Raw genomic sequence first — 243,793 nt, 5'->3', positions numbered from 1 at the left:
GCGGGGGTGTGTGTTAGGGGCGAGGGAGTGTGTGTGTTGGGGGGTGTGTGTGTTGAGCGTGTGTGTGTTGGGGGCAGGGTTGTCTGTGTTGGGGTGGGGGTGTGTGTGTTGGGGCGGGTGTGTGTGAGTGTTGGGGTGGGTGTGTATGTTGGGGCGGGTGTGTGTGTGTTGGGGCAGGTGTGTGTGTGTTGGGGTGAGTGTGTGTGTGTGTTGGGGGTGTATGTGTTGGGGCAGGTGTGTGTGTGTTGGGGTGTGTGTGTGTTGGTGTGTGTGTGTGTTGGGGCATGTGTGTCTGTGGTTGGGGTGGGGTGTGTGTGTGTGTTGGGGCATGTGTGTGTGTGTTGGGGCGGGTGTGTGTTGGGGTGTGTGTTGGGGCGGGTGTGTGTGTGTTGGGACGGTTGTGTGTGTGTTGGGATGGGTGTGTGTGTGTTGGGGCAGGTGTGTGTGTTGGGGTGGGTGTGTGTGTTGGGGCATGTGTGTGTGGGTTGGGGCATGTGTGTGTGTGTGTGTGGGGGTGGGGGTGTTGTGTGTTGGGTGTGTGTGTGTTGGGGCATGTGTGTGTTGGGGCGGGGGTGTGTGTGTTGGGGGCATGTGTGTGTGTGTTGGGGTGGGGGTGTGTTTGGGTGGGGGTGTGTGTGTTGGGCAGGTGTGTGTTGGGGCGGGTGTGTGTGTGTGGGGGCGTGTGTGTGTGTGTTGGGGGCCTGTGGGGGGGCGGGGTGTGTGTTGGGGATGTGTGTGTGTTGGGGGTGTGTGTGTGTTGGGGTGTGTGTGTGTGTGTGTGTTGGGGGCCTGTAGGGGGTGGGGTGTGTGTTGGGGGTGTGTGTATGTGTTGGGGGTGTGTGTGTGTTGGGGCGGGTGTGTGTGTTGGAGCGGGTGGGTGTGTGGGAGCGGGTGTGTGTGTGGGGGAGACTGCCCTGTCTGCAGCCAGTGTTTGCCTCCCCCTTTCCTTTTTCTTTTTGTTCTTTTTTTTTGTTTTTTTGAGACGGAGTCTCGCTCTGTCACCCAGGCTGGAGCGCAGTGGCGCGATCTCGGCTCACTGCAACCTCTGCCTCCCGGGTTCACGCCATTCTCCTAACTCAGTAGCTGGGACCACAGGCGCCCGCCACCACGCCCAGCTAATTTTTTGTATTTTTAGTAGAGACGGGGTTTTCACCGTGTTAGCCAGGATGGTCTTGATCTCCTGACCTCGTGATCCGCCCTCCCGCCTCGGCATCTCAAAGTGCTGGGATTACAGGCGTGAGCCACGGCGCCCGGACTTCCTTCTTTTTTAAGCAAAGCCTGTTAGAATGGCTTGGATCTCGAGGTGGGTAACATTTTTCCTTTTGATTTCTGTTCCCCATTCTGTCTTTCCGGTGTTTATCAGATAAAGTCCTGCTGACCCCTCATGGCCCTGTCTTTAGGTGGCGTCTTACCCGACCTCCGAGGGCTCTGCAGCCGCTGCGGGAGAATGACCCTGTCGGTATTTTTGAGGCTGCTTTGAGCGCGGCCCCCTGGTAAGCTCGTGCTCAGGGAGACCCACGCGGCATCACCGGAGCATTTCATGCTCCCGAATCCACTGGCGACCTCCTCCGGGGTCTCAGGAAGGGCAGGGATAGAGTGCTCTGTTCTTCTATGAAACATTGTGCCCCTGGTCCTGAGGGTAGGGCGCCTCCTGCCCACTAGGTCCCTGTGGGGGCGGGGGTCCTCACACTGAGCTCCTGAGAGTGAAGAGCAGCCTCCCCCACAGCCCCGGGCAGGCTCCCCCCACAGCCCCGGGCAGGCTCCCCCACAGCCCCGGGCAGGCTCCCCCACAGCCCCGGGCAGGCTCCCCCCACTCCCCCAGACAGGCTCCCCCCACTCCCCCGGACAGGCTCCCCCCACTCTCCTGGATGGGCTTCCCCCACTCCCCCAGAGAGGTTACCCCGACTGCCCCAGACAGGCTCCCCCCACTCCCCCAGACAGGCTCCCCCCACTCCCCGAGACAGGCTCCCCCGACCCTCCCGGGCAGGCTACCCCCACTCTCCCGGGCAGGCTCCCCCAACTCCCCCAGACAGGCTCCCCCCACTCTCCCGGGCAGGCTCCCCCCACTCCCCCAGACAGGCTCCCCCCACTCTCCCGGGCAGGCTCCCCCTACTCCCCCAGACAGGCTCCCCCCACTCTCCCAGGCAGGCTCCCCTGACTCTCCGGGCAGGCTCCCCCCACCCCACTTCAGGGGGCCTCCTTCGCCCCGCAGCCTCCCCCTACTCTTTGATGCAGTCTCCCCCAATTCCCCCAGGCAGCCTGAAAAGCCCCCCAAACAGCAGCTCTGTTTGCCCCCACTTAGCAGGGCCGCCTGCGGGGCACCCCCAAACACTAGGAGGAAGTCCCTCCCGTGGCTCCCTTTGGAGGAGCCTTGGGGAACCTGGCCAGCCAGCCCGGAAGGAGGCAGGCACAGCTCAGATCAGAGCTCAGAGGACCCAGGTCCTGAGTTCGGAGCGGAGAGGCGTCCACAGCAGCAGCACCAGGCGGCGCAGGCGGGGGCACCGCCCGTCCGCGGCCGCCCGGTGGAACCAGTTACCGAGAGCAGCGCAGTGGCGCCTCACTCCACCCTGCTAGCTGCGCCCACTGCTTGAAATGCAGGCAGGTGTAGTGAGGCCCACAAATCAGGGGATGTTGCCGTTGAAAAGATGGTTTGTCACTCACAGTTCTCAAGAGCAGGGGCTGCGCCACACGGCGCGGGTCGGGGACACACGGGCGAACGCTGGGGTCTGCTGAAGTCAGGGGGAGGAGAGGGAAACGTGAGCAAGAGCCTTTATTGGGGTTTCTGTGGGAAGAAACAGTCAAGGCAGGGTGAGCAGGCTTTGGACTGGCTGGTTTGAGTAATTTCAGGGCTCTGGGACAGAGGGGCTGTCCGGAGTTGTCTGATACCTGGCCCTGGTGTGATCAGGGCAGGGGAATATTGGCCCTGAGTGTGAGAGACAGAGGAGGTAGTGGGCTGTGGGCTGTGAGGTGGTCACTGGCATCTGAGAAGGAATCTCTAGTCCTAGGAGGGGCAGCCTCTCTAGGGTCAGCTAGGCCCCAGGACACAGAAAATAAAAGCATCAGACACAGAAAATAAAAATGTTCTGTGGGTGGCAGTAATTCATTTTTTATTACCACCCACCATTGCAGTGTAAGGAGATAGCATAAGCGGCTTATCCATTCTTCGTTTTTTGTTGTTGTTGGACATTGGAGTTACCTCCAGCTTTGGCTTTTACTAATAAAGCTGCCAGGACTATTCTCGCACATGTATTTGGTGGCCACACATGTTCACTACTCCTGGGTATAGACCCTGGCATGCGCAGCTTTCATAGATATTACTGAAGAGTTTTCCAAAGTGATTAAGCCAAATTTTAATGTTGTTGGCACCCTTAAGCCTTTCGGTCTGAAGACTCATGCCTTCCTTCTGTCATTCATTCAGCAAATCACTGTTTTATTATTACTATTATTATTATTAGTTTTTGAGACGGAGTTTCGCTCTTGTTGCCCAGGCTGGAGTGCAGTGGCACGATCTTGGCTCACTGCAACCCCTGCCTCCCTGGTACAAGTGATTCTCCTGCCTCAGCCTCCTGAGTAGCTGGGATTACAGGTGCCCGCCACCATGCCCAGCTAATTTTTTGTATTTTTAGTAGAGACGGGGTTGCAGCATGTTGGCCAGGCTGGTTTTGAACTCCTGGCCTCAAGCAATCCACCCGCCTCGGCCTCCCAATGTGCTAGGATCACAGGGGTGAGTCACCACGCCCAGCCCAGCAAATCATTATTAACAGCAACTCCTTTGCCAGAAAATGTTCTAGGCATTGGTGATACCAGGGGTGATCCCCAGAGAACAGGGCATTCTAGAGGAGGCCCTGTTACGATAGACAAGGACGGCTGGGCGCGGGGGCTCACCCCTGGAATCCCAGCACTTTGGGAGGCCGAGGCAGGAAGAGTGCTTGAGCCCAGGAGTTCCAGACCAGCCTGGGGAACATGGAGGCTCAAGCCATCCTCCTACATCGCGCCTGGGACCACAGGCGCGAGCCACCACACCTGGCTAATTTTTGTATTTTTTGTGGAGACAGGGTTTTGCCATGTTGTCCCGGCTGGTCTCAAACTCCGGGGCTTAAGTTAATCTGCCTACCTCAGCCTTCCAAAGTGTTGGGATTATGGGCGGGCATGAGCCACCTCGCCGGGCCACAAAACCCGGTCTCTGCAAAAAAAACCCCAAAAGAACAAAAATAAGCTGGGTGTGGTGGGCGCACCTATAGTCCCAGCTACTCAGGAGGCTGAGGTAGGAGGATCACCTGAGCCCGGGAGGCAGAGGTTGCAGTGAGCTGAGACTGCACCACTGCACTTCACCTGGATGACAGAGTGAGATCCTATCTTTAAAAAGTAATAATAAAATAAACAAGTAAATAAGTACCTGCTATAATAATTTACTTCCTGTAGGGATAACCCCTAATTACATATAATTAAATTGTAATTACAATTTCAGTGGGATGACTTCTATGAAGGAAACAAGGCTGGGTAGGGACCAGTGTTGCCTCTTCTCCATCCTTTCCTAGCAGTCTGGCTATGAGGCCGCTTGGATCCTGAAACTGTCCTCATGTCTCGATTCCTCCACGGGCTCCGTTTCAATAGAGGGGTGTGGTTTTTATTTTTTTATTTTTATTTTATTTTTTGAGATGGAGTTCGGCTCTTGTCTCCCAGGCTGGAGTGCAGTAGCGAAATCTCAGCTCACCGCAACCTCTGCCTCCTGGATTCAAGCGATTCTCCTGCCTCGGCCTCCCAACTAGCTGGGATTTACAGGCGTGTGCCACCACGCCTGGCTAATTTTTGTATTTTTAGTAGAGACAGGGTTTCATCATGTTGGCCAGGCTGGTTTCAAGTCCTGACCTCAGATAATCCACCCGCCTCGGCATCCCAAAGTGCTGGGATTACAGGCGTGAGCCACCTCGCCCGGCTCGGGTGTGGTTTTTAAATGAGCACTTTTTAAATGTCTATCTCTAGCTCAGTCTTGGGGGCACTGCTCTCACTCCTCCATCGAGTCTGCTTTCCTCAACATCTGTTTGTCAGGCTCTGCTCCTTCTTGGGTCGGTTGCCCTTTCATTCTGTGGCTTTCCTCCGACGTGTGCTGTCTCTGGGTCATGGGCTGTCTGACTCCTTGCTGGCTCCTGGGAGGTGTGGGAGGGGCAGTGTGAAATGTCTTCTGGCCTGTTTTCTGCAAACACGAGGCAGTGGAGGCCTTTTTGCATGGGGCAGCTAATACTGTCATTGAGGCTTTTGGGTGGAGGCCCATCCTGCTCCTGGCACAGCACTCCGGCCAGGGGGCTTACAATCAGGGCCCTCTTGAGAGGTAACCAGCACCCCACCCCTGCTGCTGCCTGGCCCAGGGGAAATGGGGGTGTGGAGGGAGGCCAAGGGGCCACTGAAGAGTAGCTGGCCGTGGTGGGCTCCCTCTCAGTTTCCAGTCCAAAGAGTCCCTGCTTTCCAATGCTGTGTGCGCGTGTGTGTGTGTACACTCCCAAACTTTATATTTAAAAGAAACTATATTTTGGCTGAGCGCGGTGGCTCATGCCTGTGATCCCAGCACTTTGGGAGGCCAAGGTGGGTGGATTCCTTGAGTCCAGGAGTTCAAGACCAGCCTGGTGATCTGCCTGCCTCGACTTCCCAAAGTGCTGGGATTACAGGTGTGAGCCACTGCACCTGGCCTAATAAACTTCATTTTATTTTATTATTTATTTATTTATTTTATTTATTTTTATTTATTTATTTTTGAGACGGAGTCTTGCTCTGTTGCCCAGGCTCTGGAGTGCAGTGGCGCAAACTCGGCTCACTGCAAGCTCCGCCTCCCGGGTTCATGCCATTCTGCCTCAGCCTCCCGAGTAGCTGGGACTACAGGTGCCCGCCACCATGCCCAGCTAATTTTTTTTGTATTTTTAGTAGAGACGGGGTTTCACTGTGTTAGCCAGGATAGTCTCGATCTCCTGACCTCGTGATCCACCTGCCTCGGCCTCCCAAAGTGCTGGGATTACAGGTGTGAGCCACCGTGCCCGGCCTATTTATATTTTTTGAGATGCAGTCTCGCTCTGTCGCCCAGGCTGGAGTGCAATGGTGCAATCTCAGCTCACTGCAACCTCTGCCTCCCAGGTTCAAGCAATTCTCCTGCCTCGATTACAGGTGCCTGCCACCACGCCCAGCTAATTTTTGTATTTTTAGTAGAGACGGGATTTCACTATGTTGGCCAGACTGGTCTCGAACTCCTGAGCTCAGGTGATCTGCCTACCTCAGCCTCCCAAAGTGCTGGGATTACAGGCGTGAGCCACCATGCCCGGCCATAAACTTTATTTTTCAGAACAGCTTTATATTTACAGAAAAACTGTGATGATAGTTTAGAAAGTTCACATATATGCCACACCCAGTTTCCTTTATTTTAATATCTTATAATATGGTGCATTTGTTGCCTTTGATGGACCAATATTGATACACTATGATTAACTATGGTCCAGCTTTACTAGGCTTTCCTTAGCTTTACCTAATGTCCTTTTTCTGCTCCAGGATCCCATTCAAGACACCACATTACAAACGAAAATGTATTTTCTGTCATTTCTGGGACAACGGACAGGGTGGGGACGCAACAGTATGTGCTCCTGGCTCGTCAACACCGTGAAGCTGGGTTTCTGGCTCCCCAGGGACTTGGGGAGCACTTGGCAAGGGCATCAGACTTGATTTCATGCATCCTGGGTGTCTGTTCCACTCCCAGGTCTTCTTCAGCATGTCCTCTGACTTGTCCCCTCTCTGGCCTCAGTTTCCTCATCTGGAAAATGAGGGCCTTGGTGAGTTTCCTCTGGATAGGCGGTGGCCTGGGGCAGAGGGAACTGGCAGGCTTGGTGTTGTCCTGAGGGTGGAGCTGGGGCTCAGGGCGGCAGATCTCACGGAGTTCAACACAGGGGCGAAGGCTCTGATTTTGGAAGCTTTTTAATTCAAAGGTCAGGGGCCAAAGTCATGCCCCAGCCTTGCTGTTAATTCCTCTGTGCCTCAGGCAAGGCGCTCCTCATCTCTGGGCCTCAGTCTCCTGATCTGTAAAGTGATGGCTGGTGGGATGACTTCTGAGGACCCTTCTGGCTGGGAACAGAGCAGGCTGCCCTGGGAGCAATGAGTCTTCTCCCAAGGGTGCAAGCTGGGCCGGGAGGCCTCCTGGGTGTGGCAAGGGGTGATGGCCATGGTGGCATGTGGGTCCCCCTGCTGATGGAAAATCTGGCCTCTGTGTCCACCTTTCCCATGGCTAATTCAGGGGATGGTGGCTGGCGGCTGCAGGACACCCATGCCTTCCTTCCTGGCTCACTCAGGACTGCCTTTGGCCCTGAGCTAAGGAAGGCCTGCCAAGTGTACCAAACCCCGGGCCATGGACTTCCATGGGACGCACAGAAGCACGCCCTCACTATGTGCGAGCCTGTGGCAGCGCTGGCTGATGTGTCAGTCAGCTCCCAGGCAACTGCCAGCCGAGGCCAGGCTCTGGCCCACAGGCACAGCAGGTCCACCCTCCAAAACTCCAAGGGAGTGGGAGAAGGAACAGAGGCATCACTGAGAGGGTGAAGATGAGGGGCCCTGTGCCCTTACCTCCCCAAAACTAGACTTTCCATTTGAGAACATTCAGGTTCTGCCTTGTTTCCAAGCGTTTGCATCTGCTGTTCCCCCTAGCACCAATGCCTTTCCCTTTTCTAGCTGTTGAACTCCTACCCACCCCTCAAGGCCCAATGCAAAAGTTCCTTCTATTGGATCCTAGCTGCTTCAGGGCCTACCTGTGTCATGGCACGTATCACCCTGAATCATAACAGCCACTTCTGTACCTGTGTCCCCATCCAGAACTCAAGTTCCCTGAAGGCAGGAGTGGGTCTGACTCATCCCTGTGAGGTTGCTGCAGACGCATTATCTCCCCTTTGCATTATTGGTGAAAGGGCCGGGTGGAGGAAGGGAGGATTGCTGCACCAACCTTTCCTCGGCGCCTGTTTACTGGCACCGTCGCATCCATTCCACGCCGATCCTCCGCAGTCCCCCTATCCTGCCAGCCGCTCCTCCTTGGGGCAGGGGCGGCGCGAGCCACAGGGGCGTGCCCGCGAGCGGGTCGGGGCTGCGGAGAGAACGGGCCGGGGTAAAAACCCGACGGCTGCCCGCGGGTGGGCGGGGCGCGCAGAGCCGGTGGGAGGCCGCGGTGGCAGCAGTCGCCCCCGCGCATCGAGGGACCCAGGGACTCGCGCAGATGGCACGCGGCCACCTCGGTCCTGCCGGGGAGCCCCATTTCCAACCGAGGCAACTGAGGTTCCCAAAGCGCCAGCTACCCGCCGGGGTCTGGAGAGCGCCGGGGCCCGGCCGCCCCGCCCAGCCAGAGGTGCCCCGCCCCAAGCCTGGCGCACCTGGCCCCGCCCCGCCGGGACCCCGCCCCCGCCCTAATCAGAGCTGGTTCCGCGCCGCGGCCGCCGCGACAGGTGCAGCAGAGCCGAGCCGGCCGCGCTCCGAACGGCGCCTCCCGCCCCACCATGGGCAACAGCGCGAGCCGCAGCGACTTCGAGTGGGTCTACACCGACCAGCCGCACACGCAGCGGCGCAAGGAGATACTGGGTGAGCGCCGCGCGGGGCCCACCCCGGTGGGGACCGCCCCGTTGGCCCGTCTGGAGTCGCGTCGTGGGGTCGAGCCCAGACGGGCCGCTCCAGCTCTGGCCCAAATTCCAGTGGGCGTTCCGCCATTGCCGCTCCCCTCCCTGGGGTCCCCGGCCGGCTCCCCGAGGGTCCCCCACCCTGGCCGGGTCTGAAACTCCCTGGGACCTGAGGATTCCGAGGACCCCAGTACGGGTCCGAGCGCCAGGGAGCGCGTCCCAGCTGTTCCTCGCGAGCCACTCCCGGGGCCAGGGCCGGGGCTCTGGGATGCTGGGACGCGAGGGCGCAGGGGCGGCCCCGGGACGCGCTACGAGGCGCACGCGCTCCCTGGCGCGGAGGCAGCTTGCGCGACGCGGGGCCTCCACCCGCAGTCACTGGGCGCCTGCTGCGCTCAGAGCCCCTGGGTCTCGCGGCCACGGGCGCCCCAGGCTGGAGTTCAGGGCGGATGAGCGCCGGGAAGGGAGCAAACGCGAATGAGAGGCGCGCGTGTTTTCTTTGAAAAAAGCAAAGATTGTACTAAAGAATCCTTCTATTCTGGCATGTCGCTTATTACGTGGTGGCTGTTTTCCTTGTTGCTTCGTGTCCTCTGCGAGGAGGGCATCTTTACCCACTCGGAGTCACTCTCGTTCATGCCAGAGGCCCCATCCCACCCACAAGCAAGGTGGCCCCGGTGAGTCGTCCTTGGCCCGGGCTTACGGGGTTAAAGGGCCTGCGTCTGGAGAGTGGCTTTTGCCAGATGCCACCAAATCGCCACAGGCTGAGACAGGCCCGCCCCTCCCGCCCTGCCTAAGTCAGCACCGCGCGTTGCCACACTTTGTAATCTTCAGTCAGATTGGGGAAACAATACCATTTCACTGTGGCTTTAATTTGCACTTATTTGATGGAGGTTTCACATTTTAATCGGGCGTTTTATTTAATTTAATTAATTTATTTATTTAGAGACAGAGTCTCGCGATCTCGGCTCACTGCGACCCCCGCCTCCCAGGTTCAAGCGATTCTCCTGCCTCAGCCTTCTGAGTAGCTGGGATTACAGGCACCTGCCACCACACCCGGCTAATTTTTGTATTTGTAGTGAGATGGAGTTTCACCATGTTGGCTAGGCGCGATCTTAGCTCACTGCAACCTCTCCCCACTGGGCTCAACTGATCCTCCTACCTCAGCCTCCTGAGTAGTTGAGACTGCAGGTGTGTACCACTATGCCCGGCTATTTTTTTTGTATTTTTACTAGAAACAGGGTCTTGCCATGTTGCCCAGGCTGGTCTCAAACTTCCGAGCTCGAGGGATCCACCCATCTCAGCCTCCCAAAGTGTTGGGACTACAGGCATGGGCCATGAGCCACCACGCCTGGCCTGAACAACTTTTTTTTTTTTTTTTTTTTTTTTTGAGAGGAAGTCTTGCTCTGTCGCCCAGACCGGAGTGCAGTGATGCGATCTCCACTCACCGCAACCTCCGCCTCCCAGGTTCAAGCGATTCTCCTGCCTCAGCCTTCTGAGTAGCTGGGATTACAGGCACCCGCCACCACACCCGGCTAATTTTGTATTTGTAGTAGAGATGGGGTTTCACCATGTTGGCTAGGCTGGTCTCAAACTCCTGACCTCAGGTGATTCACCCGCCTCTGCCTCCCAAACTGTTGGGATTACAGGTGTGAGCCACTGCGCCCAGCCAACTTTTTCTTTCTTCCTCTTTTTTTAATCCCATGGCAGCATACTGAGATACCATGACTTTTAAATGTTTGAAACCCAAGATACATTGGGTGGCTAGCCTGTGACTGCATCCCGGGGTAACTGGGGCCTCAGGAGCTGGAAGCCTCTATGTGGGTTTGTGACTGCTGTGGTTTCTCCTGGGAGGTGAGCTGCAGCCCAGCATCGTCTGGTCCCAGCAGTGGTAGCTGCCTCCCGTATGCTGTGGAACTCCTGGGGAGGGCTGGGAGGAACCTTGGGGGTCATCTGACCCTCCCTCCCTGCTCATCATGTGAACAGGGCAGGTGTCCTGGCTACTGCCCCTCAGCAGGTCTGAGGTGGGGCTGAGGCTGGAGCAGGGGCCTCCTTGGCCCTGTTTGCATTTCTGTCCCCTCCCCTGGCTATCCCCAGCTTCACTTCACAGGACTCATTGGGTATCTGGCACCATGTGGAAAAGGCAAGAGGCACATGGCAGCCAGTGTCCTGGTCCCTAGGAGCTCATATCCATAGAATAGGAGCTGGGCCTACCTCAGGGCCACCTGGAGGGATCCAGACACTCTGGGCTGTGGCCTCACTTTCCCAATCTGCAAAACGGGCAGTCGTCCTACCAGGCAGAGTAGGTGTGAGGATGAGATGATATCTCAGCTGGGAAGGTGCCCGAGGTGGTACCTGGCCCTCCAGGACGTGGGGAAGGAGCTCTCTCTAAAGAGGGAAGCCACAGGCCCTGGAACCAATCCAGGAGGCTTTCTGGAGGTGGTGGCTAGGAAGGTTGAAAGACTTGGAAAAGGGAGAGGCACCTGGGGCCAGGGCTTGGGGAGCACAAGTCCTCAGGGCGGGCCCTCCAGCTTGGTCCACGCTCCCTTTCCTGCAGGGCGGAAGCAGGGGCTTCCTTTCCACCTGTTGTTTTCAGCTAATAAATTTGGAATGTGCCATTCCCTCCCTCCCCGGCACAAGCTGTTCCCCCAGGTGAATGTCCCTCCTCCCTGCTCTGCCAGGCTCTGTCTTGCTTAGCCTTGCTCGCTCAGTTCAGTCCCACCTCCTGCAGAAAGCCCCTCCACTGCTCCCAGACCTGGCCCAGCTGGATGGGGACCCCTCCTCTGGGTTCCCCTCCATGGCTCCAAGCCCTCTGGGCTCTGGGCTCTTTGGGGCACAGTTCAAGAGCTTGGCTGTGGAGCTGAACCCCTGGCAAGGACCCTGACACCCACTTATTAGCCACGGGTGAGTCTGTAAACAGATGAAGGAGTTGGGGCCTGGGCAAATGAAAAGGGGTTAATAAATCATACCTTCCTAATGGGGCTGCTGTGCAGATTAAACGAGGTGATATGTAAAGTGCTTATTCCAGGACTCGATGAGTATCAGCTGCGATGATAATGATTAATGTCTCAGAGACCTGGCAAGGGCTGTCGTTTCCCTAAGGACAGGGAATACTCTCTGCTTCCTCCATGCCTATGCTATTCCCAGGCCTTGGAGAAATGCTCTGTGTAACTGCCAGCATCTCTTTATAGAAGAGGCAGGAGTGAGGCTGAGAGAGGGGAAGCAACTTGCCGGGGAACACACAGGCCAGGCTGGTGCTCAGGCAGCCTCCTGCCCCACCCAGCTGGCTCCTGCAGCCTATGCCAAGCTCCTGGGTGCCCAGGGATGTTCAATAAAGATCATAATCTGACAGTCAGAATCCAGGAAGTCCTTGCAAAGAGCTGGCTCCAGGAGCTCTGTGGGTTGGGGCCAAAGTCCATCTCCAGCTCCTGCCGGGGAGGGGGACATGCTCCCTAGAACATAACTTCCTAAGAAAGTGGGGTCTCCTAGGCCAGGGCTGAGGCTCCCTGACCTGAAAGGGCAGGACCGGAGCCAGCGAGACTGGCCCCATCAGAGACCCAGCCAGGCGTGGCCGGTGGAGTAAGAGGCAAGCTCTGGGTTTGTTTTTTTTTTGAAAATGAATAGCTTTGTAATTTTGTTTGTTTTTAAATTATGAAAGCAGGGCACACATGGTAATACAAAAATTCAAATAAAGAAAAACAAAAGAGGAAATCCCGGAAGCGAAACTGCTGGCTGTTGCTGGATTATTTGCTTCAGAAAGGCCGGGGCTGAGGCTCTGTCAGTGGTAACTGGTAAAATCCAGGACCAAACTGCCAGAGCCACAAGGGGATCCTGGGGCTCCATCTCCCAGCCACAGAGCTGCCCGGCTGCAGGGTAAACCCATCTCTGTAACGTACGGGGGCCTGGCTGCTCCCAGATCTTCAGTATATATTTGTCACTGGAAATGAAAGGCAGGTTTAGTGAGCGGCTGGTGAGAAGCTGGACACTTGCCACACTTTCCAGATCCAACTAGGTCCCAGGGTGCCTCCCACACTGGACAGGGTCAGGCTTGTCTCTTGGCACAAAACCTCAGGTGGCAGGGATGGAAGCTGTGGGTAGGTGGCTTCCCAGAGCATTAGGCCAGGGCTGGGAGGAAGAAGTTTAGGAAGGAGGGGATTAGGAGGGCTTTGCTGCCTTTGTGAGGAGAAGCTTGTCCCAGGTCAGGTTACTCAGCTGTGGATGGGTGGGGAAGAGGCCACGTTGTATGGAAGCATTTCCTGCTGTGGCCACCAGGTGGCATCGTCAACCCTGAGCAGGTTTGTGGTGGAACAGGGAGCTGGGAAGCAGGTGGCGGCAGAGGTGGAATGTTGGAGGGATGATGGGCAGTGACGGGCACCTCCCATGTGGCCAGTGAGTGACTGTCATATGATGGCATTTGGCCTCCCTGGGAAGGTGATACAGCAGGTCTCCCTAGATGTTGCCAGAGCCAGGGCTTGGGGGCTCACTGGGGCCCAGTGTGGAAGAGATAAGAGGCCCCTTTGCTTTTGGGAGCCCTGCTGGGGACAAGACAAAAGTGACTTTATTGCCAGCTAGTCAGGAGGGGCAGGGGTGGAGTGGCCTGTGACTGGGAGTAGGGGTGTGGCGTGGGGGGGCCCTGTCTCTGCTACTCTTGGAGGCAAGGGTACAGCAGCCTCTCTGGCCTGGCTGCCTGTTTCTGATGCGGTCCCTCTGCTCAATGGCTCAGCAGATTTGTCAGGAGCATTTCTGGGCAAAGGCTGTAACCCATCAGAGTCGCACCAGGGTGATGCAACTGTCCTGTGGGTGCAGGGGGCTTTGGGCTGGCCTCCCTTCAGCAGGCCCTGCCTCTGGCTCTGCCCTCTGGCATTTTATGAGTGAGCCTGCTAACTGGTATAAGTGTGCAGACGTTTCACACCTTGGCATCTGCTGCCCCTTCTTCTCCATAGGCCCCTAGGGAAGACCCCACCTCCATGGGCTCCCAGCCACAGAGGCTGTCAGAGCAGATGCCTTACAGATGGAGACTGAGGAGACAGGTCCAGAGAGGGACAGGGGCTTGCCCAAGGGCACACAGGAGTCTGACTGAGCCTGATCCATGATTTTTTCTTTCTTTTTTTTTTTTTTTTTGAGACGCTTTGTTGCCAGGCTGGAGTCCAGTGGTGTGATTTTGGCTCACTGCAACCTCTGCCTCCCAGGTTCAAGCAATTCTCCTGCCTCAGCCTCCTAAGTAGCTGGAACTACAGGCGCACGCCACCTTGTCCAGCTGATTTTTGTATTTTTAGTAGAGACGGGGTTTCACCATGTTGGCCAGGCTGGTTTTGAACTCCTGACCTCAAGTGATCTGCCCGTCTCAGCCTCCCAAAGTGCTGGGATTACAGGTGTGAGCCACTGCGCCCAGATCTGATCCAGAATTTTCTCTGGGTGCTCTGTGGCAGTGTAGCCAAGCACTAGATCGGTGCTGATGGAGTCTGAGTCCACATCGGGGCCTTGCTCACCATTGTGCAGGCCTGGAGTCGGGGGTCCTGAGTTCAAGTCTTGGCTCGGTCAGCCTTGTTGCACCTTGGTGGGCCCTTCTTTGCACCTCCCTTGACCTCAGACCCTTCCTGAGTCCTGCCTGGACAGGGTGACTTCTAGCAACAGCTGTTGTTCATGGCCACCTGCCCAGATGCCTTGTGCCTCACCTGGGGCCGCTGCTGGAAACCGTCTGTGTGGGTCTGTGTATCTTGGTTCCAGGTGGCTGTGCACGTCGGGCTCTGTGCTGCCCCACGGAGCAGAGAGCCCTCAAGGCACATGTGTCTCCCAGCTACTCCTGCCATCCAGGCTGGAGGTGTGGAAGGGCAGAGTCACACCTGAGGTCAGCTGAGTGCCCACAGCAGGACAGAGTTCCCAGGCTGGGCCAGGTTTGGGTGTCTAGCCAGAGCCCATGCAGGCCTGCAATTCCTCATGGGGCTGCCAGGGAGCTGTGTCTCTCCCTGTCCTTCTCTGCCTTGGGCTTTCCCCCTCTCTTGTGGCCCAGAGAAGATGGGGCCCAAGGCCATGGAACCCATTGACTCCCACTCCCCAGCCCCACCCATTCTCCCTGTCCCCCTTTCTTTGAGGCCCTGGAAGAGGCCCTGTATTAGTGTTCTCCAGAGAGACAGAACTGATAGGATCTATGTATCTATCTCTCACATCTATTATCTATCTATCTATCTATCTATCTATCTATCTATCTATCTATCTATCTATCTGTTTTTGCCATTACTGTCGCCCAGGCTGGAGTGCAGTGGTGCAATTGCGGCTCACTGCAGCCCCGAACTCCTGGGCTCAAGCGATCTTCCCACCTCAGCCTCCCAAGTAGCTGGGACCACAGGCACACACCACCACACCTGGCTGATTTTTAAACTTTTTGCATAATAAGGCCTTGCTATATTGCCCAGGCTGATCCTGACCTCCTGGGCTCAAGGAAACCTCCTGCCTCAGCCTCCCAAAGTGCTGAGATTACAATGTAAGCCACCATGCCTGGATCAATCGATATATCGATCTATCTTCCTATCTTCCTTCCTTCCCTTTCCCTCCCTCCCTCCCTTCCTTCTTTCCTTCCATCCATCCATCCATCCATTCGAAGAGGGGATTTATTAGGGGAATTGGCTCATGTGATTATGGAGGCTGTAAAGTCCCATGACAGACTGTCTGCAAGCTGGAGACCCAGGGGTGGCAGTAGGGGTAGCGTGGTTCAGTCTGAGTCTGAGGGCCTCAGAACCAGGGAACTCGACGGTGGAACCCTCAGTATGATATTGAAGGCCTGAAAGCAGGCGGAGGGTGGAGGGTGCTGGTGTAGTTCCTGGAGTCCAAAGGCTGGAGTTTTGATATCCAAGGACTAGAGAAGTGTGTGTTGCAGCTCCAAGAGAGGGAAGTGGTGGGAGAAGTAGAGAAGGATGGGAGGAGAGAGGGAGGGAAAGACAGGAGGGAGACCCTTGTCTCTGCCTTTTTGTTCTATCGGGGCCCTAGCTGATTGGATGGTGCTGGCCCACATTGTGGGCGGGCCTTCCTCACTCAGTCCACTTACCCTCTGCCAGTCTGGAAACACCTTGACAGACACCCAGAAATAATGCTCCATAGCTCTCGAGGAGTTCCTGAGTCCCCTTGGCACCCAGCTCCAGTGACCCTTGCCTTCTCCATGATGCCCACCCTGGCATCTCCATGACGCCCACCCTGGCATCTCCATGACGCCCACCCTGGCATCTCCTTCCCATCCTGCCGTCCTCTGGTGCCTCCCTGTTGCCCTCCCTGCCCCATGCCCTAGGCAGACCCACCCTCGCTACCTCATCTCACCCTCGCCTTGCCTCGGGCTGTGCCGGAATGGCTCCTGCTGAGACACCATGACCTGGCTAAGTCGAGGGACACCTGCTCTCTCTTCTTGTCCCTGAACCTCTGTGACCCCTGGCAGCTGACCACCTCCAAGCCCTGGCTTCAGTTACTACTCCATCCTGACCGTACCCAGGGTGACCTCAGCCACGACCCTCTCCTGCACATCCAGTCTGCATGGCGTGGTCCCGAGTGTTCCTGGCACGTCCCCACTCCCACTCCCCCAGGGACCTGGGCGCTCTGGAGCTGAAGATGGTAGATCTTTGCAATCTTTGCAAAAAGCGTGGGTTGTTTTCTCCTGTCAAGGAGTCAGTCAACTGACCTTGGGTGGGTGCAGAGTAGACCCACTCCTAAGACAGGGCTTCCGGGGGGCCCACTGGAGGCTGGGGTGTTCAGTGAGGCCTTTCTGCCCAGTGGGTTGGGACTCCCAGCCTGTGCCACCTCTGGAACTCCTTGGGTGCAAAGCTCCAGCAGCTGCTGTTTTCAGAACTGTCATGGAGCTCCTGCTCCAGCAAAGCTTCTCTGGGCCTCAGGCCTTTGGCAGGAGCCCCCTGTACCTGCAGTGTGGGTGTCTCGGGCTCCCTGAGTGCCATTCTCTGCTCGTTCAGCTCCTTGGGGGTCCCTCAGCCACGTGCTGCAGTCCAGCAGGTGCCTGCAGGCAGGTGAGGTGACCTGGGGCTCCCTGCATCTGTTCCCTCCTTGAGTCGCGCCCTGTGCTGCCCATGCTCAGCTGCCTCGTGCACTGCTCAGTTTTTAGTTACTTCCAGTTGGTGGCTCCCAAGCCTGCAAGCTTTGGGCCTGCTCTTGTTGAAACAAGCCAGGGCCAGGCCATCGCCCCAAGACCAGCTTTTCCTCTTAGATCAGAGCACTTCCTTTAATGACAATAGTACCAGCTTGTGCCTACTGAGTGCTGGCACCCCCAGGGCTCAGACTAATGTGCTGGCCACTCCACAGCCTGACGGGCATAGAGGAATGGCGTCCCCATTTCCCAGATGGGAAGACGCAGGCTGGTGGGCCCCTGCTATTGGCCAGGTGATGGCTGGGGTTGGGCCCCTGAGGCTTGTTGGGACCCGCCTGCACTAGGCCTCTTGCCAGATGTGCCACACTGGAAACAGCCCAGAGTCCACTCAGAGGGGACTTAGGGGCATGCCTGTTGGATGGGCCAGCCCAGTGCCTGTTTCTGGGGTCCCAGTGGCTCCGGAGGCCCCAGCACACCCATGGGAGATAGGACCAGCCCATAGCTGGGGCCGGGTGAGGGGCTGGTAGGGTGGGCGCTGCTGTCCTTCTGTGTGCAGGTTTCTCCTCTCTCCAGTGGTCCACAGTGGGGCCCCTGAGGGAAGGCTGGGGCTTGGAGGGGCAGCTGAGTCCTAGGAGGTGCTGAGGAAAGCGGGAAGGGCACGGGGCTCCCTGAAAGGCGGCTGCACAGGGCACAGGGAGGGACCCTGAGGGCGCACCATGTAGGCAGAACTTAGCATCTTTGTTCAGCAGATGGGGAAAGTGAGGCCCATTCTCCAAGGTCAGGGCTGCCAGGCTCTGTCATGGCTCTCACCTCTGAGGGGTGCAGAAGTGGCTGATGCTTGCCTGCACCCAAAAGCTGGAGGCCTGGGCTGGCCCTCCCCAGAGCTGCCTGCTTGTGGCTCACCTGGCACAGGTGTGGCCTGCCCCTCCCTCTTGCCCCAAGGTTTGGTCTCTTTCCAAGGGGAAGCAGCGGCTGGTTGCCTGTGGAATGGGGGCGGGGCGGGGGGGGGTGTTGGGGTGGGAGTGGGGCTGGAGCTGGCCGGCCCCCAGGCGGATTGGCTACTGCCCTGGGGGCAGGGGCGTCCCTGGGTAAGAGGGAGGCAGTGGGCAGTGGTGCCTTCGGACCTGCGGTCTCAGCCTACATACAGACACACAAAGGGGACTTTGCATGCGACTTCCTTGGCCCTGCGCCTGGGCCAGAGCCTTCCTGAGTGGGAGCTGCCAGCAGGTCCTCCTTGCCCTGCCTGACAGGAGACATTGCTTCCCTGCCTGGGACCACTTTGCTGCGGGCGCTGGGTCCCCACCTCCTGGCTGAGGCTCCCCGTGTGCTTGAGTACACAGACGGCATCAAGGCACAGCCTCTGAATCGTCTTCGCTGGCCCAGACCTGCTGGGTGGGAACAAGCTGGGATGAGGCCTGGCTCGGGGAGCAGCAGGGCCCATCTGCCAGCGTGGGCCACATGTGCCCCTGCTGGAGTCCTGCCCTCTGAGTCTGGTGGGATGAGGCTCGGCCAGGGTGGGGGCCAGCGGGCCCTCGAGGGACAGGGCCTGTGTGCAGGGGCAAAGGGACCAGCGAGGTTTGCTGGCCACTCCCACCTTCTCACCCCTCGGCCACTGCAGTGGGAGCGGAGGAGGGCGGGGTGCAGCCCCACCGAGCGGGGCCTCATACCTCCCTGTCTTCCTTGCAGCCAAGTACCCGGCCATCAAGGCCCTGATGCGGCCAGACCCGCGCCTCAAGTGGGCGGTGCTGGTGCTGGTGCTGGTGCAGATGCTGGCCTGCTGGCTGGTGCGCGGGCTGGCCTGGCGCTGGCTGCTGTTCTGGGCCTACGCCTTTGGTGGCTGCGTGAACCACTCGCTGACGCTGGCCATCCACGACATCTCGCACAACGCGGCCTTCGGCACGGGCCGTGCGGCACGCAACCGCTGGCTGGCCGTGTTCGCCAACCTGCCCGTGGGTGTGCCCTACGCCGCCTCCTTCAAGAAGTACCACGTGGACCACCACCGCTACCTGGGCGGCGACGGGCTGGACGTGGACGTGCCCACGCGTCTGGAGGGCTGGTTCTTCTGCACACCCGCCCGCAAGCTGCTCTGGCTGGTGCTGCAGCCCTTCTTCTACTCACTACGGCCGCTCTGCGTCCACCCCAAGGCCGTGACCCGCATGGAGGTGCTCAACACGCTGGTGCAGCTGGCGGCCGACCTGGCCATCTTTGCCCTTTGGGGGCTCAAGCCCGTGGTCTACCTGCTGGCCAGCTCCTTCCTGGGCCTGGGCCTGCACCCCATCTCGGGCCACTTCGTGGCCGAGCACTACATGTTCCTCAAGGGCCACGAGACCTACTCCTACTATGGGCCTCTCAACTGGATCACCTTCAATGTGGGCTACCACGTGGAGCACCACGACTTCCCCAGCATCCCGGGCTACAACCTGCCGCTGGTATGTGGCTGGGCTGGCAGGGCTGCGGCGGGGCAGGGCTGCACAGCCATCGGAGGAGGTGGGGGCCCTGGAAGGGCCTTGGGCCATGCCCAGCAGCCTCTCCCTTTTTGTGCTAGTCATGGCATGGCCACTTGCACTTGTCCCCAGGGCAGGAGGAAAGGCCACACAACACAGGCGAGTCCTCTGCTGGAGGCTGAAGCAAATTCAGGGAGGTGGGGTCTGAGAGGCATTTCACAGTCCAGGCTGCTTGATGCCGCCATGATACTGACAGGGTGTCTTCCTTGAAGAGGGGCAGCATTAGCAACACTGCACGGGAAGCACCATCCTTCCCGTCTGCAGGCTCTTTCCCTGCTCATTCCTTGTCATTGCCCTGTGACCCTCCAGGGGCCAGAGAGGACAGGGTGGGCCTTGCCCTTCGCAGCCCAAGGGGCTTGGGCAGAGCTGATGGGGAGTGGAAGCCCCGGGTATGGGCATCTTTGCCTTAGGAGACTGGGAGCTGGAGAATTTCTGAATGAGAAAGGAGGAAGGGGAAGGGGGAGGAGGAGCCGTCCCTCAGCCATTGCCAGCCTGTGCCTTGGTAGCCTCTGGCTGCCTGGAAAGAGCTGGAGTTACCTGTGGCAAAGGGGGCGGGAGGAGGTGGCACTGGGGAGGTGTTCGAGCGCCTGAGCGCACGCCTCTGTGTGCACCGGGGTGTGCACGTGTCTGTGTGTGAGCATGTTTGCCCTGTGATTATGTGTGGGTGCCTGCCCACGTGCGCAGGCATTTGCATGTGTGCCTGGGCGTGCGCACACGCATCTGTGTGTGGTTATGTATTTACCTGGTTGTGCAGGTGTTTGTGCACACGTCCCTGTATGCGTGTGCACTGTGGCCCGTGTGACTCTGGAATCAGACCAAATTCCAAGCCTGGGCCGTGGCCTGTGCCCTCCATTCCGGCTGGCAGTACCAAGGCGGTGCTCTGCACCAGGGACCATCTCACTTGAACTTCACCACAGCCCAGGAGGCAGCTGCCTCCTCATCCATTATCCCTGTTGTATAGATAAGGCAGAGGCACGGGGGAGAGGTGCCCGCCTCAGGAGGTGACGGGGCGGAGGGGAGAGGTGCCCGCCTCAGGAGATGGCAGAGCAAGTTGGCAAGAGTGCCTGCCGTGAGCCATGAGCCTTTACCTTTCCTGAGCAAAGTGAGAGGCTCTGGGTGCCTGGTGCTGGCCCCGCTGTCCTGGTTTTGCGGCCAGGCTCCCTGCGTCCTGAGAGCATCCTTAGGAGGTGACAGGGCAAAGAGGGGGCAGGAAAGGCATCCTGGGGGGGGGGGGCAGGGAGGGCATCCCTGTGATGGGAGCTGGGCCAAGGCTGCATGCCGTTGAGCAGTGGGGCGGCGTGGTGGTGGCGCAGTTGCGGGCGCTGAAGCTGGGAGCACTTCCTGGAGGAAGTTGGTGGGGGTGTCTGTGTAGAGCAAAGGCTGGAGGGGACAGCAGGTGCTCAAGAGGCCCTTGGAACATGACAAGCAGTGAGGCTGGCTGAGGCCAAGGTTGGCGGATCACAGGGCTGAGATGCATGGGTGTGACACTGTGGCCTGGTAGGACTCAGGCGGGCACTCAGCACTGCGCAGGCGCTGCGGGAGAACTCCCCCGAGCAGTGGGGTCTGCCGGGTCAGAAGGCGGGGCCGAGTGGAGTGGTGCAATGAATTCTGCAACTACCACTTGGGGCAGGCGCTCTGAGCTGAGCCCGTGGGTGCCTCTGCCACAGCGTCCTGGGCGCAGTTCAGGCCACCAGGCCCTCCAGCAGCCAGCGCCACGCTTCCAGGCACCCAGGAAGTGGTGGTTGGCAGGGAGGACCAGAGGGGTGGCCTTGTGTTTGGCCAAGCTGGACATGGGCACCCCAGAGGCGACGGTGTGTTTGCATTATGTACACCCATGTGTGTGTGTGGGTGTGCGCGCGCGCAAACATGTTCGTACATGAATATGCATGTGCATGCCCACCGCGTGTGCTCAGGTGTCTGCGTGTGTGCTCGCGGGTGCGGCCCCGAGGAGAACCAGCCCCTGAGCCCCGCCCTCCTCTCTACAGGTGCGGAAGATCGCGCCCGAGTACTACGACCACCTGCCGCAGCACCACTCCTGGGTGAAGGTGCTCTGGGATTTTGTGTTTGAGGACTCCCTGGGGCCCTATGCCAGGGTGAAGCGGGTGTACAGGCTGGCAAAAGATGGTCTGTGAGCCCGGGCTGCCTCCTGGTGGTGGCCATTGTCCCCCATCGGCCCCTCAGCCTTGCACCCCAGCACTGAGAAGCTACATTTCCTTCCTGTGCTCTGGACTGCTGCCCTTGTCCCCGAGGAGTGTCCCGCGCAGCCACACCTGGCAACAGCAGTGTGGGCTGCAGGGCTCCGTCTGCACGTGGACTTGCCCTGGACCTTGAGTGTGGCCCTCCCTTTCTGGGCCTCCCCAGGTGAGGCCTGGCCCTGCCCCACCATGACCTGGGTGCTCTGAGCCCACGGTTCCCACGGAGCTGACTTCTCCGGGGTGCCTGTGCCCTACATTAAACCCGGCGTTTGTTTCACAGCCCATGGATTGTGCTTCTGAGGGGGTGGTCTGGGCTTGAGCCTGGCCCCAGGGAATGGGGCGCTGGGCCGCCCCGATGAGTGGAGCTTGAGGCCTGAGTGCCGCTTCGTCCAGGCCAGGCCCAGGTCCTGCCATGCACTCCTGGCTCTTTGTGGGACGGTGGCTGCTGCTGGCAGTGCTCCCTCAGGGCCTGCCACTGTGGTGTGCACACACACTGAGGTGTGGACAGCAGAAAGCTCACTTTGGTCATCTGTGTGGCTCCAAATCCCTCCTAGCAGCCCGGGGATCCCACGGCTCCCTTGCCTGGCTGAGCCACGCAGAGGCTGGCTCCCCCATCCCCCTGAGCCCACACCACCTGCCTTGCCCCCACCCCTTGGGCCTGCTCACCTCCTGCTCTCTGTATGCCCTCCCGCGGCAGGGAGCGTCCCTGAGCCCAGAGAGGGTCTATCCCCCACACCAGCTCGGAGGAGGGGCTGGAGGAGCTCTGCCCAGATCTGGCACCCAAGCCCGGGGGCTGGCCGGGCAGGTGACTGTCCTGGTGAGCCACAGCTCAGATGGGATGCGGGTCGGGCAGCGTCCTGGGAGTGTGCGTGACGTGAGACGTGTCGGTCCTTTCTACAGAAGGGCTGAGGGTGCAGCTGCGACCTAGGAGGTTGTCTTCTCCTGGAGGGCAGGGCTGGGTTGGGTCCTGATGTCCCAGAGGTGGGCAGGCAGCAGGAGGGGTGCCTGAGCGAGGAGGCCCTCCCTGCCAGAGAGGGATGGAGCGGGCCCACTGCAATCCAGCAGTGGATGCAGCTCCCACCACTGCCTTGGGGAAGGCGGCCTCAGCCTCCAGGACTTAGGAATGGAGACTGAGGCTACAGTCAGGGCTTGAAGGCCTCTCCATGAGTGGGGTGCCAGGGGCTGTCCCTGCTGACCTGGGAGATGCAGGTCTCCCCCTATACCTGGGAGTGGCCCCGCACAGCGCCGGCCTCCCATGTCCGAGTGGGCAGCCTGCTGAGTGGCGCAGGGAAGAGGCCTGAGCCCAGGACTTGTTCTGCAAAGGAAGTGCTGCTGGCCCCGGCACCAGGACTTTGAGCCGGGCGGCCCCTCCCTGTGCACACAGGCCCGCCCACAGGCTGAGGGGAACCCAGAGCACCCGCTCCTCCTGCTGTGCCTGAGGGGGTGCCTCGTTCAGCACACTTTTCTGCAGACAGCGCAAAGGGGCATGTCCAGGCCTCACCCACAAACTGAAGGCCAGGCCCAGGGTCAGAGGGTGGCTCCGAAGACAGACAGTCCTTTGAGCGCTCCTGGGGAGACTCCTGGCCTTGGGGGGAGCCCTCCTGGCCTGGGGGGCGGCAGGGAAGCGGGAGAGAGCAGCTCTGAGCTGTGGTCTGCAGGCCCTGGGTTAAAAGTGCCACCAGACCTAGGTGAAGCCTAGGCGAAGCCACTCAGAGAGTGGAGCCTCCTAAGGGGCAGAGCAGTCATATTCCTGTTGCTAGGGCTGCCGGGAAGCCCAACAACGTGCAGTGTGCTAGGAGCCGGCCCTTGAGATCAGCCACTGGGTCCCAGCAGGCAGTGCCGGCTCCCTCCCCTGCCATGGCCCTTGGGGGCTGCTGGGCACACTGCTCTGTGGCTGCAGGAGGTCATGTGGGAGAACTGGGGGCATGAGTGGTCACAGGATCTCAAGGCCTGCCTGTTGGTGGCCCTGGTTCCTTGAAGCTGAGGGTCAGAACCTCTGTCTCTGGCTGCTGCCTCAGGGCAGGGGCCTGGGACAGCCCATTGCAGGCCAGGTGGTCCTCCCAGGAGACTTTGTGGGGCCGAGGAGAAGGCAAAGCTGCCTTGCATTTGCCTGGTGCCTGCTAAGCCCCAAGTCCATCCCTCCCCTGAACAGGACGCTCGCAGGGCCCTGCCCGTCAGAATGCACGTGGAGTCCTCTGAGGTTCGGGGGTGTGGGTTGCACTTGAGGGACCATCTTCCTGGAGATCCCGTAGGGAGTTCCCTACAGGCAGGACCTGAGGCCCAGCCCCAGGACACCACCCCACCTTCCCGGGGCTTGGGAATGTTCTGAGCCCAGCTTCCTGTCGAAGACCGCCATCTTGCTCCTACGACTCCTGGTCACCGTGGTCCCGGGCCCTTCTCTGAAAAGGGGCATCCCCAGCCCGGAGCGTGATGGACCAATGCGAGGGCCTGAGCCCGAGGGTGCGGACAGTAAACCGTTTATTACTGTGTGGACACAGACACCGTGGTGCATGACAGACAGTTTCAACACCATGAGCGCTGGGGACGGAGCTGTGCCTGGACAGCTCTGCGGTGTGTGGTGGCGCCACGCTGGGCCGGCTGTCACCGCCAGCTGAGGCGCTAACAGCGTCACCTGGGAGAAAACCTGGAAACCGTCTAATGAAGCAGGTGACTTAGGGGCGTCTCTAGAAACCCAAAGAAATGTACCTTAAATAAGCAAATATAAAACACAAAAAAGACGAGCAGACCTGGTGTTCCGTGTCAGGCAGAATCTAAAAAAACCCAGGAGTTGCACTTGGTTTCCTCACTGTCATGTGTGATCACAGGTCAGGACGTTTCACAGCAGCGCGCCCAGGCTCCTGTGCGTGCTCTGGTGCACTGGAGTCTGGGGCTGGCTGGGCTTCTGGCTGTCCTCTGTCGCCGGATGGGCTCGACGAATCAGCGCAGCGAGGCCGGCCCCTTACGTGGTGCTGATCCCACTCAGCTCCTGCCTGATGGCTGCGGGACAGGTGGCGGCGGCTCAGGTGCAGCCATGACCAGTGCAGCCCGGTTCCTCATCAGGGCCCCGCACCCCTGGCGTGGACCTGCCTGGTATGTGTCCCTGTTCCATCTCCTGGGAGCCCCACCCAGGCTTTGGCATAGACCTCTGGGGTGATGACCAAAGGCTTTGGGTCTCATCTGCCATTCCTTCTGCGGCGGCCCCTGCTGCCACTGCCCTTTTAGGGGAGGACCTGGCGTAGGGACAGAGGCCTGTGCCCTGCCTGTGGCCTCACTGCTGCTGAGGAGTGCTGGGCACCAGAACTCTGGTGTGAGGAGCTGCTGTGTGGGGACGCAGGGTCTCTGTAGGCTCTGGACAGGTGGGTGTCCAGGTGCCGGGGGCCCGGGAGCCCTTCCCCCAACATAGTGGAGGCTGAGGCTCTGCCCTCCCAGCTCCTGCAGGGGTCAGCAGGAAATCTTGGCCCTGGACCCCAGGGACTGCCCTGGCTCTGCTCACTCCTCAGGAGAGGCAGGGTCCTCTCTTGCCTCCCCCCAGCTTCCTCATCACCCCAAGCTAGTGCTCCAACCCCCGGCCTCCCAAATTTGGGCCTTTCCCTCCTTCCTCTGGTATCCATCCCCTCCCGGACTCCCCCTCCTCTATGTCAACTCAGGCCTCTCTCTGGATGGACCTTGCTGGGCCAAGAGCCAACAGCCAGGAGAAGGTTGTGGGGGCTGGGGGATGGGAGCTGCTTCTCAGAGCCCCTGGTATGGCCCATGCCTACCCCCGGGCTCTCAGCCAGGGTGGGTTCCACCTGGGGCTGCACCCACAGCAGGTGGAGAGGCTGTGGTGGGCCCTGGGTTTCTGACCCAGCTATGCCTGGGGCCAGACGGCACCCAGCAGTAAGGCGGTGTGACCAGTTGGCTGAGTGCCTGCCTATCGCCCAGGCTGCCTCATTCCCCTCATTTGTTAACTCCTTATCTCCCCAGCCCAGGCCTTTGGGGGAACTGGACAAACAGGAACTGAGTGCTCTCTGCTCAAACAAGGGTGGGCCGGCTGGGGGAGGAGGCCTGGGTCTTTGGGCTCCCACCTGCCTCTTCCCTCTGCCATCAGCCTCCACCCCTGTGCGCTTGTGGGACCCTTTTGCCCCGGTCACTGTGATGCCCTGGGGGCCAGACCCAGCTACACACCCAGGTGTCAGCCTTTATCACCCTGGTTGGGGAGGCACGTGGGGAGCTGGCACTGGCTGTGCTGCATAGCTCGTCCCTAGACTGAGTCTGCCCTGCCCACTCCCCCTTTTCCTCTGGCTGCAGATCTGAGGCAGAGCATTCAAAGGCTCTGCTGGGAACCGGAAGGACGGATGTGATGCATTGAGACCCACCCTGCTCTGGAGCCAGAGGCTGCTCCCTGCCTGTTCCCCAGCCCAGGGCCAGGCAGGCTGTGAACGAGCTCAAGCCTGGAAGGTGCTTCTGTAGACCTTGGTCTTCCTGTACCCCCAGGAAGGCAGAGTGGTCACCTCAGAAGCCCAACACCAGTGACTGGAGGTGGCAGTATCAAGAAGGCAGTATAAACCGCCAGGGGGTGGAATGACAGCAGCTCAGGTGGCTCCTCCAGACCTGGCTCTGGAACGATGCTGGGGTCTCCCCTCCATGCTCTTCCCACGTGGGTCTTCCAGGAAGGTGCCGGGGATGTGGAAGGTCAGATTCGGGTGTCATGCTACCAGGGAGCTACAAATTCTTAGGCAAGCCACTTAGCTTTCAGCTTTCCTGAGCCTGTTTCCTCAACTAGAGATGGTAAGAATGAAATCTCTCACAGGGCCCAGTGCAGTATGGGCTCCAGCTCAAAACTGGAGGCCCCCAGCCTGGGTGACAGGGACCCTTGTCCTGCGGCCACACCTGGGTGCCACCCTCCCCGGTGGGGCTGCACTCACCGTCGATGATCTCCTCCTTCACCTTGTGGAGCTCTCTCACCACCTCCTCTAGGATCTCCTGTTGGGAGAGGAGTGTCCAGGTGAAGGGACAGGCAGTGGAGACGGAAAAGCCGGCCTGGGCTGGGCCATGTCCAAAGGGCTTGGGGTCTCCTGGGCCTCTCCAGAGTTGCATCTGTCACCCTTGTCTCCTCGTGGCCCCCTTCCCACGCTGAGGGGGGACGGCATGGGAGGCCTGGGAAAATCCTGCTGCCACCTCCCTCAGGTAGACGCCACTGAAACTAAGGGCTTCCTCGGGGCAGAAAGCCCCAGAGGCAGGCCTGAGGGAGGTGCCCAGAAAGGTTGAGGGACATCCTAGTTCTGGTGATGGCAGGGGCTGGGGACAAAGGACAGGCTTGGGCACCCCCTTTCTGCCGTGGCTGCTCCCTGACTGGCCTTTTGGCAGCTACATGTGGGCCCCCAGGGCCTGCCTGGCCATGCTGGTCAGAGACGGTCCCCCGCCTGCTGGCTGCCCTCAGCCTCTTGAGGGAAGGGCACAGGGCATGCTCACCTGCTTCATCCGGTCCAAGTCGAAGGCATCCAGGGCCATGTCATTCACGCTCCCAGCAGGCTTCATCCTGGGAGAGAAAGGGCCTGTGGGTGCCCTGGCTGGAGACAGGTGTGGGGGAAAGCTGGCTGTGCAGAGGCCCCGCTCAGGCTGGGCCCACCTGCTCCCCTCGCTCCATAGAGGCTGCTTGCTTCAGACTCTGGCCACCTCAGACTGCCTGAGAAGGATTTAACGCCCGTCTCCACCTCAAGAGGTCTCCATGGATACCGTGACTGTATTTCCCAACCCGAGAGCCAAGGCTGGCTGGGGTCAACAAAGAAACTGCTTTCTGATCAGAGAGCTCTTATGCAGAGGTGGCAACTTAAGTGACAACATCGCACCCACCCGTTGCCTCCCTGGAAAGAAACACAGTATTGACAGCCTCCTCCTCAGGGTGGGAGCTCATGCTCCAGGTTGAGCTTGGGGCTCGGGGAAGCAGCAGCGGCGGCAGGAGGCACAATGTGAAGTTGCAGAGTTCACACCGGCCTGGAGGCGCGCTCCTGACACACCAGCGCCCCTGGTGCTGGAGCCTGCTCGGGCATAGCACACCTCCCCCAAGAAACATCCTCCCATGTGGTGTCGCTTTTTTTTTTTCAGACAGAGTTTTGCTCTTGTTCCCCAGATTGGAGTGCAATGGCGCAATCTTGGCTCACTGCAACCTCTGCCTCCCAGGTTCAAGCAATTCTCCTACCTCAGCCTCCCCAGTAGCTGGCATTACAGGCATGTGCCACTTTTGTATTTTCAGCTAACTTTTGTATTTTCAGCAGAGATGGGGTTTCACCATGTTGGCCAAGCTGGTCTTGAACTCCTGACCTCACGAGATCCACCCACCTGGGCCTCCCAGAGTGCTGGGATTATGGGCGTGAGCCCCTGCACCTGGCTGGTTTTGCTCTTTCAAGGTAGTTCTCGTGGACTACTTCTTTGAAAAGTTTCCAAACTAAGGTAACCGATTTGAATTTTATTTTTACTTATTTGAGACAGGGTCTCACTCTGTCAACCAGGCTGGAGTACAGAGGCGTATCATGCCTCACTGCAGCCTCAACCTCCCAGGCTCAAGTGAGCCTCCCGAGTAGCTGGGACTACAGACATGTGCCCTTTTTTTTTTCTTTTTTAACTTTTTGTAGAGATGGGGTCTCACTGTGTTGCCCAGACTGGTCTCCAAGTCCTGGGCTCAAGTGATCCTCCCGCCTCGGCCTCCCAAAGTGCTGGGATGACAGGCATGAGCACCGCGCTGGCCTGATTTGAATGTTAATGTGTCACACATGCATCTTCCCTGGAAGATCTTGGCAAAATGCTTGTCTCTCTGGTCTTTTAAACATGACTTGGTGCTGAAAGACACACTGCTGGGACCCAAGTTCCCTCCCACATGGACGGGATGGAGGCTGGAGCCCAAGGTTTCAGGGAAACGTATGTGGCCTGTGCCCCTGGGTGTGATCATGGGCACACACATTTATCTGGCAGGGCCAGCCTTGGCTGCTGAGGGGTCATGGGCACAGAGGAGGACCATCTGGTGACACTGAGGACCAGTGTTGCCCACAGCCAGGGAGAATAAGGATGAAGAATGAGTGTTGCCACACCCCTCCAGATGAGCTCAAGAAAGAGGCCAAGCCTAGCCCTAAACAGGTCTGTAAGTAATTCTGGGTCCTGATAGGCAAACGCATCCAGCCAGAGGGCCCTGGGTCCTTCAGGCCTCTCCTGTGGGTTCCAGACCCTGTTCCAGCAACAATTGCTGGGACACCTGGGCCGACTGCTCCACCTCGCCAGGCCCTGGCCCTCTCCATCTCAGCCCTGACAGCCACCCAGTGATAAACACAGCAGGCTTCCTAAGCAATGTGACGCACCAGAGGGGTGGTGGTACACGTTCCCCTTGAAGTCATCTGAAAATTAGAGAACAGATTTGCCTCAGAGCTGAAGAGAGACCCTATTCCAAGCATGAATGGCCTTGACAATGTTCCTGCCCAGTGAGCGACCCTTGGCCACTCACAACATGGCAGCCCGCCTTTGCTCCACCAGCAGGACGTGGCGGAGTCCGCTGGGAGCGCTGCAGGCTCCCCTTGCTGCCGTGTCTGCTCCAGGGCCCTCGTTTTGCCCACTCTGGTTGCCTTCCCCTTCCCAGCCTCCACCATGGCACCCTGTGCCTCAAGTTCCATGACTGGGCCCTGCGCATGAACACAATGCAAACTTCTAACTCCGCGCTCCCCCACACCCTCTTCCTCACCCTTCCCGTTCCCCTGCCCCATGGCCTGTCTGCTTCCAGGTGGAGGTGCGGGGGAGCTTGGCGGGTGGCTGCAGGCTCAGGGCCCTGGCACTTACCCTTCCTTCAGCTTGGGAGGCTGTCCCCATGATCTCCGCAGAGCAGACTCCTCCTCGTCCGGGTCAACGAAAATGCCAGCTCCCGACAGAGGCTTGCCCCACCCCACTCCGCAAAGCACCCTGTCCCTTCCACCATGTGGCCCTGCACCCTGTCCAGAGCACCCCTCAGGACCACAGTGGCCTTGTTCACACGGTGCTCTTTGCAGGCAGGGACTGTCCCCAGCACACGGCCTGGCTGACCACAAGCCTTGGACAAACCCCAGCTGACTGCTAAGACTTCCTCATCTCTGTCCACCTGCACTGCTCTGCTCTCACCACCTGTTCAGCTCTGCAAGGCCAGTTTCAATGCCTCCTGCTCTGTGATAAGGGTGGTTTCCCTTCAATTTGTGGTGGCGATGGAGACATTCTTGACGCAGGTTCTAGAGGCCTTCCAATTCAGGCCACATGTACCTCCAGATACTATGTGGCTGGCTGCCTCTGCCTTTTTGGGCAATCTCAGTTCCAAATATTCTATCATGTTGTCATGCCAGCTTTTGGCTTGGGAAATATGGTCAGTATGTCTGTGGGGAAACTGATTCTGTGTGCCGGCCGCAGAGGAAGGACTCTGGGCTGGAGGAAAGGGGTAGGGCTCAGCGCCAGTGCTAGGACTGGTTGAACTGTAGGGTGCAGCCCTGGCTAGTGACCACACCCCATGTCCAGCTGTTGCTCACAGCTGTCCCCACCACCACCCTGTGCAGCAGGGGTTAACAGACCTCACTTTGTGGGGGGAAAACAGAGGCTTGGAGAGGTCCCCTAACTTGCCCACTGTCACACGTAGTGAGTCCAGAGCTGGGACTCCATGTTGGCCCCCCCCTGCACTACCTCTGTGGACAGGTCACTGCCCTCCTTGCCCTTGGTCTCTCTCTCAGAGGGAAAAGACGGAGCAGCTGACTGACAGGACCCCGAGGTCCTGGGTCTGAAAGAACAGACCACCTTCGCAGAGCAAGTTGTTAAATGCCAGGACGTGAGACAGCGTGCAAGGGTGTTAGTCACGGGACGGGGGACAGAGGAGCCCCAAACCCTGGGGGACATGTGAGCAGGAGGGTTGTTCGGTACCTAGAGTGAGGCTGCGACTGAAGGGGGCTCTTAGCTTCGGGGCTCTTTGCCACAGACGGGGTTCTACGGCAATGGAATGAAACAGACATGTGAATCGGCGCCAGCGCCCGCCTCTGCCCCACCAGCCTCGCTGCTCAGGCCTTCCTGGGGCAGCTCACCTGGACAGAATCGAGGACACAGGCTTCTCCACCGAGTTGCTCCGCTCCCAGGGCTTCCGGCCAGCCTCTGTCAGTTCATTTCATGGATGAAGAACCTCACAGGTGAAGGGACTCAGTAGCCACCCCAATCCCCTAAACACCCCAACAGGAAGCCCTCACCCATGCCAAGGGTGCAGAGCCCCGTGGCAGGAAGGTCTGATTGAGTTAAGCCAAAACCTGGCACCTTGTTCTCAGTCCCCCATGGCCTAGGTCAGGTTGACCCTGACCTGTGATCTGGTTCTGAGCCCTTCACTGTGCCAGGTCTCTCTGGAATGTGAGCCTGCTGGTAAGGGACCCAGTGACTAGAGCCACAGGGCGAGCAAGCACGACCTCCCCGGACATCCCAGCACAGCCTTGCTCCCACGTGTGGTGTGGCGGCCAGGCCCCTCGGCCCGGCACCTGCTACTGAGGGGCTCCTTAGTCTGCCTCCCATGCTGCGCCTGGCTCTGTCCCATTCTGGCTGGCTTGTCTTTTTTAAGTGGTATTGGATTATATTTTGTTCTACTCCAAAAGATTTGTTGCATTAACTTGAATTCGTTGACTGTGCAGGACAAGCAGAGGCAGAAGACAAAATCTCTAGGGGGTAGTGGGGCAGCTGCCTGGCCCAGAGCTAAGCCTTGGCACCCTGCGGACCAACGGTGGGATTGAGGCAGTTTTCCTCAAAGCCACCTTCTGGGACAGGCGCTGGGCCTGCAGGCACTAGACCTGGGGCTACAGACATGTCCCAGGTGTGTGGCCTTGAGCAAACCACTTTGCACACAGATGGGAACCACGTAGCCCACTCACTGGGCTGTTGGAAGAAGCAAACAGGGCAGGGGTATTGATCACGTTCATCAGCCAGGAACCTATGCATCCTGGCAAATCAAGACACCAGGCAAAAATCTTAGGAGGAGAGGACATGGCGTGCAGTTTCACAGGGAGGCGACACCCAACCTGAGCATGCCCCAGAGACACACGCGAACAGCTGGCAAGAGCCTCCTCTGCCCAGCTAGGGCAGCCTGATGCCCCTGTCTCTCCTCGCTGTGCTCATGAGCACAGGCCTGGCACAGAGCAGGTGCTGCAAAGATGTTTGTCGAATGAACAACCAACCCTGGGGTCTTCCTCCCCTGCGAAGCCTCATCATACTCTCCTAACTACCTCCCATCTGCCACAGCTTAGACAGAGAGAAACCTGAGCCAGGGAAGGGGCTGCGTTTTGGGTGGAGCGAGATCTACTGCCATCTCTGTAATGTCGGTCATCAGCTGGCGTTTCACTGGGAGACATGAGTCCTGACACTGATACCTCTTAAGAGCACTGGCCCCAGCCTGCCTCAGGAGCCCTGGACACAAACTCCCACCCTGAATATGTGCCGTCAGGCAAGTGCCTTCTCTCGTGCGGGACTCAGGGTCCTGGTGGGAAGGTGACACGCAGGTCACCCTGGGGACCCATCACAGTGGCTCTGCTCTAGCACTTCCTGTGCTCCCACATGGGCTCCTGGGGGAGGCTCTGGGGGACCCATAAGAAATGGGCTTCCCTGTGGCCTGGCCCTCTGCTCAGGCATACTAAAGAGGCTGGATCAGAGGGTCCTGTCCGAAGGGTCCCCCCTCCCACTCTGAGACCTCATGCCTCACTGGGGTCAGCGGGGGGCGCCCTCTCACCTGAGGAGTTAGGTGGCTGGCTGGCTGCTCGGGTCCCCGGAGAGGGGGAGGTACTAGGATCTTCCTAAAATGGAGAAGAAGGGAGTCTGTTTAGGAAGGCCACCTGGGGCCAGGGCAGGACATCATTGGACACTTCATAAAACCTCAGTTTTCCAAATGTTCCCAATGAACACATATGACTTTTATAATTAGCAAAACATTAAATATTTAAAAGTGAAAACGCAAAATCTCAGTGGGGAGAGAATCGAGCCAGTGGACAAAGCTGGGGAAGGGGAAGGCTACAGGGAGCTACAGGCTCTCAGCAGGGTGATATAGAACTTCCTTCTGGCCCTCAACACCCGCAAGCCCTGAGCCCCCCTTGGGCCGGATGCCTCCCGTATGTCATCTCACTGACTTCTCATGAGCACCCCGTGGACTGGCCTGCTCCCCCTGTGCAGCACACACACCTGCCCGTGTAATAGGTCTGTGGCAGTGCTCGAACAGTGGACGTGTTCATCCAGCAGTGGGGACACCTAACACTCATCATGCATGGCATGTGCGTCAGGATGGTTTTTCAGCATCAGGAACATGCCACTGATTAAGTAATAAGAGTAATCCTTCCACTTGATGAAGCAGAATGCACAGCATTTGAGCTGTTGACAGGCGGCCACCCAACCTGATGTGTCATTCTGATCTGAAGCAAAGAACCTCTCCCTTGTCACCGTGGGCAGAGGTCTTTGCTTTGTCTCCTCTGCTCACTACATCCCCACACGAGAATCAGGAACGCCCTGCGTATCTGTGTGGTGAACGAGTAAGTCCCGGGAGGCTCTGGTCGAGAGGCAAAAGCAGGTGCCAGCCTGCAGGTGCTGGGATGAGGTTCTCAGGCCTCCTCATTTTAAAGACAGCTGAATAACAGATTATGTCAATCAACACACACATGTGGGGGCCACGATGAAAGCGATACAGGGTGACATCAGAGTCACTAAAAAATTATCATCTTTTCTTGTATGTTATTTTTTTAAAACCCTCCCTGCTTAAAAGGGAAGTTATGCTTTGACTCTAGGCTGGGAAAGAGGTGGCCGCAGCACTCCCAGGCCCTGGGCACAGAGACTTGCACCCCACCTCTGGCAGTCGCACAGTCTGTGAGGCGGCCATGCCTGGGTGCAGGTTTTCAGGTGGTGGAACTGGTCCTCGGAGCAGTAACTCCATTGGCCCAGGGCCAGCTCTGCCATGGCAGAGGGCCTGCCCAAGTCACCGGACTCCACATTTGGGGCTCTTTTCGTCTTTCAAATAAGCCTTCTTTCTTCTCTGTTAATGATAAACTTAGTGCATGTTCACTGCAGAGAATTGGGGAAATACCAGGAAGCATGAACAAGAAAACGAGTGCCGGCCATCAGCCTCTCTCCCTCCCACTGCACTTGTGTGGTGTGTGGATCTTCTGAAGGCCCTGCTCTCTTTAGACGCTAGTCCTGGGTATGAGAAGGGACCATGGCAAACAAGAACCAGCTGTAGCCAGGGGCCTGTGAAAAACAAGACAGAAAAGATGGGGGTCTGAGGAGGAGAGTGCTATCCTTGGGGTTGAAGGTTTCAAGAATGTTCCTCTTCCAGAAGCCCCTGGGCTTTGAAATCCATTCTTCTTAGAGCTCCAGGAGCGAGAGTTTTAGTTTTCAGGGGCTGGGACTGCAACATACTGGCACCTGACTAAGAAAGGCCAGCGATGTCTTCAGATCCCCAGGGCTGTGGCTGGAGCGAGGCCACAGTATTTTGATGTCTGTGATTATCCCGTGGCCTGCAATTTCAGAAATTCATGGCAAGTCAGTTGGCTAAACTCCACAGCATGTGCAAGGTATGGGAATGGTGGACGTGTGAGAAGCCCAGGCCTCGCCCTCCAAGGGCCTAAGATCTGGCAGGAGACAACGAGTCTCCACAAGCAGTCGTGCCTGTGCAGAGGGCCTCGGGAGAAGACCGGGGCTGGGATCAAGTAGTGAGGAGCTTTGTGAGGCCTGGGGGTCGGGAGGCTGTTTTTTTGTTGTTGTTGTTTGTTTTGTTTTTGAGACGGAGTCTCGTTCTTGTTGCCCAGGCTGGAGTGCAATGGTGCGATCTCTGCTCACTACAACCTCCGCCTCCCAGGTTCAAGCAATTCTCCTGCCTCAGCCTCCCGAGTAGCTGGGATTACAGGCATGCGCCACCATGCCCCGCTAATTTTGTATTTTTAGTAGAGATGACGTTTCACTATGTTGGCCAGGCTGGTCTCAAACTCCTGACCTCAGGTGATCCGTCTGCCTCGGCCTCCCAAAGTGCTGGGACTACAAGTGTGAAGTGTTGAGCCGGCCGGGAGGCTGTTTTTTAAGGTGTAAGGGTGATGCAGGGAAGTGCAGGCTGAATGGGAGTTGGCTGGTGGGGCAAAGGGACCCATATGTGCCCAGGACGGGGCTGAGAGGCGTGGATCAGCTGGGAGGGCTATAGCCTCAGGGTAACACCAGCATGACCCTGACTGATGGGAGGACAGGGCAGGAAGCCTGCTCTGGTCCCTGGCAGTTTTATTTCCTCTCTGATTCTGCACTGAGGTGGAACCTTCAAGGCATTTGTAGTTAAGGCTAAACTTAGCCCTGTCAGTAGGAGTCTTTTTATAGGAAAAGCTTAACATGGAGGAAAAGAGAATTAGCCGCCCTAACTGGAAGCAGATGTTGGGAGCTCTGGCAGCCAGGCTGGCTCTGGGCTGCCTGGTAAGGACAAGAGCCAGGGGTCCAGGGCTCCTTTGCCACAGCTCACCTGAAGCTCCTGCTGGAAGAGGAGTCTTTAGAAACAGAAATAATTTGAAAATAAAAACCTCTCTGGGCTTCTGGCAGACGTGCCCCTCTGCAGTGTACTCCTGGAGTCCCAGTCCCGCCGAGACCCTGGCTGGTCTGTGCTCCCCGGGGCTCCTGGGAAGGCGAGGTAGCCCTGCGGTGCAGCGGCCAGCGCCTCAGGCTGCAGCTCCAAGGGTGGAGCAGTGTCTGGTAGGGGGTGCTCAGTGAGGGCAGGCCTGCTGCTGGGGCCAGGGTGGCGCAGGGACAAGCACCGCAGAGACCCTCCGCCCCTCCTGTGAATCACCTGATGAAGCGCCCATCCCACGCATGTCCCAAAGGCCTCGCCTGAGACCAGAGAGCCTCCCTGGCGATGCGCTCATCTCAGTGGGGAGCCTGAGGGTGGGGCGGGCTGCTTGCTCACCATTTGGCTTTCATCTTCCTTCTTCTCGGCTGGCTTGTCTGACTGGGAGGCTGCTTTTCTCCTAGGCACAGAGAAGGGGAAGATACAGATCAGCTCCTCACGTTCTCTCACTGTCCCAGAACTCTTCTGCCTCCACCCTGCCAGACTCACCCCGGTCCTCAGATAAACCTGTGTGGGAAAACGATGGCGTGAAGGAGGCGGCTTGTCTAGGCCCCGTCTGGTGAGGAGCCAGGCCCAGGCAAATGTCCAGGCCCTCCGTGTGGTCATGGCCTGGGACACAAAACTGGTCTAGGCAGAGAGGGCGAGATGCCTCTATGTCTGTTTAGCTCTACTGGCAGCAGCTGTAGCATCTGAGGCGTGGAGGGGAGGCGGGCACGCTCTGTCCCCAGGACACTGAAGGCCTGGCCACACGGGACAGAGAGGCATCTCTCTGGGCTGCAGTCTGTCCCACAGGTCGGGACACTGGACACTTTCTTGTGTCACTCTAAGGCCCTTGTGTCTTGGAACTCAGTTAACCCAGCCACGCCCTCCCCAATCTAGAATGCCACTCAGAGCCTGGAAATGCTCAGAAGAGGAGCCCTGGAATAGGTCCACGTGACGCCCTTGAGTCGGTTCGTGCACCTCCCCAGTATGAATCCCCGTTTCATGTACTCTAAAACCTCACCCATATTTTTTGGCCTCAGTGGTATCTGCTGACCTCCCAGGTCTACAGAGGCAGGCAGACCCTCAGTGTTTCCCAGAGATACGCTTCTGTGGCTTTTCAACTTGAGATGAGCTGCCCATCAAGCATGGAGCTGGTCTGAGGTGTGATAATGGGCCGTGGCCAGGCTGTCACCTGTCTGTGATGGGCCTACCTGGCAGCCTCCTCAGCTACAGCAGGGGCCCCCTTCTTTAGCTCCCATCTCAGGACAGGTCTGCCCACCTCGTCCCTCAGCCCAGAAACCAGGGAATCATCCCTGACACCAGCTTCTTATAACTGTCAGCCTGGTCAGTTCTCTAAATCTGGGTACCTGCCTGTCTTTTTTGTCTTCACCTTCAACACCTTCCTGCATGCCCCTATCATCTCTTCCTGGACTGTCAGAGTCTCCTAACTGGCCTAGCCACGATCACTTACACCTCACCAGCTACCCCCCAGCAGCCAGTGTCCCATCTCCTAGAAACAGAACGCTGACCAAGCCACCTGCTCACGGGGAGTGTAGGCGGGATGAGTGTCTGTGAAAGTGCTGCTGAACAGGAGCTTTCTGTCCACGTTCATTTCCCTCCTGCCCTCCACTGTTGGGAGACTCAACTGCATGCCCTCAGAGGCGGGAGACAACCTACATGAAAAGAAACCTGGCAAGGGCACTTTCATCGTCGGCTCCACCCAGTAGCCATCACTGAGGTGGATTTCAGAGAGCACCTGATTGATCCCTGCTGAGCTATGCAAAGCATGTTTGTTCTTGGGAGGGCCTTGACTCTCCCACCGGCATCTGGCATCTCACTGGCTCCTGGCAATACTGGCCTTTTCCTGTTCTCAGACAGAAAGGTGCTTCCCCTCAGCTTGGTCTAGGACTTAGGGAAAGCATTCATATTTTCTTTTCCAAAACTATTTCTATTTCTCTGTGGCCCATCCTCGCCTCTGAGTGCTCTGAGGTGGAACCCGATGCCCTGCACCAGGAGGCTCCCTCTTCCAGCCTGACTTTTGGTCCATTTCCTCCACACCTAGCTCTCCAGGCACAGGGGGCGTCAGCCTTCCCAGCCTTACCTTAACTCTGCCCACTGTCCCTCTTACAGCACGGGACGTCCTCATCGTTCTGCGAGCCCTCCCGGCTCTCTCACCCACGGAGCCATTCGCCTTTGTGTGGCCACTGTAAGCCCCACACACCTGGACTTACTCTCACAGGAAACTGCTCAGAAGCCTGCCTCCTGTCTTGGCGATGTACAAACGCCCAGGCCCAGTAGAGGCTCCGGAGACGCCCGTGCTGCGGATCCACCTTGCTGCTCCCTGACACACGGGGAGCCTCCCCTCCCTGCCATCTGTGATGCAAGCAAAGAGCCCCTTGGCAGGAAACCCAGGCTGTGGCCCTGCCATGAAGCGCCACACCAGCTGCCTGCAGCTGTGGGCCTCTGTCATCTCGCATCATCCTCATGGAGCCACGGGAAGGTAATGAGAGGAACTAGGACTGCAGTGTGAAGACCCTGGGCACACAGAGTTCTCACTTGGGTCAGCCAATTGGAAGGCAGCTGGGAGGGCCAGGAGAAGGCGACAAAGTGGCAGGGGGTGGAGGTGGGGTTACCAAGGGAGCAGGGCCCCCGCTGCAGCTTCCTCTGTTCTGGCAGGTGAGGCCTACTCCCGTGCCCTCTGGTGCCTAAGTGAGCCACGATATTGGTAGTCCAAGGTGAGCACATTCCTGATGCCAAGTCATATTTAAAAATAAAATCCAAGCTTTGCATCCCTTTTGAGAAAGACCTGGACGATCTCCCCATCTGCTCGGGTTTCATTTGGGGAACAGCGGAGAGCCACAATGGCAGGCTGCAGCCACACCCGCTGCAGCGAGCAGACACACATGGCCAGGTCTCAGGCCCAAGAGCCCGGCCGGGATGTAGATGGAACTACTCTCTCTCCGTCGCTCAGGGCAATGCCCTCTGGGCTCCTACCCTTCATAACTCCTTCTCCTGAGTCCTCCATAAAGAACCCTGGAGAATGGGGTGCCTTCACCACACATTCACCAGAGTGTCCTCTGCAAACTCGACCACTGCGGCCACATCTTATTTCTGTTAGGATCTTAAGAGCAAGGACTGTTCTTTTTCCCGCATTTATCTCTGAAATTGTCTCCACATTTATCTCTGCTCAGGACAGGGCTGGTACATGGTAGATGCTTCAGGAAATATTTGCTGAGCTAAAATGAAGGATCTGGAGTTTAGAGGACTCCTGTGGGCTTGCGCTTCAGACTAACCCCTTGGGAAGGGAAAACTTAAGTAACAGTTTCCCCTGCTTGGCTAAACCCAGGGAACAAAGATTCTGGGGTCAAGAGAGGATTCTCTGTGCAGCGCTGGGGGCGGGGGCAGGAGCTTCCTGCTAGGCACACCAAGTCTCGGGAGGTGTAGAGACCCACCTCTTGGCCAGCAGTTTGTTCATTTCCTCCATGAGGCCTCCTCCGCCACCCCCGCTGCTTGCCCGGTTGGCATCGGACTTTGAGGTCCCACTGGGACTGGAGCCTCCAGATGCGTCTTCTGGCTGAGGAAAAAGGAGGCCGCGTTTTAGATTCTGCTGCTGATGGCAGAACAGGAGCAGCAACGATGTGAGGGGATGCAGGGGACTGTGTGCGTGTGAATCCTATGGCAGCAGCACTGCAAGGGGCCTCAGGGGCCATCTGGTCCATTATTCTCCAACCCCACAGGGGAGAAAACCAGAATCGAGAGAGGGACAAGGACCAGCCCAGGTCACACAAGTCGCAGACACTCCCCAGGCCTGCAGACTCATGGTTAGTGTCTTTGCCAAGACCAGCCATGACACATGGAGGGAGGGAGGGAGGGGAGAAGAGACTATCCTGTGGGAAGGAAACACAATGTAAGCCAAAGGTCTGTATTAGAGCTATTCTTACAAGCACAGTTCTAGAACATATGAGCAAGGGTTAGGGAAGAAACAGCCGGGTGGACCTAGTTGCCAGCATACAGCTTCCTACAGTGGAAAGGGCAATGGACATAGATTCAGGAGACCCAGGCTTGAGTCCAAAATCTGCAATTTGTAAACGGTGTGACTTGAGCAAATTACTCGTGCTCTTTGTGCTTCAATTTCCTCATCTCTAAAGGGGGACATAGTTCTTGCCCCACGTGTGAAGGTCAACGTGAGGCTCAAAGGCTAACTTCATAATTTCAAAGTGCTGTCCCATGTGATTTCTCGTTTGAGAACAAGTGGCCAAGGGCCAGCTAGCTTTGGGCAGGGAAGCAGTTTGCTGTGTCTCGCAGATGCGGGAAGGAACACAAGCGCTCTGCAGATGGCACAAGGGTCCCCTCGGTCCCATTCCCACCCCGCACACAGGAGCTCTTACCCGTTGGACTCTTCTCAGCTTGGCCCCAGCTATGGCAGCGGCCAGTCCTGACATGGAGCTCTCGTCGTGGCTGGACCCCTGGGCTCCTCCGGCTGGCAGTGGGGGTGGGGGAGGTGGGGTAGCCCCAGTGGGTGGAGGTGGGACTGGGGGTGGGGGGGGCGGTGGAGGCCCACTACATGAGACGGGGGCGCTGGCTGCAGATGAAGGATGTCCTGGTGGGAGGATGGGCCCTGAAACACAACAGTGAGGCTCAGCCAGCTCCAGCACCCAGCTGGGGGCCAAGCCTGCTGCTCTCAGCTCAGGTTCCCCGGAGGAAGGACAGGGGCAGGCTGCTCCCCAAAGGGATGAGAAACAGCTCCAGGCCTGCTTCATCCAGGAAGCCTCCGCGGGATGAACTTGGCTCTGGCACAATTATTCCCTATTCTGGTGTCCTCAGTACTCCGGGGCCTGGCTGGACCCACAGGTGTCCTCTATTTGCTTAACATTCCTTGAGCCCAGGCAATTTCCTCTTGCTCCAATCATGTTTTTCCAGGGGGAGAGGAAGCTGTCTGGTTACAGTCTGTGCCTCTTCTCTTCTCTGCTCCTTCTAAGCACCTAGCACCCCCTAGGCAGAAGTTGGTCACCAAGATCCAACTGTGACTGACACTTGGGTCGTTGGGGGCCGTGGCAGGTCCTGTGGGTCCCAGGGCCGACTGGGGGCATGGGTCAGGGCGCAATGCCGAGTGCTGGGCTCCAGCATCATCCATCCAGCCCCTTCCGCCAGTGCTGCCTAAGCCTGTTTTGTGCCAGGCACTGTGCTAGGTGCTGGGTATGGTGCTGAGGAAAACCAGCCACAAGCTCTCTGCTCAGGGTGCTCACAGCCTATGAGGAACAGTCAACGAATCGCAGAGGTAAACGCAGATGGAGGACTGTGGCAAGCTGACAAGTGTTACCAAGGGCAGGCACACGGCGCCATGTTGGCATACAAAGAGGGGCTCCAGCCTGGCCAGAAGTTCATGGAAGACGGACGTCCTCCATGACGTCCTCACGGAAGTGACTGTGGAGCTGGGACACGACCGGAGAGCAGGGGTTCAGTTAGGTGAAGGGGGGAGGCAAGTGTGAGGAAGGAGGAAAAGGATGGGAAGTGCTTGCGAGGCACTAGAGGGAGAGAGGGCAGGCACAGGCTGTTCCAAGAGTGATGGGGAAGGGACGACATGATGACAGTGTCAGACCTGCATCAGAAATGCAGACTGGCCGGGGAGCAGGAGGCCAGCAGCAGCTAGGTGGGGGTGATGGGGTCAGCCAGCATCTCACGAGCAGAGCGTTCCTGTAACCAGTGGGGGCTCGGGTTTCTCATCAGTCAACAGGATAATAGTCACCTGCTCACTTCATAGGGTGTTTGAGAAAATTAAACAAGACAAAGGACATGAAAGCACTTGGTAAATTATCCAGTCCTTTGCCTATCAGTGAACATGACAATTTCTGGAAAACCCTCGTCCTTCTCCTTTAACGTGCTAAGCTCCACCGAACGTCCAAGACAGACGCGTGGCAGCGCCTCCTGTGGGAAGTCTTCCTGACCCAAGGTAGGCCTTCAGCACCTGCACGTCACTTGCCACAGTGTTCACTACGTGACATGACAAGGGTGGGTTCACTGTCTCCTTGAGTGGACAGCGGGCTTCCTGAGGGCAGGAACTGCATCTGCAGTCATAGTTGTGTCCCCAGCCCTTAGCACGGTGCCTGAGACACAGGAGGTGCTTGCTGAATGTCCACTCCGGAGAAGGTTGGCAGGTAGTGGCCAGACCCAGCTGAGCAGACTCCCCAAGCCTCTGCTCTGCTCTCTTGCTACCCTCACCATCTGAAGTGGTGGTTGCACTTTGAGACCTAGGCTCCCCATAGCTGCTCACAGAGCGCCCCGTGTGTCCCTGGGCCTCATCTACGTGGAGGGGCTGCCACCTGGCAGCAGCATGGGAGTCGGCCCTAGGGGAGGAGGGCTCTCACCTGTGGCCGAGGTTCTTCTTTCTAGAGATTCCTGACGCTGCTGCTGGTGCTGCTCCATCACTTGTCTGGAAAGTAATCACAGCAGGGCAGTCTGACTCCTCCACTCTGGAGACCACCACACTCTGTGCCTGTGCTGTACCCGCCGGCCCCGGCTTCAGAGTCAGGTTTCGCCAGCGCTCCACAAGCGCCACTGTGTGCCACGGCTGCCTCCACTTAACAGAGGAGGGGGATGTGACTGGGTCCAGCTCCCGCAAGTGGGAGCACCGGCTGTCTCCTGAGTCTCAGGCACACTGAACACAGAGCTCCTTATGGAAGGCCAGTGTGATTCCACTCCCCAGAGTGACCAAGCTCTTCCCTGGGCTAGATGGGCGCACCTGGCTTTTGGGAGCCTGTGGCCTCAACAGACCCAGCCTCAGGAACGCCTGTTCTTAGTGGACCTGGCCAAGCTTCCTGGGACAGTTCTCAGGTGTGTTTTGGTTGCCAGCAGAAATGGACACAAAGGCCACACTCCTCATTTTCTTTACCACTGAGCGGTCATAGGCCCGCCTTCGTCTAGAGGGCCATTTGGTGCACCGTGGCACACTGCTACGTGCACAGCAGTGGGAACTCACATCCCAGTGCCTTATGGCAGGGTGGCCTCAGGGTGCTCTTAAAGGCAAGCTGAGTGAGGACACTGAGGCCCAGATACATCTCCAGAATCCAGGGATCGAGTTCTGGAGTGGGAGGCACTTTAAGAAATCATCCAGGCCACAGACAGCATCAAGAGCTCAGCTCGTGTGGTGCAAACTGAACATGTGCTGTGGAAACACAGGGCTAAGGATTGTTCTGAAGGCAGCTCTGGGCTTGGTGGGAGTGCCAGAAACATCTATTTCATGGGGTTCTTGTAGGGTGTATGCCTTAACTAAAACATTATGGAATGGCTGGGCGTGGTGGCTCACGCCTGTAATCACAGCACTTTGGGAGGGTGAGGCGGGCGGATGACGAGGCCAGGAGTTTGAGACCAGCCTGACCAACATGGTGAAACCCCATCTCTACTAAAAATACAAAAATGAGCTGGGTGTGGTGGCGCGCGCCTGTAATCCCAGCTACTCAAGGGGCTGAGGCAGAAGAATCTCTTGAACCCAGGAAGTGGAGGTTGCAGTTAGCCAAGATTGCGTCACTACACTCCAGCCCGGGTGACAGAGCAAGACTCCATCTCAAAAAAAAAAAAAAATTACGGAAAAGCCCCTTTTAGCATTAAGGTCTGAAAAGCTCCCAGCAGCATCTACATTAGTGTCTCTGCTCAAACTGCTGAAACCTCCCCAGCAGGAGCCACACACCTAGAACACCATGGTAAAATGAGGATGTGTGAAAAATACTCAAGTCAGGTCTGAACCTATGGTACTGTTTGGATGCTTGGAGTCTCTGCGTCACTGAGTAAGTCTTGCCCCTGCCCACCTCCAGTAAAGTTGCGTGGGACAAGCGAGAGTCTCCCTGCCGTGTGTGTGTGTGTGTGTGTGTGTGTGTGTGTGTGTGTGTATTCCTGCCTTGGGGCAGGTGTGTGTGTGTCTGTGTGTGTGATCCCGTCTTGGGGCAGGTGTGTGTGTGTGTGTGTGTGTGTGTATTCCTGCCTTGGGGCAGGTGTGTGTGTGTGTGTGTGTGTGTGTGTGGTCCCGCCTTGGGGCAGGTGTGTGTGTCTGTGTCTGTGTGTGGTCCCACCGTGGAGCAGGTGTGTGTGTGTGTGTCTATCCACATGTGGTCTCATCTTGGGGCAGGTGTGTGTGTGTGCGCATGTGTGTGGTCTCGTCTTGCAGCAGGTGTGTGTGTCCGTCCGTACGTGGTCTCGTCTGGGGGCAGCTATGTGTGTGGTCCTGCCTTGGGACAAGTGTATGTGCTTGTGTGTGTGTCCCCTGCTGTTCACACCCCGACCGCCAGGCGGTATGCCCATTCCCGGACGGCCAGTGACCCCACACAGCTTGGATTGGGCCCTGGGGTACAGAATTCAGCACTGCGGGTGATGAAGCAGTTTCGAGAGAAATGAAGTACCCATTTAGCCATCCACGCCTGTACGCTTACACCTGGCGTCTGGTGGCTCACTCCTTCACGCCCTTTTGTGGGTGGGACCAGCCTTGGGTCCCGGCAGGGAGCTGCAGCTGGAGTGAGACTTGACTGCCAGTCTAGGTTCTGCCTGACTCTCTGGTTACTCTGGGCAAGTCACTTCCATTCTCGGCTTCAGCTGGCTCATGGGGACAACAGTAAGAAAAGCCCTGAGGGTGAGTGGGTGAGACAGGTGGGGAGCAAAGCCAACACCATCTTCAAACCGGGAAACGGAGGCTTGGAGCAGGAACTTGCCCAAGGTTGCAAGGCATTCATTTCTCAGTCTTAGGAAAAGGCCAGAGGAGAGGAGGTCTTGGGAGAAGTCCGTATGCCATTTGGTGAGAGGGGTAGGTGGGGGCAGAAGCCGGCTTTCCTGACTCCTAGTCCAGGGCTGGACATAAGTGTAGCCACAGAGAGCTGCAGCTTGACTCCCTATCTGACAAAGCTGAGTGAGGAAGGCCCGGGCCAGGCCCTACCTCCCTCGACACAGAAGAGGCAGAGGACCCATCGCTGAGAGGGCAGACCTGGGTTCAAGTCCTGACTCTGCCATTTCAGAGCAATGTGACCTTGGGAGGCTGCTCCATGGGGACTCACCACGACTCTGTAATTTCGGGACAACAGCCTTGGCCCTTCCTCTTCCCCACTGTGGTAACACTTTAGAAGCTCCATGGGGTGAGGGGGTTCATTCCTATGGTCCCTAGCCCCATCCCATGGGCGTGACTGCCCCAACAGGCTGAATCCCTCATGCCTGGACTGCCTCCTGCTACGTTGGGGAAGGGCAAGTGAGGCAACAAGGGAGCAGCACTTGGGCCCTGCTGGGTCACCCTGAGAGCCGTCCCGCTGGAGGTCAGCAGCACTCTCTGTAGAATGCCAGACTCCCACAGTCATTCCTGGTCTTGGTGTCCGGGACCAGCGGCTGCGCATCGGCCCCCTCTTTCTTCCTGGTCTGGCTTGCACCTTGCACCCTCCCGCAGTGTATGCCTCTAGGAGTCCTGGCCTTGGCTGCTGGTGCATCCTCACCCGCTGAAGGCACCCCTGGCCACCCAGCCTGATTGGGAGATGACCAGCCTGGCCCCTGCGGGTGCTGGGTTACCTTCTCTGGATGTCCATCTCATCAGGAGAGGGGCCATTCTGCACCTGACGCTGGCTGGAGGGGCCTGTGGGCAGAGAAGCACAGAAACAGTGTGGTTAGAGGAAGAAAGGCCCCAGCAAACCCAACTGGAGTGCTCTCTATCTCTGCCCACCTTCTGGCTGCAGAAGAGACATCCTTAAGAATCTTTTTAAATGTTGGCCTCACTCACACCTGTGCATCACTCACTCCATCTCCTCTCTCAATCACCCTCTCTCTCTCACGGCTCTTCATTCTGAACCAATAAATGAGACCCAAACTTTCACATGGTTAAAAATTAACCCTTTCAGTTACTGACCCTGCTCGCCTTCTCTCTCAAACTATCTTCTCACTGCTTCGACCTTCTTGCTGGCCACCACCCCCTCAACCCTTTAACATTGAATCTGGCCTCTTTACATCCCACCAGGATGTTCTAATTAAAATCAGCGGGGAACTGGGAATTGCCAAACCTAACAAGTCCACTTGATTCCACTTTCTGAGCAAAGGACTGACACTGACAGCTGGCGGATGTCTTGGTCAGAGTTAAAACCTGGGTGTGTCTGAGCTGAGGCCTATGCTTCTAGACCTGGGGTGACCCCTGCTGTCTACAAAGGGTGTCTGGAGCTGCGGGTGGGAAGGAGCCAGACCCTGCCCTTGCTCCCCTTGTTCTAGACTGGTGTGGAACTTTCTGGCCACACCCTGCCCTGGACCCTGAAGGAGGGACCCCGGCATAGGCGAAGTCTGCTGTGCAGACCTCCTGTTCAGAGGAGGCTGGAGCTGGGGCCTGTGCAGGGCTTCCCATGCTGTGCCACAGTTAAGCTTCTGCCGCCACCTAAGAAAGAGCTGACTGTTCCTTCTCTGCCAGCTCAGGTGTCACTAGGGAACTGCAGAGAGTCGCAGTGACTGGGAGAGGGACTCTGGGCAGGCTGCTCTCATACCTCCCTGACAAGATGGGGAAGTGGCTTTGTTTCTGCCGCAGGATGGGGTCACAGCAATATTCAAGTTACAACTGCACTGATGATGTGGGGACAGCCCTGTTCCCTCCTACTTCATAGAGGACCAAGGTCTTAGTGGTTCTTCCCTCCTTGTTCTCAAGAAACAGAAGGAATGAATATGTGAACATTATTACCAGAGCAACGTCCAGGCACTTTTTAAAATTTAATGTTAAATTTAACTCTAATTCTCACAGCCCTATAAGAAGGCTCCCATAAGGACTTGTAACAGCTGGGAAGCCAGGCCCAGAAAGGCTAAATGGCTTGCCCAAGGTCTTACATACAGCAAGTGGCAGATGCAAACCAACTGCAAATGCCACGTTCTTTCTTAAACTCAATCAGACAGTGGTGTCAGATTGAGACCAGCTTGAAGAAAGAAGGATGAATGTGGCAGACTCATAAGCTGCCCTTGGATGGTGTGCAAGGTGCTGTGGGCATGTGTCCCCCCGCCCCCTGACTGCCACTCATCCTGGCTGAGGCGGGAGGGATTCCTGGCGTTTCAGCTCCACGTCCGGGACTTGCACCTGAGCTGCTCTGCTGTGAGCTTGGCACAGGCTTTGGGCTCTGGCTTGGACAACTGGACATCTGCCTTGTTCTAAGACCGGGTCTCAACGGCTGAGTTCACTCCTGGATCTGGATTTTGTCCTTCTGGGAGCTGAGTCCCTGTCCCAGCGACCCTGTCTAGCATTTGGTCTGAGGGTTGGCCCTGCCCTAGGATGGAGGCCTTTCCACGCTTGGGCTCCACCAGCTGTCGCAAGATCCTTCTGTGTCTGTGGTCTGGCCTTGCCCAGGTCACTGTAACTGTTTTCCACCCTTGTCAGGACCCCGATGGCAGCCAGCTGCCCACACACAGGCCTGTGTGGTTGTGTGCTTTGGATTCCCCATTTTGCCTGCTGGGCTGACGTCCTCCCAACACCCTCCCAACCTGTTTCTCCAGAGGCTGGGAAAGTCTAATAGGAGCCCTGGCCCTTCCAGAGGGCTCTGGCCCCTGCACCTAAGACCTGATTAAAAATTGGCTGGAGTTTTAGACCCGACAGAGCAGGAAAGGATAACACTTGATTGCACTGATTACGTAAGGCTTGCCATTCTTCTTAAACGAAGAAAATGTTCAATTGTTTTGAGCCACCATGGCCCTGAACATTATAAAAGTACAGTCCTTTTGTTTTAGGGGTGGGAGCTAAGGCCCAGCAAGGCGCAGGGGTCTGTCCAATGTCACCCAGGGTAACTGTGACAGACCTGAGGTTCCCATCGCCCCCTTACTCCTGGCCTCCTCCGTCCCCCGGCACAGCTTCCCCGTGGCAGTCGGGGGGAGGGACAGGGAAGGTCATTGCTGCAGACTGCTGGTGGCCCTTGGGAAGCTCCAAGCAGCAGCCCCTTGGCAGGTGCTTGTTCAGTGGGAGGAGTAGCTAAGGAAGGCTCCTGGCTGCTAGTAATCAGACTCCCTCGTGTCTAGTGGTGAGGCACTACACATGACTTCCCTGCGTGATGCAGGCAGAAGCCAAGGCGGAGGATGTGGCACCTGTCCCGTGCTGCAGATGAGCACCTTGGAGCCACCTCTCGTCGCCCGAGCTGAGCTTGGATTCCACAGGAGTCAGGGCGATGGGGATGGTGGGAGTCCCAGCTCTTCCCTCTCTGCCTCCCACGGCTCGTTAGGTAACGGAGTCTTGTTGGTGCTGTGTCGGCTGCCCCACAAAACACCCTGCTTCTCTGCTGCCACCTGGCAGCCTTGGCGTCTCTCTCTTGGACCCTCACCTCCACTCTCTCTCATTCTGACAGTGTGGCCTAAGTGATGTCTGGGAAACACAGACATGACCTGCACAGGGTTGGGTCCAGGCTCCATTGAATAAGATTCAAGGTTTCAGCCTAGGCCCCAGGCCACCTTGTGGCTGCGCCTCCCCGACAGTCCTCCATAGCTGACCTCCTGCACCTGGACACTGGGCCCGGCCCCACCATGCTTCCTGTCTCTCTGTGTTTTGTGCGCTACTCAACCCATGTGGGTCACCTTTTCCTGCCGTCTCCACCAAGCAAGGCTTCCAGGCCCAGCTCAGTGGTCACCTCTTCCATGAAGCCCTCCCCAGGTCCTCATGCTCCTTCTCACCAACCGGTGCCCATGCGCCTCTCTTAAAAACTGACAGCTTTCTCACCCATATTCCAGTAATTTGGGAGCTGCCTTCTTTTCTGTACTAGACCCTGGGCTTCTTGCAGGCAGAGAGCACGTCTCACTCCGCACTCCACGCTCATAGCCTGGCTCGCATCAGACACTTAGTTCATATTCCACTGAACTAAGTCAGGAAGGGGAGAGGGGGCTCAAGCTCACTCACCCTTGGGGAAAAGTTCAGGTGAAGGAGTCATGCTGAACTGACTTGAGTGAAAAGAAAAACCTAGGAGGTGAGCCACGGAGATATAGGGATTAGAAGGGGTCCCCCAAGTTCATGCTTGTCCAGAGAGGATGCAGCAGTGTAACGATGCCCTGCCAGCACCAGGTACCCTCTGCTGACCAGAGGCCTTAGGGACAAACTAAAGTCACAGAGCTGCTGACCCAGCCTTTTTCTCAGGGCTGTGAGTTTCAGATGCCTTTCTGCTAGAGGACCCTGTGGCTCTGCACACAGTGGCAGAGCGCAGAGTCACCTTCTGTGGCCATGAGGTGCCCTCCTTTGTACAGTGAATGTATGGCAACGATGGTCTGCGGATCACATCTTAATTGTCTTGTTCCCATGAGGTACTAACCTGGGCAGGCAGTGGGCACGAGAGGACCTGGCCTAAGTTCTGCCTCACATCTGCCTAGTCATGCACCCCTAGGCAAGCTGCTGTGCCCTCATCTGTAAAATGGGAGTCCTAATACACTAACGCTAACAGTGGTACCTCACCAAGCTGCGGTGAGGAATAAACAAACTCTAGGAGTAAAAACCACATGGTAATCCATAAAGTGCTGGAAATATTTGTTCGCATTACTGTTGAAAGCACACTGTTGATCTTTCTGCTGAGTTGGACGGGAACCTGCCTATGTGCTGGCTTAAGTGGCCCTCTGCCCCCCAAGCCTTGCTGGTGTGGTCCCCTCGGTGGAGCGCTTTCTTCTCCACAGGCTGCGTGCACTCACTGCCCAGCTGGTTCCACCACGGCCCCCTGAAGTATACGGGATGAGTGGTGGTGGTTCTCAGGGGTGAGGGGACTTGCCCAGAGCCACAGGGTTTGTGACGCTGGCCCCAGTGTCCCAAGCTTGTTGAGTCTGGGAGCTGATTTTGCCGAGGCAGGGGCCTGGCCCATTCACCTGGGACTCCAACTAAGAAAACTCTCACCCTCTTCTCATTCATCTCAGACAAATTTTGTCAAGTCAAAATAAAGAGGATGAGATAGGAAACAAGCATGAGAAGAAATTCAAAAATTAAAAAAGGAAAAATAAAAGAACCCATCATGCCACAGACAAATGAAAAAGAGAAAGGGAAATTTCAGGTCCAACATCAAACAAGAGCAGGGTGGCTGGGCATTCATGGTGTCATGTGGGTCCAGCCCTTGGTGGCAGGGCTCACCACTGGTAGCAGGACGGGCCATAGGTTCCCTGGCTGACCTCTTCTCTGAACACAAAGAGCTGCAGGAGGACAGAGGCTGAGACCCAGCCAAGGCTCAAGTCCAGGCTGGCCTGCTCCAGGGCCCGCTGGACTGTGATGATTCTTGGGAAGGAGCTGACTTCTTGCTGTCTTGGAGGCCCACTTTCCAGCTTCGAGTCTAAGTTCCATCAAACACCCACTCCTCCCAAACACAGTGGTGAGTCAGAGGAGCCCTTTTACTCTTAGGAGCCATGAGCTGGGGAGAAACACACAAGAGGGGAGGGAAGGCTGGGCCAGACTCAGCCATGAGCCCTCCTGAAAGGGAGGGGTGGTGAGGTGGGGTGAGGGGGCCAGCCACAGGGGACAGGAGCTGACAGACTCAGGGCAGAGTCTATATGACTGATGGGGAGTGGGGCCAGGAGGTCCGAGTCCCTTCTCACTGGGGAGAGTGAGCACTGCAAGAGGCGGGCTCCCGTCTGGCAGCATCTCTACCTGGGACACACTACAGGCGTTTGGCGGTCACTCCCCTTTGCTGCTATTCTGCAAGCAGGGACATGAAGAATTGCCATGTGCCCTTCACAGGCTGCTCCAAGGAGGAGATGAGCTTATACATGGTCCTTGTATTGTACCTTTTCAAAAGGCTTTTATAGCATCTCTCTCTGACATAAGGATTTGACAAAGGATTCCAAAGCAAGGTACTGCCATCTTCAAGAAAGCTGTCCTAGTGTAGTGGAAAGGGGTAGGGAGAGCACAGAAGAGGGAAAATCTGGGCACGCATTATGGGCTTCACGGAGAATGAGCCAGATGCAGGTGACACTCCTCCCCTCCCACTTCCTCATAGCCTGCTGAGACTCGGGCGGTCAGGCGTGGCCCAGGTGTAGGAGAGCACCTGCTCATGGGACTCTGAATGTGAGTCCGAGTTCACCAGGATCCATGACATATGCTTGCACATACCAGGAAGGGCAGGAGGAAGAGCGTGGCCAACAGAACAGCCTGACTTTAACTCCATGGACATAACTGTTTTGCTCACCTCTGTATTCCCAGTACTTACCATAGTTTTTGACCTATAGTCAATGCAATACATATTTGTTAAGTACGTGGATGACTGGCCCCAGGCAAACTGAGCATCTCCAGCCACTGGGCGAGCCTAGAGCGAGTGACACAGTCTTAGAGAAAATAGCAGAAGTCTAATGGCTTATAAGCTCCCAGAGCAGGAAACAGTGGCTGAGCTGAGGACTGGGCCTCACGAGCTATCAGTGAGTGACACACCATAGGCCACCAGTGGCAGTGGCACTTAGAAAATACAATGAGTTGGGGTAAGGAGAGAACTCAAGTTTATTGAGTGTGTATTACACTACGTACTAGATCCTGTGCCAGAGACTCAGACACCACCTCGTTTAGCCTCCCTCGTCCTAGGAATCCTGCTGTGAGCTCCACTCTACCCGTAAGAAAGCTGGAGAGTTGGAAAACTGAAGTAGCATCTTTGTGGCCTCTGAACAGTCAACAGTTAAGCCAGGCTTCAACCCCAAAAGAGAGGACTCTAAAGCCCTCCACAGAGTCACCAAGACTGCAGGGGGATAGGACACATGGAGGAAGAAGGGTCAAGCGGGGCACAGAGACAGGGAGAGCAAGAAGGGGAGCCCAGCCCTGGTGCGAGTGTGAGAAGCTGCGGCTCGGAGCCCCCTGGCGGAGCCCCTTCTTGGGCAGGAGTGTGGCACATTGCCAGCACCCAATGGCCTTGCTGCCTCAATGCCCATCCACGTGGCACCGGGAGAGGTATCCCAGGAGCTGGACAGGTTCTCAGGGCTGTACAGAGAGCCTTAGGAGCCACCCGGTCTGACCTCAAGTGCGAGGCCCTAGCTGGGGTGGGTGGTTCTCACTGGCAAAGTCTTCTTCCCAAAGGGTGAAATCTGTCTTGCCAGGACTGCCCCCAGTGGTCTGTCAGGACCACAAAGACCGTCTCTCTGTGCTGGCCTGGCAGCCCTGGTGCACTCCCCTCCAGGCCTCCCTTGGTCCCCGTCCTGTCTTCCAGTCCCTTTCCGCCTTGGCTGTGCTCTCCTGGACGGTTCTGGATTGTACGAATCCCCTTCAGAGTGAACTGTGCTGGAGCTCTGCCAGTAAGTTAGGTGTGTGGGAGTCTCTCTCCTCTCTGGACTTCCATTTTCTATAAAGTGAGAAGCGTGGAACCAAGGATCATCAGCTCCAAATTTCTACAACTCTAAAGGACAAAGGAGGAAATATACTAAAATGTTCACAGTGGCTATCTCGGGATTGTGGGCTTATATTCCTCTCTCTGAATTTCCAAATCATGCACTACCTCTAAACAAATAAATGTCTAAGAGACCCTACGGAGGAGAATCCCTGCTCTGCGATCCATCCTCCGCGAGGTATGGTGGGCGCGGGGTAGGCAGGGAGCGGTGTGGCTCCTGTCTGAGGTAATGCATTAATTTATACAGCCAAAGGCAGGCAGACAAGGCGAGGAACTACTGACCCCTCCTCCTGAAGAAGGCCTTCCTCTTGGCCACCCCTGAACATTTATGAGGCTCTGGGAGACCAGCCCCCAGCTCCTCTGGGATGGAAGGGATGGGCTCAGTTTCCAGTTAGTCTCTATGGGAAGTCTCCCTGGGGCTCCTGAAAAGATAGAACCGGAGATGTCAGGGGTGCCAGAGACAAAGGATCCAGCACTTGCTCAGTGATGCTTGATGGAATTTCTGGCCAACAAACGACAGCCACCTGGTCTGAGCTGGGCAGAGTCCCAAGTTCTTCTAAGGCCTCCTCCCTGCTCTGCCATCTTTCTGGCTGGCTCCTTTCCCTCTTTCCAGAGGGTCCCCTCATTTTACAGTGAGACTGGGCCATCCCCGGCACACCTTTCCCTCTTGTTACAAGGCCCTGCTTTCCTCACAGGTGCCATTCCTATCACCAAGCGAGCAAGTGTCTAAGCGAGAATGGAGTCTGTGAACTGGGCTAAGCTTGGTCTGGCCACTATCTTTACCGTCACCTGGCCAAGGCCATACAAGAATTGGTGGCAGAGCTGGGACCAGAGCCCACGACAAATGTCTCCCGGCCCAGGGCTCTGTCCACCCCAGTGCACTGATGCTCAGCACTGATTAATAAACAAACAGCTCTGCATTTGTCTTTGGGAAACAAAGGCAGCTAGTGTTGAACCCTATCCTCCGAGCTCAGCTCAGGAGGAGACAAATACCTGATTGTCACCCTCCCCATTCTAACACGAGCTTAGACAGCTTAGTTGCTTGCTTAAAGGAACCCGGCGTGAATTTTCTAGTCTTTTCTGCTGAGTTCTTACCACATGAATTTAGGCTCAAGCAGGCTGACATGTCTTACTCAGATTACCAGAGCCAACTGACCCACTGAAATCCTGCAACAGACCCTCCTACCTAAGCCCTGGCCCTGGGCTTAGCAGAGACAGCTCAGCTCCATGGTGACCAATAGGTAAAGCTGTGTCTAGGCGCTCAGGGTCTGAAAGACCTGTCAAGTTAGAAGGTCATCACTTACAGATGTGGGGATGGCACTTCAGAGAGTGGGGGACTGACCAGGGCCACAGTGGGAAGCACCCAGCCCTTGCAGTCATGCACTAACAAGGAGACACTGGAGAGGAAAAGCGCTTGAGTTCTGACAAAGGACAGCAGGGGGCCTGGTGCTGCGCATGTACCGGCGAGAAGCACCCCTTGTGTAGAGGGGTCCCGAGGCCCAGGGAAAGGGCAGGGGCTTGCCCAAGCTCACATTCACAATGAGGAAAGGAGGGCTAGACCCAGTCTCCAGCTTCCAGGCCAGGACACCCCACCCCCACTGTTTGGGCCCACTAGGCTGTGTTCCTTAGGGGAGTTGTTTTCCCTGCAGAATATTCTTTCTGTCTTCCTAATATGCTTATTTCAGGACACAAAACTAACCTTAAAATGAACCTCAAACAGAACAAATAGCAATAAAAATCTGCCACATCTTAATGCTTAATGGTTTACTGAGCATAACTGCATTGTTTTTTTTTTTGTGACTAATCTCTCCAATCATCCATGGCTGGGCTTATTAACCCTATTTTATAGGTGGGGAAACTGAGGCTCGGAAAAGCTACCCGAGGTCATGTGCCTCCAGTGAACGGTGCTGCTGGAACAGAAGCTCAGGCCTCCCAGTACCCAGCTGCTGCTTCCACCCTGCCGCTTCCGCAAGGATGTCATTGCAAACCCTGTAATTGGTCAGTGGCAGATACTCGCCCCAAGATCCAGCACTCCCACCCCCACCCCCGGAGCAGGTGGGAGTGAAAGGAGAGGCCCATGAGGAGCAGGGAGGAGAGAGAGGGGCTCCCATCACCTACAGCTCACTCTGCAAAGCACGGTGCAGTCCCAGTGGCAGAAGCAAAAGCAGTGGAAGGCCCACTCCCTGCTGACCATCACGGGCAGGGCTCCGCGGCACAGGCCGGGGGCACCTCTCGTACTGGGCCACTTACCTCTTCTCCTCTGTCGCCTGGCTGGTGCAGTGGGTAACTGATACGCCTTCCAGCCATCAAGTGGGCTTCCCCACCTCAATCTTTAATGAGGCTGCTCAGCTAACCTATCAGAACCTTCCTGCCCACCTGACTCCAGCAAGCTCCCAGGGCCCTGGCCCTGGAGGACTGTCCAGACCCCTTGTGGGGCTCAGCTCACAGGCCTTGGTGACACCAGGTGTCTGCCAAGAGATACCCTGTAGGTGGCACTCCTCTTAACCCTGTGGGCAATGGGATGGAACAGGGTAGGTGTGGCGTCAGAAGGGAGCAAGTGTGCAGAGAATGCCTGTGAGGCATGCCTAAATTTGGCACCACCCCAAACTTTGGTATGGGAAAACCAAGTTGGCACCCGCTCACAGAAGTAAGGCTCATTTGATTCCCCCCCGGCCCTCCTTCGCTTCGCTCCTTGCTGGACTCCATGAAATGCTGCCTCTCCTGCAAACTGTCTCTTAGGTGCATCCTCTCTGGCCTGTCTAGATCCAAGCCTCATGCTCTCACTTGAAGGGCTTTCCAAGGGTCTCCAACTGGCCTCTCTGCCTCCGCTTATCCCACTGAGTCTGCTTACAGAGTCAATTCTGGAAAGCACTGGTCTTCCAGGCCATTCCTTGGCCAGGAAACTACTGTGGTTCTCCACTGGTCCATGTGGGAAGCTTGGGATTGGGTTCATCCTTACTTTGGGATTGGAGGCCTCTCAGGCTCCAACTTGCCTGTCCCGGTGCCCTGACTGCTGCTCCCAGCCAATCCCACCAAACCTCTCTCCTCCCTGAATGTCCCAACTCCCTTAGCACCCTCCCTCAGGAATACACCATCATTCCCTCTTTCCTTCCCTGGAATCCAGTTCAAATAGGCAAAATACGCATGGATTTTAAGAGCACAACACTGGACTTCAAAGGAATCCCCCCTCCACCCCTCACACTTGCTGCCTTGTGGGGGCATCTGAAGCTTGGCACCTCATTCCTTCCTTGATTTCCCTCCTCCTAGCCCAAATCCTTCCCCCACACGATGAGCAGACTGATTCTAGTGGGCCTTTGACCCTGGGCCAGCTACTCACTTCCTTTCACTGGGACTTAATTTCCGCACCTGAGGGGCTAGAGAGGAAGCATGAGGAAGATGATGAGAGCAACACCCACCGCTGAGTGCTCACTACCTGCCGGGCACCGTTCTGAGCATATAGACTTGAAGCCACTTAAGAGTTAAATCTGAGTCCTGGCTCTCACTTGCTCTTTGACCTTCCTCGCAGCTCCAGGCATGAGGCTAAGCCTGGGATGTTACGCTCAAAGCCTGCCCTTCTAGGCCTGGTTCTGCTTGTTCCTCAGCCTCCCCTTTCTCTTCTCCCGCATGCATCCAAGATGGCAGCACTAGGTTCACATGCCTCTGTGCCGTTGCCTATTTTGCTTCTTTTTGGGCTACTCTTCTAACTGGTGAACGTCTGTCCATCCCCTTTAAGACTCAGATCAGGCATGCCCGCCCCCAGGGCTCTCCCAGTAGCTCTCCCCTTCACCACAGCCTCCCCTGCAAGAAGCCCTGTGTTCTCTGCATCATAGCATAACATACACTGTATTGACAAGGCTCTCTCTCCACCTGGCTGTGAGCTCTGTGAACACAGGGACCAAGTCTTATTCATCTTTGTGTTCTGGTGCATGGCCCAGAATAGGTGCTCAGTAATTCACAGATGGGGTCATAGCTGTGGATACAAACTGCTCCCCTGGAACTTACAATCTAGAGAGGAGAGACAGGCAACAAATAAAGACACAACATGTAGGAAGAAAAACACAGCAGAGAATGAGAATTAAAGGAATGTGTGTGGGTCGTTCTTAAGACAAACTCTGCGATTACGTGGTATAAGCAGACACCCGGAAGAAGTGAGGGAAGGAGCCCTGAGGTTTTGGGGAGAAAACATTCTGGGCACAAGGGGCCTTGGGTGTAGAGGCCCTGACTTTAGGAGCATGCTTGGCACATCTGGGGCATGGCGTAACTGGGATGAAGGAGGAGAGGTAGAGAGTAGGGAGGAAGTGAGTTCAGAAAGACAGCCAGGGCCACAGCATGCCGGGCTAAGCAGGCCTTGGTAAGGATGTGGACTATATTCTGAGTTAAGCCTAAAATCCTAGAGAGTTCTGGGCAAGGACTGAGACCTGACTGAGAGGTGAAATGCAGTCTGCTTGCTTTGCGGGGAATGGATCAGAGTGGGCTAAATGCAGGAGCAAGCCAGTCAGACAGTGGCTGCTGTGAAACCCCCTGCTGCATGGACACCTGGATGAGAGAGGGCAGGCAGCAGATAGGCAGGGGGCAGGGCCTCAAACACTCGCAGCCTGTCCACTCTCAAACTGGAAACTGTATCTCAAGTTCAGCAGTTGGCTTTCTGAGTCTCCGGAGTTATCTACCAAAATATTTGAGCTGGCTTTTATCCTATATGAGCTGAAGCTGGCAGGAGGCTACTTGTAAAACTCCTTCCTTAGGAAAGAAATGATACACGCTACGCGAGGAAAAAAGAAAACAGCTGTGAATGAATTCTTCCCTCACTTTCGAAGATGTGGGTATGTGGCTAGAAAGATGGGGCAGGTTAAGTGTTTATAATAATCAACCTCTGACCAAGCCGGGTTATAGTTTAGAAAGCTGGGGGGCTGCCAGCTGAGCAGGGTCTTTTGAGAGGCAGTCTGGTCCACTGGGCAGAGACCTGGACTGGAAATCAGAACATCTGGGCTCTGGGCCTTAAGCTCTGCATTCACCAGAGTGGCCTGGGGCAAGTTTCTTAGCACTGTGAGCCTTTGTTTCTTCCTTCTTAAAATGGAGAAAGTAATTCCTGCTATCTCCCTGCAATCTCAGGGAGCCAAGATCCAGGCACAAGAGCATCCAGGAAGGGGTTTGTTCCTTTCTGTAAGGAGTATACGGCTTAGCTCTGGGTGGTGGCACACCAGAATGAAATGACTCTGGCTACGACTGAGGGGTGAGATCCCAGTATCTAGGGATTGGGCACTCCAGGAACAACTTGCATTCACTGTGCCATATGCTTACAAATCACAGTCCCATCTATTTTATCATTTGAGCCTCATGACAACTCTGTGAGGTGGTTGTCACACCCATTTTAAAGACAAGGAAACTGGCCGGGCACGGTGGCTCACACCTGTAATCCCAGCACTTTGGGAGGCCGAGGTGGGTGGATCACCAGAGGTCAGGAGTTCAAGACCAGCCTGGCCAACATGGTGAAACCCTGTCTCTACTAAAAATACAAAAATTAGCCGGGCGTGGTGGCGCATGCCTGTAGTCCCAGCTACTTGGGAGGCTGAGGCAGGAGAATCGCTTGAACCTGGGAGGCAGAGGTTGCAGTGAGCTGAGTTTGCACCACTGCACTCCGGCCTGGGCAACAAGAGCTAGACTCTATCACAAAAAAAAAAAAAAAAAAAAAAAAATGAGGACACTAAGGCTTAGAATGGTGAAATGGCTTGCTCAAGGTTTCACAGCTGCTCCATGTGACAGGGTGGAGCGGGTGCCTGGAGCTAGGGCATGGTACCCTGTCACCTGCCCCCACAATCTGTGCCACTTCTGTCAACCACTGTGCTGACCATGGCAGGCACACCTCAGCTGGCTGCTTCCTGAGCCCTACCAGGAGGCGTCAGGAAGGTGCTGGTGAGGCAAGGCTGGGGAATGAACCACCACCTATCTCAAACCCTGACTGGGCACATGGCGCCTGGGCTGTATCTACAGAAGACTAAAACTCCAAAGGAATCTCGCCATTAGCGTTAGGGAGATAATCCTGGGACTGGTGGAAGGAGGAGACCTCTCTTCTCTAGGATGTAAACTGCAATAAGCCAGCAGCTCTTTTGAGGAGGACAATGGCAGCAGCAGGATGCAGGTGGGATGCTCTGAAATTAGGGGCACCCGTGAGGCATGCACAGTACTACCAATGTGCCGAGGGAGACCCCCAGGGTCAGACAGAGCCTCTTCTCAGATCTTGATTTGAACTTCCAAACCACCAAGATCTGCTGGTGCCGCCGTCCTCCTCCTCATCAGATCCCCCCATTCACCCCCAGCCCTGCAGGGCCCAGGTTCAAGCCCCGCTTCCCTCAGAAAGTGTTCTCTGACCATCAGGATCCAAGAAGCCTGGCTTCCCTCTGTGTCCCAACGTGATGGCTGCTGGCACCACACAGGAGTTGATATTGTTAGTTACCTTTTTTTTTTTTTCCTGAGACAGCGTCTTGCTCTGTTGCCCAGGCTGAAGTGCAGTGGTGTAACCATGGCTCACTGCAGCCTCAGACTCCAGGGCTCAAGCAATTCTGCTACCCCAGCCTCCTGAGTAGCTGGGACCACAGGCACACGCCATCACACTTAGCTAATTTTTAATGCTTTTGTAGAGACAAGGGTCTTGCTATGTTGACCAGGCAGGTCTCGAACTCTCACACTGAAGTGATCCCCTGACCTCCTAAAGTGCTGGGATTACAGGCATGAGCCACTGTGCACGGCTGATATTGTTAGTTACCTTTGCAAATAATTTTTTTAAAAAGAGTAACTTCAAACTGTTATAGTAATTTAGAGGTGACAAAGAATGTTTACAAACATCATCTCATGGTACCCTCACAACAACCCTGTGAGGTGAGTCTGATTCAGCCATTTCACAGATGGCGAAACTGAGTCTTAGGTCAGTGACATGCCCAAGGGCACACTCCTGGCACAGCTGGTACTGGAACCAGATCCGAGTTCACGTCCGAAGTTCCTTCCACAGTATGCACACCTCGGGGCCACAGCAGCTGAAGGCCCTTCCATAGGCTGTGGCTGGAGAAGGCGTGTTCCTCTGTTTGGGGTGGTGATAAGTAGGCCAAGGTGACGGGTGCGATTTCTGTGTGAGACAATTCCATTAACCATGTCCCTCAATCACAGATAGCACCCCTCACCTTGAGCCCAGTTTCACAGGTTGGCCAGCAAGCGGTCTTGGTTCAGGAACTCCATCTTAGTCTGCAGAGAAGGATGCAATGGCAGGAAGTGCCAGGCTATGAGAGGCACACAATATGACATGGGCGCAAGCTGGGAGCTTGTTCAGTCACCAGACACCTCTGATGTGTCAGTCTCTCTTCAGGGCTCCCGAGACACAGAAACAGACACCTGCCCTCGAGGAGCTCACAGTCTAGACAAACAAACCCAGGGTCCAAACAAATGGGACACCAACAGTGTGCGAGGACTGGGAAGGGGTGCCTGAGGTCTTCTGGGGCACTGGGAAGGCTTCACAACAGCAGGGCAAAGGATGAGCAGAAGGTGACCAGGAGTATGGAGAGAACATGCATGAGGGCAGGGGCGGGGCCCCTTTAGACGCAGCCCAGGGAGGACAGACTGAAGAAGGACAAGAGAAGGTGGATGGGTTACAACCCCATTACAACACTTCAGGGGAGAGAGTGTCAGGGGAGAGACGGTGAGAATATGCAGTGCAGGTGGTGAAAATGGGAGCCAGTGAGTCAGAGGGACCAGGGGCTCAGGCCAATGCACAGCCTTCACTGCTGGACATGGTCCCACAGGACCTCGATGCTGAGCTGGGGCCTGGGCTGAGTCAGGAGACAGGGCTCCAGGCACGGCAGCCTCTGGGTCCTGGTGTGTTCCTGCAGCCAGGGATGGATATACTGAGAGCTTATAAGGCAGACGATGTGTGGGTTTTTGGGGTCCAGAGACAAAGAGGCCACTTTCTGAATTTCCAACCTGACTAGATTCATGCAGTGGGAATAGCAGGACAGGCCAAGTGGCAGCTGACTGTTAGGACAGAGGCAAAAATAAAGCCCCGTGGGAGTGCAGGAGGGAGTGCAAAGTCACAGGGAGCGGGGCGGCTGGGAAAGGCTCCATCTGTGGAGCCACATTCTGACAGGACGAGTGAGATTTTAGAAGTGTGGGGAAAAGTGAGAGGGGAAGAAGGGCCAGGGGCACAGGAGAGCCTGAGTAAGAGTGTGACTGACGGTGCGACTTGGGTAGCTGTTGGCATGGAGGCGTACAAAGGCCCTGCCTGATACAACATCTGGAGCCCTGGGGTGAGAACAGGGGTGGGTCAGCAAAGAGACATATCCGGCTTTCAGAAAGTGGCCGCCAGAGGGCAGCTGGGAGCAGGCAGGAGGCCAGGGGCTTGCCGTCCTGTTCCCCTCAGGCAGGGCCATGCTGGGCCTGCTTTCTCTCAGGTGGCACAAGGTGTCAAATGGCCTCGGCAGCCAGGGAGATGAAGACAGTCCAGTACTTCCTTCTCTTTAGGGGAGAAAGAGGTAATTTCCAATGGAAAGAGGTTTACAAGAAGCAAAATTCAGCCCCACCTCCAAGAGCTATGAGGTTTAACAACCTTCCACTCCCCTCCAAAGAGCACATGGAGCTGGGCCTGACTCTTCCCGGGAAGGTCTGCCTGTAAGTCCCTTTCCGGGGCTCTTTCTCAACACTGTGCTGAAGGTGCAGCCCCTGGGCCACTGGGCATCAATGAAGGACATAAGAGGTTGAAAAACTGGGAAAACATTTATTATCCAGCACCAGGAGCTTCATATTTTGAAATATACCAATGATGTTATTACACGCAAACCAAGTAGGAAAAGGACATACATTATGCTCCAAGAGCCAAAGAGAACAAGCACTTCATCCTGTGTTTTAATTCGCCCGGATTCCCACTAAGCTATGGGGTTTTCCTTTTTCTTTTCTTCAGAGTCCCACTGTATAAAGTCGATGAAGAACTACTCTGGTTGCATCAGGGCGAGGACCCTGGTATACCTTGGTGGACCCCTGGAACTCCTCAAAATATCCAGTTTGAAATCCACTGCATTCAACCCCCAAACTGCAAATAAACTTGCCTTTGACCACACATGCTTCTGTCCCACCCCCACCCAATCCAGCAGCAGGGGCACGTCTGACAAGATTTCATTAGTGAGAACCAAATGCGAAGAAACAGTCAAAATCCAGTTACTCAACCCTCTCCTCACCAGCACTGCTTTCCATGCACCTCGGCCCTCTTCCTAAAGCCTGGTCCTTTTCTGGTCCTTGGCCTGGAAAAAGTGATCTTTCATGAGGGAATGCTAGTGGAGGAACGTTGGGCGTGGCCATGGTTCTGCTCAGACTTGTCCTGTGGCCTGCACACATCCTCCCCCTCACTGGGTCTTGGTTTTGTCATCTGTAAATGTAAACCCAGTCTCATGACACCCAAGCCTCCTTCCCTGGCTCCCACTCACTGGCCCTACCCCGGCCTAGACTATCTGCCTTCTACACCAGCAGAGGCTTTGAGGGGGATTTTCTTTAAAATTCACTCCCACTATGTGGTCGAGTGCCATCAGCTTGGGGTCTTGCCTCAAGTGCCACCAGGGCCCTGCTCTCCTGGAGTAATGGGAGACGATGACACGATGACTCTAGTAAGTTCTGAGAGGACCTACAGTGGTTTAATGGAAAACTGCTGGATGTGGGGACAAAAAGAGGAGCAGCATGGGGCACGGCCCTGAAGGCCACATACCAGGCACCGGGCATCTTCGTGTCATGTGAACTGCCACGGGCCTGTGGTGTCATTCCACCTGCTGATGGAGGAGGTGACTTGCTCAGGGTCACACAGACCCAACGTAGCCCGGCTCCAGGACATGCACTCTTCCTGCTAGACCAAGCTGCTCCCACCACACTTCCAGGCACTGGAGGAGAAGAGGAGCATGTTCTCATCCTGGCTTCTCTTCCTGACTGGGTCATATCAGGAAGTGGTTTGGGCCAAGTACAAACTTCCTCCCTCTGGGGCTCAGTTTTCCTGGCTGTGAAATGAGACAGACACTGTGCTATCTCCATGGCACTGTTAAGCGACAACCAGGCAAGACACAGATGCAATGCAGGAAGGAACCAGCCCGAGTTTCACAAAACTTCAACCCTCTCAGGCCCGATGGTCCTCTTTTTATTATAATGTTTTGTAATGATCCTTGCATTATCCTGAAGTGAAATTCATAGATTACATAACCTACCTACCTAAATTCGGATATAATGCCTTACATGTACTGCAAAGGAGAGAGAAAAGAGAAGCAGTCTATAATAAAATGTGCATTACAACACATAAAGGGCCAGACCCAGCTACACTAGGAGACGGAGGCGGTCCACGCTTGCACCTACCCACAGACCCACTGGGAGTGCTGCTGCTGCAAATGGGATGTGACGAAGGGGAGGTCTATGGATGACTGAAACGTCACAGTGACGATGCTGGAGATAGGACTTTACGAAACAGAAAACAACTCTTGGTAAAGTTACAAACAAAATTAAGTATGATTTTCTTTTGACGGATGCAGTAGTCAAATTCCTAGAAAATTCAGCACATACTAAACCTGGTTAAAAAAATAAGTGCTTTTTCTTAAAACAGAGCAAGCTCTGGCTTGAGTTTTTCAACTGCATGTTTTGGTGGGACACGCAAGACAAGACTTCACTGCGCAGGATGATCCTGCACATTGCAATGTGCACCTGTCCCCGCTGTCCCCTAAATCGCCAACAGCTCTCCGTTTCCACTTTGTCTCTGGTGAGAGCTTCTTGTCTGGTCTGACACTGCCATTTCAGAGTCTAGAACATCAACACCTACAAAGAAGACAAAACGTAACTAAAGCCACATGCGAGGCAAAGGCTGAGTGGGGGCAAGAGCCTCCTCCCGGCTTGCAGGGCAGGTTCTCCCCCGACTCAAGGAAGCTCATGGACAGTCAAACTTTCTGCAGAGTTTCAGACACTGTGGCAGGGGAGGCATGTTCCCTATTCAGTTGGGATGTGGCCAAGCGGCTGCTGCTGCTACAACCACTACTACTTACTGCTAGTCACCATCACAGCCCTTCCTGCTTGTGCTAGGCTGTCTGTCTCAAATACTTCTACAGCCATCGTCCCCTTGGACTCTCATGCTGCGAGACAGACATGCCACGGATAACCACCTACATTTCACAGACGAAGAAACCAAGGTCCAAGAAAGGGAAATGAGTTGCCCAAGGCACATGCAAAGAAAGAGCACAGCCAGGTCTAGCACCCAGGTCTCTTGGTTACCTCAACACCATGACCTCTTACCAAGCAGATGACAGCTTACCCGGCACCCTGAAGGGCGCCTTGCCTGGCAAAAGACTGTGGAGGACAATCAGTACTCTGTCTTCCAAATGAGGATACTGAGGCTCGAAAATGTCACTAGACCTGATGAAGTCACACAGTCAGCAGATGGTGGGACTAGGGCAAGAGCCAGGCCTCCTGAGTCTCAGTCTGGAAGGCTAGAATTGGGGTCCCTGTTCTTAGAGGGTTGCTGAGATTCAAAAGGTGAAAAGGCTCATGCAGTTATCACACATATCCTGAGTCCCCGTGGTGTGTCGCCTCTGTACTTGTTCTAGAGAGGCAGGGATGACTGAGACAACACAGGTCCTGCTCCCAACAGGACTAGCGTGCTAGTAGGGATGCTGGTACCAAAGAGGTGTCCTGAATAAAACATGCTAAGTAGCATGATTGAGTAAACATGCAGGGCCAAGGGCACTGGCTGCAGCTGCCCAACAGGAGGCAGTAGATGGAGCAGCAAGGAGGTGGCCCTGGATGTTGGCATGACCGGCACAAGGTCTGACCCTGGGGCCCCGTGGCTCTACAAAGCCCTCTGTGAGGCCAGCTCCCATCCCTTCTTCTCCTTCAGCTACAGGAGTAGCTCCAAAAGTTAAAAAAAAAAAAAAAAAAAAAAAAAAGTAAAGAGAGGAGAAACTGGATTATATACCCCTAAAACCCTTCCTATCTTTAAATTCACTTGTGACTGCAGCTCAGCGGGGGATTATTTATCTACACATTTGATCTCACAGTGCCATGTTTCTTTCTCATGTTCCTGCAGTGATTCATCCAAGGAAACTCTTTCTCAAATAGGCACTCAGACTTCTGATAGTTCCAATAAAAATTATTATGAGGACTGGTAACTGTTATGACTATTTTTAATGCAGAACTACCTCATCCCCATCATAACGGGAGCTTTGCAGGGTTTATAAAAACCTTGCCAAGTTCTCTGAGAACTTTCTGAGGAGCAGAAAAACATCTTTTGCCCTGGGGCCCTCACACTAGTGTGGAGAGCTCCTTATTCCTTAGAATTGTCTCAAATAAACCAAGTGGCCACCTTCACCAATTAGGAGGCACAACCCAGAGAATAACTCATGCTTTGAGACAGTATTATCCACATAAATAACCAATTAATCCAATATGAGAAAAGGAGAAGCTAAAGCCAGAGATCTGATCAACAATGAAAGTAATGACTTTCAGCTTTCAGGACCAGATATTACAATAAAGAAAAAGAAAAGTAACGGCTGAAGGTCTGCCTGAGAGGAAGAAGATTTAAACCACCACCATCATAATAAATAGAAGAACTCAAAAGTCAAGTCCCCTGGGGCTGCTGAATGCAGAGGTAGACTATGTACTTGTCCCCGGCCCAGTGCCACCTGAAAAGGTCACAGTGGGTTTTAAAAAGACAGCAACTATTTACCAAACACTTACTTGGTGTTAGGAACTGTCCTGAGCACTCTAAAGGGATGATCACAGTTAGTCCTCAGAACAACCAACGGGCAGGTACAGGTCAGGCGACTGGGGCACAGGGAGATCAAGTAACTTGCTCAGAATAAGTACATATGCACACACACACGCTCACACGCACCCTCCTGCAGCACGTGCATGCATATACCCACAGCACACAGGGCCCTGGGTGCCGGGATGTGAAAAACGCAGAGAAAAGCACATACCTCCTTGCCCTCAGGAGCTTGTATCTATGCACTCAACACTCAACAGCTCTTTTGGGTCTGTGGATGCATCATGCACTGTGATGGGCGCTGGGATCCAATGGGGATCCAGGTCAGCTGCTGTGTCTCTGCCTCTCACAACAGCCTTGTGGGAGACCAAACAGCAGCCGGGCCTTAATGTTACAAAGTGGTGAATGGCAATGGGGAGCATGGGGAGCACATAGAAGGGGCGCCTCATCCTCACCTGGGGTGGGCATGGGGGGCCACAGAAGTCTTCCCAGAGAAAGGGAAACCCAGTAGGAGAGGAAAGATCAGTACATGAGCAGGCAAAATGAAGAGGAAATGGATAAAGAGAGGCAGAAACCAAGTGTCCCAGGAGGCCAAGCGGGGAGACAGAAGTTGAAGGAGGAGGAAAGCTTTGCTGAGAGAGCACTAGGCTGGATCCAGAGGGCTGGGGAGGATGTTGATAAGCAGAGATGGTAAGAAAACATTCCAGGGAGAGAACAATATTTGAAAAGCTTGGCATCCAATCCCTACAGGACGCTGACTTTTCTACATCTGTCCTTGGCTGTGTGCCTTTCTACTGTTTGCATATTTTTAGAAAACAAAAACACAAGCTCATCTGAAAGCTCCCTGTGTGCTCTTGTCACTTTTGGTATCCTTTTCCTTCAAAAAAAAAAAAAAACTCTCTGGGAAAATATAAAATGACAACCTCTTAAGCCCCAGAGCCACAGAATCTTGCCTCTGATTTGTGTCTTTTTTTTTTTTTTTTTGAGACGGAGTCTTGCTCTGTTGCCAGGCTGGAGTGCAGTGAGGCGATCTCGGCTCACTGCAACCTTTTTCTTCCGGGTTCAAGCGATTCTCCTGCCTCAGCCTCCCAAGTAGCTGGGACTAGAGGTGCACGCCACCAAGCCCAGCTAATTTTTGTATTTTTTCTTTTAGTAGAGACAGAGTTTCACCATGTTGGCCAGGATGGTCTTGATCTCTTGACCTTGTGATCCGCCCGCCTCAGCCTCACAAAGTGGTGGGATTACAGGCGTGAGCCACTGTGCCCACCCTTTATGTCCATTTTTAAAAGTAGGTGACAGTATGATGGTGGGTGCCAAGATCAGCAGGCAGCAGAGAAATACTCTGGTCAGAACTGCCCTTTAAGGAGAGAAGAGGAACGGGTGGGTAGGGGCCAGCATGGGAGAAAAACGCCAACCCTCCCTCTGGCACTTCTGGAGGAATCTAGGTCTCTTAGCTGCTAGCTCTCCCTTCCCCATCATTACACCAGATGGCGTCTCTTTCAGAAGCCAGACGAGGAAGAGCCAAGGAATCTGTGACCCACCAACATGGCTCTAGAAGCTAAACAAGAAGTTTCTCCAGCAGAAGGAAAGGTCCAAGGAATGACAAACACGAATAACAATAACAACTCCTAAAATGTAGACAATGTAGATGTCACCTGACAGCCAAGGAGGTGTACTTATCCTCTATCATGAGCCTGGAACATACCACATGACGTTAGGCTGCCTCCATTCATTTGTGGAAGGAAATACAAGGTTGCTTTGTCATTAGAGGATGCACGCACCTGGGGAGAGGGAAATTATGCAGATATAGCAAAAGGTGCAAGGAGGCTGTGTTCCTCTATGCTGCGCTGCACTTGTCAAAGGTACTGATAAAAATAACAGAAAAGATGAAATTGCCTACTAATGTATGCAAATGTTCACCCTTACCAGTAAGGAAAAATGCAAGTCAGACCGGGCATGGTGACTTACACCTTAATCCCAGCACTTTGGGAGGCTGAGGTGGGCGGATCACTTGAGGTCAGGAGTTTGAGACTGGCCTGGCCAACATGGTGAAACCTCGTCTCTACTAAAAATACAAAAATTAGCCAGGCATAGTGGTGGGCGCCTGTAATCACAGCTTCTCATGAGGCTGAGGCAAGGGAATCACTTGAACCAGGAGGCAGAGGTTGCAATAAGCCGAGATAGTGCCACTGCACTCCAGCCTGAGTGACAGAGCGAGACTCCATCCTCCCAAAAAAAGAAAAATGCAAATAAAAATGTTTCCCTTCTCTTGTGTTTACAAAGATTAATGAGAGTACTAATGCCTAGTGCTTATGAATTATGAAGTCTGAGGAGTGGGCAACTGTCTTGTGCTGGACAGCGTGTAAACCAGTATAGTCATGCTAGAAGGCATTTGGCAAGACTTCCCAAAACTTTATTTTCTAATTTTTACTTATTTTTTTGAGACGGAGTTTCACTCTTGTTGCCCAGGCTGGAGCATAATGGTACAATCTCGGCTTACTGCAACCTCTGCCTCCTGGGTTCAAGTGATTCTCCTGTCTCAGCCTCCCGAGTAGCTGGAATTATAGGCATGCGTCACCACACCCAGCTAATTTTCTTTTTTTTGAGACAGAGTTTCGCTCTTGTTGCCCAAAGTGGAGTGCAATGGCACAATCTCAGCTCACCGTAATCCCGCCCCCTGGGTTCAAGCGATTCTCCTGCCTCAGCCTCCCGAGTAACTGGGATTACAGGCACGCACCATCATGCCTAATTTTATATTTTTAGTAGAGATGGGGTTTCCCTATGTTTGTCAGGCTGGTCTTGGAACTCCCGACCTCAGGTGATCTGCCTGCCTTGGCCTCCCCAAGTATTGGGATTACAGGTGTGAGCCACCGCGCCCGGCCTAATTTTGTCTTTTTAGTAGAGACGAGGTTGGCCAGGCTGGTCTCGAACTCTTGACCTCAGGTGATCTGCCCACCTCGGCCTCCCAAAGTGCTGGGATTACAGGCATGAGCCACCATGCCCGGACCCAAAACTTGAAAAGCACATATATTGTTTGACACAGAAACATGCCCAAGGAAAATAACTGGACAAGCATGCGAATATGGACACATGAGATACAAAGTATACATACACATAAAAATAACAAGAATGCCCTCTACCACATGAGGATAATCGTGGAAAATGGGGACAACCAACATGTTTAAAAGTAGATGGTGCTTACATTATGGCACATCTTTGCATGGTCCTCGGCAGAGTACCTTAGCCACATAAATGTTGGAAGGTTCATACTTCCATTTTTTTTTTTTTTTTTTTTTTTTTGAGACAGACTCTTGCTCTGTCACACAGGCTGGAGTGCAGTGGTGCAATCTTGGCTCACTGCAACTGCAATCTCTGCCTCCTGGGCTCAAGCAATCCTCCCACCTCAGCCTCCCAAGTAGTTGAGACTACAGACACATGCCAACAAGCCAAGCTAATCATACACACTGTATGATTTCATTTACATGACGCTCAAAAACAAAAACAAAAGTGGACTTCGTATCTATTCTTAAGTGCAGGGACTGCGGGGAGGGCCTTTTGGTGCTGACTACATTTTCTTTCTCGGTCTGGCACTGGGAACTGCGCACACACGTGTTAACAGTTCATCAAGTTGCATCTGCTTATCTGCGCATGGTATTGTCAGTAGGCTTGGACCTCGGCTGAAGCAAAAGCTTATTCGTCAGTGGGCTGCAGGACCTGCAGTCCATGCAAAGGAGGTCACTACCAGCTGAACCAGAGTGGACAACTAACTGTTCCTCCTCATGAAAGCTTCAAATTGGGGTACTCTCACATTGTATGCATACATCCAAACTAGCTGATGTCTCCCGCCCCCGCCTCAACAAGACACTCATTCAACCCCAGGGAATGTAGGAGGTCGGGTTCTGGATCTTACTATCTGACAACGAGAAGTTGTTTCCTCATAATGCGGCATGGCTTTCTTATCTGAAAATGAGGGCAGGATTAACAGATTTACCTGTGATTCTCTGGTGAATTTAATAAAATAACTAGCAGTTTTTATTTAATTTAAGCACTTGCTCTGAAAGTGTTTTTTTTTTTTTTTTTTGCCCCCAAGGTATCTGCATGTACAAGTAAAATAAAGCTACCTTGGGGGCAAAAAAAAAAAGCACTTTCAGACCAACCACTTAAATTAAATAAAAACTACAAGTATCTGCATGTACAAGTAAAATAAAGCTGGGCCGGGCGCAGTGGCTCACGCCTGTAATCCCAGCACTTTGGAAGGCCAAGGTGGGCGGATCACAAGGTCAGGAGATCAAGACTATCCTGGCCAACATAGTGAAACTCTGTCTCTACTAAAATAAAATTAAAAAAAAAAAAAAAAGCTTAACTCCCACATCCTGGAGGCAGGCGAGGTAAGTTCAGACGGAAATGTTAAATTCACCTCATGGCTCTTGGGTGGAAACAGACAGTTTAGTAAACATTTGCTGGGCACTTACGATGCCTCAGGCCCTGTGCTCATCACTCAACACTGCCATGATTAAGATGCTTCCTTACCATGCTCTCCAAGTACTAAGCAGAAAATCTACAAACTTTGGAGCATTGTCAAGATAGGGAAAGCTGCCAGTACCTGCTCTACGCACGACCCATGGGAAGCATGTTCAAAACATGTTCTTTATTTACTTAAAAAAACCACAAAACTCTCCTACAGTGTGTGTGTGTGTGGGTGTGTGTTTGTATGTAAGACACAGGCTCTCACTATGTTGTCCAGGCTGGACTCGAACTCTTGGACTCAAGTGATTCTTCTACCTCAGCCTCATGAATTGCAGGCATGCACCACAATGCCCAGATCTCCTAACACTTAAACTGGGTCCTAAAGCTCCAATATATCAGGCCCAGTACACACTTTTTCTTTTTTTTTTTTTTTTTTTTGTAGAGACAGGGTCTTGCTATGTTGCCTAGGTTGGTCTTGAACTCCGGACCTCAAGTGATCCTTCTGCCTTGGTCTCTCAAAGTGTTAGGATTATAGGCCTGAGCCACCACGCCTGGCGCCAGTAGATATTTAAATGCCACAGCCCTCCAGGTTCTGAGTACTATGTCTCTTCATTTCCCACCTCAATTCTGATAGCAGTAACAGCAGCAGCAACAATAATGATCGTAATAATACTCACAAATGCTAATAGAGTTGTTACTAGGCCAGGCAACCTGAGAAACATTTTACATTCTAGTTCATTTAAATGTAAAAACAACTCTATATCCCCCGATTTTATAGGTAAGGAAATTGAGGCACAAAAACATTCAGTAACTTGCTCAAGAGTTCCTCTGCTAGCATATGTCAGAACCAGGACTCAAACTGACCAGTGTGACTCCATGCCTGGTTCTTAACTACCAAGTTCTCCCAAGGTAGGCTCTCCAGCCGATGGCAGGACCATAACCCAGTCAATCAAGACACCCATCCTGGGAAAGCCTTGTTTCTCCCTCCAAAGCTACCACTGCAAATGTCCAATAAAAGCCACATGTAATTCTGCTTCTTTGCTTTAACTGTCCTGCTGAGAAACTTTTTGCTAGCCCCTCTCCCAATGTCTACCCTAAGTATCAAGCAAGCCCAAAGTCTTCCAGGTATTTGGGGCCTTTCACTGTGCAAGCCCTGATGCCTTTCCAATTTCATTTCCAATCTCTTTCCTATCTGCACTCCAGGCCCCAGAAATGCTGCATCGCCCTCTTCCCAGCACTACGGGCTCACTCAGGCCCTTCTGCCTTTGCTGCTTTTCCCGCCTGCGATGCCCACTCCTGCCTCTGCCTGTGAACTGCTCACCCAGAACTCCGGCTCAGACGGCACCACCACTGTGGAGGTCTCCCTTGGCGGCTCTGAAGGGCAGTTACTTATGTCCTATTCTGTGGTCCCTAAGTACCTTGCACGTACCTTTATTTAAACACTTACTGCAATACATTCCAGTTAGCTGTTTATGAACCTGTCTACCATGAAAAACTAAATGCCTTGAGGGGAAGGCCGCTGTTCATTTCTTATCTATTTTGCCTACACGGTTTCTTGCCCTCAGTAAGCATTTAATAAACTTTTGTTAAACATATGAATGAATAATTAAATTCAAAAATAAATTCTTGACTGTTTTCTCCCATCTCTCTCAAATGTTTGCTCTGGAATATGGAAACAGGATGGCAAGTTTAAAACAGATCTGGATATGTGGCTTCAGGGACACATCTGTACAAATCTATATCTCACAAGTGGCAAAGAGATACAAACTCCATTCTTTCCTCCTCTGAATTGTTAATATCTCTAAATCTAAAGGCAGGCAGCAGGTTTCTCTGAGAACACATGCAACCTCAGCTCAATGCAGTGACAGTGCTAGGATACCCGGAGAGCCAGAGCTGTGGGAGGGCAGAGGTAGAACAAGAGAGGGTCTCAGCATCAGGCCAAGACAAAGCCCTACTTACCTCCTTCTTGGGAATTCATGATGTTCAGGGCAAACAGCATTGCATTGGAGAACGTGGTTGCCTCTTCTTTACTTGCAAAGTTTAAGCCGTAGACCTGGCGGGCATCTCGCCACTGGTGGAAGGTTGGCGTGGCCTGATTGTACTTCAGCCCTTTCACGATTGAATAATTGATCACAACCTGGAGGAGAAAGGAGAGAGAAATACGTGTAAATAAATAAAATGTAAGTGAGCTCGAGGGCGCTGCGATGGAGCAAGTATACTGTATCCTTGAGAGGACAGGAAGATGGGGATGGGGTTTGAAGAAGGGAAAAGCAATATCAGGTAGACTTTCAGACCATAATCTATAGAACAGTGAGGGTTTGCAAAACCTGTTCTTTCCTTTAACTAATAATGCTATGTAGTTACAACCTCCAGATGAACAGCTGAGCTGGGAGGCAGGTTCCCTGGCTCTGGTTTGGCCCTGCCTCTCAGCCACTCCACTCATGGCAGTCACTGCACTTTGCTGGGGCTCAGTTTCTCCACTTATAAGATGGGGATAATAATTCTGGCTTTACCAATCCAATGGGGTTACTGCGAAGATCACATTGTGATACGTATCTTATTTATAGCTTACCTTCTAGATATAAAGCTCCTAAGGGCAAGTCTTCTATAATTCATATTTATGCCTCCTATAGCCCTCTGCATAGTGTCTAGTACTTTGAATGCATTAATAAGTGGGCTATGTGTCGAAAGAATAACTTGGGAAAGTTTATGTACCACACATGTATACAGCATTATTCATATCTTATTACTCAATCAAAAAGCATCAACTGACTGCCAGGAGCAATGCCAGGCCCAGCAGGGAAGGATACAGAGACGACAGAATCCAGACATTCAGGTGCTTACAAGCTGCTAGGGGATTCAACACCAGGTCTGCCTGACCTCTAAACTTCTGCTCTTTCAGAGATTTAAAAGAAGATTATTTCAAAGTACTTTAAGACTATATTCCTAAGTCGTGCCCTGGAGGAAAAGATGCTGGGGCTGGAGCCCTCATTCTGCTTCCCATCCCTTCTAGCTTGGAGTCAGATGATCTAACATCATGACACTTATGAATGATCGGTTTTCTGGTCTGTCAAATGGAGAAGAATGTGATATGGCTATGGCATGGCACCCTCACAGTGTGTTGTGAGGATTAAATTATATATGAGAAAGTAACTGACACAGCTCCTGGCACAAGGTAGGCTGCCAGTGACTGAATGGAGAAATATGAAGATCTCTACGAATGGAAGTATGCAAGCAGAGTCTGGATGAGGCCGGAGAGCCAGCTCTTAGAGACGCCATGGAAAGGATTTTGCTTTAGAAGTACAAGATGATTTCTCAGATTTTGTCTGGCTTTAAGGTTGCAAGGACTGTGTGATCTGAGGTTGGGGATAACGCTCTCTATGCTGATTTATCACTTTCCTTTATTGCTCCACACTGCTGTGCTGCTGGATAAGGTAAAGCCAGAGGACAGCAAACATGAGTGACATCCAGAAAAGCTGTTTTCCAAGTCTTGGGTGGAAGGTGGGCTTGGGTCTTCCTATGACAGGCACAGGCAGGGAAAGAGGGGACACACACACAGTACACTAAATCAGCTAAAAAAACGTAATTGAAGCTGGGCATGGTGGCTCACACCTGTAATCCCAGGACTTTGGGAGGCCAAGGTGGGCGGATCACCTGAGGTCAGAAGTTCAAGATCAGCCTGGCCAATATGGCAAAACCCCGTCTCTACTAAAAATACAAAAATAAGCCGAGAATGGTGGTGGGTGCCTGTAGTCCCAGCTACTTGGGAGGCTGAGGCACGAGAATCGCTTGAACCCAGGAGGTGGAGATTGCAGTGAGCCGAGATTGCGCCATTGCACTCCAGCCTGGGCAACAGAGCCAGACTCTGTCTCAAACAACAACAACAACAACAACAAAACCTGTAATTGTTTCACAACTTAATTGTTACATATTGACAGGCACATATTTTGGCCAACAACTACACACAAGTTCCAGGGTAGTTCTCTGTTTTTTTGCTCTTTGTGCCAGGGGTATAGATTCACATGCACACACAGCTAAACCAAAAGAACTAGACTGGGGGTGACTAGGTTTAGTTATAGGTCATCAGAAAAAGGACTCATAAGAACTAGCAAATAATAACTAGTAACTAATAACTACCAAATAATAAGAACCAGCAAAGTTAACTGTTGTGAAAACAGCTCTTTAGATTATAGGACACATTAACAGTGGTACAGTGACCAGCATGAGGGAAGAGAAGAACCTGCTCCATTCTGCCCTGGTAAGTCCCTATCAGAAGTTCTGTGTTCAAGTTTTTTGTTTTCATTTTTGGTGTTGCATTTCTAGTGGACAGTAGCAAACTGAAGCAAGCCAGAGGAAAATGCTTTAAAAATTGAAGAAGGTCTTGAAACCACCTTATATCAGGAATGGTTAAGAGATACTGAAGCAAGATAAAAGATACTTTAGTGTCTCACGACTACTGTCTCCAGATACGTGAGGAGATATTCTGGGGAAATGAAATTTAGAACCCTATGATTTGACTTGATTTAAAACAAAAAAAATTTTTAGTACCGTTTTTGTTTTGTTTTGTTTTGTTTTTTTAGACGGAGTCTCGCTCTGTCACCCAGGCTGGAGTGCAGTGGTGCGATCTTGGCTCACTGCAACCTCCACCTCCCGGGTTCAAACGTTTCTCCTGCCTCAGCCTCCAGAGTAGCTGGAACTATAGACGCCTGCCACCACGCCCAGCTAATTTTTTGTATTTTTAGTAGAGACGGGGCTTCACTGTGTTAGCTGGGATGGTCTCAATCTCCTGACCTCGTGATCTGCCCGCCTCGGCCTCCCAAAGTGCTGAGATTACAGGCGTGAGCCACCGTGCCTGGCCCGTAGTATGGTTTTTTAAGATGGAGTCTTGCTCTGTCGCCCAGGCTGGAGTGCAGTGGCACGATCTTGGCTCACTGCAGCCTCCACCTCCTAGGTTCAAGTGATCCTCCTGTCTCAGCCTCCTGAGTAGCTGGGACTACAGGTACATGCCACCATGCCCCATCCAATTTTTTTTTTTTTAAAGTAGAGTCAGGGTTTCACCATGTTGACCAGGCTGTCTCGAACTCCTGACCTCAAGTAATGCTCCCGCCTTGGCCTCCCAAAGTGCTGGGATTACAGGCATGAGCCACTGGGCCTGGCCTAGAACCCTATGATTTGAACTCTCTGGTTGGCTACATTCTTAGAGAGGAACTTAAGATGAGTGAGAATTTTTCTTTTTTTCCAAACCTCAAAGTGGCTCTTGGGGGGGAAATGAGAATTGAGGGGCAGATGACGCCTAATCCAGAATATGGACAATATGGCCAGCAGACAACCACTGAAGGGGCTAAATAGCACCTTAGGGATTATCTAACTCAATCCGCTCTTTTTACAGTCAGGAAATGAGGTCCAGGGAGAATGAGTGACTTGTCCAAAGTTACACAGTAAGCTAATGGGGAAATTGGATTTAGAAGCCGAGGACTTCGTGATTTTTTTTTGTTGCCAGTATGGTAGTCCCCGCTTATCCATGCAGAATTGGTTCCAAGACCCCCAGTGGATACCTGAAATGTGGGTAGTACAGAACCCTATATAGACTATGTTTTTTCCTATACATACATACCTATGATAAAATTTAACTCATAAATTAGCCATAGTCAGAGATTAACAACAATAACTAATAATAAAATGGAACAATTATAATATTTGGAATGGCACATAATTTAAAATTTATGACTTATTTCTGGAATTTCCCATTTAATTAATATTTTCAGCCTGCAGTGGATCTTGGGTATGTGAAACCTCAGAAAGCAAAGCCACAGCTAAGTGGAGGACTGTTGTATAATGAGCTGAAATCCTTCTTCCTATAATTCCCTCTCTGGTCCTAGCACTAACCTTTGGAGCCTCATAAATCACTTCCAACTCAGGAAGTTTTAGGATATGGGACTGAGAGAGTGCAGTGAAGCCTTTCTAGAGGACGTATCCCAGTTCTGTAAGTTCTCTGGGCTCTGCCACACATGCTTGGTCGCTGATTGAAGGCCCCTGGCCCTGCCGTTTCTGTTCTATCTACAACTGCAGTACAAAGGCTGCTCACCAACTGCTGCTGTTTGGTGTCTACACACAGCCCCCAACGGTCTATGACTGCTTTGAAGACAAGCATACTAGGTACAAGGAATGAGCAGAGGGTTTTACGTCAGAGGGTTCTGCATTAAAACCCTGGCGTTATTACTTTTCAGCTGTATAACCTTAGACAAGTTGCTCATATCAGTTTCCTCACATGTAAGATGAAGATAATATTATAAATAATACTGCACTGAATATTCCTGTGAAGATGTATTTCTACAGGATATATCCCTGTAAGCCAAATGGCTAGAGAGACATGACCATTACAAAATTTATATTTATTATTTGAAAATTGACTTCTAAAACAGGAGAGTCCAGTGCAATGTGTTTTGGATGTATGTGCAGTGACACAAGGCCAATGTCACTTGACCATTTGTTGAGGTGGCCAGTGTTTATTAACTGCCAGACCTGACCAGCCAACAGCTAAAATCTCAGTACCTAATGGTTCCACCTCTTTGTTTACTCTGCTTAGAGTGAGTCAAAGGATCCACCTGAACACGTGCATTTTTGCAAGTCCACTTTTGGGTGAGGCTGCTTCATTTAGTACCCATCACCCAACACTCACTTGTAGAGATAACCATGTTTCTTATTTCTAACACCATTGGCAAAATGTGTCTGTTCTTAAGCTACATAGAAATGGACTCCTGTGGTATATGGTATGTACTCTTTTGTTTCTGGCTTATTTCCCTCAACACAATCTTTATGAGATTCACCATGTTACCGCATATATCCATATTTCATTCTTTTTGTTTGTTTGTTTGTTTTTTTGAGATGGAGTTTCGCTCCTGTCACCCAGGCTGGAGTGTAATGGCACAATCTCAGCTCACTGCAACCTCTGCCTCCTGGGTTCAAGCGATTCTCCTGCTTCAGCCTCCCAAGTAGCTGGGATTACAGGTGCATGCCATTACACCTGGCTAATGTTTGTATTTTTAGTATTGATGGGGTTTCACCATGTTGGCCAGGCTGATCTTGAAACCCTGACCTCAGGTGATCTGCCCACCTCGGTCTCCCAAAGTGTTGGGATTATGGGTGTGAACCACTGAGTCTGGCTGAATTCTTATTGACTGCTACATAGTATTCCATTTTTTTAACCACAACTTCTCCATTCTCCTGCTGATGGACATGGGTAGTTTTGCATTCTTGGCTGATATGAATACAACTGTTATGAACATTTTCATACATATATTTTAGTGGACATATGTACTTGTAAGGATATAAGAAAAACTAAAGTGTTTTTCCTATTCTTTTTGAGACCCTAGAATGAGATGGGGTCTCATTCTGTTACCCACACTGGAGTGCACTGGCATGATCATGGCTCACTGCAGCCTCAAACTCCTGGGCGCAAGGGATCCTCCTGCCTCAGCCTCCCGAGTAGCTGGGACATAAGTGTGTGCCACCATGCCTAGCTAATTTACAACTTTTTTATTTGTAGAGACGAGGTCTTGCTATGTTGCCCAGGCTGGTCTTGAACTCCTGGGCTCAAGTGATCCTCCTGCCTCGGCCTCCCAAAGTGCTGTACACTCATACAGTCAAGAGCCACTGCACCCAGCCTCTATTCTCTACTCTCATACAACAAGCAAGCAATTCTGCAGATTCTCAAGTAGACGTCAAGTGTCCTCTATAATTCTGACATTATACACCTGGAGACAGCATCAGGTTCCACGGGTTGAGGGCTGAGTCCCACAAGACTACCCCAACTTCAGATGCCAGTCGCAAGTGCAGGTTGTGACTTGTGCTTCCGACCCACGGGCTATAAATCATGGTTATCATGACCCCTGCCTTGGGTCTGATGAATTTGCTAGCATGCTCACAAAACTCAGGGAAACCGTTTACCTAGGTTTACGGGTTTCTTAATAAAGGGCATAAGAAAGGCTACAGATGAGTGGGCAGATAAGAGACGCACAGGGCAAAGGATGCAGGAAGAGGATGGAGCTCCTCCGCTCTCCCTAGGCCTGCCCCCCCTCCAGGAACCTCCACCAGGTCAGCTCTCTGGAAGCTCTCCCAACTCTGCCTTTTTGGTCCTTTTATGGAGACTTTACTGGATGGGTACGATTGACCACTGTGTAGAAATGTGATTGGATAAAAAGGGTATGATCTCACAATAACAGAGTGGGGAAACCCAGCAAGGCCTGTTGATTCAGATTCTCCTCGGCCTCTCTGTAGCATTCCTTCCTCTAGGATATGGGGCGGAACCCATTCTGAAATGAGGGTCTTAGCACCCACAATCAGACAAGGTAGGTCAGGGAATTTCGTTAAGACCAGCTTCCAGTCAGAAAAGCAGGGGACGATTCCTGCCTTGGGGAGAAAAGGGGCAGGTGAAAGGAGGGCAGGAGAAAGGCAGAGAGAGACTCTTGTTTTCTGAGGCGGGCAGCACGCCGACATTCTAATAAGGGCTCTGGGAGCTACCAGCTAGGAAGCGTCGATGAAAACTAATACATATATGATAATATCACAATCTTCTATCCAGTGACCATGCCAAATTCACTTAATATAATATTAGTATATATTATTATATTACTATAATAGTTTGTAGCTACTTTCACATTTTCCACATACACTATTAAGTCATCTGCAATGCGAGATGGTTTTGCTTCTTCCTTTCCAACTGCTAAATCAAAGAGGTGAGAGTGAACATTCTTGTCTTGTTCTTGAATTCAGGTGGAAAGTGGGATACTATGACGTCAGCTATGGTTTTTGTTTTGTTGTTGTTTGTAGATACCCTTTATCTGATTAAATAAATCACTTTTGTACTTTTAATTCCTAGTTTCCTCAGTTTTTATCATGAAGGGATACTGAATTTTACCAAATGCTTTTTCTCCATCTGTGAGATGACCTTACGGTTTTCCGGCTTTATTCCATTAAATCAATCTTGCATTCCTGGAATAAATCTTATTTTTCAAAATTTTCTTTTTAATACATTATTAGATTCAAGTCATTAATCGTTTGTTCAGGCTTACTTACTGCATTATTGTTCATTAGAAATAATAACTTGTAATTTTCTTTTCTTGTAAGGTTTTTGTGCAGTTTTTGTATCATGGTTATACAGCATGGTTGTAAGAAGACATTATAGGAAGCAGGCTTTGTTTCTCTCATCTCCGAAGGAGTAATGTAAGACTGGCATTGTTTCTTCTTTATGTTTTTCAAGGAATATGTCCATCTTATCTAAGCTGTCAAGTTTACCGGCACAAGGTTATTACTAACGATATTCTATGTTTTTAGTTTATAGGATCTGTAGTGATTTCCCCTTTCATTCATTATATTGGCAATTTGTGTTTTCTCTTTCTCACTCTCAATAAAGGTTTATTAATTTAATTTTTTTTCAAAGAACCAACTTTCTCATTCAAAAAAACCGCGACATTTTGTGTTTCTCTATCATACATCTGCTTTCTATTTCATTAGTTTTTATTTTTTCCTTCCTTCTACTTTTGTTGGGTTTAATTTGCTTTCATTTTTCTTCTACCATCTTGAGATAGTGGCATAGATCACTGATTTTCAAATACTCTTCTTTTTCTAATATATGCATTTATAGCTATAAATTTCCCCATATGTACTTTTTGGGGCTTTTTTTTTGAGACAAGGTTATCACTTTGTTGTCCAGGCTGGAGTGCAGTAGTACCACCATGGCTCACTGCAGCCTCAAACTCCTTGGCTCAAGTGATCCTCCAGCTTCAGCCTCCTGAGTAGCAAGGACTACAGGCACATGCCACCACACCCAGTTAATTAAAAAATTTTTTGTTGGTAGAGGTGGATTTTGGAGTCCCACTATATTGACCAGGATGGTCTCAAAACTCCTGGCCCCAGGTGGTCCTCCCTCATTGGCCTCCCAAAATGCCGGGATTACAGGCATGAGCCACTGCGCCTGGCTCATATGTACTGTTCTAGCTGCGTCCCACAAGTATTGCTATGTTATATTGTCATTACTGTTCAGTTCAAAATATTTTCTAGTTTACACTGTGATTTCTTTTCTGTCTCATGGTTCATCCAGTATTAGACCACTTAATTTCCAAACATTTGGAGATTTTAAAAGTTACCCTCTGTTACTAATTTCTGGTTTAATTCCTCTGTGGTCAAAGAACATACTCTGTGTGAGTTCCATCCTTTTTAACTTGACACTTGCTTTATGGCCCAGCATATGGTCTATTTTGGTAAATGTTTTGTTTACTTGAGAAGACTATGCATCGTACAGTTGTTGGCTATAGTTTCTACAAATGAAAATTAGCTCAAGTTGGTTAATAATGTTATTCAAGTTTTCTGTCTTTACTTATTTCTATGTCTTTATTCAATTAGTAGCTTGGAGGTATGATTAGAATCTCCAACTATGCTTCTGAATTTGTCTCTTCTCCCTTTAGATTTTTGCGTTATGTGTTTTGAAGATATATGAATGGATTCATACAAATGTAGGGATGCTATGACTTCTTTTTCAATTGCCCTTTTAGCATTAAAAAGGTCTGTCATTATCTTTAGGAATACTTATTGCCTTAAAGTCTGCTTTGTCTGATATTAACATAGCCACATCAATTTCTTTTGGTGTTTGTAAGGTTTATCTTTTTCCAATTTTTTACTTTCAACTTTTTGTTTTTGGAGGCCTCGTTGGGATCTCCTTATCAGCTTTATTTTAAAAATAATTCTCCAAGGTTTGGCAGGACTGATCTGGACACTTGCTGAAGGATTAACATTTTAAAATGTCATACTTTTTGCATAGGAGCCCATAATTACAACGTTTACACAAGTTTTATTCTGGGGAGTGTAGGAGTGCCTTTCCTCTTCATTTAAAGGAAGGTCTTGCAACTCCATATATAATCATGGACCACATAATGATGTTTTGGTCAACAACAGACTGCATATATGATGGTGGTCCCATAAGACTATAGTACGGTATTTTTACTATACTTTTTCTATGCTCACGTATATTTATACACACAAATACCACTGTGTTACAACTGCCTGCAGTATTCGGTACAGTAACATGCTGTATGGGTTTGTAGCCTAGGAGCAACAGGCTATACCATACAGCCTAGGTGTGTAGTAGGCTGTACCATCTAGGTTTGTGTGAGCACACTCACATGACAACAAAATCCCCCAGGGGCGCATTTCTCAGGATGTATCCTCATCATTAAGAGGTGCATGACTGTACTGCCTTCACATGTTTTGGGGGCCTCTGGGTAAAAAGAGTCAAGAGTCCTCTACAAAAAAGAAAGATGCTTGATGGTGGAGAACTATCTTCTTGACCCCATATATGCCTGGATCTAAAAACTACAGAATCTACAGACTGGCAAAGGCTTTGGAGGTCTCATCTCATCCAAGTCTCTACTTGATGACAAACTGTCTTTCCCAGAATCTTACCTCTCAGGCTGGCAATGTAACACTTTCCATCTTTCAACAGTATGCTTGTAAGAAAGCTCATCCTTTTACTGCGTTAATATCTTCTTCATTATAGCATCCACGCAATATTCCTAGGTCTGTTCTCCGGGGTCCACATTGAAAGTGAGATTTCTCTTCCACATGGAACCCTTCAGAGACTTGAAAATCGCAGTCATGCCCCCTTCAGTTTCTATCTTCTTCAAGTAAATATCTCTTGTTACTCCTTCGATTGTTCCCCATATTATCCCGCTTTCAGATCTTTCACCAGTTTGGATGCCCTTCTTCTTGTAGATTCCAGTTTGTTGTACTCAGATGCAGTCCCAGCATTCTGCGGGAAGAATGACCCACGCAGAGCAGAGCAGAGCAGAGCAGAGCAGGACTGCAGTCTCCCTTCTTCTGGACCTCTGCCTCCATGAATTTGCTCCACCTCTATTAATTTACTCTATTAATTTATTCTACTTCTATCAATTCACTCTACTTCTACTAATTCAGCCTGAGAACTCACTAACATTTTTTGTTTTTGTTTTTTGAGACAGAATCTCGCCCTGTCACCCAGGCTGGAATGCAGTGGCGCGACCACGGCTTACTGAAGCCTCAACCTCCTGGACTCAACAGAATCTCCCACCTGGCCTCCTGAGTAGCTGGGACTACAGGCATGCCCCACCACGCCCAGATAATTTATATATTTTTTTATAGAGATGGGGTCTCACTATGTTGCCCAGGCTGGTCTGGAACTCCTGGGCTCAAGTGATCCACCTGCCTTGGCCTCCCAAAGTGTTGGGATTACAGGCATGAGCCACTGCAACAGCCACATTTTTTGGTGACCAAAACTTATTCTCAACTAAAAATCCTTTAGGTTTGTCACCCTGAATGTAAGATTTAGGTTAGATTTTGGCTAATGGTACTATAACTTACTATATATTTTCTCCATAACTGATTACCTGGTTTTATGTCCACCTATTTAGCAAAATGGTGATGATAATTCTTGTACCATTATCCTTACTGGGAGAATGAAATAATAGACATGAAAAGTGCTCCATTAACCATAAAGAGCATTAAACATGTAAGATATCCCTATTTAGTTATAAAACCAGGAATCTTTGATTCTCTCAACATGTCTGACCACTTTAAGGTGGTAGCCCACACGGACTAAAACCAAATCTGTGAAAATCAGTCTTTCTACTGAGGTCCCTAAAAGTTGTTATGGACCAGATTTCCTGCCATTTTCTCTAATGTCTTGGTTTACCAAGAATCTCTTTTCTATTCCTAGCTAAACATGCCCCATCCATGTGGGGAGATATCCTCAATCCTGTCTGATAGCCTGTCTCCTGAACATGTGATTCCAAGTGGGAGGCTGTGCTCTGAACTTCTCAATCACACTCTAGGAGGTCTCTAAGTTAGAATCAACACAGCCCTCCAAATTTAAACAGGATACCACTGAAGACTGCCGTCAGTCCCTCCCGGAGTGGGGAAAAGGTCTCTTTCTCAACATGTGGTTTCCTCTGAAGGAGGCTGTGAGGTGCTGAGGTCCCTGAGAACAGGCGGTGTTTGGGTTTTGGGGAGCTCTCCCTTCCCATGCCCTTTCCAGTACACCATGCCGTCTTCCTACTACGCCCTGGAGGGCAACCAAGAGGCAGGAAGGGAATGGGAAACTTGTCATAATAAAAGCAATCACTTATGGAACACCTACTATGATTCAGGAACTGCACAAGGTGGACCTTGTGTCAAAGACATGGAGGTATTGCCCTCACAAGCCCCAACCACTAGGTGTTCTGAAAGCTTGAGATATTTTTGACTGTCACCATAATTGGGGCCAAAGGTTCTGTATATCCTGCAACGTGTGGCACAGTGTGTCACTGAAAGGCAGATCTAGAATTAGTGAATTGGAATTTTAGGAAGGCAGCTTCTAGAAGGTTTCTAGAAAGACATTTATACCATTATACCACTAAGGCTCATCAACAAGGGAAAGGGATGCTTTTGGAGGTACCAAGATTTCAAGGTTAGAAAGACTATCTTTTCGGAGTCTCGCTCCGTCGCCCAGGCTGGAGTGCCGTGGTGCGATCTCGGCTCACTGCAAGCTCTGCCTCCTGGGTTCACGCCATTCTCCTGCCTCAGCCTCACAAGTAGCTGGGACTACAGGTGCCCGCCACCACGCCCGGCTAATTTTTTTTTATTTTTTAGTAGAGATGGGGTTTCGCCGTGTTAGCCAGGCTGGTCTTGAACTCCTGACCTTGTAATCCACCCGCCTTGGCCTCCCAAAGTGCTGGGATTACAGGCGTGAGCCACCGTGCCCAGCCAGAAAGACTACCTTTTATCAGGGGTCCTGGGGTAGAGATGTCTCTGTTAGCCATGAGCATCATGAAACTTAATAGGGCTATTTCGATTAAAGCAAAAACCCAATCAACAGGCAACACACTAAAAACAGAACCCAGAGTTTCTGTTCTCTCTCTTCCGATCGCTGATTCTTTCCAAGATAGCAGCTAACCTGCTGCTCAACTTAGCTGAAGCTTGACCCACAAAGGCTGCCACAAGATGCTGTTTATATAGACTTTTTCACAAATGCTATAATCACAGATCTGTTAAATTCACTGCTATAAATGCTCTTGTCAATCTATAAGAAGAGAGTTGGAGGGAGAGCACCGAACTAACCAAAGTCACTGTGGTTAAGTCGCCCAGCCTATTTCTCCATGTCCCTATTTTAGTCCATGTCACATCAGACTATTTTGCCATTAATTACGTGTATATGACTATTCATGACACAGGTGGACATGATTGTTCCCTCATATTTATGTAGGTATTTACCAGGTACACTCACAAACTATCTTATCTGATTTGCCTAGGTTGAACTATTAGGGAGAGAAATGACCCCAGGTTCTCCAAACCATCTTGATACTCTTTCTAAAGTAAGACTTAGAAGGTTGATGAACCCCAAATCTTAATAGCTACCTTACATATGAATAAGATGAACACATTTTTGCAATATTATTTTTTCAAAGCTTTCCCACATCTATTATTTATTTTAATCTGACAATAACACAGTGAAATAGGCAGGGTGCGGATTACTGTCTCCATATGACATAGGTAAAAAGTGAAATCCAGGAAACAGTGTGCTTAAGGTGTCATACTTTGAACTATGAGGATATGGAGTCAAAATCTGAGCCCAGGTCCTCTGATTCCGAATATTGACCTTTTTGTTCTGACCTCTTAATGATACATGTGTGTAAGGGGTGGGCGGTGAGGAGGTGGTGCGCAGGCTCACGGGTATAATCTGTAATTCCAGCACTGACCTGCTGATCCTGCAACTTGACTCCAACGACTCTGAAGGTGTTGCTGGCAGTGTTGTGGTAGATGTTGATCCGGCTGAATCCCTGCTGGCCAGGTTTGATTGGTACCCATTTCTTACTGGTGTCATCGTAGACCATCACGGAAGCCCGGGCTTGGCAGATACTCTGTTCACTGCCGAGCAAGAAAAAACTGGTGTCAGCCTCAGCTACAGTGGATGGAAGTTGACTTTGCCCTTTTCTGAAATAGAGGCCAATTGCTACTTGACATAAAGAAACTTTCCAATTGCCAGAACTTCCAACATCTATGGAAGAACTGCCTGGTGAGGTGATGAGCTTACATTCTCTAAGGAGCTTGCAGAGTGGAGAGGAGGTTCTGTGCCAAAACTTTCAACAGCTTGGAAAAGACTCACAACTTTGTTTTCAGGGGAGAAGTTGCTTGAATAAGAAAGGAATTACAATTATAATTTGCCAACTGTTCACAACATTCCATGTACTGTATTAAACAAGAGAATGTGGCCAGGCACGGTAGCTCATGCCTGTAATCTCAACACTTTGGGAGGCTGAGGCTGGTGGTCCACTTGAGGTCAGGACCAACCTGACCAACATGGTGAGATGCCCCCTGCCTCTAAAAACACAAAAATTAGCCAGGCACGGTGGCACATGCCTGTAATCCTAGCTACTCGGGAGGCTGAGGCACAAGAATTGCTTGAACCCAGGAGATGGAGGTTGCAGTGAGCCAAGATTGCACCACTGCACTCCAGCCTGGACAACAGAGTGAAACTGTCTCGGAAAAAAAAAAAAAAAAAGAGAGAGAGAGAGAATGCATTATTAAAGCATCTAAGCTTCATGACTTATGAAGCAGCTATTTATTACCTCCATTCTCCATTTTTTTAGATGAGAAAAAAGTGGCTCAGAGACTTGCAAAGATGTATACAAGTTCATACACGTATTCAGTGATTACACTGGGGATTTCCAACCACTTCTGTCTGACTCTAGAGCATATGACATAGATAATATTCTTTGCAACATCCAACAAAATGCTTCATTTATGGTATTATGCTAGGGTAGCATCAGATAAGCTATGTAGGCAATGAAGTATTTTGGTGATCTAAAGAAAAATGCAACATAAATCAAAATAAATAGATGGCTGCACCATACTTTGCTGAAGACATTTACGTAGTAAAGCAACCTCATTTGTTCAAAGTATGACAGAGAAGCAGGGGAGAAGCCCCTGAAAGGATAAAATAGTCATTACTAAAATTAATACACTAAAACTCCTGCCACGGTATTCAGGGGAAGTCTCTCGGAGCCCACTGGCTCTTCATAAACCTAATAATCTTTAACATCTTCTCTAGCATATTAGAATTCCCAAATTTAAAAAAGCAATACTCGTTTATTTCTTTTTTTTTTTTAAAGAGGGAATTGTGATTGTGCCACCGCACTCCAGCCTGGGTGACAGTGTAAGACTGTCTCCAGAAAAAAAAGATAGAGTAAACTGTACACAGAACCAGACAGACGTTGGGTCAAATCACAGTTCTATCCCAATGTAAATGAACCATAAATCAAGTGATGGGCTGAATTCTGGCACTTACTGCTTCTGGTACACTCAGTTGCTAACTGTGACAGTCGACAAGTAGGTGTGTGTTCTGGATGCTGTCTCAGGAGCTAGGAGAGATCCTGAGATGCAGCATGGTCTTGGTTAACAAAACATGGGTTTTATTAAATCAGAGGGATCTGAGTTGGTGCCCAGCTCTACCATTTGCTGGAAGGTGACCACAGAGCCCTTGAGATGATTCTGGGGGAGCACTCTGGGAAGGTGCTGTGTGAGGGGCAATGCTTTCTAGAGTCCCTGTGTGGCAGCCATGGAAGCACGCCCTTCAGTTCCCCTGCAGGAGAACCTGCTATGGGAGCAGAGCTGGTGCACAGAGGCCATGCTGCTCCCAGCCGCTGACTGAATGTGGCAGGGGCACCAGTGCCAGCCCATTCCTGCCCAACACAGGACTCTTCTGTGGGGGAAGCCTTGGTTTGGGGACACCCTATCAGCCTGGCCCAAATGTTCTCAGCACTGTGATGTGGTCTGAGATGCTTCTAGTCCATCCTTCCTGGCCTTTCTCCTTTCGCAGACTTTTGACCTGTGTCAGAACCTGGCACAGAGCAGGTGCCTAATAAATGCTCACTAAATAATCTCAGAGCTGAAAAGAACTATAGACACTAATCCACTTTTGTGTCCAATGAAGCTGCCCTCACAAGTCCACACTGAGCTTTGGGTGATGGGAAACTTAACTTACTACTCTCCAAAGCAACCCGTTGGTTGTAAATGGTTTTAATTTAGACAACCCCTCCTTGTTCTGAGTGACATGCCACTCGCTTCTCTCCAGAGTCACACAGGGTGCTCTGCAGAGCCTGTGACAACCCACCGGATAGCTGAAGGAAGAGCGCTTCCTTCCATCAGCCACACGACAAAGCTACCAGTCCCCTCGCCATCCCAGTAACTAATCAGTCTGGGTCCTAAAACTGGGCACAATATTCCAGGCTTAGTCTGACCAGTAGATGGTAGTGAGTCAAAAAACATTAATGAAAGAGAGATGGGTAGAACAGTACCTGCCCTCAGTGAGCTCACAGCTAGTAAGGCAGTCAGATGAGTAATTATAAACCTTATCCAGCCTGGAGGGATGCGGGGGAGGGGGGGACAGGGGAGGCTTTCTTCTTTTAAATTTTTATTTATTTATTTTTTTGAGACGGAGTCTCACTCTGTTGCCCAGGCTGGAGCTCAGTGGCGCGATCTTGGCTCACTGCAACCTCCGCCTCCCAGGTTCAGGCGATTCTTGTGCTTCAGCCTCCCATGAAGCTGGGACTACAGGCACATACCACCACGCCTGGCTAATCTTTTAAATTCTAGCAGAGACAGGGTTTTAAATTTTAGTAGAGACAGGGTTTTACCATGTTGCCCAGGCTGGTCTTGAACTCCCAGCCTCAAGCAATCTGCCCGCCTTGGACTCCCAAAGTGCTGGGATTACAGGCGTGAGCCACTGCGCCAGGCCTGGGGAGGCTTTCTGAAGCAAACGCTGTGTGGGTTTTAAGATGAATTCAGGAAGGGGATGTGGGGTTCTAGGAGGAAGAGACAGGCAGCTGAGCAGAGGCAGGGAGTAAAGAACTGCACGGCACGTAGAGAACCGCTAGCACTAGGTGGGGGTGAAGCATACCTGGGGTATCACACACACCTTTTAGGGGAGTTACAGAGATGGCATAAATAAAGCACTGTGCTTGCCACTAGATGCCTGAAGACCAATAACCATTTTTCTTCTTGTAATTATAGCTACAGGTTCCTTTTTTTTTTTTTTTTTTGCTGTTGTTAATACTTTAGGTTCAAATTAAACTTGTGGTTAACCAAAACCCCTGGTTTCCCCCCACCCTTTGAATAGTATTGGTTTGTCTCTTATTTTATTGCTACTAACAAAACCTAAATGCAAGAAAATACACACATTTATTCTACTTAAGATTTGTTTTGCTAATTTGGGCTTATTATACCTTTGAAATTTTTTGTTTTAATAAAATCTCGATTGCTATCTAACCTCGACATTGCCTCTGAGCAATATATATTGACTTGCCTTCTCGACATCTTCACCTGGATAAATACTCAAACTCTGTATCATACACACCCTCCCTAGGCATCATAAATTTAATTTGTCCAAATCATCTATCCCTTGAGGAAATCTAATTTTGTATTATTATTATTGTTATTGTAGAGACAGGGTTTCGCTATGTTGCCCAGACTGATCTCAAACTCCTGGGCTCAAGTGATCCTCCCATCTTGGTCTCTTTGGTCTCTCGAAGTGCTGGGATTACTGGCATGAGCCACCGTGCCTAGCTATAAGGAAATTTGATAGGCAAATATTTTCTTAAATTATTTATTGAATAAATGAATGAACTTTTTAAAAAACATATACATATGAAATTTCATTTACTAAATGGTTCCCATGAGGTCTTCAAGTCTCACAGGCTTCTTTTATATGATCAAAACAATCTGTTGATTAGTTGGGGAGTGAAATCAGTCAAAACACACTGGTTTGTTCTGCATGGTGTTAAGTTACCAGGTTGGTGGACTTCTTTCCCCCCTGGGATCTAACAGGCATCTCTGAGCTGTAGGTATAACTAGAATTTCTCTCTTGGGGGAAGGCTCTTTTCAAACAAGCAGTCCAATTCCCCTGTCATTTTGGGCCTTCGTACATGTATTTGTGGGGCCCATATAATCTGCACCTGTAATTTCCCTCCGTGTGTCATGCAAGACCTAAACTCTTAAAGCTTCAGACTGCACTTCTATCACTTATAGGAGAAAGACCATGTGACTCTAGGCCTCAGTTTCCTCATCTGTACAAGGTGAGTCTGACCTCAAGAGCTCCCTCAGACAAGCGCTGAGTACTCGCTGAGCTCTGTCCATGAGCCCAGCATGGGGCAGGGCACAGCAGGGAAGATGGGAAAAGCCACAATCTTTGTCCTGTCGCTGCTTCAGCAGTTAATTTTTTTAGATCATACACCAAGCCTGTCCAAGCTGTGGGCCGCATGTGGCCCAGGACAGCTTTGAATGCAGCCCAAATTTGTAAACTTTCTTAAAATATTATGAGATTTTTTTAAAAGCTCATCAGCTATTGTTAATGTTAGTGTATTTTATGTGTGGCCCAAGACAATTCTTCCAATGTGGCCCAGGGAAGCCAAAAGATCGGACACCCCTGCTGTATATCATAGACCATTTTTGAATGTCTGTTGAAATCTCTCACTGAAGAGAAAAAAAAAAAAAAGCAAAACACATCCCAAATTTTCTGCATGTAGTTCTGAAACCTAATCATAGACCTTCCAGGACCTGATGTAGGAAATCAGTAATGCATTTCAAGATAAAACTATTACATAGGCAGCTGGGTGTGATGGAACATGCCTGTAGTCCCAGCTACTCAGGAGGATGCAGAAAAAATCTTGCAGCACGGCCCTCCGTGATGACAGCCCGAAGTCAATCTCGGGCTGTCACTCTCTAATCCTTCTGGAAAAGTTCAGGCTCTGTGCCCCTGGACTCTTGCTCCCCCACTCCCTGTGTGGCTGGGAACAAGGTTTCTGAAATTCTCATGGGCTTACACAGACACGCCATCCTAGCCCTGTTATTTCCTTGAAGGACAGAGTGTAAATTCATAAAGTAAGGGAAAAAGGAAGGTCCACAGGGAGGAACGAGGCTAACCACAAGAGGTTTTTTGGGAAATGTGAGTGCAGGGTTGAACTTGGAAAAAGCACAGGATGTAGACCTGTCCAGAGAGAGGCTGGCTCCTGCAGCCCCATGCTTGCTTCTCCCTCTGCCAGAGCGCTTTTCAGTTTGTCCTGCCTCTCCGAATCTGCTGAGGTGTCTGCACCACCAGCCTGTGAGCTCCTTGAAGGCAGGAACTGTTTTGTTTTCCCCTTGGTAAAGCCAGTCCCTGTATGCTGTAGACATGAATAATTGTTAAACAAATGACCCTGACTGTGGGAAAAACAGTGCATTTATGATTGTGTGCCCGTGGGAACATTCTACTCACAATCCTCTCCATTTATTCTCAGAAAAAGTGTAACTGCCAAGCAAAAGCATCTGTCACAGATTACCATCAGCCTTCTCTCTCACAACAGCCTGGGATGGGCGAGTCAGGAAACCACAGCTCTGCGGGTGGGCTCCTGTGCAAAGCGAGGCTCAGCCCTGTCTGCTGCCTCTAAAGGTGCATCTCAGCTCTGCCTGGGCCCAGGCCTGCGGAGAAAGACCCGCTCCTCCAGAGGGAGGCCTCTGGGAAGGTACAGGCTGCCCTCTTCTGCTCCTCTGGAGTGTCAGCCTAGGAGCCACACTCCTCCTTCCTGGAAAGCAGGCGGCCAAGGCCTCACTCTCTCTCCCTGGGACTGGCATGGTGGTCCTGCTCAGCCTTAATGCTCAGACTTGGGAGCTCCTTTTGGACAGAACAACTCTTCATACTCTGTCTTGAGGGCCAATTTTTTCTTCCCAGTAGGACTGTGAACCAGCATTTGCCCATAACAGAAGGGTTTCCTAGGAGGTAGGCATTCGGCACTAAAACTGGGATAATCCCGGGCAAACCAGGGTGAGTGAGCTGCCCTGCTGGGAACTCCTTTATCTTTCACCACATAACCATCACAAGGGTGGGCACCTAACAAGCACCCCGCCAGCTGATACGACTGGACTTCACTCCCTACTTCCTGCTGTTCCCCACCCAGCTCGTCTTGTCACTTGCTCTCTCCATTTCCTTACCCTGCCCCACCCCCACCCTGCCGTCACTCTCCAAGCCCCCATTGGAACCTGGCCCCTGGCCCTGAGAATACACTTAAATAAGCCCAGACAAGGTTACTGCCTTTCCACTTCCAGCTCCAATGTGTGCTTTCCGGCTCTCGAGTCACTGGGCCCATTAGTGAGCCAGGCACTGCTATGTCCTCATTCTGAAAACCTCTCCTCCTTAATCCCCAGCCTTCCAATTCTCCTGGCATTCCACTTCGCTCTCTGTGATTCCTGCTCAGCCTCCTTCACAGGTTTCCTTTCTACTTATCTTTTATGTCAAGTGTTTTTAATCCCGGGTCCAGGGAAAGGCTTGAAGAGTCTGAGAAACCTCCAAAATTATCTGCAAAAGTGTGCGTGCATGCTGCTTCTAGAAATGCATTTACCATGTTCTTAAATGGGTTTGCTCTCCAAAACAGATTTTAAAACCAACGTGAACTATGTGGAATTTCTTCTCATTTTACTCTATGCTCATGATCCTCAAAATTGTATGCATGGCCGGGCGCAGTGGCTCACGCCTGTAATCCCAGCACTTTGGGAGGCCAAGGCGGGCGGATCACGAGGTCAGGAGATCGAGACCATCCTGGCTAACCGGTGAAACCCCATCTCTACTAAAAATACAAAAAAAAATTAGCCGGGCATGGTGGCGGGTGCTTGTAGTCCCAGCTACTCCGGAGGCTGAGGCAGGAGAATGGCGTGAACCCGGGAGGCAGAGCTTGCAGTGAGCCGAGATTGCGCCATTGCACTCTAGCCTGGGCGACAGAGCCAGACTCCATCTCAAAAAAACAAAAACAAACAAAAAAACTGTATGCACTGTAAGAGTCAGGTGAGTGTTTATTAAAACACAAATCCCTAGGCCCCCATTTAGGAGATTCTGATGTGGTAAGTCTCAGGCGGGGCGGGGTCTCTACTGTAACACACGTTTGCTGGTTCTAGGCAAATGGTCCATGAAGGAAACTTTGAGGACCATTCGCTTTCACGTCTCCTCATGGGCTCTGTCATCCATGCCAGGGTTTACACGAGCACCAATACACTGATAAATCCCATGTCGATGGCTCTCCAGTCCTGTCCTTTCTTCTAAAATGTGGAGCCATATTTCTAACTGTTGGACATAACTTAGAGACCTCACAATTTAACATGCTTAAGAGAGAAAGTATTCTTTTCACTGTTTCCCATTTCAAGGAATGGAAGCAACACCTACCCAGTCCCCTGAGTCTGAAACCTGAAGGCCATTTCAGATGCTTTTTTGTGCTTCACCCTCCATGGCCCAATGGCCATCTGTTCTATTTCTTAAACATCTTTTGGATCTGGCCCTTTCTCTCCCTCCTTGCTGCCAGTCCCAGCCCTTGTTATTTATTTTAGACCACAGCCTCCTAGCTGTTCCCCCGCCTCTGGTTGAAGTCTCACACCCCCAACCCTTCAATTGCAATGTCACCAGAGAGACCTTCCTCAAAGGCAAACTGACTGAGCCTCTTCCCTCATTGGGAGCTCTGCCACTTACCAGCTATATGACCTCATACAAAACTTCTGTGTTCCCCAGTTTATCTATCTATAGCTTATCCTCCTTTATCTACCCATATCTTTCCTCTTTCCTCATCTTCTTTATAGGGTTGTCTGGAGAATTAAGACTTAACATGTGTAAGCACTTGGAGCAGCACCTGACCCCATGTGGCATGAGGAAGGGAGTCATCGTTATTACGCAATATAATCCCAGCTCTGGGGCAGGCAACTCAGGGGCCTTCACATTGTAGCCCTTGCCAAAGTGTCCACAGCCGACCCAACCCTTGGCTTAGTCTTGTGGAAATGCACACAGGCCCCTAACACTCCACCCCCCGCACTCTGTGGCCTCTGCTGTGGCTCAGGCCACTTCCTCTGCCTGGGATACTTTTCTCAGCCGAGCCGAGCTGACCCAAGCCGACCCACTAATTTGTACTCATCCATAAAGACTTGGAATATCTGTTACCTCTTTTAGAAAATCTTCCCTGAAGCCCCAGGCTGAGTTAGATGGTCCTTCTCTGAGCCTTATTATCCCTATTATCATGGTCCTGTGCCTACCATCACAGCACTTACTGCAGCAATGTCTATGCTAGGTCCCTCTGCACACCACTGAACGCCTCCAGGGCAGGGGCCATTTCTTTTAGGCAGACTTCTCCCTATGTAGAGTGAGGACTTAGGCCACAGTTCTCTTCCTATCTGTTGCCCTCTAGAGGTCCAAGACCACAGTGTAGATGACTCTGCTGGTCCCAGGGAACTTCCCTTCTTGCTCTGCTGGACCTGAGGCTGCCCACAAACGGCCCAGCACATTTCAGCGAGGAAGGACCCGTCTGATCACATAGCCCAACCAGCAGCCTGGTGGTAAAGCCAGGAATGGCAGCGAAAGCATCCCCATGACATTGGGCCAATTAAGATGTCTTTTCTGCTACTCCTCAAGTAATTAGGAAGAGATATTTCTCCTGCCCAAGATGATTTCTTTTTCCTACATCCAGAGGTTTGAATCTTACCTTTTCTCAAAGCTCACATTGTCATTGCTTTCAAAACACACCTATCCACCCATTCCCATTCATTTAATAACTACTAACAGGCATATGGCTCAGCTCTGAAGGAGATTACAATCTATCAAGAAAAACAGATCACTGCAAAATGGGTGTATGAGAATGGGAAGGGAGAACATCAGGCTTTGTAGGAGGAGTTATTGTCTGTAAACCGGAGCTGATAAAAATAGCATGGTCTACTTCTATGGTGATTAACAGGCAAGACATGAGGGTGACCAGTACCATGCTGGGTACATTCCTTACGCTCAGTAGGTATATGTCTCTGCCCCCCAAACCCCACCCCAAGGTGCCACGTGCCTCTGATTACTTTCAAGCCGTCAGGACAGCCACTTCAAACTATCTTCTTCCTGAGACTGTGGGCTTCTGGAGAACAGGCCCATGTCTGAGTTCAGATACCCTTCCTCAGTGAGCCATCGTCCTCAGTGTAGCCTGGTGCCTCTGGCCCGGGCTCTGCAGCTGCCAAGTGTGTTAATAAGGGGTGAGTAGTGAAGGGTCGGGGGCTAGAGAGAAGTGGCCATAAATAAATGTTCCCAAAGCTAGGCAGAAACACAGCCAGACTGAGGCAGTTTGTAAAGTCCTGACTTGTTTACCTTCAACATACAAGCAACAAAAGTGAATCTTAAAAGCTGGGCTGAGAACCATCAGTAAGGAGCCTCCTGGATGGGAGCGGAGCAGCCCACACTGAGGTGCTCACACAGACCTGTCTGGGCACTCCAGTGCAGAGCAGAGCTGGGGTCTACCCACAGAGCCCCAAGACAAGGCCCGGCACACAGGAGGAGACAGGGGCTTTCTCCTTTGCCAAATTCCAGTCTCTCTCTGAAGCACATCACTTGCTAGTTCAGAAGAGCCCCTGCAGCCATGCAGCTTGGCTCTGGTAACATAGGTGACATCTTCACCTGACTTCACACAATGCTCAAACCACCATCACGAGGTCATTATCACATTTATTCCCACTTCTCATTGTGTGGCTCCCCCAAGTCACACAGGGAGTCAAGTCAGAGACACTGCTGGACAGGACCCTGCCTCCTGCCATCTGGAGGCCTCTCCTTCCAGCTCTCGGAGAACTCTCTCACACTATGAACTCCCCTCTGCCCACAGGCAGCCCCACCCTGTCTCCCCTCAGCCTGCCCCAGCCTCGCCATTCTGCTCTTGCCACAGACTTCTTGCCCTCCTTCTTGCCCTCCTCGCCTCCTGTGTGAAACTTCTCCCTTGGCTGCCATGACACCGCATGGCTTGGCTCTTCTCTGGACTGCCCCTTTTCTGACCACTGTCTTTCCCAAGGTGGAGAGGGGCAGACAGAGAGAGAGTACTTTAGAGAAAGTCTGGCTGGCTGGTGCCCACCAGGAAGCAGTGCTGTGCTGGGAAGCAAGGCTGGGTACAGAGAGTTAAGGCCAGCCCTCACCATGGAGTCAGCGCGGGGAAGTGAGAACACTGTGGACAACAGCTCCAGCTCTGCCCCAGGTCTGGCTCTATTGTTTGCCAGCAACAAGACTTCAGGGAGGTAAGTTTACAGCTCTGTAAAACAAGTAGAATCATCTTTTTGCATTTTCTTTTACCTTTGCTGGAGATCAAATAAGGCTGATGAAATAAACAGGAGAGCAGTTTACTAAACATGATTAGCACCCAGCAGATACTATCTTGAAAAAGGACAATGTTGGCTGGAATGAACAGCAAATCCATATGAGGCAAGACTTAGGGTGGAATCTACATGAAACTGCCTTCCGTGTCCACATGGAGAGCTGTCATTATCACCTACTACTCTTTTAACTTCTAACGAGAAAAACAAGGTGGCAGGTTCCTCACTGTGGCCTGGAGAATTGCCTCAGGCCTCACCAAGTGGGAGCAGGCTGTCGGGTCCTGTCTGTGGAATGGCCCAGATCAACTGTGGAGGTCACTGAGGGCCCGCTCCTGAGCCCTGGCTGTTGGGAAATCAGTTTCCGGGCCCTGATTTGCTCCTGTGCTTTCCTCTAGCCTCTACTCACACTGCTCCCCGACCCCCCGCCCCCACCGCCCCCGGGGGTGACTCCCTGAACCCACTGAAGAGAATGCTAATGCACACCCTCGGGCCCCTGCCGCTCCCCTCAGCTGCTTAGCTTTTCTGCAGAACACTTACCATACTTGCCACTGAACTGAGGGGCAAGTGCCTCCATGAGGCAGGTTGTTTGGTTTGGTTTTTAAAGTAGTGTTCATCTCGGTAGCTCTAGTAACTGGGCCCTAGTGGTTTCTCAACAAATATCTTTGAATAACTGCTGGCTTTTATGTTTGCTGAGTTTTGCCAGGTATTGTATTTCTCAGCCTCCACGGATTTTTGTGGTGGGGGTGGCATGACTTACTTGAGATCTGGCCACCTCTGCTTTCTCTTTCTTTCTTCCTGCATTTATTTGAAAAATAAAACAAGGGCCGGGCACAGTGGCTCACACCTGTAATCCCAGCACTTTGGGAGGCCAAGGTGGGAGGACAGCTTGAGCCCAGGAGTTCGAGACCAGCCTGGGCAACACAGATCCTGTCTCTACACAAAATAAAAAAGTGTTAGCCACGCATGGTGGTGGGTGCCTGTAGCCCCAGCTGCTCAGAAGCCTGAGGTGGAAGGATCCCTTGAGCTGAGGAGGTTAAGGTTGCAGTGAACCGTGTTTGCACCACTGCACTCCATCCTGGGTGACAGAGCAAGACCCTGTCTCCCCAAAAAAAAAAAAAAAAGAAAAAGGAAAAAGTGCTGTACGTGCAAAGTGTCACAAGAGGAGGGCATTTAGTTCTGCCCAGGGGACCCAAGGGATGTTGTCATGAAGGGGAAGCAAGACTTTTCAAGAGGAAACAAAGAACCATTTCAAGCAGAGGGAAGAGTGTCAGCAAAGGCAGAGTGGTGGGTGGGGGGACCTCAGTCATCACCCTGGGGCCTCATCACTTCTCAACACCTACCCAGGTGAATGAGGAAGCACACCCACGTTGCCATGTCCCAATTCAGTGACCGAGAAACAGAGACGCTTGAAATCACAGCCGCATCAGAACTGAAAAACATTCTGCAGTGATTTTCTTAGGAAACACGCCTGGAGAGGGAAGTAACCTGCCCAACGCCCATGGCTGATCCGCGGCAGAGCCTGGACTAGACAGCAACCTGACGCTCCGCCGTGCAGTAAGGCTCTTCTGCTCCACCTGGCGACGCAGCAAAACCCAGCTCCAACTTTTACTTCCTGCTTTGAAGCTGTTTTTCACTCCAACTTTTTAATCTGAAAAATTTCAAACCTACAGGAACATGTAAGGGACACTCTTTTACCTTTCACTAAACCTGCCCATGGTTAACATTTGCCACATGTGAGTTATCTCTGTCTTTCCCCTGAGCCATTTGAAAGTCAGCTGCAGATACCATGATACTTCAGTCCTAGGGACCTGAGCATACATTTCTTTAATATAAGGATATTCTAATATATAACTTAAATACCATTGTTACAACAAAGAAAATCAACACTTTACTAAAAATCTAATACAGAGTCCATACTAAAACTTACCCATGTAATCCCAGCACTTTGGGAGGCCAAAGCAGGTGGATCACCTGAGATCAGGAGTTCGAGATCAGCCTGGCCAACATAGTGAAACCCCATCTCTACTAAAAATACAAAAATTAGCCAGGTGTAGTGGCGCATGCCTGTAGTCCCAGCTACTCGGGAGGCTGAGGCAGGAGAACTGCTTGAACCCAGGAGGCACAGGGAGGTGTAGGATGCACTGAGCGGAGATAGCTCCAATGCACTCCAGCCTGAGCGACAGAGGGAGACTCCGATGCAACAACAACAAAAAAGTTACCCAATTTTTACAAAATGTTTCTGATTTTTTGGGATGTAGGATCTGCTCATGGATTACATTTGATCGAGCCGTCTGCTTACTCCCTTTCAAGCTAAGCTAGGATGTGAAACTATTTAAAAATTTTTCATTGATAAAGATGTTGTGTGTGTGAAGAATTCAGGCCAACTGAATGTAGACTGTAGGTTGGTTAAGAGGTGACTGCCAGATCTCCAATGGAAAGCTATATTTTCCCCTTAGTAATTATTAAATCATTTATAGGGTGCCATTTTTTTTTCTTAATGGGCACAGGTGTGAAACAGGTTTCATGCTATGAAGTAGACTTAAAATGTTTATTGTGAAGTACTTCAGGCCTGTGAGAAGTAGGTTCCCACGATCCCACCACACAGTCTAGGAAATCTGACAGCAAGTCATAAAGCTGTTTAGTTCAAGTGACGCCTGCATCCTCCTCCCAGACCCAGAGCCCCTCCTCTCTACCAGGGGGAACCGCCACCTTGCAGGTGGTATTTTCAATTCCATGCTTGCTGTCTGTAGTGCAGCCATACAACTGACTATTTTACACACATAGTTCTCAAACTTTTTTGGTCAAGAGAACCCCTTTACACTCAATTATTGAGGATGCCAAAAAGCTTCTGTTTTATGTAGGTTAAGTCTATCCATATTCACCTTATTTGAAATTAAAACTAATAATTTTTTAAAACACAAGAATATACAAGCAGACATTTCATTAGCTGCCACAGTGATGATGTCAAAACATCACATAGCTCTGGAAAATTCCACCATGAATTCATGAGACAAGAGCTGAAATGGCAAATGATGTCTTAGTAATATTATAAATACAGTTCTGATCTACAGACTCCTAGGAGGGTCAATCTCTGGAGTACATTTTGAGAACTGCTGCATTACAGCAATGAAAGACAATGAATTAGCTCTCTGCATATTAACATGGGAAACCCAAATGGTGACTGAGCCCCATTTTTGAGAGTGTTAGAATTAAAGAAAGGCTTTGGGTAAATAAAGTCTACATTCAGTGTTAAACCCTGACACCTTCTTTTCTATCCAAATTGGTTGCCCACATCATGGGCAATCAAGACGTTTGCCTTTTCTCCTTGGATGTCACCCTCTCAGATGCCTGGACAGCTGGTCTCCATTACTCTGTGAAGTCTGGTGCAATCTGGAAAAACACTCCAACCAACTGTTGGGGGAGTCTGACATTCCTAGACTGACCCTGTCTCATATGCATCTCCCATACTCTTTCAAGGCCACCGGCGTAGCCCTTTCTTTGGGGAGCCATCTGACAGCCACGTGGACGTTAAGGCTACTCAAACCTCAAAAACATTTATATATTTTGCTCTGTGTCTTCATCTCAAAATTTGTGTCCCCAGAGTCTGTGACTCTGATCACTTGTGAAGTGGAACAGGTTTTAGCACAGCCTTGGGACAACTGTAGAGGCCTGGCTTGGGCCAAGGATTGGGACAGTATGTTCAGCTCCAAGGATGAATCAACAGCCTGGGAATGAAGACCCCGGCTCTGCCCTTACAAACACCCCTGAAGACACAAGTAGCCACTTGGACTCTGTGCTATTTACTAGGCACAGGGACAAACATGAATGCATAACACAAGCGTCCTGCTCTGAAAGAGCTCTAGGCTGGTAGGAGAGATCCTGAGCCGACAGAGCATCGACAAGAGATACGCACGCAGGCACGGGGTGCTACAGGACAGACGAGGTCTCTTTTGTCTCTTGTGGTATTAACAGCACAGAATGACGGAGACTGCAAAATAGAGATCAGGAGGGCCTCGATTCTACCCTTGACTCTGCAAATTGGGACAAGTTTAGCTTTGAGAAGTTAAAGCTGAGAGGGCAGATTTTGATCCTCTCAGAGATCAAAAGCTCCGTCAAGTGACAACAATGTGACCTGGAATACGATACTTTGTAGGCCCTTGTTTTCTTTTCTTTTTGAGGTAGGGTCTTGCTCTGTCACCAGGGTGGAGTGCAGTAGTGTGATCACAGCTCACTGCAGGCTTGAACTGCTGGGCTCAAGCAATCCTCCCACCTCAGCCTCCTGAGAAGTTGGGACTATAGGCTTCAGGCATGCACTATCACATCTGGCTAATTTTCATTTTTTAATTTTATTTTCTTTCTTTCTTTTTTTTTTTTTTTTTAAGAGAGGAGGTCTTACTATGATGCCTAGGCTGGTCTTGAACTCCTCAGCTCAGGTGATCTACCTGCGTTGGCCTCTCAAAGTGTTGGGATTACAGGAGTGAGCCACCATACCCGGCCAACCCTTGTTTTCTTATCTGTAAAGTGGCAATAGTGATACCAGACCTCAAAGGATGAGAATTAAATAGTATGTATATCATGTAACTAGCGTAATGGTTGGTGTATAACACTGAGAAAAGCTGAGCTGTTGTTATTTTCCTCCTCTGTGGGTTCAGTTACCAAAGCAAAGCCATTGGACTACACTAGTTCTCATCCATTTTCTGCCCCAGCCCACCTGAGTATCGTAACATTCTCATGAGAATAACCTAGAATCTCCAGAGGAATGTTTCTCAACTAGAGGCACATGGGATTCTTTGAGACAGAGGAAGGCAGAGAAGCTTCAGAAGCTCTCCAAATGATTTGGCTACAGGTCTCTAGGGAAGTGCGGGTTCCCATGGAGAGTGAACGGACTACGTGATCTCTGAGGGCTTGTTCAATTGCCTCTGGGACTCTCTGACTTGCCCGTGAGGACTGGAAATACCTGTGAGAAAGGAAACACCAGGTGTTCCTGGAGACTCCTCCAAACCCTCACACAAAGGCGTACAATTAGGTGCGAAGGATTGTAAGCTGAACCCCGGCTGTGCGAGACTTCTTATATCTTTACAGCTTCAAGATGTGCAGCACAGTGGAATAAACAGTAATGACTGTGCCCAAGCAGCCACAGCTCCTTCACTACCTGACAGCAAGTGAAATGTCTGTTTTTCTGGTCTCTTCTCTAACATGCCACACCAGGAAGCTCCACTGAGTAGCAACTTTGGTAGCACAGGAATCTTTAGGACCATATATCAAAGTAGTTAATTAAATCCAGCAGTTCAATAAATGTGTATTGCCAGGCAATGTTTTAGGCACTGGGGATACACCACTGAACAAAATAGGCGAAAATCCCTGCCTTCTGGGAGTTTACATTCTTGAGGGGTAAAGACAGTATACAGTAGAACAAGTAAGTTCTATAATACGTTAGAAGATAGTACGTGCTTCGGAAAAACCCACAGCCTACCAAAGACAACAGAGAGACCAGGGAAGGAAACGAAATTAACTGGCTGGCCCCAAAAGTGGCAGACATATCACACATCCATATCACGTTTCCTGCTGCTGCACCGCGACCTCAGCTACTTCCTGCTCAGGTCAGCCTTGTTCAACCCACATTTCCTGGGAACCTGTGCTGCTAGGCCCACACCTCTACAGATTCTTCCAGCTAGCACCCCAGCTGCCCCAGCGTGGTGAAAGGAATCACCACCCACCTAAGCCATGTCTGACTCATGTTTCCCCCACGCCCATGTGTGATCCACCAGATAGTCCTGGAGGCTACAGCACCACGGCACTTCCTGAATCTGGTGACTTCTCACCGCCTACCCTGACTGCTCCACTGCTGGCCCAAACCACCCTCACCTCTTACCTGGATGACTGCGGTAGCCTCCCAAGAGGTCATCCTGCCTCCATTCTTGCCACACTGCCAGCCATTATCCACACAGGGCCCAGAGTGATTTTCTTAAGCTTCTATGAGATGTCTTTCCCTTTGCTTCAAACCCTCCCTCCAAAGGCTTCCCCTAACTAAATTCTGACATACGCGCTAAATTCAGCACAGCTCGCAGGCTTTGCCGTTGGGCCTGATAAAGCCTTCTGTGCCCTTATTTGCCTTCACTCTTCCTTCTTCATGTTGCTCCAGCCTCTGTATTTTTCTTGACCCTTGAACCCACCAAACCATTCCTATCTCAGGGCCTCGTCCCCAGCTGAGGATACTTGCTGCCCTTTCCACCCCAAAACCTTCAGATTTTAGCATGGCTGCCTCATGTCCCCACATGTCCCCTAAGGCGTGGCCCAGTCACTCTCTACCACACTGCTCTATTGTTTTCACGTCTCTTGTTGATGGTTTCTTGACTATATTCTGCCTCCCGACTCTGCCCTCAGTTTGAGGACAAGACTGCCTGTCTTGTTTACCACTGTGTCCCTAGCACCCAGAGCAGCCGCTGGGTGACTGGTTGCCTGTGATGCCTGCCAGTGCCTTCTAAAAAATCATCCCTATTCTTCAAAGTTCACCTGAGATCCCACTTTCTCTTTGAGGTCTTCCCTGACAGTCCCCAACTTCTCAACTCTTACTGCCCCTCCTGTCTATGCTTATTACTCTCTGTGCTGCAGGGTCCTCACAGCCAGTCGCCTCCTCATTTCTGTGAGTGCTGTCTTCCTCACTCCCTACCAGTCCCTGAGGACAGAGGCAGCTCTAATTCAGGCGTAAGAGCAAAAGGGCAAAGCATCTGTGGTCAGGAGGCACAGGTTCAAGTCCTGGGTCTATCACTCACTGGCTATGTCTCTTGTCAAGTTACTCTCTCCTGTGAAACAGAAACAATAAAAACAATGCTAGCTGGGTGTGGTGGCCCACACCTGTAGTCCCGCTGAGGCAGGAGGCTTGCTCGAGCCCGGGAGTTTGAGGCCAGCCTGGGCAATAAAGCAAGACCTCATCTCTAAAAAATACAAAAACAAAAACGCCCCACAACACTACCTTCAGGATTATTGCGATAACTAAATAACGTCAGTGAAAGCATTCTGTACGTTGTCATGCACTCAAGAGAATTCCCAGCTCCTAATCCAGTCAGGGCTTGGAAACTGTTTCTTGATTGGTGGGTAGCCAGAGCTAGAGCTGGTAAGATATATTTTCACATTTAAAAGGTCCTTTGTATCCCCACCACAGGCGCCACGGTATCCCCATGTGTCAGTCAGCATGAGGAAAAACGAAAAGTTCACAGCTCCTATGGCTGCTGACCTTGCAGCTCCACGAACGCTGCTTCCACCAGGACTGTCACTATGGTGCCAGGCCAGGGACCTGTGGCAGAGTGCAAGCAGCCTTGTACGGGGGAGGGACGCACCAGAAAACCTGGGCTTTTGCTTTGGTTCAGCCACTACTCCGCTCCCCGTACACAAATTCTGCTCCACACTGGGCCTCAATTTCCTGATCTGCGCACTCAAGAGCTGGGCTAGATTAGTGTAATCTTCAGACTTGAAAGTCATCACCACCACCAACAATGACTGTTTTTTCTCAATGAATTATCAAGGAATACATAGAAAACATAAAAGCAGAGTTATTTTGGCTGAAGTGGAGAATAAGGTGCCCAAAACATCTTATCTACTGTAGATCACCTCCAAGGTCTTTTCAAGATGGAAATTTCTAGGATTTCTACGATTTTAAAATTGAAAAAGAAATTGCTGTGCCTCATTTACTTTTGATATAATTTTCTGCAATTAGTAATTGACACGGTAGAATAAGCTGCTAGAAGTTTTCACAATGTAATTTACAACTGAAAATGACTTTGGAAGTTGATATGCCTTTGAAATGAAAAGCATTCTGTTTTCTAAAGCTCCACTCACGAGTCCTCTAAAGTTAAAGGAAAGTTACTAAAATGACAGGATCAGAAATAAAGCCAACTGGAAAATAAGCAGCCCTGGACAAGTTCTACCTATCACCACGTCAATTTTAACAACTCACTGCAAGCTGCTTCTGTGCCTGTGTAGCGTGCTGCGAAAACCACCGGATGAGGCCAACCTCGTTAAACCCTGGTTCCATTCCTTCCCCAACCTGCCATGTGACCTTGGACAAACCCCACAACTTTTCAGAGGTTTTCTCAGCTACGAAACAGGAGTGATGACAGCGTTCTCATCAATCTAACACGGCTAAAAGATTCAAATAAGAAAACTGGCGAAATGGCACTTTGGAAATTGTGAAATAATTTTCAAAGTGAGGGATTGTTACTTTATGCTAAAAAACAAAGCTGTCATGAGTCAATCAAACAAATGCCCCAAACCCCACAGGATAAAAGTCTGTCTGTCCTATCATCTATAATCTTTCAGAGTTGTAGGGCAGGGGAGAGGCAGGTCCAAAATGTAATCTCACCTTTAGAGAGAACAATCTCAATGAGGAGTGCGGTTTGTAGACTGGCTGGTATTCACACATGTGCTCAACAGCAATAGCCTAAGTCCACAAGTCTCTCAAGTGGAGGGTCAGGACTCTTGCTATTAAGTTCATGAAGTTCCTATCATAAAAAGAACCCTCTCTGCCTATATTTAGAAAAAACAACCAGTCTCGGGTCATTCTAGAGAGAAGGGCCAGGACTCACCAAATGTACCTCTGAGCTAAACAACAATTCCCCTAGATGGCTCAGACCCTCCTCCCTATAATGAGAGGCAGGTGCTAATTTCTAAGTAAGTCCTTGACTCAGAAGCCATTAAAGGTCACAGGCATCAAGAGACACAGGCCTGTGTAATGGAAAGACCAGCGGCTAGAGAGGGAGCAGACTGTCACTAACCTGCTGTGTAACCTCATGTAAGCCCCCTGCCCTCTGGTCATGGACTTCTCGATCAGTATACTAAGGGGACCTGAGATAATTTCTACAGCCCATTCACCGTTAAGATTCTAGGTTTCCTCTTGACATCCCTCTGTCCCCTGCACTGGTTCCAATACTCACCTTGTGGCCATGGCTGAAAAGTGGCAGCACAGGGAACCCTGAGGAGGCGAGTCCTGTACTCCCACCAGCCTATGTTGATCAGAGGACCACAGACCCTCTGAAGACAGCAACTTGATTTTTATAGCCTACTTAAAACCAAACAGGAAAAGGAAGCTGAACCAGAGACAAAGGGGAAACAAACCCAAGTGAAAAACTGAAACCTAGGTAGAAAATAGAGAAACAAGAAGCTAACACTGCAGAGCCCCACCAGCGTGGGCGGCTGAGAGGCACTGCACAGGCCCAACCCCCCACAGCTGGCAACCTCAAGCCTCTAAGTGCTTCCTGCAAGGGTGCAAGGGTGGGTGAAGCCTGCTGGAGGTAGGGGCCAGGTCATGGTGCTGGCCCCCCACTAACTAGCTCTATAGTCTAAGTCAATGCCACTTAAGATGTCTGAGCTTCAGTTTTCCATCTGTTATAGAAAGTGCAGGCTCAGCACAGATGACTTCCTATAGGCCTTAAGAAAAGGCTACAAGAACTCGGAAGAGTCCCCACTGACTCTCCAGAGAATAGAAGACTAGATGATAAAGGCTATAAGCTGATCAAGTCTTTTTTTCTTTTTTGAGACAGAGTTTCACACTCCTGTCACCCAGGCTGGAGTGCAATGGCACGATCTTGGCTCACCGCCACCACAGCTTCCTGGGTTCAAGCGATTCTCCTGCCTCAGCCTCCTGAGTAGCTGGGATTATAGGCATGTGCCACCATGCCCAGCTAATTTTGTATTTTTAGTAGAGACGGGGTTTCTCCATGTTGGTCAGGCTGGTCACGAACTCCCGACCTCAGGTGATCCGCCTGCCTTGGCCTCCCAAAGTGCTGAGATTACAGGCGTGAGCCACCGCGCCAGGCCACTGATCAAGTCTTCATATTTGACTCTGGAACAAAATTTGTACTTCTACCGAGGAGACAACTCTCTCTAATGATGACATTTAAGTCAGCAATTTAGAGCCTGAAAGGAAAACACTTGAGGAATACTGGAAACTTGGCTTTGTCACTTGTTTATTAAGTGGGTGGCCTCAACTGTAAAATGGGGTTATACTTATTTTGCCTATCTCCACAGGGTTCTCATGAAGGTAAGATCCAGTCCAATCTTTCTTTCAAAATCTACTGAGAACTCACTAAGAAGCATGCACTGTGTTAGAAATCACAGACAAAAAATTGAGAACGACTGTACTTGTCCTTAAAGGACTTTTATGGTTTAGAAAAGAAGAGGTTGATAATGTTAGCAAATATTTAATAGATCCATTAAAATATTATTGATATAGTGAAAAACAGCTGTACAGAGTACAGTACAAAAGAAGTATCAGTTCTAATTGGAGAGATGAATGCACTTTGAATGCTAAAAATGCATTTTAAAAGGCTTTTAATGATATACATTTCCCTTTAAGCACTGTTTTAGTTGCAAACCACAGTTTGGATGTATTGCAGTTTTCTTTTTTCTTTTGGTTCAAAATATTTTTAATTTTCTCTAGTGATTTCTTCTTTTATCCATGGATTATTGATAAGTGCTTCGTTAAATTTTGAAATATTTGGTGTTTTCCTATATCTGTTGCTACCTATTTCCAATTTAATTCTACTGGGGCCAGAGAACATATTTGGTGTGACTTCTTCCTTTGTTTTTCCTGGTATGATCTCAATCCTTTCACATTTATCAAAATGTGCGTTATGGCCCAGCATGCAGTCTACCTTGGCGGATGTAGCATATGCACAAGGAAAGAATGTGTATTCTGAAACTGGTCGGGTGCAGTGTTCTAGAATGTCAATTAGGTCATGGTGGTTAATAGTATTGTTCAGAACGTCTACGTCCTTGTTACTTTTTGTTGCTGTTGTTTGTTTTTGTCTAATTATTCTATCAACTGCTGAGGGAAAGGTCCTGAAATCTTCAACTGTGACTGTGGATTTCCCTCTTTAATTCTGTCACTATTTCTTGAAGCTCTTGTTAGGTACATTTTTCCATGCAGCATTGGTTTTCTGCGGCTGCTGTAACAAATTACCACAAACTGAGTGGCTTATAACAACACACACTTATTATCTTAGAGTTTTGTAAGATGATAGGAGGTCAGAAGCCCAACATCATCAGAAGTTCCACATAGGTCTCTCTTGCTCACCTCTCTCAGCTTCTGGACACTGACTGCATTGCTTTCTCATAGCCCCTCTGTCCACTTTCAAAGCACGCAGCAGTGCTCCGACCCTTCTTCCACAGTGACATCTCTTTCTGACCGCGGTGTGGACAGGTTCTCTACTTTTAAGGACTCGTGTGATTAGACTGGACCCAATGGATAATCCAAGATAACCGCTCCATCTCAAGGTCCACAACTTTAATCACGTCTGCAGAGTCCTTTTTGCCATGTAAGGTAACATTTTATTTATTTACTTTTTTAGAGGCAGGGTCTCTTGCTGTCACCCAGGCTGAAATGCAGTGGTGTGATCATAGTTCACTGCAGCCTCAAACTCCTGGCTCAAGTGATCCTCCTTACCTCAGCTTCCTGAGTAGTTAGGACTATAGGCACACACCATCATGCCTGGCTAATTTGAAAACAGTTTTTTAAATAGAGATGGGGTCTTGCTATGTTTCCGAGGCTGATCTCAAACTCCTGGCCTCAAGTGATCCTCCTGCCTTGGCCCCCAAAGTGCTAGGATTACAGGCATGAGTCACCATGCCCATCCCATGTAAAGTCACACAGTCACAGGTTCTAGGGATTACGGCGGGGTGATGGCATTACTCTGCCTACTACCCATCCTTTCACTTTCAGTCGATTTGTATCTTTGTATTTAAAGTATGTCCTATAGGTAGTGTATGACTGAGTCTTGCATTTTCACCCAGTCTGACAATTTCTATCTTTTAATTGGGGTATTTAGTCTATTTACATTTAGTTTATTGATGTAGATGGATACAGGTCTACTACTTTGCTATTTGTTTTCTGTTTGTCTCATCTGTTTCTGGTTCCTCTGTTCTTCGTTTCCTGTATTCTTGTGGGTAAACTAAATACTTTTCAGAATTCCATTTGAATTTCTCTATTGACTTTTTAGCTATACCTCTTTTTTTTTTAGAGGTCTTTCTAGGGATTACAATATACATTCTTAACTTTGTAGGGTACACTTAGAGTTAATATTGTACCACTTCAGTAAAATGTTAAGAACTTCATAATTGCATAATTTCATTCTCCATTCCCATCCTTTATGGTGTAGCTGTCATATGTTACTCAAAATACAATGTTACATATTTTTGTTTTGGACAGTCATATATATATATATACATATATATATATATACACACAGCTGACTCTTGAACAGCACAGGTTTGACCTTCACAGGTCCATTATACTACTATTTCTTTTTTTGAGATGTGGTCTCACTCTGTTGCGTAGGCCGGCGTACAGTGGTATGATTACAGCTCACTGCAGCCTCAACTTCCTGGGCTCAAGCAATCCTCCCATCTCAGCCTCCCAAAGTGCTAGGACTACAGGCATGAGCTACCACCATGCCTGACCCAGGTCCACTTGCACATGGAATTTCTTTTACCTCTGCCACCCCGAGACAGCAAGACCAACCCCTCCTTTTCCTCTTGCTCCTCAGCCTATTCAATGTGAAGATGACAAGGATGAAGAACTTTAAGATAATCCATTTCCAATTAATGACTAGTGAAACTAATGAAAACATATTTTCACCTATGATTTTAATAAAATTTTTTCTCTAGCTTAATTATAAGAATACAGTGTATAATACACATAATATACAAAGTATGTATTAACCAACTGCTTATGTTATTGGTAGGGCTTCCTGTCAACAACAGGCTCTTAATAGCTAAAATTTTGGGGGATGCAAAAGTTTAGGTGGATTTTCAACTGTTCGAGGGGCCAGTACCCTAACCCCGGGATTGTTCAAGTCATGTGCGTGTGTGCGTGTATTGAAGAAATAAAAGTCTTTAGGTTTACTCATATATTTCTCTTTTCTGGTAATCTTTATCCATCCCCGAGCACTTGAATTTCCTGGTATCTTTTTTTTTTTTTTTTTTTTTGCAGCCTGAGGAACTTCCTTTAGCATTTCTTTTTTTTTTTTTTTTTTTTTTTTTTTTGAGACAGGGTCTTGCTCTGTCACCCAAGCTGGGTGATCTCAGCTCACTGCAACCTCTGCCTCCCAGGCTCAAATGATCCTCCTGCCTCAGCCTTCTGAGTAGCTGGGACTAAGGACATGTGCCACCATGTCTGGTGTATTTTTGTATTTTTTGTATTTTGTAATTTTTGTATTTTTTGTAGAGAAGGGTTTCAACATGTTGCCCTGGCTGGTCTCAAACTCCTGGTCTCAAGGGATCCGTCCACCTCAGCCTCCGAAAGGGCTGGGATTACAGGCGTGAGCCACCATGCCTGGCCTCCTTTAGGATTTTCTGTACAACAGGTAAGTTGGCAATACATTCTCTTAGTTTTCTTTTATCTGAAAAACATCTTTGTCTTCAAGCTTCAAAGCACTTTTTGTGAATAGAGAATACTGAGGTTTTTTTTTTTTTTTTGTCTTTCAGCACTTTAAAGGTATTGTTTCATTGTCTTCTGGCCTCCATGGTTTCTGAGAAGTCAGCCATCATTCACATATAATGTATGCAATGGATCCCTTTTCCTTTGGTCATTTTTAATATTTTCTTTTTCTTTCGTTTTCAGCAGTGTGACTTTGATGGGTTTAGGTGTGGTTCTTTTTGCATTCATTTTGCTAGGGTTTCACTGAGATTCTTAGGTATGTAATTTAAGGCTTTTCACCAAATTTGGGAAATTCTGGTCATTATTTCCTCAATTATTTTTCTTCTGCCTCATTCTCTTTCTCCTCTTCCTCTGGCACTCCAATTACACGTATGTAGACCTCCTGATATTATCACAAGGCACTGGTAATTCTTTTTAAAATATTTTCCCATTTTTCAGATTAGATATCTATTGATCTGTCTCCAAGTCCACTACCCTTTCTTCTGGATCTCTGATCCACTTTTAGTCTCATCCAGTAAATTTTTCATTTCATTTCCAGTAGTAGAATTTTCACTGGGCAAGTTTTTTTTTTTTTTTTTTGAGACGGAGTCTCGCTCTGTCGCCCAGGCTGGAGTGCAGTGGCGCGATCTCGGCTCACTGCAAGCTCCGCCTCCCGGGTTCACGCCATTCTCCTGCCTCAGCCTCCCGCGTAGCTGGGACTACAGGCGCCCGCCACCACGCCCGGCTAATTTTTTGTATTTTTTAGTAGAGACGGGGTTTCACTGTGTTAGCCAGGATGGTCTCGATCTCCTGACCTCGTGATCCGCCCGCCTCGGCCTCCCAAAGTGCTGGGATTACAGGCGTGAGCCACCGCGCCCGGCACTGGGCAAGTTTTTTATAATTTCCATTTCTCCTTTGGGATTTCCTGTTTGTTCACTTTATCCACCTTTTACTTAAAGTCTGTGAACATATTTATTATGGGTAATTTGAAGAACTTGCCTGCTCGTTTCAACTTCAGGAGCATTTCAGGGTCTACTGACTGCTTTTTTCCCCTTAAGTATATGTCATATTTTCTGACTCTATATGTCTACTAACTTATGATTGTATGTTAGATACTGTATGATACATTGCAGAAAGTCTGGATTATGCTATCTTTCTTTAAAGATGTGAAGTCTGTTCTGGTAGTCAGGGAAATTACTGGCAGATCCTTTTGGTGCTACCAAGCTTGGTTCAAACCTTTCTTCAGTTCTATTTCCATTTTGAACTTAGCCCTAGGGTATCCCCCTCCTCTGCAACCACCCCCCCATCTGACTCAAGAGCACAGTCCTACTCCTAAAGTGTGACAGTTCTGGGATCTCAACTGAATGCCTGAGGTGTTCTGGGCGGTTTCTTCATTCAGGTTAAGCCGGATCTGCAACATCTCCCAGAACTGAATGACCTCTGGCATCATCATTCAGCTCTCAGCCCTACAGCAGGCGATCTCTGCCAGGCCTCATGAAGAATCTCACTCTGTACATGCACACCCAGCCCTCAGCCAACAATCCAAATAGAATCCTTACACAGAACTCTGCTGTCTTTGCCCTGTCACAGGGCTTCCATTTCTCTAGTTCCTTGCCCTGCAAAGTCCAACTATTTCAGTGGCGTAGAATTCTAATTTCTGCCCACTGAGCTGACTAAAATCACCTTTCCATTTGGGCTCCACCACTCCATGCCAAGACTAGATAGTGACTGCAGGCAGAAAGCCAGGGGCTTCTCATGGTGTTTCTTCTCTCAAGAATCAAAGTCCTATCTTATCTGTCCAATGTCTGAAAATGGCAGGGATTTAATATCTTCTATGAGTCTCAGTACCCTTTGTATATTCAGTTGCTTCACATATTTTACACAGTTTCATAGTTGCTTTTGTCAAGAGAGCAAGTCATTACCATTATTCTGCCATGGCCAGAGGCAGAAGTCAAATATGATTATTAAACTACCAAAGGGTATTCTTTTTCATTTTCTGAAGATGCTAGCCTAAGAGTAAACATCTTTTCTGTGAGAAGTGCCTTTCAGTTTCACCCCTCATTTCCTCTGTCCTTCACACGTTACTACTGTCTTTTATCAGTTTCACTAGGTAGGTAACAGGTAAGAGTGAACCTTTTGGCACTCCAATTACACGTACGTAGATAAAATAGAGTACTATTTTAACTCTATCATCTAGCTTTAATGAAGCACTTGAGAAGAATTATGAAAAGAAGCAAAAAATGTGGCAAGCTTTCTGAGTAGGGTGCTATGAGATAGGGATTCCAACCCTTGCTTTGTTATTGACATGCTGTATGTTCCTGGGCATTCAGGTCTCTACTTTGACCCTGGTGTCTCCAGGTCCGATGAAAAAAAAAATGATCTTATAAATAACCATGTACTGCAGGAGTGGTACCAATTCCTAAATCGTTCATGTCAGGGCAATAGAAAATGTTGGAAAGATAGAATAGGAACTGTTGGCACTTGTGACGCAATTTAGTGAGCAAGTTAAGAAACGTATCCTGTTTGAGGTAGCATCTTATAATGTGAAACCATGAATTGCGCTCAGCACCTGGTATACTGCTTAGGTAGTAGGTACAGTGTAAGTGGTGATCATATGAATAACTATGCATAGATGAATACATGAATGAATGAATGAATGAGGAAGACGGGCATCAACACTCACACAGGATACTGATATTAAATCCTAAGGCATTTGGCTTTGGATTTTGAAAACAGTAAATGCTCAATAAACAACAACTGTGTTGACTTGAATTAAAAGATGTGCTTTCCATGTGTCCAGACTCCAAGAGAAGGCAGAGTGGGCTGAAAATAAATCACAGAGCTATACTAGAAGACACTCTACTTAGGAGATCTAGTTCAAAAACTTGCTGTGGTGACTTGGGAAAGTCAACTTTCTTCTGTGGATTTTAGTTTTCTTTTCTGTAAACAGACTAACCTCACTTCTCTTTCTTTCTCATTGGGATGTTTGTGAATGAAAGGGTCTTTCACTAACAAGAAATGAATTATGTTTGTATAATAATGACATTTCATGAGAATTTGTGTTAAGAAGGCAGGGTGTTTTGAGTACAAAGCCCTTGTGTCCTGGGAGTAGAGAAAAGGAGGACAGAGAAATGGCTACCCAAAATTAGTTACAGTCTCTAACACATTATGAAATCCTATTAACAATGCTGCATTAGGCTTTTTAAATATAATATTTTATATGTGCTATCATTATTTGACTCCTAGAACCTCAACTATGGCTCCAAAAACCAAAATGGAAATTGGATCTGCCAGAGATTCTGGTATTCTCAACCACTTTGCCTGAGAGACATTTCTTTAAAAAGTTTACACTAAAATAGCTCAGCCAGCCACAAGACGCTAAAAGTTGCCTTTTCCTTTCCAGTTCACTCACAGTTCAGTTCCAGCTCTTGCTGATAGGGCCTGCCTAAGCCTGCCTGCTCTGTGAAGTCCAACTGTTTCTTATACCAGAGGGAAGACATGAAGAACAACAAACTCAGATTAAAAAAAAAACAAACTCCAAATCATTTTTCTGATGATCTGAGACTTGTCCTCAGAAAATGTTTTATTTCCAGAGTTACAGCATCTGGAAAGAAAGTGTGAATGGCCAAATAAAGAAACCCCGATGTCAGCTGAGCAGTCTCTTAGGGGGACTGTAATATGGCTCTTCACCGATATCTGTGACCTTAGACTTCCGTGGACTTGGTGTTCATGAGGACACTATGCTACATATAATCTTTCTCCATATACATCTTTCATCATATAAAGGGAGAAGTAAAGGGGAAAGGTAAAAATCCCACCACTGGACTCCTGGGAGTGGGAAATCTAGTTTCTAGCACATGCCCTGGTGGTTCAGGCTCCTGTGCCTTGTAAACACAGTTGTCCTCACCTCCTGAAACAACCTCTTACCCCATCTACAGGCAAACTTGGGTTTGTCCTTCAAGATCCAATTTGCCTGTATCTTCTTTAATGAAGTGTTTACTGAGCCCCCAGGATAGAGAAAATTATTCCTGCTGCTGTGCTACTTCTGTATTTTGAAATTTTATCTATTTAGTGGTCACAGAGCATTACCCTTTAGGAAGGGACTATCATTTTTTATTCATCTTTTATAATCAATTGTGGGCAGCCCAATTCTTGGTACATGGTGTGTGTTCAGAATCTTTGTTAAGCTATTTTGCCTGAAAGGACTGGGACTCAAGAAGTGCACAAATTACTAGTGATATGAAAAGGGGACAGATAGGGCCTCGTTTTTTCAAGCTTAGAGTTTGCTGAGTCTAGCCTCCAATATCAGGCCACCCTGCCCTGAGGTACTCCCTTCCAACCACACTCCTGGTTAAACTCATCCGCAGCAGAAGTAGACCACATGTGCTAGCCAAGGCAACTGAATATTCTACGGACATCATTACTAATTTCCAGGAGGAAATTATAACATCTCTGAGAAATGCAAGTAGCATAAAAGAAAAACTTAAAAGACAGATAACAAATGAAGCAACCTCTACCATGGGAAACAGAATTTAAAAATCCAATAGGTATAATAAATGTCTTTGGAGACACAAGGGAAGATACTTAAAACATTAAGTGAGAGTAAGCCATAAGGAAGAACAACCAAGCAATTTTTTTTTTAGTATAAAAATATAATTGCTGAAATAGAGAACTCAGTAAGTATGCTCAGCAGAAGAGGCAAAGATGAGAAACTTAGAATAGGGTCAAAGAGTTGACCCAAAAACATCAGGTAGGGAAAAAGGGACAGGGACTACAGAAGTAAAAGGCATCTCAGAAGCAAAAAAAAAATTAAAAAAAAGATGAAATGACAGATAATTTTATAGAATTCAAGAAAGATGTAAGAGCTCAAGACTGAAAGGGTCAACAGCGTTCCAAACAGAACTGATACGAAAACAACGTGGGCCAGGCGCGGTGGCTCACGCCTGTAATCCCAGCACTTTGGGAGGCCGAGGTGGGCGGATCGTGAGGTCAGGAGTTCGAGACCAGCCCGGCCAACATGGTGAAACCTTGTCTCTACTAAAAATACAAAAATTAGCAGGGTGTGGTGGCATGCACCTGTAATCCCAGCTACTCGGGATGCTGAGACAGGAGAATGGCTTGAACCCAGGAGGCAGAGGTTGTGGTGAGCCGAGATCGAGCCATTGCACTCCAGTCTGGTGACAGAGCAAGACTCCGTCTCCAAAAGAAAAAGAGAAAGAAAAAGAAAAAAGAAAAAAGACAACAACGTAAGTGTGCACATGCACACATACAGACACAAACACTGATTACGATATCTAAGTACAGCAGAGACAGACAATTCTAAAAGCTTTCCACATAAAACCAAGTCACCTACAAAGGAACAAAAATCAGACCAGACTTCTACACCTCAGCTAGGGTAAAACAATGAGATATTATCTTCAGAATGCTGGAGAAAACAAATTTTTGAACCTTACTTTTCAGTCTATACCAATCTAAACTATCATATACATGTAAGGAAGAAAGAAATATATTTTTAGGTATACAAGATTTCAGAAAGTTTTCCAGATACAGACCTTCTTTGGAAAAATGTTACTGTATATATTCTAGCAAAAAGAAAATTTGCTCCTAGGAATAAATAGCAGGGTATGGCAAGTGGGAGCATCCAACTGAATACTTTTAAGCCATGAAGAGGGAATGAGGTACTGACACATGGTACAATAGACAGAACTTAGAAAACATTATGCGCAGAGAAAAAGGCAAGACACGAAAGGCCACATATTATATGATTACATTTATATGATACTCAGAATAGGCAGATTTAAAGAGAGAGGACACAGATTTTTTTTTTTTTTTTTAAGGAGTCTCACCCTTGTCGCCCAGGCTGGAGTGCAATGGTGCGATCTCAGCTCACGGCAACCTCCCCCTCCCAGGTTCAAGCAATTCTCCTGCCTCGGCCTCCCAAGTAGCTAGGATTACAGGCATGCACCACAATGCCCAGCTAATTCGTATTTTCAGTAGAGACGGGGTTTCACCATTTTGGTCAGGCTGGTCTTGACTCCTGACCTCAGGTGATCTGCCCACCTTGGCCTCCCAAAGTGCTGGGATTACAGACATGAGCCACCATGCCCGGCCAGGACACAGATTAGTGGTTGTCACAGGCTGGTTGACAGGGGATGTGTGCCTGGGTGTTAATTTATAAAGGTCACTGAGAATGACACAAAGAGGTCAGTGCCATTGAAAGAAAAGTTTAATGTCATTCACAGTTCCCCCACAAAATAAGAGGCACAGCACAACATGCAGGGCCACGGGGGAAGCACCAGAGTCAATAAGGGGACAGGAGCCAGGGGAAGGCACAGGCCACAGCCCTTACTGGGGCTTCCACAGAGAAGGCAAGGCAGGCACGATAAATGGCTTAGAAAAAGCTATACCTGAATAATTCTAGCAGGCTTTGGGGCCTAGGAGGTGTCCCTAGTTGTCTGGGACCTGGTTCTGGGTTGATTTAGAGCAGGGGAAATATTGGCTTGGTGTGTGCGCATCAGATAAAGGAAGTGGCTGGGGTATGGACTCAGAATTGGTTGGTTTGTATACGAAAGACAGATTCACCAACAAAAGCTTCTTACTGTCTCTAGGAATTAGCTAACCCTGGGAGGGGCAGTCTCTTCCCCAGCCAACATGGCCGCGTAAAGATGTCAAAACGTCAGCCGGGCACGCTGGCTCACGCCTGTATTCCCAGCACTTTGGGAGGCCAAAGTGGGCAGATCATGAGGTCAGAAGATCGAGACCATCCTGGCCAACATGGTGAAACCCCATCTCTGCTAAAAATACAAAAATTAGCTGGGTGTGGTGGCGCGTGCCTATAATCCCAGCTACTTGGGAGGCTGAGGCAGGAGAATCGCTTGAACCTGGGAGGCAGATGTTGCGGTGATCTGGGATCACGCCACTGCACTCCAGCCTGGCAACAGAGTGAGATTCTGTCTCAAAAAAAAAAAAAAAAAAAAAAAAGTCCAAAAATAATAAAATGCAAAAAATATGATTGATACAGAGTGAGGGAAGAGACTAATTAATACGGAACTTCCTTTTGTGATAAAAAGAACTATGCAAGAGGGGCTGGGCACAGTGGCTCACGCCTGTATTCTCAACACTTTGGGAGGCTGAGGCAGGATTGCTTGAGCCCAGGAGTTTGAGACCAGCCTGGGCAACATGGTGAAACCCTGTCTTTACCAAAAAATACAAAAATTAGCTGGGTGCAGTAGCATGTGCCTATAGTCCCAGCTACTCAGGAGGCTGAGGTGGGGGAATAGCTTGAACCTGGGTAATAAAAATATATAAAAACTAGATAAAGATGGTGGTTACAAAGTCACAGTTTTACAGTGTGCAATTCAGTGGTGTTTAGTACATTCACATTAAAACAAAAATCTCATAAAGTTTCTTATTGCCTAAGGTTTAATGATGTTTGAGTAATCAATGATAATCAATGACTATTTTTAAATAAAATATCCATAACTTTGCTCAAAAATTCCAGACACAACAACTTTTGTATACGTATAGGGTGTTACTCTATGAAGAACAGAAGGCAGTAAGAGTATATTAAAGACAAGGAAGCTGCAGACACTGACAAATTTTAAAACGACGATAAAGAAAAATACGTATAAGCATGGGTCACACTAAGGGAGGAGTAGCCATGAGGAGAATAAAAATAGAACCTATAGTTTTCCAACCAACTGAAGAAATATAATATATCCATTAGAAGGCGAAATGAGAAAAAACGAGGAGAAAAAGCATAAAAAATAGAAAATATAGAATAAGACAGCAGAATTAAAAGCTATTATTATGTTAATCTTTCTTTTGCTTGTGTACTGCTATGGACTGACTGTGGCCCCCAAAATTCATATGTTGAAGCCCTAACCCTCAATGTGACTATAACTAGAGACAGGGCCTGCAGAAAGTCAATTAAGGTTAAATGAGCTCCTAAGGGTAGGGCCCTGATTGACAGGATTAGTGTTTTTATATGAAGAGATGCCAGACATGTGCATGCTCTCATGTGCACTCTCTCTCTCTGCCAGGTGAGTGCACTGCAAGAAGGTGGCCATCTGCAAGCCAGGAAGAGGGCCCTTGCCAGAAACTGAACTGCCTGGCGTCTTGATCTCGGACTTCCCAGCCTCCAGAACTGTGAGAAAATAAATGTCTTGTTTAAACCACCTAGTCTATGGTATTTTGCTACAGCAGCCCAAGCAGACTAATACACATACCTTCTAAAAGTATTTAGAAAACCTATGTATCTTGCATTTTTTTTTTTTTTGAGACACGGTCTCCTGCTGTTGCCCAGGCTGGAGTGCAATGGTGCAATCTCTGCTCACTGCAACCTCTGCCTCCTGGGTTCAAGAGATTCTCCTACCTCAGCCTCCCAAGTAGCTGGGGCTACAGGTGCACACCACCATGCCTGGCTAATTTTTGTATTTTTGGGTAGAGACAGGGTTTCACCATGTTGCCCAGGCTGGTCTTGACCTCCTGGGCTCAAGCAATCCTCCTGCCTTGGCCTCCCAAAGTACTGGGATTACAGGCATGAGACACCGTGCCTGGCCCCTCCTGCATATTTTTAAGGTGACATCTACAATTTTTCAAGGTAAATTTAAATGGTTGCGAAAAGATGTAATATTTAGAAACATTATATATGGCATGCATGCATTCAATATATTAAATTTATAAATGCAATTTAATATGTAAGTGTAAGCTCTTTCAGAATTTACAAAGAAGGTCTGACATAGAACATAATTGGCAAAGCCTGTCTGCTCTGTCAAACATTCAGGCGAATCAGATTTACTTTCTGTCAGAAAAAGTTTGACCTTATTTTCAACTCAAACATGCTATACACATCACAGTGAAAGCATAGCACTTCGGGATTCTTAGTTTTAAAACCAACTACCAGATAGGTAAGGCATGGGGATGCACCATGAGTTGGTAGCCTGGAAGAAAAAAGACCTGCCCTTCCGTTATTTTTTACAGAGACCTTCTTTGCTTTGCTTTTATGAGACTCTCCTTTAGGGCCAACGAGTTTTCAAACTATTTCTGTTTGGTCCACCGAGGTATTATGTCCTGAGGTAAGGTAAGGAAGATCGTAAAATGTGGAAGGGGTCAGTGATATGCCTTTCTTCTGTACAGTAAGAGGAGAAGCCATGAAAGCTGATGGGAGAAAGGAGCAGCAGCACACAGACACATTTCCTAACAGATCGACATTGGCCTGGAATATACACGGAAGTTAGAAACCAGGGAACTGGCTCCCTCGCCAATTTATCCCCAGGAAGTCTTTATGTACCCCCAGGAATAAACATGCCCCAGTTTGAAGACTGCTGTGCTAATGCAATAGTAATGACCATACCATAAACAAGTTACAATTACTGGCCAAGAGACAGGAATTGTTAGATTGAATAAAAAACAAGAACCAGAGGTACGCAGTCCACACAAGATAGCTAAAACCAATGAATGCTTCAAGACTGAAAATAAAGAAATGGAAAAGTTATAATGCTGTTATAAGTAAAAAGAAAATCAAGTTAGCAATTTTAATATCAGACAAATAGAATTTAAGAAGGAAAAGAGATTAAGAAACCAGAAGAATATTATACAGAAGTCACCTTCATCCATGGGGGGATATGTTCCAAGGCCCCCAGTGGATGCCTGGACCATGACAGTACTGAACCCTATGTATACATCATAAGCAAGAGTAGATCTGATAACTGAGACAGCTGCCAAGTGACTGACAAGCAGGTAGCGTGGACAGCATGGACAGGCTGGACAAACAGATGGTTCATGTCTAGTCAGGACGGAGCAGGACAGTGCAAGGTTTCATCATGCTACTCAGAATGGCCTACAATTTAAAATTTACAAATTATTTCTAGAATTTGCCATTGAATTTTTCTGGAACAAAGTTGACCTCAGGTAACTGAAACAGTGAAAAGCAAAACCGTGGATTAGGCAGGGGGAACTACTGTATGCTAGTAAAAATAATAAGGCTGGGTGCAGTGGTTCACACCTGTAATCCCAGAACTTTGGGAGGCTGAGGCGGGTGGATCACTTGAGGCAGGAGTTCGAGACCAGCCTGGGCAACACAGTAAGACCCCCATCTCTTAATTTTTTTTTTTTTTTAATTAGCTGGGCGTGCTGGTGTCTGCCTGTAGTCCTAGCTACTTAGGAGGCTGAGGCGGGAGGACTGCTTGAGCCTGGGAGGTTGAAGCTGCAGTGAGCTATGATCTTACTATTTCACTTCAGCCTGGGGGACAGAGTGAGACCCAATCTCAAAAAAAAAAAAAAATCATGAGCTCATACACAAGTAATATAGCATTATGGAGAGAAATAAACAATTGTGGCAAAGATTTTAAAAATATGAATTATTAAATATTTTTAAAAATACACAAATTTTTGGCCAGGCGCGGTGGCTCACACCTGTAATCCCAGCACTTTGGGAGGCTGAGGCGGGTGGATCACGAGGTCAGGAGATCGAGACCACGGTGAAACCCCGTCTCTACTAAAAATACAATAAATTAGCTGGGTGCGATGGCGGGCACCTGTACTCCCAGCTACTCGGAAGACTGAGGCAGGAGAATGGCGTGAACCCAGGAGGTGGAGTTGGCAGTGAGCCGAGATCGCGCCACTGCACTCCAGCCTGGGCGACAGAGTGAGACTGTCTAAAAAAAAATAAATAAATAAATAAATAAATGAAATACACAAATTTTTAAAAAAGCAAGGACACGTTAGCTCCCCATTGAGATACCTCCTGTTGACATTTCTTTTAAAGTTATATATGTTTAAAGACAGAAAACTCAAAGTACAAGGAAGATACATAAGGTTAATTAAAGCTCCTCTCCTTTCCCCGCTCCTTTCTTCCCCAAAGACAACCACTGTTAACACTGGAAAAAAATGTTTTTACGGGGTGGGAGTTGTTGGATTTACAATTCTTATTTATGGCAGTCCACTGTTGCTTCCTTTATATCTGTGTCCCCTTGAGCGAGGATCGACTAACGTAAATCCTGCTTTGTAAAGGGGCCAGAAAATGTGTGCAACTTAATGTCTCAGAAAGTGATGCAAACATGCCATAACATGGATGAACCTTGGGAACATTAGGCTACGTGAAAGAAGTCAGTCACAAAGGTCACATATTGTCTGATTCCATGTATACGATATAAAATCCAAAAGGGGCAAATCCATAGAGAAAAAAGTAGATTGGGGTTGCCTAGGGCTGGTGAGGAGAGGCTGGGGGAGACTGAGGACTGACTGCTAATGGGTAGAATCTACTTTTGGGGTGATAAAAATGTTCTAAAATTAATTGTGGTGATGGTTGCAAAACTCAGTGAATATACTAAAAACAACTGAGTTGTATACTTTCAAAGGGTGGATTTTATGGTATGTATATTATATCTCAATAAAGATATTGTTTAAAAATGCCCCAAATGCAGACTGAAAATATAAATGCTTCCAACTGGGTTATGAAGTAACAGGAGAATTTTGAGACTGTTGAAGAAAACCATCCCACATTCTGACTCACATCAGAAACAATACTCAGTATAAAGGACTGCATCCAGGGTGATAATTCTCAAGTTATTTCAGCTGTCCAGAGAGTACAATGACATAAAATGAAGCAAGGGCGCTGCTGACAAAAAAGGCCTCCCTAGAATACACAGTTGCAGTACATGTGCTCTTTGGCTTCCAGGCAATTCCTTGAACTTGAACTACACTCACACGCTTTGAGGCAAGCCTATGAACTTGACCTGAGAACTGTTTATTTCCCAAGCTATATGTTTCCAAACCTTCTGCTTCCTATCAATGATTTCCAATGGTTTTAAGGAACATTTAAAGAAAAATAGGACACATTAGCTAGATTTGGTTAATTACAAATCAAATAAATCCAAAGGAACATAATAATGCAAAACTACTTCACCACTTAAATTACTGGAGTTTTTGTTTCTCAGACCTTTTTGCTTGGTTTGGTTTTGCTTTTATTTCATTTCCATGAATGTAACACCTACATAGATTGGTGGTGTAACCACCACCACAATCAGAAGGCAGAAGAGTGCCATCACTCCCAAGCTCCCTCAGCTCTCCCTTTGTAGTCATATCCGCCCCCACCAATTCCCAGCAACCACTGATCTGTTCTCCATCTCAACAGTTTTGTCTTTAGGAAAATGTCATGTTAATAGAATCATACAACGTGTAACATTTTATGACTTAATAGGCCTCCTTTATTCAGTGTAATGCTTTGAGATTCATCCGAGCTGTTGTGTTAGTTAATAATTAGTGTTTTTTTTGTTTGTTTTTTTGCAGAGTAGTGTTCTGTTGTATGGACGTATTACAAGTTGTTTATCCATTTAATCAAAGGACATTTGGGCTGTTCACAGTTTTTGGCAATGGTCACGAACGTAAGCTTTCATTTCCATAGGCTGACTATGTAGGATTGCTGGGTTATATGTTAACTGTATGTAAAACTTTATAAGGAACTGCCAAACTGCTTTCCAGAGTAGCTGTGCCATTTTGTATTCCTTCTGGCAGTGTAGGAGAGTTGCTGCTCTGCACCCCCAAGGCACTGTCAGTATTTCATCTTAGTCACTCTAGTAAGTGCATATGATATCCTAATTTTAACCTACATTTCTCTAATGATTAATGATGTCATGCATCTTCTCTCGTGCTTATTTGCCATCTGTATATCCTCTTTGGTGAAGTGTCTGTCTTTTGCCCAGTTGAAAAAACTGGGTTACTTTCTTATAGTTAAGTTTTGAGAGTTCTTTATATATTCCAAAGACAAGCCCTTTGTATTTGTAAATATTTTCTCCAAGTCTGTCTCTCGTCTTTTCATTCTTATAAAAGTATCCTTCACAGAATAATAGTTTTTAATTCTGATGAAGTCAAAATTTATCTTTTTGATGAAATTTAATTTGATGAAGTCCAATTTATCCTTTTTCTTTTATGGATGGTGCTTTCGCTGTCATGTCTAAGAACCTCTTCCCTAAATCCCAGGTCATGAAGATTGTCTCAAGTTTTCTTCCACAAGTTTTATAGTTTTAGATTTTATATTCAGATTTATGAACCACTTTGAAGTAACTTTTGTATAACATGTGAGGATTAGGCCAAAATTCACTTCTTTTTGCATAAGGGTGTCCAATTGTTCCAGTACCATTTGCTGAAAAGGCTATACTTTCTCACTGAACGGACTTTTTACCTTTGTCAAACATCACTTGGCATTTTTGTCGGGACCTATTTCTGGACTTTCTACCCACGTGTCCAAGCTCTCTGTAGGGTAACTTGTAAAAACACCAGGCTAACTCACAATCTGAATAATGAACAGTGGTTGGGTACCTGGTTTATTCCGTGATATAGGTTGCAGAATGTGTAACCCAGGCTACACAAATGAAATATTTAGATCAGTTTTTGATATTACAATATAAGCAAGGCACTGCCAACCTGGAAGCATTCCTTGACGGCAACTAAGATAATAAGGCAAATAGAAATCATAACATCTGACAACTGGCTGAGGAAAGCAGGGCTGTCTGTCCCGGAGCAATGGAAAGAGAGTGTGAGCTCTGGCTCTGGACCTGTGCAACGGAGCTCAGTGGAAAGAACGGATCCTTCTGTGTGATCCCTAGGGAGACGATTCTGCCCAATGACTAGAACCAGGCTCTGTGCTTGGGTACAGGGAGTCCAGAGATAGATAGGCTATGCTTCCTGCTTTCAGAGGGGGAAGCTACAGGAAAACTATTTTGGTTTGCCATTGGCCATCTAGCCAATGGTAACTATAGCGCCCGTCTACTTTAGGTAAGAGACTGGATCAAAGGACTTGCAGGGCTCTGATTGTTTTCAGATTAAACCCAAGGACAGTTTCTGTCCTAGGTTTAACGGCTTCCTGAAGAAACTGGGGTCAGGTAAAAAAAAAAAAAAAAAAAAAAAAAAAGAGAGAGAGATCTGCCCAAGGTCTCAAAATATTGGCTGCAAAACTGAGTTTAGAAATCAACCCTCCTGCTGGGCGCGGTGGCTCACGCCTGTAATCCCAGCACTTTGGGAGGCCGAGGCGGGTGGATCATGAGGTCAGGAGATCAAGACCATCCTGGCTAACATGGTGAAACCCCATCTCTACTAAAAATACAAAAAAATTAGCTGGGCGTGGTGGCAGGCACCTGTAGTCCCAGCTACTTGGGAGGCTGAGGCAGGAGAATGGCGTGAACCCAGGAGGCGGAGGTTGCAGTGAGCCGAGGTCGCGCCACTGCACTCCAGCCTGGGCAACAGAGCAAGACTCTTCCTCAAAAAAAAAAAAAAAAAGAAAGAAAAAGAAAATCAACCCTCCTGACGTTTAGCCCAGGCCTCCATAATTTGTCAAAATTCTTTTTTTTTTTTTGGCGGCGCGGGGGAGGAAGGTCTCGCTCTGTCGCCCAGGCTGGAGTGCGCTGGCATCATCTTGGCTCACTGCAGCCTCTGCCTCCCAGGCTCAAGCAACCCTCCCACCTCAGACTCCCGAGTAGCTGGGATTACAGGCAAGCGCCAACACGTGCAGCTGATTTTTGTATTTTTTTTAGAGAGAGGGTTTCGCCATGTCAGCCAGGCTGGTGTTGAAATCGTGAGATCAAGTGATCTGCCCGCCTGGGCCTCCCAAAGTGTTGGGATTACAGGTGTGAGCCACCTCACCTGGTCTATTTGTCAAAATTCTTAGTCAACACTGTGTTTGCTAAAGAATAAATAACCCAATGCCTTCTTCAATGACCTAAGCCTCATATATACTCATTGTATGTGTGAGGCTGAGTATCCTTAATCCAAAAATCTGAAATTCAAAATACTTCAAAATTCAAAACTTTCTGAATGCCGACATGACACTCGAAGGAAATGCTCATTGGAGTATCTTGGATTTCCTTGTTAGGGATGCTGACTCAGTAAGTATAATGCACTGTCTCCCGAGTTTTTCTTATCATTTGGCTATCTCAGAGGCCTTTACAGAGAAAGGAATCCTACAATTTGAAATTTCAACACTTTTTTTCCAATGACAAAATGGGGGAAAATCAAATCAAACAGGTCTCTTCTGAAGATTTTATTTCTGCTCTGAGCTGTTCTGGGTGACCTACTGCTCTAATTAGGCTGGAAATAAACCTGGCTTTCATGAGATGCAGGACACGGCTGGAGGAAAAAGTTGTCAAGACTACTTACAATCATCAGTGCCCACAGGCCTCAGAGCATTCCAAGAATTCATTGATTCATTCCATAATTCATTCTGCCCATTAGGCACAAACACAGACACCCAGGGAGAACAAACACCACTGGCTGATTTAGCTTTACTGATCTGCCCAGGGCAGGACAGAGATTAAAAAAACAATAATGCTGTAGTTTATCAATAGCTCCTCAAATGGGTAGTGTGGTACAGCAGAAGTCAGCACAGCTGACAGTCCTAGCTCTACCTCTCTGAATGTGTGTTCATTGACAAAATGGAAGATTAATCCCGTCCTTTCAACTTGACTGAGTGCTGGCAGGGATCAAATGAGACTGAGGATATGAGAAGTGCTTTGCAAACTGAAAATCATTGTGACCTACACGAGAGAGTTCTTCACCTAACAAACATGTGTTGGGCGCCTATTACGTGACCTGCTCATGCTAAACACCACGGATAGGAAGTAAAACATAATGCAGTCCTGGCCCTCAAGAAGACACTCAGATATCTGATAAAGTGTGGCAGGTGCGATAACAAGGCAAGAGCAGGGGATGTGAGAGCACAGGAGGGCCCTTGGATTACTCTGGAAACTTAAAAAGATGACCAGGAAGAGGTGCCAGGAACAGAGGATTAAGGCAGGAGTAGGAGTTATGCACCAGCTTCCAGAAAACATCACACACTCTTTTAATACTCAAAACAATCCCACAAAGTGGGCACTATTTGTATCGTCACCCTTATTGTACTACAAAGCAGTGGCTCCCAACTGCAGACGGGAGTGAGGTGGCTGCCTTAACTACATCATCAGGCTTACCAACCCCTCTGGCAGCGTTCAACAACACACTAGCTGTAACTAGGTACTCCCTCCTTTTATTGTCTCTATGCCTAGCTTTTGCTCCAGTATTTATTTCTTTATTTATTTTTATAGGGTCTTGCTCTGTCATCCATGCTGGAGTACAGTGGTGCAATCACGGCTCACTGCACTGTCCCCAGTGGGAAAGTGGTATAAGGATGCCCCATGGTCTCCCCTCCAAGCTCCCACCAAAGTGAGCCTGCTTCAACCCTTACATCCAAGCTATACTGGGGAGCTCACTGCTGAAACACTCCATGCTGTTTCTCACTGTCCATTCAGGCAGCGAGGACCACCCCTGCTTAGGTTACTTCCAGCTGATGTGTGGAGATGGTTTAGGCTTGGTCTTCTCCAAGAACCCTGGGCCTGGGAATTAGATACCCACACATACCCCAGGTCTGCCTGTGGCACTCCTTGGATCACATTGTAATTACAATGGTCTATTTCCAGGTCTGTCTTTATGCTGTGAGCTCTCAGAGGACAAGTATCAGTCCTTACCCGTCTTCCCCAGTGCCCGGCAGACTGAAAGTGTTCAAATTATGTTTGCTCTCCTATAGCCTTTGGTTGAAGTCTTCTTGCCAGTTTTAATATGTAATTCTGGATTAAGGGTTTATTGTTCTCGTTGTTATTGTATGTATATGTAAGCCAAAATCTCTGTATAAGAAATACTGTGTGTTGTGAAAGTTAAAATATTAAAAAAATATAGGGACTATCTCCCTTCCCATCTTAGCTTCCTCCCAAGGCAACTACTGTCATGAGTTTCTTGTATACTATTTCACAACTATGCTACGCAGGTTCACACATGTTGTGAATCCCCCAACCCCCTTTTGCTTCACAATGGGTGCACACTGTAATACTATTATAAACCATTATAGAAAGAGGATGTGATCGATAATTTTAGATGTCAACTTGACCGGATTAAGGAATACCTAGAGAGCAGGTAAAGTGTTATTTCTGGGTGTGCCTCTGAGGGTGTTTCCAGACTGGCATTAAGAGTTGGTGGACTGAGTAGGGAAGACCTACCCTCAATGTGGGCGGGTCTATCGTAGGACTTTACAACCTCCATAATCACGACTCAATACCTCTAATAAGTCCTCCCTTGTATATCTATACATATACAACTGGGGGCCCAGATACAACAAAAGGGAAGAAACACTTTGGGAAGCTGAGGTGGGAAGATCGCTTGAGCCCAGGAGTTCTAGACCAGTATGGGCAACACAGCAAGACTCTATCTTTACAAAAAAATTTAAAAATTAGCCAGGCATGGTGGCATGCATCTGTAGTCCCAGCTACTTGGGAGGCTGAGGTGGGAGGATTGCTTGAGCCCAGGAGCATGAGGCTACAGTGTGCCATGATTGTGCCACTGTACTCCAGCCTAGGCAACAGAGTGAGACCCTGTCTCTAAAAGAAAAAAAAAAAAAAAAAAAGGCAGAGGAAAGGTGAATTCCCTCTCTCTTCTGGAGCTGGGACACTTCTTCTCCTGCCCCTGGGACATCAGAACTCCAGGCTCTCCAGCCTTTGGGCTCCAGGACTTGCCTGAGCACCTCACCCCACCCCACCCCCACCCTGGGCTCACAGGCCTTTGGACTTGGATTGAGCCACAATACTTGCTTCCCTGGGTCTCCAGCGTGCAGACGGTCTATCGTAGGACTTTACAACCTCCATAATCATGACTCAATACCTCTAATAAGTCCTCCCTTGTATATCTATACATATACATATACACACACACACACACATATATATACACACACACATATATATATACACACACACATATATATATACACACACACACATACATATATATATATCTATCTCCTATTGGTACTCCCTGGAGAATCCTGATTAATACAGAGGGGTTCCTAACCTGAGGTGCTCAGATGGATTTCAGTGATCTATAAAACCCTAAAAATTTTATGCCATGTTGTTCCATGGTGAACAGGTCTATGTGAACCTACCCACAAAGGTTGATGGAGCTGATATGCTGAAAAAAGAGGTTGACAAATCCAGTTTTTCAGAAGGAAAAATTTAATAAGGACTCACAAACAGAAGCCATATCTCAGGTGGCCTTGAGACAGTCGATCCCCACACTGTTATCCACCAGACTCAGGGCTTATATACCTCAGAAAACTTGACTAAGGGCAGGGTTTATGGTAAGTATGTATTTACAATAACATCAATGCTGGTGAGTATATAAAAGTAGAAATCTCAGAGGCATTCCCGGAACTGGGGTCAATCAGAATTCAACATGGCAGATTAGCATCCCAAATGGAGTGGCTTTAGCCTCCACAAACGTTGTAGCTTAAGCATATTATACTTTTTCAGGAGAATGTGCTAATAACTACCATTAATTCCTCAAAGTAACTCCTGGTCTCCAAAAAGAAATCTTCCTACCAAAAAAAGCATATGAACTGGCCCTGGGCACAGTGAATGCTACTGAAGCACCCTCACGGCATGCTCACCCTGGCCAGAGGTCGCTGGGCCCAGGGCCCAGAGATGGGGGAGTTTAAGGAGGCAGCGTCTCCACTGTGCGCTTGTCAGTAACAGAGAAATGAGGAGCAATTTAGAGAGTATTTTGAAACTTCCTGTATCAATGCAAATCTAATACAGAGCAAAGAATATCACGTAAGTCTGGAAATTCTATTTGGCCTGGCACTTTTAAACCCATTTGCTAAATGCAACAATGTAACCGAGATTCTCTGTCTTAGTTACTTTCTGTCTCAGTTCATCAGGGCTCTAGACATCCAATTTGGTAGCCTTTGGTAGCCTCAAGCCATGTGTGACTACCGAGCACTTGAAATGTGGCCGGTCCAAATTGAGAAGTGATGTTAGGGTAAAATACAGCCCAAATTTCAAAGACTTAGTACAAAAATGTAATGTAATATAGTTAATTAATAATTTTCATATTACCATAGTAACACTGTTGAAATTATATTATGGATACAGTAGTTTAAACACATATATTTTTTAAATTAATATGATCCATTCTTTTTACTTTAGTTCATATGGTTATTAAATATTTAAAATTCCACATGCAGCTCCCATTTGTGGCTTGAGTTGTTTTTACTGGGCAGTGTGGCTTCAGAGATCAGTGCACAACTATTCACTATTCTCTGTTCTCCAATTAATTGATTCCCACCTTAGAAATGTTTTCTTCTAGAAATCAAAAGTAAAGCTTTCAGATAGGGTTTTCTAGTCGGGTATTACTATTGGCACACAAATAAAAAACAGTTCACCAAAAAATACCTGGAAAAATATACTAAAACTGACACATTCATTTATGGGGTCTAAGTCCATGGTGAAATCCATTTGGCAATACCCAACTGAAAATATCTTTGAAGTCTGGGATGTATTTTGCACTGATATCACTTCTCAGTTTCAGAAGGATATAAGTCTAATAATAATCTCTTAAAAGACATTTACTGAGCACCTACTGTGTGTTGGGGTCTTCACATTTATTACAATCATTTCCACTTTAAATATGAGAAATCTGAAGCTCAGAGAGTGGCTCCAGGCCATTTGACTAGCAAGCGGCATAGACCTAGGTCTTGGCCACAGGAAATTGCCCCATCCCTCCTTCTGCCCACATTCTGCCTTCTTTTATATTTGCACCACAGGACAGTTCACGTTCTTTCTGATACATTGTATCATTTAATTATCTAAACTATGCTGTGAAGTAAACAGGGATGTTACAATTACTGTATTAAAAGGAGGCATCCAAGCCCACCTCACATCTCATGGCTTGTAACAGGAGAGCATAATCTTACACCTAGGAGTTCTGGGAAAAAAAGTTCAATATCTTTTCCTTTCCATGCTGCCAATCATAACTTCCTCCTTTTAAAACTGACTGCCTTCCTAGGTTTGGAGTTAAAAGGAATGGGGGAAGAGGAACACTTATTGTTAACAATAACCATATTGTATCAACAATGCCACTGTTTCTAAGTACACATTTCTGCATATTATGTATTAATATATTATTAATATAACATCACTGTGAATTTATAGTGTTGACTGACCCGGAATTGGGGTCAATCAGAATTCAACATGGCAGATTAGCATCTCAAATGGAGTGTCTTTAGCCTCCACAAACGTTGTAGCTTAAGCATATTATGCTTTTTCAGGGGGAATGTGCTAATAACTACCATTAATTTCTCAAAGTAACTTTATGTTATTACATCCTCTATTTCATTTGCTCTTCCATGCCCACATTTATTATTCTTATTTCAAAGAGGATGAAACTGCAGCATACAACAGCTAAGTGATTTATGAAAGCTCTCAGAGCTACTTACAGACCAAAAACACAGGCAATAAAGGTCATGAAGAGTTAAATGGAGACACGGAGACATACTGAGGCAAAACCTCTCCTCCTGGTCTCACATCCCAGGGAAGGTGCCTCACTATTCAATATATAAACCCTTTGGTGCAGACTGGGGAGATAAAAGCAAAGGAAAGGAAGACCTCCTTTCTCAGGTTGAACTGCGTTTGCTGACTAGCAGTCAGGCTCCGTTCTGTCCTGCCCAGATGGCTGCTTTCTGAGGGGCAGACGAGCAGCCACACTCTACCTTCTCTCTGCTCCCATGCTAAAAGGAAAAACATGGGGAAACAATGACAAAAAGAACTAATCCAAGTCCAGAGAACGTGTAGCTTGAATGTAGACTAGACGGGAGGCTAATCTGAGCTGAGGAGAGGATACAGGGCGAGGGGAAGAGCTACATGGTAGATTGTGAACAAGGAAGAGTTCACAAGAGAAAAAATACAGTAATGTTAAAAATGCATAAAGAAAGGAGGAGAGAGAAAAAAGCGGAACAAAAGGAGCTGGTAAAAATCTGTAGTAAGGGCAGCAAAGTGCTAGTAACAGGATCACTGTGCATTGAGCCGTTTGCTAAGGCTGTCCAAGTGCCACAAGCAAACACAAAGGGACAGAAGCCACAAAGATCAACAGCTCATGGGGGCTGGGCACAGTGGCTCATGCCTGTAGGCCCAGCACTTTGAGAAGTCAAGGCAGGAGGATCCCTTGAGCCCGGGAGTTTGAGATCAGCCTGGGCAACACAGCAAGACTCCATCTCTGCAAAAAAGTTAAAAAATTAGCCCAGTGTGGTGGTGTGCACTTGTGGTCCCAGCCTCTCAGGAGGCTGAGGTGAGAGGATCACTTGAACCCAGGAGGTCGTGACACCCATGATCGCGTCACTGCATTCCAACCTCGGTAACAGAGCGAGACCCTGTCTCTATTAAAAACAAAAAGCAGCTCATGGGGTCAGCCACACCACCCAGACACACAAGCCAGAGAGAACAGAGTGGGTGAAGATATAGACCAATTCCAGGCTAGGAAACTACTTACCATCCCCTACTGTACAGAGAACTTCACTGTTGTTGTTTATTTAGAAATTTCTTAAATGTGGTTTATTCAACACTTCAGTAACTCTAGTTATTTTACCCATATTATGTGTCCAAATTATTCATGTGACTTAAAGTTTTGCTTTAAAAGCTTCTAACAACTGGGTGCAGTGGCTCACGCCTGTAATCCCAGCACTTTGGGAGGCTGAGGTGGGTGGATCACTTGAGATCAGGACTTTGAGACCAGCCTGACCGACATGGCAAAACCCTGTCTCTACCAAAAATACAAAAATTAGCCAGGTGTGGTGGTGCATGCTTGTAATCCCAGCTACTTGGGAGGCTGAGGCAGGAGAATCACTTGAATCTGGGAGGCGGAAGTTGCAGTGAGCCAAAATTGTGCCACTGCACTCCAGCATGGGGAACAAGAGTGCAACTCCGTCTCAAATAAATAAATAAATGGCCTCTAACAAGGATTGTTTTAACTAGAAAATAACTGAACTTCATAAAGTGAGAAAAGCTGAAATCATGGGGTATTCATATGAGGAATCCTATTTTTAAAATATTTGTCTCCCACAGGGTCTCTGTCCCCAAGGTTTAACTTTGAAAAGCTCAAATGTTCTTACCTGTCCTTTTTCCCTTCAGTTCTTATACTTATTTGGTGACTTGGTTAATGACTCTATTTTCTGAAATCTGAGAAGCCAGTCCTGGGCCCTATGGGTCATGGCTGCAGAAGGAAACACAGTCCCCACTCTTGAGGAATTCATCTGCTTTTGGGAGAGGCAGGATATATTCAAGAGAACTAAAAAAGTTGGAAAAGTAACCAATAACCCAAACTGTATCCCTAGTTTCTGATCTTTGTGAGTACAAAGTTATATTCTTTCTTTACAGCAACACACACACACACACACACACACACACACACACCCCAGGGCACAGCACACAGGGTACTAAGTGGTACCTAAGACCATCTCTGACAGCTACCCACCCAAGCTGTGGCCTCTGCCAAGAGTTGAGGGATATCAGTGAAGTTCTAGCATTATTCTGTTTAAGCTTTTTATTATGAGCAGTTAATAATTTTTCAATTAATAAAACTAGCTTATTAAAAATAAAGAAGTTTAATGGCACAAAGGGACAAGTGAAATGCAAATGGGACCCAGACTTGTTCCGCTTGTTAAGACAGTATCCTGATTTGGGACTAAGAGCCCTGGCTGTCCAGACCACGTGGGCTTCAAAACCGAGAGGAGGCAGTGGTGGGCAACCTTGTCCGCCATCTGAGTCCATCGCTTCTGCTCTTTGATATGGCAAGTCAGAATTAAATATTCTGAAGGCCCAACAGAGCTGGGAAGTTTGTCCAGACAAGAGCATGATAAGATCAGTTTGTTTAAAACCTGCTGTGGATTTATTTGCTTTGTCCATGCTTAGCAATTCTGTCCACTTGCCACAACTTCTTCAGATTTTAATTTCCTTCTTTTCCTCTTAATTCTATAGACATGGCCAACGTGGTGCTTTATTAAATCTACAGAGCTGGTTGCCAGGCACTTCCTTCTGCTGCCTGCAGCTCTCCGTCTACAGTATCCTACCCAGGATGATTTCAGCTTTCCTTAGTCTACACTTTCCCCTCACTGAAAAGCAGCAGAATGGGAATCCACAGAGCTAGTTCCAGTCCTGTTGCTAACTAACCTGGTGATCACAACCAAGCTCTGACCCTGTCTAGGTGTGTTTCCTCCTCTGTAATTTCTAACTTGCTGAAAGTGGTGTTAATGAAATGACATATTGTTAATACAGTTCTCGGCCCTCAATAGTTGAATAAATAAATGGAAGCTATCCCATTTGTATCCCTAATGTCTAGCTCTGAATGAATGAAAGAAAATAACTATATATTGCCTGGGACATAGTGGCTGTTTCGGAAATATTACTTCTCTTTCCCTTACCCACTGGAAATACCTCAAGGGAACTGGCCATGTCTGCTCTGGGGAAGCGAAAGGTAAATACCATGTCCAAAAGAGGGACTCACAGAGATCTGAACAAGGGGATACCTAAGGAACTTTTTTGGTTCTAATATTCTATATTTTATTTGTACATTTAGCAAACACTGCTGAAGACTTGAAACACATGCTGGACACCAGCCAAGCCTGGAATTAATGTCACGTGCTCCTTCCACAGTGCATCATCTAGAAGGCAGGGACTGACAAATCCAGTTAACAAAAGGGCATGAGAAGTACAGAAACAGAAGTAGGTGCAAGAGTATTTTCAGAGTATATGAGAAGGAAGATTAACTCTACCTGGGGGAATGAAAGAGGAAAAGGTAAGCCTTGAACACTGAGCAGAAGGCCCCTGTTAGAAAGGCTTTCCTGGAAGTGATTCCTTTAATCAATGTCATGTAGCTTTCTATCTGGATGCTACACCTTGGAGAAATTAGACTAGACAGTGATTGTCTCTCCAGAGCCTTTTATTCCAGGCTCTTCAACGGACTGCCCTTCAGATGTGGTCTTGAGTCCCCTCACCTTCTTCTTCTTTCTTTCTTTTGAAAGAAAAACCTATCTTAGTTAGCTCAGGCTGCCATAACAAAATACCACAGACTGGGCAGCTTAACAGCAGCAATGTATTTTCTCACAGTTTTGGAAGCCCAAGAGGAAGGTGTTGGCAGGTTTGCCTTCTCTGGAGGCCTCTCTCCTTGGCTTGTGGACAGCCACCTTCTCACTGTGTCCTTAGAGGGCCTTTCCTCTGAGCATGAGCATCCCTCATGTCTTCACCTCCTCTCACAGTCCTATTGGACTAGGGGCCACTCTTAAGACCTAATTTAACCTTAATTACATCCTTAAAGGCCCTATCTCTGAATAAAGTCACACTGAGGTCAGGGGCTTCAACCAGTGAGTTGTGGGAGACATAATTTAGTCCGTAACAGTGCCCTAGAGTGCCACGGTCCTCTGTTAAACACCTAGACAGAAGATAACACTGCAGCTGTGGTCTGACAATTTTGAAGATGACTGGGATGGTCATCTCCTTTGGAGGTAAAATGATACACATTTTAGTCTGCTTTTTTATTTTTCTTGCAGTTTTGCATTATTCAGGATTTTTTAAGCTGCAAGTAACAGACATGAACAATGAAATTTGTTGTTTATATACTGCAAAACAAAAAAAAAGGTTTATGGGTAAGCCTGGCTTAAGTTAAATACCTGAGTGCACATGGTCAAGGCTGCCATGAGAACTTGCTCTCTTGTCATTACTGAACTCTACTTCCCTTTCTCTTGGCTTATTAGTCTTCCCCACATGATGGGAAATAATGATTTGAAGCTTTCATGATCTTGACAGCTCTTGATCCCAGAAAAAAGAAACCAAACAGTATCTTTTATAATAGTTCTAGCTCAAGTCCCATAGAGCAGCGGTCCCCAACTTTTTTTGGCAGTAGGGACCAGTTTCAAGGAAGGCAATTTTTCCATGGACTGGGGTGGGATCGGGGGATGGTTTTGGGACAAAACTGTCCCACCTCAGATCATCAGGCATTTGATTCTCATAAGAAGAGCACAGCCTGGCTCCTTTGCATGCACAGTTCACAGTAGGGTTTCTGGTCCTATGACAATCTAATGCCACTGCCGATCTGACAGGAGGCAGAGCTCAGGCAGTAATGCTCACCACTGCTCACCTCCTGCTGTGTGGAATGGTTCCTAACAGGCCACGAACTGGTACTGGTCCTCAGCCTGAGGGGTTGGGGACCCCTGCCATAGAGAATTCTTAGATGACAAAACTGCCCCTAAACCAGTCACCATAGCCAGGGGATTGAGTCTTGGTCTGGCCAGGTCTGGGTCATGTGCTGCCCCCTAGGTGAGGTGGGGGATTAGACCCACATAAACTACATGACAGGTAGTTAGGTCAGATTACTGTTGAATAGAAAATGCTAGCTCCCTTCTACCCAACTAACCAGTTGCTGGCAAAACACGTATCTTTCTAGAAATAATAATGTGATCCTAGCAGACAAATAGGTGTGCTAAAAATGACCTGAATGTCTTTTCTTTTAAATTTCTCAATCTTTGTGCAATGTCTTACCTATTGGAACAATCTCAAACTGATACTTGTTTCTTTGGCCAGGTGCTAGAAAACAAATGTCTCAAAGAGGGTAAATGACGCACCTGTACATCTCAGCGCTCTCCCCATCAGTGAAAACCACACTGGTATGCAAAACGGCAGCACATTTCTCTTCCTGACAATTCTTAATAAATTAGAGCTAGACTTTATCATAGAAACAGTAAGAGTAACTACATCAATAGGGTGGTACATTAGAAATTCCTATTAAAAAAAAAAAAGAGAAAACAGATGGCCCCATCTGAGGGAGTGAGCAGCATATAAAAAGAAAAAAAAACACATACACTGTTGAATGAAATTACCATCTTGGAACTATGCAAAACATTTGTTGTTGCCAAAAAAAACACATAATAAACTGCCTTAACAGTCCAAACCAGGGTACAATACAGTGAATGAAGGAAACATAGGTTCTGATTTTCTAATTGAGTGACTTCATTTTAACTCCAAAAATACAAAAACCAGCAAAAACACAATTTAGAAAGAAAATTTGAGGAATAATGTCTCATTTTAAAAGTTTTTCAGTTGTAACATACCAGTTACAGAACCCAGAGACACAGAAGGCAAACTTCATTCATTCCTCCAACTGTTAATTGTTCTAGTAGCTGGTAGTTGCTGTGCTACATACTAGGACAGAAATAAACTTGGTAAACAACAATTTCAAAAACAACTTCAAGCTTTACTGTTTACTAAGCATTTTTGCATATATAATCATACTTTTCCTCACAACTACCACATTTCACAGATAAGGGAGACTCAAAACGAATATATAATTTGCCCAGAATAACACAATAATTACCAATAAGAGGAGGAGCCTGAGCTCACATCCAAATGGGACTTCTAATCTTATACTCTTTTATCTTACGCATTTTTTTTTTAAAGAGTTGGGGTCTCACTCTGTCACCCAGGCTGGAATGCAATGGCATGCTCATTGTTTACTGTAGCCTCGAATTTCTGGGCTCACATGATCTTTTTTGCCTCAGCCTCCTGATTAGCTGGGCCCACAAGCATGTACCACCATGCCCGGTTAATTTTTTTTTTTTGGTAGAGACAGGGTCTTGCTCTGGTCTCAAACTCCTTGCCTCAAGTGATCCTCCCACTTCAACCTTCCAAAGTGTTGGGATTCATTTTGACCTAAAGATTTTCTTCTTCCTTACTCTTCTAATTGCCAGGTCCAGATTCTCCTTCCACTATGGCAAGCAGTGTTTTCTAGAATGTAAACTCAAAATTAAGTGTTATGTTTAATATGTGGGAAACTCAGGGGGCAAAATCAACATTCCCCTTCCCATAAGACTTCTCAGACCCTTCATGCTACTATGTACTGTCTTTTTCGGGGCAGGGGTGATTATAATTTTTCTTTTCTTTTTCTTTTTTTTTTTTTTTTGAGACAGATTCTAGCTCTGTTGCCCAGGCTAGAGTGCAGTGGCGTGATTTCAGCTCATTGCAACCTCCACTCTTGGTTTCAAGCAATTCTCATGCCTCGGCCTCCTGAGTAGCTGGGATTATAGGCACCCATCACCACGCCTGTTTTTTTTTGTTTTTTGTTTGTATTTTTAGTAGAGACGGGGTTTTGCCATGTTGCCCAGGCTGGTCTTGAACTCCTGACCTCAGGTGATCCGCCCACCTCGGCCTCCTGAAGTTCTGGGATTACAGACATGAGCCACCATGCCCGGCCTACAGTTCTTCTTAAACTGACCACAGGACTTCTTGTTTTTGTTTTGTTTTTCCCACGAAGTCTTGTGTATGACTAAAACAGCAGTCAAAACACAGGTTCCAGAGTCTGATGGTCTTGGGTTCAAATGCCAGCTCTGTGTGATGCTGGATAAGTTTTTAAACCAGCATATGACTCACTTTCTTCATCTGTAAAATGGACATGACAACAAGAGCAGCTATCTCATAGGGCTCTTATAAGGCTACAAGTACATATGCTTATGCATATAAAGTACTTAGCAGGTTACACTGATCATAGTCAAGTTCAGTAAGTGTGAGAGAGCCACTTATTCAATAAAACATTATATAAAACAAACATTGCTAGAATACCCAACAGGTTTTCCTTGTTTTACAAAATTAGGGTAGAAAGCAGCTATGGAATGATGAAAACAAATGTTGACTTTTTAGTTAGAAGATACAGATCCAAATCCTAGCTTTGCCACTTAAGCAGTGTGACTTTGAGGAGGTGATTTAACCTCTCTGAATCTTAGGAGCCTCTTAGGTAAAATGGTAATAATAATGTAACCACCTGCCTCTAGAATCTGCTTTTGACTGGTGTTCATAGGATTACTGTGAAAATTAGATGTGATAACAAAAGTGCCCACAGTACAGCAGGCACATTTGAAAGTGTGTTACCTTGTTTGTATAGGAATCTAGAAGAATCAGAAGTGCTTAATTTATATATGTAAGGACTTTTAAAACTTCACATGGGTTTTTACTAACTCAAACCCTTTTGTCAATCCCTACAGCTTTGAAAATCTACCATTCGGCCCTTTTAGTCTTTCCGGCTGATCTTTCCCATCCACAAACAGATGTTGCTCACTGGATTCAGCACTTCCATCAAAATCCCCAAAAGCCTTCATGCTTAGAAATGAACAGACATCAAAAAGGCAGCAACTGTCCTCTTTACTGCCATTTCCTCTTCTAGGGCCTGTGACATGACAAGGATAATGCAGGAGGTTAAAAAAAAAAAGGTAATAAAAATGAATAAACAAAGAGTGCTGAGAAGCCAACATGTGTCCAGCTCTGCTCAACTGTGACAGATGCCTTCAAGTAACCCTCAATCTAGTTAAGAGGATAAGATAGAGGAAATTAAATATCAGATTGTTTATTATATACCTTAAGTGTTATAGGAGAGTTCAGAAAAAAGAGAAATTTTGTGGGCTGTAGAGGTCAGAAAAGGCTTCCTGAAGAAATACTGCATGCACAGGGCTGGGTTTTAGAGGATTTCATGGAAAGAAAAAAAGGTTTGGAAATGGGGAAGCAAAGTGGTGAGTGCAGATCCAGACTAAATCATTTTTTTGGAGCGGAAGGAGCCAAGCTTCAAGAGACCGCAGCCAGACCATGGAGGGCTCCACCTGTAGAAAACAATGAAAAGCCGTCCTGGCAATGGACAGAATTTTATATCCACAAAGTACTGGGATACCATCCTCTCATCCCACCTTTCTATGAAGCAAGCTGTGTTTAAGCATTCGGTCATGGGTAGGGATGAATTGATTAGTATTTTGTTCATACCAGGGATCTGATAATCATGAATGCCCCAACCAAGCAGCCCAGGACAACAAACAAGAATTTTATCAACTGTAGCAAAACGTGTCAACCTTCTCTTCCTTAGGAATCTCTATTCCTTCACTCCCCAAAAAGGTGGAGAATAAAAGTACACAATCTTCATTCTGTGGCTTTGGAAGTGCTCCAAGGTACATTTGATTTGCATGCATCCTCTCTCCAGGAAAAGGAATTTCATCACTGAGTGCACTTCTTAAATCACAGAATGTTTCATTGCCCTGCTCATAAAAATACATCCAACCACCACTTTTATCCATCTCTTTTATCACCTCTCTTAGGAAGCCTCTATCTTGACTTGATACACAGTTGTCTGATCTAGCAGATACAGTGAAAAATGAATAAGAGTGGTAACTTCCGAAAAACTAGGCAGGGGAGCCCTGCGAGGGGGCGCTCATCTTCCTTGCTCCTGGTTCTCTTCCTTGGTGTCTCTGGTATGCAGTCTGTGCACATGGGACCCAGAGTTGATTTTCAAAAAGGAAAGAGCTCCAAGTGTTCCTGTTTCTCCCAGGGCCACACAACAAGTGAAAGTAAATCGTCTTTTCTCTCTTCTAGCACTCGTGCTGATGAAGATGGGGGGCAGAGTAGTCACAAAGAATGCAGTGTGAGTCAACCCTGGCATCTGGAAGGATCTGAACTGGCTGACTGGAGTGAAAAGAATTCTTCATGTCTGTAAATTATTACGAAATGCCCTGAAGAGCCCAGTGACTAGTCACTGAGTATCAAACCCAGGAAAGACCACGAACCAGCATAAGTTCTAGATCAAACATTGTAGTCTGTACAAGCCACACTTCTAACACATCTAGGTTCAATCTGCCTTCAGAGGTGCCAGTGGAATTCAAAAGCATGTTATAGCACTTTTCATTTTCCAGTGCTCTTGATTATGAAAGCTCACACATGGCCATTCTCCTCTCTGAACATCTCTGCAAATAAAATATTATTCCTATTTTATCCCAATGAAGTTATGTGACTTACATAAACTAACGCAGCATCATTAGAACCTAGGGTTTCCAGGTTCCCAAGCTCAGGTTCTTCCCGTGAACTCCAACGAGGTGTGTACATCAGAATCATCAGTGGAACTTTAAACAGTGCACATGTCTGGGTTTCACCTGCACATATTTGGACTTAAGAGGTTTGAGGAGTGGCCTGGGCACCTGTCTTTAGATTGCAATGGGCCTTCCCAGTTGAGAAACATTACATAGATTTCCCAAGTTGAAAGTCACTCTTGAAAGCTCTTTAGTTGATTCTCTTGCTGTCCAGGAGAACCACCCCAGAATGTATCACATCATAGCTACAATTGTTGGAAGGGTGCTCTTCACTGAGTTCTCACTTGTAATTCACTCTTCCCTACACGGAAGAGACCTCATACGTCATAGTTGTCCCGTGTAGTCCTAGTTAGTTCAACAGACACTTACTGATCACACTAGGCTCCAAGGATAATGAAATAGGACACGGAGAAACGTACAACAATGAATAATGCAATGGGCTGTGGCCTGAGTACAGAAGCACTGCAGACTCAGAGAACCAGGGGTCACTTGGTGGTGGGCTCTGGTTGTATTATCACAGTTAGCCAGAAAACACTGTAGTCCCAGTTTGTCAACTGCAAGGAACTTATTAATCTCTCAGACCAGGGAATTTGCATGCAAACCAAGCCAAGATCCAAGCTCTCAGCTGATTAGTCACACCATGTTTCGTTCACTGTGTCATAAACATTTCAGTAGCAAACATGATTATCTTCCAAGGACTGATTTCTGGCATTCTGAGTCTGAACGCTCAGGGAGAGGGGAAGACTAGAAGTACTCTAGCTGGAGAATGTATCAGCCTTTTTCCTGGCTCCCATGCAATTTCTAATCCAGGATAAGTGTCTATAAAATGCTTTGCTGCTTACAGTAAATTAAAAGAATTAATTTATTGAGTATCTAAATGCTTTATAGAGGTAATCTCGGCCGGGCGCGGTGGCTCACGCCTATAATCCCAACCCTTTGGGAGGCTGAGGCAGGCGGATCACCTGAGGTCGGGAGTTTGAGAGCAGGCTGACCAACATGGAGAAACTCTATCTCTACTAAAAATACAAAAGAAAAAAAAAAATAGCCGGGCGTGGTGGCACATGTCTGTAATCCCAGCTACTTGGGAGGCTGCGGTAGGTGAATTACTGAACCCAGGAGGCGGAGGTTGCAGTGAGCTGAGATTGCGCCACTGTACCCCAGCCTGGGCAACAAGAACGAAACTCCACCTCAAAAAAAAAAAAAAAGGTAATCTCATTTAATTAGCATAGTAACTGTCAGAGATTGGTAATAGTCCCATTTTACAGGTAAGGCAACCAAGGCACAGAGAACTTAAGTAATTGCTCAAGGTGATAAGAAAAGTCAAGGTGCTAGCAGCATGGCAAAACACCTAGTAGGATTTCCCATCACTACTACTTATTCCCCAGAGGTGAAAATGTTTATCTCTGCAGAGTAGCCAACTTCAGGGCAGAGAAGTCACCAGTCACAGGGAAAGGACAAAATGGACCTGGGTTATACCCTGAGAAGACAGCAAAAACTCTCCCCTCAATCAGCTAAAGCATGGCTAAGAGCACACTGTCCCCCTGTTCCTATACCTCAGCTCCCGCACACCTACTAACAGCCCTTGTCTTGATTTTCATCCACCCCAATCCTATACCCTCCAAGGCTCACTCCCACAGATGCTTCCTCCTGAAAATCTCTTTTAACTTTTATACAGCAAAACTGTGTCCACCTCCCGGCCACAGCACGTTATCTGTATCCCTATGGAATCTATCCCAATCTCCTATGTTAGTATTATCTTTGCTACCTGCTACTCCATGCTTTTGGTCTGTCTGTTCCACACCTCTTGAGGACAGTGTTCCTGGAGGCAGGACTAAGGATTACACATATTTACATTTTCTACTGTGGCTTATATTGAGTAGATGTTCTGGAAGTATTTGTTCAATGAATGGTTATCCTAGTATCAAAAGGGCCCTCCCACATCCCTACCTCCAAAATGACCCATTGCCTGACTTTTCAGAACCAACATAGTTGAGGATATGTTTGCAACTACCCTAAGTAGTCAGCAGGAGACATAGAGACCCAAGTTGGTATTCTGTTCCAGGACTCACTCCTCTGGGAAGCCCAGCTAAATTCTTCCTCTTTGTTTTCTTTTGTTATTAGCATAAGCAACTACTATTACACTAAGCAAAGAGGAATGGGAGATAACAGAAACTGTTTTAAAACACGGCATTTGAATCTGTTAAACATTAACTGATTAAACTTTCACTGATTACAAAATGTAAAATATACAAACAATACAGCAATGTTTTATAATTTATACACTTCTTTCCTATACATTATCCTCAAAATAGTCCTTTTGCTATATGTGAGGTAACTAAGGCCTAGAGAAATAAAGTGACAGTCATAGCTTACATTTCTTTTGTAGGAAATGGAGCCAGATATTGGGACTCTAGATCTACAACACTGCCTCACTTTGAGTAAAACTCAACAACTGCACGCTTATTTAATAATGAAGAATAGATTTTTTTTGAGATGGAATCTCGCTCTGTTGCCAGGCTGGAGTGCAGTGGCGTGAACTTGGCTCACTGCAACCTGCGCCTCCTGGGTTCAAGCAATTCTCCTGCGTCAGCCTCCCGAGTAGCTGGGACTACAGGTGCGTGTCACCATGCCTCGCTGATTTTTGTATTTTTAGTAGAGACGGGGTTTCACCATGTTGACCAGGATGGCGCTGATCTCTTGACCTCATGATCCACCCGCCTCAGCCTCCCAAAGTGCTGGGATTACAGGCGTGAGCCACCGCGCCCGGCCGATAGATTGTTATTTTTAAGTATATCTGCTTTGCCATCCTAACAACTAAATTATCTGCTTCCCAGTGCATAAAGGACTCAAACAACTCAATACAAAGAAAACATATATTCTGATTTAAAAATGGGCAAAAGATCTGAATAGACATTTCTCAAAAGACATATAAATGGCCAAGAGGTATGTGAAAAAATGCTCAACATCACTAATCATCTGGGAAAGGCAAATCAAAACCACAACAGCATCTCACACAGTTTTATCAAAAAGACAGCCAATAAGTGACTCTGGCAAGGATGTGGAGAAAGGGGGGCCCTTGTACACTGCTGGTGAGAATATAAATTAGTACAGCCACTGTGGACACTCCAAAACAGTTTGGAGGTTCCTCAAAAAAAAAAAAAAAAACAAACAAACAAAAAAACAACTAAAAGTAGAACTACCATATGATCCAGAAATCTCACTGTCAAATATATATCCAAAAGAAAGGAAATTGGTATACTGAAGAGACTGATTTTACTCCCAAGCTTACTGCAGCATTAGTCACAACGGTCCAGATAGGAATTGAGTCTGGGTGCGGTGGCTCATGCCTGTAATCCCAGTACTTTGGGAGGCCAATGAGGGTGGATCACTTGAGGTCAGGAGTTTGAGACCAGCCTGGCCAACATGTGGGAACCCTGCCTCTACTAAAAATACAAAAATTAGCTGGGCATAGTGGCGCATGCCTGTAATCCCAGCTACTTGGGAGGCTGAGGCACGAGAACTGCATGAACCTGGGAGGTGGAGGTTGCAGTGAGCTGAGATCATGCCACTGCACTCCAGCCTGGGCAACAGAGCAAGACTCTGTCTAAACAAAAAAAAGATACAAATCAACCTAAGCGTCCAACAACAGATGAATGGATTAAAAAAAAAGTGGTATAAATATACAGTAGAATATTATTCAGCCATAAGAAAAAATGAAATTCTGTCATTTGCAGCAACCTAGATGAAACTGGAGGACATTACGTTAAGTGAAATGAGGCAGGCACGAGAGAGACGAATACTACATATTCTCACTAATATATGGGAGCTAAAAAAAAATTGAAGTCATGGAGATAGAGAGTAGAATGATGGTTATCAGAGGTGGGAAGGGTAACGGGGAGAGGGTAATAAAGAGGGATAATTAGTGGGTACAGAAATACAGTTTGATAGAAGGAATAAGATTTAGTGTTCAGTAGTACAATAGGGCAACAAGAGTTAACAGTAATTTATTGTACATTTCAAAATAACTAAAAAAGTGTAATTGGAATTTTCCTAACACAAAGAAATGATAAACGCTTGAGATGGGCATTCCAGTTACCCTGATTTGATCATTACACATTGTACACTGTATGCTTGTATCAAAATATCACATGTACCCCATAAATAGGTATACTTAGTATCTATAATAATTAAAATTTTTATAAATAAATAATTTGTTTCCCCAAATAACACCTTGCTTTTGGCTTGTCAGATGGACACCAGGTGAAACTGTCAAGTCAATGAGGTCTGTCCATCCCTGTCTTACCTGCTCTATTCTCTCTCCCTGGTCTGTCTGCCCTCTGCATTCTTCCACCAACCAGTGCTCCCACCATCATCTATCAAAGATCCACATGGTTGTAGATTCCAACAGGCCCCGGGGATCCAAGACAGAGAGGGATCATAGCTCCCACAGTTAGGGACTGTGACTTACTTAATTCAAAGTATTTTCATTATCAGACATTTAATAATACGTCCCAGAGCTGAGAGTATGCTGTCAGCAGTAGTTGGTAGGGATACAAGATGACGACCTTCTCTCTGACCTCAAGGAGCTCATGCTTTGGTAGAGAAGAAGATGTGAGAGAAACTAATAATCATACAACTACACAGTAGTAAGCACTACACAGAGATGGGATGGAAGAGCCGTGGGAACTGGGAGGAGGGTAGGTCATTCTACCCCAAGCCCTCTGCTCCTTTTCTAGAAGTTCCCTACTTTTCCTACATCTGTGGAGCACGTGCCAGGCACCACGACAAGCTCTGAGCCCACAGGAAAGACTGAAAGGTTGGGCTGATGGTTAAGACACAGGGTCAATTTATAGGATGGCATTTCAGGCACATAGTATCTGGGAAAGAGGGACTGAACTGAAACTGACTGATTCCCTTAACAGCTGGGTGACTTTAAGCAAATTACTTAACCTCTCTGAGTGTCTGTTCTCATTTCTTTCATTCATTTAACAAATATTTATTAGATACCTACTGTATGCAAGGCACTATGGACACAACAGTGTTGTGTTTTTTTTTTGTTTTTTTTTTTCCTGAGACACTGGAGTGCAGTGGCATGATCTTGGCTCACTGCAGCCTTGACTTCCTGAGCTCAGATGATCCTCTCACCTCAGCCTCCCAAGCAGCTGGGACCACAGGCATGTGTCACCATGCCCGGCTAATTTTTGTACTTTTTGTAGACGTGGGGTTTCGCCATGTTACCCAGGCTGATCTGGGGCTCCTGGGCTCAAGCAATCTATCCGCCTCAGCCTCCCAAAATGCTAGGATTACAAGCGTGAGCCACTGTGCCCCACCACAGCTGTGTTTTGTTTGTTTGTTTGTTTTTGGAGACAGAGTGTCACTGTTATTGCTCAGGCTGAAATGCAGTGGCCCGATCTCGGCTCACCGTAACCTCTGCATCCCAGGTTCAAGCGATTCTCCTGCCTCAGCCTCCCGAGTAGCTAGGATTACAGGCATGCGCCACTATGCCTGGCTAATTTTGTATTTTTGTATTTTGTATTTTAGTAGGGGTTTCTCCATGTTGGTCAGGCTGGTCTTGAACTCTTGACCTCAGGTAACCCACCCGCCTCTGCCTCCCAAAGTGCTGGGGTTACAGGCGTGAGCCACCACGCCCCGCCAACTGTGTATTTTTAAAAACCTATCCTTGTGGCACTTAGGTTCTGCTAAGGGAGGTAAACAATAACAAATATAAAATTTAAAGCTACAGTATATAGATGGTGATATGTGATCTGGCAAAAAATAAAGCAGAGTAAAAAGAAAGGGAGTGCCCATTGTGGGGAGAGGGATATTAAAAAGACAGGTCAGGGTAACATCTGAGTAGAGACCTGGAAGAGACCAGGGCATAAGCCACGTGGCCACCTGGGGGCAGAGCAATCCAGGCAGAGACTGTCAGTGCACAGGCCTCAAGGAGGAGGCAGCCTGGTGTGTTCAAGGAACAGCACAAGCTGGTAAGGCTAGAGTGGTGTGGAGGAGACAGGGTGCTGTTAGAGATGGAATCTGATAAGAGGGCCAGGCTGAGCAGGCCTGGTAAGCCATTAAAGGAGCTTGTGCTCTCACTCTCAGTGAAGTGGGAAGTTACTGGGAGGGGAGGTGGGTGGTTTGAGAACAGGAGTGACATGATTTGACTTCTTATCTTAAAAAGGAAAATGGGTGAAAAATTGAGACTAGAGAACAGGGCAGAAAGCTTGGAGGGCAGTTACAATGCTACTGCAGCAATTCAGATGCTGGCATTTGGACAAGGCTGGTGGTAGTAGAGCCAGTAGGAAGTGGTTGGATTTGGTGTATATTCTGAGACAGAGCTGGTAGGACTGCTTGATGGATGAGAGACGAGATGTGGAGAGTAGGAGAAAGGGGTCAAGAATGACTGAACAACTAGAAGGAAGGAGTTGCGGAGCTGCCGCTGACTGGGCTGCGGAAGACTGAAGAAAGGACAGGAAAGAGCTGGAGAACCGTGTTAGACATGTTTGAGATGCCTAATTAGGCTTCCAGTAGTGACATCAAACAAGCAGATGGATATATGGGCCCAGAGTTTAGGACAAGTTCTGATGTGGACTGTGTTTTCATCTCCAGCAAGCCACATGGCTGCCTGGGGGCAGGGCAATCCAGGCAGAGATACAACCAGTGAAGAGGTCTAGAGGAGGAGCACAAGGCCCACGTGGCTAGAGTGGTATGGAGGAGAGAGTCCATTTCATTTATGTGAGTTAAAGTTACCTTGGGCAAAGCAATCAGCAGTGATTGGCACACAGCAGGTATTCAATGATCAAGGTTCTTTTCCTTCCCCTTCCCTGCCTGGCCCAGTCTCTACCTCCTGTTCATCTGAGACTTATTTCCTCAGCTCAGATCAATGTACTAAACATCTGTTTCTTCAAGGTACTACAGGAGCCTGGAAAATGAGAGAGACCAAGCTGGCTTGGGCTCTTGACACTTGGATGGTTCTTTAGCCTTGCCATCTTCAAGTCTTCCCCAATACTACTCATTTTGACTTGTTTCAATATTCCAGTGAAAGGGCAAGAAAAACCATCACATTTCCCAAGAGTAGATATAAATTTGAATTAATAAAGAAAGTTGGTTAGAGTTTGAACTTCAAACCCTTCCATGATGTTTTTGTTTAAAAATAAAACAGACTCAAAATAGTAACTTCCATTTTCACGTGACTAACAAATAGCAATTGTGGATTTCAGATCTTGGTACACTACATTCCTCCCGGAAATAAATCGGAATAAGTCAAATACCAGGAGTTCTGAGAAACAGAAGTCTCTGATTTGGGCTCCATTCTTGCTTGACGGATTATGGGGGAAAAAGTCACATTTAAAACTCTTCATTCTGGGGTGGTAAGGAAATGTAGGCACTGTTCTGGGTCCAGAGGTAGAAGGAAAACTACATGGTATTTCACAAAATGCTCAAGACAGTCTCTGTGGTGTGTAGAAACAGGCAAATGTTTATTTAAAACTTTCAGTTCAGTAGAAGGATGTCTAAGAAAGTTTTTAAAAAAGGCAAAAGGAGGCTGGGTACGGTGGCTCATGCCTGTAATCCCAGCACTTTGGGAGGCTGAGGTGGGCAGATTACTTGAGGTCAGGAGTTCAAGACCAGCCTGGTCAACATGGTTGAACCCCGTCTCTACAAAATTACAAAAATTAGGCTAGGTGCGGTGGCTCATGTCTGTAATCCCAGCACTTTGGGAGGCCGAGGCAGGGGGATCACCTGAGGTCAGGAGTTCGAGACCAGCCTGACCAACATGGAAAAACCCTGTCTCTACTAAAAATACAAAATTAGTCAGGCATGGTGGCATATGCCTGTAATCCCAGCTACTCGGGAGGCTGAGACAGGAGAATTGCTGGAGCCCGAGACAAGAGCGAAACTCCATCTCAAAAAAAAAAAAAAAAAAAAAAAAATTAGCCGGGCTTGGTGGTGGGCACTTGTAATCCCAGCTGCTCAGGAGGCTAGGGCAGGAGAATTGCTTGAACTTGGGATGTGGAGGTTGCAGTGAGCTGAGATCCTGCCGCTGCACGCCAACCCAGGTGACAAAGTGAGACTGTGTTCCAAAAAAAAAAAATTAAAAAAAAAAAAGGGCAAAAGGACAAGTGACCTGTGTCTACCCCAAGAGCCAGCTAGAACAGCTTGCCTGGTGGTAGAACAATAGTCTTGTAGGCAATGGCAGACAAAAATCCCCTAGGCAGCTGTAAAACACTGGCCCAACCTCTCAAGCTCCTATTACTCTCTAGGCGTGGGACCCAGGCAGCAGTAAATCATCACAACCATCAGTGCTCAGTGGAGTGAGATCATCTGCAGGGATTCCTTAATGAAACGTGATGACTTCTCTGGCACTCCAGCAAGTGGGGTGTGCTGAGGACACCACGCTTTTCTCAGGAGATCAGTTATCAGCTTTTCCACACGTTCTCCTGAACCAGCACACAAAACAGCCCACGTGGCACCATGGCACCGACCTCAGGACTGTGCCGAGCTAGCTGGATAGCTTGCTTGCTTTTCCTTAAGTTCTGGTTAAAATGCACTGTACCAACTGCTCATTAAGGTCTTACTGTGTGTCAAGCAGTTGTAGGTGCCAAGGAAACAAAAACAGGCAGGATTCTGTTGTTTTTATGAATTCTGCTCTCATGGAATTCATAGTCCAATAAGTAAATGCATCTGAGTCAAAATCAGACTTCCTTTTAAAAACGAATGTGGCCAGCCAGGTGTGGTGGCTCACGCCTGTAAACCCAGCACTTCTGGGGGCCAAGGTGGGTAGATCACATGAGGTCAGGAGTTCAAGAACAGCCTGGCCAACATGGTGAAACCCTGTCTCTACTAAAAATACAAAAAAATTATCTGGGCGTGGTGGTGCATGCCTGTAATCACAGCTACTTGGGAGGCTGAGGCAGAAGGATTGCTTGAATCCAGGATGCAGAGGTTGCAGTGAGCTGAGATTGTGCCACTGCACTCCAGCCCGGGTGACAGAGAGTGAGTCTGTCTCCAAAAAAAAAAAAAAAACAAACCAAGAATGTGGCCCTTCCTTCTGCTCTCAGGGCTGGGGATGTGTGGAGGAGCGTGTCCACAAACGAGGCCTACAGGCACGTGTGGATAACCTGATGGAGCCGGCCCCAGGATGTGCTTCCCCCTTTATATTCATGTAGGAAGAACTGCTGTAATTCATAAAGTTTATATTATCCCATTTAATTCTAACAGTGTTATGGAGTTTCTTGGTGAGAATCACTCTCCCCATTTCAGCTGACACTAAGAAAGATCAAGAGACTTGCCAAGCCCACCAAGTTAGTTCATAGCGGCACCGAGATTATAAAACCAAGTTCTCTGATTCTCATCCCAAAGAAACAGAGAACTTGGTTTATAATCTTACTGCTCTGCAAAACCTCCCCAAGTGACCGGTGGTTCACCTACCTGTCCTTGACCTGCTTCTGTCTGCTCTCAATTTTTCTTACCCGTACCTCCACCCTGCCTTTGCCTCAAACTTCCCATCTCCATGAAGGTAATCTTCTGCTTTTCCTAAGCCAATGGTTGTTAAGTCTGGTCTCCAGATCTGCAGCATCAGACTCACCTGGGAAGTTGTTAGAAATACAGATTCTTAGGCCTCGCCCCAGATCTACTCAATGAGAAATTCTGGGAGTGGGGTCCAGCAATCTGAGTTTTAATGAGCTTTCCAGGGATTCTGCTGCATGCTAAAGCTAGAGAACCCCACTGAACTAAGCTAAAAAGCCAGGTACCTCTAGAGTCCCTGTGTTGCCCCACCATGATCACGGGGCCCCCACATACACAAACTCCATGACTAGAGAAGAAAGCCATTTGTCTGACACCATGCAGCAGTCACAAAATGCAGTCACATCCAGTAAAATTTTTCAGGGCCAGCTTAGGCAAAAGCTTGAAGCAAGAGGTAACAGCCCTCCCCTTTGTGGTCTACCCTTCATAATGATAGCCCCCTTTTCTCAATCAGTGCAATGGCCTTTAATTCAACCCCCTCCCACCTCATCAGACCCAGCTCTTGACCCTTAGATTAGAAGCCCACCACAATGCGAGTGGATGTGTTCATACATAACCCTCTTCCCTAACCATGAAACGTAATGAAAGGCTCCAAGCTCTGTTCAAGAGGGTAGACAGGGGTACTTCATCTAGAGTAAATGCTAACAATAAAACGTGAACTACGCAATTGCGCTACTTTCTACAAATTACAGAACGCTTCCATAACTCTCACAAGGATCACAAAAGCTACTTCTGAAACAGACATTAGAACCCAGGGGCCTATCTACTGTAACACGCCAGACATTATATAAATTCTTGTTAGTCATCTAATGGGGCTATTATAAAAGTTCTGGTCACTCTGTAAGGGCAGGGGCCCATGTCACCAGAGCACACTGCCACATAAAAAGAATTTCTTTGTCGCAAACCCAGGCCATTAGAAATAATGCAGAGACACACGACTAAACAAAGGATAACTTCCTGAATCCAAAGTATCAAGTTTACTGAAAAGGGCAGGGGACGACCTTTACGGTCCGACTTTTCTTTGTGGAGATCTAATGATCCTCTTATCTACTCCCTTGACTGGCTAACAGGTCTGTAGTTTTCTCTTAGAAGAATGAAAGGTGGTTATTCTCTTATTGTTTTAATGTCTACCGCAGCAACATTTGGAGGAATAAAAAAGGCCCATAGAGGTAGAACTGAGGTTCCCGCACAATCACTCTTTGCCCATCAATATGGAATTTATGCTCAGTTCTAAAATGCACAAAAATTGCATTTGAAAAATGAGAAGCTTTCAGAAGTCGGAAGTGTGTGTGTGTGCGTGCACACACACACACACTCTCTTCCATATGTTCCAGAGAGGTGGAAATATGCACAAGAAGAATCTGATGACCCTCCCATTCCGCCTCCTTTATTTTCATTTCTTAGAAACTCCTTCTATTGGAACATCCCTTCCCACATTTATATACAGGGATAGATTCCTGGAGAAGAGAGGGAGTAAGATTCACAAAAGATCTAATTTGGAGCACTAATAATTACAGCAGCTGAAAAGCATACGAAAGCAAAGAGCCCTGTTAACAAAACACTATCAGGGCACTTTCCAGAAAACAGACCGGCGATGAGATTACTACTAAAAATAATGAAGACAAGAAGAGCCAAAATCAAATCTCAACTATGCAGACAGACTTGTAGAATTTTTCACCTTCACTGCTACAATCAGCATTTTTTAAAAAGAGCAGTAGACTGCATGAGTTGACAAAGGAAGAAAAACAAAAGATAGCAAGAGACTCATTCTGGACACACAGTTGCTATTCTGTATTCACAACTCTACACCAGCAACAGCAGCTCAAATAAGGCACAAGGTGGGGTCCTGGACAAATTCACCCATGATCAGACCAATTATCCACGCTGCACTTCTGCACACAGTAAACACCCCTGACCTGCACCACCTCTGCACCTCCCACCCCCATGACTGGGATAAACCCCACCACAAGCTGAAAAGAACCCTGTTTTTTTTGTGAGAACCAGCCAGAGCCTAAGCTGTCATTACACAGCAAAAACCTAGCGAGAACAAAAAGCCAGCAGCAGACTGATGTAGAAAGCCCAGAACATACCTGAATTCTTCAAATGCAAACATGACCTAGTCAGAGACAATTTCCTTAGATTGTGTGGTAGTCTTTTTGGTATGGAGGACAACCATTTAGTTAGTCAGATGGTGCAAAGTGCAGAAAAATGAGGCGGGGTTTCCACACCCCCCAATATTCTGAAGTAAAAGGCTTTCTGCAGACAGGGGCCTGCAGCCTCCAGCTCCGCCAGCTGCTGACAAGCGGCAGCTAACAGGGGAGGCAGCTAGAAAACCATGTGATCATTCCAGCAAGTCTGATTAATGCAGTGTATGCTTAGGCTCCAGGCTGGGAACTGGATTAGTCTAGAGAAAGAAGTCGAACCCAGGGCACGCCTGGGATCCTGGGTAAAGCATGTAACACATCCCACCCCCTACCAGAACTGTGCAGGTTGGGGAGAGAGGAGAGAAGGCTGAAAGGAATGAGAATGCAACCTGTTCCGCTGTGATCTGCCTAATTACCTCATCTTCCTCTGGCTGCTGCTGCTATAAGCTCAGGCATGACCAACATTATATGTGAACGTAAGTACTGAAAAATTCTGCAGAATTCTGTATTTTACCATTCCACTATCAAACACTATTTTAGCACAAATGCATAAGCTGCTTCAGAATCACAAGTCGCATTTTATGTCCACCACTTTACCATGACCAGCGTGACCTTACATGTCACTCCTTATTAGTGATCTCATTTATTTGATTATTCATTTATCGAGTATATAGTAGGTACCCGGTTCTCACCAATTCCTTGAAGTACAAAAATTGCTATAATCATTTCAGAAGAGAAGAAGGAGGAAACGAGATGCCAGCCCCCAAAAGAAAAATGTTTATCAGGCTGGCAAGATTTGGCAAATGAGCTGAGGTTGTATTCTGAGACTCGCCATGAAGGAAAATCTTCAGCATTCGGGTTGCAACTCTTTGTGAAATAAGCAAGGCAGATCTCAAATAAAAACGTATGAGTCACTCTTGACGTTTTTTCTCTCCCTTGACCCCAGTGTCATCAGTCACTAACTGTAATCGACCTGGAAAAGGTGGCCTGAAGCTGCCCCTTTCCCCTCACCCGCTCACGCAGCCTGGGTGTGCCCTCAGCGCCCCTCACTCAGCCTCTGGCCTTAGGAAAATTGCTCTGGCTGAGTTTTAGAGAAGGGGTGGAAGAAGGAAAACCAGTTACCAATTCTGATTTTGATGCCTCTGTTTAACCCTGCATTACTAACTCCTCACAGCTCAAGAAATAAAGTCTTTCACGCCTCTTCATGACATGCAAAGTCTTATTTCTCCAATTCTTTCTTCCACTAAAACTCTTCACACACCTTCAAATTCAGTTAGACATTCACAGTTCCCAAAATCTGTCAGGACCTCCCTTCTCGGGCCCATGGACCAGCTGGATGAGGTTCTTTGCTGCTCCCTAATGTGAGCCGCTGCCCACGTGCTGCTCCCTCACTGCTCCCTCTCCGAGGGGCTGAGATTCCCACAGGGCAGCGCACTGCTCTCTCTTCTTGGCTGCCACCTGCGTGGCATCCAACATTGTGTTTGCCTCTCCTGCAAATCTAAGAGTTCCTTGAGGACAGGAATGTGTGAAGTTAATTTCTGTATTCCCAATGCCTGACATAGCACTTGACAAAAAGGAATTATTCACATAAGGTTTGCTGAATGAACCTCTTTTGCCTCAGCTTTTATCAGGGAGAAGAGTGATCCAGTACATGCATTCGCACGAAGGTGCTCTGGGACAAATGTATCACTCTTCATACAGTTATCTCCGTCTCGAAGAGAAGCAAGAGAGTCCAGGTCTTGACTCAAAGAAATGCAGTGACAAAGGCCAAACGAGGCCGACTGACGAGTGAGGGAGGTGTCTGGGGGAATCCTGTGGTCCCCCAAACCACACAGCAATCACCTAAGCTGATCTGAAATGCCTTCTGCAGTATTCATGACCAGCATCTGCCTGAGACCTTCTGGTGATGGCAGCTTCTTGGCAGAATCATAATAACAGGAAACAAAATATTCAAGTCATTAAATAACTCAGTTTTAAGTCCCAGATCTGCCCCTTACTCTGTGATCATTGACAAGCTACTTAAATTCCCTGGGCCTTGGATTTACCCTATATAAAACCAGAATAATATTGATACTGCCCACGCCTCTCTCATAGGAGTGTTGTAAGAAACCAATAAAGTAGGAGTTGGAAAGTTCTTTATCAAATATATTAAGTTACATAAGTATCTTCATCAGCTTTATTATCTCACAAGATGATCTCTAACCGGACAGCTCTGATGACTGGGTGGTTCTTCTTCATGAAGAGACTACCACTCCTTGGAAGTATCCTGTCTGCTCAATGGGTGGCTCATTTAATTTTGTGGGGACCTCTAGACTCTGTGCCTGCTCTCCACCAGTGACTCAAGACTCTCCTTTTGCAGGTATAACCAGCACCTTTCAGGGCAATTCATAAGGTCCTGGTAGAGGACAGTTGGTAGAAATGGTGAAAAATCAAATCCCAGCACCAAGCTCATTTTACACATAATATTAAGAGATTCTCCCAACTTACTAATAGAAGACAGAGGCCAAAGTGGTTAAGTAACTTGTCCAGGGTCATACAGCTATAAGTAGCAGAGTAATGACATGGATTCCGGCTGAGCTAACTCCAACATGCTCTCCTGGTGTCCTTACACCAATGATCCAACCAGCTCAGGCTGCCTCCAGAAGAGGACTTATTTGATAGACTGTCAGGCAGCCTGTGGCCCTGCAGAGGCGGTAGGACACTGACCCTTTTGGGCTATTTTATGTAGCTGGCCAGGTGAATCCCCAAATTTCATGGCCAAGCAAGAGACCTGCCAGGGCTAAAAAAAAGTGCCTCAACTGTTCCAGGAAGTGAGAGGTAGACACCTCAGCTGACATGGCATTGGGGTCCAAATGGGAACCAAGTCTGCTTCAAAGGCTAGAAATCCTCGACCACTTGATTACTGATAACACCAAAGTGTCAGAAACAGAAACATAAGTGAGGGTCCGTGACTCCTGACAACTCCACTCCTGTCTGGAATAGGGCTCAAAAAGGCACTTCTGTGACCACATAATGTGTTTTTTTGTTGTTGTTGTTTTTGTTTGTTTGTTTGTTTTAGAGACGGAGTCTCGCTCTTTTGCCCAGGCCGGACGTTTGTTTGTTTTTTGAGCCGGAGTCTTGCTCCATCGCCAAGCTGCAGTGCAGTGGCGCAATCTCAGCTCACTGCAACCTCTGCCTCCTGGGTTCAAGTGATTCTCGTGCTTCAGCCTCCCGAGTAACTGGTATTACAGGCACGTGCCGCCACACCCAGCTAATTTTTGTATTTTTAGTAGAGACGGGGTTTCACCATGTTGGCCAGGATGGTGTTGATCTCTTGACCTTGTGGTCCACCCTCCTCGGCCTCCCAAAGTGCTGGGATTACAGGCGTGAGCCACAACGCCCAGTGTTTTGTTTTTGTTTTTGTTTTTTAAAGGCACTCCAAGCCATTCGCCAACAACTCAGGCTCAGATAATGCACACTCCTACTCTGGGACTTAATTTCCCTTTGTACCATGAAAGAATAGCCAGATGTTAAATTTTTAAATTAATAAATAATTAATTTTTTTTTTTTTTTTTTGAGACAGAGTCTTACTCTGTCACGCAGGCTGGAGCGCAGTGGTGCAATCTCAGCTCACTGCAACCTCTGCCTCCCAGGTTCATGTGATTCTTGTGCCTCGGCTTCCCCAGTAGCTGGGATTACAGGCATGCACCACCAGGCCTGGCTAATTTTTATTTTATTTTATTTTTAGTAGAGACAGGGTTTTGCCATGTTGGCCAGGCTGGTCTCGAACTCCTGGCATCAAATGATCTACCCACCTTGGCCTCCCAAAGTGCTGGGATTACAGGCATGAGCCACTGTGCCCAGCCAATAATTGTCTTATTTTTAAAAATAACACTTCCATGGAACCCTAATACATACAACTGATCAAAGTAGAATAGTTCCAGCTGAAGAAGGTGGAGGGGCCCTAGAGTCCCTGCTGCAAGGCCTTCCCTCTCTCTACCAGGACAGGCTCAACCTGAACACACTGGCCTAAATGACTCTGGCAGTCCCTGCCGGCGCTAATGATCTGTGGGGCTCTCCCAGCTACAAACTGTCACACTCACCCTAGTTAATCTGGATTCACTTCCTCTTTCTAGTGTCATTCCTAAGAATACCCTCCCTAGCCCCAGCGGTACTACCATGGTAGAACACTCATCTGCAGTTACTGGACATGTGAGCTGCCCGGGACTTCTCCGGAGAAACAAACATGGAGACGCTGATACAAACACAAACATGAACAGGAAATGGCCCTGGGTTCCTGACAATGTGGGAAAGCTAAATGAGAATATTTTAAACAAGTGTCCTCAGCTTAACCGGTACCTTCGTTTTGCAACCCATGTCTTTTCATACGAAATGGTCAACTGTCCAAGAAAAGGAATTTATGATTTGTTAGTACTGAATCTCATTACAGTTCACTTGGAGGCCAATAAACAGAGAGTTTAAGGCCCTGATGTCCCGTGGACTTGAGACCTTACAATCAACATTTCCTCTGCCACTTTTTTAGGCTGTGGGGCACACAGCCATGATGGACGTGAAGCAAAATAAGGACTGAGCATCTGAACAGAATCTAATGTGCCAATCAAGTAAAAAAAGAACTCTATTTCAACATTTACTAATATGCACATTCACTTCTGTGCTGTGTGGAGATGAAACAGAAGGAGCCACAAATGGAAGTCAGCTATGATCATGACTAAAAATACTATTCTTTTCTCATGGCCCAATCAAGGATCTTTCCAATGGCCAGGGGGCTGAGCGGTAATAAGAGGAATTCAACAGTGTCTTCAGAGGCCCATTTCTCCCTGGTTTCACTTCTACAACCCTAATTAAGACCCTTCTAGCCTCTACCTGATCTCCTGCCTGTCTTACTCCCTTCCTGCACAGTTTTCAACCCTACCAATTGCCAGTTAAAAAACCCACAACTCAAAAACTAAAACTAAAGTGTTCATATGATCCAGCAATTCCACTGCTAGATATATACCCCAAAGAAAGGAAATCAGTATACTGAAGAGATATCTGCACTCTCATGTTTACTGCAGCACTGTTGACAATAGCCAAGATTTGGAAGCAACCTAAGTACCCATCAACAGATGACTGGATAAAGAAAATGTGGTACATATACACAGTGGAGTACTATTCAACCATAAAAAACAATGAGTCCTGTCATCTGCAACAACATGGATGGACTGGAGGTCATTATGTTAAGTGAAATAAGCCAAGCACAGAAAGACAAACTTCACATGTTCTCACTCATTTCTGGGAGCTAAAAATTAAAACAATTGAACTTGTGAGAAGAATGAGAGCTAAAAATTAAATTTAAGTTAAAAATTAGAATAGGGGCTAAAAATTGAAACAATCGAACTTGTGAGTAGAATAGAGAGTAGAATGATGGTTACCAGAGGCTGGGAAGGGTTGGGGATGTTCATGGGTAACCAATGGGCAGGGGACTGATCATATTTTATCTATTAAAATAGAGTTAGAATGAATAAGAATCAAATGCTAGTATCTGATAGCACAATAGGGTGATTACAGTCAACACTAATTTATTGTACATTTAAAAATAACTAAAAGAGTATAACTGGAATGTCAGCAACACAAAGAAATAATAAATGTTTGAGGTGATGGATACCCCATTTGTCCCATTTGTAATTAGTTATTACACATATCTGCCTATATCAAAATATCTCATGTACCCTATAAATAGAAATATCTACTATGTAACCATAAAAATATAAAAAATAAACCTACCATTCTTTTTTACTGTCTGCATAATAGTCTCAGCCCCCAAACTTGGCATTTGGCTCCCGCACAATCTGACCATTGTATGCTTCAACCCAGCTCTCAAACTTGCCAACCTGGCCCCTCGGCATGGCCCTGCACTGACTCCGCACCCTAACCATATCACCTCCACCTGTGCTGTGTGGAGATGAAACACAAGGAGCCACAAATGGAAATCAGCTATGAACATGACTAAAAATACTATTCTTTTCTCATGGCCCAATCAAAGATCTTTCCAATGGCCAGGGGACCCTCGGTCCCGGATCCATAGTGCTTCCACCTTCTCTCCACAAGTGGCTATGGAAAGCCACTTGATTCTGAATCCAGTTCTACTCCTATCTCCCTGAGAAGCCTTGGGCAAATTCTCACCAGCCTAAGTCTCAGTTTCCTCATCCTAAAATGGGGAAGACAGCATGTATTTTGTGGGGATGCTGTGATGTGCATTACACACATTAACCACAATCAATGGTAGCTAATATTATCAAATATGCCTCAAAAACCCATCGAGTTGCCCTCCTGACCAAAACCAGTCTCAACTGATCTCTAAAACTCCTGAATTCCTATCACAATCAATAACCATTTTTAAAATGTTCACACATTGTCTTATGCTGAACAACTCAGTTCATTACGTGTCTTGGGACCCTAGTCAAAGAGAGTCCCTGGGGATGGAACTAGAATGGCTAGAAGGTGAGGCCTGAGGGGTTTAACTCCCCACAACCTCAAAGACAGTCCCTGGGGATGGAACTAGAATGGCTAGAAGGTGAGGCCTGAGGGGTTTAACTCCCCACAACCTCCATCAGACAAGAAATACACACACAATCTAAGTAATAACAGCATGCTTGGTATGCAAATACAGCTTCAAAAGGAAGCCATTACAATTCTGGGCCACTATCCTCAAATTATCCCATTTTGAAATTGTGGGGAGTCCACTAGCACTGACCTTGGTTTTAGTCCTAATCTTTCACAAGGCACAGCAATTCTTAGTCATACATTGTAAGTCTTAGAGACGGTTTTTCTCACAACTCAATTGTTTCATGTGGCTCTCAGATTACTAATGAAACAGAGCCAAGATCAAAAACATCTCAAGAGAAAAAGTAAAACCACCACCAGGACCATAAGCCAAAGGAAGTGTCAACTCCATGAAAGGGGGGCCCTTGCCTCATCCTTACCATTCTTTCCCCAGGCCTGGCACACAGAATTGTTCATCTGTTGAGTTAATTAATCAATGGTTTGTGGACTTAGAGAGATTTAATAAAAAGATGAAATTAGATTAAGTCAGCAGTCCTCTTTCCAGTACAAACATCAAATAATAGGGCAGATTACCCTTTTGAATAAGCAAGTGCAGCTGCTCCAGTGTCACCCTGATTTACTGAAATTTGCTAATTAAGAAGGTATTTCCAGGAAGAAAGGAATAATCAAGAAGATAAAATCATGTAAAGCAAATACATACATTCAATAAAGAAATATATACTGAGCACCTGCCATGTGACCAGCACTGTTACACCCGAGGCGGGAGAAGAGGTCAAAGAAGATTCAGACGCACTTCAGGCCTTTCCAACAGTTAGAAACAGACCCCATAACCTAAAAAAGCTGAAATGATAGTTAGCAATGGTAAATCAATACCAAGTATATGAAGCTGGGGTATAGGATTTTCTATTTATTCCTTTAGTGTTACTAGATTTTTTTCCACTTCAATTCACTGTTCTTATCAATGTCCCTTTTGAACCCTGGCTCCATTATGAAGTTGCTGAATGTACCTGGAGAGTGAATAGCTGGGCTGTGGTCCCAGCTCCATTCCTTAACAGCTGAGTGTCCTTTGGCAAAACACTTTATCTGTCAGCATCTCAGTTTACTCACCTGTAAGTTGTAAATAATAATTCCTATCCTGCTTCCTCACACAGAAATCCTGAGGATCAAATATAATAACAGGTGTGCCAATCTTTCGTAAATTTTAAGTGCTATACAAGTCAACAGTAGTACTATTAACAACAACAAAAGAAATTATCCCTTTGCACTTTGTGTCATTTGAGATCTTGATAAGGCAGGAATTTTAAGTCTTCATCCAGGCCATATAATTAGATTATCCTTAAGAGCAACTTACTATCCACGTGACCAAGAGAATATAGATAAACACCCACAAGTACAGGAATGCAGGGCTGACAGAGTATCATAGTCAATTTAGTCAAAACTTTACTCTTGGGCAATAGTCTAAGCCATCCAAGATGCTTATATGCTCAATATTCTTATATGCTCAATATGTACTCATTATGTCGAAGTCTAATTTTCAAAAAGCTAAAAACACAGCTCTCATAAAAATATTTAGTATATATGTGTCAAAGGCTGATTAATCTTGCAAAGTTAGATATAAAACTGGTTAATGTTTCATTTCAGAGCAATGAAACCATAATCTTTGAGGTTATCTTTTCTATTAAAACAGGAATCATTTAATTTCTACTGGACAAAAATCATTTGTAACATCAATTTTCTATAAATTAATATCTAACTTTACAGAGTCTAAACTCTATTCAAAAGTAAGTCAAATAATTACCTTCTCCAGGAATGTTCTATGTCCCTTCAGTGGACTTTCCAAACAAATGCTTTTGAGTGACACTGAAAGGGCACACAATAATCTTTTTGCCTTTTCTCCAAGTTTTAGATAACATTTCTAAAAATCTTCAAAATATCTAAACATAGCTTATCATCTATTCCAATGAACTAGTTAATAAAAAATTCTCTCCTATCTGGCCCATTTTTGTATCTTCCTCATTCACATGTTCTTTATAAAAATCTTCAAGTGAATAAAGTCAATCATAAATAATTGCTTAGTTTTCTTAGGACAAATCATCTTGAAATCCAAAGTTGAGGAGGGCACTATGTTCCAAAACTTCCAGTCCTCAGTGCCTCTCTGCATTCTCTCCAACGACCTCACTTTTGGATCTCCTAAAGATGAAAAACGGAACATTTGATTCACAGGCTTTGTAAATTCCCTAGAGGTCTGGCTATTCTGAGGCAGTTGCCATAATTAACCGTAATTTCCTCATCTTCACAAACCCATCCCTGTCACCCTTTTCTTTCCAATATAACAATGCTTGGAAGTCAAAACCAAAATCACTACAGAGGTACGAACAAACAAACAAAAAACCTGCTGGGCACAGTGGCTCAACGCCTGTAATCCCAGCATTTTAGGAGGCCAAGGCGGGTGGATCACCTGAGGTCAGGAGTTTGAGACCAGCCTGGCCAACATGGCGAAACCCTGTCTCTACTAAAAATACAAAGAATTAGCTGGGCGAGGTGGCACATGCCTGTAATCCCAGCTACTTGGGAGGCTGAGGTAGGAGAATTGTGGAGGCTGCAGTGAAGTGAGATGGTGCCACTGCACGATCTTGTTGCCTGGGCAACAAGAGCAAAACTCTGTCTCAAAAAACAAACAAACAAAACCAACCCACACTAACTAGCACAATAATGACGACCAAGTTCTGATTTTTTATCTTGCCCAAATTCCTACCTAAGGGGTCTAGGAGTCACGCCCTACAAACCATAAATTCTCATCAGATGGGTTTTATTTTAACCCTGTATATCGTGACTTACTTTCCAATCTGAGTGACTCTGGCATAACAAGGAAGAAAATCAAAATGTTTTACCTCAAAATATATTTCCTTGCCATACCTTGAAATTGCCCTGCAAAGTCTCTTGTGGGAAAAATCTGCATTCTATAGAGAACCCCCTCTTTTCCCTTTGTTTTTCTTCCTTCCTTTCCAGATCCAGGAGACAATCAACTAAGAGCCAGGCACCCTTTTAAGTCTGATAAGAAACATTTTACAACGTGCTCTCTCTAAAGTCTGAGAGTTTCCTCTGCACAATAAAACTTGGTCTCCACAATCCTTTATCTTAACCTGAACATTCCTTTCCGTTAATCCCAGGTCTTCAGATAAACTTAACCAATTTCCAACCAGAAAATGTTTAAATTTACCTACAGCCTGGAAGCCCCTGCTTTGAGTTGTCCTGCCTTCTGAATCAAACCAATGTATTTCTTAAATGTATTTGATTGATGTCTCATGCCTTCCTAAAATATATAAAACTAAGCTGTACCGTGACCACCTTAGGCACATGTTCTCATGACTGTGTCATAGGCCATGGTCACCCATATTTGGCACAGAATAAATCTCCTAAAATATTTTACAGTTTGACTCTTCATCAACAACAATACGAAGTCAAAAAAGAAATCTAATTAATCTGAGAATGTCTTCTTCACATTTGTATTTTCCACAGAGGTTAGGGAACTGGAATGATTGAATAAACAAATAAATAAATTGAATGGACTAAAAAAACAGAAAGAATGAATGGATTCCAAAGGTTTCAGCATGTTAAAATGTCTTTCAAGAAACCAAGAAAGGAAGGCAATTTCTGGAGACTAGTCCAGTGAGGGCTTCAGAAATGAAGACTACATGAATGAACACTGTGGGAATTTCAAGCATCCAACTGGCAAGGCAAGATGGAAGACATTTTATTTTGAAGGTAGGGAGATCAAGGAGGGGAATAAATATGCACATCTGAAATGAGGCCACACGGGTGTGTTCTCAAAGAGAGCAGTAGTTCCCATGTTTTCAGAGCCTAAGGTATGGAGTCTAGGTACCAATGCTTGACCATGCAACCCCTTCCTAATCTACAAGTACTAAAAATGAAAACCTTCATTTAATACATGTTCTCACTGGAGAAGGAGGTAGAGGGAAGGCAGATATAATCATAAAGAAGTTGCACAAACATATGCCTAAGAGAGTTGTAATCTAAGAAGTCTTACGTGAGGTAAACGTGTTTTGTTTCCTCAAAAAGCTAATTTTTCTTTCTCACATTCCATTTCTGATAATCAGGACTTCTCTATTTCTGATTTCCTACTAAGATGTAAAAAGCAGTGTTTTTTCCCTCATCTAAAATAGCACTGCTTCTTAGTTTCAAAAAGTTCTATTTGCATTTCATCTCATGAGTCTTGCAGTGTTGCTTATATTCCTTCTTACAAAAAGCCCCAACACCCAACATACAACCATGGTATTTAAATTAATAGGTACAAGGACAAATTGATTAAGACCTTCCCACGGATTGCTAATGCCACACTGGGATTTGTTAGGTGACTGACTACATTTGAAAATGCAGTTATTTTTTAAAAGATATATTCATACTACCATGAAAAAAATGGGCATTTGATTATTTTCTAAGCCTCCTTCTCAAGCCATTCAACTCTTTCTTGGACCCTAAAGCAAATACTGAATACAGAAGAAAAAGAAGGGTAAAGGAGTAGTTGCCTTCAGACACTAGAACAGGCACTGAATGAACCAAACCTTGAGAACCACTGTGTTACACGCAAGAACATGAGGGTTTCAGAGATTTCATTAATATGGTAAGTGACCTAAGAAAAGAGTCAGTCTGATCTCCTCACTTTGAGCAAAGAAACAGAAAAACGCAGCACCTTGCCTAGGGTCACACAATCACAGTCAGAGATGGAATTAGAACTGAAGTGTCCTGATTTCTAACTCAAGTGTTTCTTCTCCACATTAGTGGCTCTCAAAAGCGGGGTCATCCACCAGCCATATTAGCATCACCTGGGAGCTTGTTAAGGATGAAAAATCTCAGATCCCGCCCCAGAATTAGTGCATCAGAGGCTGGAGGAGAGAACCAGCACTGTTTTAACAAGCCCTCCTGGGGATTCTAACGCATGCTCAAGTTTGAGAACCACTGACTGCCCTACACCAGCAGTTCTCAACTGGGGATGATTCTGGGCCCCAGGAACATTTGGCAACGTCTGGAGATACTTTTAGCAGTGGCGACTGGGAAATGAGGTTGGGTGTTGCTTCTAGCATCCAATGGGTAGAAGCCAGAGATGTTGCTAAACATCCTACTATGTACAGGTAGTCCTCCACAACAAAGTATTATCTGTCAATAGTGCTGAGGTTGAGGAACTCTGCCCTACACCTAATAGTGGGAGGGCAGAACCAGGAAAGCTGTCCGTGCTTTTCTTTCTTTCTCTTTCTCTCTCTGTCTCTGTCTGTCTCTCCCTCTCTCTCTCTCTCTCTCCTCTCTCTCTGAAAGTATCTATCTGCTTTAGCTGGAAGTTCAGTTCTCTTTCATAAATGCATCCTGTGAAGCTGTACCTCCCCGCTGGAGTGCCTCCAATAGGTAAGGCAAGCCGACACACTTTGAGTCTTTGGCTACTTCTGAGATCAGAGCCTCAGGCCCCTTGGCCAGTCACTCTCACAGCAAGCAGCTATATCTAGTTCCCAAGGGTATCACGCAAATGTTGGCATTTTTCATGAGTGCCATGATGTGAGTAGATAAGAGAGCAGCACAGATCTTTTTTTCAAAAGTCAGAGTTCCTCCTGTGAAAGGAAAATAAATCTTGGGGCCCCCAAATCACTAAGCTAAAGGGGAAGTCAAACTGGGAACTGCTTAGGCCAAACCTGCCTCTCATTCTATTCAAAGTCATTCCTCTGCTCACTGAGAAAAATCTGATTTGCCTCCTCTGGAAAACCTAAGCAGAAATTCAAAAGAATGCAACCATTTGTCTCTCACCTACCTGTGACCTGGAAGCCCTCTCCCTGCTTGAGTTGTCCTGCCTTTCTAGAGGGAACCAATATATATCTTACATATACTGATTGATGTCTCATGTCTCCCTAAAATGTACAAAACCAAACTGTGCCCCGACCACCATGAGCACATATCGTCAGGACCTGTTGAGGCTGTGTGACAGGCGCACGTCTTCAACCTTGGCAAAATAAACTTTCTAAATTAACTGACACCAGTCTCAGATATTCGGGGTTCACATTCTGGTAACCACGAAAGGATTCTGAGTGAAGGTGCCCCTAACCTTTGACAAATCTCCTACTGGTGCTTGTACCAGCTTGAGCTATCTTTATGGCTCAAACCAACAGGACAATTTGCTGAGGCCTGGAAGCACCCCTCCAGAGAATCTCTGATTTCCCAAAATCTGGATGAGATTTAAAGTTTATTTTGCTGTACAACTCCTTTTTTTTTTTTTTTGATGTTTTACTTGCTTCCAACACAAAGAAGGCAAGTTTTTCCTGCTTCCACGATGGAAGGCATGAACTCCTTTATGGAGTTTGAGCTCGCTTCCAACAGGGAAGACGAATTTGAGATTTTTCCTGCTTCTTGGATGGCACAGAGCAGTCTTCAGACTGAGACCCATCCATAGGCCTAGGTCAGTAACTGAATTGGGGTTCGTCTTGGCTAAAGTTAAGATTAACATGCCGGGCGCAGTGGCTCACACCTGTAATCCCAGCAGTTTGAGAGGCCAAGGCGGGTGGATCACTTGAGGTCAGGAGTTCAAAACCAGCCTAGCCAACATGGTGAAACCCCATCTCTACTAAAAATACAAAAAACCCAGCCAGGTGTGGTGGCAGGCACCTGTAATCCCCGCTACTTGGGAAGCTGACGCAGGAGAATTGCTTGAACACGGGAGGCGGAGGTTGCAGTGAGCCAAGATCGCACCACTGCACTTCAGCCTGGGCGACAGAACGAAACTCTGTCTCAAAAAAAAAAAAAAAAAAAGATTAACAACCAGCTGGTTTTATTTGCTCCTTACCATTAAAGCATTCAGTAATTGTATAAGTTGTGCCATCGTTTGTTTTGCTTGACTGTTTTGTCTTTGTTTCTGTTTTTGTTGTTGTTTTGGTCTTTTTCCCATTGGGTTTCATCAACTCTATCCGACCTGATCAAATCCACAGGAAAGTTCCAAATTATGGGGAACGAGGCCTCTGAAGTGGCTAAATCCCCCTCACCCCCAACACACACAAAAGTGTTGTCGGTGTGGGGGGGGGGGGGGAAATGGCCAGCAAAAGGGGAAAAAAAAAAGGAAAGATTTTTTGACTTAAAGGGCTTTATTTACGTCACACGGCCACCTTTTTGCTAGCCATGCCAAACCAAAAGAGTGATGGCTGTCGCCCCATGCTGCAGTTCCATAGCTAAGGGTTCTGCCTTCTTTTTTTTCCACCGGGACAGCCTGGGTTTGGTTCCTAAATCAAGCCCTTTCTGGTTTGATGCTTGGTACTTCTGCAATAGTAGCAATTTGTGCCAGCTGAAATATGGTAATGAGATTTAAAAAGTTTTTTAAAAGAAGCTCAATGGTTAAAAGTCAGTTTAATTAAAAGGTAACATCCAAGGGGTGTGTGTGTGTGTGTGTGTGTGTGTGTGTGTGTGTGTGTATTTAAAAGGCCTTCATACTTTTTGTTTTTCTCCTAGGACACTGTCTTTTTTTTTGAGCGAGAGTTTTCTTCTCAGTTGATTGAATTCTGTTTTCTTCATTTACTTCTGCTGTCTCTCCTTTCTCTTGCACCCTCTGATGCATGAGGGACCAGGACATACTTATCCCTGCCAAGTAATATTAGGTGTCAAAATTTGGCATAGGGGTTACAAAACTATAAACCCAGCTTAAAACAGAATGATCTTTGCTTGTATAATTTTTAATAAATAAGATATTGATATTAATTTAATGAAAACAGCTACATCTTGAATTATTTAGTAAAATTACCATAACTTCTAATCTTGTGGCTTTAGGCAGTCTAGTCCACAGGCAGTAAGGAGGTTTGTTTAGAGAAAGGACTGCTGTTGTCTTTATTTCAAAACTATAAACTAAGTTCCTCCCAAAGTTAGTTTGGCCTATGCTCAGCAATGAACAAGGACAGCTTGGAGGTTAGAAGCAAGATGGAGGCGGTCAGATCATATCTTTTTCACTGTCTCTGTTATAATTTTGCAATGGCAAGCTTCACAACTTTAAATGATGACTGTTGTAGTTTTCATAAGTAATCTAGGTAAATGATTAGAATAAAATAATTAGGTAAATGTAATGAAATAAATACTTGTAGACAAACTTGTCATAATTTAGAATCTAAAGTTAAATTAAATAACAGATATTTCATTATTTAGGTATATTCCAATAAAAATATATTGTAGGAAAACATTCTAAAAAAATACATGTGTCCTTTTTAAAAAGGTGAACAATTTTTGTCTAATTCAAAGCTTATTTAAAGGTTATGTATAAAACAAGGTAAAAGGAACCAGGAAATAAGAGAAATATATAGAAAGTTACAGCAATAAAGAGGTATTTTTTGGTAAGAAAGCTTAAAGAGAAATAATTTTATATGAGAAACAATCTTGAATGGTAAGTGCAGTCCTAGAATAAAATGACTGGTTATTTAAGAAAGAGGGACATTCGGGAAGTCCAAGCATGTCATGAATGGTGTATGTAAGTCACAATAAGAGGATTTATTAAAAAGACAAAACTTTTATATGATCAAATTAAAGAGAAATTAAAATGGTCTTTCTAGAGACTGAGTTTGATGTTAAAAAAAAAACCACTTACACACTAAAGAACTGACTAGAACAGTAACATTTTCTTAAGGGATTGATTTACTCTTAATAAATGATAAGAGATTGTAATTTTTTTTAACCCAAAGTTCAACCTTTCTTGCATCTTGCCATTTTCGGTTTTCTCTCCCCTTTTTAAAGGTGTGAAATAGTACTGCCCTCCTTCGACTCATTTTCAGTTCATAAAAGGTTTTTTTCCCTTGAGTTCTGTTTGTTGTGGCCTGATGCTAACATTTGTTTGTTGGTTGGTTGGTTGGTTGATTTTGAGACACAGTCTCACTCTGTCGCCCAGGCTGGAGTGCAGTGGCACCATCTCAGCTCACTGTAACCTCTGCCTCCCGGGTTCAAGTGATTCTTGTGCCTCAGCCTCCCAAGTAGCTGGGATTACAGGCGCACGTCACCACATGCAGCTAATTTTTGTATTCTTAGTAAGGACGGGCTTTCGCCATGTTGGCCTGGCTGGTCTTGAACTCCTGATGTCAGGTGATCCACTGCCTCGGCCTCCCAAAGTGCTGGGATTATAGGTGTGAGCCACCGCATCTGTCCTCTAACATTTTTTTAAAGGTCTAAAAGGAATGTTTTCTTCCAATATAATCTGTGCACTGCAGAAGGTCTCTTCTTTTGCCTTTTGGTAATTGGTCTAACAGATTTTACATTTTATCAAAATAATTCCTATGCCATTATTATTAAATTTGGTTTGCTTAGGAAAAAACTGAGATTAAAAAAAATTTTTTTTTAATTAAGGTTATCGGCCAGGTGTGGGGGCTCACGCCTGTATTCCCAGTGCTTTGAGAGACCAAGGAGGGCAGTGATCACCCAAGGTCAGGAGTTTGAGACCAGCATGGCCAACATGGTGAAACCCCGTCTCTACTAAAAATACAAAAATTAGCCGGGAATGGTGGCACATGCCTGTAATCCCAGCTACTTGGGAGGCTGAGGCAGGATAATTGCTTGAACCCAGGAAGCAGAGGTTGCAGTGAGCCGAGATGACATCATTGCACTCTAGCCAGGGCAACAAGAGCAAACCTCTGTCTCAAAAAATAAAAATAAAAATAAAAAATAATAAAATTAAGGTTATTACATCCATGTATCTTTCTGTATGTGCTTTTAAAGTCCTTGTGACACTGAGTTACAGGGCTTTGACTCCTGGGTCTAAAAAGGACACCAGGTCCTGTTAAATGTTAAACAGTGATAGCAATTAAAGCCTCATCTTCAGGCCTGGAAGGAGATGCCAATCGAAATAAACTCCATTCCTGAGATGCAGGGCCAGAAATTAAAGCTATTCAACTCCTCAAGGCCCAGGGACTATAGTGGAAGAGGGGGGTGCGTGAGATTGTAAGGGTCGATTTTGAGAGATAAAATAAGTTCAGTTTCTCTATAAGTTAACCATTAACGTCATAGGTACACTGATGCAAGACCAGCATACGGGCTCCTATGTCGGATTAACAAGCTTTTCTTGAAGCATTAGCCAACTCCTTAATAAAGGCTATAAAGGTTATAAAAGGCTTATGGAAGTTATATATTATGGTCAAGATTAAAATATTATAGATTATAAAATTTTGGAAAAGAAATTTAATTGGCTTCATGCTGCTTTTATTGGGCTTATTGTTTGGAAAATTAAGTCTCCTTTCTCAAAGAATGAAGGTTTTCACCTTTTTATGGAAATCTTTGAGTTATCACTTTAGTTAAATGAATGACTTATTTCATAATGACTTGTGATCCTATTTTGTGATATCATGTGTTTTAAACCCTTGATATTGGACAAACTTTCCAAAATCAAGTTATAAATTATGTCTTTTTCTGACCTAATTAATCTTTTAAGATATTAGGTTCCCTAAAGTCCAAAAATGGCATATTTGGCTTATTTGGTTTAAAAATTATACAGGAAGCATTGTCAAATATAAAATGCTGTTTGGCTTTCTTTGGGCTGTATTTGTATAAATGTTATTGGTATGTGTTGCAAAATTATAGGAAACTCCTATAATTCTGGTATGACTTAGTGCCTATTAGCAGTAATAATTATAATTGTTATGTTAAATTATTGTGTGCCACAGAGACAATAAATTTCCTTGTCAGTTGTGTCTCTGAATATGGCTGCCATAAAAACTTTTTGTCATCTACAGACAATTGTTGTCTCCTTTTGGTCCTCTTTAGAAGGTGGTTTTAAAATCAGCTATAAAACTCTAACAGGTGCTCTTGAATGCAGGTTTCTGATAACTTTGGAGATTGTGACATCAGGATGACGAAAAACTTTCAGGACTCATGGAGAGCGAAATGTTCATGGATATCAAGCAGAACAGGAATTAACTGCATGGACTGAACTAATAGTGGACTGAAGTTATCTTTTTGACTTTTTGCTTAAAACGTTGCTGATCCTTTGTTTTTTAGAGTCAAGGAAACTTTTCTTTTGAGCTATTGACAGAAACTAGGTATACTCCTATGAACAAAATTTGGAGGATATTTGTTTCTCTCTACTTGATTCCTCCAGAATTTGGAAACTATCTGTGAGTATTCTTAATGTATGGCAATATAGTTATTTGCATAAGTACAATAAAAGTTTGTTTTCATTTGTAACAGGCGAAACTGGTTATTTTACCAAGGCTTTGACTAGAATGGTATGCTTTCCTTTAAGGAATCAAACTTAACTTACAGAGCCAATAAAATCCCCTTGGGAAAACTAGCCTCATACCTTGTCTACACAGTCCCTGTACAGGGTTCCTGACCTGTGGTAAGTAAAGAATGTCACTTTCTGACAGGCCCAGGAGCCCCAGGTTATCATGGGACTTCAAGAGGAAGAAAAATTCACCTGACTCATAGTTATTTGATGGTACAAATCCACGGCTGGGCTTGTCTTTTAAAAAGCCTTATCTGAGACTCCTTCAATGGAACAAAGTTCCACCAAAGCCAATTTTAAAAGCCTATGTGAGAAATAATTACTCTCGCTGCACTTTATACAAATAATCTGTCCAAGTATAATAAAGCAAATCAGTCCTACCATGATTTGTCTTTAGTAAAAACGGGAAACTGGAGAGAGAGACGAATTCTATTTCAAAAACTATAACACACCTGTTGCTAGATTCTAGTCCTAATGTTTTCCAGTTTTTATTATTTTCTATAGTTTGGGCTGAATTCTAATTTTTCCTGGCTATAAGTTTCCAAAATAATGTTTTCAATTTTTTCTTTCTTTTCCTTTTCCTTCCGTTTTTTCCTAATTTGAAATCACTGAAAACTAAGCTGTGCTTCTTAAAGCCTTGCAAACTTAATCCAGACAACTAAACTTCAGAAGAAAATAACAGCAACCTATTTACATACATAAGCCACTTTCATACCTGCCTACTGATACATGGACTTCAGAGTAACGTGGCCTCTATCAATTTTCCAGGATTGTTGTTTTGTTTGTTGTTGTTTTTCTCCCTTCCTCCCCCTATTTTCTCTTCATAGGACATGAGACTTCTCAACCTGCTAAAATAATATTCCTAATATTATTCTATTAATATAATTCCTAATAACTCAGGACCTACCTGTCTAGGAATAAACCATCCTAGCCATGAGAGATCAGACAAAACCTGAGACCAGAGACTCATTTTCTTCTAAAATGCTTTCTCCAAAAATGCTTTCTCCAAGAGATTTTTAAAAAGAAAAGGGGGTAAATGTGAAAGAAAAATAAATCTTGGGGCCCCAAATTCACTAAGCAAAAGGGAAAAGTCAAACTGGGAACTGCTTAGGGTAAACCTGCCTACCATTCTATTCAAAGTCATCCCTCAGCTCACTGAGATAAATGCATACCTGATCGCCTCCTTTGGAAAGGCTCATCAGAAATGCAAAAGAATGCAACAGCTCATGCTTGTAATCCCAGCACTTTGGGAGGCCGAGGTGGGCGGATCACGAGGTCAGGAGATCGGGACCATTCTGGCTAAAACGGTGAAACCCCGTCTTTACTAAAAATACAAGAAATGAGCCGGGCATGATGGCACGCGCTTGTAGTCCCAGCTGCTCGGGAGGCTGAGGCAGGAGAATCGTTTGAACCCAGGAGGCGGAAGTTGCAGTGAGCAGAGATCGCGCCACTGCACTCCAGCCTGGGTGACAGAGCGAGACTCCGTCTCAAAAAAAAAAAAAAAAAAAAAAAAAGAATGCAACAGTTTGTCTCTTATCTACCTATGACCTGGAAGCTCCATCCTTGCTTGAGTTGTCCTGCCTTTCTGGACAAAATCAATGTACATCTTACATTTATTGACTGATGTCTCATGTCTCCCTAAAATGTATAAAACCAAGTTGTGCCCTGACCACCTTGGGCACACGTTGTCAGGACCTCCTGAGGGTGTGTGATGGACACGTGTCCTCAACCTTGGCAAAACAAACTTTCTAAATTAACTGAGACCTATCTCAGATATTCGGGGTTCACACTTCCTATTCCATTCCAATACTGGTGGACTAGCTGTAGATCAATGTTTCTGGTGAAATAACCAAAAATGCCAGGTAACACAGTTAAGCAAGCAAACAAAAAGCACTTCTAAAGGCTTCAAATGGCTGTGAAGACAGTAAAGAATTACTAGGCAAAAACTAAAGAGAAAAACAGGGGTTCCCCAAAAGACAAATGAGCACAGAGCCCCTTTTGCCCTGAGGGCATCTGTTGATCCCAGAAAACACAAACTTTTGTGCTGATGGCCTCACAGGGGAAGAGAGTGACCCCCCACCACAGTATGCCCTCTTCATAGTAAGCTCCAGGGGTCCACAGACATCTCTCTGCAGAAGCAATCCATGGCGCCTCAAAGGAAGAATTCCTACCACCACCCATAAATAAAGGCTGACATGTTTTATTTTAATTTTTTAAAAAGTGTTAGAGACAGGGTCTTGTGTTGCTCAGGCTGGTCTCTAATTCCTGGCCTCAGGTGATCCTCCTGCCTCAGCCTTCTGAATAGCTGTGATTATAGACAGGAGCCACCACATTTAGCTAAAAGTTAAAGTGCTGTTTATTGAGTACTTATTATGTCCCAGGCACTGCTCTACATTCTTTATATGTGTCAGCGGATTTAATCCTGAGGGAATGGCAAAGAGATCTTGTTATTTTTCCCATTTGATAAATGAGGAACCTGAGGGACAGAGAGGTAAAGTAATTTGCTCATGATCACATAGTTCAAAAGTGGCAGAGCTGATCACACTCAAATTCAGGCTGCCTGACTCCAGAATCTGTACTCTTAATCACTACAGAATAAGTTAAAACCAAAAGGGCACAAATATATTTATTCCTATGTGACTTCAAATAGCAAAAAACTAAATATCCATTGGCAAGGGACTGGTCAAATAATGTATGGTAGACACAACAGAGTACCAGTCACTAGAAATATAGCCCTTCACTAACTGCATGAACATTACTACTGTTGAATAAAAACATTATAGAAAATTATTATAAATTTATAAATTACTATAATTTATAAATTATAAAGTATAATAAACATTTCCACAAATCAAATAAAAAAGCAAATATAAAAGTATAGACAGTATATTCTCACTTATGCACCATCATAATATTATACACCACATAGTGTAATAGCATGGTCTTGAGATTCAGAGACCATTACTGGACCTTGGACAATTTACTTCATTATTCTAAACACCAATTTCCTCCTGAGCAAAATGGGGCAACATTATGTATCTTGGAGGGTTTTTTGTGAGAATCAAATGATATAATGCATATAAAGTTGCTCATCCTAGAACCATACATAAACGCTAGTAAACACAGTTATTCCATTATTATTATGCTTTTATCTGTATATATGTTTGTATAAAAAAAATTTGGAATCATGTTAGCCAAAATGCTAACTACTACTAATTTCCAAGGCATGTCAGATGATTTATTCTTTATTTTTGTACTTTTCTGTATTGCAAAATTTGTAGAATGAGCAAGTATGATTTTTACAAAACTAGTAACTTTTATAGATGCAGACATGTATATATATGTGTGTGTGTATGTATCTCCTCCCAGCATACAGATAACAATGCTTGTACAAAATAAATACTCCTCTATTCTGACAGCATTAAAGTGATAAGACAATATCTCAAATTAGAGATCCATGGGAAGGAGAAAGAACAAGCTGAGGAGAGTCAGATCTTAGACCCGGAACACCACTATGCATATAATAAATATTTTGTTGTGCGGAGTGCAGGGGCTCATGTCTGTAATCCCAGCACTTTGGGAGGCTGGGGTGGGAGGATCACTGGAGCCGCGTTTGAGACTACACTGGGCAACACAGTAAGTCCATGGTTCTACAAATAATAAAAAAATTAGCTAGGCATAGTGGCGCAGATCTGTGTTCCCAGCTGCTTGGGAGACTGAGGTGGGAGAATTATTTGAGCCCAGGTGGTGAAAGCTACAGTGAGCCATGATCACACCACAGCACTCCAGCCCGGGTAAAAGAGCAAGACTTTGTCTCAAAAAAATAAAAAATAAAATAAATAAATGAATAAATAAAGAGTTGTTGAATGAATGAAGGAACAAATGAATTGAGAGGCAATACAGTACAGATGGGAGACTATGAATCCAAGAGGTTAAATGACTTCATCAGTCAAACCTTGCATTTCTAATCATGCTTGGTAACAGAAAGGGAACTGTATAGAGTATTTCCCCTTAGGAAAGGAGAGGTAAGGGAGGAAAAATAAATCTGTAATTTCAGCTCTGCTTAATGAAGAGTAGGGCAGAGGTTGACATCAGGGAACAGAGTTTGAAGTTACACATGAACATCACTTCCTTCTAACGCAAACAACCAATAAAAGGAGAAATCTGTGTTTATTGCCTCACCTGACCTAGTTCTGCCCTAATTTTGGATGTACAGAACCCTGATAGGTCTGTCCTCTCTTCACCCATTCCTCAAAACACTGACTTCAGACCTATCTCCATTTCACAACAACTCTACTCCCACGGCCCTCCCCATACCTTTCTTGTCCTAATCTTTTCCTCTCCCAGAATCAAAATCATTCATCTTGGTCAATGGACACTAAGCATATACTGCATGCCCAGCTGTGGCATAAGACACCTTAATCTTGTGACCTGGACTACATAAAGGCTAAGCCTATGTACTGACTAATACGTACAGGATGGTTGCCTCCCTGCCCTTCAGGCAAGAACAACTGAGCAAGAGAAACTGAATTGTGATCATTAAACACCTACATCATTCTTCCCTTCCAGCTTCTTAACTTCCTCAAAGCTTGGAATTCTCAATGAGAAGCTGGGCATTTACATTAGCCATACAAGAAATGCCAAAGGAGTTACACTTAGGCAAACAATTATTTTTGCAAGTGATTAAAAAAAGGAATGCGTAATAAAGATGGGAAATGACACAAACTGAAGGTCTACATCATGTAATAACAGAGTATCTAAAATTTCTGAGTTATGACATTTTGAGCAGTCCAGTCAGTACCGTGACTCTCAAGCTTGGAATTGCTAGTCTACAATTTCTAGCCAAATGGGTGTCACCTCATCACTCCGTGCCTCAGGTTCTTCCCCTATAAAAAGAGGGCAGTAGGCCGAGCGCAGTGGCTCACGTCTGTAATCCTGCACTTTGGGAGGCCAAGGCAGTTGGATTGCTTGAACTCAGGAGTTCGAGGCCAGCCTGGGCAACATGGCTAGATCCCATCTCTAAAAAAATACAGAAATCAGCCAGACACGGTGGCATGTGCCTATAGTCCCAGCCACTCTGGAGGCTGAGGTAAGAGGATCACTTGAGCCCAGGAGGTTGAGGCTGCAGTGAGCTGTGATTGTGCCACTGACCTCCAGCCTGGGTGACAGAGCTAGACCCTGCCTCAAAAAAAAAGGGGGAAGGGGGAAAAGAGAGTAGTAATCATACCTACCTCTTGGAGATATTGCAAAGATTAAATGAGATAATGTATGTTAACTGGTTAGAACAATGCCTGGCATGTAAAAATACTCAACAAATGAGTTATTTTTACTATTTATGTTAATTGAGAAATAGAATTGAAGTCCCCTTACCAAGTTGCACTTTTGAACTCAGAGTTCACATTTTATCACATTTCATGAACTATATAAAGGGATTAAATTAGTTCCCAGAGAAGGTTGACTCCAAAAGAGAGAGCACAGGAAGATGATGGAATAGAAAACACCAGATCCTCCTTCCCCTATGGAGATGAATTAACAATGTTAGATGGCCTCTGTGAGAAATCCAGAAACCAGTTAAGAGGTTTCTGTACCCCAAGTATGCCAAGAAGAACCTCATGAAAGCCAGCAGAAAAGTTCATGGCATATACTTTCCACAGCCTCTCCCCAGCACAGCATAGCACCATTGGAAAAAAAAAAAAAATCCCAAATCCCTTCTTTCTTGGATGAAAAGATAAAAGTAGAGCACACATTCAATGTTCTCACTTTGATGGGGTGGTGGGGGAGGGGGGAAGCTACCTGAGGGACTGGTTTCTTAACTGAATCTAAGACAGAAGTGGGCACCAGGTTGGAAGCCACTGAAAACAAAGATCACTGCAACTGGCTGTAGCACCAGAGAGTGTGCAGTACCACTGACAGACGCTAGGGAGAACTCCAGTACCAAGGCTTGCCACAGCACCAGAGAGGAAACAGTACCACAGATGGAAATCGGGAAGTGAAAATCCTGAGTACAAATAGGTAAACCTCAACTAGGGTATTACATGCATAGAGAAGACTCAACCCAAGAAAAGGCTTGAGAGTTCTCCAGATTATCTAGTAAAGTTGACTGGTGATGATCTCTCCCTGTACAAAGCCAGATTGTAAGGACTGGGAGGGGTGCTGTTTTTTCAAATACTCAAGTCTCAACAAAAGATAATAAGGTATACAAAGAAACAGGGAAACATGGCCCAATCAAAACCACAAGTTAAATCTCCAGAAACTAACCCTAAATAGATTTATATGAATTACCAAAGAATTCAAAATAGCCACTGTAAGGATGCTCAATGAACTAAAAGACAACACAGATAGAAAACTAAAGAAATCAGGAAAACAATGCATAAACAAAATGAGAATATCAACAAAGAAAAACTATGAAGAGCCAATTGAAAAATTAACTAGAGGGGTTCAAAAGCACTTAACTAGGCAGAGGACAGAACCACCGAACTCAAAGTCAAGACATTTGAAATTACTGAGTCAGAGGGATAAAACGAAAAAAGAATAAAGAAAGGTGAAGAGAACCTCAAAGAACTTATCGACTACCATCCAGTGAAATAACATGTAAATAATGGACATCTCAGAATACAAAGAAAAAGACAAAGAGGCAGAGAGCCTAAAACTTCTCAACTCTGAGGAAAGCCATGGAGACACAAATTCAAGGTTAAAAAAACTCCAAATAGAATAAATCCAGACACGCATACTAACACACGTAATAACCAAACTGCCAAAAGTCACAGACAAAAAGAGAATCCTGAAAGCAGCAAGAGAAAGGTGACTCTTCATGTATAAGGAAGCTCCTATAAGATTATCAAATAATTTCTAAGTAGGAATCTTGCAGGCCAGAAGGGAGTGGGATGATATATTCAAAGTGCTGAAAGGAAAAAATAACTGTCAAATAAGAATACTACATGCAGCAAAACTGTCCTTCAAAATGAAGGAAGGAGAAATGAAGACTTTTTTCCCTTCTTTCAGATAAATAAAAGCTGACACTAAACCTCCCCTACTAGAAATGCTAAAGGGACGTCAAGTTGAAATGAAAAGATGTTAAATAGCATCATGAAACCATGAGAATATACAAAACTCCCTGGTAAAGGTAAATATGTAGACAAATATAGAATCCTATAGTATTGTAATGTAGGTGAGTAAATAACTTTTAAACAGTATAGAATTTTAAAAACAAAAGATAAAAAGTAACTATAAGTCTGTTAATGGATATGAAATAAAAAAGGTAATTTGTATTATCAATAACATAACGGGGTGGACAGGGATGTAAAGGAGTAGAGTTTTTAACGCAACAGAAAGGAAGTTGTTATTAGTTTGAAGTAGATTGTTATAACTTTAAGATGTTTTATGTAATTGTAATGGTAATCACAAGTAAAATATCTATAGAATACATACAATGGGAAATGATAAGGGAATCAAAATATGTCACTACAAAAAAAATCAATAAAACACAAAAGCAGCAACAAGAGAAGAAATGAGAGACAAAAAGCTACAAGGCATACAGAAAAACTATTAACAAAATAATAGTAAATCCTTCCCAATCAGTAATTACTTTAATGTAAATGGATTAAAGTCCAATTAAAAGACATAGATTGGTTGAATGGATAGAAAACCAGAATCCAACTATATGCTGTCTACAATAGATCCACTGTAGATCTTAAGACACAAATAGGCTGAAAGTACAAAAAAAAAAAAAAAAAAAAAAAAAAGCCAAAAGGCTGGGTGTAGTGGCTCACACCTGTAATTCCAAACTGGATACAACTTAAAAGAAACTGACAAATTCCTAAAAATATACAACCTACCAAGACTGAAGAAATAAAAAAATCTGGGCTGGGCACAGTGGCTCACACCTGTAATCCCAACACTTTGGGAAGCTGAGGCAGGCAGATCACCTGAGGTCAGGAGCTCGAGACCAGCCTGGCCAACATGGTGAAACTCCGTCTCTACTAAAAATACAAAAAAATTAGTCGGGCATGGTGGCGGGCACCTGTAATCCCAGCTACTTGGGAGGCTGAGGCAGAAGAATCGCTTGAACCCAGAAGCAGAGGCTGCAGTGAGGGAAGACTGCGCCATTGCACTCCAGCCTGGGCAACAAGGATGGAACTCTAAGTCAAAAAAAAAAAAAAAAAAAAAAAAGAAAGAAAGAAACAATCTGAAAAGACTTATAATTAATAAAGAAATTGAAGCAGTAATCAAAAACCTCTCAACAAAGAAAGATGTCTTCACTGGAGAATTTTTCCAAACATTTAAATAAGAATTAACATCAATCCTCAAACTCTTCCGAAGAATTGAAGATGAGGGAACACTCCCAAACTCATTCTATTAGGTCAGCATTAATCTGATACCAAAACCAGACAAAGACAAAATAAGAAAACTACAAACCAATATCTGATGAATACCGATGAAGGAGTCCTTAACAAAATACTAACAAACTGAATTCAACAACACATTAAAAGGATTAAACGACCGGGCGCGGTGGCTCACGCCTGTAATCCTAGCACTTTGGGAGGCCAAGGTGGGCAGATCACGAGGTCAGGAGATTGAGACCATTTTGGCTAACACCGTGAAACCCTGTCTCTACTAAAAATAAAAAAAAATTAGCCAGGCGTGGTGGCACGTGCCTGTAGTCCCAGCTACTCAGGAGGCTGAGGCAGGAGAATCACTTGAACCTGGCAGGCAGAGGTTGCAGTGAGCCGAAATCATGCCACTGCACTCCAGCCTGGGTGATAGAGCAAGACTCCGTCTCAAAAAAAAAAAAAAAAAAGGATTATACGCCACCACCAATGCCTGGAATGCAAGAATGGCTCAACATACAAAAATCAACGCAATACATTAACAAATGAAGGACAAAAACCATATAATCATCTCAATTAATACAAAAAAATGCATATGACAAAATTCAACACCCTTTCATGATAACAAAACAAAACAAAACACTCAAAAAACTCAGAATAGAGGAAACTACCTCAACATAATAAAAGCCAGATAGGAAAAGCTCACAGTTAACATCATACTCAATAGTGAAAGGATGAAAGATTTTCCCCTAAGATCAGAAGAAATAAGGCAATGATGTCCATTTGCATGTATGGTCAAATAATCTTCAACAAGGGCACAAAGAGTACACAATGAAGAAAAGACAGACTTTTCAACAAACAGTGTTAGGAAAACTGAATATTCATATGCCAAAGAATGAGGTTAGATCCTTACCTTACACCATACACAAAGATTAACTAAAAATGGATTAAAGACCTAAACATAACACCTATAACACTCCTAAAAGAAAACGTGGCGGAAAAGTTTCAAGACATTTGATTTGACAATGATGTCCTGAATATAATACCAACAGCAAAAATAGACAAATGAGACTAAATCATATTTAAAACTTCTGCACAAAAGAAAACAATCAACAAAGTGAAAAGACAACCTACAAAGTGGGAAAAAATATTTGCAAATCACATATATGGTAAATGATTAATATCCAGAATATATAAGGGACTCCTATAGCTCAACAATGAAAAAAACGACCCATTTAATAAATGAGCAAGTGACTTGAACAGGTAATTCTCCAAAGAAGATATACACACAACCAAGAAGCATATGAAAAGATGTTCAACATCAGTAATTATAAGAGAAAAGCAAATCAAAACCACAATGAGATACCACTTCACACCCATTAGGATAGCATTATCAGAAGAACAGAAAATAACTGCTGGCAAGGATGCAGAGAAACTGGAACCACTGTGCACAGTTGGTGGAAGTGTGAAATGGTATAGCCATTTTCTAAAATTAAAAATAAAATTACCATATGATGCAGCAATCACTGGACACACACACACACACACACACACACACACACACACAGAGTTGACCCTCAAACAATGCAGGGGTTAGGGTGCAAACTCCCACCCTCCCACCACACAGCTGAATATTTATGTATAACTTTGAATCCCCAAAATCTTAACTACTAATAGCCTACTGTTGACTGGAAGCCTTACTGATAACATAAACAGTCAATTAACACATCTTTTATAAGTTACATGTATGTATTATATATACTGTATTCTTAACCCTTTTCCCCTTTGCCCCAAGCATACTTGCTGGCAGCGCCTGTGGTTGCTGCGTTTACCCCGAGATAACTTTGCCACGAAATACCTTGCTTTTATTATTATTTTCGCATTGCTCTAGTATATCAACTTTGGAAACAAAAGACATCATTCTATTTATAGCATTCTGTTTTTAGCAGTGTTATTTCCATTTACAAAATATAGTAATTCTCAATCGCTGAAAATGCCAAATCCTAGAAAACACCACATTCCTATGTGTGATGTTAACATCATTCTCAGTTGTTGGCCAAAGATTCATTTGATGAATCTGATTTTTCTAAAATAGACGATTCTGATGATTCAGATGATTCTGATGTTACTTTGTTTAGAAATAACTCCAAGAACAGTTTTTATATTTTATTTTCACATAGAAAATCAATCAGATTTGCTTCAGCCTCAAAGAGTGTGTTTATGTAAAATTAAATGAGCACTGGCAGCGAGCTGTACTTTTTCTAAACAGGAAAAGGGTTAAATTAAAATAAGCTAGAGAAAGAAAATGTTATTAAGAAACTCACAAGAGAAAATATATTTACTATTCACTAAGTGGAAATGGATAATCATAAATGTCTTCATCCTTGTCTTTGTGTTGAGAGGCTGAAGAGGAGGGAGGGGTTGATCTTGCTGCCTCAGGGGGTGGCAGTTCATCTCCAAGTTTCTTTCAAATTGTCACAAATCTCCAAAAAATTTTTCCAACATATTTACTGAAAAAAATCTGCATATAAGCAGATCAGCATAGTTCAAACCCATGTTGTTCAAGGGTCAATTATATATATACAGCTATATATACAATTGGGTACACACACATACACACCCCCTCTCTCTCTATATATATATCCAGAACCATTTCCGGGTATGTATCCAAAGAATGCAAAGTAGGATCTTGAAGAGATATCTGCATACTCATGCTCACTGCAGAATTATTCACAATAGCCAGGAGTGGAAGCAACCCAAATTCCACTGACGAATGAATGAATGTTTAAAAAGTAGCATCTCTCTCTCTATATATATATAGAGTATAATATTTTGCAGCCTTTAAAAAAGGGTATCTGATCACATGCTACAACATGGATGAACCTCAAGGACATTATGCTAAGTGAAATTAGCCAGTCACAAAGGGACAAATGCTATATGATTTCACTCAGTTTAAGTATTTAAAGTAGTCAAAATCATAGAAACGGAAAGAAGAAAGGTAGGTGCCAAGGGCTGTCAGGAGAGGGAAAGTGGGAATTAGTGTTTAATGGGGTTTAGAGTTTCAGTTTCGCAAGATGAAAAAGTTCTAGAGATCTACTGGACAACAATGTGCATATACTTAACGCTAATGAACTGTACACTTAAAAATGGTTAAGACAGTGGGTTTAATGTTTTTACAATAAAAATTAAAATTAAAAAAGAGCGAACACTGGAAATAAATAACTTATTGTTAAGCAAGTTTTCTGAACTTCGCTGATACCCTAGTATATGCCAGAAGATGAATCTGAGCAAAGTAAATTGAAAACCTTCTGAAAATATTCACCATTCTAGATGTCATTAAGAATATTTGTGATTCAGGGAGGAGGTCAAACTATCAACATTAACAGGAATTTGGAAAAAGCTGACTCCAGCCTTCATGGATGACTCTGACCATGTTATACAAAGCTTAAGTAAGCAAAGTGTTTAACCTAGAGAAGACTTGGGGGAAATGATTGCCATATTTTAATTCTTGGGTGTTGTTTTGGATTATGCAGAAGTTGGGTCAACAGTAGAAATTTCAGAGAAGCAAATACTAGCTGAGTATAAGAAGAAGGAAGAAATAACTAGGGCTAGTTTAGTAATTCAATAAATTGCCTCATAATCCACGGACTGACTTACTACTACAAGTATAAAAGCAGGAGCTGGGTGAACGCCTGCCACAGATAACAGCTATGATTACATTCATTCATTTAACAGATATTTACTGAGTGCCACAGTAAGCTATGTCAGGTATTAGACCAGCACTGTCTATTAGAACTTTCCACAATAATGAAAATGGTCTATAATCTGTGCTGTCCAATATGATAGCCACCATGTAACTGTTGATCACTTGAAATGTGGCACTACAATCAGGACGAATATTATATACAAGGTAAAAGATGTATAAAAAATATGTGAGGGTGGGTTCCTTATAACAGGAAAACAGAAGAGATTAATCTGGAGAGTCATGAAAGAGGTTAGCTCATGCAAGACTTTGCATACTCTCTAGGAGTTATGACTTTATTATAAAGATATGGGAATATCCTCAAGAAACCTAAGAAGAAAATATTAACTCAGATTTGAGTACTAACAACAAAGCACAGAGGAGACATTTTAAGAGGTAGAAAACAAAAGTGGAATATAATTATGGTGTTTTAATAACGATGAAGACCTGACTTAAATAAGTATCACGGCCCTGGGGAGATGGGGACAAAGAGAAGAGATTTTTAAGGAAGAAGAAATGATAAAAGACACCTGGATGTGACAGGAGGGAACCGAGACACTCCATCACACCTCCAGGTTTCTATTTTGGATCACAAAGTGTGTCTCTCTGGGAATAAAGGTTCTGAAAAAAGACAAGTCTGGGAAGGAACACAGTGAGTTCAGTTGTTGTTGTTTTAAAACAGATTTACTGAGGAACAGATTTTTTCTTTTTCATAAAATTCACCCATTTAAAGTATACAACAGTTTTTAGGATATTCACAGAATTGTACAACCATTACCATAATCCAATCTTGCGATACTGGGATTATCTGCAAGAGAAATCTTGTACTCATTAGCAGTTACTCCCCATTCTCAAACTGACCCTCAGCCCCACACCCTCCACCCACCCAAGCAATCACTAATCTACATTCTGTCTCTATAGATTTGCCTATTCTGGACATTTCATGTAAATGGAATCATACAATATGTGGTCTTTTGTGACTGCACCTGTCATTGAGTATAATATTTCTGATGTTCATCCATGTTATATCAGTATTTCATTAGTTTTTATTGCACTGTATGGATATACCACATTTTGTTTATCCATTCATCGATTCGTGAACATTTGGGTTGTTTCCACTTTGAGGCTATCATGAATAATGCTATGATCATTTGTGTATAAGTTCTGTGTAGACATATGTTCTAATTTCTCTTGGCTATCTGCCTACGAGTGGAACTGATAGGTCATAGGGTAACTCTATGTCTAACATTCTGAAAAACTGACAAACCGTTTTCCAAAGCAGCTGCACCATTTTACACTCCCCAGCAATGTACGAGGGCTCCAATATGTGAGGTTTATCCACATTCCCAATGTGTAAGGGTTATCCTCATCCTCACCAACATTTGTTATTATCTTTTTTATTCAAACCATCCTAGTGAGTATGAAATGGTATTTCATTGTGGTTTTGGTTTGCCTTTCCTCTTGTCTAATGATGCTAAGCACCTTTTCAAGTGCTTATTGGCCATTTGTTTATCTTCTTCAGAAAGGTATCTATTCAAATAATTTGCCCATTTTAAAATCAGGTTGTCTTGGCCAGGCACGGCGGCTCACACCTGTAATCCCAGCACTTTGGGAGGTCGAGGTGGGCAGATCACCTGAAGTCGGGAGTTTGGGACTAGCCTGACCAACATGGAGAAACCCCATCTCTACTAAAAAAATACAAAATTAGCAGGGTGTGGTGGTGCATGCCTGTAATCCCAGCAACTTGGGAGGCTGAGGCAGGAGAATCACTTGAACTCAGGGGGCAGAGATAGTGGTGAGCCAAGATCACGCCATTGCACTCCAGCCTGGGCAGCAAGAGTGAAACTCCGTCTCAAAAAAAAAAAAAAAAAAAAAAAAAATTGGGTTGTCTTTTCATTGTTGAGATGTCTTAGTCTATTCAAGCTGCTATAACAAAAATACCAGAAACTGGGTGGCTTATAAACAATATTTATTTCTCACAGTTCTAGAAGCTGAGAAGTCCAAGATGAAGGCACTGGCAAATTACCTATCTGATGAAGGCCTTTTCCTCATAGAGCCTTCTTGCTGCATCCTCACATGCTAGGAGGGGCAAACAAGCTCCCTCAAACCCCTTTTATTTATTTGTTTGTTTGTTTGTTTACTTGAGATAGAGTCTCGCTCCTGTCACACAGGTTGGAGTGCAGTGGTGCAATCTCGGCTCACTGCAACCTCCACCTCCCGGGTTCAAGTGATTCTCCTTCCTCAGTCTCCCAAGTAGCTGGGATTACAGGCGTGTGCCACCATGCCAGGCTAAGTTTTGTATTTTTAATAGAGACAGGGTTTTGCCATGTTGGCCAGGCTGGTCTCAAACTCCTGACCTCAGTTGATCCACCTGCCTTGGCCTCCCAAAGTGCTAGGATTACAGGCATGAGCCACCATGCCCGGCCTCTAACCTCTTTTATAAGGACACTAATCCCATATATGAGAGTTCAACCCTCATGACCTAATCATATTCCAAAGGCCCCACCTCTTAATAATATAATCTTGGCGGGGGGTAGTATTTCAACATATGAATTTTGGGAGCACACAAACTTTTAGACCATAGCAAAATATAAGAGTTCTTTATATATTCTAGATATAAATCTCTTATCAGATATATGATTTGCAAATATTTTCTCCCATTATCAGGATTGTCTTGTCACTTTATTGACGGTACCATTTTCAGCAGAAACATTTTTAATTTTGATAAAATCCAATTTATTTATTTATTGGTCATTTGTGCTTTTGGTGCTATTTCTAAGAAACCATTGTCTAACATAAGGTCACACAGATTTACTCTTGTATTTTCTCCCATAAGAGTTCTAAAGTTTTAGTCTTCCCACTGAAGTTTACAATCTACTTTAAGTTGAATTTTGTATATGGTGTGAGGTAGGGTCCAATTTCATTCTTTTGTATGTGGGTACTTTGTCCCAGTATTTGTTGAAAAGGCTATTTTCCCCCATTGAATTGTCTGGCACTCTTGTCAAAAAACAATTGCTCATAAATGTAGGGGTAGTAAGTCCAGTTGTAGACATGCTGAATTGCACGTACTTATGCTCTATCTCCTTGGAACTAGGCTACATGTGTAGAAAACCATGTCTTCAATTCATAGTCCAGAAATCTGCACAGTGAACTCAATAAATATTTGTGCAATTATTACCATATGTGCACTTCACAGTCATGCTGCCTCATCACCCATAGCCTTGGACACTCTGAAGCATATCACTCTGATCTTGTGAAGGCACCAGCTGGTTCCCTTCCTAGCGCTGCTCCTCTAATTGGGACACTATCTGATTCAGTCTGTTGCTTACTGTTTGATTTTTCCTTAATGATACAAATTGAGGAGAGCATTTTCCTTCTTCCCAGGAAAGAAAATGCTCATAAACGGGACCCTGAAGCTGTCCTCTTAGAAATCTCAGCTGGTAGAAAGAAGCAGTGCCAGTGGATACATTTGATTTTTTTTTTTTTTTTTTTTTTGAGACAGAGTCCACTCTGTCACCCAGGCTGGAGTACGGTGGTGCAATTTCAGCTCACCACAACCTCCACCTCCCAGGTTCAAGCGATTCTCATGCCTCACCCTCCCGAGTAGCTGGGACTACAGGCACATGCCACCACGTCTGGCTAATTTTTATATTTTTAGTAGGGACAGGGTTTAGCCATGTTGGTCAGGCTGGTCTTGAACTCCTGACTTCAGGTGATCCGCTCGCCTTGGCCTCCCAAAGTGCTGGGATTACAGGCATGAGCCATCGTGCCCAGCCAATACATTTGATTTTGATCTATCAGCAAAGAGGCTCCAAGGTTTAGTATGTTTCCATTTTGTATTCAGGGTTTCATTTGTGTGCTAGGTCGAACATCTTTCTGTATTCAAGCCGAAGTTAGAGATCTAAATTGCTAAAGGACTTCAGCAGGCCAGAGCTCAGTGAAAGGAAGGTCCACAGAAGGGCCACTAATTAGTAATGAATGGCTAAAAGACAAGGGACTTTTTTTTTTTTTTCTTTCTGAGATGGAGCTTCGCTCTTGTTGCCCAGGCCAGAGTGCAATGGCGCAATCTTGGCTCACCGCAACCTCCACCTCCTGGGTTCAAGCGATTCTTCTGCCTCAGCCTCCCAAGTAGCTGGGATTACAGGCATGCACCACCACACCCAGCTAATCTTGTATTTTAAGTAGAGACGGGGTTTCTCCATGTTGGTCATGCTGGTCACGAACTCCCGACCTCAGGTGATCCGCCCACCTGAGCCTCCCAAAGTGCTGAGATTACAGGCATGAGCCACCACGCCTGGCCAAGACCAAGGACTTTTAACCAAGAAAAGGCAAGACTTACTGAAGTCCATTGTCTTCAAGCATCTGAAAAGCCAACTGGAAGAAAGACCAGTTCAAGGAAGTACAAAGGTGAAGAACCAAAACAGAAGATAAGCCCAGTCAAAATCCTGCCAGTTCCCCTAGGCCCATCTCAAATGTAATAATAATAATAAATAAAAATTATGTCGTTCATACCTCTTTTCTGACACTGCCATCTCATATGCCCCATGCTATTCTTCTTGGCTATAAACTCCTTGAGGCTTATGTAGGTCTCCATAGCTCTCTATCCCTAGCCCCACTATCTTGCATATAGTAGGTACTCAATATATATATATCTGTCAAGCAAAAATGTAAGCAAATGTGATTAAAATTAAATGAGTTAAGTCTGAGAAACCATCAGCACCAAGAGGAGCCTAAAGAGATATAACAACTTAACGTTGTTATATACAAACTAAACTAAATGTCCTGAATGGGATCCTGGAACAGAAAAAGGATACCGGGTAAAAACAACAGAAACTTTAATAAATGCTGGACTTTAATTAATAATAATGTCAGCTGGGCACAGTGGCTTATGCCTGTAATACCAGCAATTTCAGAGGTCCAGGTGGGTGGATCACCTGAGGTCAGGAGTTCGAGACCAGCCTGGCCAACATGGTGCAACTCAGTCTCTACTAAAAATACAAAAAAATTAGCCGGGTGTGGTGACGCACACCTGTGATTCCAGCTACTCGGGAGGCTGAGACAGGAGAATCGCTTGAAACTGGGAGGTGGAGGTTGCAGTGAGCCGAGATCGCACCACTGCACTCCAGCCTGGGTGACCAGAGCAAAACTCTGTCTCAAATGATAATAATAACATATCAGTAATAATGTATCATACTAATATAAGATGTTAATTAACAGGAGAAACTATATGTGTGCAGGAGGTGTATAGGAACTCTCTGTACAACCTTCTCAATTTTTCTATAAATCTAAAACTGTTCTAAAATACAAAGTCTATTAATTTAAAAAAGAAAGAAAAGCATTCATTCATCCTTGGGGATGGGGCTGGGGTCTCCATTTTGGAAAGACACATACATACATACACATCCCTCCAGTGATTCCTACACATATTCAAGTTTGAGAAACATCTGGGATACTAAGGGTTACAGTGGATAACGTCCTTACAAAGAAATCACAGAAAAAAATACCCATCCACACATCACCAAACAAATCATGTCTTATGGCAGCAGTAAGGACACAACAGACTAAATCACTGACACCTCAGTAATGCATTAAGTCATTAAGCACATAATAAAATAGCTTTTGCTTGGATGCTAGCTTCTACGATTTGGGGGTGGCCACCTGAAATGCTGTCCTTAGAAGGATCCATGCCAAACTGGGATGAATGCCACGATCAACTATCCATCTTAGGTACAGGTGGCAGTGTCAATGTTTTATTAAACATCTACCAAGTGCCAAGTACCAGTGCTTGGGGTTCTGGGGTTCTAGCAGAGATCAAAACAAGCATAATCTCTGCCTTTATAAAGCCTTCAGTAGATCAGGGAAATTTTAAGTAATTACATACATATAAACAGTTACAGAAGAGGAAATATGGGATATCACAAAGGTAATTAACAGGAAAGGGCCCTCAGCTAGGCTAAGGGTCAAAGGCTGCCTCCCTGAGGAAGTGATGTTTCAAATAAGATTTGAAGGCTAAGAAGTTAGCAAGGTAAAGAGGAAAAGGAAGCAGCTAGACTGAGATCAACTTGCATGATTTAGCAACAGATCTTTTCTTATTTAAGAATTCTTTGAGAGAGAAGGGAGAAGAGAAGATAAGTGCAATAAACACAGCTCCACAAAAGCAGCAGAGCAGCAGGCAGGACCCAGAGAATGGTTGAGAGTGCTGGAACCTTTTAAAGAAGAGGCCCAGGACAAATACATGGGAAAAGGACTGGAGAAGGGTGTAGGCGGCTGCCAAAACCAAGCTCTTGTAAGGTCCACTGTCTCTTTAAGTTCCATAGGAAACACACCTTTAGAGCTATAAAATGGCATGTCTCTCCTTTATTACCCAAGGAGAGGCACACACTGGCTCATGTTTCCCTTTCTGTCATGACTTCCATGAATTTCACAGCTAAGTGTGCTCGACTGAAGTAACTCTTTCTTAACCTAAGTTTTCTGGTACAATTATCGCCTCTACGTCCAAATATTATGTCTCCTGTTTTATCTTTCTTTTGTCTATTTCATCTTTCATAGAGAATGTCACTGGATCTTTCTTAGAAGGTGATGCATCAATAGCAACTGCAGTTTCTAAACCAAAATTTATCACATATGAAGTCATATAGTCATCTGACAAAAGGGCAGAATATTTGAAACCAGAACTGTCCCATATCCTCATGGAAGATAAACCCTAGAAAATAAATACAGGGTGGTGAGGCTGGGGTGGGGTGGAGTAGGGCAGATAACTAACCTTTACTGAATATCATAAGCTGAGAACTTCTCATGTATTCTCATTTGATCCTCACAAAACCCTCTGAAGAAAGTGAACTGTCCTCATTTATACTTGAGAAAAACGGAGGCTCATAAAGGTTACGTAAATTGCTAAAAGTCAGCTGATAAGTAGTACCTCTGGGGCAGAATCCAGGTCTGACTCTAAAACCCAGGCTGCTCAGTATACAGGGGTTAAATTAAACTAAAACATTTTAAATCTAACTCAAATTCTTTTTAAGAAGTCCCTTTACATACCTACATTAACTGCAAACTGAAGAGTAGATGTCTTTCACACAGCCCTAAAGACAAAGACAATGCATCTTCGTATGAATCGCTCACAGAGGAACTGGGAACAGGGCTCCCTCCCCTGGTGAGCAGACAGAACTACACCATTTCAAAGTACAGTATTTTTTCCCCCCGCTCTCCCTCTTAACCCCATTTACTTCTCTCTCCTGATTCCTTTCCAAAGTCCTTCCTTTGGTGCTTGTTTTTGGGAGAACCTCCAAGTTAAACCTCTAGGATTAAACTTCTATTCACTAACTTTATCTTCTTCTTCTTTAAAATTAACATTCTGGTAGTATATATTGATAGCCTTTAAAATGTTTATACCCTTTGGTCCCAAAAATACCATTAAAATATATATTACGAATAAATTATAGTATACCATCTGACAGACTATTATTCAGCTATTTTAACTGTTTTCAAAGAATATTTAGCTGTTTTCAAAGAATATTTAGTAAGGGGGAAGTGCACATATATCAAATGTACAATGCCCAATACAAATATACAGTACACTTTCAATTTTGTAAAAATGTTTCACTTGTACCTGGGAATGATAAAGGAACTACACCACAGGTTTGATGTGGTTATCTGTAAAGAGCAGGATCAATGCTTATCTGTATTGTCTTCTTTATATCATACCATTCTGTTTTCATACTCTCCTTAACTGTTTCATGAAGGGACCGGCCACTCTTCTCACCCTCACCCCGACATCAGCTGGAAGTGCTTTCCCCTGAGTTACCACCACTCTTACTGCAGCACTTGCGATACATTCATGTGGCAACTCAAGAGTCCCTTCATCAAGCTTATCCAGACAGACCTCGTTTCATTGGGCTTCACTTTATTGAGCTTCACAGGTATTGCGTTTTTTACCAATTGAAGGTTTGTAGCAACTGCCCTGAGCAAATCTATTGACATCATTTTTTCCAATACCCTATGCTCACTTTGCTAGCATTTTTAAGCAATAAGGTATTTTCTAATGAAGGTATGTACATTTTCTAGACATAGTGCTACTGCATACTTAACAGACTATGGTATAGTGTAAACATAACTTCTATATGCACTTGGAAACAAAAAAATTCATGTGACTTGCTTTCTTACAATATTTGCTTTACTGCTTTATTGTGCACCCACTGTATCTCCAGGGTAAGTCTACTGCAAGGTTCCTCAAACATGGGCAGTACACATATTCTCTTTAAAGGGGAAAAATCTGTATGTGAAACAATATGATTTAATTTATATTCATTCAGCTTATATATATAATTGTTACTTTTCTTTTTTTTAATTTTATTTTTGAGACAGTTTCACTCTGTTGCCCAGGCCGGAGTGCAATGACATGATCTCGGCTCCTGCAACCTCCCCATCCCGGGTTCAAGCAATTCTTCTGCCTCAGCCTCCCAAGTAGATGGGATTACAGGCGCCCGCCACCACGCCTGGCTAATTTTTGTATTTTTAGTAGAGATGGGGTTTCACCATGTTAGCCAAGCTGGTCTCCAACTCCTGACCTCAGGTGATCAATCCACTGCCTCAAACTCCCAAAGTGCTGGGATTACAGGTGTGAGTCACCATGCCTGGCCTATTATTTTTCTTAATCAACAGAAGTGCTAGCCAAAAGCCTAAAAAGCAGATGCCTACACTTTTTTTTTTTTTTGAGATAGGATCTCAATATGTTGCCCACCGCCGCCGGTCTCAAACTTTTGGCCTCAAGCCATCCTTCTGCTCAGCCTCCCGAGTAGCTGGGATTACAGGCATGTGACACCACACCCAGCTTATATACACAACTATAAAACTAAGTTTAAATGTCTTATGTTTATATAACTAGATAAGCAAAAAACAAACTTATAAATTAAATACAAACAAAATCACCAAACCAGCAAAATTCAAAATAACATTAATCAATGATGCCGCTCAAATTAAAATCACTGCCCACAAGGTAAATATGGTAATGGCATAGGCCTAAAAACAGGCAGACAGAACAAGAGAGCCTGGAAAGATACACACGGAATCCCTATAGCCCTTACAAAAGCCACCTTAGGAAATGCCCCGTACCTGCAATTTGCAGCACTGGGTTCAGAAATATATTTGGACCCAACTGTGATAGCTAGTATAGGCTAAGGGTGAGAAATGGAGACTGTTTGTACCTGTGTATTTTATACTGTATTCTGTAATCACACTGCATTCTGTAGAACTCCAATATCAATAAAGTGCCCTTGGCCCAGATGAAGCGGTTCTTGGCTCGTAACCAGACCTGTTGACAGGCTGGACTGGCCATGCCTCACATGTACAAGGCTGGCCCCGGGGGAGGCAGGTAACTTTCTGAGAATTAGAGGTGATTCTCACTCATGTAGGCATTACCAGCCACAACCATGCACCCCGGGATGTTGGGATCCAGATGCCTGCACGGCCGTCCAACCCAGAAAATGTTGCTGTTATCTCTACCACATAAACTACTGATATGATCAAGTATCTGACCAGCAATTTTGAGAAAAATATAATTTAAGTCTCCATCTCATATTTCAGACCATTTGAAGAATGAATTTTTAAAACTGTTATACAGTCATACTCAGTATCCACAGGAGACTGGTTCCAGGACCCATCTCAGATACCAAAGTTTGCAGATGTTCAAATCCCTTAGGTAAAATGGAGTCATATTTGCATATAGCCCAGGTATATCTTCCCATATACCTTAAATCATCTCTAGATTACTTATAACACCTAATACAATGCAAATGCTATATAAATAGTTGTTATACTTTATTGTTTAGGGGATAATGACAAGAAAAAATATCAGTACGTGTTCAGTATAGACACAACCATCCTTTATTTATTTATTTATTTTTATTTATTTATTTTTGAGACGGAGTCTCGCTCTGTTCGCCCAGGCTGGAGTGCAGTGGCACGATCTTGGCTCACTGCAAGCTCTGCCTCCCGGGTTCGCACCATTCTCCTGCCTCAGCCTCCCGAGTAGCTGGGACTACAGGCGCCTGCCACCACGCCCGGCTAATTTTTTGTACTTTTCGTAGAGATGGGGTTTCACCATATTAGCCAGGATGGTGTGGATCTCCTGATCTCGTAATCCGCCCACCTCAGCTTCCCAAAGTGCTGGGATTACAGGCGTGAGCCACCGCACCCAGCCACAACCATCCTTTTTTTAAAAAAAATATTTCCATCCAAGGTTGGTTGAACCCACAGATGCAGAATCGACAGACACAGAGGGCCAACTTCACATATAACTGAAAAAAAAAAGTTTAATAATTAAAATTCTAGAAAAACAATAACTTAAATGTCAGAAATATGGAAAAATCATCAGGAACAAAACTTAATGACCTAAAATTTTTTTAACTTCTGTATCTAAATCTTTAAAAAAAGCAGATAGGGAAAATGTTCACAGAAGAGAATGTTCCCAATAGATAAATGACTCGAATATATAAGCAGAAATAGATTGCATATTGTGTATATGTGGGTGGGTTTTTTTGTTGTTGTTTTTTTTTTAGCAACTGCAGAAAGATTTAGTAAGTTTCTGTAAATCTTTTAGGTATGGGGATTATTTGTGTATGGGCGGTGAGAGTGGGGGATGGGAGTGTCTAGTTCCTTACACCTCCTTACCCCATCTAATCCAGTACCAGACAACAGTAAGCCTTCAAAAAACGATTTCTCAATGAAAATATGAAAATACATAGAGTCTGTTAGAAAAAGAGAAACAAGAATTCAGGCAGTAGTCTAGAAAATAAAGAAAAACTGAGACTTAGACTTCTTTATTTGAATAAGTCGATTCAATAGTACTTTTTTGCTAAAATAAGTGGACATGTGCCTCGAGTGTTTAGCTCACTTGTTAGAATGCATCTCCAGCGTTATGGCTTCCTGAGATGCTCCAAAAGGAACACAGTTTGGATATTACATTCTAGACTTTTAGCAATAGGTCATATCTACGTACTCTCATGACAGTATCTATCAAGAGAAATAATACGTTACTTTCATTTTAAAAATTTAGGACTGAACAAAAAGGAAAGTGTTATCATAGGTAAACCAAATTGCTTATAAATAATCAAATCAAATCAACTGACAACAAAGGTAATGAAAAGTCCCCCTGGATTCATTTAAATCCATGTACTAAAGCCAAGTACTTCAGGTACAGGTAAATATACACGTATAGGTATTCAACTATAAGCAGTCTGCAATGGAGAACCAGGTTAAACTGTAGCAATTTTAAAAATCTGTGTAAAAAATGACTGACTTAAAAAAAAGAAAAGAAAAATGGCTCTTCATTCTGGAAAAACCACTTAAGAACTTTTATTTCTACATCCATGCCTTTTTTTTTTTTTGAGACAGAGTCTCGCTCTGTCGCCCAGGCTGGAGTGCAGTGGCGCGATCTCGGCTCACTGCAAGCTCCGCCTCCCGGGTTCGCGCCATTCTCCTGCCTCAGCCTCCGGAGTAGCTGGGACTACAGGCACCCGCCACCATGCCCGGCTAATTTTTTGTATTTTTTTTTAGTAGAGACGGGGTTTCACCGTGTTAGCCAGGATGGTCTCGATCTCCTGACCTCGTGATCCACCCGCCTCGGCCTCCCAAAGTGCTGGGATTACAGGCGTGAGCCACCGCACCCTGCTGACTTTTTTTTTTTTTTTTTGAGACAGAGTCTCGCTCTGTCACCCAAGATGGAGTACAATGGCAAGATCTCAGCTTACTGTAACCTCTGCCTTCCGAGTTCAAGTGATTCTCCTGCCTCAGCCTCCTGAGTAGCTGGGATTACAGTCGCCCACCAGCACGCCTGGCTAACTGTTGTATTTTTAGTAGAGATGGGGGTTTTGCCATGCTGGCCAGGCTGGTCTCAAACTCCTGACCTCAGGTGATCTGCCTGCCTTGGCCTCCCAAAGTGCTGACATTACAGGCATGAACCACCGTGCCCAGCCATCCATGACTTTTTTAGATCCCAAAGAATGAGATCTGAGAATGCTCTTATGCTACTGTAGACTCAAAAATTAAATGTTCTGGCCAGGCACGGTGGCTCATGCCTATAATCCCAGCACTTTGGGGGGCCGAGGTGGGCGAATCACGAGGTCAGGAGTCTGAGACCAGCCTGGCCAACACAGGGAAACCCCGTCTCTACTAAAAATACAAAATATTAGCCGCGCGTAGTGGCGGATGAAAATACGATGTATTAGCCGCACATAGTGGCGGATGTCTGTAATCCCAGCTACTCGGGAGGCTGAGGCAGGAGAATCACTTGAACCTGGGAGATGGAGGTTGCAGTGAGCTGAGATCGCACCACTGTGCTCCAGCCCAGGCAACAGAGTGAGACTCCATCTAAAAAATAAAAATAAAAAATAAATTAAATTTCTATTCAGGAGGACTGGTTAGAGCATAATTTTTATCAAATAAATAAGGAAATCAAGACAGGAGAAAGGAACCATGGAAAGGAGATAAAAGTACCTGCCCCCCAAATCTTTTGTTTTAATGACCTGAGCTAAACTGCTATTTTTTTCAATTAATTATTTATTAAGAGGAGTTAAAGACTTATTCTTAAAGTTATCTTGATTCCAAAAGCATTTCACAAACTGGCAGAGATAATCTAATACAATTAGGACAGAACACAAGAAAATAGGTGTCACTGTTCTCTACAGCTTCCATAACCTGGTAGCATGAATCTCCAGAATTGAATATTGACTCAAACTGTTCCTGAAAATGCAAAAATCAGGGACTTTTACTGATAGTAACTGTGGACTAATCAGAACAATCAGAACAATCCTCCATCTAAAAAGAACTAGAAACGCTGGGAAAAATGTAAGAAATACCTGCTTGGAGGCACGGGGGAGGAAAGCAAGTCAGAGCCTGAGAAAGTGAGCTCAGTGTTTGAGGCTAATTTTCCTGAAGGGTGTTTATCAATTCTGAAGGGAATGCTAAAAGATTGGCGCTGGGGTGGAGAGTAAAGGTGCTGGTGAAGAAGAGAACATTAGGAGGAAAAGTGAACAGAACAGGTTTGTCTTCACAAGAACTGCAGCTCAGCTTAGAGATATTTCAATCCCTGAAACTGTACTGAAGGCAACGCCAATTGTAAGTGCTCCCATGTGCCTTATAACAGCAGATATTAATTATCTCTGGAAGAAAAAAGCATCATCTTAGGCCTCAAATTATTCCTACAAATAATTTTGCAAATATGATGTTTACCACACATTAAAAAAAACACTAGGCACATAAGGAGACAAGACAATATGAATGAAAATCAACAGAAACAGACACTGGAAACAACTAACAGATTGCCATAATTGAACATGGACTTTAAGATAATTACACATACTATGTTAAAGGAGGTAAAAGACAAGACTGATAATTTTGGCAGATAGCTTGGAAGTATAAAACAGAAACAAATAGAAATATAAAAATCAGCTGGGCACAATGGCTCATGCCTGTAATCCTAGCACTTTGGGAGGCTGAGGCAGGAGTATCACTGGAGGCCAAGAGTTTGAGACCAGCCTGGGCAACACAGCAAGACCCTGTCACTTAAATAAATAAATAAATAAATAAATAAATAAATAAATAAATAAAAGCTGGCCATGGGGGCGTGTGCCTGTAGCTGCAGCTACTTGGGAGGCTAAGGTGGGAGTTTAAGGCTGTAGTGAGTCATGACTGAGCCACTGCACTCTAGCCTGAGCAAAGGAATGAGACTCTGAAAAATAATAAAAATAAAAAACAAAAAAGAAATTTAAAAATAATTTTTAAAAACCCTGAAATTAAAAACTCAATGGGTGGTTTTAATAGCAGATTATATACAGCAGAGGAGGGGTGATGGAGAGAGACAGACAGTGAGAAGGAGATAACCAGAATAAAGAAGAGAGAGAGAAACATGTAAAATGCAGAGAAACAGTTAAGAGACATAGAAGATATAGTGAAATGGAATAACATGGGGGTCCTCAACCCCTGGACATGAACTAGTATCGGTCCATGGCCTGTCAGGAACCAGGCCACACAGCAGGAGGTGAGTGGCAGATGAGTGAGCATTACTGCCTGCAGTCTGCCTCCTGTCAGATGAGCTGAAGTATTAGATTCTCATAGAAGCGTGAACCCTATTGTGAACTGTGCACGCAAGGGATCCAGATTGTGCACTCCTTATGAGAAGCTAATCCCTGATGATCTGAGGTGGAACAGTTTTATCTGGAAACTACCCCCCTAACCCCCCAAGGAAAAATTTTCTTCCATAAAACCAGTCCCTGGTGCCAAAAAAGTTGTGAACTGCTGGTCTCACATATATCACTGTAGCCCTAGAAGGAAAGGTAAGAGAAAATGGGGCAGAAGAAATAACTGAAGTACTTATGGCTGATGATTTCCAAAACCAATGGAAGACATGAAGCCACAAATTCAAGAATCCCTAAAAACTCTAATTATAAATAAAAAGAAATCCATACTAGGGACAGTATAGAAAAATTGCTGAAAACCAAAGACAGAACTTTAAAAACAGCCAGAGAAAAAGACTACTTTCAAAGGAACAAGAGACTGACAAGTGACTTCTCAACAGAAACTAAGTCATAGATAATGAAATAGCTTTAAAATGCTAAAAGAGTTCTCCAAGAAAACACCAAATGGCGAATGAGACCAGTGCAGTGGGAGGGCCTAGAGGCCCCAAAATGGGAAGCCACAGCAGTGGCATCCAGGGCTAAGGCTGGGGCCACGGAGCTGGTGGTGGCAAGGCCAAGGCCAAGGCCAAGGCCAAGGAGTAGGTCCCCATCATCAAACTGGGCAGCATAGTCAAGGACATGAAGATTAAGTCCCTGAAGCTCTATCTCCTCTCCCTGCCCATCAAGGAGGCTGAGATCATCGACTTTTTCCTGGGGGCAACCCTCACGAATGAGTTTAAGATTATGCCAGTAAAAATGGAGACTTGCACTGGCCAGTGGTCCAGATTCAAGGCACTTGTTGCCATTGGGGACTAAAATATCCATGTCGGTCTGGGTGTTAAATGCTCCAAGACGGTACCTACTACCATCCAAGGAGTCATCATCTTTGTCAAGCTCTCCACTGTCCCGGTGCAGAGAGGCATCTCAGGAGACAACACTGGCAAGCCCCACGGCATTCCTTGCAAGGTGACAGACCACTGCAACTCTGTGCTGGTACACCTCATCTCTACACACAGAGACAATGGTTTCATCTTGATCTCTGTGCCCAAAAAGCTGTTGATGATGGCTGGCATTAAGGACTGCCACACCTCAGTCAGGGGCTGCACTGCCACCCTGGGCAACTTCACCAAGGCCACTGTTAATGTCATCTCAAAGACCTACAGCTATCTGATCCCCAAGCTCTGGAAGGAGACCATATTCACCAAGTCTACCTATTAGGAAACTAGGAATTCACTGACCAGAGTCTCCACTGCAGAGAACCCAGGCTCCAGCTATGGCTATTATACAATGCAGGATTTTTATACAAGAAAAATAAAGTGAATTAAATTTTTAAAATGCTAAAAGAAATCAATGGCAAACCAAGAGTTCTATAAAACTAATAAAAAGACACTTCACAAATGGAAAAAAGTTCTAAAATTAGATGTGGTAATGGTTGTATAACTGAATATTCTAAAAACCACTAAACCATAGGCTTTAAATGGGTACATTTTACTGTGTGAATTATATCTCAATAAAACTTACAAAAAAGAAAACAATGAAGAATAAATAATGATGTTTTTCGACAAACACTAAGAATTTGTTGCCAGACCTGCACTAAAGAATACTGAAGAGTATTCTTCAGGCAGAAAGAAAATAACTCCAAAGCGAAGACTGGAAGATGACAAAGGTGGTACAACAGAGTTATGGGGAAAAGATTATCTTTTTAATAAATGGTGCTGAAAAAAATGGTGTTAAGTAAAAATAAAATTTAACCCCTTTTTCACATTATGTCACACAAAAATGAATTTCTGGTGAACCATATATCTTAATGTAAAAGGGAAAACACATGTAAGCTTTCTAATATTTTACAGGAAACTATTTTCGGTGGCTCATGCCTGTAATCCCAGCAGTTTGGGAGGCCAAGGCGGGTTGATCACCTGAGGTCAGGAGTTCGAGACCCGCCTGGCCAACATGGTGAAACCCCGTCTCTACTAAAAATACAAAAATCAGCCAGGTGTGGTGGTACGTACCTGTAATCCCAGCTACTCGGGAAGCTGAGACAGCAGAATCGCTTGAACCCAGGAGGCAGAGGTTGCAGTGAGCCGAGATCGCACCACTGCACTCCAGCCTGGGCAACAGAGCGAGACTCCGTCTCAAAACAAACAAACAAAAACCCAAGAGAAATGTGGGCAAGATATCTGAACAGGCACTCCAGAAAACTATACCAAATAAAAATAAAAAGATGTTCAGCCTCATCAGTCAACAGGAAACTGCAGATTAAAACCACAATGGGATATCATTTCATAATCACCAGAATGGTTAAAATTTAAGACTGACAATACCAAGTGTTGAGAAGGAGGTGAAGCAACAAGAACTCTCACACATTTTTTGGTAAGAATGTCAGCTCGTAGAACCACTTTGGCAACTTGGTGTTTACCGCTAATGCTAAAGATATGCTTATCTTTTGACCTAAAAATTCTACTAGATATCTACCCAATCGAAATGAATGCACCAGGAGATACACAACAATATCCATAACAGCATTATTAATAGCCAACAAAGCTAGAAACAACTAAAATGTCTAGTAACAGTAGAATGCGTACACTGTGGTATATTCTTACAACAGAATACTATAGACCAATAAAAATGAACAAATAACGATTACAACGGAATGGATCTCGAAAACATCTTGAAAAACACCAGACACAAAAGAATACTGTATTATTTCATTGTCATAAATAATACAAAACAGGCAAAACGAAACTATAGTTACAAACTACAGTTTTTACGAGATACGTGTTCAGAAAGCAAAATTACAAATGGAAAAAAAAAAAGTGATTACCCCAAAAAAGTCACGACAGGATCTGGAGAGGAAGGGAGGGTTTAGCGACTGGGAGAGGGCACCGGGCTTCTGGCAGAAGCAAGGTTTTATTTCTTGGCCTGATAATCAGCAGGCTCCCGAGCTGGGTGATACATCAACGAGCGGTACATTTGGGGGCCTTGCACTTTACTGGCGTGCAAGAAGAAAAAAAAGGGGGGTTGAGAATTAGGAGACGAAGGGGTTGACGGGCTCCAAGTCGAGGGGAAACTACACCTGTAAAAGCCCAAACGCGGCTCTGGGCGCTGGCAGGGGGAGGCTTCGGCAACGCCTGGGGGCTTCAGGCCAGCCTCCTCCGGGCTGGAAGGCACCGCACAGGGGCTTCCGCCAACTTCGGTCCTCGCGCGGTCGGGACACGGCCACACCTGCCCGCGGGGGTCTGCCTCCCAGGCCGCCGCAGGCCCCCCGGAGCCTAAGAGGACCCCACAAGCAGCCAAAGCCAGCGCCGCCTGCCCCTTGCAGAACACTGCCCCCCACAAGCCCTGCAGACCCTCCCGGCTCTCCAGACGCCCCCACGGCTCTCGCGAAGCCATTCCCGCGCTCTGAATGCCCCCGAATCTCTGCAGAGCCCCCGCGGTTCTCTGGAAGCCCCCGCGCCCGTGGAGCCCCCCTCCCGCCCTCGGGGGCACCGCGGGCCCCCAGCCCAGCCCCTCCGACGCTGGCCGCTGCCACCTCCCACGAGGCGCCGGCCCCGACTCACCTCATTGTCGCTGCCGGGGACGGGCGCGCCGGGCCAGGGGCGACCCGGCGGCGGCGGCGGCGGCGGCGGGGCGCGGGACGCGGGCGCTAGCGGGGGAGCCGGCCCCGGGCGCGGCGGCTCCGCGTCTGACTGGGCTGCGGGGGGCAGCGGGGGCTCATCTTCTCCGGGTGGGCGTCGGGGCCGCTAGCTGCGGGGAAGGGCCGCGGCGGCGGCGACTGACAGCTGGGCCCCGGCCCCTGCCATCTTGGCGGGCGCGTGCCCGGGCCGGCGTGTGCGCGGGCGCGTGCCTGGGGGCCGCCGCCGGGGGATGGGGGGGCGGGGGGCGAGCCGGCTGGGGTCCGGGCGGCGGGAACGCGTGCGCGTCCGCCTGAGACTCGGGGCGGCGGCCCCTGGCGAGTGCGCGGGCGGCTCCGAGTCCTCGAGGGAGAGGCGCGCGGGCGCGCGGGCTAGTCTCAGCACAGCAGCCAAGAGCTAGGGTACGCGCGTTGCTGTTCGCCCCACCGCCCTCCGAGGGGACTGCGCGCGCGTGCGCCCCTCCGCCCGCGGCCGCTGAGGTGAATGAGCGCGCGCGGCGGTCAAAGCCCGACACAAAAGGCGCGGGGCCCCACCGTCCGCGCCTCCGGGAGCGCTGAGCTTGAGGCTGCGAGGGGCGGGGCGGACGAGAGTGGCGGGGCTGAGGGGCGGGGCTTTGAGGGAAGCGCGAGGGGCGTGGCCGGGGTGGGGGCGGGGCGCCGGGCGGGCACGTGGCGCGGTGCGCTCCCTCCCGGCGCGGACGCTCCTCCAGTCCCCGCCTGACCCCAGAGCTCACAGAGGCCACCGGGGGAGCCAGGGTCCGTGCTCGATGGCCCCATGATTCCCATCACCTGGCCCTGCTGAGCACCCTGCCCGCTCGGACTCGGGGCATCCCTGATCCGAGGGCCGTCGAGGTCACCGGCGACTGATTCCCTCTCTTTGTACATAAGGAGCCGTGGCGGGGCCGGAGAGTTGCAGCTTTGGGGCGATATCAGTATTCGAAGTATCTCCCCCAGCTCAACAAGAGCCCACACGGGTCCCCAGAACCACAGCCTGTGAAAAATCACATTTACCGTACACAGCGTCAAGTAGTTCGTCCAGGTTGTCTCTGGTTTTTAAATCCCCATCTTTCCTAAAGGTTAGTGAATCTCACTGGTGGCTGGAAACCCCAGATCCTCCAGGGTCTCACTCCCCGTGTGTAAGAAGACACAGTTCCGGCCCGGCGTAGTGCCTCACGCCTGTAATCCCAGCACTTTGGGAGGCTGAGGCGGGTGGATCACCTGAGGTCAGAAGTTCGAGACCAGCCTGACCAACATGGTGAAACCCTGTCTTTACTAAATACAAAAAGTTAGCCCGGCGTGGTGGCACGCACTTTTAATCCCAGCTACTTGGGAGGCTGCAGAAGGAGAATCGCTTGAACCCAGGAGGCAGGGGTTGCAGCGAGCCGAGATCTTGCATTCCAGCCTGGGAGACAGAGTGAGACTCTGTCTCAAAAAAAAAAAAAAAAGAAGACAAAGTTCCTCATGCATTACCAGTATGGGCACTATTGCCTCCCTTCCCCGTGTCACAGAACGTTAATAGCTACCTTTTGAAAAACGGTCTGAACAAGAGCATTTAAGGCGTTTGTCAGCGTCTGGCAGTTAGGAGGGCAATGAAGGGTCGCTATTTTCCTCCTGTCCAGGATTGAGGAGAGGCTGTGTGTGTTAAGCAGTTTTGTCCAAGATATAGTAAATGGTGGAGCCAAGTCTCAAGCAGCGTTTTTCTGACTCGGAATCCCAGTGCCCATGCGTTCTAGTTTGCTGGGGTTGAACATCAGTGTCATGGGCTGCAGTTTGGGTCTCTATGTGCTTCTCTCTCTCCCTGTCTCCTTGTACCTCCCTCACCGTGTACAGGTATTTAGAGTTCCCTAGCGATTGGTTGTAGCACCTCCACTTTCCTTCCTGTATTTGTTTAAGCCCAGAGTTGTCAAACCTGAAAGGGTACCATGATCTCCTACAGCCCTGGTAGCAGCCCCTGAGGGTGGTACCCTCTCATAACCTCATTTGTCCCTCTCTTCACAAGTTCAAGAGTGGTCTCTTTGCTACAGGAGAGTCTTGTTGCATCCTAAAATTTACTAAAATGCACAAGCCTCAGGTCACCTGGGGACATTCCAGCTGTGCTATGGAAAGGCAAGGTTAACCCCTGGTCACTGCCTATCAAAGTCCTGTGCTGAGACCTTGGGATACAGGCCTGCTTGTTTGCAGCCTGGTTTATTGATGCTCTTTCAGCATGTGGCCCACTCTGATCTCCAGATCAGGTATTTTCCCTGCTGCCCTGAAGTCTGACAAGTTGTTACCGTCTTGCTCCTGGAGAGGTTGTTTCTTGCAGCTGATGTTTGTTCATCAGAGGGCTTCATGAGCTGCAGGAGGAGCTGAGAGACGACAGATTGGGACCACTCACATCCTATCCTGTGCCCTGCTTCCACCTGAGTGGGCATTGGTCTTTGTCTGACAGACCCTGGGATGCTTGGGGAGTCAGAGGCTCCTTGTGTTAATCCTCCAGCTCACACCTCTCTGACCTCCATTCCTCCTCTGGCAGGTGGGAATCCTAAAGCCCATCTGGCAGGTGCTGCTGAGGCTCAGATGAGATGCCGATGTCCACACAAAGTAGATCCCGAGAAAGGCCTTTTCTGCCCTTCTTCAGTACCCTCCCCCTCGCCTCCCCTCCCCTCTTCCTTAACGAAACATAATTTGAAACCACAGTCTATTTGGCACGTTTTGCATTTTCTGAACAAAGGCTTTATTCCTTAAAAGTACATGAATTCATGTTTTCCATTCTTCTGATAAAAAGAAAATTAACATTTGGACATGTGGCTCCCCCGAATGACTTATTTCTGGAGGTCACCAGTCCTAGGATTTGGAAAGTTTCCTTGCCAGAGTCAGTGATTTCATGACATCTGATGTGTGTGGGTGCAGGACACTCAGCCAGGCTGACGACCCATGCCTCCAAGCGCTCCTGGGCTGGAATTTCCATTTGTAAGGGAGGCAGGAAAGATGATTTTGGCTGTTTGTTGGGTTCAGGATAGTCACAGAGTCACAGATAACAGAGCTAGCAAGTCTTCAAAGGGCATCTCATCCAACCTACTTGTCCAGAGGGTGATGAAACTGAGGCCCCAGGAGGTCACACAGGTGACTGGAATAAGAGCCAAATGAGCATGTATTTCTGCAGACTCCAAGGCCTTGGACTGCCTGCCCAGTTCTTGAAGTTTTTCCAGCCCTGGGGTCACTGCTGAGGAGCCAGCTCCATGGACCATCTTCTCCATTGCTTAGTGTTTGCCAAAACGAAACTCACCACAAATAATGGAAAGAAACACAGTTGCTTTCGATGATTCACCAATGAGACCATGTCTGGTTCACATTAACCAGCATAAGTGAGTTACAAATGCATGCCAGAATCCAAAGTAAAGCACGCTTAGACAACCACAGATGTCTCAGGGGTTTGGGGGACCACCTGTGACCCTGTACCCCTTTTTCATTCACACCATTAATTTCATTGCCCAACTCAGTTATTACCAGCAGTTGTTTTCCTTAAACACAGCATGGCTAGTTTTCCTTCATTCATCCATTCGTTTAATGTGCCTTGCGCTCCTCGGCACGTGTCTGCCTCCTCTCCTGCCCTGCTCACTGCCTCAGCCTGCCTGGCAAATCATCTTCAATCCTGCTATGTGTCAGGTCTCTCCTGGACCGCTCAGCACCACCCTCCCCCACCACAGGCTGCAGGCTCCTTCTCTACACTGTTTCGGGGTCACACGCCTGCCCTCCTGCATCGGGATTGTCTTCTTACTTGCAGGCTCCCCAACTAGGCTGTGAACTTCATGAGACCAGCAAGCGAGTCTCATTCCTCTTTGTGCTGCCAGCCTCTCCAGCCCTGTGGGCTTGTGACAGTGCAGAATTGAAGGAATCCTGCGTGAGCGCCGCCATTCCAACCCAAGCAGTGCCCTGGGAGGGTCAGAGACCACTAGCCTGTGTGCGCGGGCATTTTTGGCAACTACGGCTCCTGCTTGTGTTCTATCTGGCAGGAAATAGAAATTACTTCTGGTCCATTTTGGCTTCCACACCTTGAAGATGGCCTGTGGGTCAAAGCTGGAGCTTTTTTTTTTTTGGTTCTAGCAATTCTGGTGCCTCAGCCTCCCGCCACCATGCCCACTCAGCTTAATTTTTTTATTTTTAGCAGAGATGGGGGTTCGCCATGTTGGCCAGGCTGGTCTTGAACTCCTGACCTCAGGTGATCCACCCACCTTGGCCTCCCACAGTGCTGCGATTACAGGTGTGCGCCACCGTGCCCGGCCTGGAGCTTATTTTAATTTCACCTCTCTCGGGCTCCCCCACTCAAAAGTGATTTCCCTAAGATCATGTTTTACTGGCTTTGAAGGCAGGAGGGGTGACTCTGGGATGAGGGCCCTATAGTCATACCGGGGAGCACTCCAGCCTTCTGCTGGGGTGACTTAGAGATCTGGACCCATCAATAAGAAGCGTGGCCAGACGGGGCTGGGGGAAAATCTTTGCTACCTGTCTTGTGGAGGGCAACTTCTTAGTGCCACTGTTTGCAAGGAGAAAGGAGGACCTAGTGTTACCGGTGGAGGGTGTCCAGGTTCTTCGCATCTTGAACAAAGAACTGGACAAAACACACAAACAAAGCAAGGAAAGAATGAAGCAATAAAAGCAGAGATTTATTGACAGCAGAAGTATACTCCCCAGGGCGGGAGCGGGTGAGCATGGGGGTTCCAGAGCCCCATGACAGAATTTTCTGGTTTTCCTCTCGCAAGGCCAGAGTCCCTCCGCTAGAGCGCTTCCCGCCCGGCCTGGCAGTCGGAATCCCGGGTTCCACGCAGGAAGGGGAGGGGCCAGGCTCCTCCCTGCTGCAAACCTTGTGAACTTCCCGAGGCTCCCCCTCAGTGGGCAGGCTGGCTGGAGTTTCTCCAGGGACCTGCTCCCACCTGGCTGTGTCACAGGGCTGGGCGGGAGCAGGCCTGCTGTTCTGCAGCCAAGTCTGAGTGTTCCCACTTTATGGGAACTTAATGTCTCCACTTAATTGAAGAAGAAAACTAAGCCAAGTACATGCCTGGGACAACCAGCCAGCCATCCTAGAGAGGCCTAAGGGTCCCCCTGGAGCCCGTGCCCCTTCCCAGGAGCCCTGAGGCCACTGGGAAGGGAAGCCCCATCCAGCTCACACCTAGGAAAGCCAAAATCTCTCCTCACTCCCAGCTAGTCATCGGGTCCCAGCTTGGGGGCCCGTTCACCATCAGCTTTGGGGAAGAAACTTCCCGCTCACTTCTCCTGCCTGCTGTCTCGCAATTACCGTGGGGACTGTGGCAGCCAGGCCTTTGTGGGAGCCGCCGGCACTTCATTCGCAAGGAGGCCGGGAGGCCCGGGCATCCGAATGCGAGCAGACGTGTCAGGGGTCGGGGTGTTGGGAAGTTTAAAGGCTGCAGCCTCCCCACCCAGGGAGGCACGGTCTTCCCGCCAGGCTGCGCAGTCAGAATGTGGCATGTCTAAAGGAGGGAATCGTAGAGAAGTGATGAGGAGAGTCAAGAAGATCTTGCCTAAGAGCAATTGGAAAACAAACAAAAAAATCTTGAGAATAGAAAATACATTATTTCAAAATTAAGAAATTAATTAGAGGCAGTGAAAAACAAAAGACACTCCTGCAGAACAAGGGTCAGTACACTTTCTGCAAAGGACCAGCTGGTAAATAGTTTTGGCTTTTTCAAAGCCATGTGGTCTGTCACAACTGTGGCAGGCCAATTCTCCCTGACAATCACACAGACGGGCCTGTATGACAGTCGACAGACAGGCCTGCACAGCACCCCAGTTACACAGATTTCCACAGCGCTGCCTTAACACTGAGCAAATAGTTAAACCTAGGGCAATCGGTGCCCAGACATCAAAGCTACAAATAAAGCATACGGTCAGTAGAAGCCTTGCATGGGCTTCTCCCTAACCTGGAGCAAGTCAAAATAATAGAATCTAACATTCCTAGTGCCAGGACCTGCCTCGGGTCGACAAAATCTGAGACGAGTCAAGGTAACAGAGGCAGCTGTTTGAATAGATTCATCAGAGAGTCTAAGGCAGCACTCCAGACCAAGCTGTAAAGGAGATAAGATAGAAATAATCACTCTGGTACCACAGGAGACAGGCCTTGAAGGTACTGGGGCCCACACAGCTTAATCAGACTTAGCTTGTTTTTTTTTTTTTATGTTCCAAATGTGATGGGTTTATTTTATTTTACTCTGATGCAAAATCAAAGATTCCACAATAGCACAGAGACCAATATATTACAGAGTCATGAAAAAAATGGTGTGAACATGCAGGACACGAGGTACAAACTGGAGGTTCAGATCGTCTCCTCTAACATGACACCACACTGTCGCCGAGGAACACATTTAATAACACTGCAGAACTGAACCGAAACGTGGCACAAACAGGACAGCTTCCAGGCATGCTTTCCAGCGCCTCCCCTCAGGAGGGACTCACAACCCCTAGACTTCAGTGTGGGGAGGATTACAATTTTTTGGAAGAGTAAAAAGTTCACACTTTTGAAATTTCACAGAAGGATTGTAGGGCCAAAACATGGTGGGTTCATTTCTCTTCACTTCCAGGGACAAATCTGATGCTTTCCTCAAACCACATTAAGCTTGCAGTTCAAACGCCAAGCCAACCTTGTGACCTCCTGCACTGAAGTTGTTTCCATCGATTAAAGCTGATAAAGGGTCAATTTGACTCCGGGTCGAAGGGTCTGAGTATAACCCAGTCCAATCAGGCTGGCATTATTTACTTTAGCAGAGAGAGAAGTTCTACAATCCAGCTTGTACTTAGTAGCAATGCCAAAATGGGTGTTGTTACTCCAGCCGTCCAAGCAAGGTTTATTGACATTTCAATCCCATTAACCTTCTGGTAGATAGAACCTCCAAATTCAGTGCCATCGGTCACATGTGTGTGCAGCTGGAAGTCTGCAGCCTCGTAACCCAGGGCGAAATTATTCTGTGACAATTTGGATTTGGCTGTGTCAAAACTCATCTGATAGCCGGCAAGCCACCCTTCAAAGACCAACACAGCCCAGCCATAGATGGTTGGTCCGGAAAAATCTAGATCAACATTACTGCCAACACTAAAACAATCCCATTTATAGGAGGCCTTCAATTCCCCACTCTTCTTTCCTGTGTTTGGTACCAATATGGTATCAAGACTCAGTTTCAACCCTTTAGCCAACTTATTCTCCAAAGAGATTTCTGTCCCAAGAGTATTGTCTGTGTTCCGTTTTTGAGTGAAGGTAAGTCCATAGTTACAGACCTTACATTCGGGTTCTAGGTTGCCTGATGCTTTCCCTGTATCAGTGTAAGCATGACCAGAAGTAGAAAATTCCACTGCACTACAGGACTTGGTTTTCAGGTCTATCTTCCCCATGCCAAAGCCATATCCTTTGTTGAAGACATCCTCAGCAGCCTTTCCCAGGTCACAGTAAGTTGGTGTGTTACACATATCTTAGAAAAATCTTTCTCAGGTTCTTATGAAATCAAAGACCTCCACCCCCAAGGGCCTGTCTCCCACAAGCTTTTTTTTGCCTCTGACCTTCTAGTTGAAACAAAATTAGTTACCAATAGACTTAGGCGAATGTTGTGCTGCACGTAGGCACATAACTCCAACCTGTATAAGCAATTCTAACACTTTGAGTTGGTCTGGTGGAATTATCTCTGGCCTTCTGCCTGTATCCGGTTACAGCAATAAATTCCCTTTTTTTTTTTTTTTTTGGGACGGAGTCTCACTCTGTCGCCCAGGCTGGAGTGCAGTGGTGCAATCTCTGCTCGCTGCAACTCCGCCTCCAGAGTTCACGCCATTCTCCTGCCTCAGCCTCCCAAGTAGCTGGGACTACAGGCACCCGCCACCACGCTAGGCTAATTTTTTTTTTTTTTTTTTTTTTTTTTTTTGTATTTTTAGTAGAGACGTGGTTTCACCATGTTAGCCAGGATGGTCTCGATCTCCTGACCTGGTGATCCGCCCGCCTCGGCCTCCCAAAGTGCTGGGATTACAGGCATGAGCCACCGCACCTGGCCAATTCCCTTCTTCGCTAGTTTGTCTGCTTCTCATTATTGGGACTCAAGAAGAGGCAGCTGGACCTGACTTGCTTCCGGGAACACAACTACTTCCCTTGGCCTTTGACTTGAAGACAGCCATAGACCATATGTGAGTGGATGTCACTGTGTTCCAAGAGAACTTTAGTGACAAAAACAGGTAAAACCATTTTTATTTTCAGATGACATTATCTTACCTATAGAAATTCCTAAGGAACCCACTCAAAAACTATCAGAACTAATAAACAAGTTCTGCAAGGTCCAAGCATATAAGATAAACATATAAACATCAATTGTATTTCGATAGACTTGCTATGAAGAATCTGAAAATGAAGTTAAGAAAACAATTCTATTTACATGACATCAAAACAATAAAATACTTATGAATGAATTTAACAAAAAAAGTGTAAGACTTGTACACTGAAAACTATGAAACGACTCCGAAAGAAATTAAAGAAAACCTATAAACGGAAAGATATCCATTTATGGGTTGAAAGAGCTAATATTATTAAAATGGCAAGAGAGCCCAAATTGACCTACAGATTCGATGCAATTCCTGTCAAAATCCCAGCTGCTTCCACTTTTATTTTGTGCAGAAATTAGAAAGCTGATCCTAAAATTCATCTGGAAATGCAAGGGACCATAGAATAGCCAGAAGAGTCTTGAAAAAGAATAAGTACAGGTATATACATTGATGGAATAAAATAGACAGTCCAGGCAGGGAGTGGTGGCTCACACCTGTAATCCCAGCACTTTGGGAGGCTGAGGCAGGTGGATCACCTGAGGTCAGGAGTTCGAGACCAGCCTGGCCAACATGGTGAAACCCCATCTCTACCAAAAATACAAAAAATTAGCCGGGTGTGGTGGCATGCGCCTGTAGTCCCAGCTATTCGGGAGACTGAGGGCGGGAGAATCGCTTGAACCCAGGAGGCGGAGGTTGCAGTGAGTCAAGATCACGCCACTGCACTCTAGCCTGGGCCACAGAGCAAGACTCCATCTCAAAGAAAAAAAAATAGGATAGAGAGTTGAGAAATAAACCCTTAACTTTACAGTCAATTGATTATCAACAGGGGCGCCAAGTTAAAGAACAGGCTTTAATAAATGGTGTTGAAACAACTAGATACCCACATGCAAAAGACTAAAGTTGAAACCTTATTTACATCATTCATAAACTTTATCTCAAAATGGATCACAGACCTTCATATAAGAGCTAAAACTATAAAACTCTTAGAAGAAAACATACATGCAATCTTCATAACCTTGAGTTTGGCGGAGGCTTTTTAGATATGACACCAAAAGCAGAAGTGACCAAAGAAAAAATAAATAAATTGGACCACATTAGTATTAAACACTTTTGCTGCAAATGATACCATCTAGAAAGTGAAAAGACAACCCACAGAATGAGAGAAAATATTTGCAAATATCATATATCTGATAAGATCTGGTTTTGTCTGTTTACTGTTGCTATAAAGGAATACCTGAGGCTGGATAAATGTGGCTCACGACTCTGCTGGCTGGAAGACTGGGGACCTGGTGAGAGCCTCAGGCTGCTTGCATTCATGGTGGAAGGTGAAAGGAGCCCACAGGTGCAAAGATCACAGGGCGAGAGAGGGAGCAAGAGAGAGGGGGAGGGGCCAGGCTCCTTTTGACAACGGGCTCTCTCTGGAACTGATGGAGCAGGAACCAACTCAGTCCTCCTCCCCTAGGGAGGGCATTAACGTATTCATGGGGATTCCCAACCCACGACCCAAATACCTCCCACCGAGCCCACCTCCAACGCTAGGAGTCAAATTTCAACATGAAGTTTGGGGAAACAAACATTCAAAGTATAGCAAAGAGGTTTGTATCCGGAATATATAATGCACTCTTAGAACTCAAAAATAAAAGACAAAGAGCCCAATTAAAAAGTCAGCAAAGGCCAGGCGCGGTGGCTCACAACTGTACTCCCAGCACTTTGGGAGGCCGAGGCCGGCGGATCACTTGAGGTCAGGAGTTCAAGACCAGCCCGGCCAACATGGTGAAACTCCGTCTCTACTAAAAATACAAAAATTAACCAGGCGTGGTGGTGCGAGCTTGTAGTCCCAGCTGCTCGGGAAGCTGAGGTGGGAGAATCACTTGAACCTGGGAGGTGGAGGTTGCAGTGAGCTGATATTGCACCACTGCACTCCAGCCTGGGTGACAGAACGAGACTCTGTCTCAAAAAAAAAAAAAAAAAAAAAAGTCAGCAAAGGGTCTAAATAGACATTTCTCCTTAGAAGATATAATATGAATGGCCAACAAGTACCTAAAAAGAAGCTGAACATCATCAGATATTAGGAAAGTACAAATCAAAACTACATTGGGATACAACTTCACACCCACTAGGATGGCTATAATTTTTTTTTTTTTAAAGAAAATAACAAGTGAGGTTATAGAGAAATTGGAACCCCTCATACATTCTGGTAAAATTGTAAAGTGGTTCAGCCACATAGAAAAACAGATTGGCAGTTCTTCAAAAGGTTCAACATAGGGGCCGGGCGTGGTGGCTCAAGCCTGTAATCCCAGCACTTTGGGAGGCCAAGGCGGGTGGATCACGAGGTCAGGAGATCGAGACCATCCTGGCTAACACGGTGAAACCCCGTCTCTACTAAAAATACAAAAAATTATCTGGATGTGGTGGCGGGTGCCTGTAGTCCTAGCTACTTGGGAGGCTGAAGCAGGAGAATGGCGTGGACCTGGGAAGTGGAGCTTGCAGTGAGCCGAGGTTGCGCCACTGCACTCCAGCCTGGGCGACAGAGCGAGACTCCGTCTCAAAAAAAAAAAGTTTCAACATAAAGTTACAGTATGACCTAGCAAGTCCACACAAAAGCTTGTACACAAATATTCATAGAAGCATTTTTAATAGTAGTCAAAAAGTGGAAACAAATCAGATGTCCCTCAACAGATGAATGGATAAACAAAACTGGTATATTCATACGATGGAATATTATTTGGCAGTAAAAAGGAAGAAAGTACCGATACAGGCTGCAATATTAATGAACCTTGAAAACATTGTTAAGTGAAAGAAGACGGTCACAAAAGACCATATATTGTCTCATCCATTTATATAAAATGTCAAGAATAGGCAAATCAAATCCATTGAGATGGAAAGTGATTTGCGGTTGCTTGGGTCTGGGTTGGGAGCTAGCGGGGGAATGGGGAATAATTGCCTCTTATGGACTGAATTTTCTTCCCCCAAATTCATACGTTGAAGCTCCTTTGAGGTACCCCATAGTACCTCAAAATATATTTCTAGGGAGATTCAGGAGGAGTTTTAAAAAAGAGATACTTAAGTTAAAATGAGGCCGATTAGGGTGCCGTAATCCAAATCTGATGGTTGTCCTTACAAGAAGAGAAGATTCAGACACACAGAGAAACAGCAAGACAGAGGAAAGGACCCCGTAAGGGTGCCAGGAGACAGCCATCTGAAAGGTGGGGAGAGAGGCTTCAGAAGAAGCCAACTGTCTGGGCACAGTGGCTCACGCCTGTAATCGCAGCACTTTGGGAACCTGAAGTGGGTGGATCGTTTGAGCTCAGGAGTTCGAGACCAGCCTGGAACATGGCAAAACTGCATCTCCACAAAAAATACAAACATTAGCTGAGTGTGGTAGCACACGCCTATGGTCCCAGCTACCAGGGAGGCTTAGATGGGAGGACTGATTGAGCCCAGGAGGCAGAGGTGGCAGTGAACCGAGCCAAGATTGCACCACTGCACTCCAGCCTGGGTGACAGAGTGAGATCCTGTCTCAGAAAAAGAGATCAACCCTGCTGACACCTTGATCTTGGACATCTAGCCTCCAGAACTGTGAGCAAATCGATTTCTGGTGTTTAACCACAGTCTGCGGCATTTTGTTATGGCAGCCCGAGCAAATGAATACACTGCCAAGGGGGTGTGGGTGGGGAAAATGTTCTAAAATTAGATAGTGGTGATGGCTGCACAACTCTGTGAAGGTACTAAAAGCATTGAATGGCACACCTTAAGTGGGGGAATTTTATGGCCTGTAAATTATATCTCAATAAAGCTATTTTAAAAAAAAAAACAGCTCAGGAGGTATCAGAGAGGATTAGTTTAGAAAGACACACACCTGAACCACTTCTGGTAGAAATGCCCTCATTTTGCCCTCCCACGTGAATGATATCTTAGCCAGGAGATTTTAGGCTAGCAGTCCCCTTTTCTCAGGTCTAGAAACTTCTAGTTTCAAATGCAGATAAGAAATCTGGTAGTCGGCTGGGCACAGTGGCTCATGCCTATCATCCCAACACTTTTGGAGGCTGAGGCAGGGGAATCACTTGAGCCCAGGAGTTTGAGAGCAGCCTGGGCAACATGGCTAGATGCTGTCTCTACAAAAAAATACAAAAATCAGCTGGGCATGATGGCAGGTGCCTGTAGTCCCAGCTACTTGGGAGGCTAAGGTAGGAGGATTGCTTGAGTCCAGGAGGTCGAAGCTGCAGTGAGCCAAGATTGAGCCACTGCACTCCAGCTTGGGCAACAGAGCGAAACCCTGTCTTAAAAAAAAAAGAAAAGAAAGAAAGAAGAAAGAAGGAAAGAAAGAAAGAGAAAGAAAGAGAGAAAGAAAGAAAAAAAGAAAGAAAGGAAGAAAGAAAGGAAGGAAGGAAGGAAGGAAGGAAGGAAGGAAGGAAGGAAGGGCAGGCGTGGTGGCTCACGCCTGTAATCCCAGCACTTTGGGAGGCCGAGGAGGGCGGATCACAATGTCAGGAGATCGAGACCATCCTGACTAACACGGTGAAACCCCGTCTCTACTAAAAATACAAAAAATTAGCCAGGCATGGTGGTGGGTGGCTGTAGTCCCAGCTACTCGGGAGGCTGAGGCAGGAGAATGGCGTGAACCCGGGAGGTGGAGTTTGCAGTGAGCCGAGATTGCGCCACTGCACTCCAGCCTGGGCGACAGAGCGAGACTCTGTCAAGAAAGAAAGGAAGAAAGAGAAAGAAAGAAACCTGGTAACCAGTTGGAGTCCCTTTTTCACATATCATATCAGTTTCCTATTGCTAACATAAGTTACCAACAGCAGAGTGGCTTCAAACAACACACATTTTTATTATCTTACGGTTCCAGAGCTCAAAAGTCTCTCTGGGCTAAAGCCAAGGTGCCAGTAGGGCTGCATTCTTCTGGAGGCTCTGGGTGAGTTTATTTGCCTCTTCCACCTTCTCTCAGAGGCTGCCCATATTCTTGGGCTCGTGGCCCCTTAGAATGGGGCCCTCTTCAAAGCCAGCCGCGGGGGTTAAGTCTCTCTCACATGGCATCGCTGACCTTTTGTCGGCAGTCGTGTCTCCCTCTGACCTCCTGTGCCTCTGTCTTCCACTGTTAGGGACCCTTGTGATGACATTGGCCCCAGTGGCTGCCAGTGTAATGATCCATGATAATCACCCTATTTTAAGGTCATCCGATTAGCAACCTTCATTCTACCTGAAACCTTAATTCCCCTTTGCCATGTAACCTACATATTCACAGGCATTAGGTTTGGGCATATTGGGGTGGATGTAAGGGGAACATTCTGTACATAAGTAATCTGATATCAGCTTCTGGCAGAACAAACAGATTACTTATATACAGAATGTTATCCTTAGAGTTCAGAAATTTCACTGGAGTGCAAAAAAAAAAAAACCCCAGATAACCATAAAAACATAATAAAACATTAGAAGTATAAAATACTCTTCTATTATAGGTAAGTTTTAGCTTAAAGAAGAAATCGGCCAGGCGTGGTGGCTTACGCCTATAATCCCAGCACTTTGGGAGGCTGAGGCAGGATGATCACTTGAGCCCAGGAGTTTGAGACCAGCCTGGGCAACATGGCAAAACCCTGTCTCTACAAGAAATACAAAAATTAACTGGGCGTGGTGGTGCGCACCTGTAGTCTCAGCTACTCGGGAGGCTGAGGTGGGAGGATTCCCTGAGCCTTGGGAGGTCAAGGCTGCAGTGAGCTGTGATCACGCCACTGCACTCCAGCCTGGATGACAGAATGAGACCTGGTCTCAATTTAAATAAAAAAAAAAAAAAGAAAGAAATCAATGTTAAAACTACAAATTAAAAAGAAATTAATGAAAAGGAGAAAACTTCAGAGCAACACTTATGGGATACAGTGATACCTTAAATGCTTTTATTATTATACAACAAAGAATGTATATAAATGGACCAGGCGTGCTGGCTCACGCCTGTAATCTCAGTGCTTAGGGAGGCTGAGGCAGGTGGATCATTTGACGTCAGGAATTCAAGACCAGCCTGGCCAAGATGGCGAAACCCCATCTCTACTAAAAATACAAAAATTAGCTGGGCGTGGTGGCACATGCTTGTAATCCCAGCTACTGAGGAGGCTGAGGCAGGCGAATCGCTAGAGCCCAGGAGGCGGAGGTTGTAGTGAGCTGAGATTGCGCCATTGCACTCCAGCCTAGGTGATGGGAGTGAAACCCTGTCTCAAAAAAAAAAAAAAACAAAAAAAAAACCAAGGCTGGACGTGGTGGCTCACATCTGGAATCTTAGCACTTTGGGAGGCAGAGGAGGGCGGATCACCTGAGGTCAGGAGTTCGAGACCAGCCTGGCCAACATGGTGAAACCCTATCTCTACTAAAAATACAAAAATTAGCCAGGCGTGGTGGCAGGCGCCTGTAATACCAACTACTTGGGAGGCTGAGGCAGGAGAATCGCTTGAACTCAGGAGGTGGAGGTTGCAGTGAGCTGAGATAGTGCCACTGTACTCCAGCCTGGGTGACAGAGCAAGACTCCGTCTCAAAATAAAATAAAAATAAAAAAGCAAAACAAGCAATACATATATAAGTGAATTAAATATTCAACTTAAAACACAACAAAATAGGCCGGGCGCAGTGGCTCATGCCTGTAATCCCAGCACTTTGGGAGGCTGAGGTGGGCGGATCATTTGAGGTCAAGAGTTCAAAACCAGCCTGGCTAACATGGTGACACCCCGTCTCTACTAAAAATACAAAAATTAGCCGGGTGTGGTGGTGGGTGCCTGTAATCCCAGCTATTCGGGAGGCTGAGGCAGGAGAACTGCTGGAGCATGGGAGGCGGAGGTTGCAGTGAGCCGAGATCCTGCCTCTGCACTCCAGCCTGGGAGACAGAATGACACTGTATCTCAAAAAACAAACAAACACACAAAACAGAACAAAAAAACCCAGCAAAATAAATAAAAAGAAATTATGAGGAGGAAATGAATAAAGATAAAAGCTGAAAATAGTGAATTAGATAACTGAAATACTGAAAAATAAAATTAAAATATGCTTCTTCAAAAAAAAATTGAAAACTCACAATGTGCAAGAAATAAAAGAGAAAAAAAAGCACAGAACAGAAGGAATGAGAAATGAGACAGACTCACAGGGGCAAATGAGAGGAAGTTAATTTCCAGGGGATGTTATTGCAGTTGCATTTCAATAAATGTCCACCTGTTCTACATGCAATGGGTGATTTTCTTAAAAATCAAGTAAGTAGAAATGTTGGTAATAGGGGAACTTAAATTGGAAGAATTTTAAAACCAAACTATACCTGGGGGCACCTGGGTGGTTAACCACTGGGGGAAACCAGCCACCTCGGGCCGTCCTTGAAAAGATGTGCATTGTAACTGTGAATAACTGAGCAGGCTCCTGTCAAGACAATAGTTGAGAACCATCCCAAGACTGAGCCAGGAGCCCGGCAGGTAGACCCCGCTCTGCCACCCTTCACTGTGGGGATTTGGGCAGGTCCTTCCTCTCCCTGAGCCTCTGTTTCCTCCAGAGGCCGCTCCAAGATGGCAGACTCTGGAGCCCCGTGGGGCAGGTGGAGGTGGCCAGGGCAGGGGGTGTTAGGGAGGAGGAAGGAACAAGATAGGGTGAGAGTGCTTCTGAGTCACCACCACCTCTGACTGCTTCTGCCAGAGCAGCCCCATTCTTAACCTTATTACAGAGTGGATTTTCTTGTATGATTTCATCTGAAAAAAGGTTTTGCTGCTGGTATTAGTCAGGGTTCTTCAGAGAAACAGAGCCAATAGGATGTATAGTGTATAGACAAATAGAAAGAGATTTATTATGGGGGATTGGCTTATGCGATTATGGAGGCTGAGATGTCCCATGATCAGCCATCTGCAAACTGGTGGCCCAGGAAAGCGGGTGGTGTGGTTCCAGTTCACATTTGAAGGCCTAAGAACAAGGGGAGCTGGTGGTGGGAATCCCAGTCCAGGTCCAAAGGCCTGAGAACCAGGAGCTTCAACGTTCTGGGGCAGGAGAAGATTGATGTCCTAGTAGATGTCAAACAGAGAGAGAAAGTTCGCCCTTCCTCTACCTTTTTGTTCTGTTCAGGTTCTCAACAAGTTGGATGATGACCCCCCAGCCCCCCCACCCTACCCCCGCATTGGTGAGATCAAGCTTCCTTAGTCTACTGATTCTCTTCTGGAGACACTCGCAAACACCACCAGAAAGAAGGTTTGACCAGCTCTCTGGGCATCCCTTAGCCTAGTCAAGTTGACACATGAAATTAACCATCACACTGTTGAAACAAAGTGTGAAAACCAGGTGATCCCCCAACTTCCGAGCTACTTCCACGTCCAAACTTCGTAACATTCACCTGGCAAAGTTCACTGGTTTTGCTTTGATAACTTTCTGGTTTCTTTGAGTGATAAAGATGTTCATAATTTAGCCCCGAAATGGAGATGAATATGTGTGTGACGTGTGTGTGTGTGTGTGTGTGTGTGTGTGTGTGTGTGTGTGTGTTCCTTCTTTCGCAAAACCACTGCCTAATTTGGAATATAATTTCAACTTGCTTTTCCAAAATGACCTAGAGCTTGGCAAGAGCATAGGGCTGATGAGCCTGTGAGGTGGGTAGATAGCTTCCTCACACATGCCCGACTTTCTCCTTGGAGAATGATGAGGTTTACAGCCTTTAGGTAAAAATAGCTTTGTGTGGCTTCCGCCAGGAAGACACTTAAAAAGGGAGAGAGGATTAGGTTGCTAAAAAAGAAAAAAATCTACCAAATTGCTACCATAATTTTGGAATTCATTTTTGCAAAACATATCAGAAGACATAAAGATGATCTTGCCTGCTAACTCAGTAATTCCACTTCTGGGCATTTGCCTCAAAGAAATAAATTTAACTAAAAGAAAAGCTCAGTGGACAGCTGCTCACTGCAGTCTCCTCTGCCATAGCAAAACACCCAAAGCAAGAAAAGATGCTCAGGGTGAAGTGTGAAGGGCAAAGGGTACTGCAAGTTCAGAGGCTCACAGTCCACTCCTTCATGTATTCACCAAACACTTCTGATAACATGTGGGCACCAGGCACTGTGCTAGGTGATGGGAAAGAAGAGTGCCCGAGATGCAGAGTGCTTCCACCTTAGGGTGCTGATTGGCAGAAAGGCTGGAGGCACATAAACCTACACCCACAATTCAGCATGAGAAGGGAAGTACAACAGAGGTGGGGACACAGAGGAGGGACAAGAACCAGCCTTGGCACTCAGGGAAGCCTTCTCGGAATAAGTGACTTTTTATTTTTTTTTGAGACGGAGTCTTGCTCTGTCGCCCACACTGGAGTGCAGTGGTGCAATCTTGGCGCACTGCCACCTCCGCCTCCTGGGTTCAAGGGATTCTCCTGCCTCGGCCTCCTGAGTAGCTGGGACTACAGGTGCCTGCCACCATGCCCGGCTAATTTTTGTATTTTTAGTAGAGACGGGGTGTCACCATGTTGGTCAGGTTGGTCTCGAACTCCTGACCTCAGATGATCCACTGGCCCTGCCCTCCTAGAGTGCTGGGATTACAGGTGTGAGCCACTGTGCCCTGCTGGAAGTGACTTTTGAGCTGAGTTCTGAAAGTTATGGTGGTTGGCCAGAATGATGAGAGGAAGAGGGTTGGGGGCACAGAGCATGAGCAAAGACCAGGTGGCAACGAGAGGCTGCCGTGGTGGTTGGACAGAGAAAAGCTCTGTGGCAGGAGCTGAGAGATGGTGCTGGAGAGGAACCAGAGCTCACTGACCGGTCCTGTGTGTAACATGAAGGAGCTTTTTCCTAAGAATTTTTAAGCAGGAGAGTGATATGGTCAGATTTATGGTTTGGAAAGGTCACTCAGACTGCCTGGAGGAAGGTCAACATGGCTGCAGCCAGGCCAGCAGTGATGGTGGCCCTCCAGGGCATAGGCAGCATCCGTGGAGAGATGACGTGGACACGTGCCCTGGCTCCTCATGGAGCAGAGCCCTCGATTCTGGAAGAGGCAGAATGGTGCTGTGGTTGAGTGTGATCTTGGAAACCTGACTACATGGGTTAAAATCCCAATTGTTTCACTGTGTGACCCTCTCACAGGGCTGTTGAGAGTGTTGAAGGAGCCGTCATGCATAAGGCACCTCCAACAGTACCTGGCAAGGGGTGGGTAAGAGCTCGCTGAGTGATGCTATCGAGGTTGTCACTTATTGGCTGCTTGCTGATACAGGCAAGAGGAACACCCACATGCCTGGCATGGGCCACTGGGAGGATGGCATGCGGGTTTTTGGGGGAGAAGTGGATGAATTGGGTTTGAGCATGTAGAGATGGAGGCTCCAGTGAATGAGCAGATGGAGACATCCTGCAGGATGTTGAACACAGAGGTTTGAAGCTAGGAGACAGGCTGAGTCAAAGATAGTGATTGGGACCTTGTAAGGGTTGAAGAGGCGGCTGGCCCCAGGGAGCTGATGAGATAACCTGGGGAGAAGGTGGAGGGAGAAGAGAAGAGGGCCCCGAGAGAGCTCTGTGGCAAAGGGATGGACCAGGAAGGTTTTTTTCTAACAGGAAATATTTGAGCCTGTCTAAATGTTGATGGAAGGAGCATATAAAGCACAAGTACACTGTGGAGAAATGGCATTCAGTAAGGGTGGCCTTTAGTATTTTTTATTATCATCATTATCACCATCATTACCACCACCATCACCATCACCACCATCACCACCATCACCACCATGATCACCAGTGTGAAAGGAAAATATCTTGGGCCCCTTCAAGCTGGGAACCGCTCAGGACAAATCTGCCTCTCATTCTATTCAAAGTCATCCCTCTGCTCACAGAGATACATGCATATTCTGATTGCCTCCTTTGGAAAGACTTATCAGAAACTCAAAAGAATGCAACCATCTGTCTCTCACCTACCTGTGACCTGGAAGGGAAGGGGTGGGGGGGTTGCTTTTAGTTGTCTCTGCCTTTTTGCATGGAACTAATGTAATTCTTACATATATTCATTGACGTCTCATGTCTCCCTAAAATGTATAAAACCAAGCTGTGCCCTGACCACCTTGGCACATGTTGTCAGGACTTCCTGAGGCTGTGTCACGGGTGTGTCCTGAACCTTGGCAAAATAAACTTTCTAAATTAACTGAAACCTGTTTCAAACTTTGGGAGTTCACAACAGTATCACCACCATCATCATTACCATCATCACCACCATCAGCATCACCACCATCATCACCACAATCATCAGCATCACCACCATCACCATCACCATCACCTCAGCATCACCACCACTATCACCACCACTAACACCGCCATCACCATCACCATCACCTCAGCATCACAATCATCATCATCATCACCATCACTATCACCACCATCACCATCATGTCAGCATCACAATCATCCTCATCATCATCACCATCACTATCACCATCATCACCTCAGCATCACAATCATCATCATCACCACCATCATCAGCATCACCACCATCACCATCACCTCAGCATCACAATCATCGTCACCACCACAATCACCATCATCATCATCACCATGATCATCAACATCACCATCACCTTCATCATCACCATCACCACTAGCAGCAGCATCACCACCATCACCACCACCATGAAACATCACAACCATCATCATCACTATCACGCCGTAACCATCTCCACCATTATCACCACCATGATCACCAGCATCACCACATCATTGGCATCAACATTATCACCATTACCATCACTGCCATCATCAGCACCACCACCACCACCATCATCATCACCATCACAATCTTCAATATGAGAAGACTGTCAAGGAGCAGTGATATAGATTATGGCATCATGTTATGCAGCTGATAGGAGTTATTTATAACAAAGTTATAATGACATGGGAAAATGCCTATAAAGCTACATGAAAAAAGCAATAGAAAGCATTGTATATGCAATATGTTAACTATGGAAACACATCCAAAACTACTCGAAAAAGAAATACAGGAAGGAAATGTGCTCAGAAGTAATAGTGCTATTTCAGGGTGGTAGTGATATGGCTGGGCTTCTTTCTGAATTTGCTATAATGAGTCTGGATGAGTTTTATGATTTAAAGCACATTAACCTTCATTTTCTAAAAAGAAGCAAAGGTGGGCAGCTGGGGGCTGCCCGAGCTAAGGTCACAGCAACCTTGGGTAAATCCCTGTTCTCCAAAGGGCTTTGATTCTGCCTTTAAAAAGAGGGAGTGGGCAAAAGAGCCTTTCCCCCGAGGTGTGCTGAGTCTCTGGCCTAGCAGTGATGTCCCAGGAAGGAGAAGCTGTGCAGTTAGACAGCCTCGGGGACCTGGCACTCTCACACCATGCCCTGGTATCTTCAGCCAGGGGTGTCCCCAGCTGGCTGCAAGTCTCAGGCCCTTATTCTGTCACCACACTCTCTGCTCAAAAGCCACCTCCTCTGCGTGCCTGGGCTTAAGTAGCCCTTGTGACTACCGGCCCCTCCCCGCCCATCTCCAGCGGGAACAGTCTCCTCAGCCTCTTCATTGCTTTCTCCATTCACAGTTCCATGAGAGCAAGAACTCTGGTATCCCCGGCCCCTAGGATGTGCTGCCTCAGGGTAGGGGTGGTGTTTGTTGGGTGAATAGATGAACACAATAGCCCTTCTCGACTCACAGGGCATATTAATGCGTCTAGCTCAGTGCCTCCCCAACACAGGGGCTATTAACATGCTTTGGAATTGGGTTTCACAGAACATACTTTGGGAGATGCTCCCCCAAGACGACCCCTGAGCGTCACTGCAGCCCCACCATTCTATAAGTGGTTAACAGAAACATCTCTGCTATGGGGTGGGCAGGTATCACGAGCATGGCAGACGAGCGTGGTGGCTGTGCGGCTGCCCTCTGGACCCCAGATCCCTATGTCTGGCTGAGTCCTCTCCCTCCCCTACTTCTGGCTGACGTCTGAGCCCTGGAGCTGCCTCAGCCTGGGAAAGAAGTGCAGGAGGGAACTTGCCAGAACAAGGTAGAGGCCTTTCCTGTAGCATCAGTTTCTGAGAATGCTTTCAAATGGAGGAGCAGTGATTGAAGGTGAGGAGGGGCTACCTCAGCTGCCACTGTGGCCAGGACTACAGGGCTGCTGCCTGCTTCTCCCAAGGATTGTTTTAAATGCAGACAAACGGATGCTGTGTTTCTAAACCTGCCTCCTCTGTGTGAATCAGAGTAAAATAAGCCACATGAAAACAGGGGAACCCCGTGCAGAGGAACCCCATGGGCGTCAAGGGGCAGCTGGGCAGTGTGGTGGTGATCACAGTCCATTCTATTTTCAGTCGCCACAGTCTGAGGGCCTGGGAGAACCTAAGTGATTCTGAAGCCCATTTGGCCAAAAGAATCTCAGAAATGTCACTGAGCATGTGACATCAGTCTTACCATGACAGGAAGTCTGGCCATTTCCTAGTTCGGTCCTGGTAAGGAGGGAGGAATCGTCCCAATGTTATAAGCTGAAATGTTATAACCACATTCTTTTTTTGCGGGGGTTGGGGGGTGCGGGGCAGGGATGGAGTCTCACTCTGTCACCCAGCCTGGAGTGCAGTGATGCAGTCTGGGCTCCCTGCAACGTCCGCCTCCCGGGTTCAAGCGATTCACCTGCCTCAACCTCCCAAGTATCTGGGATTACAGGCACCCGCCACCACGCTCGGCTAATTTTTGTATTTTTAGTAGAGATGGGGTTTCACCATGTTGGCCAGGCTGCTCTCGAACTCCTGACCTCAGGTGATCCGCCTGCCTCCGCCTCCCAAAGTGCTGGGATTCCAGGCATGAGCCACCATGCCGGGCCACCTCTGTATGATTAACCTTCTCCCACAGCATTTCCCAAGATGGATGTGTGGAACATTGATCCCTGGGCCAATCACTAATGCCTTAGGAGCAAAGGTGTCTGATGCTCGAGATGGGGAAATGCCCAAATGTATAACCTTCCTATGCCTTTCAGAGGCAACTGGCGCTCACATCTCTCTCTGTCATGTGCAGTGTGCAGCACAGTCTCAAATTATTTGAAACTCTAGCAGCACCCACTCTAATAATGCTCTGAAGACACCAGGCTGAGAACGCCAGCACAGAATGTAGCTGTGAGAACTGGGAGTTCCACCCTTAGCTCTGTTACCAACTTACTGAGTGACCTGGGGCAAGTACCTCAGTCTCTCTAACCCTCTGATACACTGGCTATGTGCTCCTGCTAAGTCTCATGTTGAATGGGAATCCCCAGTGTTGGAGGTGGGGCCTGACGGGAGGTGGCTGGATCACGGGGGTGGGGCCTGACGGGAGGTGGTTGGATCACGGGGGTGGGGCCTGACGGGAGGTGGCTGGATCACGGGGGTGGGGCCTGACGGGAGGTGGCTGGATCACGGGGGTGGGGCCTGACGGGAGGTGGCTGGATCACGGGGGTGGGGCCTGACGGGAGGTGGCTGGATCACGGGGGTGGGGCCTGACGGGAGGTGGCTGGATCACGGGGGTGGACTTCTCATGTTTTAGTACCATCCCCTTGGTGCTTCCTCGTGATAGCAAGTGAGTTCTTGCAAGATCTGGTTGTTTAAAAGCATGTGGCACCTGCTCCTCTCCGCTGTCTCTTGCTCCTGCTTTTGCCATGCGAACTGTCTGCTCCCACTTCACATTCTGCCTTGAATAAAAGCTCTTTGCTTTGAGGCCTCCCCAGAATCCAAGCAGATGCTGGCACCGTGTTTCCTGTACAGCCTGCAGAACCATAAGCCCGTTAAACGTCTTTTCTTTTTTTTTTCTTGAGACAGAGTCTTGCTCTGTCGCCCAGGCTGGAGTGCAGTGGCATGATCTCAGCTCACTGCAACCTCCACTTCCCAGGTTCAAGCGATTCTCCTGCCTCAGCCTCCCGAGTAGCTGGGACTACAGGTGCGCTCCACCGTGCCTGGCTAAGTTTTGTATTTTTAGTAGAGATGGGGTTTCACCATATTGGCCAGACTGGTCTCGAACTCCTGACCTCGTGATCTACCTGCCTTGGCCTACCAAAGTGCTGGGATTACAGGCGTGAGCCACCGTGCCTGGCCATGCCCAGCTAATTTTTGTAATTTTAGTAGTGGCAGGGTTTCACCATTTCAGCCAGGCTGGTCTCGAACTCCTGACCTCAAATGATCCATCCACCTCGGCCTCCCACAGTGCTGGGATTACTGGTGTGAGCCACCATGCCCAGCCATCTTGTCTTTATAAATTACCCAGTCTCGAGTATTTCCTTTTCTTTCTTTCTCTTCTTTTCTTTCTTTCTTTCTTTTTTTTTTTTTTTTTTTAACGGAGTCTCACTCTGTTGCTCAGGCAGAAGTGCAGTGGGGTGATCTCGGCTCATTGCGACCTCTGCCTCCTAGGTTCAAGCCATTCTCCCACCTCTGCCTCCCAAGTAGCTGGGATTACAGGCATGGGTCACCATGCACAGCTAATTTTTTTGTATTTTTTATAGAGACAGGGTTTCACCATGGCCAGGCTGGTCTGGAACTCCTAACATCAAGTGATCTGCTTGCCTCGGCCTCCCAAAGTGCTGGCATTACAGGCATGAGCCACCGCACCCGGCCTTCAGGTATTTCTTTATAGCAGTTTAAGAACAGCCTAATATACCCTCTTTCTTCTCTTCAAAGAGGGGCGATGGATCCTGCTTCTCGGGTCTGTATGAGATGAGATGAAATGACAATTCCTAATATGGATGAGGAAGTGGAGCAACAGAGACTCCCAGGCTGCCAGTGGAGCTGCTGTGGAGAATGGTTTGGCAATATTTAATGCATGCCCCAGAAAATCAGTAGTCCCATTTCCAGGTAGGATCCCAGATAATTTCTTGCAAACATGTACAAAAAACTTGTGCAATAATGTTTGTGGTTATGTAACTGGATGTTGAAATGAGCGTTCAGCCGAGGAGCCAAGATCCAATAGATGTGTCTTCCAGAGGCACTGTTAGACCATGAGCAGCAGTTACAAAAGAGGTTCCCGAGACACCTCCTGGGCATCCTCATCCACGATAAGAGTACTAAAGCGTTGGGAATTAGACATTTTCAGAAGTAATATTTGCAAGGAGGATTTCTTTGGGAGAAAGTTGAGCTGCTGATTCCAACCCTGCTTCTCCTGAGGGAGGACCAGGGAGGGTACTTCTGCCTAAGCCACTTGGAGGGCTTGAGGTGTGCCATCTGCGATTTGTGGACCAGTGCCTCAAAAGCGCCAGCTGCCCAGAGAAGGCTGCATGTGGAAGGCAGTAACTGCCCACCCACTGGTGCAAGGTGTGGGTGTGGGAGGCACAAGTGTCCCCTGAGACCAGATGTGAACCTCCAAGCAAGGATCCAAGCAAGGTCGTCTAAGATCCTGTCTAGCGGGCTTCCCCGGAGGGCGGTGGGATCTCCGCAGGAAGGAGGCCGATGGAGGCAGCCCTCCCGGTGCTTCAGGGCTGCAGAAGGAGGCCGCACCTAAACAGAACACCTTCATTCAGGTCCAGGGGACTGCAGCTGAGAGGCGATCAGCAACGTTGGGGTTCTCCAAGAACCTCTGAAAGCTCTCTCAGAAGGTCAGTTGAAACATACGCCCCACCCAGAAAGTCAACTAGAGTTTCCCTTTCTCTCTCCACACCCCAACCCTCCCCAGGTCAGAATCAGCCCTGGCAAGCTGGAGAGAGGGGCGGTGCTCTGCTCTTCTGCCACCAGGTGGCGCACCTGCAGTTGGCCGCGGGGCTGGAGGGGGCTTGGGAAGGGGAGGTTTTCAATTTATAACCCAAGTTCAAGGTCTTTTCATAATTACTTATTCAGTCTGCTAGAGCAGCTACTCGTGTTTTCAGCCTAAATAGCCAAATTTGTTCTTAACTGGCCCGCATTATAAGCCCAGGCGTCACCTGTGTTCCAGAGCCCCTGAATCTCACGTCCCCTCCGGCTTCCCGCACGCCGGGGTCCCCTGAGATCCGGGGCAGTCAGCGAGAAAGTGTGTGCTACCCGCAGCCCCGCCCCAGCTCCCTAGCGCAGGGTGGTGTGCGCGTGTGCCCCATTTTTATTGAAACTTAGAGTTGACCTGCGGACCCCCTGGAACGCCCCAGGAGGGCACGGACTTCCTGCAGGGGAGGCTCCCCTTAAACAAGCCTCCTTCCTTCAAGAGGGAACTTGGTACTCCGAAAGGCTTCTGTGGTCCGGTCTGGCTTGCCAGCAAGGTAGGGAAGATCCAGGCTGTCTGGCCCAGAAGGGGGTCTCCTGAGGTGGCCTAAAGCACAGCCAGGGATCCGGCAGGAGATGGAAGGAGCCCAGGTTTCAGACAGCACTGAGCATCCCGTCTGCAGGAGATGGGGAGGGGCAGGGATGCCACTAGGCATCGAGCAGCGGGGTCAGGGGGGAAGAATTGGGCTCTGGAGAAGGGTTCAGAACTGGGGGCTGCACGCTCGACACCCGACCCTGAACTGCTCAGCAGGGAGGCCAGGCAGCTGTTCTAGGCTCCTGTGCAGCCAGGCTCTGAGACACAGCATCAGGCTTGACAGCCCGAGAAACTGAAATCATCAAGTTTGTCAGCTGTGATGATGTCATGGTGTCCTCACACAAAGTGTCTTCACCACAGCGGCAGACTGAAGTATTTATAGGTGAAACGACATGGTGGCTTAGACTTGCTTTTTTTTTTTTTTTTTTTTTTTTTTAGAGACAAAGTCTTGCTCTGTCACCCAGGCTGAAGTGCAGTGGCGCAATCACAGCTCACTGCAGCCTCCTGGGGTCAAGCGACCTTCCCTCTTCAGCCCCTGAAGTAGCTGGGACTACAGGTGCACTCTACCACATTCAGCTGAGTTTTTAGTTTTTTGCAAAGATGAGGTCTTGGTATATTGCCCAGGCTGGTCTCAAAGTCCTGTAGGCTTGTTTTAAAAAATACTCCATCTTGGCCAGGCACGGTGACTCACACCTGTAATCCCAGCACGTTGGGAGGCTGAGGTGGGCAGATCACGAGGTCAGGAGTTGAGACCAGCCTGGCCAACATGGTGAAATCCTGTCTCTACTAAAGATACCAAAAAGTTAGCTGGGCGTGGTGGTGCGTGCCTGTAATCCCAGCTACTCGGGAGGCAGAGGCAGGAGAATTGCTTGAACCTGGGAGACGGAGGTTGCAGTGAGATGAGATCATGCCATTGCACTCCAGCCTGGGCAACAGGGCGAGACTCTGTCTCAAAAATACAAAAACAAAAACAAAAACTCCATCTCCCCCAAAAGTTAGGGGAGACAGAGGAAACAAGATTTTCTAAATGTTTGATTTTTTTTTTCTTTAACCAGGGGAAAGCATGAACACAGCCCCCATGACCACAGATGACGCAGCCGAGTTTCCCACTTTTGGGGAAATTGCAGGGGTCAGCACGTCTGGAGTGCAGTGGATAAGCCTCACCCCAGGAAGACCACTTTCGTGATCACGGCATCTCCCCTGCCAGGTGAGTACGCTGATCATTTTTAGTCTGGGTGAGAGGCTCTCTCTACTTTTGTGTATGTTTGAAATTTTCTGTAAAGTTTTTTTTTTTTTTTTTTCAGACTGAGTTTCGCTCTTGTTGTCCAGGCTGGAGTGCAGTGTTGTGGTGTCGGCTCACTGCAACATCCGCTTCCTGGGTTCAAGCGATTCTCCTGCCTCAGCCTCCCAAGTAGTTGGGATTACAGGCATGTGCCACCACACCCGGCTAATTTGTATTTTTAGTAGAGACTGGGTTTCACCATGTTGGCCAGGCTGGTCTCAAAACTCCTGACCTCAGGTGATCTGCTGCCTCGGCCTCCCAAAGTGCTAGGATTACAGGCGTGAGCCACCACGCCTGGCCAAAGTTTTTTTTAAAAAAGAGAATCTGCAGGAAGAACAGGTCTGGAGTCAGTTTTCACCTTGCATCAAGCGCATGTTCCCTAGCTCCTTTTCACCAAAACCTGTCCCCCTAGTTGTGGATTGGACCATCCCCATCTACCCTTTCCTATGCGCTCCTGTGCCTGTAAGATAGGATGACAGCAGCCTGTTCCCAAACCACAGAAGAGATGGCTAATGAATGGAATAGCCAACCTTTGGGCGTGGGAGTAATCATTCAAAAAAATGTGGGGGGCTGGGGAGATGCCAGAATGGGCTTTCCAGTGAAGCAAAGACAGCCCCTGCCAGGGAGTCCCTCTCACCCCGGCGGCCAGGACCTAAGATCTACCAATGCCAAGAATCCACTGAACTTTGCCTCTCCCCAGTTCCAACCGGCCTGGAAGCTTCCTCCACCTCCACACCCCCCGCCCCCACTGGGCTGACAGCCCAGTGCGACCCGTGGCCTCATGTTCTCTCTTCCCTACGTGGCTGAGGCTGTCCCCACCTTGCCTGGATCTCCTGCCTGGCACTGCCTGCGCATGGAGATGCTGGAATGCCGGTTGCTAAGCCAGTGCAGAGTCCACACTGGCTCCTGGCAAGCACTGCATCGAGCTGCCCTGCTGCTGCAGACGCAAGATCCTCCACGTGTGGGACTGTCTCCTGCTCCACCATGGCCCTCCTGGCTCTCGCTCCTCTCCGGCAGCCCACTTACCTGCCCTTGGATTCTGGAGTCCCCCAAGCTGGCTTGGGAGCCTCTTTTGGCCTGGGTTGAGCAACCTACAATCTCAAGCACACCTTGGCTCCCAAAACCAGCCTCCGGGGAGAGCCTCCCGTGTCCACCTCCCACAGGATGTCTGTGCTGGGCCTGCAAAGCCGAATGCCTACTTTGCCCTTGCAGTTGGATGTCAACTCGCTTCACCTGTTCCAGGCCTTACTACCCTCCTTCAGACGGTCAGTGATCTGCATTTTAGCTCTTGGCACTGTCATCCCACCAGAGAAGCAGTCAGGGACCTTGGACTCAGCCCCGCCCACATCCACTCCACCTGCGAGCTCTGCCGACGCCACCCCACAAACCTCTCTGGGACAGTGCTCCCACCTCCCCACTCCACGCCACCATCACTGCCCACTGAGATGACAGTAAAGCCCCCACCCATCAGCCCCCGGCCTGGAAGCCCTTTCAGAATTGCAGTGGGAACCCTTCCCTGCCTAACCCACCAGCGGCCCCCCTTTGCTGTTGGGATTTGGAATAAAGCCCTTAACATGCCCCCCGTGCCCTGCCTCTCACAAACTGCCCTGGACTCCTGTGCCCCTACCCTGTGCTCTTGAATTTCCCTCTCAAAAGGGTTTTGTGAGTGTTGGCCTCAGCCTCCAGTGCCTCTCTCCCCGCTCTCCCGGGTCATTTCCTTCTCTTTCTGCCAGGGAAACTTTCCGGAGTCCCCATACTCACTCGGGTCTTCCAGTTAGATGCTCTCAATTCCTTCCTGGCTCATATGGTGGTCATCTAGCACGCGGCTGGGCATGCGTTCTGCTAACCTCTGGCTCTTCTGATGCCATGTAGGCGCCCCAGGGCAGGCACTGGTGTGGTTTTGCCCGTCCTTATATTCCCAGCGCCCAGCACATGTCATTAAGACAAGTTTGGAACAAGTGCCTGTCTTGGGGAAGTTATTTCCTTCTCCAAGCCTCAGTGTATCTATCAAATAGCCCTGCTTTCCCTGCAGGCTGTCACAAGCCTACAAAATCCCCCAAACAAACACCCGCAGAATGACAGATGGCCTCCCTGCCCTGGTAGTGTCACTCTTCAAATCAACTTCCCAGGCCCTGGAGGCAGGCGGCAGCAGGCTGTCAGCCTTCAGAGTCCCCAGAGTGAGACAGGGTCTCATTTTGTCACCCAGGCTGGAGTGCAGTGGTCTGCTCCAGGCTCACTGCAACCTCGACCTCCCAGGCTCAAGCAATCCTCCCACCTCAGCCTCCAGGAGTAGCTGGGATTACAGGCACATACCACTATACTCGGCTACTTTTTAAAATTTTTGGTAGAGATGGGGTCCTGCTGTGTTGCCCAGGCTGGTTGTGAACTCCTGGGCTCAAGTGATCCTCCCACCTCAGCCTCCCAAAGTGCTGGGATTACAGGCTGGGCCACTGTGCCTGGCCTCTTTTATAATTTTCTTAACATTTTATCTTCTCTAGCTTACTTTATTGCAAGCGTGTACTATATAATACATATTGACAAAATATGTGGAAATTGTTCTCAGTGAGGCATCCAGTCAACAGTAGGCTATCAGTAGTTAGGTTTTTGGAAAGTAAAAAGTTATACATAGATCTTTGACTGCGTGTGGGGTCAGCACCCCTAACCCCTGTGTTGTTCAAGGGTCAACTGTGCTCTTTTGCAAGCTTTGAAGCATGTGAACGCCAGCACCTACCCTGTTCTTGAGGAAATCCAGCGTTCCCTTGATACTTGACCTTATCTAAACAGGACTGCCACGGAGACTTTACTCTGCAAAAGCAACAATTTCATCTTCACAAAGTTTCAAATGGTAAATAAAAAAAAATCCCCTGAGGGCTTTTTGTTCACTGGAAAATTCTCTCATGCTAACAAACTTAATTATTGTAACTACAAATAAATCGTAATCTTTCCTTTCCTTTCATCTTTCCTCATCTTACGTGCTGCAGGGAAGCTGGGCTAAGAGCTGCGCGGTTCCTGAGCCTCTCGTTCCGGGAGAATCTTGGAGGTTCAAGGCCTTGCTTGCCTGAGAGGTGCTGAGCAGTGGCACAGGGTCATTGCTCGCTGTGTTAACGCGTGAGTGAGTGAACAGTGAACACCTGCAAGGTTAATACTGCACTGGTTAAAGAATTTCAATTAAAATGAAATGAAGCCATTTTAAATCCATCAAATTCATTCATTCATTCATAATAAAGTGATTAATCATTATAAAGAGAGCAATAGTAGTTTACATATATATATAACAGTACATTTATCTAAAATAGTAGATGTGTGTGTGTTTGTATCCTTTGTCCATTATTGAGCTTGGCAAACAGGAGTACATAGAAATAAAAGCAGACCTTACTGACATGTAAGTCAATAATGAATGCCTTTTCCTTCCCTCATCTTATCATTCTCTCCATTGTTAATTTAAAAACAATTGCTTTTGCCAGTATTCACAAAACCACGTAAACTGACAATTGAGTATGGTAATTAGGCCAAATCCTTTATGGTTATCTCCCCTGATGAATGCTTCCACGCCATCTGCAAACTACAGTCTCATCTGCAAACTACAGTCTCATCTGCAAATGGCCCAGGTGAGAATAAAATCTGCATATGAAACAGAATATAGTGTGAATCATATCTAATTTTAAATATTTTAATTTATATGCTTTCATGAATATAGGTCAATAAGAAATCCACTTTTCAGATTTTATTTCATTATAGAATATATTTGACAAGGATACATACAAACAGATTCATCTTCAATAATACATGGTGTTTACTGGTGCCCTGCACTTCTGCAGTAGGCTGGTGATGTCATCAAAAATGTTTTTGAAAGTTGCACTTCATCAGTCACTCTAAACAACCAGTGCCATAGAGCTCAGATAATTCCATTCATTTACTTGCCTTGAATGAGTAAAAATCTTAATATTTGCTTTAAAGTCTGTTTATTACTCTTCTATTTAAAAATTTGAGATACATTCCCCAATGTAAACAATAAATTTCAATCTGTCACACAATCGAAATGGATAAGGCCTTCTTGACAAATTTCTGCCACCTCCGTTTAACGCATCAGAACTCAATCTTATCTCATACTGTAATGGGTCGCCCATGCACAAAAGACAGGAAAAGCAGCTGCCCTTGGTACCTGGTGGAGCCTTTCGAGACTTCTCTCTGCAGGTTTATGGTACGCTCGAGAGAGATCTTTCTGACTTGGTCTACTTGGTCATAAAATACAAATATACAATGTCCATAAGCATAAGACAGTAAAGCCTAGTCTTACATATTTATTATGAATTGCTAGAATCCTATACAAGTACAATATCATCTCATGCCAAGTAATATACACAAGAAGGTGGCAAAATGTCTCACCGTGAATCAGGGCGTGTGAACAAGGGATGGGGGATGCAAGCCAGGTGGGTGTGAAGAGGCTGACCGCATCTGGTTAGGCAGGACGGTGTCACTGAAACTTGGAAACGCCTGTGTACCCTGCTGAAATATTGAAGTCAGTTAGGAGTAGAGTCTGCTTAGCACAAGAGGGATACAAGCCCTCTCTCACAGCCTCCCCAAGGGAGAATGCAATGAAACTTTGGAAAATGTAACCAAACACAGTCTCATCTTTGTGTCTCCTGATTCAGCTGTGCAAATCAGTTATTCACTCTTCTGAAGTGATCTGTCCTTTTAGGACCAATTCCTCAACAGCCATCGTGGTTCAGTACCTCATTATCATCATAAATATTTGACTTAGCAAGCTAGATGGTGAAACAGTGAAGATTATATACAATGTTTTAAAAGGCATTCTGTGACCATTTTTGAAGAGTTCATAGAAAAGTTACTAAGAATATACCAGTTACTTCTGTTGATGTGGCTATAATGTAAACGTTGCAACCTTGTTGGTATTCAATGTGCACTGTGTCATATATTGTACAACAAAAGTGAACACGGAACCGCTGATCCGCTGTGGCGCCCGCTGACACGCTAAGCTAAGGTAGCCGGCGGAGGGCACAGTTTTCCTGAGGTTTGTAAGAATTTTTTAAACAAAACAGAAATCACAGTGACCAAGGGTAATGCGAGTCTGTGTCTTCCTTGCCCATGCTGCTCCCCACAGCTCTCGGTGGGTACTAAATGACGCGCCACTGCATGATGCTTGTGTCTTTCCCGCCCGTGGAGATGAGGTGGCTGTCTTCACAGAGGAAATCGACATTGGTGACATGGCTGCTGTGCCCGCCGTAGATGTGGCTTGGAGCCTGGAGGGAATGATACGGGGGAAAGCTTCCTTTACTACAAGGCGAACCATCTGGGATGGGAAAGTGCTTGAATTCTCACTGCATGCCTTAATTCCTTTACTCGCCCTCCGCTCGGCAGCTCTCACTTGGGAACCTGCTCTGTGTGTGACACAGAAGGGACACAGAAACAAAGCCCACAGTCCTCGTGGCCTGGTAGGGGACAGACACGAGCAAATGACCGCCCTCAGCCGAGAGATATGCTCAGTATCAGAGGTGCCAGGTATGAGGTCGCCCCAAAGGTGGGCCTAACCAGATGCCCGGGGCTGAGGGTGAGGGGTCTCCAGGGTCAGGATCACGGAGGATGAAGAAGGGCGTCCCAGGGCTCAGGGCTGGCGCGGCTGAGCAGGGCCGGAGCAAGGGAGCCGTGGGGGAGGGCGGGGTCGTGAGCCTGTGGGGCTGCAGAGGTGGATGAGCAGCTCTGAACGGCTTTGTGGGTCCTGTGGGGCTTGGGGTTTCCCTAAGGGCGGCTGGAAGTGCTCAGGGCGCAAAGAACAGAGTCACATCTGCCTTTGTGGCTGGCAGCAGTCGCTCACAGCCCATTTCCACTTAGTCTCCAAACAGGTCGGGTGTACGTGCATGCCCCATGGGGGATAAGATTAGTGAAGAAACAAGTCCTTTACCCTGAACTGCGAGCAGGGGTATGAGAAGAGGTGCACTTTGCCAAAGTCGTCGCCTGTTGACAGGAGTTTCTTCTCATGGGCCCGACAGACGGCATTGATGTCGGTTCCGTCCGAGCCTTCTGGCCACACTCCTAAAACAAAGACCACAAACAGGGCGCTGGAAACACCAGGGGCCACAGGGCCACATGGCGCAGGAAGCGCCCACTGAACGGTCCTGAACATGAAACTGCCTGAAGTCCAGCTTTAGAAACAAGGGTCAAAAAAGCACAATAGCCTCAGTTCCTGGCCTCTCGCTGTGCGCCCAGTCTCCTCTCACTCAGGCCAGTCTCGGAGACCCTCTGATGCTCTGCTGTGCAAGGGGAGCAAAGACAAGCTTTCCGGGCTGCCAGGTCTTTTGAGGCCTCATCTTGAGGCCAAGGCAGACAGTACCAGGAACCCCAGTTCCAAAGTGACACCTCTCCTTGATCTCTGAAGCATCTTGTGGGAAGCTGCCCTGTCCTCAAGCCTGCAGTTTCCTTGTTATTGCTGTAACTCTACATGGGTGGGTCTCTCCAAAGGCCTTTTAACCCTGGGTGTGCGCATGTTTCTTGGGGTCACTCACTGTGGCTGTTGCTTGCTTGGGGCAGCCTGGCAGCTGTGCCCATCATTACTGGCTCCAGGCTCTGCATCCCTGAGCCCAGGTGGGCCTGGAGAATGGGTGGGTGGGGGACACCCTCTTCTGACCATTGTCGGGTGAGCCCAGGTGGGCCTGGAGAATGGGTGGGTGGGGGACGCCCTCTTCTGACCATTGTCGGGGAAACCCTTTCAACAATACCTGTGGCTAGGAGAGGGCTGGATGCACGTTGGGTTTTCGACTGGGAGCTCTGGAGTGAACCTCCGGACCTCAGCACTGAACACCACAAAACTGCAAATTCTCACAAGACTTGTAGTCTTACGTAAAGAGACAATAAACACTATCTTTAAAAATTCTATTAATTTGCAGCCCTTTAATTTAGTTCACTTATGAAAATATTCCTAAAGTGAATGTTGAAGAAAGTGAAATTTTTAGTTTAAGAACAAAAAATATATAAATAATAACCCTCACAAATGGTAAGTTGACTGAGTGCCATCTGGTCCACCTAGGTCCATGTGGCACAACCTGATAGGAGAGGGTTCCAGGGAATTATCTTAGGACCTGCTGCCCTGTACAGTGGAGAAGGGTTAAAAACCCATCTCTCTGGTTCTTCTCAGTGGGCCACGGCCAGGCAAGCCCAGGCCCTACCCCAGGGTGCGGCAGGAGGTGTGTCTCATGGGCCTCCCGTAGCAGCCGAGCAATCTGACAAGACTGGTGACCATGAGACTCCGTAGCAACTGAAGAAATATTTTAAAAGGAGACACTCTTTTGTTGGAACCAGTGAAATCTGCAGCAAACTTACCAAAAACATGGAATCCCAAAGTGCAGGTATAGGTAGCCCATTCAATGTCTCTTGTAGTTTCCACACTTACGACTTGCTTACAGGCAGAGGGAACCCCTGCAAAAAGCAAACAGTCTGGCAACATCTAAGCCAAGGCCCCACCCCTCCCCTAAGCAAGGCTGAGCCCCCAGAGCTGTGCCCCGTTGGGTACAGAGCCCTTCCTGGAGAGGGAGACCTTCCACTTCCCAGTCGGGCAGGAACCACGTGTGCACAGATGTGAGTTCCCCTGGAACTGAGCCCGAGCCCATGGGCCTGGGTGGAGGTGCCCTCTTCTTTGTTTTTTTCCCATCTCCGTCCAAGTCTGTTTCCCACAGTCTGGCTTCTCTAGCCTCTGGTTCCTGGGTCTCCGCCTGCTGCCCACCCCCACCCGAGCCCCTGAACACAGCTCTGCCTCTGCGGTCAGGCCCCCTCGCCTCCCTATACCCCTCAGTCCCTTCAGATCAGTGTCAGGAATGGAGGTTATTGAAACCAGTCAAACCAAGGGCCTCCCAGGGGACTTGTGTGTTCCCCAAATGAGCTCTCACCAGCAGAGTACGAGACCACATCTGAGAAGGCTCTAGACCCAGGGCTTGTCCCTGAAAATCATACCGTTCCTGTGCCTGTGTCAGGCAGGAGCTGGACAGGGAGGAGGTGAGACGGTGCGGCCGCCCTCCGCACTGGAGCGAGCTCAGTCTCGGTACACACTGCCCTGCTTTCCCTGCCGCCAGTGGTCCTGCCTGTCCTGGTCCTCAACAAGTGGGGACGCTCAAGTGAGTGTGACCCGCCCACCCCCGTGGGCTCTTGGGGCCTGTGTTTTGGGCTCTGAGCCCTTCCCTGCATCATGCGGCCAAGCCAGAAAGTGCTGTAGGTCATCTGAGAAGACGCAGAGGAGGAGCGCTGCGCTTTCCAGTAACTTCCAGCAGGGGAGCAGCGAGGCCTTCCTTGTGCCCACGCGCCGCCCTGCGTGGCCCAGAGTGGGGCACGTGGCAGGTGCCTGGTGGGTGTCTAAGGAACCAGTGCGTGGCATGAGGATGTGCTTGTAAGTGCCCGCCACGATCATCCTCGCTGTTCCCAAGCACTGCCTGGGCCCAGAGACTGGCCAGGGTCAGGTTGGGAGGGGAGGAGGAGGGGTCCCAGGGCTGCCGTCCACCCAGCGGGGATGGACTTCATGGTCCCTCCTGTGAGGATAACACCTTTACAGGCCCTCCTCCTGCCTGGACAGCTCCGGACCCACCCACTTCGGCCACATCCACCCGGACCCGCCCCCTTCTGCCACATCCGCCTGCCCCAAGCCCCCCTCTGCAGGGCTTGGCCTTCTTCCCCTTGGGGCAGGCCCTGGATCTTCTCCTCCATAGGGGCTCACAGTCAGCAGGAAACCGGGAAGGACCCAAGAAGCCACGCAGCCCCACTCCCCTACGTTACAGAGGCGGAAACCATGACCTAGAGATGATGGCACGTGCCTAAGTCATACAGGAGGTGGGTTCTCACAGAGGCCCCCTGGATCTCAGAGTGAACGCTTTCTGAGATCGAGACTTCATACAACCCCGGGGTGGTACTCACAGTAGAGGATTTCGTAGTCTCCGGAATTTGACACGAGGAACTGTGAGTTTACAGACCAGTCCAGGTGAGTAATGAAGCTGGAATGACCCTGGGAGGGTAAAACACTGTCTTCATTTCATTGGCCTTAGAAGTCCCTGCCAACACTGTTCCACGGTAGTTAAACTATACGCAGTGCATGAGAAGCGACAGGTCCACTGTCAGCGCTTACCGAGCACTTGCCCACTCGCGTGTACTTCCTCCCGTTGTCACTAACGCCATATATATAGATGCAGTTGTCATGTGAGCCTATGGCTAAGAAATTCCCATCTATAAAAAGATGACAAATTACATTTCAGATGTTAACAATACACATTTTGTTCGTTACAAAGGATAACGGTAGCTGCCACCACAGATTTAGACAAAATCACCAGATTAATGAATTATTTCCAAGAGAAAAATCTGCTTTTCAATGAATCCTTTGCCACTTCCAAAGCTATCTTTTGAAAAACACACATCTGGCCAGATGATAAAACCTGGTAAAGGTTTATAATTTTTTTTTTTTTTTTTTTTTTTTGAGACGGAGTCTCGCTCTGTCGCCAGGCCGGAGTGCAGTGGTGCGATCTCGACTCACGGCAAGCTCTGCCTCCCGGGTTCACGCCATTCTCCTGCCTCAGCCTCCCGAGTAGCTGGGACCACAGGTGCGTGCCACCACGCTTGGCTAATTTTTTGTATTTTCGGTAGAGACGAGGTTTCAACGTGTTAGCCAGGATGGTCTCGATCTCGTGACCTCGTGATCCGCCCGCCTCGGCCTCCCAAAGTGCTGGGATTAAGGTGTGAGCCACTGCGTCCAGCGATTTATAAATTTTTATGAACTCTTTTTTTTTTTCTTTTGAGACAGGGTTTTGCTTTGTCACCCAGGCTGGAGTGCAGTGGTATGATCACAGCTTACTGCAGCCTCAACCTCCTGGGCTCAAGTGATCCTAGGGAAGTATCTGGGACTACAGGCGTGTGCCATGACACTTGGCCAATTTAAAAACATTTTTTTGTAGAGTTGGGGTCTCGCTGTGTTGACCAGGTTGGTCTCAAACTCCTGAGCTCAAGTGATCTGCCTGCCTTGGCCTCCCAAAGTGCTGGGATTACAGGAGTGAGCCACTGCCCCCTACAAATTCTTTTCATACAATTTTATGAAATCTTATAAGCCCCTCCCTGTCCCAATCACTGAAGGATGAAGACTCAATTCCTTGGAAGGGCCCAGAAAGCCCACCAGGACAGCCTTCTAGCCACGTTGCTCCTCACTGAACACACGGGTTCACTCAGGCCTCTGCACTCACTGCTCTCTGCCTGGACAGCCCTTCCTGCCTCTCTTCCCAGGGGTATCTTGGTATGTTCTTCCCCTGGGTTTCTGGTTCTGGGAGGGCCTAAGGACCCAGGCTGCGATGCTTGTGTGGAAACACATGGGAAGGAGCCCTTTGCAACAAAAGGCAGCAGCAGCCCTGGTGGCTGGAAGCAACCATGCTGTGCACGCTATGCAGGGAGGGGGACTCACGATGCCCAGGACAGGAAACACGGCCAGGAGGTGAGTCCGGGAAAAGGTCAGACTTTCCTGAGCCAGCAAGCAAAAAGAAGGACTGGAAACCTGGAGCCATGCAGGGCCCAGAATAGAATGCAGGGTAGCAGGGGTCTCTCTGCTCCAGCTAGGGGGCTGCAGGTCCTCCATCCACAAAACACAGCAAGCGGCGCATTTTCATAGCAGTCGGGAGGCTCCACTTGGACAATATTTGTACAGGGCCTTGCGCTCACAGGCGCGTAAAGCATCAGGTAAGGGTTGTTTCTCCCCTCCTTCTTTCCTGTGATTTTCCTTCTGCCAGGCAGGAATCCTGCAGGACCCAGGGTGGCCTGGCGCCTCAGGGAATGGTATTTTAGGAAGTGTTGGCCTAGGCCAGGACAAAATAGGGGCGATGTAAGACCAAGGCAGCCTGTCCAAATCAAGAATTCTGAAGGAATGGGGCAAATACATATTTTTTGCTGAGAAAAACAAAAGGACTGCTGAAGCCGGAGACAGGCTGTCATCGGCTGCTGATGAGGCTTGAGAAGGCCAGGTGACCACGCCAGAAACCAACCGTCTCTGCACTCAATGCCTGCAACTGGCCATGCCTGGACAGCAACAGTGACGATGACCGCAATAAACACAAAATGCTACTAACAATGGCCACTTAATGATACCAATTACAATTATTAAATGGACAATATGTTTTTTTTTGAGACGGAGTTTCACTCTTGTTGATCAGGCTGGAGTGTAATGGCACGATCTCAGCTCACTGCAACCTCCACCTCCTGAGTTCAAGTGATTCTCCTGCCTCAGCCTCCCAAGTAGCTGGGATTACAGGCACATGCCACTGCGCCTGGCTAATTTTTGTATTTTTAGTAGAGACGGGGTTTTACCATGTTGGCCAGGATGGTCTCGATCTCCTGACCTCAGGTGATCCACCCGCCTTGGCCTCCCCGAAGTGCTGGGATTACAGGCGTGAGCCACCGTGCCCGGCCTGGCCAATATGTTTGAGAGCCTACTATGTGCTAGGTCCAATTCTAAACTCTTCCTGTGTTAACTTATTTAATTTTCGTATCTTCGTAACAACCTCGTGAAGTAGATATAATTATCCCCATTTTTCAAGAGAGGACAGTGAGGCGTGTACAATAAACTAACTCATCCAAGGTCACACAGGTTTCCTGAAACTGGCTGAAACCCAGGCAATCTGACTCCAGGGGCACTGCCCCTCCGACCAGCTTTAGGGTAAAGAACAGCTGAAAATCTGTCACATGACACGGCAGGGGATTGGCTGTCCACTCTTATGCAAAAGGTCTCAAGGAACTACCCCATCAGGCCAGGTGCAGTGGCTCACGCTTCTAATCCCAGCACTTTGGAAGGCTGAGGTGGGCAGATCACCTGAGATCAGGAGTTTGAGACCAGCCTGGCCAACATGGTGAAACCCTGTCTCTACTAAAAATACAAAAATTAGCTGGAGGCAGTGGCACACACCTGTAGCCCCAGCTACTCGGGAGGGTAAGGCTGGAGAATCACTTGAACTCGGGAGGCAGAGGTTGCAGTGAGCCGAGATTGCGCCACTGCACTCTAGCCTGGGCGACAGAGCGACACGCCATCTCAAAAAAAAGAACTACCTGATCATTTGTGAACTCAAAACATAATGAGGTGTCTTTCATAATGGAACCATTAGTTTTGTTTTGTTTCTTGGGATGGGGTCTCGCTGTGTCACCCAGGCTGAAGTGCAGTAGTACAATCCCAGCTTACTACAGCCTTGACCTCCTCGACTCCTGCCATGGTCTCCCGAGTAGCTGGGACTACAGATGTGCGCTACTATGCCCAGCTAATTTTTTTATTTTTTTGTTGAGACGGGGGTCTCACTATGTTGCCCAAGCTGGTCTCGAACTCCTGTGCTCAAGCAAAACATCCTTGGCCTCCCAAAGTGCTGGGATTACAGGTGTGAGCCACTGTGCCCGGCCATAATGGAACTATTTGTTATTTAACAAACAGGTTTAACGCAATTGGCTATTTAAGGAAAAAAGTCATGTTACAACATCATCCCACAATTTTCGGGCAGTAAAATGCACACATTTCAAGTGCATGGTTCGAGGAGTTTTGACAACTACACCTGCATAATCACCATCGCCATATCTTTTTTTTTTTTTTTTTAAGATGGAGTCTTGCTCTGTTGCCCAGGCTGGAGTGCAATGGTGCAATCTCAGCTCACTGCAACATCTGCCCCTCTGCCTCCTGAGTTCAAGCGATTCTCCTGCCTCAGCCTTCCAGATAGCTGGGATTACAGGCGCCTGCCACCGCGTCTGGCTAATTATTTCGTATTTTTAGTAGAGATGGGTTTCACCATGTAGGCTAGGCTGGTCTCAAACTCCTGACCTCAGGTAATCCACTTGCCTCGGCCTCCCAAAGTGCTGGGATTACAGATGTGAGCCACCGCGCCCGGCCCCCATATCTGTTTTTAAAGATGAATGAAACAGGACTTCACAATCTCTCTCAGCAATCCACTTCTATCTCTGACAGGCTTAATCAGATTGTAATTCCTTTTTCCTATTCTAATCCACGGTCTTCATGCAGGAGTTGAAGCTCACCTCTGCCTGGGGAAGTCCTCCCTGCAGAGGGGAACCGGCTGATCGTACCATCCACAACCCCAGGCCTCTGCACAGGCACGAAAAGATGGCCCAGGAGGCCCTAATCTTCCTTGTAAACAACTCTGACCACCCCACCCCACCCAGGTTTCCACGTCCTTAGCACGCACCCACCAGTGCGTGATGTGGAAATGCAGGCAGTGGCTCAGAGACAAAGGCAGAACCAGGAGAAACGTTCCCTTCCTCAGAGGAGGTGCCTCCCAGCCCCTGGCCCCCGACATAACCACCACGAAAAACCTCAAAATGACTCTCCCGTTGACCGCGACGACTGCCCGGCAAGACGGCAGAGTGTGAGGATTAGAATGTGGCCTTCGAGGCAGAAAAACCTGGGTTCAAATCCTAGCTCTTTTACCTACATTCATCCATAAATATATAAAAACAATTGCCTAAGAAATCAAAACCAACCAGCGTTTGTCAATATGCTAACCAGAGGCCAGAAGAAACCTAGCACAGCCTGTTTCTTGGGTCCCACAGAGCCCTTTTTCTTTCCCTAATTGTTCTCCTCTCCTCCAAAAACTCTCTAAGCCTCATTCCCCAGCTCTCTCGGAGACTGAGATTCCTAAACTTACTCCACTGAAATAAGCTAGGATTTGGCCCAAAATGAAAATCAGCTGGAGAACTCATAAAGCCACGGGAGCAAGAGTCCAGGTGCTCAGGGCAGAAGGACAACCTTACGGCTGTTTTCTACTGATTGCTCACTCTTCACCAGGCTGGAGGCTGGGGGCTTCAGTCAAGCCCAACAGCGCCTCAGCAGAGGGTTCAATTAGACTTGCTCTGCAGATGAGGAAACTGAGGCTTAGTAATTTGTGTACAGCAACACAGCCAGGTGAGTGGCACAGACAGAAATCCTTGCATGCTTGCAAAGTACCTGTAAGCTGACAAGTGAGATCTGGGGTGGGGAGGGAGGGGGTGGCAGCGAAGATGGTCTGCAGGTGTAGGAACAGCCGTGCAGCTATGGTGTAGCCTCTCTCCTGGCACACTGATTGTAATTTTGGGCTTGGAGACAAGACTGCTGCATCTGCATGGGGATCAACCCAGGGAGGGGGAATGCCACATGACAGGGGAAAGGGTTGGCTGGGTGGCAGGGGTTGCATCAGCACAGGGCTCAGACCCAGGCAGATGGGGGATCTAATACTGCAAGTGACGGAGTAAGTGCCAGATTCTGATTCATTCTAGTAAAAGCAGAAAAAGCCCCACCTTTCAAACAATGACATGGATAAGATCAAAGAAGAGAAACACAATTGCATGACCAGTTGCACCTAGTCCTTTCTGGGCTTCTCTCTTTCATCTTCACATTCAGATTTTTACCCTAGGTTCAATGAGCTGAAACTAGAACAGGCAGGCTAAGGATCTGCAGTTGGGCTTAATAAATAGGAAGTTATTTTCTTCCTATTTCTGTTCTTTAAAAAAGTACAATCTTAATTCAATCAAAACTCCATCCTGTCCAATCATAAAGTGCTCTATAAGATTCTCGACATGCATGTTAAATATGAGAATTATCACTATGAAGCTTCTGTATTTAATAAGCCTGAGGGAGCTGGCATTTTGCCAACACTTAGCTGACTGGTTGTGATAAACTTTCACGTAACATTAGTTTATCAGCAAAAGACCATGTTATATAAAATAGTCCATAAATGACAGTTGCTAAAACATGCCTGAGATGGGTATTCAATGGTCCATGGAAATTCTCTAGGCTCATGGCTCTGAGCATGCCAAAGAACCCCCACCCGCTCTGGGTGATCCACATGCACTCCTGGAGGGCTTGGCTTCGTGGTTGCGTTCCAGGCGTGTGCCCAGAGTTCCAGTGCTGACTTTCTGAACCTCCCTCTTCCACCCACGGTGAGGTATAGACCAACAACTGAAACCTGGGCCTGCCTGTTGTGCGAGAAGCGAGAAATTGCCAGAAACATTTAGTTCTCAACTGCTGCTAAAGTTTCGACTGTCCAGTTTATGAGGTAACCCCTCAGACCCGCACCCCTGCACAGTTAACATCAACCTTGAACCTTGATTTGCAAAATAGCCCCAGTTCCTCCTAAAGCTCCTCTCCACAACCCCAGTCTGTGGCAAAGGGTCAGTGTCCACCTGCCTCACTGAGTGTGAAGGTGGCATTTATCTTTGGGCAGGGGGCCTCTGGCTGGGGGCTCGTTGGTCCTTCCCACATCCTGGGAAGGCCCAGGAGGGCCAGCTCCACCTATAAAGCTCAAGAACCGCTACTAGCTTTTCCTCTGGCCATCAGCAGAACCCTCATAGCTTTCCTGAGACTGACGGAATGAGAAAAAGCCCTCATCATTTCATCATGGTTTCCCTTCTTAGCACATGGCAGCGCAGGGTGCTGCTACCTTGGAGATGGGCTACAGATCTCGGCCGGGATCTTGGCAGCAGGTTTCTGAAATTCCATGTCAATGACAATCTGTGTTTGGGCATCGAATGCTTTCTCTCTCTCTCTCTTTAGTCTTAGGTCTGTAAATACTTAAATCCAAAAATGAGATAGTAATCCACAACAGTATAGCCTATATGCTGGAAAAATCTTGTGTAACCAGAAAACTCATACTGCTGATCACATTTTGCTTTGTGTCTGTTGCACTGTAGTTAGTTATAGCTACATTCACGCATGCAACTAACCCGTCATAAACCCTATGCTAGGAGCTAGCTGGGCACACAGTGCTGAACAAAATAGGGTCCCTCCCATCATGGAACTGTGGGTCACTCCCCAGGGGTCTGAGTCCACCATCTGGGTGCTGTTCCAGGGGCCATCACTGCTGCTGTTACTGATGATGATATCACATCCCCTGTGACATCTGCACAATGCTCTGCAGAGAACTCATTCACACTTCTTTCAGTTGGGCCTCATGGTAACTCACTGTCTGCTCTGAAAAGGTCACCTGGCTAACTAAGGGAGAACACTAGATTCAAATGCGGTTGGCCCGGCCCTGGCTTAGGGCTTTCACTTTTGCCCCACACAGCTCCCAGGCAATGACTCTGAAGCTGAGAGGCAGAGTTCTAGTAGGAAGAGCTCTCTGCTCTCCAGGGAATGGTCATTAGTGTAACTGACAAGAAATAGAAACATGTTTCCCAATGGACCTGCTCAAGTTAGCAGGCGCTGACAGGTATCAGATGGCTTTCTAGGAAAGAGGCTGCAGATGAGGCCCTCGTGCCTTCAGCAGACGTTCAAAATAACTGAGAAAATGGTGAGAAACACAAGATAAGATGCAGAACACTGGCTAAATTAACAGAAAGAAATGTGATACTGAGGAGGTTATGAATGAAAGGCATTCCAAGTCAAGCTCCTTCTCAACATGGACAAAAGGCTGCCAAGGGGGCTGAGCAGTTGTCTGTTTAGGGTGAGAAGTTATGAACGTGGTTCAGAGACAACGAAAAAACATCCAAAAGAGATGCTCTATCAGATCTTCTAAAGCTCGAGGACACGTCCCACTGTGAGGCAGAGTTGACGCTGTCAATAAGGTTATAAAATAGAAGATCCCTACAGAGACCAGCAGCTCAGAGTCAGCCACGTATTTCCCAGAACCAAAACTCCAGTTTCCAAGAGTGTCAGCATAGCCAAATGGCCTGTGCATGAAAGAAACAGTATTTCCCACAACATAATCATATAATGAAAAGGCAAGACAATCCCCTACCCTGTGGCAACAAGCACTCCTAACACCCATATTGTGATCTCCTCCCTTCAGATGAAAAAGGAAGGAGGGCCTCCTGAGAGAAAGGGCTATAGGTAAGAAATGTATACAAGGATCCTGGAACAACTTGTTATGCCAGAGAACAAGTACTAAAGGCTCCTGAGGTCACGTCAAAAGGACCCAGGAGCCAACTAGAGTAACTTCCACCTAATATAACAGACAGGAACACAGCAAATAAACTTCAATCCATAATGGCACCAAAACTACACCACTACCCACCACCACCACCACCACCACCACCACCACCATCACCATCACCACCACCACCACCACCACCACCACCACCACCTCCACCACCACCACCATCACCACCACCACCACCACCACCACCACCACCACCTCCACCACCACCACCACCTCCACCACCACCACCATCACCATCACCACCACCACCACCACCACCACCACCACCATCACCATCACCACCACCACCACCACCACCACCACCACCACCACCTCCACCACCACCACCATCACCACCACCACCACCATCACCACCACCACCACCTCCACCACCACCACCATCACCACCATCACCACCACCACCAATACCACCACCACCACCACCACCACCACCACCACCACCGCCACCACTACTACCACTACCACCACCACCATCACCACCACCAATACCACCACCACCACCACCCCCCCACCCCCCCCACCACCAATACCACCACCACTACCACCACCACTACTATCACCACCACTGATCGGTGACTGTTAGAGGAGCAGAAAGCAAATGTATTATCTCAGAAACTGGAAAATAAAGTGAATGAAATCAAGCATTAATTCTGACTTTCCTATATGAACTCTACCACTGGGTACCAAAATTGTAGATGAAGGAAAGTTTTTCTTCATAGAAGTACTATATCTAATAAATGAAGAAGAAAAGCTAACATTGGAAATCAATAGTTGGCAACCTTTATGGATCTAGGCACTGGGTAACAACAGCTACTAATGTCACAAAAAGTGAGAAAAACCCATTATGTGCCTCCTAAAGGAAAAATACAGCAACACATATACAGCTTGAATATGACCAAGCCTCGATATCCAGCAATCACTTTATGGGAAATACAGGGGACAGAGGAACACGTGAAGACAACACCACAAAGATGCATTCAGCAAAATCCAGTGTGGAAAATGCTACAGGACAAACGAGCCAGTTTCATCAACAAATTTACTGTAATAGAGGGAGAGAGAGAACACCTATGGATTAACAGAAACTAGTAAGTCATATCAACCAATTACCATTGTGTGGGCTTTTTTTTGCTTCCTGGTTTAAACAAATTGTTAAAAAAAAGTAAATTGAAAACTGGAACATATAACTGGCCATCTGATGATATTAAGACATCAATGCTGATTTGGGTTGGGGAGGAGACAACGATACTGTGGTTATATTAAAAATAAGAGGGCAGGTCTGTGCTGTGGCTCACGCCTGTAATCCCAGCACTTTGGAAGGCCAAGGGCAGGGGTGAATTGCTTGAGCTCAGGAGTTCAAGACCAGCCTGGGCAACATGGCAAAACCTCATCTCTACTAAAAATACAAAAAATTAGCCAGGTATGGTGGTGCATGCCTGTAGTCCCAGCTACTCGGGAGGCTGAGGTGGGAGGATTGCTTGAGCTTGAGGGATAGAGGTTGCAGTGAGCTGAGATCACGCCACTGCACTCCAACCTGGGTGACAGAGTGAGGCTCTGTCTAAAAAAAAAAAAAGGCAGAGCTGGGTGCAGTGGCACACGCCTGTAGTCCCACCTATTCAAGGGGCTGAGGCTGTAGTGTACTGTGATCACACCTGTGAGTACCCACTGCACTCCAGCCTGCAACATAGCAAGACCTCATCTCTAACAATAAAAAACAGTCATTAAAAAAAATAAGAGCTGCCAGGGGCAGTGGCTTATGCCTATAATCGCAGCACTTTGGGAGGCCGAGGCGGGCAGATCACTTGAGGCTAGGAGCTTGAGACCAGCCTGGCCAATCTGGCAAAACCCTGTCTCTACTAAAAATACAAAAATTAGCCAGGTGTGGTGGCGTAAGCCTGTAGTTCCAGCTACTCAGGAGGCCGAGGCAGGAGAATTGCTTGAATCTGGGAGGCAGAGGTTACAGTGAGCTGAAATCATGCCACTGCACTCCAGCCTGAACAACAGTGCAAGACTCCATCTCAAAAAAAGAAAAAAAAAACCCCAAAAAACACAAAAAATAAGAGGGCAGTTCTTCTAGCTGTGGCCAAATGAGAAGGTTGGCCAATCCTCTCCCCATAAAGCAATTATGAAATTCTATAAAACTGACAAAAACAACCATTTCCAGACTCTGTAAATTGAACAAGACATGAAAATCTGAGAAGTGTTGTTTATTTGAAAATCTTCTCAACTTCAGGTAAAAACAGGGTGAATCCATCATGTTCTTCCCTGGGCTGCCCTCACTCCTTCGCAGCAGCTGGGCCAGCACAGCGGTCCTGGCAGGGAAGAACAGGCTCTGAGGACCACGCGGCTGTGGTAAAAGGGCTCACTCCATATGGAGCCCTGGGCAATAGTAGCACTGGGATGGAAGTGACCATCTCTAGGGCAGTTGGGTGGGGAGGGCCAAGGTTTCTACTGGCTTGAGGTTACGGTTATTGGATGGGTGAGCGCATTCCTGGCTGACGGGAGGCTGGTGCATGCACAGTGGAGGCAGGAAAGGATCCTGCCTATTCAGACACCCTTCCGGCCAATCTGAATCTGTACATGTGCATAGAGGAGATGTAAAAGGGTGAGTGGAAAGTAAAAGCCAGGCCGACATGGAAACGGCCTGAACTTTGAACATGCCCTTCAACCTGCCCACAGAGCCACTGGCAGAGGACGGAGCCTTACTGGCTTAAGTTATTTGTGCATAACCTCTGCCCAATCATTCATTCAAACTACATGAAGCAAAAATAGAGTTGAAAAGAGAAATTTGGTGGCTCCTGCCTGTAATCCCACTTTGGGAGGCTGAGGCAGGAAGACTGCTTGAGCCCAGGAGTTTCAGTTTAGAGACATAGGAATACCCTGTCTCTAAAAAAAATTAGCTGGGTGTGGTGGTGCCTGCCTGCAGTCCCAGCTACTTGGAGGCTGAGGTGGCAGAATCACTTGAACCCAGGAGGTCAGGGCTGCAGTGTGCCGTGTTTGTGCTAGTGTACACCAGCCCAGGTGACAGAGCAAAAAAAAAAAAAAAAGAAAAAAGAAATCTGAATAGACTTGTAAGAAGTAAAGAAATTGAATTAGTAATTAAAAACCTTCCCACAAAGAAAGGCCCAGGTAGTTTCACCAAATTCACATACATTCTGTCAAATATTTAATATAACACCAACTTTTCACAAACTCTTTCAGAAAACAGAGGAGAGAACACTTCCTAATTTGCTCTGTAAGGCCGGTAGTACTCTCATAACTGAGACAGACAAAGATGCCACAAGAAAAGAAAACTATACACCAATATCTGTTAGAAACATGGAGGCAAAAATCCTTAATAGAATCCTAGCAAACACATGTAAAAGGGATTATACACCATGATTAAGGGGAATTTACCACAGGAATGTGAAGTTGGTTCAACATCTGAAAATTAATAAAATGTAGTGATATTAATAAAATAAGATGAAGGATGAAACCCACATAATAATCCCAACAGATGCAGAAAAAGCATCTGATAAACTCCAACCCCATTCATGCTAAAACCTCCAAACAAATTAGAAATAGAAGGGAACTTTCTCACTATGATAAAGGGCATCTTTATCCCTCATGATGAAAGACTGAATGCTTTTTCTCCTCAGAAAAACAGAAGAAACTTAATAAAATGTAGTGATATTAATATAATATAATAAGACTGAAACAACTTTCTGTGGTTTCAGTAACCTGTGGTCAATTGTGGTCTGCAAATATTACGTATAATACAGTATTCTGAAAGAGAAACCATATTCACATAACTCTTATTACAATATATTGTTATATTGTTCTACTTTATTATTATTGTCATTAATCTCTTACTGTACCTGATTTATACATTTAACTTTGCCATAGGCAAGTATATATAGGAAGAAACATAGTACACTTAGCATTTGTTGTTATCCATAGTTTCAGGCACCTGTGTGGGGTCTTGGAAGGTAGCCCCTGTGGATTGGGAGGGACTATTATACTAAAACTAATCAAAGAA

General features: G+C 47.5%; 3 protein-coding genes, 4 long non-coding RNA genes, 2 other non-coding genes and 3 pseudogenes across 32 annotated transcripts in view, besides 37 other annotated features; 6 read left to right on the top strand and 6 right to left on the bottom strand.

Annotated features, from left to right (window-relative positions):
- Positions 874 to 923: a silencer, noted in NCBI's record as "silent region_6075". NCBI's record gives its function as "represses an Ori minimal core promoter by ATAC-STARR-seq in GM12878 lymphoblastoid cells {active_cell/tissue: GM12878}" and the evidence as "EXISTENCE:reporter gene assay evidence [ECO:0000049][PMID:35858748]".
- Positions 1,027 to 1,526: an enhancer, noted in NCBI's record as "H3K4me1 hESC enhancer chr14:100632909-100633408 (GRCh37/hg19 assembly coordinates)". NCBI's record gives its function as "activates a minimal SCP1, AML or CMV promoter by ChIP-STARR-seq in naive H9 embryonic stem cells {active_cell/tissue: H9 hESC(naive)}" and the evidence as "EXISTENCE:reporter gene assay evidence [ECO:0000049][PMID:30033119]".
- On the top strand, positions 1,212 to 24,141 carry DEGS2 (delta 4-desaturase, sphingolipid 2). Of its 2 annotated transcripts, XM_006720043.4 has the most exons (4): positions 1,212 to 1,303; positions 1,401 to 1,493; positions 18,388 to 19,130; positions 21,191 to 24,141. In XM_006720043.4, the coding sequence occupies exons 3-4, from the start codon at positions 18,414 to 18,416 to the stop codon at positions 21,335 to 21,337; spliced, it is 864 nt and encodes a 287-aa protein (XP_006720106.1). In that variant the 5' UTR covers positions 1,212 to 1,303; positions 1,401 to 1,493; positions 18,388 to 18,413; the 3' UTR covers positions 21,338 to 24,141. The 2 variants fall into 2 exon arrangements, with proteins under 2 accessions (XP_006720106.1, NP_996801.2); NM_206918.3 differs by lacking the exons at positions 1,212 to 1,303; positions 1,401 to 1,493 and adding an exon at positions 8,453 to 8,592.
- Positions 1,527 to 2,028: an enhancer, noted in NCBI's record as "H3K4me1 hESC enhancer chr14:100632407-100632908 (GRCh37/hg19 assembly coordinates)". NCBI's record gives its function as "activates a minimal SCP1, AML or CMV promoter by ChIP-STARR-seq in naive H9 embryonic stem cells {active_cell/tissue: H9 hESC(naive)}" and the evidence as "EXISTENCE:reporter gene assay evidence [ECO:0000049][PMID:30033119]".
- Positions 6,384 to 8,061, bottom strand: LOC124903380 (uncharacterized). The gene is made up of 2 exons (XR_007064330.1): positions 7,967 to 8,061; positions 6,384 to 6,790 (listed from the first exon to the last, which is right to left on the bottom strand). It is a non-coding gene; the product is annotated as an uncharacterized LOC124903380 (long non-coding RNA).
- Positions 8,107 to 8,506: a silencer, noted in NCBI's record as "silent region_6074". NCBI's record gives its function as "represses an Ori minimal core promoter by ATAC-STARR-seq in GM12878 lymphoblastoid cells {active_cell/tissue: GM12878}" and the evidence as "EXISTENCE:reporter gene assay evidence [ECO:0000049][PMID:35858748]".
- Positions 8,607 to 8,666: a silencer, noted in NCBI's record as "silent region_6073". NCBI's record gives its function as "represses an Ori minimal core promoter by ATAC-STARR-seq in GM12878 lymphoblastoid cells {active_cell/tissue: GM12878}" and the evidence as "EXISTENCE:reporter gene assay evidence [ECO:0000049][PMID:35858748]".
- Positions 20,316 to 20,834: an enhancer, noted in NCBI's record as "H3K27ac-H3K4me1 hESC enhancer chr14:100613601-100614119 (GRCh37/hg19 assembly coordinates)". NCBI's record gives its function as "activates a minimal SCP1, AML or CMV promoter by ChIP-STARR-seq in naive H9 embryonic stem cells {active_cell/tissue: H9 hESC(naive)}" and the evidence as "EXISTENCE:reporter gene assay evidence [ECO:0000049][PMID:30033119]".
- Positions 20,544 to 20,593: an enhancer, noted in NCBI's record as "active region_9028". NCBI's record gives its function as "activates an Ori minimal core promoter by ATAC-STARR-seq in GM12878 lymphoblastoid cells {active_cell/tissue: GM12878}" and the evidence as "EXISTENCE:reporter gene assay evidence [ECO:0000049][PMID:35858748]".
- Positions 20,835 to 21,355: an enhancer, noted in NCBI's record as "H3K27ac-H3K4me1 hESC enhancer chr14:100613080-100613600 (GRCh37/hg19 assembly coordinates)". NCBI's record gives its function as "activates a minimal SCP1, AML or CMV promoter by ChIP-STARR-seq in naive H9 embryonic stem cells {active_cell/tissue: H9 hESC(naive)}" and the evidence as "EXISTENCE:reporter gene assay evidence [ECO:0000049][PMID:30033119]".
- Positions 20,874 to 20,943: an enhancer, noted in NCBI's record as "active region_9027". NCBI's record gives its function as "activates an Ori minimal core promoter by ATAC-STARR-seq in GM12878 lymphoblastoid cells {active_cell/tissue: GM12878}" and the evidence as "EXISTENCE:reporter gene assay evidence [ECO:0000049][PMID:35858748]".
- Positions 21,154 to 21,203: an enhancer, noted in NCBI's record as "active region_9026". NCBI's record gives its function as "activates an Ori minimal core promoter by ATAC-STARR-seq in GM12878 lymphoblastoid cells {active_cell/tissue: GM12878}" and the evidence as "EXISTENCE:reporter gene assay evidence [ECO:0000049][PMID:35858748]".
- Positions 22,094 to 22,163: an enhancer, noted in NCBI's record as "active region_9025". NCBI's record gives its function as "activates an Ori minimal core promoter by ATAC-STARR-seq in GM12878 lymphoblastoid cells {active_cell/tissue: GM12878}" and the evidence as "EXISTENCE:reporter gene assay evidence [ECO:0000049][PMID:35858748]".
- Positions 22,224 to 22,343: an enhancer, noted in NCBI's record as "active region_9024". NCBI's record gives its function as "activates an Ori minimal core promoter by ATAC-STARR-seq in GM12878 lymphoblastoid cells {active_cell/tissue: GM12878}" and the evidence as "EXISTENCE:reporter gene assay evidence [ECO:0000049][PMID:35858748]".
- Positions 22,912 to 23,412: an enhancer, noted in NCBI's record as "H3K4me1 hESC enhancer chr14:100611023-100611523 (GRCh37/hg19 assembly coordinates)". NCBI's record gives its function as "activates a minimal SCP1, AML or CMV promoter by ChIP-STARR-seq in primed H9 embryonic stem cells {active_cell/tissue: H9 hESC(primed)}" and the evidence as "EXISTENCE:reporter gene assay evidence [ECO:0000049][PMID:30033119]".
- EVL (Enah/Vasp-like) lies at positions 23,862 to 196,676 on the bottom strand. Of its 11 annotated transcripts, none has more exons than NM_001330221.2 (14): positions 196,041 to 196,676; positions 83,243 to 83,411; positions 70,440 to 70,617; positions 44,496 to 44,559; positions 41,327 to 41,391; positions 39,350 to 39,579; positions 38,414 to 38,535; positions 35,319 to 35,379; positions 32,130 to 32,193; positions 30,454 to 30,520; positions 30,296 to 30,358; positions 26,852 to 26,918; positions 26,305 to 26,362; positions 23,862 to 24,397 (listed from the first exon to the last, which is right to left on the bottom strand). In NM_001330221.2, exons 1-14 carry the CDS (start codon positions 196,043 to 196,045, stop codon positions 24,360 to 24,362), a joined length of 1,251 nt encoding a protein of 416 aa, NP_001317150.1. In that variant the 5' UTR covers positions 196,046 to 196,676; the 3' UTR covers positions 23,862 to 24,359. The 11 variants fall into 11 exon arrangements, 9 of the variants coding, with proteins under 9 accessions (NP_001317150.1, XP_005267806.1, XP_047287416.1 ...); XM_005267749.4 differs by lacking the exon at positions 196,041 to 196,676 and adding an exon at positions 148,411 to 148,716; XM_047431460.1 differs by lacking the exon at positions 196,041 to 196,676 and adding an exon at positions 101,611 to 102,676.
- Positions 28,334 to 29,038: an enhancer, noted in NCBI's record as "H3K27ac-H3K4me1 hESC enhancer chr14:100605397-100606101 (GRCh37/hg19 assembly coordinates)". NCBI's record gives its function as "activates a minimal SCP1, AML or CMV promoter by ChIP-STARR-seq in naive H9 embryonic stem cells {active_cell/tissue: H9 hESC(naive)}" and the evidence as "EXISTENCE:reporter gene assay evidence [ECO:0000049][PMID:30033119]".
- Positions 29,039 to 29,744: an enhancer, noted in NCBI's record as "H3K27ac-H3K4me1 hESC enhancer chr14:100604691-100605396 (GRCh37/hg19 assembly coordinates)". NCBI's record gives its function as "activates a minimal SCP1, AML or CMV promoter by ChIP-STARR-seq in naive H9 embryonic stem cells {active_cell/tissue: H9 hESC(naive)}" and the evidence as "EXISTENCE:reporter gene assay evidence [ECO:0000049][PMID:30033119]".
- Positions 29,561 to 29,710: an enhancer, noted in NCBI's record as "active region_9023". NCBI's record gives its function as "activates an Ori minimal core promoter by ATAC-STARR-seq in GM12878 lymphoblastoid cells {active_cell/tissue: GM12878}" and the evidence as "EXISTENCE:reporter gene assay evidence [ECO:0000049][PMID:35858748]".
- Positions 35,330 to 37,766, top strand: LOC124903381 (uncharacterized). The gene is made up of 2 exons (XR_007064331.1): positions 35,330 to 37,461; positions 37,638 to 37,766. It is a non-coding gene; the product is annotated as an uncharacterized LOC124903381 (long non-coding RNA).
- MIR342 (microRNA 342) lies at positions 58,345 to 58,443 on the bottom strand. The gene has a single exon (NR_029888.1). It is a non-coding gene; the product is annotated as a microRNA 342 (primary transcript).
- On the top strand, positions 58,584 to 58,679 carry MIR151B (microRNA 151b). The gene has a single exon (NR_039601.1). It is a non-coding gene; the product is annotated as a microRNA 151b (primary transcript).
- Positions 94,963 to 95,252: an enhancer, noted in NCBI's record as "active region_9022". NCBI's record gives its function as "activates an Ori minimal core promoter by ATAC-STARR-seq in GM12878 lymphoblastoid cells {active_cell/tissue: GM12878}" and the evidence as "EXISTENCE:reporter gene assay evidence [ECO:0000049][PMID:35858748]".
- Positions 95,263 to 95,412: an enhancer, noted in NCBI's record as "active region_9021". NCBI's record gives its function as "activates an Ori minimal core promoter by ATAC-STARR-seq in GM12878 lymphoblastoid cells {active_cell/tissue: GM12878}" and the evidence as "EXISTENCE:reporter gene assay evidence [ECO:0000049][PMID:35858748]".
- Positions 98,526 to 99,725: an enhancer, noted in NCBI's record as "MED14-independent group 3 enhancer chr14:100534710-100535909 (GRCh37/hg19 assembly coordinates)". NCBI's record gives its function as "activates an origin of replication core promoter dependent on BRD2, BRD4, P300/CBP and CDK7 cofactors, and independent of MED14, by STARR-seq in HCT116 cells {active_cell/tissue: HCT116}" and the evidence as "EXISTENCE:reporter gene assay evidence [ECO:0000049][PMID:35650434]".
- Positions 98,871 to 98,920: an enhancer, noted in NCBI's record as "active region_9020". NCBI's record gives its function as "activates an Ori minimal core promoter by ATAC-STARR-seq in GM12878 lymphoblastoid cells {active_cell/tissue: GM12878}" and the evidence as "EXISTENCE:reporter gene assay evidence [ECO:0000049][PMID:35858748]".
- Positions 99,081 to 99,170: an enhancer, noted in NCBI's record as "active region_9019". NCBI's record gives its function as "activates an Ori minimal core promoter by ATAC-STARR-seq in GM12878 lymphoblastoid cells {active_cell/tissue: GM12878}" and the evidence as "EXISTENCE:reporter gene assay evidence [ECO:0000049][PMID:35858748]".
- Positions 99,252 to 99,546: an enhancer, noted in NCBI's record as "tiled region #4628; K562 Activating DNase matched - State 5:Enh, and HepG2 Activating non-DNase unmatched - State 10:DNaseD". NCBI's record gives its function as "activates a minimal TATA promoter and a strong SV40 promoter by Sharpr-MPRA in K562 cells, with weak activation in HepG2 cells {active_cell/tissue: HepG2 | K562}" and the evidence as "EXISTENCE:reporter gene assay evidence [ECO:0000049][PMID:27701403]".
- Positions 100,301 to 100,370: an enhancer, noted in NCBI's record as "active region_9018". NCBI's record gives its function as "activates an Ori minimal core promoter by ATAC-STARR-seq in GM12878 lymphoblastoid cells {active_cell/tissue: GM12878}" and the evidence as "EXISTENCE:reporter gene assay evidence [ECO:0000049][PMID:35858748]".
- Positions 101,803 to 101,872: an enhancer, noted in NCBI's record as "active region_9017". NCBI's record gives its function as "activates an Ori minimal core promoter by ATAC-STARR-seq in GM12878 lymphoblastoid cells {active_cell/tissue: GM12878}" and the evidence as "EXISTENCE:reporter gene assay evidence [ECO:0000049][PMID:35858748]".
- Positions 101,933 to 102,012: an enhancer, noted in NCBI's record as "active region_9016". NCBI's record gives its function as "activates an Ori minimal core promoter by ATAC-STARR-seq in GM12878 lymphoblastoid cells {active_cell/tissue: GM12878}" and the evidence as "EXISTENCE:reporter gene assay evidence [ECO:0000049][PMID:35858748]".
- Positions 102,393 to 102,532: an enhancer, noted in NCBI's record as "active region_9015". NCBI's record gives its function as "activates an Ori minimal core promoter by ATAC-STARR-seq in GM12878 lymphoblastoid cells {active_cell/tissue: GM12878}" and the evidence as "EXISTENCE:reporter gene assay evidence [ECO:0000049][PMID:35858748]".
- Positions 102,583 to 102,662: an enhancer, noted in NCBI's record as "active region_9014". NCBI's record gives its function as "activates an Ori minimal core promoter by ATAC-STARR-seq in GM12878 lymphoblastoid cells {active_cell/tissue: GM12878}" and the evidence as "EXISTENCE:reporter gene assay evidence [ECO:0000049][PMID:35858748]".
- Positions 102,713 to 102,802: an enhancer, noted in NCBI's record as "active region_9013". NCBI's record gives its function as "activates an Ori minimal core promoter by ATAC-STARR-seq in GM12878 lymphoblastoid cells {active_cell/tissue: GM12878}" and the evidence as "EXISTENCE:reporter gene assay evidence [ECO:0000049][PMID:35858748]".
- Positions 103,153 to 103,202: an enhancer, noted in NCBI's record as "active region_9012". NCBI's record gives its function as "activates an Ori minimal core promoter by ATAC-STARR-seq in GM12878 lymphoblastoid cells {active_cell/tissue: GM12878}" and the evidence as "EXISTENCE:reporter gene assay evidence [ECO:0000049][PMID:35858748]".
- On the top strand, positions 104,054 to 136,703 carry LOC124903379 (uncharacterized). The gene is made up of 2 exons (XR_007064329.1): positions 104,054 to 104,968; positions 115,110 to 136,703. It is a non-coding gene; the product is annotated as an uncharacterized LOC124903379 (long non-coding RNA).
- RPS2P3 (ribosomal protein S2 pseudogene 3) lies at positions 193,065 to 193,808 on the top strand (annotated as a pseudogene).
- Positions 196,505 to 196,584: a silencer, noted in NCBI's record as "silent region_6072". NCBI's record gives its function as "represses an Ori minimal core promoter by ATAC-STARR-seq in GM12878 lymphoblastoid cells {active_cell/tissue: GM12878}" and the evidence as "EXISTENCE:reporter gene assay evidence [ECO:0000049][PMID:35858748]".
- Positions 196,725 to 196,774: a silencer, noted in NCBI's record as "silent region_6071". NCBI's record gives its function as "represses an Ori minimal core promoter by ATAC-STARR-seq in GM12878 lymphoblastoid cells {active_cell/tissue: GM12878}" and the evidence as "EXISTENCE:reporter gene assay evidence [ECO:0000049][PMID:35858748]".
- Positions 199,132 to 199,426: a silencer, noted in NCBI's record as "tiled region #1879; K562 Repressive non-DNase unmatched - State 22:ReprW". NCBI's record gives its function as "represses a minimal TATA promoter and a strong SV40 promoter by Sharpr-MPRA in K562 cells {active_cell/tissue: K562}" and the evidence as "EXISTENCE:reporter gene assay evidence [ECO:0000049][PMID:27701403]".
- Positions 199,484 to 200,093: an enhancer, noted in NCBI's record as "H3K4me1 hESC enhancer chr14:100434342-100434951 (GRCh37/hg19 assembly coordinates)". NCBI's record gives its function as "activates a minimal SCP1, AML or CMV promoter by ChIP-STARR-seq in naive H9 embryonic stem cells {active_cell/tissue: H9 hESC(naive)}" and the evidence as "EXISTENCE:reporter gene assay evidence [ECO:0000049][PMID:30033119]".
- On the bottom strand, positions 202,523 to 203,634 carry VDAC3P1 (voltage dependent anion channel 3 pseudogene 1; annotated as a pseudogene).
- Positions 217,057 to 217,558: an enhancer, noted in NCBI's record as "H3K4me1 hESC enhancer chr14:100416877-100417378 (GRCh37/hg19 assembly coordinates)". NCBI's record gives its function as "activates a minimal SCP1, AML or CMV promoter by ChIP-STARR-seq in naive H9 embryonic stem cells {active_cell/tissue: H9 hESC(naive)}" and the evidence as "EXISTENCE:reporter gene assay evidence [ECO:0000049][PMID:30033119]".
- Positions 218,797 to 226,094, top strand: LOC102724682 (uncharacterized). 2 transcript variants are annotated; one of them, XR_007064328.1, is made up of 6 exons: positions 218,797 to 218,898; positions 219,990 to 220,163; positions 222,624 to 222,775; positions 223,551 to 224,115; positions 225,635 to 225,695; positions 225,832 to 226,094. It is a non-coding gene; the product is annotated as an uncharacterized LOC102724682 (long non-coding RNA). The 2 variants fall into 2 exon arrangements; XR_007064327.1 differs by lacking the exon at positions 225,832 to 226,094 and having other exon boundaries at positions 222,624 to 225,800.
- Positions 221,057 to 221,985: an enhancer, noted in NCBI's record as "H3K4me1 hESC enhancer chr14:100412450-100413378 (GRCh37/hg19 assembly coordinates)". NCBI's record gives its function as "activates a minimal SCP1, AML or CMV promoter by ChIP-STARR-seq in naive H9 embryonic stem cells {active_cell/tissue: H9 hESC(naive)}" and the evidence as "EXISTENCE:reporter gene assay evidence [ECO:0000049][PMID:30033119]".
- On the bottom strand, positions 222,621 to 222,783 carry RNU1-47P (RNA, U1 small nuclear 47, pseudogene; annotated as a pseudogene).
- Positions 226,038 to 243,793, bottom strand: part of EML1 (EMAP like 1) — a 204,339-nt gene continuing 186,583 nt past the window's right edge. For all 12 annotated transcript variants that reach the window (XM_005267398.3, NM_001375411.1, NM_001440377.1 and 9 more), the window contains 5 exons: positions 231,972 to 232,069; positions 231,764 to 231,851; positions 230,186 to 230,281; positions 228,771 to 228,901; positions 226,038 to 228,111 (listed from right to left, as the gene is read on the bottom strand). In XM_005267398.3, coding sequence (XP_005267455.1) covers positions 227,986 to 228,111; positions 228,771 to 228,901; positions 230,186 to 230,281; positions 231,764 to 231,851; positions 231,972 to 232,069 — 539 coding nt within the window. In that variant the 3' untranslated portion in view covers positions 226,038 to 227,985. The remainder of the gene's footprint in view (positions 228,112 to 228,770; positions 228,902 to 230,185; positions 230,282 to 231,763; positions 231,852 to 231,971; positions 232,070 to 243,793) is intronic.
- Positions 227,841 to 229,040: an enhancer, noted in NCBI's record as "BRD4-independent group 4 enhancer chr14:100405395-100406594 (GRCh37/hg19 assembly coordinates)". NCBI's record gives its function as "activates an origin of replication core promoter dependent on BRD2, P300/CBP, MED14 and CDK7 cofactors, and independent of BRD4, by STARR-seq in HCT116 cells {active_cell/tissue: HCT116}" and the evidence as "EXISTENCE:reporter gene assay evidence [ECO:0000049][PMID:35650434]".
- Positions 230,793 to 230,922: an enhancer, noted in NCBI's record as "active region_9011". NCBI's record gives its function as "activates an Ori minimal core promoter by ATAC-STARR-seq in GM12878 lymphoblastoid cells {active_cell/tissue: GM12878}" and the evidence as "EXISTENCE:reporter gene assay evidence [ECO:0000049][PMID:35858748]".

The sequence above is a fragment of the Homo sapiens genome, chromosome 14 (assembly GCF_000001405.40).
Source record: "Homo sapiens chromosome 14, GRCh38.p14 Primary Assembly".
Lineage (NCBI taxonomy): Eukaryota > Metazoa > Chordata > Mammalia > Primates > Hominidae > Homo > Homo sapiens.
This window is presented reverse-complemented; position numbering and strand designations above follow the sequence as displayed.

Coding starts and splice junctions, on each gene's coding strand:
- DEGS2 (NM_206918.3), top strand. CDS start 8,511: ATGGGCAACAGCGCGAGCCGCAGCGACTTCGAGTGGGTCTACACCGAC. Junction 8,593..18,387: donor GCGGCGCAAGGAGATACTGG/GTGAGCGCCGCG, acceptor TCTTCCTTGCAG/CCAAGTACCCGGCCATCAAG. Junction 19,131..21,190: donor CGGGCTACAACCTGCCGCTG/GTATGTGGCTGG, acceptor TCCTCTCTACAG/GTGCGGAAGATCGCGCCCGA.
- EVL (XM_005267749.4), bottom strand. CDS start 148,433: ATGTTTGCATTTGAAGAATTCAG. Junction 70,618..83,242: donor TCAAGTTGCAGGATCAGCAG/GTCAGTGCTGGA, acceptor TTTCTCCTCCAG/GTTGTGATCAATTATTCAAT. Junction 41,392..44,495: donor GAGATGGACATCCAGAGAAG/GTAACCCAGCAC, acceptor ATTACTTTCCAG/ACAAGTGATGGAGCAGCACC.